We start from the raw sequence: 242,764 nt of genomic DNA, 5'->3' as shown, positions 1-242,764 counted from the left end.
ACTTACGAGTTTAGTATAGAGTCAAGCGTATTTTTTTGTACAAATATATGTCAAATCGAATTTAGCTCAGAGTCTTTTTTAGCATGACATATTACATATTGATACTTATTATCCGATTGATACAACACCATCCCCTATAACAACATCTTTTTAGAATAAAATTTTAATAACATAAAATGTACATTCAATAAGGCTTTGCATTGTTTCAACAGTATGCAACAAAACAACATGTAAAACCAATAATACCAAAATATATTGAAATTTAACCTTAATCCAGCTTTTATAATATTCAGGGTTTTAATTATTATAACATTATATGAATATTAAATAATTAATTAGGGACTAGTTACAAAATTTAAAATCAAATTTACATTTACTTTTTGATTTTTAATGTTAAAGAATATTTATATATGTTCCTAGAGGTCCCTCGTAATAAAAACCAATACAATAAAAATCACTATCTAGGCATAGATATATCTATATAAAAATAAATAGAGCAACGCAATAGCGACGAATAGAAAAAAAGCAATGGCTGAATAAACTTCCGTTGAATGTGGAAACAGTGCCATTCCTTTTATATTGACAATTTTATACAAGTTTTTTTCACCGAAATATTGCAATAAATAATCTTTTATAAATATTATTTTGTTTTTTCATATATAAAAAGCTTAAATAATGTTTTAAACTAAAAACATATTAATTTAATAAGTCCTTCAACTGTACATTTAGTAAACTGTTATGGCGTTTGTGTTCTGATACACAACGCATATAGTGTCTTGTTCGTAAATTTGAAAGAAATATCGGCGTTTATAATTATTACGAGTTCCTGAAAAGTTTTAAAATGGGTATTTATTCATTATAATAATAATTTAATACATCGGGAGTGTTAATATTTAAGGTTATGTTTCTGTATTATATAGATAGCTTAGGTGTGTTTCAGTGAATCGAAAGATCCAGTAGGCGTTTTTCTCCAGGCCAGTACCGATAAAAGTGATGTCTGAATGAATTTCTCACGCTTTTTAGACATTCAGTCATGGTGGGAAGTACCCAGCATTGCATACTTTTGTTCCTTATTCAGGACAGCTTTCAATCTTCTGGATTTTGACATCGAAGTAAGTATATGATTTTTTTTTTATTCAGGTAGCGTTAAGTATAAAATAAAAAGTGTATTATGATGTAATTGTTTATTTAATAGGAATTAGAAGAGGCTCTTCTGACAGATGGCACAGAAGAATCGGGTAATTCTCTTTTGACCGAACTGATAGTGCGCCTCTTGAACGGTTGCTTAGGCAACAATGACATCTCTGCTTTCAATTATCAGGTACAAATTGTTTACTTATAATGAAATCTTACTTCTGCTTTGTCTTATCATCAAACTTAATTTTCAGATGTATTTGAGGCGTTTATTTAGGAGAAAATGTCAAGAGCATGGAAGATACAACCCATTCAATACTGATATTGATTTTCAATTCTTGCCTCTTCGGACAAAAGTTGAGATATTGTATGCATTATGTGATTTTCGGTTAGATGCCGAAGACGTATTTGACCTGTTCAAGAACTTAGAAGCTGAAAGTCTACGTGTGGAGCCACTAGGGTGAGTAATTGCATATACTCATTAATAATATAGAATATTGTGATAGAAATTTTTGTGTTAGGTCCTTTTACCAAACCTAAACCTATTTATAGTACATTGTTGGAAGTATTGATTTTATAGTTGTCATCAATGTTTGCACTAAATAAAGATGAATATTTACATCCTTTGCTGAAAACTTAAAACAATCATGGTTAAGAACAAATACCTGATTTAATTTTCTTTAATATCATTATTTAAATGATTAGGAAAAGATATTTGTTATTATATTATAAATTATTTCTTATTATCCAATCAGCATTGGACAAATAGAAATTTGCAAATTGCAAAATATATTGTTTTGAGTAGACTAAAGATAACTGTGACATTTAAAACAACATGATCTTAATAACATCATACATTTAAAGTATGGTTTTGTTGTATTTTTTTAGATAAATGATTTTTTTTCATGTTTTTGATATGGTATATTTAGATGTATGGGGACAATACGAAACATAGATGTTCTAATGTTATCTAAAATAATTTTATAACTTATTGTTATTCTAATAGAGACTTGACTCTGTGATGAGACTTTCAAATATGAAACTCTGCATTCTACTATTAAATAAAAACAATACTATTAAATAGTGTTGTTGTGTTCTGGCTTGTAGGATGAAAGAGCCAATGTCATAAGAAGCTCATTAGACATAACAACTTAATTTCTCAGATGGTAGTGGATTATCTATGTAAAGCATGCTATGATATAATAATTACAATTTGATATTTACCTAATCTAACAGAAAAATTTCAGCATATGTCAACTGTATTTAGGCATTTGATATATTTCAAGATTAATAATTAATCACTTTCATAATTATAAATTATTTGTTTTTTTATTTGCAGATGGGATGACAATGATTCTGCTTACTGGTACTTTTATGGCACAAGATTATATAGGGAGGATATAATAAAGAAACCGAGGACCAAAAATAGGAGAAGAAAAAGGGAGAGCAGAAAGAGAGGCTGGTTTTATGGAGATGATTGGCTTGACGACGAAGATACTGATCGTGTTTGGCAAGTGGTGTGTTTTACGGAGGAAGATTGGACCCACCTGACAGAGAAGTTCAATGATGCTACCAGCAAAGTTGAAAAAGAACTTCATAGATCTCTCTCACAAAATTTTCTGCCAGAAATACCAAGGCTATTTGAAGAAAAAGAACGTTTACAAAGGAAAAGGTGAGAAATTATTTTAATTTTAAGAGAGCAGACTGACAACAGACTTTCTGTTGGTAATTGGTCACCACCACCGAAAAGGTGTGATACTTTAGAAATTTTAGTTGGATGTTTTGTCATAGTGTAGATGTATCATTCTCAACTTATAATATTGGCACACTGCAATACAAATTGTTGGGAAATAGCACTTCCCAGTGATGGGTAGGTTGTACCAAACTATAAAAAAAATTGTGCAAGGCACCAGAATGTTTAAAATCTAAAAAAACTATCGAATTTGATTATTTAAAATTTGTTATTTGATTACTATGATAATCTTGCCTTGTATTAAATAACAATTAAAATAAATTTGATTTAAATGTTATAATTTGTCAACTACTCTCCATGTTTTTTAAAAATAAGATTCATAAACACATGTATAGAAAAAGTTAAAAAGTCTGAAATCTAGCATCATTTGTCTGATTAAACTAAACAAGTTTTGATTAAATGAATGAATAATTTCATTTTATGAAATTGAAAGTACAGAATTTTTTTTACAATTTTGGTTTGGCTGTGCGTATTTAATTTATTGCAAAGCTATTTCTGTAAATTGATTTGTTTCATTGTAATTGCTTTTATTATTGCAAAAGTTATATTATTTTTTAAAACATCTTCAAAGAGCCAATGCTGTTGATAGAGATTTAATAAAAAGATTTTATTACAACTGAGGAACCGAACTTTTGTATTCATTTGAATTAACTATATTTAAAACTCACAGTGTGTAATGAAGGAAATCATTGCTGTAGAAAAATATGTTGTGTTTTGAATAATACCAGCCACCAGTTAAGTGGTAAAGTTGAATAATCATCTATTTTACAAAATAATTTTGGGGATGTGTGACAGTAGAAGATATGAAAACTCTATGTATTGATCTTACTATTAACAGAAGAAGCTGTTGATTGCCGTTAGTTAATATAATATACAGTAGTATAATATACAATCTATATCTATGAGAATATTATTATGCGAATTTTTGACTTTGCGAAATCAAGTTTGCTGTTCATTTTAATATTGTATTCAAAGTAAAATTATATTAATTGTAAAAAAATCATTCTTGTTGAAGATTAGTGGACATGCATTATTCAATTGTTACAATTTTTACAAGCATTTGCGATTGAATTTTTAAGTTTTATTGTCCTGTCATTCGCGAATATTATCAAAGAAATACAGTATACGTAAAATGAAACTAACTAAATTAAAGAAATATTTGAATAAGCATTGTGAAGAAGCTGCTTTTGCAATTTTTTGATAAATTTAACAATAACATTTTTGTTAAATTTTTACAGCGCCTTTTTTTTTTTACTTCGGTCGTAGCGCTATATTACGCAAAGTTTTAAAGCAAGTTCTAGATGTATTATCATATGTTCACTGTATCTGTATGTTGAAATGGTATTTATTTACATTTTAATGAACTATAGTAATTTTAAAACGTAAATTAAAGGTTACTAGAACTGGCACCGCGTCGTACATCAAGCCGTGTGCTGCAGAAGATCAAACAGAAGGAAGAAGAGATAAAACAGAGTGCTTATGACTCTAAGGACGAAGACAGCAAGGAAACATCAACAGTCGCTCGTGAAAACCGAGCGAAGCGACGCGAACAGCTAAGGTATTTAATGTAATGTAAACTAAATTAAATAATACGATGTAAACTATACTTACAATTATTTCCTAAAAATCATATTTGAGACGTAAATATGTGATCACATAAACTCGTACCTTTATGAAAAACAGGTGAGCTACTTCCACTAATTTACGTTACTACACACTACACAACTTCGACAATTGTACCAAAATAGTCTTCAGCTGAATAGTAACGGACGACAATTCTACTAATTTATATCAGTTACGAATATTTTTCTGATCCTACTTCGATCGAACCGTAACTAGATTGCTATGTTAGTATAAAAATGGCTAAACGGCAATGACACGTCCAGCAATTTAGATTGCGATAAAGTGACAATTTGTAATTAGAATTATAAATGGATAAAAATTGAAATATAATTTTATTAAAATTACTATCAAACATCATACCCTTTGTTATTGGTGTCAAATATTTGTCAGAATGCCAACAATTCTGATATAATAAAAGGCAGTAAAAGGAAAAGGGCTTTATTGGTTAATTGTAATTTATTTTGCTTGAATATGATATAATAACTCAATCCAATGATGTACGTTATTACTTATAGTTATGTATACAAAATTAAATCAAAGAATTATCTTTATTTTAATAGGTTTAGGGCATTTTAGTACTTGTTTTCATGCAATACGCGTAGTTATTTTTTTTACAAAGCGAAACAGTGATAAACTTAAAACGTGCATATTGGTAAGTTTGTTCAGGAGGTTTAGAGAATCTCTTCCCCATTTTTCATGAATGTTGGAAGATAATTGTACAAAATTTTCTACTCAACTTCAACTGTTTATTTAGTCAATTATCAAATCATCTTTTCCTTTAAGGTCAAGAAAATCTTTAAATAGATAACAATAACGATATGCAATCAGACGTTCGCATCGCCTCGAATTGTAGATGCATTGTTAAACTATTAAGTCGTTGGAGTCGTTGGAGTCGCTCGGTCTAAGATTAAAACGTCAATACACTTATTTTTGCTTGAAATTTTAGATATTAGTAAATTTTAACTTTATAAAATGAAATTAAAAAAATGTGCAATTCATAATAGTGTTTTTTCTATTACACTTAAGCTGATATTATGATTGATTGACTTAATTTGGCAGTTATTCAAGCTTTTAAGTTACGTTACAATTTCAAGGGCTGGGTTTGATTAAAAACATAATTATTTTACTATCACGTAATGTAGAGTTTTATTCCGATAAAAAGTTTTAGGCGCTTGCTACATTTTCCATTCACGAAAGACAAGATCTACTATTACGTACATACGTGTTAAGATAGCTCAAACATACTTTTTTCATAAATCAGTTGCTGTCGCTCCGTTGAGACGAGAGGACTACGGAAATAATTGTGACTTGCATTTTTTAATAATCATTTATTTTATTAAAAGTACTATTTTTTCGGAATATTAAAACTATTGAAATACAATATTGCCGGTCGTAGAAACTGCATAGAAATTTGTCCCGTACCGTGTGAGGGTCGCGTGGTTGATGTCTTAAATTTTTCGGGATTTATTGATTCAATTATTTATAATTTTATACGAACAATTATTTATTTAAATTTATATTTAACAATGTTTTTGTATAAATAATCGGTTTTACAATTTTTTGATTCTCATAATGAAAATATCTAGATACATCTATGGCTGCAAATATTAAATGAATCTATTTTTAAAAAAAAATGTCAATGGCCAGAGACTATTCAAATCATGAAGCAAGCAAATTTGTTTATGAATGTAATTTCGTTGCATATCTTTTAAAGATAATCGATTAATTTGACGTTATAAAGTCCTAATTTTGTTTTCTAGTTTTGCATTAAGCTTTAAACATTACAAACACACTAAAAGTAGAGAATAAATAATAAAACTGTTCATTATGATAAATTCAGCGTTATTGCGTACATTGTGTTTTTAATATAATAAGTAACGTCAACATTAAAAAAATCGTTACAGACCGTAAAGAGTTATATTCACTGGTAAGTACAATTATCATTCTTCTGTATATTTATGGTTTGCCTGGTAAATAAATAATATAAAAAAATGTAACGGGATGTGGTAGTCACTCCTTAAAGGAGAAATTTTTTTCAATATAAAGATATTGTTCTCCATGTTTTTATTTTCAGATTCAAATGGGCATACAGAGTTTTCGTTGTGGGAAGGAGAAATATTTATGGCTGACAATATTGACGACAAGAATGTTTTTTGACAAGAATTGATGTGTTGAATAGATTAAACCAATCTTAGTGGCTCTAGAAGCGAATATAATTGAAATATACTAATACCTTACCGATTACTATCCGTTCTTTCAACCGATTTAACTTGTATAATGACGCGAATATGTAGTGCAAGAGAGAAATAGAAAAAATCATGTTGAGAATCACACAAATAACACATTCGCTACATGTAATGATTATTTGTCTTATATTTCAGAGCGTAAATGTTTCGTTGAATACCATGAAATTTAATATTTTGTACTAGATGTATGGGATAAGTCTGAAATTAATATCAACGGTTTACGGTGTACCTCTTAGTTTCGCAAACGATGTGGTCCTAGAAGCTGATTGATCTCTATATGATATCGATTGATGATAAATAATACAAGGCATTGCTGATGGATCTTTTAGGGTATGTAAAACATGACAAGATGAATATGATGAAGACGTGGTCATGTCGAACGTCCCTGGAATCTCGAATTCCCATCACGCTTAGGAACGAGGGATGAATGACGGTTGAAAGTTACGTATATCCTGATCATCAAAAGAAAGAAATTGATACATTCGTATATAACTTGGATTTGTATGGGTCACTTATAAAAAGCAACATGAAGTGCTTAATTCACGTCACATCCTACAATGTATCAAAACTCTCCTCTTTATCCAATGTGTTCTGCCTACCATTACAATTGGTGCAGAGCTATGGACGCTCAACCTGGTTGTGAACAAAATCAGGATTGTAAACAAACATATGCAGAGGTCCATAATGGGTATCAAATTACAAGACCATGTTCACTATACCGAAATCCGGCGAAGAACCTTAGTTCGAGATATCGGATATGCGTTTATGAAAAGTGAAGTTGGCCACTTTTTAGCCGAAAGGACAACTGATAGATAAGGTGTCAAAATGACGGCAAAGACAAGGGAAGCGGATCGTTTGACGTCCAGCAACACGATGAGCTGACATTATGAAAGTTTTGGGTCGAATCCGGACCGGATCAGAATCGAGGCAAACGATCAGATTGAGCTTGCGGGAAGAAAACACATCAATGGGATAAAGAACGCTTTGGATCATGATGATTGTATATAGCAGCGCTGAATATCAAATTTGGATAATAAATTATCAGGCGAGATGTAAACGTCGCGCTGGTCCGTCAGGCACTTGGATTAAGGAGCTCGTTCTGTCAACCTCTCTTAATTATTGTATACCGGATATCACCTGATCTGATCATAATTATTCTTTTTATTATTAATTTAATATAGAATGTTCAAACATTTTAATGGCTGAGTATATATTTCCATAAAAACTGTCCGAAGATCTGTGGATGATCAAATTTGACGTAGTTATAAATAAACAAGATCAGTTTTACTACCTGTAAATTGTTGTAACTTCAGAGAGTTAAAATTAAAATACAAACTTACGTTCCATACAAACGAATAAAATGATTTTAATCAAATATAATAAAATCGCATAAAGCGGCATTCACTCAAAAGATTTTAGACAAACTTATGAATAGGCCATCTGTTAAGAGGATTTGTTCTTTCATAGACGACCATCAGACGATAATATTTCGTTATGTATAATTGAGTGTAATATTTATCATCGATAGAGAGAGTTACTACTATAAATATTAACTGGAGTTCTTTCAGTTATTTTTTGGACTGCAGATTTCTATGTGGCCTATTTAAGAGTTGATTGCTTACTTAATTCTTCGATTTCTCTCTTTTTTTCTCTTATAACAACCTTTATTAATTACCTATGTTATCTTTTCTCTAAGAAACATATGATAGTATTGTTTGTTACTAGATATTTATATATTCTTAGATATTTTAAGTAAAATTACAACAAAAAAATTAAAGTAAACAATAGACGTCTAATAGTAGTCATTGGATTAGTGTTGTTTATTTGTTGTTGAATTTATTGTACCCAATTCATAAATTAAATATTTATATCTCTTCGGCGTATTTAAAAATTGTATTTATTTTATGCAAACCACAATCAAATAATAGCAATTTATCTAGATTGTAATAATAAAAAATGTATATTTTATTATTATGATAAATATAATTTCTACTTTTTCACCCCTACTATAACATTCACTAAGTTTAATATTCACAATAAAAATTGTAATAAAATAAATATTGTAAAATAGGATAAGATTTGAAATTACCTATTTTGAGCGATTTGACACTTAATTGGCGGTGTACCGAGCAATGTCATCATGTCACCCTGTAACTCTCATCATTTTTTCATAACGCGCCAAAAGAAGTATAACTTCAACAATACGAGCAATGGGCAACACCTAACAAAGCAGTATAAGGTCAACATTGATACTATTTGTAATCGAAATGCTAACGACCAAATTTGTTGTTATGATGTTAAGTACTCGCCGCCAACGAAATATATTTTAAGTATTTTTCGCTTATCATCAAAACGCCGCTAAAGTAGATAACTAAGATTCCTACTGTTCGTTTACGTATACTTTTACCGACCCTTGAAACCAAAACCTGTTCATACAAAGGTTGCTCTTCAATTAACTGACTAGTGGTTGTTCTACTTAAGTTCCTAACCCTACCTCTAGTAGATAAAACAGTAAAACCTTAATGACTAATGAGCCGAACTTCTAATTCAGGTAAATTAAAAATACGTTTTTATATTGATATCAGATTCCAAGCAAATTAGTATATTTATAATTGATAACGTAAGTCAAAAGGTATTACAGATTGATTAGCGAAACTCAATAGATGTTTAACGTATATGTCTGATACATCAAAGGTCAGATCTAATGTTTAGAACGAAGATGAAATGTAATTATAATATCCACCACCAAAAGAGGCTTAAATTTTTTGCATCGAATATCTTAATCTATGTAATATATTTGCGTAAAACCTAGTATATATACTACTTAATTCCAATAATTAAATTTACAATACGCGACGTTCTCCTAAGGCCTGGTGTAAATATATATAATATCATTAAAACGTAAACGTCGAATAGTTATTCGACGTTTATTAACTTTATATTTAAGTTTGTTATACGATCAATTATATATATATCTAGTTGATATTACTTACATATGTAAAAATCTACAATTTAAATTATTTTTAACTTATCGGTAATCAGATGAGCATATTATATTATTGAAAATATAGAATATAGATATGTGTTATATTTATCTATAGTATATGTTTGTTTTTTGAGGATGTTTACAACAAAATTGAATAGTTGGTGCGGGTGGTACTTAAAGATTATAGCTATGAATATATAATCATGAGTGAAATATTACTTGTAATATTAAAAACAGTTATACTGTTCATTTTGTTTATTAGAGTTTGAAAATACAATTAAAAAGTTTTTGTTTTTTGTAAAGGATTATTTACTAACATATTCTTTAATCAAAACTTCTAAACACAATAAATATATTAGAACTTGAATCTAAGATGATTTTATACTTTTTAGGTCAAAATCTGAATCGTCAGATTCATCGGACAGTTCATCAAGTGACCAGGAAGAAATGCCCCAAAAGGTTACTCGACCATCCAGGTCAAGAGATAAGAAATCAAAAAACTCACCTGCTACCAACAAAGGAGAGCCACCTCCAGAACCAGTGGTTAAAACCGGAAGGAAAACTAACAATTCGCTAGCAGCTGCTACTGGGCAGATAGTTATACCAGAAAATGACGAGCCGGTCAATAGCACTCGGCGAAAGCTCAAGACGTCACAAATGTAAGTTGCGCCTTGATTATTGAAAACGATATATTTTTTCTCAACATAATGGTTATTTTAGGTGAAAGCTGAGGCTTTCTAAGGATTTTAAGCATTTGTCAAAGATTTTATTTGTTGTATACTGTTTTGAGATGAGACAGTTAGCTTCTTCTTTCTTCAATCCTTAGAATCCAATCCAATCAAATTGCATGTATACATAAACGGTTTTTTAAAACCCTTTTCAGAATATCAACAAATAATATAAAAAATAAATTAGTTACACCAATATAGGCTATTAAACTTATTTAACGAGATCAAGTAGTGTTACATAAATTATTTATAAAAATTATATAAGATTATTAATTGATAGTTCTGAATCTGATCATTAGTTCCGAATATTACGTCCTAGATACAAACAAACAAATTGTACCTCTTTATATTATTAATATAGATGAATAATAATCGTAGTAATTTGTCCTTACTACCCGAAATTACTTTTTTATTGTATACACGTGGTTTAAAAAAATTTTTCTTTTTTGTTACACTCTAAAGAAGTCAATCTGCTCATTTATGCAGTGTTTACAGAAATAACTTATAATTTATTTTTATATCTAAAACAGCGTCCAAATTATACTGAATTGTTAAATTTTTGGGGACATGCATTTTTAACTAACACTTTTTTAAGAATCAGTAATGATTATTCAGGATTTAATTAATAAGAGACTAAACAATATATTCCTATCAATAAGGGTAACTAAACTTTGGTACAGAATTTTTTTTTTAATTAACTGGTATATATTTGGCTCACAATCCCTTTAAAAAATACTTGTAAAAACGGGTAATCGGCATAAATAATCTTAAGTAACAATCAGAGCATTAAATAAACCACTCAAATGTAAATATGGAAATCTATTCAAATCCAATATCCAAATAAATTGTGCCGACTTTTTTTTTAATGAAATTGAGTTTAAGTATGTTCAAATTATATCTTTACATTTGAAATTTACAAAAAAATATATTATTCTAGTTTCAGTCAAACTGAAGAAGATGTGCAAACTGATATGTACAAGGTGCTCGAACAATTATCAGCGCATGAAGATGCCTGGCCTTTCATGGATCCCGTTGAAGAGGAATATGCTCCTAATTATTACGCTGTTATCCGGCGGCCGATGGATCTCCGTAAAATGGAGGAACGTCTAGATAGCGGATATTATTCAGACTTTTCTATGTTTAAGGCAGACTTTAAACTTATAGTTAACAATTGCCGATTATACAATGGGCAAGATAATGGTAAGTGATATTTGACATAAGAAGAATAAAATATTTAATATATACAGATCCTTAAGATGCAATATTATATTTTTCAGAGTATACGACTATGGTAGATAACTTGCAAGCCGCTTTTGATCGACTCACGGAAAAATACATTCATCGGCTCTCTTCTTCTGATGAAGAAATAGCAGTTGAATACCAACTGCCCACTCCATCTAGAAAGCATAAATTAAAAACGAGCGAGACATCACCTATTCGCCAAAAACGAAAGAAACAAAAATCACAATCTGAAGCCGGTAAATCTTTTGGTATTATGTAGATATATATTTCTTTAGCACCAATGTTATCGTTTTAAAAACTATTTACATAAAACGAACTATTACATAAGAATATAAATTTGCTATACAACTAATTATACTCCAACAACTAACCATGAACAAAAAATAACAAATTAATATAATATAATTTTAATTAAACAGTTACAGATGAACCTACATCAAGTACGTCAGAAATCAAACAAGATGAAGAGCAAGTGACACCAAAAGAAGAAGAAGAAGAAGAATGTGAAGAACCTGAAAATAGTGAAAATAGTGTTGAAGTAAACAAGGAATCTCACAAAACCAAACATGACAAAGGGAAGAAAAAACGTAAAGGTCACCGCCATGGGAAACATTCCAAGAATCACAAAAAAAATTCTTCCAAGAGACACAGTAAAAAACAAAAGCATGGAAAAAACAAAGACAAAGAAGGCAAAAAATCAAAGCGGTCAAAAAAGAAAAATAAACATCATGATACTGAACCACCCGAAGAAATAAAAAGAAGTGTGTCCCAAGAATCTTTAGAAAGTTCAAATAGAAGTAGAAGTGCGAGTCCTCTGCCGTCCATACATACTCCATCGCCATCTCCCACGGAACTCGATAAACTAGAGCCGAGCGATCAACTTACCGATCCAGACTTTCTAAAAGATAAATATGATAAAATTAAGGAAAGAAGAAGACATGCAGCAAAAGATGCTTGGGAATCGCTTTTTGATTATAAGCAAAAAGTTGATAAGCAAAAACAAACTTTGAACTTACCAGAGAGAGAAAAAAATCAGAAGTTACGGGAAACAATCGAGAAGTTGAAAGCCAAAAATGAAAAGTATAAAGATTCTTCACTTTTCAATAGTCTTTTTGCTCCGGGAGGATCAAATAGTGCCAAGTACAAGGAGAGTAAAAGTACAAATATAGAAGACGAAGATGGGTTTTCTGATGATTCCATTGACAGTGTCAAAGATAAGCCGAATAGTAAGAAAGTTAAAAAGAGTTCAGCCAAAAACGCTTCTGCCTCTGAGGCTTTAGAGCAAGCTGTAAAAGATATAAGCAAATGGCTTGACGATGCTCCTAAAGGTTCGGCAGTTAGTTCACCTTGTGATAGTCCTGCCCAAACTATTTCTACAGAAGAACAAGATAACAGTCGAATGGACGACGAATCTTCACAGGGAGAAAAGCCAATTCTTTTTCGAAAAGAACTATCTCGAAAACGACCGTCATCACGTGAACCAAAAATTTTAAGGCGAAGAGAAATTCAAAGGACTATTGATAGACTACAACCAGGCAAAAGCAAGGGAAACTTACTTACTAATATGTTGTGTAATAAAAATGGTGATAGATCAGAAGATGCCGTTCCACTTGGTCCTCTTAGTAGAGCTCGTGACGTCACCAAATTAGACGAATGTAGTCCCAAGCTCAGCTTAGGTTCCGTCTTACCTTGCGTTCAATTTTCTCTTGGATATGACAACAACTTTAAAAATGGAGAAATTAAAAGTGACAAGGTAAAAGATATTAAAAAAGTAAAAGATAATACGAAAGACGTTAAAAAAATTGAAACAATTACCCATTACAAAATGGAAGAAAAAATTGTTACTAAAAAAGATGCAGAAGTAGAAACAGATGATTTGCCACTAATGAAACCAAGTCAAGAAAAAGCTACTCCTAATCTAAGTGCTTGGTTTAAAGCTTTTGGAGCTCCAAAAGCTACCACTACTTCTAGTAATACCAAAAAGAAGACGGAAGAAACAGAAACCGAGGAAAAAGCCTCGGAGAATTCCAATAATGATACAAAATCTACGAGTCCAAAGAATACAACGGCTAAATATGACTCTCCTAATGACCTTAATTCTCCTACTCTTGACGGAGGCGATAGCCCGCACCCAAGTGTAACTGCGACACCAAGACAGCGAAGAACCAGCACAGGCAGCTCAATTTCAGAAAGATCATCATTTAGTCAAGATTTGGATTCTCCTAGACATCAAATGTCCCACACTTCACCACTATTACGTTCACCAGCATCGCCGAGAACAGATGATTTTCAAAAAATTACATATCCTATTATAAATGGCACTGTTCGTGCAGGGTTCTACCAAGACACTACATCTGTTAAAAGTAGTCCTGAGAAAAGTTGCAGCCCAAGGGATGCACCTCAATCTCCTTATTCACCATACTCTCAACATGTCTACGCTTCAAACAGTGCCGCAGGCTCTTCTACGCCTAATTACTTTATTGATCACAACAAAAGCCCATTGCCAACATATGGCCAAAATGCTCCACCTTATTATGACACGTCTAAAGCACCTCAAGTCAGCAAACCTGCAAGAATACATGACGATTACACGGCTCTAGGGCCTGATACTTTTCAACCAACTAATTATAGCGGTCCATTTTCACCAACAGCGCCGCCATATCCTCCTACGCAGACTACTTATTCGCAACCTCAAGTATCTCCACAACCTTGTGTTACATCTACACAAACATCAAGCACTGTACAAATATTACCTGATCCGAAGACATCATTATTCCCGGTCAAAAAGCGAACATACAGTGAACCTGAAATTTCATCTTCAAGGAAGCCATCTGAAGAAAAAGAAGTGACAGTATCTGCACCGGCAAAAATAGATTATCCAAAAACTACAACTACATCTACTTTACAATTGATGCAAAGTACTCCACCAACTTCAGTAGATGATATAGCATTAGCTTTAAGTGAAAAATCTGAGGTATTAAAATTGAATACATTACGTGATAAAAATAGTACCCTTGATTACTCGGAGAGACGTACTGCGGAACCGAAAGAAAGCGCATCTTACGAAAGTAATGAATTAGTACGTGACTACAAAAAGGAACCTATTCATATTGATCTTACGAAACCTGATTCGAACAAAAAAGATAATATAGATATGATAAATATGGGTTACATGAATATTGAGGATAGAAAAGCCAACGGAGATTTACATGGTGTTGAATTTGCCGAAAGGAGCCGGGAACCCAAACCAAATGTAATTCCACAGCAAAAGGGATATGAAATTGAAGCTATTGCTATTAACCTTGGTATTAACAATCACCAATTACCGAAACCATTATCTAAGCCAACTGTCACTTGTAATTTAACACCAGCTCACACACATGAAAGACCTCACACTGAGATTAGTTTAAACCAAACCATACCCCTTGCACATCATAACCAATATGATAGCTTGCCTCCTAATCAGCATATAAGTAATTTCTCTTTAAATGACATTGAGTTAGCAAATAAAAAACTTTATTCATGTAATACCGCCACTTCCGCTACTGCAATTGACTATGGAAATTGGAAGGTAAACCAAATGCGAAAACCGGAAATACAACCATCAGATTATTCTGCCAATGGATATACACCTAGCAGTGAAGAAAAGTTAAAAGCAACCGATACATCGAACTCTACTGCTATAAACTATAATAAAAATGTACAACATCAGCAGTTTAATAACTACAATACCATACCTAGAGCGAGTATAAGTCGGAGTCAAGACATTCAACCAAATCACTCAGCTGAATTAAGGATACCTAATCCACGTGGCCTACTTAAGTGTGACCCTGTAAGCGTAAATACTACAATTAGCGAGAGTAATCCACTTCCCAAAAATTTGGAAATGGTTGGTAAACCACAAATAAATAAATCAGAAAAACTTATTCAAAATCATACATTGGTATCATCTTTACCATATAAAACACCGTATAGTACACATTCGGCACTTCCAATTGAAACCTTACGGAATTTACCAAATATTCCTCAAATGCTAGAGCGATATTCAAATGATGAAAGGTATTTGTCTAGCTTTGCAAATAGCACTACATCACTTTATCATGACAAAACTTTCCAAATGGCACAAATGTTTAACAAAAACATGAATCCTGAAGCACACCCAGTCAGTACTTCTACCAGTATATATTCTCAACCATCAATTGCTGCAATGAGTAAAGATAACAATCTTTATAAAAATTCTGTCAGTATTGCAAGCACTCAAATGGATGTAAAAAAGAATAAGCGGAAAAGAACATCGGATGTAAAACAATCTTCGACATCTATTGGACAACCATACCATACATCTACTTGCAGCACTGATGTTTTGTCATCGGTCAAAACAAACATGATACCAGGAAATCCCTTTAACTTCGGAACCACTCCTAACATAGCGCTCGGTGGAATGTACGGCGACAACGGTGGTTTCACAATCGAGGACTTTCGAAATAGTACCAATCAAATAATGGCCGCTAACTACATGGCTGCAGCAGTTGCTCATCAACAAAGAAGCAATGAAGCAAATGCAGAAAAACTAGCAAAACCAGCACATCAGAATTCAAACCACAGCGCAAGCCCATTTCCTTTCATAGGGCACTCACAAGTTCGTGCTGGTTATCCATTTGTTGCAGCAGAGCAGTCTTCACCATTATATCAACAGTACTTACAGCGCTACCAGGAAGAATTACAGCGACAGACAGGAGCTCAAATAATGGGCCTATACCCATCAGCTTATTCAACACCACTTGGTGTTCGACAACCATATGATGCCATAAATCGACCTTCATGGCTTTAATATTATCTACCTCCTCATTATGATGTGAGGAACCAATTTTACAGTCCTTATGGATATGACAATTATTATTAAAATAATTTATGTTGTTTGTAGAATTATAGCATCTTCGTGGAATATTTATCAATTATCATATTAATCAATGTTGTGCAAAATTCATGACAAGTTTAATGTTATTGTATTCCATGAGTAAAGTATTCATCTTGTCAAATCTTCTACGATAATGTTTCATAACATGTCGTGACAAAACACTAATTTGTGTTGACACTAATTATCTTTGTTACTTGTTAGAAAAAGTATCTTTCTTTCAATGTGTCTTTTTAAAAATAAATCGTATAATTGTCATGGCAACTACTTATGTTGCATTTAAATGTTTACAATAAATATAGGACACTTATTTCTCTCTGTATATTTTTAACATAAGATAGTAAAAATATATTTGTATTAATTTTATTTGTTCTTAAATATCAATCAGTAGAGCAGGCCTTGCAATAACATTAATTATTTAATTATTATTTAATTTTGATAAGTACATTTTATGTCACTTCAAAGTTATATAGCTTTATTTTATTGAACATACTGCTTATTATTATTACAAGGTCATAAGAAATTGTATTGTTATTCTATAATTTTAAATTTTATGTTAGAATTTCTTAAATGACATTGTTGTGTAAATAATTTGAGATTTTGTTTTAATTAAGTTTTTATTAGCATTGACTAAGTATTTCTGCTGAATAAAAAAATCTTAGATGTTTAGATGTATGTTTAATGAAATTAGGATTATATGAAATACTATTCTAAGAAATATTGAAAACAATTCTTCATGTGTAAAAATGGAAATAAAAATTTTCAAAATATATCTTAAATTTTATTTACATTTTATATACATTTATGTGAACATTATTTCGTGTTATAGTTTTAACTCAATTCTGTAAAATCTTGTAAAAGCTTTCTTGAATCAAGTATATATAATCAAGCATACAGAAAAGATGGAGGATCAAATCATATTTAAAAATGCCACATTGATTTAATGGAAAGTAACATGATCTAAACTGTCGGACATGATAATATGTTAGTCAAGTAACTAAGGAAGATGGCCCACAAATGGCCTAAGTAATTTTAGTAACATATTTACAAAAACAAACTATCACTGGTGAACTTTGTCGTTTCACGTTTGACTTTGACACTTGCAAGCAACGTTGCTATTTAAATAAATCTTATATGTTTAATAATCAACATCAGAATATTTATTTTATATTTTACACTTTAAAAATTACGCCCAGCTAACAAGATTTATTTTAATTTACCAAAAATTTAAAAAAACCACCGGTTCGAAATGTACAATTTGCTAAAAACACCGGTATAAATCTCCATAGTTATCTATTCTTTTCCGATTATTTTTTATATATCACAGGTACTTCAATACAATTGTGTTATTTTTTGCAACATAATTAAAATAAAACAAGCGATAATTTAATGTAAACGTTAACTATCAATTTAAAAAGAATTATCAACAGGAACACATTTCTATTAAAAGATTTCTTTTCAACTGACGGGCAAATGTTGCTCCTATAAATTTATTCAGATTTATTAAGTAAAAATCCTTTTAAAATCTGTTGATCCTGTTGGATAATAATTTTATTTTTATTCAAGTTAATTAATTGATAATTGTCCTGATTTAATCATTATTGTCCCTTGTGATTTTAACGTTTAGATCTCATAATCATAAAAGCTGGCAGCCCTAAAAGTATTATATTCAAAAAGTCGTATTTAATGTTTTGAAATAAAGATATACTGAATTTGGAAGAAATTATTAAAAAATAATATATGTTTAAACAAATTTTATTGCTCTTAATTTTTTCTGTTGGTAAAATTCTACCATAACATTCATTTTTTGAGATCTGTCTTGAAAATTTATTGATTATTGGTATCTTCCATAAAATTAAATAAACAAATATTTCATCAAGGATAATGCAAGCCTAAGCCGCGAGGAGGCTTATTTTAAGTCTTTATAAGACTTATTTTAAATAAATTTGTAAGTAGTATTTTTCTAGTGTAAGCCCAAACAGTAAAATAAATAATTGTATCAATTAATAAAAAAAAAAAACAAAATATTCAAAATCCTATCCTTTGAAATAAACTGTATTTGGTCAACTTCATGTATCTTCATGATATCAATATTTTTTTACATAAAAATGGTTTTGTAGATATGTACTTTACATGAATATGTTATTTTACATTATACATTAACATCATTAGATTTTTATACTATAATCTTAATTAAATTTAAATAGGACTAAAAGCAATTAATCTTGTATTTATTATTACATAAAAGTTATCTTTCTATTTAGGATTGACCATAACTGGCAGTTATAATTATAAAAATAACGGAATTGGTGGCTTAATGAGTACCCATTCAATACATCATTATGGGTGACAATATTTCTAACACACCATCCATACAATGGCATGCCAAGGTTTTTTGGATAGGGTAAGTATAAGAAACAAATTTCTAATTATCACTATAGGCTTTGGAATAATGACTTTCTATGATAATTGTGTTCGAGATATTTCTGCTCATGTACAGTATTGTACAACTAATATTTATAATAATCAAATATTGCCTGCAGCATATATGATGACACTGCCAGAAATAGGTTTGGCACTTTCATCCACCTGTAAGACACCAATCCTCATTGCGTTGATAATAATTAATGGATTGCTAAGTGTAGGGATATATCATAAAAAGAATTTGGATAGACATTAAAATCATATTTTGCTTGTTTGATCATAGTGCCTATAACTTTTGTATAATAATTAAAAATTTATATATATTTAATTAGATTTAAAATTTTTGTTTTTTGAAGTAACCTTCTAATGAAAGTTATAAAAATAAAAATTGTTAATTGTTTTTAAGCATAAACAAAGGGGTTATTAATTATTTAATTGAAATACCATTACCATAATGCAAAATATTTATTTTGATGTGACATAAGAATTTAACATTACTAATACATATTATTAAAATTACAAATTTGTAAGTTAGTGAGTATATCTAAACATTTATATTTCAAATAATTTAGAGTATAAATAAAGCGAAGATTATTCTATTAATTAATATTGATAACAACTATTACAGTAGCTTAAAAAGGAAAAAAATGTTATATAGCTGAATGTTAAGTGGACTTCATTTCATTTTGTTCCTTTCGTTGTTGTACCATTTCTCTGATGTTGTCTTCGCTTTCTCTGAGATTTTTCTCTAAATACTGTTTATTATTCTCTAAATCGGAAGTACGAGTTGATAAAAGTGATATTCTATTCTTTAGATTACCTTTAATTTCATCTAAATCTGTTAAAAGAAACATTCTTCCCACTGATTCGTAGGTTTTAGTTCCAGGTGGTAAGGTACTTATTTCACGCTGAGTGATATCTGCATGTTGCAAAACTCGCTTCAATACTCCGATTTGACTGTCTATTACTTGTATTTTTTTACTTGTCTCGACCATTTTGACTTGCAACTCCACGAACGCTTTTTTTAATTCCAGATCCACAGGCTTAGACATTATTTAATCTTTCAAGGATTGTAGCAATTCTGAAACTGAGTGTTGGGCGTAAGGTTATGTATAATTTTGTAATTTTTTTTTGACAATTCACAAGTTGAAGTAATATTTCATTTGGTTTATCTGTCCTTACTCACTAGTCACTTTTCCATCTTATAATGTTACCAGTATAATATAAAAAAGCAAGTCAACTTTACACTATGTTTTACGATAAGTGTTTGATTTTTACTATGCTATAAATGATAATATGCAACTGTAATTCATCCTATATTTACAATATATTTTAATTGTAATATTTACATTTTTAAAGGTATTTTTCTTATCTATTTACATTTTTTATTTTAGTGATATATATTATGTTACATATTTTGTTTGCAACTTGCTAATAATTAACACATCACAAAAAAATATCTTAGTTTATCCTGTTATTTTTTTACTAAAAGCACAGTTATATGTTTATTTAAAACTTATAAAATAATTATCAATATCTTATATTGTATAAATATGGTGGGTATATAATTGATTCAGTTTAGAAGTCATAATTTTTTCCGCAAGGATATTTTATTTATTTAATACTTATAACAAAATAATATAATTTTATTTATATATCTACACACATGAAGTTGGTCACTCTAGACTTTACGCATAGACAAAACTAAACAATCGTCGGATATCCTCGTCGTTTCTCTACATTCTACGTTGTCGGTATAGTTTTTATCTCTTTCGCGTCTGTATCGACTCTCTCTTGAGTGTCTCTAATGTGACATGGCGTCCATCAAGATATATCACGGCCTCCTGTAAAACTGTTTTAATGACAGTGGGCTTTTATTGCATTTTATTTCAGAGGCCGTAATAAATAGTACATTTGCATTGATGGTAATGCATGCAAGGAAACCTCAGCGAATAAGCGATGGGTACGATATGTTTTCAGATGCTTCGGCTTTGCAATCTGTAGATGGCGGTCGCCGATTGAGTTTTACTGTAACTCTGAACTGAAGGACTAAACGTTTATGTTTGTTTCAGGTACTTTGAGAAGCACCAGACCCATCCGTATCAGGTAAGCGTACCCGTGATAGTTATAGAATCTATTTATGGGAATTGGATCATGTATACAAATTTTTAAAGAAAATGGTTTTAAGTTGATTTAGGTACTACTCTACGTAATGACACCCTCCAAACATTCTTTTATTACTGGTCTATACATTTTTTTTGGTATGAGACCATTTAATTGAACTTTGAAACTGATAATAACGAAATTTTGCAGATTTACTAATTAAATTATTTGGGCAGGTTTTAGAAGTTTTTAAGTTAAAGTTGATTAGCATTTTGTGTATCTTTACTTAAAACATTAACACATATAAGTTTATCTAATTATTTTGTATAAAAATGTGACACATGTATTGTGTCACAACAAATAAAGATTTGTCCTAAATGTGCATGCAACTAAGTATACCTACGACAATACAATAACAAATTTTAGTCACAGTAATATGCCGTTAATTGCTTAAAAATTTTGTATGCTCTAATTTATTTTTTTCATTTATATCATTTTATTACAATTGTAATGTGTATTTATTATGCAGAAGTACAATTCCAAGAGAACTGTTAATGACTACAGTACTTCTGACAACCGCTACACACCACTTAGATCCCCCAATGGCAATGTCTCGGGACATGGGCATGGTGCCCATGCAGGTCACACAGGCCACTCCGGTCATGGTCACCACCACTACAGTCACATGGCTGAAGAAAGAGAATATATCACACACACATCAAGAAACTCCTATATCCAGAAAGGTTCCGAAAAGGAGAGAGATAGAGACTACAAATCCTCTAGAAATAAGTATACAGGTTAGTTATTTTATTAAAGTTTATACAGTGATTTCTCTTAGCAAGTACTTCCTATTGTTCTTATTTAAAATGTATCTTTATACTAGATAGTACTATTCTGTCCAATGTGTAAGTTGAGTTCAAATGTTCAGCATTTTGCTAATTTAAAATATTGTCTCACTAAAATAATACTAAATCAAGATAAATTTAAAATTTTGTTTAGCTTTAGTTTTCTAATTAAAATACCTGTAGTTGAGTGTATTACATTGTCATTTAAATACAGTAATATGTTAAAAAAATTGTTTTTTTTACAAATACAATTAAGAGGAAGGATGGGCCTTTTAAGATTTATTTTGTTTTTCTGTATGTAAGTAAAATATAATACCTGATATGTTATAATTGAAATGTTATAACATTTCTATATTAATATTAATCTAACCCATGTTCAATGTTTTAAGACTAAAACTAGTAATGTTATGAAATTTTCCCATCATATTGTTTTGGGCTTGCGTTTTGCTAGCGTACAACTATTTGAATAATAAATAATTATATTTAAATCTTGAAGACTTTTATACATATGTTTACTATTACATTAAAATGCAATTTTAAAATATGTTCATGATAGACAAAATTGTTCATATAGAAATGGCAGCAAGCGAATTAATTTTTTGCATTAACTTTAGTTTTACTTAATAAGTAAACCACTTGGTAAGCGAATTACTGATTTACTGAAAATTAATCTGTATTTGGGGCTTATGTAGTAAAATGAGTTTGAAAAAACATTTGCAGATGTCCGATCCCCGAAGGAGAAACGTATCAAAGACAGTGAGAGGGAGAAAAATAACCATGAAAGATGTGAATCGGAGAAAAAAAGTAGGACTAGTGGCTTGAATAGTAGTGTTAATAGAAGTAGTAAATATGACAAGAGAAGTGCACCATGCTCATCAAGCGTGCCTGCAGGAAGTGAATGGTCAGAACATATTAGTTCATCAGGAAAGAAGTATTATTATAATTGTATCAGTGAAGTGTCACAGTGGGAGAAACCTAGGGAATGGGAAACAAGAAGAACATCATCCAAAGAAACATATACAACAAGAAACAGTAAGTCTTAAAATATTGTTATTTTTTTAATACCACAGTAACTTTAACATTTCTGTAATATTTCTCTTACATTATGCATTTCAACAGATTGTTTTGTAAATTTACATGACTGACCCCAATTCTTAGGAGAAACTTATTCATCCACGGTGAAGTATTTAACCTAACTGTATTTCTTTTTTTGTTTATGTCAGTTTTGTTATAAGTTGTCATTCAAAATAAATCACTATAATAAGATCAAATAAAAAAAAAAAAACTATTTGTTGTATTGAACTTATCACAGTCTATGTTTTTTATACTTTGTTGACTGTTTTTCTATAGCTATCATTATGCTATCAAAATTCAGTGGTTCCAAATAAAGTTGTGTAAACACAATATTAATACAATTATGTCTATAGTAATGCACACAATAATTGATTGTCTAACAGATATTTTGTATATAGATGCAGACTTTGGTGCTTTATATGTTTATGTGTAATGGATCACAATCAATTATTATTAGGCAAAATGATCGCTATAACAATTCCAAATTGCATTACATGTGACACATTCATTATTTTATAATCATTTATTCTTATATCCATTTCAATGTGATAGAGAGTGTGATTATTATTTTTGTTTTATTGTCCTGCTTTCATAGTTTTACCCTATGCTGATGTGACATAACACAGATGTGCTTGAGACTTAGTGTCATTTAAAACATTTTTTACACTGATTAATTCAATTTCAAGGAAGACTGCTACCAAGCAGATTAAAATGACTAATAAGATTTTGAATATTAAAGGCGAATTGAACTATTTCTCTTCTATGGTTATCCAAGACGTAGAAAAGTATTCCCTTTCAATAAAAAAAATATATCAATTAACTAGTAAGTCTACTTCTCTAACTCTTCTTTTACCTTTGTTAGATTATTCCTATTCAGTTTGTTTTGATTTGTCTGATGTCTTGTTAAACGGGAGAAAGACGCTTCGTGTTTACGTCAATTTCGTCATTGATTTTAGTATGAAAAATTGTCGGGGTGGTTACTGAGATAGTAACCAACCCTTTTTTTATGAATAAAATATTATAATTATTATTCACGTACACCATTATTCTATACGTTAATCATCATGCAATACTTACATCAAATTATGCTTTGAGTTCTAACATCAACAGGTAGGTATGGTATTTTCTGTTATTCCTTATTTCAATTCTTTATAAAACAGTTTTACTACTGATACTATTTACTATACTTACTACTTACTACAAGGAAAGAAAATGCATTCCATAAGGCTATGGCCATTCTATGGCATTCCGTGAGGGCATTTTGTTTGGCGTTTTTTCCATAATGTACTTCCGATAAGCTGTTTGGACATTCATTACATAACGTTAGTCATTAATTAATGTTATTGGCCTACAAATAGGTTTCATAAACCATAAATAACTTTCTCTATCTATTAAATATATGGTTACATATGTGAAATATTAAAACAAAACATTTGGTACTGGAGAGTTAATTTTCAAGCAATATAGTTTAATAAGTAGTAGTCCAACTTGTATGTCTAAATTTACATTTCTTATCTTTATTTACTCTGTGGAACTACCAGCCCGATACTACACGTTACAAAAAATAGGAGATGTGTATTACCATACACGTACCATAGACGTGATGACAATCTGTAAAAAACCTGCATAAAGCAAATTTATAGCACGTAAAAGTACGAGGTTTATCTAGTAATAGAAATAAGAGAAAGCTTCGCTTTTATTATAAATATTTTCTCGTTTTAAAAATATTTTTGTATACCTCGTGAGTAAAGTTTTGTGATGTATACAGGTTTCGAGTCATAAAGGTTGTTTGTAAATGCAGATATGATTTTACTAATTTACAGGTTAAATATAGTCCATAAAGAAACTTAAAATCGGTACTCCCTACTACATGATTGTAAAAATTACTTCTAAGAACGCATTTCGAGTAATAGAGCTAATGGGGCTTGCATTGTTGAGAACACGAGCACCTTCAGAGTTGTAGAGGTTTTCGACTTATCGAGGTTCTGCTATATAAATATTTAAATATTTTAATCAAAATTTATCATTATTCCATTACAAAACACAATATTATTTAATTATCAATTTCATTTATATCAAGCTTTACCTTTTTTGGTCACAACGTAATGTTAATTACATGAAACAGTCTATCCTAATAGGAAAAAGGCAACTTTTTAATTTTACAAGTATTTAAATAATTTATTCGGTTTACTATCAATCACTTACACCAAAGGTGAGGGAAATCTTAGTGCGTAAAATAACCAAATGTTGTAATTAAGCAATCGTTCATTGGTCGAAATTCGATCATCATAATTAGGTTAGATACATTGATTTGATAGGTAGGAAAAATGTCGCTCAGCTGGAAGATACCTTGTCTTTGCTAAAATAATAAAAAAAAAAAAAATATGAAAAAGTGTGTGCATTTTAACTTTGATATTACGTGTGTTGTCATTGGTGGTAGGAACGTAAATTAATTAAATATTTGAATATTTATATTAAATATGTGCATAATAATTTGTGTCTAACGCATGATTTTTTAATAATTCAATATATATTTAATGCATATACAAAGTATTATCTTTCTGCACTCGTTCTTCAGATAAGCTTCAAATGTGCCAAATTTCATTCTCCTCTGTCCGCGTAATTGGCGTAAAAAGTGTTACAAAGTTTTTGATTATGTTTTAACGCTTGCCCAGTACATTTAGTTATTATTATCGCAATTTTACAATAGTAGTGACGAATTTGATAAAAGGATCTCGCAGTTCCAAAGTTAGGGTAAAACTACTTGTTTTGTATATATGTAAAGCATAAATTTTAGATAGTTGAAATTTTAATAAATATGAAGTATGTATTAAAATAAAAATATATATTTGGATTTTTCTGGCTATTACTTTTGTAAAGACGCACTTGATCTTGCTCAATCTAGCAATACACTGAATTTATACGACGGTTTTAGCTAAGTAGACAGTCTAATGTAAACCGAAAACCATGGCAGTTGCCTACGGTGACGTCTGATCTAGAATTACTTAACGCACGGCATACAAACAAATGCCTCTTTCGATTATGTTGTAAAAATTATCCAGTGTGACAAGCGATGCTGCGTTAATGCCACAAACATTCACGCATGTGCCAAATACAACGGCACCAAATTTAAATTAAAAACAAAGCTTTTATGTAAGACGAAAATATTTATTTAACGTTAAATATTCTATGTGTAATTGTTTTATAAAATGAGTTTGGAAGTATTTTAATTTGTCTGATTTCAGATAATTTTAAGTTTTTCTTAGAATTATCAGAATACGGACAAAAAAAAAACAATAAATATTTACCGATTTAATTATCCAGATTTCGATTTAGTTGATCAAACGTGCGTAAAGTAACGTAAACGTATGATCCGACGTCTAAATGTAAAATGAGTTATTAAGTTTTCGTTTATTCAATCCAGCAGTATATAAAACTGTCAAATGTGTAAACTTAATAATAAATGTTTTTTTTAATCTTTCCGCACTGCATTTTGTTAGATATTGCCCCCTCCCCCTTTTCAAAGGACAATTGAAACAGGTTTAATAAACGACTGTTGGTTGCCCTTTATCAAATAAAACTCACACAAGATGTATATAGCTTAAGAGGTTGCAGATGCCGACTTATTCGATTTGTGTGCACGAACGAGCAGTCAGTCTGTCAGGCTTGGATTGTGTATAATTTTACTGCTATTAATAGTAACGGTGTGACGTATTGATTATTGTAAAGTTATAGTTATAGAAACAGTTTGTGCTATCTATTACATATTACAAGCAAAGTATATATTATGTATGATGTAAAAGCTTGAATTTTATCAGTTTTCTCCTTTAGCTGAAAAAAAAATATACGTAAACACGAAACATCTCGAAGGAAAGGAAAGGTCTCGTAGATATCATTTTTTTCTAAAAAGAGTCTTTAGGTCAATTTTGACCTCACGCGCTACTCTTGTTATAATAGAAATCTAAAAAAAATTACGGGATAGAATATCGGTGTCTAAAAATATAAAAACAGCCTTTGTTTTATTTCCATAGTTGAATGTATAAAATTATGGTTAAATTGTGTTATTATTATACTGTAAAGTTCTTTCCCAAATCACAAGGTTGAAGATCCTTATTTTAAATTCAGTTTTTTATTTTATTTGAACTTCTTTTATACTTCGTATAAAAATATATTATAGATACGCGTTACGGTTAAGTCTTATTAGTCTTTGGAAAATTACTTACTTATTACATTTTTGTTCCTATCTCGTTTAAGTATATAGTATAGTATACTTGCATGCATGCGGTATATTTATTATACTAAACTTCTATATGGGTTATATTTTTTTTTTCAATATGAATATTACTCCTATAGAAGTTCCACTGTTGTCGTACACTCGCTGCTTGATAATTATTTGCAATCGTTTTATTTTTATTATTAGGTATAAAATTTTGCTTGTATGTAAGTGACCTACTCAGTATGTAATTAAATCTAGGATGTTGATTTTAACCTACTCCTAATTGTCGTACTGCTTTAATATTTTGCATGGTATGATATGTAGTTAATAAGGAGTAATTTGCAGTCATCGAACTGAACTGAAAATGGGGCCAGGAATACAACTGTTCTGTACCAATTGGTAGAGAACTTTTCAATGGCTTTGTTTGTAGTTGGACTTTACTACTGTAAAACATTCGAGTTCGGGATCATTAATTTTAAATTGTAATTTACAATATTTATAGAAATGAAAAACAATTGAGAGACACTTTAGTTTTTTACGATAATCTGCTAACTGTACTATTAACGTAATTTTGCTAAAATTTACTTTATCGTATCTATATTGGAGACGCCATACTGAGTGTAGTTATTTAAAAATATTTGTATGTCGTATAAGAGCTTTTATTATTTACCAGTTAAATAAGAGTCGTTTATTTTATAATATATATATATATACTGCTATAATTAGTTTTCTAAACGCGCAAATTTAAAATTAGTTATGCCGTTTACGTGCACCGTTTTAAAACCTGCGAATTTATAGATTGTTTTGTCTTAAAGCAGCCGTATGGCAGCCGAACATACATTTATTTTATTATCAGGGTAACTTAATCCTAAAAATATAATTATTAATTCTGTAATATTGTAGACACTTTCTCCCTTACTTTTTGTTGAAATAATCGGTTAGATTTTTTGTAATACGTTATGTTCTTATTTTCTATCAACACAGTAACAAAAAAGGCTAATTACTTGAGTTAGTATTCGTTGATTTCCATACATGCTGAATTAAATATATAGTATAGTTGCTATGTAATTTAATTTGAGAGAAAGAGTAACGAAATAAATTCTTGTCAGGCCAAAAAATGTAATTGCCATCCTATCAGGTTATGAGATTAAGGGAATGAAAATTGCTCCTTACTAAGCACACACTCTTGTGTAAATCGGTCTGGAAGGCGTTATGATCATTTTGATAATAAGGTAAATTTATAAAAAATACTAGACATTAATCATAATTTAAATCTTAATCAATTTTCAAACTTATATAATTATGAATAAAATATAAAATGAGAAATTTTATACTATTATACATAATTTCATTTTGATACCAGGAATAACATATATTTGCATAAATTTATCACAACTATCAGCTTTGCTATACTTTATTTAAAAGCTTGCCATGTACATCCAATTTAATCTGTACAAGCCATTGATGAAAACATCACATTTAGTTTTTCTATTTGTCATTAATCACCAATTTCAAATTTATGTAGTATTGATCGGCATGAAACGGTAGTCGTCCAATTTAAAGACGAAACCTTTTTGAAGTTGAAATATATCTTATAAGAAGGCTTTTATTGTGGTTGGTACACTCTTTATACTCACTTTAATGAGTTTATTTAATTGCCTGACACAGTTAGGGATGTTTTCAACATAGTTATATAGTTATAAATATCGACTATTTTATCCAGACGAGCTAGGCATACAATAATATCGATATGCGGCGTCGATATTACGATATTTTCGATATATTTTAAACAACCTTAAATAATTTAAAATATACTTAGTTTCATGTTCATCGATAACCTCAGTTAAAATTGAAATAAGTTATGATTTATATAAATTTATTTAGATCAGGCTGAAGTTATATGGTGACCTCAATGGAACTCAAAAATAACTGATGATAATAAAAGGGTTCTTGGCTTAAAAAAGGCGTACCGAATGAAAACTCATTGCGACAACATATAAACGTTTCTATTACGTTGAATCTAAAAACGTCATAATTTTTAAAAGCATTGTATTCCAGGTGCCGTAAATACTTTTTCTATTTTAAACATAACACTTTTAACTTATTCAAACCATCTGCAAAGCTCAAGGTGATTGTCAATTTAGAATAGGTGTTTTTTTCATAGCATAGGTAGGTGGGCGTTTAAAAAGGCCACCTAATACTAAGTGGGCACCATTGCCCAAAGATATTGGCATCGTATGAAATTTTAACAATTCCTTATATCGTCAATGTGCCTTGGGAATTGTGATGAGATGATGTGGGATGTTATGTCCCTTGTGCCTGTATAGTCTATACCAATCGAAGTAGGAATAAAGATAAACAAACAGATTTACGTATGCCACGTGATTTTTTAATAGCTATATTGTGCACTACTAAAAGTTCTTGACTAATATATTTATTTTGTAATACAACACAACTCCACTAAACTACTTATATCTCTTTAATTTTACTTCCAAACTTCCGATAACAGCTTCATAGATCATAGATTTTTCAAGCTCTCGACCAACGATAGCTCGTCAATTCGCAATAAACTATTTGTAATTAGCTTTTGACTTCTGGTTGTTGGAATAGACTATAGTTATACTGGCTCACTTACCCTTCAAATTAAAACGCAACAATAATAAGTATAGCTGATTGGCGGTAGAATATATGATGAGTGGGTGGAGGCACCTAGTAAAGTTGGTCAAGATATTGGTCGCATCACAACTCAACTATAGGAATAATGACAGTGTTCCGAAGTCGGCTCTCTTGACTTAGCTTGGTGTGGTTGCGTAACACGCGTCACATCTTTTAAGGTTTGCTCAACTTCAGTAAGCATGAGACGTGCGTATAATAATATCGCTTATTGTGCTTGTGCTAGTTCAACCACTGCTGCGTGTAGTACAATGATTTTCATCGAGTTCCTACGTCCATTATTATTATCTTGCTATACTTATATTTTACTTTATTAATTCTCTTGTCAGGTCTTGTGATATTCACACGATCAATAATTTTGTTAGAAAACAAGGGATATGTTTTCGAACTAATTCAATATTTAAAGAAATACATTTATTTTGTACCTTTTCTCCTAAATCTTTTCAACATTTCTAAACATTATTATTGAAAACATAATATAGTAGTTTTAGCATATCGAATACATTAAAGCTTTCAGGACTTTTTGTATAAATTGTCGTAACAATAAAACAAAATATAAGGAATAAAAATCCTTTATATTTTTATATCGTTCTAGTACGATAAACTCCGCAGGCAATAACTTATCTTATAAAGACTGACTGTGAAGTTCATACGTATAAGTGCAAAATATTTATAACAATTTTACTTAATGATAATTCATGTATACGATCCGAGATACATTTCTATTTGAGATGAAGTATAAGTAAATTCAGCTTATAAAATAAATTTATACCTGGAATGTAGAATAATAGTCCAACGGGAACAGTTTGCAAATAATAAGTTCTTAGTAACAACTATCGGTCTGCTTAACAAAACATTTCTCTGTCGTGGAACACGCACCCATCATTATCTATAAATATAACGTAGGTACAAATTTAAATACGAATAATTATTTTAATTTATAGACATTTCTGTTGATGTACCTCGCGATTATCTTTTGTATGATATTTCTACCATGATATATTTTTTTCAATCAGGCGTTTGTAAAATAATTGGCGTGTCTCGCTGAATTATTAATAGCGAAAGGACTTCCTTTAAGGAAAACTGAAGTAGAATTAGTGAGTATGTTACGAGTAATTGGTTTTACAAACTGTCGTGGACAATGATGATATGAACAATATTCTTATCGACTTCTGTGTATATAAAGGTTTATATTTAAGAAGGTTTTATATTTAAGTTATTTAGCAAAGGGAATTTGATGTAATTAATTTTATTCTTTAGTTTTACTTATGATTCTGATTGAGTCATCAAAAAAGTTGCTATGAAAAATCTTGATTAGATCTCACACAGAAGAGTAAATATAATAAATAGAGTCATTGCTTTTCTAAAAGTCAATCGTATAAATCCGGAGAGAAAATATCACTAATTAATTAATACATTTTCGCTACGGATATGGTTATTACTATTGTTAATATTTTTATTGTATCCTAGGACATAAATAATCAAGATATCTGTTTATATAAAAAACTTGAAACGCGCAGCATTCGACAACACAATTGCTCTGGAGACATTACAGTACACAAGTGCGTGCTGTAAATACAGTTCAACTTTCCATTTCCCGAGTCTTACAATCCGATGGGAAGGCAACGTTAAACGAACGGATAAGAGAGTTCAGGTGCAGGTCCAACCACGATACGCGGACACCGAGGCATGACAGTGTAAAACAGCCAATAATTTAACTTCAAACTTCTTGTGAATTTATTTTCAGAATAAAATTAATAATAATTGATTGGATTGGAGCCTTAAACCCCGAACGTTGGGTTGAGCGTTATTTCAACTGATTCTTCGGTTTACGCACAGTAAAACACGTATGTTAAGTAATATTAGAAGGTGTTTATTTATTGATTTATAGTTTTCGCAAATTATGTATATTTTGTTAATATTTCTCCATCGGTACATTTTTCGACATCCCAACTATGAATAGCATATTTATATATTAGCATATTACAGTCGTCTGTACATTGTACTCAAAATCATTCAGAGAATTGTTTATATAAATTAGTAACATGTATAGAGCCCGGTTATGATTGAATCTATTTATATATTTTTATAAGTAACTGGAAAATATGCTGACATGACGAAATGATATGTTTGGTTACTTAGATAAATATACCAATATTTATAAGGCCTTAAAAATATTCAAATTGTTTTACGTTTAGCGTCATGTTTCTTACTTTCCAGAAATACATTTTAGGAAACGAAAATATTGATGCCTCTTCACTATATATATTTGATAAATTGTTGTGTTTTTAAAAACATAAAATATTTTTAATATATATTTTGACGTGAACAGGTAAAATTAAAAAATCCATTTTGCCATTTGCATTCCAGATATTGATAAAAAATAATTGAATATTATAAATAACATTTAACATTTTTATTTTTGTTCTAAGATATAGGTACAAGTTTCACTAACAGACCTCCGGCTCGAGGTTCGTCTTAAGGGCTTTCTCCTTTCCTTATTTTGATTTGATAGTAAAGAAGGAACAAAATCTTGGTTAACAGCCACCATCTCTTCTCAATATTGTCGGGTTTTTTAAAGACTGTTAATGGTGATAATTAATTGTTTTTTTTTGGTATTTCTGCCCTCGGGAGTTTCATTAGCTCATAAGATAAGAGGTGCCTTCGTTATATATTAATTACAAATAGTTTGAATTTCATTTAAAGCTCTCGTTTAATATATGAAGCACGGATGTGTAAGCACTGCCATGTTCCAAAACACGAGATGCTACTGGGAATTTATAAACTAAACTAATTTTATCGAACCCCAGAAATAAAACCATTATTCTCGGTTTATAAAAACGTATTTTCATCTTGCTTGAAAATCACGTTTTGCTCCGTTCTCCGATATTAACAGTAGTAGTTTAGAACGACTATGTAAATACAGACAAAAGCTAATCTTCTATTCATACTATTTTGATTTTATAGGACGAGCAATTTTTATTTATATTCGAAAGAATACACTGTAGAGTATCGTTCAAGAGACATAACGTCCAAATATATACAAAGTTTTATATATTTTACGTAATATCCTACTGTAAATCAGATATAACCATAATAGCAGTTGTTACGCTGTTGAACGTCCGAAACGGTGACAAGGTGTCTAAACCAACATTGGTTTAGATACCTTGTCACCGTTTCGTTGCTACATAGCCACGAGCCGTAATTGCTGTCTATTGACTGCACTTGATCAATATTTATTGTTAGATTTTATATGCTGTCATTCAGGGTGATATAATCATATATATCATCTTTACACCAGTACCTAGCGGGTTCTATGGTTTTTGCGAAAATTTGCTTCATTAATTAATGTGTCTTAAAAGTTCTAAAACAATGTCACGATCTCACTCAGTGGATTCATTAACCGAAGAGAATCAGTGGCAACAATTTCATATAAAAATATTTTATTTATTACTTGACCCAAAGAAATTTTGTATTTGAGTCATGCTCAAATTTAAAAACAGAAAACTGTTTTTATATATCTCTAGAATAATAAAAAATAATAATATTCAGCCTTTTGTTCTTCTATCGGTTTTAACTTTATTTAATTTTATGTATTGATATTTTCGTCACGTAATTTTAAAATAGTATTTGCAGAATTTAAAACCGAAAACTCCGTCTTTATGCGAAACAATATCGATGGCCTACATTAGGACGACGGATCTATAAAATTTTTATCCACCTATATAGGTAAATTATGTCTATTGTATGATAAAATTATTAACTTTTATTGCTGATTTACAAGATATTTAATTCCAATATCACGTTTGTAACAACATACACAGTATCATAGAATACAGAAACATACTTTTCGACTAGGATAGACTTGAATTTGCTAATTAATTAATTAATGCATTAAACGTTACTAGTGGCCAAGGACGAACGATTAACGTCATTGTAGGATGACCAAAGGCGTGTGTAATGTATAAAGCCTGGGATCAACAAAATTATGTAATAAATAAATTACAACATTTTGGAGATGCCAGATTAAATTATTGTATTAAATTGTCTTTCGATTGATTTTTGACCGTGTCCACACAAAACACGTACAACTGTTTTCAATTGCACTTTAAACTAAAGCAAAACCCTTCTAAAACGAAGTTACAGCTTAAATTACCAATGAATGACTATTTGACTTGAAGCAATAACAGCGTTACCCGCCTAAATGGTTCATAGAAAATAGAAAATGTAGGCATCCCAAATTCGTAAAAAGTGAAACATACCTTTAACTTGACAGGTTTATTTGAATTAAAAGTATTTAGTGTGTTTGTTTTTCAATTAGTCAACATCGGCAAAAAATAAATAGTATAAAAAAAGCTAAAATCTCCGATTCATTAGCGTTGCTATAATATAGGATTATATTAGCGCGGTGACCGGAAGCAATTGTATTAGTTCAGTGATCAGCGAGTGGGAGCTATAGCGATACACTCTATATAATTTTGTTAATGTTTTCTAGCTCCGTAGCTTTTGAAAGGAGTTATGGCATGTACATAATAAGCTAACTCACACAGAGTTCGGAGAGTAAATACTTAGAATTTCCAAGGAATTACTAATAATTCTGTTTTTCCCTCCAGCTAAGCATAAAGCTTTTGTTAGAGGCACGATAATAGCCCGAAGGGTTAGTATTGAGCCTGCGTCTGTCACATCACTGGGCCGTGACGCTTCCGTCATTGTTATACGTGATTGACTATTTTTGTACCATTATTTTCCAAACAGATCATAATTATTTTTTTAATGTTTTTCTTTTAGTGCACTGGGGTTTTCTGAATCACGTGACTGAAGAGCTATTCTGTAAGAACTAACTGTAAACAAAATACAAGGAAGTGAAGTTCGACATTAACTAAAATAAATGTAATATTTATACATATACGCGATAAAATAGCGTATTACCGTAGGTTGGTCGGCAAAATATTACGAGGGAGATAAGAATATAGTTCTTACAGAATAGCTCTGTTGAGCCTAGTGAAATTAAATCCCTAGGGAAGGTACCATCCAACGTTCTAAGAGTGTACTTTAATGTTTAGTGAACCATTACAACTCATATTCACATAGGGCTTAACATCAAGTTCGCTTGGACGGCGTAAAGGGGTAGTGATAGGACCGGTTAAAATGCTTTCTGGGACAATGTTTTCGGGAAAAAGTGATTATCAGGTGGCTATTGGCACGTAGTCCTTCCAATACTGATTAAAAAAATACTACAAGTAATATAATGGGTGCCCTTCAAATTTATGTATTTTTATTTATTTACTTAAAATAAAATACTTCATTCAAATCTATCTGCAATAACAGATCTCCAAAGTATTCGTTATAAAATGCAGAATTAGGTGCAATCTTTAAGGATTATTTTTGACTATAATTTTGTTTTTTTTTCAATAACCAATTTTTTCCAGGTTAAATAAAAATCTTTATTATTATACCCTGTCCAAGTTAGCTTGACCTTTTTGATAGACGGAATTCAATTTTTTTTAAACTTATTTTTCTAAAAAGAGTTATACCAGCTAAAGAGACCCCAACCACTAGCCAAAGAGACCCCAACCAAAAGGACCCCCGTTCGTAACAATAACTTAACAATGATCTTTGATAAGAATTTTTGTAATCGGTATTTGTAGCAGTTACTGTATGTTATTCGCGTCCCTACCGTCCGAACGATGTAACATTGTACAAACGTCTATTATTTTCAGTTTTTCTATTTAAATTTTACTTTGAAGCAATAATATATAATAGAAAAATCTTAATATTTTCGGATAATGCTTGAATCTTTAGGAACTTTTGTATTATATGTATTTTTTAAATATCTTTGCAATTTTTATAATTATTAAATTAACAAAATTATATGTTCGTCATTGCAAAATTATGTCGAACATAAAAATTTACATCTGTCAAAAAGATCAAGCTATCCTGTACAGGGTATAGCATTTTTATAGCAGTTATAATTTGAAAATTAGAAAATTCTAATGTATAAAAAACTTTACCACATGTCATAAAGGTGACTCTAATGACATAACGATTACTTAGGTTATAATGTACTCAAAAACGTTTAATAAAACGTACCGAAATTGCAACTTTTTTTTGTTTCATGCACCTTGATAGGAACTTACGTATTTGCCGGAAAATACAGAGGTAGGTAAACATTTTGTTGTTTCTACGTTATTAATATCTAATAAGAATATTTATAATTTAGTGAACTGAATGAAATATACTTTTTAAAGAATTTGAAGTATACTGCTTTCCGTATAAAGTAAGAAATTACAAGATTTGAAATGGGAATCAGTTTACTTTACCCGATTATTTTCGCAAAATTGATAATGATATTGTTTAATAGCAGCCTACATAAGCAGTAAGCTTACTAAGACGAATGACTGTGCTAATGTGCAATAATTAAAAATAATTCTCGTTCTATTAAGAAATTAAATTCGGCGTTTTTCTATCCAGAAATCAAAATAAAAATGGTACAAATGTGTTCTTAACAGATCGTGAGCGCGATAAAAGATCGAGTTCTAGATCAGGGCGGAGAGAAACTGAGAAGTCAAATAAGCGGACGAACAGTACGTCGGAAAGATATTGGAGCGGCGGAAGGGAAGAGGACAGTCACGAGAGAACGAGGCAGAAGCATGCGACGTCGCAACACGACGGCAAGGGTATGATATAGGACTGACTACACTGATTGCATTAGATGAGTTGTTCAAAACGATTTGAGGTTAAACTAGATGTAGTATGCACAGTTTATCAATAACATTTGGTATTTATTAAAATAGAAGATAAATTTTATTTGTTTGGTCCTAAGATGGACAAACATTACAAGATATGGACATATCTCCGGATCGGAGTACGCCTCTGTCGGAGAACTCGTACGGCGCAAGGGAGAGCGCGGGCCGCAGCGATGGCAACGCGGTGCCGCCCGTCGTCGTGCTCGATAACTCCAATCAACAGGTAATTGGAATTAGATTTTTATATATTATTTTGCAATTCAAATCAAATGTGGTTATTGGACGCCTATTCATAAATTTTAATAACAAAATTTAAATTCTGGTTTCAATTGCATGAAAATCGAATAAACTACACTAATCAATGATTATAAACAGAGTGGCTCATTATTGGCTGCGGCGTTACCGCGTATCGTGGGCACGGTGCTGCCGAACGTGCCGGTAGCGTCGAGCGCGGTGGTGGTCGCGTCCAACAACGGCGGCTCGCCCGGCAGCGGGGGCGACACGCCGCACCGGGATGCAGGCCCGCCGACACCGACGCACTCGGAGAACATCGACCCGCACGCGCCGCCTATACATCTCGATAACGCGCTGCCTAGGAAAAGTTAGACTTTATATTATTATCCATTTGTTAAATCAAGTAGCTTAATATTATTATAACTTAAGTTTTATGTAAAATATATTACAGGTTCCTCTCTAGAAATAGTACTAATTTGTGGCGTACGTTTTTAATATTTTTCTTATAATTATTGATTGTAATACGTGTGCCCTCTGTGTCACAGTGGAATGCCTCGGCAGCTATTCGTCTGTTGTTGGTGGGTCGTTGCAGCACGGGCCGCCGATGCTGACACCGTCGCTTGTAAACTACGTGCGGTCGGATCTCACCGCTCATGTAACCGGCTGGGCTGCTGACATACTTGAGAAACAGGTCAGGATTATTATTACCTTTATTGTTTATCATATAAATGTATTCCTAAATTAATGAAATAACTTTATTACTTTGTTCCATCCATTGATCTAACATGTATTCCGATTGTATTAATCCTATAATTATATCGCACATTAACCCCGTGAATTCTTTATTTAGAATATGTAGGTAAAGTGATACATGTTCATATGACTGAAGTATTCGCTCATTAAAAAAATGTAAAATAGCAATATATTAGTAACTAAAATCCATTATTTACTATCAATATATTACAGGCCAATAAATTTACCGAAGAAGCATATCAGCTAGGCTGTCTGCAGTGCACGCGGGTGTCGGCCGAGCTAAAGTGCTCGCGGTCCGTCGTGCGCCACACTGAAATACAAGCCACACTGCAAGAACAAAAGTGGGTGATTTTTAGAAAAAAAAAAAACATATTCGCCATTTTGATTGGGTCTTGATTTGCTCTCTTATTGCCTTATCAACCTACAAAGATTTTCTGGAGTTTCGAAAATTGGTAATTTTATTGATTTCCACATATTCTTTTCGAAGTATTACTTTGCTAACTTGTATTATTGCCGTAGTTCGAAAAATGCCAACCAAAAACCAGTTTTTTGACAATATCTAGTCCCTCACTAATTTTAAGAGTGAAAATAGTTATGATAATATAAACAAGAACAAAATTATTGTATTTATTGACCAAACAATTTTATTTGTAATATGAAAAGGTTAAACTACGAGCGCCGTACTACAAAGCTTCAAGCTCTCATTTTTTACCAGCATGAGCTAGGTTTATGTTCCATTTTTATTTTTGGTTGTAAGAGTTATCACAATTTTATGAATACACGGTAACCTCCTTCAATTTTACCTGTAACTATGTCCGAATAAAACTCTCATTCTTTAGAATAATGGTCCAAAATTCAAATACAGGTCTTCAATAAAATCATCAATTTTTAAAACTTTTAATTCCAGGTAACCACTTCGTTTTAAGCATCAAATTACTGTTCAATTGTTACTTACATGTGTAGTGTAATGTGTTAAGTTTATTTTGTTCATTCACTCTGTTCCAGAATAATGTACCTACGTCAACAAATCTCCCGGCTGGAGGAGCTGAAGTCGCAGAATTCTTTCATGTCGGAAGACTAGGGTCCGCGGTGGGGGGCTCCCCCGGCGCCTCCCACCCGCCTCTTCCTTACATCACCACTCTCGCCCCGAGAAGACGACGCATATTATCCATTCCGTTATTTTTCTATGTAATGTAGATCAAATGACTACTAATTGTGTTGTGTGATTCGATGTTAAATAATAAGCAATCGTTCTCGTGATCATACGCCGGGGTTGGTCAATTGAAACAGTGCGATTTCTTCTTAGCTAGGCGATTACCACAGATTCAATTAAATAATTCGCTCCGTAATGAATTTAAGACAATTTTCAAGGAATAATTTAATCAAAAGTGGATATCTTTTAAGTAGGTAGGTTAAGTAGTGCATACGTTATTTGAAAAGTGATCAGTGCACAATATGGGCGTTATAACTTCAATTTAATGAAACAGGATACGCAGTGTTGATATAATTAGTAGAGAAAGGAATGTGTTTAAGCAGAGCGCGAAAATAATTTTATAAGCTTTCTATATGTACTAGACAGTTTCATTGACTTTCATCTTCTGTGAAATGTAAGGGTGCAGTGTTTTGTAACGTGTTTATTGTAAAGGTTTAAATTATTTAAAAGATACAGTCGTAGAAAATTATCGGTTTTTGTAATGAATGTATTAATGATGCGACCGCGCGATTTACACAGCGCGCAACATGCGCCTGCTGTTTGTTTTTGACCAATCAATGTATAAACTTTGTAAAAACAAGTATTTTGTAATAATTATTATTAAGTAACCAGAACTTCTTGTAGCTTATGTTAGTTGATTTTAGTGAAAAAATCATATAAGTCTCATAAGTCACATCACATCTAGCTACCTGCAATCATTATTCTACTTGAACCGGTTCGATTTTCCAATGTCTTATAGAATACTTATAATAGAATATCAATACAATTACATTTCTCATTAACTAGTCGGTTAACTGAAAGTTATTTTCAAAATCATCTTCCATGTCGAGTTTCGTGTAATATTTTGCTTGTGTTACAAAAAAAACTCTTCCAGTAGTAATGCTCGAGCTATAATCATATTTTTAAGTCTGAAAATTATATAAATACTGCTTATACTAGTAATCAGTGTTTGTATGATGCCGTTGAACTATAAAGTATTTATAAAAAATATTGTGAAGCCGTACCTTAATAATATTATTTATATTAAAATGAAAATTGTGTGATTCCAAGTAGAATATAGTGTTATGACGTTAAAAATTTTGTATTAGTTATTTTGTTTTCTGTGAATGTGATGTAAATGTGAATTCAAACAGAAAACTCAGCTTAGATAATAGTAAAGTAGCAATAGTTCACTAAAGGACTATTTGCGTAAAAATACGAGTAAAATGTGTTCATAACGAAACCCTTAGATACTTCAATCATTTGACAAAGTCATTTTGACATTTAATATTGACTGCAGAGCAAAATCCAATTTTGATAATAAACAAAATGATCATTAATGTAATTTGTACCTAAATATTATTAATAAATGTATGGAATTAATTACTGCAAAATAATTGCAATTAACAAACATTTATCACCTTGACAAAAAATACTACCTCGCAGTTTCTTAATTTGTAAACAGTAACAAAGCTAGTGGCTAGATGTGGTATGGCCGTAATTGATACCGATCACAAGATACGCGCCGGCGATCGGAGCGCTAGCTTCGGATAGTAGCCACGGGGCGCCACTAACAATAGCGATAGGTAGGTAAAAGAACTCCGGTCTAGGTCTTTTTATTTTTCTAATATAGGGATATAATAAATCAATTGTACGGCTGAATTGACATCAATCCATGTAATATAATGTCAGATTAACGGAAGTACTGTGATACTCATTCACGTTCACACGTAATGATAGCGAATAATTGTACTATGTAAATATGTCTTTCTGGAGCAGTGCCTGTAGAGTTAGGTGCTCGCTGTGTTTATAGATCTATATTTATATAAGAAGCCGTGCGGGGCCCGGGGGAGTTCGCTCCGGTGAGGGCTTGGGTCGCCCTAGTCCCGCGGCGGCTCCATTCACAGCTCGCCTATCTCAACGTTTCCTTTTCATAACATCGTGACATTTGTTTTCTGATATTGTTCGAAATACAAAGATTTAACCAGTTTAAATAAATCAGTTTCAAATAAACATTACTTGTGTCAATTGCTTTTCCCAATGTCTAATTAGTATTGTATTGTGCGTATTGAGCACCCAGCGCTTCGTTATTTTACAAAAAGTATTCTTTACTTCCTATCATAAATAGTCTGCAAGATTGCAAAATCATATGTAGTACATTTGTCTCACAATGTTTTTAAAAACGACGTCTGTAAAAATATCCTGTTAAGTGTTAAGCAGTATAATCCGCGTGCGAGCAGAATGGGATCTGACATTGATCTGACTGAGATCAACCCAATAGCGCTGTCACGCTTTTACTGCTAAACCCTAAGAAAGCACATTGGCTACACTTTTTGATTAACTCCTGATGGCTTAAAGAGGAGACAAAGATATATGGCAGTTTTTCAATTTTTAAGTTGAAAATGTATAAATATGTATGATGAATTGATGATGCAGGTTTTAGAAAAAATATACTAAATACATATGAATACGGGAGATATTTTCGAACATTTTATTTATAACAGAAGTACGTAGTAACAAAATATGAAAATAAGTAGTGTAGTTTTGATAAAAATAAGCCAAAATTGGGATAAAATAATAAATAATTATTTATACTTAGTGTTGAAGATACAAATGTATATGTATTTATTTAAATACATACTAAGTATAAATAACAACATGAATTGAGTATACTTTGTATAGGTTTCGTCTTCGGTCTTTTAATTTTAAATAACAATTGAATTCCTATTTAACATATAGTTTATTTTTATTTTATTAACATAGTAACATTATTGATTATAGCAAACAGTAATTATATCAAAACAACTCGGTGAAGTATTAGTTTACTTCCATAGTCAGTTTAATAGTAATTCAACCTTTCTTTAAAAACTACCGTAAAATACAGTAAAATCTTATAAAAACATACTAAAATATCGATATTAAAAATCGAAAAGCTTCAATCTGTAATTTGCGTAAGTAGCGCCGTCCCGCGTACGATCCAGAAATCAGAATGCATATTGGAGGGCAGCAGCACGGGCAGCACGAAATTTGTACTGTGCCCTGTGGTGGACAGTGTGCCAGCACGCTCCGACGTCTTGTAGAGCGGTGCCTCGTAACGCGGGTCGGGCTTGGGCAGGCTCAACACTGGCTTGAACCACACCACCGGTAGAGGTGGGTTCATTTGACCTGTACGAAGCATAACATAAGTCAATTATAAAATCAGTTATACGAGAGTTCCAACAGATTGTGACTCATTACATGTAGGCACATCAAAAGGTTGCGTTTTCAAATCATGTCGGGGTCGTGTTCCCCACTTTGTCTCTCGTTAGGCTTGTTCTTCAGGTTGTAAATGAAACGAACATTAACGTGAGGGTTTTATATTTTGAGTTTCACTGATACAGAGGTTGTGCCGCGACTGCCTAAACTTATTTATCACAATTATAAAGAAAAGTATGATCCATTGCTTATGACCTACTTTTGGGAGTGGTGCCGTGTGCAAACGTATGATGCAATTATGTGACTCATTACATGTAGGCACAAGATCAAGGAATCGAGAGAATGGAGTAGGGATAGGAGCATTCGTTTGGTATCGAGTATATGATCGCGAACTCTCACAGAACAAACCAGTCAGATGTCAAAATCAGAAATCGTCGATATGCTAGAAGGACTTAGGGGTGGATGTCTGAAAAATAAAACCCTGCCTGCTTTAGTTGTAGTTTCAGGTGCTTCGTTTTGAGAAATCCACTTGGCATGTCAAAAGGATACCGAGAATGCAAACGCCGCCTCAAATGTCGATCCGTCTAAGCACTATTGGAGGTATGTGACACTACCCAACACGACTACTTCGACGAAGGCGAATCCGAAATAAATTGTGACTGCAGATAAAACATGGGCCTACCTCCGGTCATTCTAAATGTCAGTAAAATATTGGCTGGTACGTTGAATGCTATCAAAAATCGAACAGCGTTTTATTACGTCGATAAAGCGATACCTGGTAATGCATCGATCAGTAGGTTTCTTGCAGGATCCCAGCGGCCGGCGTCAATAAACAGCCCGTGGATGTTTACACCATCCTCGGGCTTTTCTAGGGAACCGAACACACTCTTCCCATCATCCTGAAAACGATGTGTATGTGCTATGAAATTTGGTACTACATCTTATGCATTATATATTTTTATCCAAATTGTTCTTTAATGTTCATTTGAGCTACGGTATTGTTAAGATTTGTTATTGGTAACAAGGTTACAACATTATTATCTATCGATAGCCATTCCATAATTTTTCAGTTTATTGCGTTCTACTATCCTGCTTATAAGTGTTATTGTTTCCAATGACAATAATTGCGACGAACCTTCGTCTTCTTTTTGTTATACCGGTATACGTCCTCCTGAGAAAGGAAAAATCGTTGAGGTTCGAAGTCGAACATCAAAGCATCGATTGGTACGCGATACCGTCTTGCATAGGCTTGCAGCGCGCCCGTCAGCAGTCCCTGCGGGAAGAACAACCCCGAAACCCAACTGCTTTCCTGGGCACCATCTATTAACCATTTCTAAAAAGAAAATATATTTAAAATAACTCTTCTCGCAGTAAATATTAATCTGTAATCAGATATTTTAATTAATATCTAATAAATGTATATTTATTAATTATCTACAATAGATACCTACTATATAAAATGGTATATCGATAAATGTTTATTTATGGTTTATCTTGTTTGAGACAAAACACGGTAAAAAGTAACTTATCGTTGGCAACGTAGACATACAATACACAGTAGTTTTATATAATTGACTCAAAAAAGCTCCTTACAACGCTCGTCAGACAGACGTTCCGTTTCCGTTAGTAATGGTATATTTAAATACTCGATAAGATGTAGATTCAGTATTTTTATTGCCATTATTAGGATCTTGTTTACAATTCATCTTTTTGAAAATAATCTTTATTGATATAAAATTATATGTATATGAATTAACAGCTTGTAAATGTCGCACAGCTCGGCTAAAGTCTCTATTTTAGAAAAGGATTATAGTTTCTTCAACATATCTGCTCTAATACGGTTATGGTGGAATGTGACAGATTTTCATCCAACATATATATGTATGTATATGTAAAAGTTCATTGGTGTTTGCCCGTTAAAAAATATGTATGTTTTAATTCAAGTTTATTATATTTATGTTTTGTAAGCATAATAGAACATATTATGTAACGCCTTCATGCGCATCAAAACCTATAAATCAATACAGCTAACGGCGCATCAGGCTAGCAAATGTATCATAATATACATATATGTATACGTAAATGATATGCGTGATACCTGTATAAAATTGAGATGCAATTATTAAACCCTAAAATTACATTAAATTTAAAATATAGAAAGCAAACCAATGTAAATTTATAAATATACCTCAACAAAGTCGATTCGGAGAGTCAGATCATGTATCCAACTACCGAGCGATTTGAGTGAGTTATAGCCGCGACGGTGCCACATTTCGGGCACCTTGTTGTTGAGGAACGAATTGAACACCTCCTCGTACGCCTCCGACATAACAACGATACCCTGAAAAAATAATTTATTCGCATTTCTTAAAGGTTATTCATACAATCTTAGCGTTATTTGAATGACAAATATTACACAAGGTGTTTTATGACGTTTCCATATTGTTTGAAATGAATCGCAGACCTTAGGACCTAAGTCAACTGTGACTTTGAAATCTGCTAAGATGTACAATTGTTATATTAATTATTGTGTGCAAGATATTCCAAAAAAAACAAAATTTGTAGCGTGGAGACTATCAGACAGAGACTTTCCGCGGCACGGGAGTGTTAAGAATGCCCAAACCCTAGTTGCTACTAAAAATCTTGAAGAACAATTCAATAACTGTTTGATGAAAGGAACAATGAACTAGTAGGTAACAAAAGCACGCGGTATTTGAAATTCTAAAAAGTTTTGTTATTGAATATTATAATTAAAAAAAATGTTCTTGATATGATAAAAATATTAACTTTTAATTTTATACAATTTCACAAATGTTAACATTTTCAAAATCGTATGTATTGTACCAGTAAGATAAAACTTAATGATCGTGTTGATATGACCAGTATAATGTGATCTCCCGGGACCTACGTCTCTGTTATGCAATCATACATAACTACTATTCAAATAAACAGCAGATTTTCAAAATGGCGTATGTACGTTGTACGCAGGCTCAGTGTCCTTTTTTTTAATATCCCCATCGATTAAATTGCAGTTGTTATGTAAGATATCAAATACGTATTGCGTAGTAACTATATTACGTAAACTATTAAACCTACCTATTGTGTTTATACAAACGACACTTTTCATTGCATTATGTATTTTGATATTTGTTCTAGACTTAATATTAAGATATACTTAATATTATTACTGCGTGCATTTTTTTGAGACTTAGTTCTCAGAGAGTTTAAACGGTTGGCATATGGCAATCGTTTAATATTATATAATTAGCACCTCACATACCACATATTGTCTCTCAATTTACACAAAAAGAAAAGTAGTTTTATAGATAAATTTTCTACCGATACAAAAAAGTAAACCAAACAAGTTGATAAAAATTTTTATCCTAGAATTCTATTCCTAGAAAACATCATGAGCCTATTCTTCAATGGTCATAGTCTATTCAAACAGTCATCTGCTCAACAAGTCTTCAAATGCTGAACCAATCTTCACCTGATTGTTAATCAGCAATTTCATAATAATAAGCTGCGTCCTATTAACATCGCTCATTCATAACATGTTTCTTTTGTTTAGATAGTCTTTTCTTTTTTACTTTTTAGTGTACCTAATTACCTCATTTTGAAAGAATAATTGCAACCTTTTCCTTTGCTTCCTGCTAGTTTCTTTTTTTATCTTTCAGCAGACGAACAACGATTCTCCTAAATTAATCTTTCTTTTCGACATAATATATAAATGCAAAAATTGCTGTGAAAGACGGTATCTATAGTAGCATGTTTTTATAAAACAGTTGGTAATGGAGAATTTCAGATGAAATAGAAAAGTGCTATTACAGGATACCTTATAACTATAACAATAACCTTATTGAACTCAACAGATCCTAAAGATCTCGGGAAAGCATATGGAAATATATAAAAGTTATTGTAAATACAATAACTTTGATAATGAACGTTGCTCAGTAACCTAACTATTTATATGCCATACATAAGAAGCTTGAGTAGGATTTTACTAATGTTGAAAAATTATAGATTTTGGAACTAAAGTCAACGTTTAATAAGGCTTTAGTAGGTACTCCTTCAGAATTTAAAAATCCAGGAGTTTTAGAACCATTATTTGTTAAATAAGCTTATTAGCTGTCTTTTGTCGAATAATATATTTTATTTATTACTGAAGAAATCTTATACCATAACAAAATTATTTTAAGTGTCCGATTTTATCTTCTGTTTCGGCAAAAAATAACACATACATATGTTAAATATTAAAATTGTTCAATTTTCCGATATGAAAGTTTCTAGAATATTCGAATGAAAAGGTATGTTTAAATGTTGCATACAACCTATACGTCATAAAATATAATTTTGGCTTTATACCGAAAACAAAAGCTTCTAGGATATTCGAATCTAAGTACGCATGCGTTAGTTGTAAGGGAGAGGAAAAACAGTGATGCACCAGAATCACATCGGCACTGCGCAATTGTTTGTTGTATGTACTTATATTATTTGAAGTAGGACTAGTTGCTTGTTTACGCATGCGTCAGATGCTGTAACCAGATAATATTTCTAGAACATTCGAATTCAAGGACGCATGCGTTGGAAGTAACGAGGGGTAAAAGGCAACTAAAACGCATCGGCATTGCGCAATTGCGTCTTGTATGTACTTATATTACTAGAACTAGGATTCATTGATTGGATTACGCATGCGCCAGATGCTGTAACCAGGGACCGGCAACGCATATCGCAGTTATCTATATAAATGTATGATATATTTGTACTATAGTACTTTATTTATTCGAAGCGAAGTTCCTAGAATTTTCGGATGCAATTACGCATGCTCTGTATTCTGAAGGGGTTCTAGAGTGTATTGACAGATGCGTCCTTTCGCTGTATTGATTTTGGTCAGTTCCCACCTGTAGTTTCTATGCACAGATAGATGTTTACAAAATACAGTTCCTAGACTTTTAAGTCTATAGCACGCATGCGTCGGTAGCTGGAAGTGTGGGCTAGGACGCGGCCAAGGGCGTCCGGGCATTTCTGATTGCATAACTATATGAATGCACTTGTACATATAAATGTCACCCTTAACTTAGCTATTATATATGAGTTGAACATTGCTTGTAAGTACTCAGAGTAGCGATTTTGATAAATCCAATAGATTGTTGCGTTCTTTATATTCATTCGATTGAAATTTTGTACAGCTGACAAAATCGCGTGACAGTTTTTGGCATCTTCAATGTTATGAACATTAACATACAAAAAGCATATGAGTCTACCAGATTTTTTGTTGTTCTATTACAATTGGCGATGACAATCTTATATATAAATATCGTGAGCCGATCTTAGTCCCAGTGATTATGGGACTATAGCTGCACGTGCCATTTTTAAGATCTCCAGCCGTAAATTTGCAAAAAATTTAAGAGGATTTTTGATTGTAACTTACTAAATTGTTACGATTTAACAAATAATTAATTTTAAAGACCGAAAAAAAGTTAGTGGCCCGGTAGAGAGCGGCGCTATAAAAACAAACAAATGTGAAACGCGCGAACAAACGTCAGTTAACAATGAAATTAAATCAAAACAAAACATAGGTTTGAAAATCCTAAAAATCTGTTGAATAAACGCGAAGTTTCACAGGTGACCCTCTAGTTTTCGTTTAATATTTAAAATACAAGATTCATTTGTTGGATAAACAATTTAATCTTTAACAAAAAAAATTGTAGAAAAAAATGTTAAAGGGTTACGAGCGAATATATTACGTGTTTCATCTATACTTAATATTATAAAGAGGTAAAATTTGTTTGTTTGTAACTAGTAATCTCCAGAACTAATATTCCAATTTATCACTGGTAGGTAGCATTGTTTTGAGTGCTAGACTATAAAATAATAATATTGATATAATTATCTTTATTATTGAATTGCACTCGTGTGAAGCAAGGACGGGTCACTAGTCGAGAATATTATATAATCATTAAGAGAAGTTGTAAAATAACAGCCTTTAAATAGCCAACTGCTTTAATATATCCACATAAAGAATGCTGTTTTTATATGTTGAAATCTTTACGTCTAATAAAAGTTTTTACATCCTGCCGCGAGTAAGTCTACTTAGGTTTACTCGCGGGCCAATTGATAAATAATAATTTATAAAATATATATTTTTATAACAACAATATTACGCAAAAAGTTACATATTACAAGAAAAATTTTAAAGCCACTCCATTTCGTCTCGTCGTATAATCATGAGTAATTTAAAATTTTCAATAGTTCAACATAAGATAAAATAAATGTCACTATAAATATGTAAAATAACAAGTTTTACTTCTTACCTTAATAGCCTTCTGAAGTTCGTTGAGAGAGCTGTGGATGAGGGCTAAGAGCACGTTGAATCTATCCGTTTCGTGCAGCAGCACCGTGGTAAGAGAGTGCAGCTGGCCGCAGTCATCAGGCTGCATCAGTGACGGGTTGACCAGATCTTTGTCCACCTTAGTCACGACCACGGCTCGTGTCTGCTCACAGATTCGCCAAACGATTTGGTCGGGTGTATCTCCGCCTCCGCTGCCACCGGCACGAGGTTGAACATCTACTATCGTCTTGATTAATGTACTGGTCTCCTTATGCTGAATGACAAATATATTTTTTTAATTACTCTAAATTTAAGGTAAAACATTAAAACGTATTAGATCAGATTGCTTGTATTGATTAAGTCATGAGTATGATGGAGATAGATTTGGCGTCGTCGCTTGGAAGTTAATAATAAAAATAGTAATTATTTTTTTGTTTTAAATGGCTAAGTCAACATGTGTGTATCAAACCTCATAGGCAATATTAGCATTCTCGTGCATTCCAAATACTTCCGGATCCTCGATGACCGGTAGCGTGTCGATGTAATCACGGACATCATTCAATTTTTCGAGGCGCGGGCAATAGTAGGTGCCAGACGGAGAGTAAGTGTAGCTCTCCTCGAGCGTAGGCGGCGAGAAGAATTGCTTCAGAATTGTGGTCAAGCATCTTTGGTCCCACATATCCGTTACACGACCACCGTATGTTATCTGACCTTAAAAATATTTCGAAACATAAAGGTATGTTTTACTAAGGGGATAGATAGATAGGGATCTGCACGATTGAGACTCACTAGTTATATATTCTAACGCGTCCCATGGAACGTGTCCCGATGCGCAGAACATTTGTAGATTAAGCATAGCGCACTCGCGGTCGCTATTGTTGAACTCATAAGTGATGTTCCAACCAAGCGGACCAAACTTTTTCCGTTCTTGTATAATTGCGTGGAACATACATATCCCGAATAGCATTGTTCGCCAGTCCTGTTCCAGCGCTGAAATAGATGATTATAGAACATTGTATGCTGCCTGAAATATGTTTTCGAATACCATTTTAGTAACCAAAGCGGATTTGTACCGGACGTCGTGGGCGCGTAGGAAAGACGCTGCAGAGCGATCGCGCTTATTCGTGTAAGGAACGACGGAAGAAGAATTACTCAAATCGAATCAAAATAATCTTTATTGTACACCAGTAAACACATACATTAATCACATTCAAGATGTACAAGAGGCATAATTATCGCTAAAATTTAATTACACAGATTTTTGTCAGTTTTCTCAAATACTTTTATATAATGAATAACTATAAATTAAAAATATACAGTGCCGAGTGGCCCATTGGTCAGACCTTAATTTGTGTTTATAATTATTTTCGAGCTGTTTATTTAATTATGTGAAAACGTCGCGAGGAAGCCGGCACGAAATATAAAATGCAATACTGCTACATATGTACCAACCCGCATTGGAGCAGCATGGTGAAATAAGCATGTAACTTTCTCCTCACAAGGGAGAGGAGGCCTCAGCTCAGTAGTGAAACATTTACGTATGTAAAAAAAAGTATATAAATGAACAGTTAAAAATAAATTTATATACAACAAGACAATACCATTATTTTCGAAGAAATCTTCTTCAATCTCTATGAGAGCTCTCTTCACATTTGCTTTGAGACCTTTCGGTGGTTCATTGGTGACTTTAACAGAATTCTGGAGTACAGACACTGGAAACTTTGGTGTTGGCATAGAACTTAAATATAGTCGGAAATCCGTATGCAGATTTGATTGGTCGCTGCTCATGTTAGCCACTATTACTTCAAGGCTGAGCATCCATGACGCCGCTAAGTGACAATTCTAATAAAAATGGTAATTTTGTTAACAAGTCAATCATAATACTTATCTTATTACTAGACACACTCACTCACACAAGTAATTTTATTTATAAACTGTTTGTCACCTGCAAGAAAACCCAGTCTCCTTTAGGTTTAGCGTTATTAATCAATTTTTCAGCAACAGGACCTTGTCCTTGTCCCAGAGATATAGAGTGAACTCGGTCTCTTACGCCCATTTCAGTTGCAAACTTCTGGAAAGCTCCAAACGGATCCGAACCAGTACTCAGCACAAATACTAAAGGTATTGTACAAGATGTGTCAGCGTATCTAAAAATATCAAACAAATTACAGGAAGCAAGAATTCTTTCACTTTTAATTTACTCTTTGTTATTATAACGAGTAGTAATAAGTGGTTAAAAATACAATTTTTAATAGATTGAGGAGCCCGAGCCTAGTGACAGTCGTGAATCCTGACCCTTTTAGATTTGTTCGTTCCTACCCCTGAAATATATAGAAATATTACTAATTTCCTAAAAATAACTTTGTACTGACAAAGATATAGTACAAGCGTCATAATAGCTCTTTTTAAATAATATATTCAGAGTTTTTGAAACTTTTTAGTACTTGTTATTTTTGTGTTTTATAATATTTCAACCATCCGTCCATTCAAGTTATATGTCATGACGAGATGTTTTTTTAACCTTTTACTATTATATTATTACTGAAGTCAGTCTAGAATAGTTTTTTGTACTTTAGTCCGGGTTAAATAAACAATAATGGCCAAAAATTTAAACATAGGACACAATTTTTTTACTTTTTTTTAAGATTTTTATTCTTGTTGTTGTTGACTTGTTTGTAAAAATTTATGTTTAATTTCTTTTTTAACATTATATTATAAGTATTTGGCAACTTGACCATTATTTTCAACCTGTAAATAGGTACAACGACATACATCGCATGACGTAGACGCACGCATTTTATTATATTAGATTTTTAAAATGGTTTTATATATCTCAGGATTTTTTTGATGACACTTTTTCACCATTTATGAGAAAAATGCAAAAAACCGTACTTGTCCTTTGGTCTTGAGTATTTTTTAGCAGACGTGGGTTCAGTAAGTATTTGTAATAATAATAATCGTAAATTATAATTATCGTTAATGCAAATGTATTAACCGGACTTCTAGAAAAAGTATTTCTTAAAAAAAAGTCAAATTTTCTAGATTTATTAATAGTGTATCGTCAGCAAATAATGACAGCATATACAAATTATATTGCATAAATGTGGGCGGAGGGATGTTAGCGGTTGGGGTGCACCTTCCCATCCACGTTGCCATGCATCCTGCACCCTGCACAACCCCAACACCCCCCACCGAAGCAATGTGGTAGACTCGACGAATACAGAACTCAGTTCTCTCGCTGTACCGACCGAAAAGGGTTGGTACGGCAAGAGACTCAATAATACACTTAGCTCAGACAACTGACATCAATGTGTCAGGTGGTATGCTCAATGAGACCGGAATTTATGTAAAGGATATTTAAAATACTAGATTAATTTTTATTTTAAAATAGTTTCAGTAAGATCAATCTTCTTTGTCTTACATTTAAACGAGCTAAATAAGTTTATGAATGTGTGTTCGTGCATTTGTGCGTGATAAATACTTGTAAAAACAAGATTCCTTTATATTTTGTACGATGACACCAACACATCTTAGTCTGTATACTCGTAATGAATATCATAGACAATTCATGATCTCGTCCAAAGATATCGCGTTAATTATATGTAAATTTTATTTATATATAATTAATCTAGACTATTTTTAAAAAGAGAATAAATGAGATTTTTTTTTAGTTAATTTATTTATTGTTCTTGTTCATGCTTTCCATTTCTAGAAAGTTAATTAGTCATTAATAAGACGATTATTTTTATTGTTTATCAAATCCAAATCAAAGTCTGTATCAAGTAGTATTTAATTCATTGTATTTATATGAACCTCGTCGATTCAAAACTAAATAATTGTTTTGTTAACGACTCCTAATTTGGTTATTTCTTGTTTAATAATTAACTAAATCAAACCATTACGAAAAAAAAGTTATAATATACAAAATGTGCCTTAGATACTGACACACTGTGATTCAAATCTCTTCGGTATAATTTAAAGTATGCAACAAAAACAGATTATGATAATAAGTACTGTAATCAAACCGTGAGTTATACATATTGATATAAATTGCATCCCAGGTCCCTGATATTCTATTAATAGTCTAGACCCCTGCGCTGATCGATAAAGCCTTTCTAGCGTTCCTAGGGACGGCTGCTGCATATTGCACTCACTCTTTGTGGGACTCCGAAAGGAACGGACGTCATTGCTTTAAGTGTAATATATAACTCTAAAATTAATTTTATCATTTTTTTTTAATAAAAATTTGTAATATTAACATTTTATATTCATTTTAGATTTTGAATCTGACGGTTTTTTTCGAAAAATGGCGAAAACAGTGAATTATGGTGATATGAATTTCGCTTTAAAGAATGGAATCAACATGCCGGCTGTGGGATGTGAGTATTTAATAAAAATATCTTTTGTTTTTATTATGTCAAAATTGAATATAAATATGTTCATATTATTGCAGTGGGTACATACCGGCTCAACACTCAGGAGCTCATGTTCCAGACAATAGATTACGCTTTGGCGTCAGGCTACCGTCTCTTTGGTAAATTTCCAAACGTGTTTTTCAATAAAATCTGTTTGACTGTTAAAATAATCGTTTCAAATTTTATTTTTTAAAGATACTGCCCCAGATTACGGGAATGAAAAGTTTATGCGAGACGCATTTAAGCAACTGCTTCCAAAGTATGGCTTGACGCGAAAAGAACTATTCATCACTTCAAAGCTGTGTAAGAATACTTCTTTATGTTTATTATGATTAGTTTATTGAACAAATTATTAAAACAATGTATTATTTGCAGCGGTACATTCAAAGGGAGGTAAATTCATATCCAAAGCCTTTGAGAGATCTTTGGAGAATTTAGGGCTCGATTATATCGACATGTACCTCGTCCATTTCCCTGGCCCTCCGAACGCCGATTCGAGGAGCACCAAAAATGAAACGTTACGCGCGGAGTCTTGGATGGCAATCACCAAGCTTTACGATGAGTCTAAGGTGAACGCAATTGGCGTGTCGAACTTTACACTGAGGCATTTAATGCAACTTACAGAGATCATGGCTATTGGCCCGATGGTCAACCAGGTCAGTAGATAATATGATTTTATATTTTTAAAATCATACTTCATAACATAACATTCTAATTTATTTATATATCTTTTTAAGATTGAATGGCATCCATACTACTATCAACTGGAGATGTTGCAATACTGCTGTGACCATAATATCCGCCTGCAGGGATATTGCTCCTTTGGCGGCCTGTCGCATGGCCACAAGGCATTGATGGAAGACCCCGTCGTGAAAAAAATCGCTCACATTTACAATTCTACAACAGCTCAAGTTTTACTCGTATGGGCTCTACAACGCGGAATAGCCGTCATTCCAAAATCTACAAGCCTCTGCCACATGCAGCAAAACAAGAATCTGAATTTTAGACTCTCCGAGGAAGATCTCAATGCCCTCGATGCTCTCAGCATCAAGAATCGTAAATACGGCTGGGACCCGTCTGGGATCGCCTGAATGGCAAAGCTGTATCCTGATATTTTCTTTGAAATATCGGGGATACTGATCTCGATTAAAAGTGTCATTAACTTTCCTCCGTGGTTTATGTTCAGGGTACCACATCGCCCGACAGTGATACCTATGTTTTAATTATAAGTGTTTAATGGATGCTTAATGTTTTTTGTTAATGAAATTTTGTTGCGGATTTGAAAATTTTGAGATTGCTATGTAACTGTCTATTATATCGAAGTAAGTTGAATATCTTATTGTGCTTAATGTGTAGCATCGATGTGTCAATGTATAGGATTTAGTGGTCGATTGGGTTGTCTTACTTCTCGGTTAACTCGTTTCACTGACTGAAACTATTTAAAAGATTATTTACACGAACTCTTGTTTATTTATATCAAAATGTATTTTCTCTATTCCGCCTACTAAAACATTTCTCATGTGATACTATGGATTTTAAAAACTTATTCTTAGATAAACTTAATTTTAAAAATTCGACCAAAACTTGGGAATACCTATTACATTACTGCTATATTTTTTTATAATCTTTACAGCTATTCTATACCGAATAATATTGTAATTTTTTTATAAAGCTTCTTATATTATATTGAATTTGTCGAATTTATTGAAGATAGAAATATTTTTTCTCTATTTGTTTTGATAAGTTACAATATTTTTTTTTAATTCTGTATTTGTAAGACTAAATATAATAAATGTTGTGTGACAACTATTAATGTAATTGTATTTAACCAATATGTGTTAGCTTTAAGAAAATTATAATCAATTTTAGCGTTTTCTCGTTCAGGGTAAAGAGAAACTTCAATTATAGGAATTTAATTCTATTGATGTATACGCTCCTCAAACTTGTTTCAATAAAAATGTATCTACGTGTTGTCATTTGAGAATTATTTAACACCCAAGCCCACATTATTTACATCTTTCAAATATGCAATATGCCGCTAAAAATGCATTGCGAATTGTGTATACGCATTGCCGCTTGTGCGATTTTTGTAAAAAGCATATGATTGTTTAAATATTTAATAAAATATTAACGATATTAAACCAAAATATTGTTGCTTAGAAGATTGCGATTATGAAATTATATTAGTAGCTTGTCGCCAGCGGCTTTGTCTATAATTCGATGAATTCCCAAATCCTAGTAACCCAATATCTAGTTTCTTTGGGTAGAATTTCGCAAAATTATCTTATAGCTGGTCTTGACTGCGTATTCGTATTCCTTGTCAAGTATATATACCTCAATATTTTAGGCTTGTCAAGTCTATACTAGCCAACAATAAAATAATAGATTTGATATACCTACTGCTCCTATTTATATAATATTATTGAGAATTATTACAATTTGTTTGTTTTGTTGTTGTAAATATAACTAAGTAAATGTATCCGAATGCCTTCAATTAAATCAGTTTTGTTTTCTTAATTCAGTCATATAATGTAGAAATAATTAAAATTAAATTGCACGCGTCTGATGCGACAGTGTGTATGATTTCAAGAGGCTTTTAATCTTAAATTGTCATGTATAAATACAGTTTTAATTTTCGCACTCTTTTCAACAACGATTGTTTTTTTTTTCAAAATTTAAAATAATGTTTAATTCACATACTAACTTCTATTCTGCAAGCGGAGTTATGACCAGACTGGAAGTTTCGGTCATTGTAGTAAATACATTAAATAAGCATTAAAAACGAAATAGTTAATGGCAACCCTTAGAAACATTATGTTTATCTGCATATTATATTCCCTCAGATACAGTCAATGATTTTGGTATTTATTTTATTTTTGTCTTGGCCTAATATATCAATCCCTCTTATTTTTTATCAAAAATTTTAATACATTCCTCATTTTTAAATACGAAAACTATACTAATCCAAACCTAATTCTAATTTCTGTTAATATACTGATGCTATGCAAGAAATACTCAATGAATTATTTATGCCTTGGTCATCAAAATTTTCTTTCTTTGATACATACGAATTCACCTGATTCATCTTGCCGTTTCATCTATTTCTATTCTTTGGTTAATACAGCAAGAGTATGAAACTCACTGTCACACTTTTCGTTATACAAGTATTATTTCGTTTATCGGCACTTTCTGTCAATAATCTTTCTGAACATTCAAACATAAGATTTTAAGTGATCATATCTACATATTTGGTTCTGTCTAATTATTTGTTCCGTTTTGTAAATGTCCTTAAGAAAATCTCCTTTAAGGAATAAGCCGGTTGTGGAATAAGCATGTCTTTTAAATGTAGTCATATTTTTTAATTTCTTTTATTTCTGGTACGTTACGTGTTAAATCAAAAGTGTTAAAGGTTATAAACTTAAATTATTCTCTGGTTCAAATTATTGAAAAGATATTTCCTATATCATCGCCAAATTATCCCACGTAGTGGTATGCGTGTAAACTTTTTACATAATATTTATTTTACAAACAATCATAAACAAAATCTGCGATTTCACTAATAATAATTAATACTAATGAGTCACTTTATAGTAAACAGATTTCGATACCGATCGTATTAGTATATATCAAGAGTTGTGGTGGGTAGGCTTTACTAAAACTCAGCAGCAAACGTAATTGTAATTATCTGAATATAATAGCATTTACACATTTGAGACATTGTTGATCTTATCTTGTAAATCTAAGAATGTATTTACATAATAGTTGAGTAACCTCTATAGGTTTTTATGTAGACAACAAATTTAAAATACAATTTCTAAAAAATATATTCACATGACAAAAAATACAATAATTTGTAAAATGATATTGAATTTAATACTAATTAACTACATTACCTTCTAGTGGTGTAAAAATATATAAAAGCATTTTGAGTTGCAAACAAAATGTGAGTAAGGGTAAAAGCTAATTACAATTGAAAATGTGTTAGTTACTAAAATTACAAAAATATACTAATTAAATACCCTTGTGTGATTTATACAATTTTTATATACATTATACTTCGGGGTAAGGATCTGCAGGGTAAGAATTTACTTCTCGAATTACCAACAGGCTCGACCACCTTTTTTGATTATGTTCTCTACGCAATACAAGCTAATAAAACCAAATAAATATAAAAAGTGGTCCAATCGGAAATTCTATCAGTATGTTCTTACTCTATTCCCGATCTTGCCTCAGCGTACCCTAACATAATTACCACTAAATAACAAAAGAACTAATGACTAGAAACGGCAATTCTAACTTACAATGTATTGAGCTGTACAGTAGGACTCTCTATGAACACGGATCCTAAACTCGTGCTCACATACTGGGCGATGGCGAACACGAGCTTTTCTTCTTTCAGAGATTTTATTAACATTAACTTCTGAAATGTATCCAATGTCTCGTCCCATGCTATTTTTGCAGGCGTTTTGTCCGTTCTGTTTATGTGAATTTCCTACGAATTATTTAGTTAACAAAGTTAGTTAAGTTAGGTAATTGTACTGTCTGCAAAAACCGCAATATTTAATTATTTATCATACCAAAGCAAATGTGCCTAGTTTAATGGGAATATTTCGGAGACAGTCCGCAGCGAGCCCTGCGAAGCTAGGGTCGGAGTCTTCTAGAGAGTTGACTGCTAGCCACATCTGTTCTGTCAGCGATTCTATTGGGGGTTTCTTAGGTGGTACCTGTTTGTAAAACATACAATGTCATATTAAAGCTTAATTATAAATATAAAAAGGGATAAAGTTTATTAAATATGCCTTAACACTTTATATTAATTTTTTATATGACAATATATAATTTCATAGCATTTTTAAAAGTATTCTTGCGTGAAACACACCTTTAAATTGTTAATTATCACTTGAAACAAAAAGCGCTATACACTTAGGATTGAATCACGTGTCAGATTCAAGAAAATTAAAAACGTTCTTTCTGAATCAAGAAATTCTCATTCTTCAGCCTTAAGTACACAGTGCTTGCTACCTTTAAATAAACTTAACCCATTGCTCCTGGGCCTAACTTATAACAATAAAGATTAGAGGGTATTGCATAGTGCAGGTGTATATCCGTAACGAAAGGTGTGCAGTTGGCTAGGTTCGGTTAAGAATCGTCACTGTGTTCGAAATCAGAAAAATTGCATGATTTATCAATCATAAATATAAATGTCCGGATCCATACCACTTTAGTTCCAGCCGGTCCTCTCAACACGAAGTTCCACTGTTGCTGCGTGATGCGCCCGTCGTGCAAGTATATCGCCACATTCAGTAGGAAGCTGAACACTAGCTTGTGTCTCTCAAACAGACCCCGCGAAACGTTGCGGTACACGGACAAGGTTATCTCGCGGTACAAGATCTCTAGGCGCTCTTCCAGGATGTCACATTTTTCGCTCTTCTCGATAACTAGGTTGAATACCTGTGTGAATAATAATATGAATCAAATAAAATGATCCTCACAATGGGTAGGACTTTGGTAACCATTATATGGTATATTTCTTCCTTTGCTTATTATTATCAATAAAAAAATTTGCTTTGACCCGTAAGTTTCGTCTTTGGAAAGAATATCTATCAAGACCATACAACAGGTAAGGTAGTATATAGGAGTCTACCAACCCAATGAAACAATTCGTCGACTCCCAAATATACAAGAAAAGGGATAGACGATAATGGTAATACAATAAAATTTTACAAACCTGATTGAAGTATTTCAACGAGAATTGGTACATAGGATCGATGTCTGCGAGCTGAGCCACGGCGAAGTATAGTACGGCGCCTCGAGTTGCCACTGTGCGGTACTTCTCACGAGCAGCCGATATTCTGATCTCCGTTGCTTCAGTTTCTTCAAGTCGTGCATTTATTATTTCCGACGTTTCCTGTTTCAAAAGCGAAGTCATTTTAATACTATATATCTTCATAAATAAGAGACAAATGAGATCTAGCACCTTTATTTTGATTTAAACTGTAAACTGATTATTACGCACTAATTATAATATTCTACTATAGTGTGGTATCGAGTTAAATATAATCATACAGCTGTAGACTAAGTCTACATATAAAAATTATAACGTTTACAGACTTGAACACGGTTCTTGTGTATTTGAAATGCTTTTATTACATTTTAGGAAAATATCCTATGGTATAATAATACTTTGGGATAATGCAGCCGATATCATTATGATCTTTGTCCATTAGTGGTGCTATTACGGTTATAGCATAGCAACTGTTGCTATCAAATATTTATTGCGGATTGATATCAAATCAAATATAATAAATAAATATCAGTATTATGGACCTATGCAGTAGCATAATACTCCATAATACTGATTTATCGACTGGAACATTTATCAATTCGCAATAAATATTTGATATAAACCGTAATAGCACCTTGTTACACATTTGTCAGGAATTAATCGGCTACAATACCTTGCTCTCATTAAGAGTTTCAATCAGCTCTTCATCATCTAGGATATTGCCTGATGACGCGTATAGAAGACGTAGTATTTTATCCTCGATCTCCAATAATGTCGCCTTATCAGTGTTTATACGAACGATCAATTCCGATCTCTGCAGCTCCAGATCTGGTCTTTCCAGACGCACCACATCCCTGATTCAGACAGAAATTCTCGGTTGAGAAGTTTATTACAAAAATGTTTTAGTCGGCATTTCATACCACAAAAAGCTGAGTCTGAGTGAATATTAACGATAGTTATAGGGGGGTTCAGGCTGGAACAAAAGTAACGATCTTTACGGACATTTAATAGCCGTTGCTTTACTGTTACTTTATAAATTAGCTATAACAGCCAATTTATAAAGTAAAAGTAAAGCACGTATAAATAGTTGAATCTACTCTCTCTTATCTCTACCAAAACATTTTTCTCAATCGCTAAACTGCAAGTGCAATGTTATCTGCTAGAGTCATAATCAAATTGCTACGTACATAGTGGCTAAACACGCAAACTAAGTTAAATCACCAATAGAGTCACAGTCAATTGGAAATGTGCTTTGCTACATATCACCAATTTTTAATACTGGGTTCCGGGTGGGTTGATCAAGCTATATTCAACTATTGTTTAAAAATTAAAATAAGAGCCCGTCATTTTTCAGTTCTATATAACAGTTATATTTTACATACGCAAGTAGCTGATCCTCAAGTCCAGAGAGAGTTACGGTGAAGTTGACCAGGGTAACTTGTATGCAGATCTCTGGCAAGTAATGGGGATTTGCCAGCTTAGTCGTTAGATACAAACGGAAGTTCGTGTCGTACTCTATATCGCTGTCACCGAGGTGGATTAAGAGACGACCTGCCTGAGAAAACAAATAGAAAAAAAATAACAAAGCAAAGAATATATTCTTCCAACTACAAATTTACAATTGAGTATATATTATTAATAGAGCAACGAGGCGGTTAATTAATAATCACCTCGTTGGGCTGTTCACTCGTGTAAGAGAGTTCCTATGTTTAATTCTTAGTTCAGACCAATGATATATTGTTTTTCTGAAGATATTCTCAATTTTTGAAGTATTATACTCCCATCACATGCACGTGAGAATATATTTTTCAGTCGTTTGCCATCGGACAATGATGGTGAGGTAAGTGAATGAGTTGGCATACATATATTTACCCTATTATTTTTATATACGTCAGACCTAGTAGCGTCTATACAAGTAAATGCTTTCAAAGGCATGCCAAAATACTGAGTGCAATATTTCATTTATTTTTAGAACTTGATCCATATAAGAAGTACTATCGGCTAGTATTAAATACTGATCATAATGAGCCCGCCTATCAAGAATTGATTCTACTTAAATCTATGTCTGTTAATGACAATTGCTACCAGATATTTATTATTTCGGCACACGACAAACTCACTCAAGTATTTGTACAAAACAATATAATTTTTATCAAAAGCATACATAGACAATTAGACAATCATTATGTATATTAGTATTATAAATGCGAAAGTAACACTGTCTGTCTGTTTGCCTGTTGCTCTTTCACGGCCTAACCACTGAATCGACTTAGATGAAACGGGCTTGGATGAACTCTAAAGAAGGACATAGACTACTTTTATGCCTTAGATCTTACGACCAAATTAAAATGCGGGCGAAGCTGCGGTCAACCACTAGTATTTAATAATTGAATACCTGAAGAAACGTTTGCTTCAATAGTACAGGTGAGAGGGTCGCTTCAAGCGTTTCACCCAGGTCCTCTATGAGCATGGGCCAGCCCAATCTGATACAGTTCTCTAGGATACGCAGATAGGCTGGATCATTTAGTTTTGTTATTTGTATACCGTTATCACGCTCCATATTTTTCACCCACCTGTTAGCCTGTACATAGAAAAATAAAATGTAGCACACAATCACGAGCGAAAGATTTAGTATTTACACGCTTGTACAAACATACTTACAAGCGCTTCTTTAACATCTAGGAAGATTATGAGCACATTTTTCTGCTTTACGAAATTCTTCAAATCTTTTTCTAATTGCTTGTAATTTACTACTAAAAAATAGTTAAATTAATTTACTGCTGGATATATTACAGTACCTGCTCTTGTGGATCAATTGTAAGTGGCCATCTTCCTGCACGAGTTACCAGAATTCCATTTTCAGTGGAAATAGCATCGCGTGGCAAGCCTTGTGCGTTCCATGTACGCACCGTGTACGAGTCCGCCATTACAGTTATCAAACTGAAGTTATAGCGATTTAGTATATCAACAATAAAGAAATAAAAAGAAAAGACTTTAAGCCAACAAAAATGTACAAAAATTACATAATTTAGATTATTTATGTGTAATTAATGACCTTCTAGAAATGTTTATTGGTAATATCTGCTTAAACTAGAAACAAATAAAACATAACATAGACGTGAATTACTCGAAGCTTGACGAGGAAGGTATCTCTAGTTCCTGGCACTGTAGCACCCATTTATTTTCGAGTTCACGGCGGTAATGCGACGGGAAGGCGCCGAAGTAGGCGATACAACCCGAAGCTATTATGATATCACCTGTTGTACATTTCAGTCTGAATGTTGCTGCCTGGAATTTAATGAATCATTAGATTTATAATATGCAATAAATCGATTTCAAGATTTTCAATTTTGCATAGCATTACTAGTCAATAGAAAACTATCTAAGACAGCACCAAACTTATTTTTTTACTGTGGATATCCCAATGCAGCTAATGCGGTCACATAGGGCCCCTTGATCCGTTTTCATATAGGCAAAGGCGAAGAGCTATTCAATTTTTATTGCCTTGGGGCCCGAAATGGAACTAAGGTGTCCACTATTTGCACAGGATAATTCAAGTGAACTAGAACTCAGGAATGCAAAGTACATTTTTGCAGACATGTACAGTTATTGAGTGGATAGTACATAATTATCCGAGCTCGCTGAGTAAAGAACTTCGTGTGGAAACAAATTACCTTGACACCGTCTTCCCAGCGCGTCTTCTCATCGGCGAGGGCCTGTGTGAGTTTGCCAGCGCGTAACAATCGAGCTGCCGCTAAGTCTACGTCCGCTTGAAGTTTCAAACGCTCCTCTTCTACAACCTATTATTAAGATGAAGTAAAGTAGAGTGTAATTCATCATTATTCACTTTTCCTATGACATATATCCCATCAAGTCGATTAGTAGTTAGCGCATTGTGACTGATAACTCTGCAAGGGAAAAGCTTTGGCATACTTTAACGACCTACTGCTTTCCTGCTACGATGAATTGGTTTCATTCCACCACGTGGTGTTTCTAAAGTTCTTTTGGTTATTATGGATAAGCTTCATAAATAATTTTCCCTTACACGGCTCTTATAACATAAACGGGACCATAAGCTTTGTCAAAACGAGTCTATAGACCCTCAGATCTGCGTAGGGACCGGCAAATGCAAGGATTTAATGGGTAAGAATCCCACGTAACCAGAAGTCCCTGGGGAGCCGTTTATCTTTAAAATATAACTTTTGATGTTTGCTTAATAAATAAGACTATCTCTATTCTACTTTGCCGGAGAATGCAAAAGAGAATGTACATGTACACTTGTAGATTTTTATACTAAGTACCTTTAATATTTATAAAGTGCTATTTTCCTCGATTTGTAATAAAAAATACTAAAAATGGATGATATGATTATTTCACCTTCAACTCGTCCATCATTTTCGCTAGCTGCGCTTCGATGGCCTCTACTTCTTTTTGTTTAGCCCGCAGTACGGCCATCACACTTTTCAATATAGCCGCAGCTTCTTTATGCCTGAAAAGAGAATAAAAAAGAAATCGATAATTTAGTTTGAGTATTCAAAATGTACACATAAATATTTTCAACTTACTTCAATATCTTCGGCTCCACAACTCTGAAGACTTTTGCGTACATATCAATTGCTTGCACCCACAAAACCATAGAACGACATACCTGTAATAATAATATAAAAACATTTTAAAATTCCATGTAAGTAAAGCCGAAATGGCCCCGTGGTTTAAATGCGTACATCTAAACTATGATTGCGGTTTCGAATCCAGGCGAGCACCACGAAATTTTAATTTGTGTTTATTATTCATTTCATGAAGGAAAACATCGTGAAACCTGTATGTGTCTAATTTCAACGAAATTCTGAATTCTGCCACCCGCTTTGGGAATAGCGAGGAATAGCTTATCCCACAAACTCCAAACCTTCTTCTCAGGGAGAGGAGGTATTAGCCCAATAATGGGATTAATAGGGTTACTTTACTTTACTTTTATGTGGGTAATATTATAGATCCAGCAGATCTAAAAATAATTCGGTAATGATTTAATGTTATCTTAACGATAACGCGCCACTCACCTGTAATTTAACCCCAAACATCAATACAAAAAATTGCTGTTTCGTTTTTAAGGGTGAACCAAAGCTATCAAAGGTAGAAGGGATAATATCTTAGAAACAAGATTACCAAATGAAATTTGGTAATCTTGGTTAAACGTAGATTAAATTAATTTTTAAAGTGGAAATGAATACATAACAAAATTAATTTCATCAAGAAACAGCAACACCAATAATAGATCACGTAGGTATTGTAGTCGACAGCAAAATGTTTTATCTATTCCTAGTAGGTTTTAGTCAAATTGTTCCACATGTGTAATGTAACCTTACTTTTCGAAATAAGGAAGTAATAATAAAAAATATTACACTAAAAGTAACAAGCATATTCTAAAATAATTAAATATACTTATTTGAAACAACACATCCTTACCTTGGAAACTTTGACTACTGTATCGGGATTAAAGTCCTTGTGTGTCAGATATACTTTTATTTTCTTGAGCATTGTTTCAGGAATGTGATCTTTATCGTATTCTTCTAAGTTTCGTATGAAGTTTACATCAGCTAGTAACTTTTTCGTCGAATCCCAATCTGGTCTAAATTGTTAAAGTTCTAACATATATTATATCTAAGATTTTAGTAAAATTAATATATAGTAATCTTTTAATATAATATTTAACGTTCTCTGAATTTCAACCGAAGATATGGAAATACTTCTCTCTTCTACCACCAAAACCCTTTAAGTATTACTTTATTGACTGAATTCATAATATAAGTCACAAATATTAAAAATTATAACACAGCTAAAATAATAATAAAAATTGTAGTATATTTCTTATGGTTAATGAAAAAATATTTTTTAGTGGTTCTGAAATAATAATGTATCCATATATGAATAAGCGATGAATTTCCACTTACTTGCCCCCAAGAAGTATGCACACAGGTTCCATAACGAAGCGCACTAGGGGCGGTGGTTTCTGGAAAGCCTTTAATTCGTTGATGTCGGCCTTATTAAGGGCTTTGAGTGCGTTTTGTGCGGCCTCCATCGCAGGCATAGCCAAAGCCAAATCAGCTTTCGCTTCATCCGCTATTTGTTTTACTTCCTCCGCTTTAATCTGCATTGACACCGTGATTTTTGTTAAATAATAAGACTCAAAGATGTATAATTTTATGTACGTTTTTTTTTTTATTGAAGTAGTGTATTATTTTATTTATAAGTGACATTTTCACAAGTTATAAATACAAAATAGATTACCGTAACTTGTATTTTTGTTACATAAAGCGTACGTGTGACGGAGCACCGTGTAACACAATTCGCCACTCGAGTAACGAACACTCGTAAACTTTGAACCCGTAAGGACTGCGTGCGGCACGTTATATTTAATTGCCATTTTATTTTATATTGCTAAATAAAAATAACTAGTAGACGATAGAAGGAAACTATAAACAGCAATACTCAGCATTGTTGTGTTCCTGTTATAGGGAGTGTGGGTGTATTATGACATACTATATAATTTTCAAGGTCGGCGGCGCATTAGCGATGTAAAGTATTGTATCAATATTTCTTATAGTACGTATGTCTACGGTAAGTGGCGATACTTACCATAGAATGGCCCGTTTGTACAACCACCTACCTATTTTATAAATAAGAATATGCTTTAATTTAGAGGTGTGAGTCACTAGAAACGTTCGAAGAGATTCAATCGTATGTAAACTATATGATAATCAACAGTAGTAATATATATTATATGTATATGTAAGAATTGCTGGTCAACCTTTGCTTCCGCTTCATCCTTCATGACAGCCTGCTTCACCTCATCAGCTGCTTTCTGTTCGACTTTAAGACGAGCTACAAGCGCCATGCCCTGTAAATATGAGACTAGGGAAAATTTTGCCTCAACGTATTAGGATAAAATGGTTTGTTTTGTTTCATATAGAAACCAGCTATAGTTAACGTATTGTGATAAGTCACGTAGTAACTGCTGGTTGCTGGGTATAATTATAGAAAATGTAATATCGAATATAGAATCTTGTTATAAGCTATGTTCGCGTTTAAGTACATGTATTGTTCCGTCCTACGAGTCCCACCCAGCCCCGTTTAAACAATATCTTATGCTTCATAGTATCGCTACAGTCATACCTCCTCAGCTTTTTTTGCAAGAACAGGTTCCATTTCACGCACTTGCTGTTCCATCACACCGACTACCTCATAAGTTTCGTATAGTTTCTGCAATTCATAAAATGATTCAGGTTATACTTTAAACGTTATGTTATCGTTAAAAAAATATGTTATCAACGTCACCAATATCAACACTAAAAAATAAAAAAATAGGTTTTGCTTCTTTTAAATATTTATATGTACCCATATAGCAAAGTAATATGTATCTTACTATAGTAACATTTATAAGTGTACCTGAAGTCCACAAGAGATACGATCTCTTCCTCTTATAATCTCTTGTTGCTTCTTGTCTAGTAGCGAGAGATAGAGCTTTAACAAGTCGAGGTAGCTGCTCGGTGTAGTGTAAAAGTGCCGTCGCATCTCTTCGTACAGACGCTCCGTCATAACATCCACGTCCTTGAGATCAGTATGCGTGGAATACGTAAAGTATAAAACTGACATAAAATAAATATTAATGGTGTTATCATAGTAGTACTGCTTACTTGGTAATAGGGTTACGTGCAAGCCTGTGGATAGGTTCCATCCACTTCTCAGATATTCTACCGCCAAATAGCAATACTCAGTATTGCTATGTTCCGGTTTGAAGGGTTAGTGAGCCAATGTAACTACAGATACAACGGACGTAACATCTCAGTTCCCAAGGATTTAGCATTGGCGATGTAAGGTATGGTTAATTTTTCTTTTCTTACAGCGCTATTGTCTATGATAGGTGGTTGCCACTTACCATCAGATGGCAGCAGATGGGATACAACATAAAAAAAAATGTTTGAATAATCATGCCCTAATGCTAGGTAATGGCTTCTTCAGTGCTTTTTTCCCCGCATTTTAATTCATCACTCTTATTTAATAACGGTTGTGGATAAGGATTAAATTGACAAAAAGGTGATGAACAATAATCAGCAAACGAGATGATAATATACAGAATACAATAGTAAAGAGCTATGTTGTTTTGTTGTATTAAATATATATTAATTTATATTGAAATATTTTATGTTGGTGTTACTATGATTGAGATGATTGATGAAATAGTTTACAACTTTAGTTCTTGTAGTTATATAAATGATCAATCACTATTTAAAATTGAGAATATAACCTGATGCATTGATACAGCGAGCATCGAAATCTTATCTACAATGTTTTCATCTTCAAGTGGCTGCAAGCACTGTTTGGCGACAGACCGCAGCGCCTCTGGCGGCCATTTCGTGAACCAGTCGATCGTACAGCAATTCACTAAAGACGGAAACATGCGGCAGCGGCGTCTGAAAGATAATGTTCAGTTACATGGGATTATAAAATCACTAGATGATAGATGAAAGTAAGTAACGTAAGCGATATTATTTTTTTACATTAATATTTTAACTGCCTGTAAATTTCCCACTGCTGGGCTAAGGCCTCCTCTCAGCACGCGGCTCCAATGCGGGTTCGTGGAATACACATTTGGCAGAATTTCGTTGAAATTAGACACATGCAAGTTTCCTTGTTGCAGGACACATGATTTTTTCCTTCACCGCCGAGGACGAGATGAATTATAAACACAAATTAAGCACATGAAAATTCAGTGGTGCCTGCCTGGATTTGAACACTGGGCCATCTCGGCTCTAGCGATATTATTTTTTTAACGATCCATAATTGTCTATAGGTCGGTCGATGGGGTCTATCGTAGACCTGCACGAGGTTATTAATATACATATTATCATAACTCCCAATAGCAACGAAAGCAAACATATAAGAAAATAAGTCTTACAATAGACACGTACTAGGAACATCACAGTCTTGAAACTTAGTTAAAAAAGTAAGAAATGTTTATAAGTATTACATCGTTTGGTATTGTATTTCAAATGTTGGAAAAGAATAAATACTGATTTTCGTGCTGGTTCTTTTCGCTAGAATCTACATTCCAAACTTTTAATATAGTTCTGTAAATTGACGATTCAAAAGTGTTTGTAAAAGCCTACTTGAATAAAGTATATTTCCATATTGATACTACATCAATATTAATAAATTTAAATCATTACTTGCATAACGAAACTTCATTACCTGAACGCTTCCCCTACAGGGCTCATGCAAATACAAAGGTGTAGTTTACTGCGAACTTTGTTGATGAAATAGTAGTAGACGGCGTCTCGGTCACCCGGATTAATTCCAGCTTTGGCTGCGTCGTTACGACAACCCGACTGTACCTGCTCGTACGTATCGCCTTCGAAGAGGTTAGGTACCTCACCTAGAATTATATAAATATAAGTATTCAACTAAATAAATAATGTTATAACCATTTAGAATATTTTTTGAGTACTAATTATATCAATCACTTAACTTCACACTCAACATATGTATAAAAGTTAATACTTATTGGTTAGTCCATACAAAACTTTGATATCGTTCCGGTGATATCTATAAATGGGCAAGCGGATATAATTGCAAAATGGCGCCAATCGTCATCAGAAAAGATTAAGTTATTTAAAAGAAAAGCGAATCAAATATGATAAATTGACCTGAGTTTAGCATGTTATTTATATCTTCGAGGAACTCCTCTTTAGTTATCTGCGTGTCAGTGAAGAGGAAGACTGTGTCCTCGCTGTTGACACCTGCGCGCATGTACATGTTGCGAAGGTCATCATGGAACTCCGGTGTGTCGTAGTTTCGTTTCAACTCCATGCCCATGCATCTGTTATTATTCATGAACTTTATGAAAGATTACGTGCACGTTTACAAATATATAAAAGGTAGAACGAAAAATAATCATCAGTCAATTTGACAGAGTAAATTTTCCAAGGACCTCAGACAGAAGACGTGTATACAGAAGTAGATATAGTGAATTCATTTCATAAGACGACTAACTTGCACTCATTGACATGTCCGGCGAGCGTGGCTACGGACCTTCTGCCGGAACCTCCCGGCCCCACCATGAGGCAGTGTCCTCTCTCGGCGCGAAACACGCGAGCCACTCGAACCACGTGCTCGATTGCGTCACGGAACAATACTAAATGCATCTCCGCACGGGCCGTCGAATTGTATTCCTCTAAGTATTCCTAATAAATAACAATATATCCGTATATTGATTGATATTTAATTAAGCGATGTTTTTTAAAAGTAGACCTTGAGCATATATTTATAGACTAGTTGAACCCCGTTATAATTTGATTTATACATGGCTATTACATATAGTTTCCTTTGTTTGTGGAAGCTACCGTTCCGCTTTTTAGGACAATAGTGCGAAGTCATATACCCTATAAGCGATATTAATTTGTATACCGGAATGTCACTATATTTTACTTAAGTGGAAAACCGGCTTAAATGTAGATAAAATATATTTAAAATTCACCTTTAATACAACCGTCAATTTGTCAAGATCAGGTATTTCTTGATAAATCCTATTCTCTTTGGGCGTAGACGAATTCAAAAAATCTCCGAATAGAAGTATAGGCGGCTGTTCGATTATCGGGTCGTCTGGTATCTCGAGTATCGGTTGTTGGAAATTCTTCTGACAGACGGTACTCATGAGACGGTAGAAGTAGCTCTTATCTTCAATATTAATCAATCGGTCGTGGAAGACACGGAGGCATTCGTGATAGAATAATCTGAATTTGAAAATAAGTAAATGTATTGTAATCTCAGTTGTATGCTATATCGTACTAACAAAGGCTGGATAGTAGCTGTATATACTTGATCAGAAGATCAAGTTATTATGAATTATATTTATTATATATTAAATGAAGTAGTTATTATAATTCTTTTGACATACTAAAGAAGAATCTTTAGTATGTCAAATGATTCATAATAGGATATATATAGGTCTGAAATTATTCACTTGTTAAACAACGTTTGTTAGTAAAGCTTAATGACATATTTTTTGTAATGATGTCGGTAGTGTATATATGATAAATGGGGCGGAACTTACCAAGATAGGCCAAAACCTTACCACTTAATAAGTACAAGTACAAGTAGAAACAAAAAGTACAAGTAGTAACAAAACTAATAAATCACTTGGGATTAGTACTAATCTAAGGCTTGTATATGTTTACCTCCTGGAATTTGAATAAATTATCGAATACTTTGACAATTGTTAAGTTAATGTTGTTAGCAAAGAAAAATACAAGTGCGTATTGCATGGCATGTTTTCGGTGCGTTTGTGACGTATTACCGTAGCATCGCTTGGGGCGCTCTCATATACGCGGCATTGGCTTGCAACACTCCCTGCATAGATTTGGACAGATCTCGCAGGTTGAATACGTAATGCGATTTCGCTGGTGTTGGTAACAGTTCTGAACATATCTTAAGGTACACTTCCACCGCTGCGTTTACTATTGAGTCTCCGAGTACGGATACTTCGGTGACGAAGTCTTCCATGTGCCCGGACAGAATGGCCTATGAAATTAAGTTTTAATGAAGTGATATAACATTCAAATAGAAAATACTACATATTCCGTCTGCAAATTTTTAAATATTTGATATAGAAAATAATATTGTTCTATCTATATTATGGGCTATTATAAAGCCTCCATTTTTTTTTAAAGTATCCGTTCCGATTTACCCCGACTGTATATTAATTGTGCTAGACACCATTGTTCAACTGCTAACAATAAGTGTACAAAGTTTCACTTCAATCAGATGAACATTGCGTAAGCGAATATTGATATAGATAACGTATAAAAACAATTACTTTTGCTTAATTTAAATCATTTAGAATTTTGCCGAGACAGGTTAATACATACATATATATACAGGAGGAGACATCTTAATATAAAGATGTTCAGATAGTGAACGAGTAAGTAATGTTTGAATATTATATTTTGTGTACCTTAAATATGGTCTTCATAGCATCGGAATTAGGTGCAGATATATAAAACATAGCGAAATGCCTCACGAAGCGCCCAGTCAGAGGGTTACGGCCACCTCCGGGGGGTGCGCAGGCGCATGACAATACTACATCTAATATCTCCTTCCAATATAGCTTATCGCGATCATACAAACCACCGAAGTCTAAAAACTGCCTACAAAAGACAGAAAGACAATGAGAATATAAATCTGTATCAAGATATCTCTCCAATTCTACATAGTATAAAACAAAGTCGCTTCCCGCCGCCCGCATTATAATGTAGTTTTCATCAAAAATTAGAGAGATTCGAGAGGAAGGTGAAGTCAGTACAGTTAGTTATCTAGTAATATGTTACATATATATTATTTATAGAAATTATCAATTTACTTATATAAGTAATACTAGTTCTCGTCCGTGGGGATGGTGGGAGTCGTCAGGTGTTAGGCAAAAAAGTAGCATATGTATTTTCATGGAGTTCAAGCTTGCTTCGTATAAAATTTTATCAAATTCGGTTCAGTGGTTTGGCCGTGAAAGAGCAACAGACAGACAGACAGAGTTACTTTCGCGTTTATAATTTAAGAATAGATAAGTTTGTTACATAAAATTTCAAGTTGAACAAAACTTACCGCAGCAATTCAATAGTGGGCTGAGCTCCATAAACGTCGAGACGAGGCATATTTACATCGTCAATAAATATGATAACTTTTTTACCCAGTGGTGCTCCAATAGCTTTCCTTGGTCTTTTATCTAAACGCAGCTCTATAACCTCCTGTAAAAAGATATTGTATATGTTATAACACGAAAACTAATTACCGATTGGCCAAAATAATTACGAGTTTTTTTTATGCATAGGGTTGCGGAACATATCTTCCGTTACCGTCTAATGCAAAGTTGTAATAGGCTTGGTACCATAACGCAAAAATGATTCTAGTCGAATAAGAACGTTTATGAACGTCAATATCTCCCTATTTTCTTCATTTAATTCTCCTACTTTGATTCAGAGGCATCGATTTTGTTAATATTTTATATAATTATATCAAAGATAGATGTTATAATGTATTCAATTATAATTCACTGTCGAATATGATTCATATTTTCAGATTTCAATAGTCTTTGTCAATTTTCAGTTAAGTGACTCACTCAAAAGATTTCGTTTTAAAAACAACAACTAACCTGCGTTCTTGGACTGCTGGTTTGTGCAGAAAAATTCAATATCATCGGAATGTATATACCAGTTGTTGCCATCTTTTTAAGAATCTCAGCGGCTATGCATGTTTTCCCTACCCCTGCAACACAAAAATCGCTTAAGAAGACATAAGACTTCTGTCTTGATGATTCACGATATAGCCTACGAGTCAAAGTCAAAGTCAAAGTCAAAAATCTTTATTCAATATAGAAGTGTTTGCACTTGCTTATTGATTGTCAAAAATCTACCACCGGTTCGGAATTTAGCACCTCGGACCTGAGAAGAACCGGCGAAAGAAACTCAGCGGGATATATTTTTTTTTCATTTTTTTAACCATTTTCCATGTAGGTACAATGATAAGTATATATTAGTTGTTTAAAACAGCCTGGAGGCGATCATTTCATTCCCAAGGTGTGCAGTCAACTAAAAAGTCATTAGTGTTGTAATATCCTTTAGCACACAAACGCTCTTTAACGACTCTTTTGAATTTTATAATTGAATAATTTTGAACGTTTTCTGGGATCCTGTTGTAAAAACGTATACATTGCCCCAAAAAAGAGTTACTAACCCTGTGTAATCGGGTACTTGGAGTAACAAGTTTATTCTTGTTCCTAGTGTTAATAGAATGTACGTCACAATTTCTGGGAAAATCATTTATGTTTTTGCGTACATACATAACATTATCAAAAACAAATTGAGAAGCGACAGTCATTATTTTAATTTCTTTAAATTTACCTCTTAACGAATCTTTTGGGACCAGGTTATAAATTGCACGAATAGCCCTCTTCTGCAGTACAAAAATAGTATTAATGTCAGCTGCATTACCCCAGAGTAGGATGCCATACGACATTATACTATGGAAATAACTGAAGTACACAAGGCGTGCCGTATCCACATCAGTCAAAAGTCTAATTTTTTTTACCGCATAGGCTGCAGAGCTAAGTCTATTCGCCAATTTATTTATATGGGGGCCCCATTGGAGCTTAGAGTCTATTGTCATACCAAGGAACTCTGTTGATTCTAAAACATCTAATGCTTCCCCGTTTAAACGTACACTCGTTTTGACACATCTTACATTGGGAGTAGTGAATTTAATACATTTAGTCTTTTTACTATTTAACATTAAATTATTAACACTAAACCAATTTACTATTTCAGAGAGAGTATTGTTCACATCGTCATATATTGAAAGACGTCTTTTTATTTTAAAAATTAAAGAAGTATCATCAGCAAACAATACTATCTCGAGTTTATCACCTAGGAGATGTGGCAGGTCATTTATATAAACAAGGAAGAGAAATGGTCCAAGAATTGATCCTTGAGGGACCCCCACAGTAACTGGAGACCCGGGAGATCTCTTTCCATTTACATCAACCCTCTGAATGCGATTGCTCAGATACGAAATCAGAAGACTGAGTGCAGTGTCCCTAATTCCATAATGACGTAGCTTCCTGACCAAAGTTTCGTGTTGCACACAATCAAAGGCCTTAGATAAATCACAAAATATCCCTAAGGCATCCTGTGACTCCTCCCAGGCCCTGTAAATATTTTTAACGAGCTCAACACCAGCGTCAGTTGTCGAGCGACCCCTTGTAAATCCAAATTGTTTCTTGTGTAGCAACTTGTTATTGTTAAAATGTACTAGCATTTGATTTAGTAACAACTTTTCAAAGATCTTGCTAAGAGTTGGTAGTACAGAGATGGGCCTATAGTTGTTGGGGTCTGATGTACTACCTGATTTAAATATTGGTAATACTCTACTATGTTTCATGAGGTCAGGAAACACGCCACTAAGGACACATTTATTAAATATAGTGACAAGGTAGGGTGCGATTACATCAATTATTGAATTGACCACCTTGACAGAGATCCCCCACAGATCGGCCGTTTTCTTAATATCTAGTGATCTGAAGGAACTTATTACATCACTTACACTTACTGTATTAAATTTAAAGCTAATATTACATTCTTCCACATGGTTTTTTAATAATGATTCAGCAACGGTAGGAGAGGAATTTAATGAGTTAGTTGTCGAAAATGGAATGTCAGCAAAAAAATTTTCAAAAACAGTTGCAACATCCCGATCTGAGGAAAATAAATTGTTGTCAATAGATAAGCTAAAGTCGGAGATGTTATTTTTGACTCTTCCAGTTTCACAATTAATAATTTTCCATGTCATTTTAATTTTATCAGGTGCCTCAATAATTTTTTTTTTTATATGCAATGATTTAGCTGTATGACATACACGTTTGAATAGTTTAGAGTAGGCACTAACATAACTGATAAATGAAAAAGACCGGTTGTATGATCTTTCACTATAAAGTTCATACAACCTCTGCCTACTCTTGTGAATTCCGACAGTCGCCCAATCATTAAATTTAAGAAAATTCCTAGAATAGACTGTCTTGGAAGTAAATATGGCATTAAATTCTGTTTTAATTAATTTAAAAAAATTGTTATAAAGCTCATTAGAATTATCATTTAATTGTAAATATGAGAGCTTTGCCATGATATTACTTCTGAACTTCTCAATTCGATACAAATTGATTGGAACAAATGTCTGTTTTAAATCCTTAGCATTGTTATTTATTTGCGAATTAAATGAAGCCAACTGTCCACAATGATCAGAACTTAACATATTTATAATACATTTATGATTAGGTACACAGTTGGTAAATATGTTGTCAATACATGTTCCAGTGGATTCAGTGATTCTAGTTGGCTCTAAGAATAAGTTAATGAGGTTATATGAATATAATAATGATCTGAATCTAATACTTGTGCTACAGTTTTCTAATAAATTTATGTTGAAGTCACCACAAATAAAAATATATTTACTTGATCCAGATAATTTCAATAATGCACTTTCCAATATTTTCTCAAATGCTTCATATAACCCGCTAGGAGGTCTGTATACGCATACAACAATGACATGCTCAAGCTCTGCACAGGCTATTTCAATAGTCTGCTCAATAGAAAGGCTCACAACATCCTTACGTTCTTTAAATTTTAGATTTTTGTTAATAAGTATTAATGAGCCACCACGTATAGCTTTTTTTCTATTGAACATACTAGCCATCTGGTGACCACTAAAGTTAAACATAAACTGATAATTTACAAGCCAATGTTCTGTTATACATAAAATATCAATGGCATTACTGTTTATGAATAACTCAATTTCTAAATCTTTTCCTGTCATTCCTTGAATGTTTTGGTGCACCAGGTTTACAAGTTTACTATTATTATTGTTTTGATTATTTCTAATTTTAAGATTTAGGAATTTATCCAAGGTTAAATTACTATTAGGTAAATTAATATTAGTATTAATAATACTTGAGCCAGAGACTATCTCTTTTGTCTTAAAATTCAATTTAAATTACTTTTATCAGTTTTAATATAAATTAAATTGTTATTTTTATTATGCATATGATCCTTTTTTTTTTTTTTTTTTTTTTTTTTTTTTTTTTTTTTTTTTTTTTTTTTTTTTTTTTTTTTTTTTTTTTTTTTTTTTTTTTTTCGCTGGAAAAACGCGTTACGCGTTTCCCCCACGTAGAAGTGGGGGGGTATGTGGGACTCGCCGGTGCCCAAGATGTTAGCGGCACACCGGAATACCCACTAAAAAACCAGCGGTACCCTCTCCGTCTCATCGGTAGGCGCCACGGGATCGCTTTCGCATACTACCGTGACGCCCAGACGGTCGGCCCACCTATGCGGGCCTCCAATTCCTAGGGGGGATTCCCGGGGTACTGAGAACCCTCCTAGCTCCTGTGGCGCCTATTGAGGCGGGGGGAGAAGGTGCGCGTAGCGTTGTTTCCTCCTCCCCGGTCTTCTTCGGCGGATCGGGTCTGCAGCAGCGTCCACCTCCCGCTCCCGTTCCGCTGCCTCCTTCTGCGACATAACGTTTTCGCAGAAGGAGCGCATTTCTGACCAGCACGCCTCGCTACCGAGCATTGCGTTGATGACGCTCGGCAGCGAGAGGTCTCCGCCCAAAGACGCCACCAGGGAATGCCTCTGGGGCCCCCACGCAGCACACTCAGTCAGGGTGTGGTACGCCGTGTCCACTGACGCGCCACACTGATGGCAGGAGGGTGACACCTCCCGCCGCGCTATCCCGTGCAGGTACTTACCGAAGCATCCGTGCCCGGAAAGTACCTGCGTCATCCTGAACGTGAGCGTGCCACGCTTTCTCTTGACCCAGCGACTCAAGTGGGGACGAACCGCCTCCACTGTCGCCAGGCCTGCCGTGGGTGACCCCAGATCCTCCTCCCATCGGGCGATCAGGGCTTGCTGGGCTATGGCCCTGATCCGCCCGACCTCCGCCAACCCTGGACGGTCGCCGCCGTTCCTCGCCTCCGCCCGGAACCGGTACACCTCTGCGAGCACCTCTGCTTGGAGTTCCCAAGGTGGATCACCCGCGAGAAGTGTCGCCGCAGTCCATGACACCGTACGGTACCCTCTTATACCTCTCACTGCTATGACCCTCTGCGGTTTCCGCAAGAGGGCCCGATTGCCAGCGGTGAGGGCGTCTATCCAAATCGGGGCACCGTACAGCGCCATTGACCTCACTACACCGGCATATAGTCGCCGACATAGCGATCCCGGCCCTCCCACATTTGGTAGGAGGCGTCCCAGGGCGGCAGCGGCGTTGATGAGCTTCGGCCCGAGTTGAGCGAAATGCTGCCTGAAGCTCCATCGTCCGTCCAGGATCAGGCCCAGGTACTTCATCTGGGCCTGCACCTTGATCACCGTCCCCTGGACGGTGATACTTGCCCCTCGAGGGGGTCCCCTTCGTGGACCGTGGAAAAGGAGAGCCTCCGTTTTCGAAATGGAGACCCTCAGGCCCAGCGCTTCCATCCGGTCCACGGTGAGAGCAGTTCCGACTTCAGCCAAGCGGGCTGCGTCCCCAAAATCTTGCCCTGTCGCCGTGATGAGGGTGTCGTCCGCGTAACAGAGCACCCCCATCCCGGGAAGGACGGGAGCTCTCAAGAGCCAATCGAAACTAACGTTCCACAGGATTGGGCCGAGAACCGACCCCTGTGGAACGCCGCAGCCTACCCGATGCCGGACTAGCTCCCCATTGACCCCCACCCAGAGGACCTCCCGGTCCTGGAGGTACGCTTCCAACAGTCTCCTCAGATAGGTCGGCACCCCGTGGTATAGAAGTGCCTCCCTGATCGTCTCGAATGGAAGACTGTTAAAGGCGTTCGTCACATCGAGTGACACCGCCAGGACGACTTGCCCCCGGGCCACCGCTTCTGTCGTCCGAGTCTTCAGGGCGTCCAGGGCGTCGACTGTTGATCGGCCTGCCCTGAACCCATACTGGGCCTCTGAAAGACCCGGACCGACCTCCTCAAGGTGCTGAACAAGACGGGCTGCGAGGACCTTTTCGAAAAGTTTGGCCGTCTCGTTCAGCAGCACTATTGGCCTGTACGCCGAAGGGGAATTCATCGGCCGACCTTCCTTTGGCAATAGCACCAACTTCCCCTCCTTCCAAGGCTTCGGAAACTGCCCGCTGCAAAGACATTCGTCGAACAACTCCCGAAGCCTTGCACCTAGGTATTCCAGAGCGTCGCACAAAATACGCCCTGGAACCCCATCTGGACCCGGCGCCGTGTTCTTGGTTTTCAAGCGGCCGAGGGCCATCTCCATCTCCCGCTCCGTGATCAGTGGTGGAGCCACTGCGTCTTCTATCACGGAGCGAGGGGCCATCTGCGGAGGGACGTGCTCGCCTGGATGGGGGAAGAGTTCCCCAACTAGGCGCAGAAGAAGATCCGGCGGCAGCGTCTCCGTGACGGGGGCGCTTTGGTTGCGGAACTTTCCACGCACACCACGGTACGGGCGCCCCCACGGGTCTCGGTTGAGGCCCGCCAGAAGCTCCTCCCTGGCCCTCTCCTTGGCCTTACTTATTGCCAACTGCAGATCTTTTTTCAGTTGACGATAAGCGGCCAGCAACTGTCCCTCCAGTTCCGCGTCGAGGCCGTTGTGTCTTTGACAGCGGACGTAGGCCCTCCGCGCCCGGCAACACGTCGCCCGAAGGTTAGCGATTTCGAGCGACCACCAGTAGACATGCCGGCGCGGAACCTTGCGCCGGGTCCGAGGCATGGCCGCATCGCAGACCTCCTTGAGGGAACTGCTCATGCGACCCGCCAGCTCCTCCGCGTTGGCGCCCTCCCTTCTCCCTGCGGAAACCCACCGCTGCACGATGGCAGCCTCCTTGACCAGCTCTCGATCGACCTGGCCGAGAGACCACCTCGGCAGCGTGGTCGGCACCCTCTGGGGTTCCGCCGGCCTGCGAGAGGTGGAGATCTCAAATCGGATGTAGCGGTGATCCGATAGAGTCTCCACCTCCTCCTCTACTCTCCAGTTCTGCACTCTGCGAGCCACTACAGGGGTAGCGAACGATACGTCCACCACAGAACCCCCCTGTTGGCGCACGCAGGTGTGAACCTGCCCCTTGTTGAGGAGGGACAGATTGGAGAGTAGGGCCCACACTTGTACGGCCCTCCCTCGCGGATTCGTGGCAGGGTTGCCCCAGGCACGCGATTTTGCGTTTAGGTCGCCGAGAAGTATTGTCTGTTTCGACGACTGCCTGGCCACCGCAGCTCTGACCGAACCGAGATAGATCTCGAACTCAGCCAAACTTCGGTTCGGGGAGAAGTATGTTCCGATTACCACGTACTCCCCCCACCCCACCACTACGTAGCCTGAGCCCCTCTCAATGAGTGAAAGGGGTGGACCTATTCCGCTTCTCGTGAGGACCGCCACGGTGCCGTCCACGTCCCCTAACCAATGAGTTAAGGGCGGAACGTAATAGGGCTCGCAGGCCACAGCCAGGTTGATCCCCCACTCCACCATGGACTGCAGCAGTAGGTCCTGAGCCCCGGCGCAGTGGTTGAGATTCGTCTGAAGGAAGCTGAAGTCTACGCTCATACTGACATTGCAGCTTCCTCCTCGGCCTGGCGCCGTCCCAAGTTGGCGGTGGTCTGGTTATCTCGGACCACCTTACCTTTCGTGATGGGGGGGTTACACTCCCTCGACCCCATCACGTGCCCGGAGAGCTTGCCGGCGTCTGAGCACACTGCGCACCGCAGCTTCCCGGTACATGCAGCCGATTTGTGGCCATCAACGCCGCACCGGTAGCAAAGGCCTCCTCGTTCCGCACTGAATGGGCAGAGCGCCTTTGTATGACCAAGGCCCATGCACTTATAGCAGCGCAGAGGGCGCTGTTCCAGCACGTACACCCTGGCCGAGCTCCACCCAACCAAGAGACGACCGGCATCAGACAGCTTCTTCGCCACAGCTATCGGACAGGACACAAAGACCATACCCATATAACCGGGCCCGCGTGAAATATCTCCACACCTTAACATTTCAGCGGGGCAACTCCCCTCGCGAGCGACTGCGGCAATAATTTTTTCTTTAGTGACGGAGTCGTCTAACCCCGTCACCTTAATGTCCACCTTTCTTATGGGGCGAACAACGTTGGCCACCCCATCCAACAAAGTGCGGAGCTTGTCGGCTAATTTCTCCGCCTGTTCTGTCTGTGCTCTCGGCAGCTCCAGCACTCTAGCCCCCGTCGCTGCGCGTCGAACTTTGAGCCCGCCATTGATCCCAAGGTCTTCGAGTTTCACGTTCTGCTCAGCGCGCTCCAAGACCTGGGCATACGTGATGCCTTTCTGCTCCGCTTCCGGCTGCAGCGTTAAAACCACTGCAGCTGTACGAGGAGCGGCCAGTTTGGACTTGGCCGCATGACGTGCCTTAGGCATCGTAGGCGCAACCGTGGCGGTTGTAACAGCCGGGGGGGAAACCTGCTTTCCCTTCTTTCCCTTTTTAACCACAGTAGACCAGGAAATCTCCTGGACTACCTGTGGTGGAATCGTCTCCGACGTAGTCTGGTCGCTTGAAGGACCAGCGATAGGTGCTGTCGGAGCAGCACGTGGCGCCCGCTTTGGCACGGGTGTAACTTTCGGCAGTGGAGCCGGGTGGACTGCCTGCGCGTAGGGCGCAGCAATTTGCTGCGCCGACTCCCGCCTCTTATCCGCAGCTAACGGAGGGCGTTGTATCTTTGCGGGTGGCAAGCGTTCCTCTAGTACTGCAAATCGGGCGTTAAACATAACGCCGAGCGAAGAAATTATGGAGGCCTTAAATTTCTCCATCTGAGCATCCTGTGCAGAGCCGGATGCCTCATTTGCCCCTGCCACCTTGGTCCGCATCTCCGCGAACTCGCGGCGGTGAGCTTTCACCTCGGCCTTGAGGCTGTCCACCTCTTTGCGCAGGCGGCCATTATCAACGCGGAGCTTTCGCGTCTCCTCGGCTTCTGTCCGAGATGCTAAGGCGTCTACAATGCCCTGCAGTGCAGCCGCCGACTCCCTCAGCCTCTTTGCAAAGCCTCCTTTTAAGTTAGAGGATTTTTGGGCCACCTCCACAATGAGAGCTGCGCTTCGGCCAGCTTGTGCTCGAAGTTCCTCCGCACCCAACTTCGTGGGATCCTCGGTGTGTACATCTGAGGAAGAGGATTCCTCGGAGTCCAAAACAACCTGAGGAGCGTCCTTTCGAAACGCTCGACTACGCAGCGATCGCTCGAAGGCTTCCTCTCTGGCTTCGTTGGCCTTGGCTTTCAGCTCAGCCTTAGCCCGAGCAAGACCACTACCACGTCCTTTCGCGGTTTTGCCGCGAATGGCAGGCTTGTTCTTCGCAGCTAACCTCGTCTCCGTCTCCGTGTCAGAGTCAGAGTTAAAAATAGCAAGGCCCCCATGAGGGCGTTTTCTGCCAACCAAGGCGTCGGACGACAACTCAGTGTCGACGTCCATCGCCGAAAAATAAAAACATCAAACAAAAAGAAAGAAAGAAAAAAAAAAAAAAAAAATATATATATATATATATATATTTATATATATATTAATTTATAAAAACTGAAACAAAAACAAGATCTAAAAAGATCTATTCCACGACAACAAAAACCAATCCTTAAACAAAACAAGTGTCCATATACAAAGCAAAAAGTCCAGATGTTACGCGTCAGAGATAACGAAAACCAGTTTACAAGCCAGGTGTCGTTTTAATTCATCAAATCGTAAAATCTTATCGCAATATTCAACACAACCTCAGTCGAAGACGTCCGAACGGCGAATCATGCATATGATCCTTGGTAACATTAGGTATAAAATAATTATTGATATTGTAAGCTATTAGGTTACCAATTTGTCTTCTCGATTTTATTGGTAGGTACATAGTACCCTCTGTCAACTTAAATCTATATATGAATTTATTAATGTCAAATAACATAAAATCATTGCTACAATGTCGGGTCAAATTGTATAAAGATACATTTAAGTCATAAATATGTAAATTCTGTGCATCTGTCAAGGTATGTGAATATGGAAATGTACTAATTATAAATTTGCATTTCTTTTGATTTTGAATTTCACATAATAATTTTATATCCTTAATTAGATTATTTTTGTTCAGAGACAAGCTGTCTCCATGCATTAATACAACTATATTATTGGAATCCAGATGCATAGAACTTATCTTATTTATTTGGTACTGATAGGTTGCCCCGGGTGAGCATGTATTGACTACATTTTTTATCTCATTTTTTAGTATTGAGCCAAAGCCCTGACCTAACTTGTCAGATACTACTATAGACCACGCTACGAACCACAAATACGAACTCCACGCTTTTTATGAGCTATATATTCTAATACTATCCCTATATCAATATATATCTTTTTTTAATTTATTAATAGGCAAAGTTCTGGAATCTTGTAGTATCTGATAATGCACGCCGATACTTAAAGGCGGAGAGACGCGCGCCTTCGCAGGTGAACAGATCTAATTAAGTTTTCCTTCACATCTAATGTTTATATCAGGGCTGATAGAAATTTCTTTTTTGCTTGATTATTTTTATCAGATCTTACCAGTATTTCCAGTGAACATAACTGGTTTTCCGGCAGACAGGAGCTTCTCAAAAAGATATCCGTAACGAACTGTATCTATAGTGGGTACTAGGGTCTCGAAGAACGGCTGATTGCTGTCGTACAAGAACTCCGGTATTATCTCCGCCCACACCTTTAGCTTGCGCTGTTTTGTGTCCATAAACATATCGAAGAAATTGAAGCCTTGAGGAAAACTGAAAGAAACGATATTAACAGTTAATTTAAACCGTTTGATGACTGGTTCATGATTAGTTAACTGTAGACAAATTAAATTAACGAAAAAAGATCCAAAACTTACTACTCAGACTCCTCGAATTCCTCGAATTGCCTTTTAATGACCTCTTCGAAACCTTTGCGGTTAGCCTCGAGGATGTTGCTACCGATACACCACACGTAGCAGAAGATGAAGCAATGCGCGATGTAGACTTTAACGGCGGATTTCTCTATAAACCTGTCTCCCGGCTCGGATAACAACGCTCCGAGGAGACAGCACAAAGCCATCACCTTGCTTATATCCACCTTTTAAATATAATTGCGATGTTATATAGAATATATATGTATTTGATGTTATACAGGGTTTTTTTAAATAGATGTTGATTGCCTCTTTAGTCTAGCAGCTAGCTTAAATGGCCGTTGATCCAGAGGTTGGATTGACATCTCATCGGATTATTAGAATGAAGTGACCGATTTCGAACGCCGTGGTCTTTCAACTTCACACTATCCTTCGAAGGTTCTCCATCATCATCAATGGACTACATTTTATTTTTAAATTGGCAAATTTATTTACGGCTTACAATTATTAAAAATTTTAAAAGATAATACTCGAGTTTACTTAATTATAAATGTATTTTTAAAAAACGTGCGAAATACCTGTTTAATTCCAACACTGCACTTCGTATTAACATGTGCAATTCCAACCTCGAGCATTTTAAAGAGTTCGTACAGGAAATCCTGATTTTCTTGACTAAGGAGGTTTTTCTCAATGACTCCTTCGAGCCACATACGCACATATGGCAAGTACCCGAGTTCATTTGGATCGATGTAAACCATACCACACCGCGATACAGTTGCAGGGGAAGCTTGTGCCAAATCTGCAACCTTTAGATGGAAAAATAGATACTACCATATTATCTTCTCGCACAATTTTTTAGATTAACTTTACAGACACAAATTTGAATTTAGAGACCTTGATATATTTTATGGTATAATTTAAGTGAATTTAAATTCTTTAACAACAAAAAAATCATTATACACGTTTATGGTATATTTGTTTGAAATTTATATATTTCAACACCATTTGGTTGATCACTATGAAACTTGGACTATATGGTTATATGATTTTTTTCCAGGAGGTTTTTCCACTTTTTTGTAACTAACCGCTAAGTGACTCTCAAGCACAACAAATTCTATTCCATTCAGCTAACAAGATCGCATCGAATGTTAACAAGTTAACAAGCAAACTTGAAGGCATATTTTGAATGCCGGGCATTAGCTAGTATTCAATAACTCACCTCGAACACCATATGAACGTAAGGCGTCAGCTTGATACGCTCGGAGTTAGAAAGACAGAGCATCTTATTATCGTCTAGGACTGTATTCATGTTTTCAATCCAAACTGCATCGACGGGACCGTCGCATATCAACCATTGATGGTCTGGTTTCTCACACTAAGAAAAAATGAAATATTCATATTATGACACTGTTTTATGTTTTATTGGATTTTTTTTGTAAAGAAAGAGGTTTTATTTTATTCGGCAATTAAATACTAAATTATTTGAAATGTGCGCGCGAGCCTTTCGCAAATCAACTGCCTCGATTTCTCCAAAATAATAAGTCTTAAAATGGAACAACATACCAAAATTATGACTTCAAAATGTCGTACATGATTGGAATTTCAATCAGGTTTGGTAAATTACACAATAACAAATTATGTACATTTGGTTATTTTAAGTACTATATTCGCTATTTTTAAGATTAATTGTAAACATTATGTAATGTAATATCCTTAAAAATAATCATTTAAATTACCTGCACTGCAGTTCTTAAAGATAAGGGAAGGATGCCGTCATGCCACTCTAGAGTCTGCAAATTCACTTCACCATACAATTCTCCAATGCTCAGACTTTTCGGATTCATAATATACTTATGTACTATTTGATACTGCGGACCGACTACGCCATTTTCATACAACCTGCTGTAAGTGTCGGCTAGAACCTAACGAGTAATGATAAATAATTAAACCTGAATCTTTAATCTGTCATTTTTAATGTTTAAGTATTGTGAATCTTAACAATAAATAAAACTCTTTTTCACTATTACAATTTCCCAATAGTTCTCATGTTGATAAATAGCAGCCATACTTAAGACGGTTGCAACTGTACTATTTTGAATTATTACCAAAGCCTTTCCTATAAGTTCGGTTAAATGTAAAGCTGGATGATTGGAAACATGTGTTAGATTGCACTGAGAATACAACACTATTATAACTAACGTGTAAAACGATGGTTTTGCCTCCACCGGTGGGTCCAACAAGCATGACCCCCCAGCGCACTATCATCGTCTCGTGCAGTTGAATCACCTTACGTATTTGACATTCCATTATTTGCAATTTTCTCTCCAACAAAATAGTTTCTGTATAATGAACAAAATATTTCATATAGTTGCCATGACATTATTAATATAATCTTTTGTAGTATCATAAACACCGCTTTCTTCAAAATATGTATTTTATCAAAATTAATAACTTAAACACAGATCTCACTCTCACAAATCAGACCATAATAACACATTAGACACATTGCTTAGCTTAGCTAGACAAGTAGTAGAGTAATCATATGTGATTTTAATGTTAGGCTAGCTAAGGTTAGCTAAAATTATTATAGCCAAAAAATGTGTCATATACGTATATAAAAATTGATTTTGTTATATTATCGAATAATCTATAAATCTGTGAATATTTATCATTTATAGTTTAGGCGAATCTAAGGTCTAATGACCTTAGACTTACTTGAACTTATATTACTTAAATACTCATTCAATGATTATAAATACAATATACCATGATACAATTACTGAATTAACTACATTAATATTTATTTATTTATTTATTTATTTATAGGTTCGCTAGCGATTTTTACACAAATGTATATTTAAATAACGTTACATATAAAATTAAAAACATGCATAAACTGTGTAAAATCAGTTAAAAGCAAACACTGCATGCATACATAATTCTTTCTTTTAAGTATTGTTTGATAAATATAAATCTAAAAATAATGAATAGCAATTTACATTATATATTAAATTATAAATAAAGTTAAAATAAGTTCATAAATATTCTAAAAATGGATACAATCATAATGCGGTTTCTGATGCAAAACAGTTATGATAAAAGTTATATAATATAAGATTAATCAATTGAAAATACAAAGTGACATTAATAAATAATAATTAAAAACATTCAAAACGAGAATACTTAAAATACAGACTAAAACATTGCAAAAAATTAAACGACTAAAATAATTCAATTGACACAACTAAATTCATTGTAATTGGCTGATTAGGTTGTTTATAATTAACTTCCGAAAGGTATTAGGCGAATTTAAGTTAATATCAATTAAATGACTCAAACCATTATAGAGTTTGCATAAACGGGGAAGGCTAGAATTGGCGCCGAAAACTGTTCTGGTGCGTGGAGGCACAAGAGGAGTAATAATGTGTCTCGGATATCTGTTAGGCACTCTGAAATTTATTTTACTGAGTAAACTAGGGCAGTCCAAATGATTTCTTAATAGTTTGTATAAGAACAAAAGATCGAGTAAGTCTCTTCTTTTGTCAAGGCTCATCATTTTAAAATAGTTTAATCTATCCTGATATGAGGTTATCGTTTTATGAATTTTACCGGAATATGATAAATGCCATAAAAAGCGTTTTTGAACGCGCTCCAGTCTTAAGTAATGGGCAGCATAATGTGGACGCCAGACAACGCTGCAATACTCCAGGTGACTACGAACAAGACTATTGTAAAGCGTTATTTTTGTTTTAGCTTCTTTAAAATTTCGACCTTGTCTTATGATAAATCCTAACATTTTTAAAGCTTGTTGTATTACATTATCCAAATGATTAGTAAAAGTTAATTTTTTATCTAATATAACGCCCAAATCTCTTATAAGATCAACCTCTTTAAGTGTAGTACCTTGCATGTTATATTGTGTTGATATGATGTTAGTCTTACGAGTAAACTTGATGTGTACGCATTTCTCATGATTGAGCTGCATGCCATTAGATTCACACCAGTTTATAAGGTTATTCAAATCACTCTGAAGTAAAATCGCATCACTCGGTGAAAATATTGTTCGAGTGATTTTTAAATCATCGGCATATAAGTATGGCGTGGAGTTTTCAAAACAGAATACAATGTCGTTGATAAAAATATTAAACAAAATTGGACCAATATGTGATCCTTGAGGGATACCTGAGGTGATCATATTTGATGAGGAGCAAAAACCATTTACAACAACACAAAAAGATCGGTCGCTCAAGTACGATGAAATCCAGTGCAGCACTGATCCTGCATATCCATATAAAAACAATTTATCAGCTAGAATTCTATGTGGTACCTTGTCAAATGCCTTCTTAAAATCGGTGTAAATAGTGTCTACTTGCCTCTGAGAGTCAATAGTTTCTGATAATGATGAAGTAAAATTCATTAGGTTAGTGGCGGTAGATCTGCCTGGTGAAAAACCGTGTTGGTGTTCGGAGATGAATTGATTGAAATGTGATTGAATTAATGGGCAAACTAAAGATTCAAAGATTTTTGGGAAAATTGAAAGAATAGATATAGGCCTATAGTTACGTATATCTTTTTCATCTCCATTTTTGAATATTGGTACAACTTTTGCTTGTTTCCATATAGTTGGAAAAATCCCAGTACGTAGTGAGGCATTATATATTATGTATAGTGGTAGACTTAAGAAATTTGCACATCTTTTTATAAATATCGATGGTATATTATCCGGTCCCGGTCCTTTTGTGGTATCTAGGTATTTTAATTTTTGTAAAATATTATACTGACTTATTTCTATTGTTGTTAGGCTTTCACTACAACCTAAATTAAGAATGTTACGTAAATAGAAGGTGGAATCTAATTTGCAGCTGTCATCAGTATTATTATATACCGAGGCAAAATAAGATGAGAACATGTTACATATTTCGGCCCCTTTAGTAGATGTTATAAGTCCATTACTCATAGTAGTTGGATATGAATTAGAATTATTACGCTTATTCTTTAGGAATGTCCAAAATGCTTTCGGGTTTTTCTGAATTTGCTTTTCAATGTTAATATTATGTTTATTGTAGGCATCACGTGTAATTTTGTCACAGCGATCACTAAGTAATCTTAACTCTATTTCATCTATTGGATTATTATATTTTTTAAACCGTTTTAGAACCTTACATTTTTCTTTTATTCGTTTTTCTATGTTTTTATTCATCCAAGAAGGGTATCTGGTACTTCTAATTTTGTGTAATGGAACGTAACTTATGATAGCAGTCTGTATTGTCTCGTAAAATTTTTTAACCATTTCATTTATATCAACATCCACATGTAATAATTGGTGCCAGTCAATTCCTTTCAAATAATTTTCAATCGAGTCATAATCAGCCTTATAAAAATTAAATCGCTTCTGAGATGTATTCACACACAGTCTGTCCAGTCTGACGTTTGGTATAATTATTTCAAGGGGGGGATGAAGTTGATCAACTTTACTAATGGTATTATTAGAACAACTAACGGAACAATCTGGCAAATCTACAAGCACAAGATCAAGAATTTTTTGCCTATTATTAAGAATAGCGTTACATTGACGCAGTCCATTTTCAGAGATAAAATCCAGCAAACTTTGTACGATTGGAGGGATTATGCAGTTTAAAGCGTTTAGATCTACATTCCACGAAATACAGCTTAAATTAAAATCGCCTATAATACAGGTTAACATATTATGTTGTTCGGAAACTCTATTACAATTATTTAGAAAGTGATCCAACAAATCCCTACATACAGGTGGTGGAAGATATATTCCACATAAGGCTATATGACATATACTATTCATTTTAGGTACATCCAAAACCACCCACAAATCTTCACAATCGCTTTCCCAGTCACTAACTCTGTACGACAGGATATTTTTTTCACGGCAATTAGTACTCCCCCGCCATCTGTCTTAGAGCTTAACTTTGCAGTTTGTCTGTCTCTTCTGTAAACGTTGTAACGATTATCAAACAATTCACCGTTCGAAATTAAGCTGTTTAACCAAGTTTCAGTTAAAATAATTACATCGTAATCATTGATTACTACGTTACGATAAACATCATGAGTTTTAGTTCTAACTCCACGAACATTCTGATAAAAAATCTTAATAGACATATATTTTAAGTAATATGATACCAATACATGAATTTTACCTTACACACTAACTTAATTTGCTTAAAAATTGCATATTTTTTACCACTTTGTAATCAGAGTTATCGTCCTTGCGAATAAGTATACGACCATTTCGAACCCACGTGTATTTATAACCTAATTCTTTAGCTTTTAGTCTCGTCGCAGCATGCAAAGCCTTATTTTCTGGTGACAGGTGTTCCATGATATAGATTGGTTTTTTCTCTCCCCCAACGCCTATATCCGATGTATTCAGCTTATTTCTCGAATTTGATTTATTGTATTTTATGACTGCCGCCAGAACATTGTCTCTAGTTAAACAAGTATTAAATTGTACTATAATAGATCTCGGTCGAGTACTGTGACGATTAACTTTAGCAACTCTTGTAATGTTCATTATTTTGTCTTCTGTTATGTTAACTCCTATAACGCTACCTAACTGCTGTAAGATTTTGACCAGGTTTTCGCTTTTTGATTCAGGTACACATTGCAATTCTAAGTTGTTAGATCTTGATCGTTGTTCAAGATCATTTATTCGTGCTTTTAGGATATCAATTGTTGATTCTAACTTGTTGTTTTGTTCACTGAGATTCTTTAAAGCCGTTACGTTAGCACGATGCTCCTTCATAAATTCATCATACTGCTTGCTTACAAAAGTCACAGATGTTTTTATATCTGTAATTTCTTCCCTCAACACCTTCAATTCACTATATAATACACTTTTGATGGATGTGGTTATCTCTGATAGCATATCTTTTATTTCCGCTTTAACAATTTTACTGACCATTTCCCGTAAATCATCATGGAGGATGTAGCTCGATTGGTCTGGTGAAGAAACAGCGACCCTTTTATTCGATCTTTTAGTCACATTATGATCGCTGATACGAACTGGTGTGTTCTCGTTATTACCTTTCGGCCTTTTTGGCATACAAGACGGACACTTCCAGTCAATAGCGTGGTCTAAATTAATGTCTATGCCGGACTGCGTGGTCGATTGTAAGCATGCACGATGGTATCTATTCTTGCAATTTACACAACACACATACTCTTCGTCCTCTTTCGCTTCATTGCAACAGTTCCACTGGATCGTTGACATTTTTATATTTTAGAAGAGTTTCAGTACTATGTGGTCTCTTCAAAGCTATTTTATAATCAAAATTTATAATTCTAATATTATTATAAAATTGAAAAAGTCAACTTGTCTTGGGGATTGAACCGTGATCTTCGCCTTCGTAATACCGAGCGGTGCCGGCTGAGCTATGGTATCATTAGACGTTTTGGTTGAAAATGTTGACCGCAAGATGATATTTACTTTTTTTGTAACGGGTAGACACAAAAAATGTTCTTTATACTTAAAAACCGAGCACTACATTAAACTAATATTAGTATCTTTCGATGTGATTTTTTTTGTCTTTAAACACTTAAATCACTGTACATTTCGTAGTATATGTCTGTAGTTGTAGTCTATAGACGTAGAAAAACTGTATATTGACTTTTTTAAATTTTAACTTCACTTTAAGAATAACAATCAAAGAAAGAACACAAAAATACACGTCTTGCTTGCACGGCGCGTAGCGCGATATATAATAAGAATATCATCGATATTATTTTTACATTAAAAGCAAAATAAAGAAAGAAACATTACTTTTGATTTCATTATTAAGATAAAAATTACATTAACTTACTGATAACTTCTATCATGATCCCGTAATCGCGTTCAGGTAAATCAACACCCGGGAAGAGATCTGAGAGAATACCCGCAAAGAGTATCGCATCCGCCGCCAAGAACTTTGGTAAATTACTGTCATTGAGTGCGCAGAGCAACGTCTTCTCTTCGTGTTGCTCTGGACTTGCACGTTTTAGTGCTCCAGCCATCACCTATAAAACGGCACATAATAACAAAGTTAATCTCACTCATATTTATAGTCTTAATTTGTTTTAAATATTCATCACCCCATACTTGAGGTAGTCTGACTCCAAAATGTAAAAAAAATATGTTAAGAAAAGCCGTCGTAGAGGAGGCAGAAGGGCAAAATAGTGACTTCTTTGATTCTCCCTTAATAGTTTCCAGTAAATTAATTTTAAAACTATAAATAGTTTCAAATACGAACACGAAATTCTAAGAAGTAACCTATTGTTGCGCCATAACAAATATAAATGGATTGTTATTTTACTTAAAGCGCTTAGAAATAGAAGTACTTACCAGTACGCTTTTAACAGCTCTCATACCGAAGTCGTAGTGATCCTGTTTAGAGAGTTGTTCACTTGACAACTTGTACATCTGCACCATCTTCTTGGCAAGGCCCTTAGAAGACTCGAAACCCTCAGAGTATAAAATAACTTCAGCGATCAAGGCTAAAAAAAATATTTAATTAAACATTCTAAAGTATACTGATTACAAATTAAATTATCAAAATAATATGTGTGTTGTCACCATAGTCTGGCACCATCATAGATATGGGTCGAAACAATGCCTTCAAGTTATCAGGTAACTCCGTCCGACCCGCGTAGCCGGGATTCATTGTGATGAAGGCGGCGCATGTTCGCACTAACTTGATCTCGCGACCCTCGAACATGAATCTATAAATAAATTTCAAAAATATGTTAATTAGAATTTAGAGTAAACAGTAGTTATTTATTTTTTGGTAAATTAAATTTTCATCAGTTTTAAGTAATTCGAAGTACAAACATTATTATTTTTGTTTATTAATCTCCCATTTTGTTATTTTATTAAAAAAATTGCTATGATACAATTTTACTGAGAAGATAAAAGATTACATTAATAATGACACTTTCCTTTAACAATTATAAGTGTTAATTTCTTAACATAATTGATGAAAATTTGTATTTAAAATGAAGCGTTTGTATGTTTGTATAACCGCTTCATTTTGTGCGTGTTCGTTTTTTGCTTACCGAGTCTGCTTAGCAACTTTTGCATTTCTGATGGTTATGAGTTGCTGAGCTATTACGGACAGCACTTCTATGTCTATACGATTAAACTCATCAAAGCAGCACCAGGCACCAGATGTTGCTAAGCCGGAGAAAAAGCGACCCATCATCTTGTAGTCCAAACCTTGAGGAAATAGTTCATATTCATGAAATAAATACATAGAGCAACAAATACTACAGAAAATGAGAAATACACCAATTTAAGTGATTTCAGTATTATTTTAAATACCTTCGGAACAGTTGAATACCACACATTGAATAGCAAGCGCCTTAGCGAGATCCTTAGTCGTTTCAGTCTTGCCGGTGCCAGCAGGACCAGCGGGAGCCCCTCCAAGATCCAATTGAAGAGCACCCATTAGACACAAGTAACAACGATCAGTAAGTGGCGTTATTACTAGTACACCTAAAATGTTTATATTTGATGTTTGTTAGTTTCGTTCTTTTTAGCAGCATTACTCCATAATATATTTCTATTAAAAAGTCTTGTTTCATAATATAATTCACTGTATCATATTAGATATAATAAAAAAAAAAACAATTGTTATTTAGTTAAAGATTTCCATAAGGATTAGTTATGCAATATATTAAAATAAAAGATTGTTATTAAAACCGAAATTTCGAACCTCCTGCGCCGAGGTATTCGTGTCCATAAATGTACATAGCGATGGACATCCGCGCAACACAGTTGTCAATGTCATCTTCCCAATAATAGCGAATCATTTTCAACCATTCAAAATCGTCTCTGTAATTTTTAAATCAATACTGACCAATGATAAGGGAATAAATTAACTAGAAATGAACTTTAAAACATCATTTAACTCACGCTTTCTGCACATGCTTTTCAACCATATGCGTGATAGTATCTCGAGCATGTACATCGACAGTAATGAGAGCGCACAGAACCTTCCTGAATAAAGAACTCAGGTCTTTTCTCGTTAAGGCGGCGAGATCGTTCAAATCTGAGATACATTTACCCTCGTAATTCAGAAGTCCAGTGTCGATACGTAGAGGTATATCCAGGTCCAATATTTCATGTACCCCCTTTGCCCACATTATTTGTGACACCGTTAGAACCACCTGTAAAAATGACCACCTGTAAAAATATCTAGTGCTTTGAAATTAATTTTATATCTAAAAAAAACGAATGGGTGAGGCGTTGGCTAGGGATTAAATTAAATGTAAAAATAAGATAAGTTAAAAATAAATATAAGAAGCTATCTTTGCGGTAAAATAGCTTTGTAATCAAACTACTCACTTGATTAGGATGGAGGGTAACCCAGTCGACTCGCTCGCGTTGCATGTAATCTCGCAACGCAAATTTCATGCACCGCTTTACCGACGCGAACATTGCTTCTTCTACTTTACCGAGCCAGTCTTCTACATTGCCTCGAGCTTTGAGACCCTGTGCGTCACGATCGAGTGGAAATTAAACTTATGAGGACTATATATTTTTAATGCTAGAAATAAAAATATTAGCGCTTGAAGGGTCAGGCGATTTGTCAATGTAAGGTAAGATAAATTTAACTTACTGCTCCAATGGCTAATGGCGGCGGTGAACACTTGCTAACATTTGCTATCCTACTTACCCGTTACAAAAACCTATTTACCTTTCCCAAATTAACCCTTTCTCCTTCCGGCGATAGCATGGCTATAATATCGGTGGTCAGATCTTCAGGCTTGGCTGTTTTCGCCAACTTAGCTTGTAAAGCATCCCGCGTGTTGAAAGACATTTCCTTCTCAACCAAGTTACCATCTTCTGTAATTTCCATCTCACTTTCAGGTAGACGAACTCCGAATTCGAGTTTAGCGATCGCGTCGAAGCATTTGCGGAGATGAGGTTGAACTGCATGCGGATTGCGCGTCTATTGACAGAGAAATTTACACAATTAGATAAAAGAATGCAAATTTTTCAGTTATAGTTTGACATTATTATAGGAATTCCATAGTAATATTATGAATGTAAAAGTAATCTGTCTGTCGGTTTGCGATAACCAAAACTTTGCGAGTACGTAAGAAGCTAAACTTTTTATATAATAAAATATATAACCTAACCAAACATTTACCTGTGCTAATATCTCGAGCAGCTCATCGTTAGACAAAAAGAAGAACCGCGGAAAGGCAACGCGTTTCGTTTCTAAATATGCTTCTAAACATTTCATTATCTGATCAAGCATCTCGTTGTTGCGAACAAACTCCTCGTAAAGTTTCGGTTGTGTTGCTGCCGGCATCGCTAGTGGTACCTACAAACAGGTAAAAATATTAATGAGCTGTGAAACACTTTACATAATCTTATCCAAATATATAAATAATAATAGAAATATTGATAAGAAAACATCTTAAAAATAATGTAAATAATTATTTAGTAAATACTCACTGTTGCCCATAATAATGTCTCACCCACAGTTATAGGCAACCGCAAGAGTTACCCAGAAAATGCAGTGCATGGCCAAATTCGCGCCTTTTATGTTAATATACAACGCTCTATCACAAATATGGTTAAAAAAACTTAACTTCAAAAATAAAATAATTGGAACACGTATATATATATATATATATACCTTTGCTAGTTTTCGCATTATGTCCTTCCAAGACTTATCGACGATAGTAAAGAGTCTAGTTTCATTAGGAAGCTGTCGCTGAATATCTGGCGCGGAAAAGATAACTTCCAAGTAGATCCAAGTTTGTTGGCACAAGTACCATTCTTCCTGTTGTTGAAAAATTATATGTTAGTTATATAAGTTAAATAAATAAATAACTGAATACTATGTTACATAATGAGACTCTTCAGTTGGTTAAAATTAAAATCTATTTTATTTAAGTTGGTTCTTAGAATCACTCTTAATTGCTTTTTTTGATTTTGTAAGATTAAAGTATATGACTAAAAATATAATTACATCTATATCCGAGAGAGAAGCTCGAAAATAAGTTTATACCAATATGTTTGACTACTTCCAAGAGGTAGCAAAGTCACAAAGAATAAAATTAAAACGTCACTAACTAGTGTTCTAGCGAATAAGTCCAAATTTTTTGCCCACTCCTCGACTCTGCTGCGTATGGGCCCGCAGTTTCTCGAGCTGAGGATTGTGCTCACGTGGATGTTGCTCTCGTCCACGCTAGCCTGTATTTCGTCTAGACCGCCCAAAACGTACACATCTTTGGCGTCTTTATGTAATATAACTGGAAACTCTAACGTCGCCCATATTTCTTCCACCTAAAATATGTATATTTTATATTAATACTATAGCAGTTTATATAAGGCCTTGAAATTGTAATAATCTTTCACTTCCGACACACCTATGACATACCTTTTTCAATAAAGCCTCAAGGCCAGCTTCCGAACTAGCTTGTCCTGCTACCTCCATCAATTCCTCCGCATGCTGGAAAGCTTCTAAGTCCTCCAGCACCTTCAAAGTCACTACCATATCCGGCGTAAAGCGAGTGTGTAATATTTCTTCAATTTTCACCCAGTGACGCGGTTTTAAAGCAGGGTTTCGAAGATACGACATCACTGGCAACTATTAACATAAGATATATATTTTTCTTTCGTATTATTAAAACGACTTTTTTCAAGTTCATTAGATTAAAAGGAAAGGGTAAAAATAATTTATTAAATATACCCTTATACCATACTAATAATTTGGGCGTTCATGGTTCATATTGCAATTAAATTGTGTTATTTACATTTAAAGTACAGGTTTTAGGTTTGACCGACATACCTAAGACTGAAAAAGTTGAAATAGCCAGAGGAAGTTTCTCATAAATTTATTTGAGAAAAGTCGTAGAGTATTTAAGATGTTTCCGATTGGAGATCCCATCAAACACGCCTCCAGTCTTACTATTATTACAAATGATAAAATTTGAAGAAAAAAAAGACAGAATGGCAGATTTAGAAGGATTTTCGTCACAAACTGAATATTACGCGAGCGAAGACGCGTGTTTAGCTGGTTATTTTATATTATTCTTCGAGCATATAATTTTAAATACCTTTTCCTTAATGATATCAATTGTCTCCTTGCACCCAGGCACTATTTTGTTAGGCGGTAGTCCCTTATCGAGCTGATTGATTATTTTACCAAAGTTAGTGGTCGTCGTCTGTATCTCGTCCATATCTAATGTGTTGAAAGGTACTTCATACCTTATTTAAAAATACATTTTGATATAATAGGAAATAACATGTATACATTTTAAATATATAGATATATGTATATTCCTTGGGGAAACATTATTTACCATGTTTTGTATGCCTCATTCCATTCTTTAGCAGTCTTCCAAAGCATTTGGCGCAGTTTAACATCCGTTATTGCTTCATCGAGCTGCTCTAGTCGAGCCGGTGGCATCTACGATTTTATATTAAGAAAAAACATTATCAGACACATTTTTTACTACAAACACCCTTAAATAGGGTTATCAACTTATGAACATTATATTATAAAGCTATCGGAATATTTAAGATAAATGCTTCATGATAATAGTGCTGATAATGTATATTTTACTTACTTTAAATATTTTCTGCCAGTCCCTTATCTGTTTATCCCTCGCAGAATAGCCGACTAATTTTTCCATTAAATCATTCAATACTTCCATAACTTTCTCCATGTCTGATTTCTCATCATAAAGCCACGGTTGCTAAAAGTAACGCGATAAATTATATGGAGAGTTTTATGTTGATTTGTGTTCAGGAAACCGTTAAAGTGCTATTACAATTGTAAAGATAATGGAAACTGGCGTAAGAGCATTATTAGGAATATGTCTAACTTTTTTAATAAAAGTATTAGTAGTCTATGGGATTATCCTTTTGTCTTTGATGAAATCAATATAGGTCCTTACATATGAAATTATCGTTTTGTCGTACTGACGACTTTGATGTGAAATGTCTCTTCTTTGATTAAGAATTCCAAATTCAAATTTATAAATTCATTTGGCTGGTACATTTGAGTTTTGAAAACAGTCATTCATTTGTTTTTTCTTCATTATTTGTTTCTTTGGCGTCGCTTATTACCGCACAATGGAAAACATGAAATATCGGTATATTTCCAAGTACGAGTTCTACCGTGGCACCAGTGCTACAGAAACAGCTCGAAAGATAAATGATGTTTACGGCGCTGATGTCGCAAAAGAAAGTACGGTATGTTGTTACGTTTGGTGGACTAGAGCTGGTGTCGTTCACTACAGCTTTTTAAAATATGCCTATCTATTGTCAGCAACTGCAAACCACGATGGAAGAAGAGATGGCAAAAGTGCATAGATGTTATCTAGGTGCATACTTTGATTAACTAAATATATCCTCCCGTACAAAACCACATTTTCATATGTAAGGACCTAATATTTGACATTACATAAGAAGGCGGTGTGAATAAGATATATACCAGAGACTTGAGATTTTGTGATTGAGAGCAATCACAAAAATGTATATCTCGACCAATTATATCGCGTCAATTCGAATGTTTTTTATTTGGCTTTTTCCTCTTGTGGTTAGAATAGACTAGAAACTTGGTGTAATACATATGTAATACATACAAGCATAATACAACCTCATACCGCTATTTCATCCCTAAGTTTGTTAATATCAAGAATTAGCTCCATTATATCCTTTCCGATTTGGCTTGCGAACAAACCGGCGAGTTTGCTTCTCGTTTCAAGACGCGCGTCTACATTCGTACGTAATGTGCCCAATATCACACTTAAACCTAAAGAACAAAGACAATTATAGAACCTGTGTACTACGTAAGAGTAAATAGTATATGTGTTGTATTCACATGCGGTTTTAATAAAAAAAGTAACAGCCTGTACTTTTGTGTCTATTTAGGAGATCATTTTGACCTACGCTGTTTAAAAATCAAAAAGCAAAATGGTGTCAATGTTTTAGTATCTGTATTTGTAAAACTTATTATTTATTTTTTGCAATAACTAGCGACCAGACTCACACGGGTGCTACTTTGATACTAAATATACTACAGAATGTCTTTATATACAACGTTTTCAGTCAATTAATGGCCCTATAGATTTATATTAAACGCACAATGTATTTAGTGTACTTAATTGAATAAGAATTAATGCTGTATTTCTTAAAATCGCTACGTAAATAAGCCATTATTTCTCATAAATAGTAAAGGATAAAAATGGTCATTGTGGGTTATCCCTAAAAGATAGACTGATATCATCACGGAAACCTTTTTTGTAGACCTTTTTTAAGGTGTACAATAGTAGTACATTATTTTGATCTATCTCATAGGGTTCAGCCAGCGTTTGTAATATAAGTGCAAAAAAAATTGATTACTGACGACATCGCATTAGAAACCTCTAAAATTATCAGTGTTTCTCTAATATATTAAACCTATCTCTTGAATTACTCTATCTATTTAAAAAAAACCGCATCAAAACCCTTTACGTAGTTTTAAAGATCTAAGCAAACACAGGGATAGGCAGACAGCGGGAAGAAAGAAGAAATTGAATACACACCGAGGAATTCATTCATATCATCCGGCGGTATCCCGATATTAAATTCACCCATTAGATCGTACAGCTCTCTTAAATATTCCAGTCTCTCCTCAAGACGCGCCACCCTACTTTCGAGTCCGTCCAACAAGTAATTGAAGGCTACCAGCTCGCCGGCGCTCTCCGGTTCATTAGATATGTCATTGTTGATGGAATCAATACCGGCCAGAATATCTTCGATGCAATCGTGACCAATACTGATAACCATAGTATTTTTTAATATTTTGTACATTGCATAAAAATATATTTATCGTGTTATACACCATCCGCTGCATTTATATTTAATCTAATTTAAAATCTGAGGTTTAGAATGACAATCAATCGACGCACAATAATGTTAATAAAGCGTGTTAAAGTTCCCTAATAATCAATTATAAATATATTATCTAGTTTATCCTACTTGGTTATTTTAATATACTCACTCGGGGGTGACGTTGCTAACGACGTCAAACAATTTCCTCGGCTGAGGTCTGAATATTTCTTGGAAAGGACAAAGGTTAAGGAACAGCAAACCCAACGGTTGGTAGCTTACAACTTCCTCGATTTCCTCCATTTGTCTTACGAGTTCGGTACATAATTTCCGAAATTCATTTACGTCTCTTTCGTTCCTGATCACGTTCAAATCTAATTCGTGGGCTTCTCTAAAATTCACCATGAAAACATTCAGCCTTTGTAAGAAGGTCCAAAGGTTATCAAACGACTGATGTACGGCTTGCGGTATAAACATAATGTCGCTCATCATTTTCTTATCCTGATTCATTAGGAAGTATAGATTTGGCGATTGTCCCGCCGACCATTCCATCTGTTTTCCCATAACCGTCGGCTGCACAAACATCTGCAAGGTCTCTTCGTTCAGGAAATTGTGGAAAGTTCTCACGTATTCGTCCCAGTAGTTCGTTATTTTTCCAAGATACTCAGAAATGACTTTTTCGCTTGGGTTAAGTTCAACTTCACCAGATCGCAGGACATACGCGTCGACTTGGAAAAGAGCCCACTGATTAAGAGAAACGTATATATTTTTAAGTCGATTCGGAGCATTGTTTTGAATATTTATGGTTTAATTTTTTATATAAATAAATAGTTTTTTTTTTTATTATTGACATGACGAGCGTGAATATTATTTTCTTGTATAGATATATAAAGGCAAACGCGTTAGCGTGTTAGATGATAGTTATTCAAAATTTTCACTAACAACTAAGTGTAATTGTGTTCAAGCAATAGCTATATACAAACCTTGCATTTATCCGTCTCTCGAGGCAAAATCTCCAACACTTCGTCGACGGCGCTACCGGCAAGGAGCTCTGGCGAGGGTGTGAACTCCATGTGTTTTCGGAGCATGTCAGCCATTATCATGTTCGACCGCTTCGTTAAGCGGTGAAGCATATAATTTTTCATATAGTCGACCAATTTAATAAAACTGTAAAAACATAAAATATTTTATTACTTAAATATTTTCTAATTTTATATTGGAACTAATATTTTATGCTATACTCGGGTCTTAACTTGTCTCTGTCACTCGCTTAGTATAATTTGATATACTTATTGATATTGCACTCGCACAGGTGCCGGGGTAACGAGACGCTTCTATTTGTAGGTAATTAAGTATACATAAAAAACACTTATTACACACCTACTATTATGGAGAAAAACATCCTTACTTATGAAAAAAGTAGCGAATTGCTTTCATAACTGTTTATTTACATACACGTAATTCAAATTTTAAAATCCATACTCGTTGAGCATATGATTTTAGTCCTGTGCAAAAACTGTGAATGATTCCGTATTTTAAGCCACAAAGTCATGTATAATGAAGTGATACCACAGGGCACATATTATATTATATATAAATAAAGTTATTATCATATTATAAGTGTGATTTCGCCTCAACTTTCAGAGTCGAAAGTGAAGTGTAGAGCACGTGAATCTCAATATGATGACTGGTGGTTCGAGACCTGACAAGCATCACTGATTTTTTTATGTGCTAAAGTTTTAATAGCTTTGACTACAACTACGAATAACAATGAAAACTACAAACATTAAACTAACGACAAAAAAAAATTGATATACATTCCTACAGGGATAATAATAAATGTATCGATACAATTTTATTACTATATGTTAAGGAAATCGGGACGATAAATAGCTCTCTAGAAAGAAGTATATTTTTTAAACTCCTTATTAACAGGAGATAAAAAATACATTTGTCTTAATATTTACTGTTATTATTACATTTTTACAAATCATAGTAGTCACGACTCAACATATATCGATTACATATGAGACTCATTCTGGAGTTGCAAAATGACAAAATGACTTAAGTTCAGCCCGTCTGCATGAAAGATAAGATATGCCGCATACTGAAGGCATGTGGTTTCCACTAACTCGTATTGGAACAGCGATAAGCTCTCAACTTTTTCCTCGTAAGATCATGCCATAGCCAAGCAGTGGGACATTCACAAGCTAGTACTTACCACGCAAGTCTTTCGCAGTATTTTCTCTTATTTGCCTTTTCAGTGTAAGACATACCCCCCGTCGGTTTGCCCCGTATTATTTGAAAGGGCAGTACGTTTCTATCGTCGTGAGTAAAGCCCTGCTGGTAGAGAGCTGCATGACATGCCGCAGTAACTACTTCCAAAACTATTGATCGAAACGCCAGGAGCTTATCACGAACGTATTCGACGCATTTCATCTGTTATATAAAATAATATAAGTATTTAATGTCCATTTCAATTCTGGACCACCTGCTGGTAAGTGGACATTGGCGTTGTAACAAATATATTAAACCTATCCTTACATCGCCAATGCGCCACCAACCCTGGGAGCTGAGATTTTATGTCCTTTGTGGCTATAGTCAACATTAAAATTACGATCTCCGTGGTCGAGTAGTGTGTACACCGTTCTTTCATTCTTCAAGGGTACGCCACTCCGACGTTCCAGGTTCGATTCCCGGCCGAGTCGATGTAGAAAAAGTTCATTAGTTTTCTATGTTGTCTTGGGTCTGAGTTTATGTGGTACCGTCGCTACTTCTGATTTTCCATAACTCAAGTGCTTTAGCTACTTATATTGGAATCGGAGTAATGTATGTGATTTTGCCCAATATTTATTATTTATTTATTTATTATTAAAAGTAAGAAATATTGTTTTGGCGGAAGAATATATGATGAGTAGGTACCACAAAGTAATCAAAATTCAGGTTACATCAGATACTGACCTGAACTTCAATGAAGTAAAAGAAAGCGGTATCCATGTCCCGCGATACATCGGCAAAGCTTTTCATGTACATATCACAGCACATGGCTTGGATGCTCAGCAGGGCTTTGCCCAAAACAGGAGTAAGAGTGAATAATTTATTAGCAATCTTCGTTCGCGTTTTACTAAACTTACGAAACAATATTGACTTTCGCCAAACGTAATAAGCTTTCCAGTATCGATAGACACGAAAAAATTTGATCTGAAATTGGAGAAATTAAGTAGGGTTTACAATTTCAGAATAATTTTTTTGTGCAATATATTAACATGGTTAAAATCAGATGGTCCTAATAATGGATAATGAGAGGACGATCTACAAATGTTTAATAAATTTTATTATTCCAAAAATTTTAAAGACTACATTCCATAATAGCAACTGACTGATAGTTTATTTCTTAAGCTAGTTCTTAATGACGCAAAATTTTTCATTTCTATGTATCCTAAACTGAAAGGAAATCAGAATTAAATTATATTCAAATGATAATATGTTCTTTATAGGAACTTACATCTGTAAGTTGTACAAATATAGTGTACTCCTGTTCCCATTCGGCCAATTTTGTAAAAACCATTTCATTAGTGTAATGTGTAACACCACAAGGACTAATCGTAAGATAATTATTTTTATCTATTTCCTCATAAGGTACAACCCTGTTGAGAATGAATTTAATGATTAAATAAATTTATTTCAATATTCTTTTTTTATATATATTGTCAAGCAATGATTAGGTCACACATCAAAAATATGCGACTTACTTTATATGATAAGACTAGCAAAAAGAAAAACTATTAATTAAATTTAATAAAATCTTACTTGAGATAGTATGGTGTGAAGTAAACATTCTGTGGATGTACAGCATAAATCATGTACAGAAATCCTCCGGAAGGATCAGTACGAACTTGTTTTATTACTTCCTTTTGTGAGGCAACTTCGGGTTTAATCTTTAGAGGGTCACTTGTACCAACAACTCTTCGATTCATATCAGAGCTGCTGCTGGATTCACGGATTTTAAGTGTCTTCTTCTTTTTTTCTTTAAATTAATATATGAATATTATAATTATGTGTAAAATTTTTAAGGATATGGGGATCCAACCACTAAAAACGTTTGCATGTATTTTATTGTTTTAAATGCTGTTAAGACCTTTCGGAGTAGAACATAATATGACGTCAACTGAAGCCTGTAAGCAGGCACGTCTTAATCCAGGGTCTGCAATCAACACGCACATGGTCTCACCAATGATGGTAAGCCTTGGACAATTGGTGAGTTGTCCCACAAGATATCTTAACATTTTTTGTGGAAGAGGTTCCCCAAAAACTGCTTTCAAGTGTGTGCTTGTTATGCTAAAGACAGAATGGCTTGTCTTGTTTTGATTTTGATCAAAATAAGTACTCAAAGATGAGATGTGATCAGAAGGAAATCATTATGAAAATGAACCAGTGTAAGTTCAGGTGATTGTATGAGTAGAGTAGAACAATTAGATTGATTACAACACTGAGTCTTATCCATAGATCATGCAAGCAAGCCTAGGCAAGCTTCACTCAGTTTTATTTTTTTTAAGTTAACATTGATGAAACTAAGTGTTAAATACACTAACCATGGTCAAACTTTATGGGTTCTAAGTGTAGTTTCCCAATTTTCCTCTCATTCTTGAATCGTTCTTCCTGGGCAATAGCAAATCCAGTCTGTAAAATATATGACTTAGTTTAAAAATAATAAGAAATTCTGAAATATATATTTAAACAATGTTAAATTTTTCTGTTATTTTTAAATAACTAATAATTCTTGAGCCATACAAATCATCATAGCTCATTAAATAAAAGCTACTGCTACTATTATTTTTAATCTCATAAAAGACCCTTTTTATATATATCATCATTCTTTCAATTTAGTACAATTACTCAATTTACAAGTACAACAGCTCAATTTAGTAAACAATTCATTTCATTTAAGAATTAAATATTTGCAATTGCCCATTGGTTAGAATGCGTTTACCACGACTGAGTGTAGAAATACTTAGTGTGATTTAGGTGATAAATAAACTGAAATCATACTGGAACTTGCATATCATGAATATAAATTGTGCGACACTCCATACATCATGGCATCTCCTCAAAAAGAAAAGAGGCATCAGAATACTTATTTTTTTAATGTATTCATTGCTATTTAATATGAACAAATTAATGCACTGTCAACATTTTAAATGCTCATAGAATAAATAATATACTATAAAAAAAATATGAAAATGGGTTCACCAAAGGTTCTGGTTCTTTTTCCACAAATTCTATTCTATCCATAAGTTTTTTATGAGGTAGGTGAAAAGGGATATCTCGAGATTTCCTAAAATAAAACACAATGTTATCTCATTATTTCAACGATCAATAAAATCTTATCACAGGCAACTTTTATTCTTAGTAATTAAGTTCTTAAAGTAGTTGATTGGATCGTAACCACGTTACCAGTGGGCATTTTTTGATTAGTACCTATATAAAATATATATGTAATGATTTTTCGATTATATTATATAAATTCAATCTACATCCATTCGCCCATTACAAAATATTATCGTCTTGTAAAAATAGCAATATGAATTTTGAATGGTTTTGCTCGTTTTATATCATTGAGTTAATATTATAGAAATAAGATAAACAATATTTTGATACATATTTAAAAAAATGTTTTAAACAATTTAACCTTTTATAACAAGTAGGAGCTTTTTTAACATTTCTTTGTAGTGTTTCTATTGCAGGTAACGTCGTGAATGTTGATCTACGTCTCTCCATTATTCCAATTATTCCTATTATTATAATTTAACACAGTTCAATAAAACGAATAATTATTAACATAATTATGCTATTATTAAGGCACTTTGAGTTTAATGTTATTTCAAAAATTGGGTTTCCATGGACACACAGTTCATTATACGTTTATAAATGAACTAAATTCAAAATAAATACAAAAACGCGGGTTAAGCTGTCAAAACAAGAATTATAGAAAATTTCAATTTTTATTACCAACATGACAAAAATGGTGTTTCATAGAGTTTCATTAAAAGTCAGTCCATAAACAAAATAATCAATAACATATTAAAACCATTGCGTCTGGTTTAGATGTCTATATGCATTTTATTTGTATCATATAATTATACTATACAAAATATAAATAAAAAAAGCTTTTCACCAATAGAAGAAAAAACTATTTTTTTAAATGTCTGAGAATAAATATTTTGACCAATATAATACTCACAAGTAATTACTGAAAAGAAAAATATTACAAGATTAAGAAAATAAAGACTTATTTTTGATTTTCTATTAATTCTAGAGTGGCTATTTAAAATAATATAGCAATTAACTTAAGTAATGCTGATATTTACACCTGTAATATTTGATATTATAAACTAAATTAGACATTTTGTTTTCTGTGGGAAGTAGACAAAACATAGTTCTATGAAACTATGGATAATAAAAGTAGTGCCAACCAGAGTCAGAACAGAATTGTATTGGCATTGGCGCTAGTTTATTTGATAAAATCTTATTTTAATTTATATTGAATTAAATACGTGTGTGTTTTCTAATGTAAATTTCCATTCATAAAATTTTTGTTACCCGCTTAAATTGTTACAGGTAAGTACAACAACTTAATGCCAAATGTAACTTTCACTGCATCCAGATGTACGACGTACGTTAAACGTTTTATCAATAAAATGAAAAATTCTCGATGTTTTACCTATAATAACTAACAAATATTAAAAAATAATAACAATTTGCAAAATGTTTTGTTTATAGATATCTGCTGTATCTATATACTATAATTTTTTATTGATAAGTCAATATTTAAAACGCGAAAAAGCATAACAATAACTATTGTAGGTATCATGTAAATTATATTAATACACCAATATCATAAATAATATTCAACGTTTTTATTAGCGTTTTTAAAGTTATAAATATTATTAGTTTTATTAGTTGAGTTATATTTGGGATGGTTGCAGTCAAAATTTCACATATATTCACAAAAATCGATGACTAGATCGTGTTTTCTCTATTTTCTAAGGCAGTGATTTATCCTTGCGATCTTTGTCATTGCTCTTGTTTTTATCAGTGCCGTAAACAGTAGGGAGTGAATTTTATAATAGTATTATATTTGGTCTAACCAGATTAAAGAAATAAATCTATGCAACTTCTTGCATTAAATTAAATAACACAGACATAACACGTATAGCCATTGCAATTATTATTGTTAAAATTAGTTACACTTTAATAATTACGGTAATTTATTCGCAGGTATTCAAATGGGATACTTAACTTAAAAGCCATCTGGGCTTCGTAAGAAGCATATATATAATTTGGTTGTTAAGTATTGAATGGCTATGTATTACTACGCAAGTAAATTGAATGAGGCGTCATGTAGTGGATGCAATGTAAAGGTAAGAATGAAAATAATTTATTTATTGTACTGCCTTTTGTACTTATTAATTGTATGTAATTGAATTCTAAATATATGTGGGTGCTGGCGGATTAAAATGAAATATAATGCAAAATATTTGTGGGTGCTAGCGGTGGTTGTGTTGTTCATATTGTGGTGTATATTTACAGTAGGCATTTGATTGTTATATATAATAGTGAGATTGTTAACCAGTGCTTGCTATTATTTTTGAAGTCGTATAATACTTTCAAAAATACATAAAACAAATTTCAATATGAATTCTGATGCTCCCTAGTTGCCACCCCCACCATCTGAGCCTGCTCCACCACCACCTGATCATTCTTCTATGACACCCGATACTACGCTGCTCCACGGGACTGGTCTCTCTTATTATGATGTAAGTTTAATTCCTATTTCTGTTTGATAAAAATATTTCCAATTTATATTGTTGTTCAAGTTAGCTCGAACTTTATGTACAATTTTAGTGATGAGAAACAGAAAATATAACATATATAACAGTTGATGGAATGCGTAATTCAAATTAGAATTCAATTTTTTCTAAAAGGAGTTTTACCAACTAAAGAGACCCCAACCAAAAGTACCCTCATTCATAACAATAACTAAACAATGATCTTTATTAAGGATTTTTGTAATCAATATTTGTAGCAATTACTGCCTGTTATTTGCCTCCCTACCGTCCGATCGATGTAACATTGTACAAGCTTCTATTATTTTCAGTGTTTCTATTTCAGTTTTACTTTGAAGCAATAATATAGTACAATAGAAAAAGTCTTAAAATTTTCAGATAACTCTTGAATCTTTAGGAACTTTTGTATTATATGATTTTATTTAAATATTTTTACAATTTTTAAAATCATTAAATTAAGAAAATAATATGTCCGTCATTGCAAAGTCAAAAAGATCAAGCTTACTTGTACAAGGTATAGTAGTTCTATTTGTATAAAATACAATGTAAACTAGAGAAATAAGCAATATTTCCCAGTAAATTTATGATAGTGCTGTGCTGGCTGTCCATAAAGTCAAATCAAATTCCGTTATTCAATATGGAAGCATTATACTTATTTATTGATTTCCAAATGAGACATAACACTACCACTAGTTCAGAAAAAAAACATGTTGACCTGAAAAGATTTAGCCAAGGAAACTCAGCCGGTTTTAAACAAGATTCAGGATTAAGATTTTGACTTAAAAATAAATCTGAGTTTTTTTTTTGTCAAAATATCTATCACTTGTTCGGAAAGAATACCTCAGACCTGAAAAGAATTGAAAGAAACTCAGCATTTTCAGGGAATGTGGAATTTGTACATTATTAAATTTGTTTAAGTATATGAAATTCTATTAATGGGTACCAATGAGATACTATTTTGTTCAAATTTAAATTTATCTTTTTGTATAATATTTATTTATATAAATCACACATTTATCACATTTAAATTGCATAATTTAATATTTTAACACTTATTTTACTGAGTTATCAATATAATAAGTTATAAGGTACTAATATTTTTTTATGATGCAATCAATCCTTGTGCTATGCTTATTTTATCTATGAAATGAAATAATTGAATGTTGTTATAGCTATGAGGTATCAATAACATAATAATAGAGGTCTGTATCCATATTCGCAGATCTAAACATTATTAGTCTATATCCATAGACATACATCATTTATGAACCGGCACATTACTAATTGCTATATAGGATTTTTGAGAGAATAATTTTACTTATATGTTAATAAACAGTTCATTGCTAAAGATTAATCTTTGTTTTACAGAATGATGATTACTATTCAATGGTAAGAGGAAACAAATTTATGTCTGAAAATAACTGTAAACACACCACAATGAATGGTGGTATAAATTTTTCTAGTGCCCAAACTGCTGAAGCACCCCAGGTATGAATATTCAAGCATATTGTCCAATATATATTTTTATGAGGTTTAATTTTATGTATTAATATACATTATTTTTCAGAGAAATATTGTTATAATCTGTTTTTTTTTTAATATTATCATAGTTCTAATAATTATTTAATAATTTTAGTTGGCAGCAGTTGTGGCTCCTACTGTAAGGTCAGCTATTTCATATCCTGAGAAAACTGAAGTTGAGTATAAAGATGGGCATCTAGCGAGTGCTACATTCGACACTTTAGTGGAAATGCTGCGTCCTGGAGCCAGCAAATCTTTCACCTTTACATTCATACTATGCTCTCGTTTATTTGCTAAACCTCATGAGCTGCTATCTAAAATATCTAAAAGATATTTCAAAAGTTATGACAGTGTGGTAAGTGAAATTTAATACTATTTCATTACTATATAAAATGATTTAGAAGTGAATGTATATTTTTACATTTTATAAATATACCTCTTGTTAAATTCATTGAAATTATTTTCAAAAATATATATCAAATATATTATACTTCCTTATGTAGTAAAATTACAATTTGCACATCATATAAAATGTTTAAATTCAATGCAAATGAAAGAAACTTAAAATATAAGTGCGATTTATATATTATTTTCGCCTATATTCTTTCTTACATCGGGTTATTAGGTCAAAACTTATTGATTTCACTGCTCTTGGAACAAAATTTAATTTGAATTGTGACCTGAAATAGCTCTAACAGACTAATAGTAATTTCAAGACAGATTTTAACATTTCTCGTTTAGAATTCAATTATGATACACTAATGTTGATTGAATAATGTTAATTGTAATTAAGAAACAATGAAAAAAATAATTTGGTGATAAAGTGATAGGTTATGTCTCTTGCTATGAACTAGAAATGCAAATTTTTGAAATTTTTAGGGCAACAGTGAGACAAGGGAGTTGTTGGAAAAAGAGGTAGCTGATATGGCGTCATTAGTGCGGGTTCTAAGTCAGTGGACTGCTATGTTTCCATATGATTTCCGTGACGAGAGGGTTATGGCACTTGTGAGGAGTATTACCCAGAGGTAAGTAATTATTAAATTGGCTTATTTATATAAATTTAAAGTGAAATTACATAAATAAAAGGTGCAACATGATTTTAAAAATGTTTATTGTTCAGTTGCTTGGAATTATTTTTTTTAACACACTTTTCTTTTTATTTTGTTATGTTAATGGAATATTATTAATAGCTCCCTTTTTTTCTGATAAGACTTTATTTTCAAACAAATTTGGTTTATTAGAATGTAATAAAGTCAATGTTAAATGTCAATATTTAAAAACAAAATATTATTTGTACATAGATGTGCAGCAGAACATATGTCATCTATAAGGTCAGAGGTGTCTAGCATGCTGGAGAGGTTGCTTGACAAGTTAACAGCCCTTGAGCAGTATGAAGAGACCCTGGTAGAGATCCCACAGGTCAATAGTGTTGATCAAATTCCACTGGTAAGTATCATTTATAAACATACATATATTATTAAGCTTTTTAATTTAATTACACTGCTGTTAATTATTATCCATACTAATATTATAAATGCGAAAGTAACTCTATCTGTCTGTTGCTCTTTCAATGCCAAACCATTGAACCGAATTTGACAAAATTTGGTATGAACCAAACTCGAACTCCAAGGAAGGACACAGGCTACTTTATTTGCTTAACACATGACAACAAACCCCTAAAACACGATCAAATCCGCGGGCGACATCTAGTATTAAATAAAACACTGCTTTATAAGATGTCAGGCAGGCAAATTTGCCACCTGATCGTCAAGTCACATTTACCTATGGACATCAGTGACCAGTTCATTCGGTTTCAATTATTGCAATACCAGTATGATAATATCTGAAAACCATTCTTAACACGGTCAATATACTATGTATACCATGAAGTAGTTAATTCCCTGGTATGCAATTGATCTCGACTCTCATGCTTGCGTCATTAACTCCTTAATCAAGAACAGAGCAATACAAGGTATTGATTAGATGATTAGGTTCACAGAGACCTTCCAAATTGGTATATATATTATTCTTGGTTTAAAGTAAAGTTATGCTACTATTACACAATAGTAGCATATCTTAACTTTAAACGAAAACTTTGATGTAGTCCTAAACTATTTCGACCACGGCGGCTAAACTTAAGGGAGACCAGCGTAGTTGACACTGGATATTTTATAGTGTATGTGTGTGTGCTCAAACACAGATGCACTCAATTCCCTCACTCTTATAATCGGGACGGTAAATCCGACACGACTGTAAACAGTTCAGGCGCAGGATCAATGGCTTAACGTCTTTTACGAGGCACAGAAGTGTGTGTTAGTGTGTGTCTCTGGGCCGTTACTGAGACTTGATAGAAAAACCCCATAACTTTCTAACGGCCTGACTTGGAGTTTAAACTCTGTGGCTTTAGATCTCGCCACTAGGCAGTCAAAAAAAAAACATAATGTACATATAGAAACTCTAGGACTTGAAATTGGGTGTTTCATTTGACGAAGATGTCAGACTATTATTGTCATATAAGAAAAAACTTAGGATAAGCTTCGGAATAGCGATGTAGAAGGATAGAGTCACATAATACGAGAGAAATAGCCAAGGGATATAATTTAAAATAGTTCACAGTGTTATAATCTCATGTATTAGTATTTATGATTCATTTTTTTATCCAGGGAGATATCCTCACCCTTGGTCTGACACCAGTAGAGCTTGCAAATCAGCTGACAATGGTTGAACTGCACCGGCTTTCATTTGTGGGTCCTGAAGAGTTTGTGCAAACATTTGGTCCTGGTCAACCAGGGCAGTCAACATCCAGACGGAACATCAGCTTACATCACGTCGAATCCAAGAGCACGAAGAACTTAGAGGCCTATGCTGACTGGTTTAATAGGCTCAGCTACCTTGTGGCTACAGATATTTTGAAGGTGAATAATTCAATTATTCTTGATATAATGTATTCTATAATTATTGTGAAGGTGTATGCTTTTATGAGTAGAAAATATTTGATTCGTAGTAGATTTTAATTGATAGTGTCATAAAATAATTTGATAAATATTATATGTATTCATTATAAGTTACAAATATTTAGTGTATGAGTGTATCATTTGTTGTTTTATTTGTCTCAGGCGGTAAAGAGCAAGTACCGCGCTAGGGTAATGGAGCAGTGGGTGATGACTGCTCGCGAGTGTTTCAATTTGGGCAACTTTAACTCGCTCATGGCTATCATAAGCGCGCTTAATATGGCACCAGTTTCGCGTCTTAAGAAAACTGTAAGTAATTAATATTTGAATTCATATAAATAAACTACAAATAATTTTCTCATAATAAATAAATCCTAAAATCGATAAAATTATAATTCTAATGTTAGTATTAAACATTATTTTGTGAATGTAGTGGAGTCGTACGAGCGCTGTCTGCGGGCAACAGCTGAGACAATTGGAGCTTTGTGTCGAGCCCAGCGGTAATCATGCCAGGTGAAAATAATTTAGATGTAAATAATTTAGATTGCTAAGATAAGTAAATAACTTGCAAAAAATACTCTAATTACAATTGTTCGATTGTAATTTGAACTTAGTCACAATCCGATGATTTTTTTAAATAAATACAATAATATTTAAACTAATCCAAGCTTAGTAGTTTAGCGTCGCAGAAGACTCATTATAGCAAAATGTATATGGCAAACTTATGTTAATATATTCAAACAACATGCCGCATACGTCGATGAACATTATATTCATATGCGTGACTATTTTTATATCCTATTGTTTTCTGACCAGGTACCGGGCTGCGCTGGCCGCAGCCCCCACTGAGACTGCCGTGCCCCTCCTGTCTGTCACATGCAGGGATTTGCATTTTGCAAATCAGGTTTCGCCTACAAAGTTAGTATGCTTTCATTAATAATTTCTATTTTTGAAATTGTGTTCAATTATAATACATAAACGCTGTCAAATGAATGTTTGACCAGATTAATATGCCGTTTACCTCCAAGTTTTTCTTAGTGACGAAACTGACGATATTAAAACTTTCAGATTGCCCGGCAACAGAGTCAACTTCGAGAAGATGTCGCTGCTGGCGCGTCACGTGAGCGCACAGCTCGCATCACGGCGTCTGCTCGGAGACGGACCGCCCACCACGCCGCCCACTCCGCCAACGCCACACGTGCACATCCCCGCCTGGCGTTTCCTCAGCGACCGCCCCACACTCGCCGAGTCAGGTCAGTATAGACAATATGCCCAAACATGGTAGCACCAGTTGGAAACGACCGGAAAAAGCTCGGGCACCGAACCAGGATCCGACCCGATTTCAGGATCTACAGTTTTGCAAATCACTACTAAATAATGGACCAGTGTGTTATGGTTCGTTGTGGCACATGCTTTTGCTTGTCACAAGAACCAGGGAACTCATCTGTAAATCATTTTTATGAAAGCATATTATTATGCTATTACTAAATGTTAATAACAGACTGGCAGGCCCTTTTGAAAGTGTCCCTGGTAAGGTATCACTCAATTCAGTTCAGTCAAATCAGTTGTTGAACATGATGAACACCAATACTTTGTACTGTTATATGTTGGCCTGAAGTGGAAAGTAAGTCAGTGTAACGGCGGAAGGGACGAAGCATCTGGATTCCCATGGAGTAGTGTTTTAGTATAGGCTGGCAAACGACCCATTCGTTTCGTCTTTCATAAATAAAATGCAAAAATGAAATAAATAAAATCATGATTAAATCTGACTTAAGTAATATTTAAATAACTTTTATTTGTGGACTAAAACCTCCTTTAATTTTATTACAGCACTAGAACTCGTTTCATTCGATCGGGAACCGCCCGTCGATCATGTCGAGAAGGAGCGACTGAAACGTCTCCGAGGAGCCATGTGAGGGTACCGCCGTTAAATTGTAAAATAAATATATTTTATTTTTTGTCAAATTGTTGAGTATCGAAGTCTACATCCTTCTGAACTAATGATCTATGCAAAACTATACCGTGTTCATTTCCAATATGAAATGTTTGTCGAAAAAGTATTATTTATAGACAGCATACTATAAATTTTATAATAAATTAGTTGCACAATGAAAAATATTAATAGAAATCTCATTATATTCTTAAAATAAGAATCCGTAACTATTACGGACATAGGTCATTTTAGTAGTTTTTAAAATCCAATATTTACTATTGTTCATAAATTCACTCGATTCTCGATGCTGTCTTATAAAATTATTATTAACTTTTTTTAAATTTTTTTATCGTTAGTAATTATTATAATTAAGAGATCGTATTGATAATGAACATAGTGTAGTTGTATCAACTATTCATAGGTTTCTCTTTTAGGATATGAAATGTAGACAAGACTCAGGTCTATAAGGTTTTAAGAATTACAAAAAAAAAATGTTTATGTCTATACATAATATATATAAACTTTGTTGCATATTTAGATAAGAGCGAGATGTGAACATTACATCTGATTGATGACCTGAAATATATTCTTGCTCTGATAATTTGTAATAGATGTCCGATCTCTGTGTTGTTCACTCGAATGTACTTCGTACTTTTACTATTCTATATTACTGATAATATATTGATGTCTCGATAGAATTTAATATTGGTACTGTTAAGTACATATTTATTGAAATATAATCATTAAACTACCAAACTCTGTCCACGTTGCATACGCAATCTCTTTATTTATTAAATCTAAGTTAATGAAAAATAAAATATTAAATAATCACATCAATTCTTGCCCTTCGGTATCTAGGTCTGCTGATTTTGGTTACAGAAGACGTTACTTGAATTAAGTCAAATTAGTTTTTATTCAAACACAGGATAAAATCCTTACATATAATATGAGACGCCATGACAGCTCTTACTTCAAAAAAAAGCATCTAAAAGTACAAAAATCATAGAACAGCCCTCACGTTTTAAGCAAAAATGTCACACACGTTCATAGTAATTTGTTGGTCGAGTACCAATTAAAAGATTCATGAAATATTACTACACGATTATGGTGCGACTTGTCTTCGCTTGAAGCAGTTCGTCTGCGATTCAGTATTAACGTTTATTCTACATTAAAATGTAAGGAAACAACTAATAGTTTTTACTTCATTCAATCGGCTCACTTAATTTACATTAAATTCAATAATAAAAATTTAGGCCTCTCAATGATATGTTAAGATGAGGCTGTAACTACTCGTAGTCTCGCAAAAAGACGGACAAAAAGTGATCTCATATTAGGTATCTATTGCAGTTCGAAGTTAGTTTATTGAAATTATAAAGAGAGTTATTTTATAGAAAATTCCATGAATGATTTGTAAGGAGAAATCTTTAAGCGTTAAATGTATTTGAAAACAATTTTATATTTCAGGGTAACTATTGAATAAAATGTATTTTAAATTGCTTTTCAAAAAAAAAAAAAACATCTATTTATAAAGATTTCATTAGATATTTCCCATATTCGTCTATGTCAATATTATATTATTTGCAATGTTTAAAAAGTATAGAACATTATTTTTAGTCGTCTTACATTATCAGAATATTCGACTATTTAAAAGTTTTTCATATTTATTGGTACTTATAAATTATTTAGTACTGATGTTAGTGTAGTCCTACTCATTTATATGTTGATGAAATGTTCTTTAAAATATTTAATGTATCGACAGTTCAGTAGCCATTTTGATAATCCAAGTTCCTCCATGCATCAGTATTTATTAAGCGTGTCATTTTAAGAATCTCAATATGTATTCGTACGGTTTGTACTTAATGTTGATCTCAATAAGGAATATTTAATCATGAAGTGTGCTCCAGGTCGCTCAAGTGACCGTGTGTTGTGGTTGATTTATATTTTTCGGGAATAAATATTGTATGAAAAAAGAGTGCATGAATTTCTCAGTGAATTTTATTTTTAAGTTGCACGATAAGCTTACGGAGTAACTACGGTAACAATAAACTTAATTAATAGATGTAAGAAGTTAAAAAAAATATCTGTATACATTAAAATATCATTGTATTCTACATTAAACCCCTAAGGTCTTTTAAACTGCATGTTGAAATAGTTTCACATGTATATAGTGATTGACAATAGAGCATCTGCACTTTGAACAATTGCAAATTTATCAATCGAAATAATAATTCTAGAGTAACTAAGTATTTAGGGTAAGATTCAATTTTTATGACGATTGTATTTTTTATTATTATTTTCCACTATTTAATGCCCGGCATGCGTTGCATTAGCTTTTAATTATTTTGTAAACCCAATACAACCCGCGCCACCTACTGTACGTTGATGGTACTATGCGAGATATCTTTACGCAATAAGGCTAAGTTGCAACTCAACCGAACCAATGGAATCATAGGAACGCATAAGGGACAAAAAAAGCATTTACTCACGTTTTGATTAAATATAATGAATGCAGCGTTTATTATGTAATTTAAATGATGAATCTATTTCAGACTGAAAATCAATTATTCCTTTTTTATGATTTTATTTCAAAAACGAGAAATTTGAACGATTGGTCGCTCTAAACACTAAATATTTTTAGTGTTTTAATTTATGAGATATGAATGTTTAGAGTTATTTGCTCAATGATTAAATAATGGTTGTATTTGTGTTGATAGATGTGTTTCGATAAATTTGTTTATATTGTGATAACAAGTCACTTTGGATCTGATAAATGTCTGGTATATTTTTACTATAATATTTTTCTGCCGCTATATACTACCTCTCGAAACATACGCTTAATAATATTTTTTTTTATAAACATTAAATACATACATCTAAATGGCTTAAAAAGGTAAATAGTATTTCTCATCCAAAATTAATTTATATTTACATTCTTCTGCACATAAACAACATAAATGTTGTTTTCAAAGCTTTTTTATTAATTTATGAACATTATGGCACAACTATGATAAATATTTGCTTAAGTAAAGTGTAATTTCGTTGTATTTATTAAAAATAATGATGATGCTATAATTTCTTAACTTTCGTCTAATTTTGATGCCATTTTAGAAGTGTATTAATGAAACATAAATTGATTAAAAGAATTATATTTAGTAGTTATAATTATTATGTAACTTAGGTTATAGTATTGATTATATTTTGTGCGCTTTAAGTTTTTTTTACTAGATAATTAGTATCTAGTTTTATATTTCAATTTAAATTGATCCCGGATGCCCACCAACTCGTATAGTGCTTGATATTTAGTCAAATTAGGTTTTATTTCGAATGCTCTCGGTTAGCTTAGTCAGTAGTATTTATTGTTGTTTTATTAATAATTTAAATAATATTTTTATATGTTGCAAGCTTTCGCAAGAAAACGGATCGCTATTTTGTACTTCAGGAATATTGAAATAAAATATTCATTATAAAACTAACACTTTAAATGTAAAGATATTTTAAGTAGATTTTATCTTCTACCATCAAGATATGGATTAAATAGGTTATATCTTTACCCAAAACGAAACATTCCGTAATTAGACTGATTTTTATTGTTTTGTGTAACCAGGATTTTATGTTATACAATAATACAATAATATTATATAAAGATTTTCTCATCCTATTGTTATTTTAATAGTTAGGAGACTTTTTTCTACTGATATGTACCTTATAGGTGGCAGGTCGATAGGAAATCTTGTGCAGTGTTCATTAGCCTAGGTTTATTTCACAGTATTACTAGATACATTTTATGTAATAAATCTTTCTGGTTTCATACATAATTGGCATCCTTTAATTTCTACTGTAATTAATCATGAATTCAATAATATTTTGAAATCATGAAATATATTTGCATAGTTTTAGTTGGCTATTAAATGAAACAACCATTTTGAAATTCTATGTGAAAATGGATGACACGAAAAAATTAAAATGTCGATTATATATATATATTTACTGACCTTCAGCACCTTCGTTTGATTGATACTGTATTCGGAATTTTCAAACTGTGTACACTTCATACAATTTTTTAATATATTTAAATTTTATAGAAAAGCGTCTGTATTTTAAAGTATCAAAGTTACTTTTTTGATACAATAATGTCAAAAACAAAATTTAAATGTAATGTTTATAAATATTTTAAGCTCTTGTAAATAGAGGATTGAAAAACTGATAGAGACGGCATATGCATATATATATATTATATCACTGTGTTAGGCTATCGTAAGATATAATGTTTCATTTCACTATCTTGTAATTCTTTCGGATAATGTAAATGTGTCTTTTTGAAATCTGTTCGTGTTCATAGTGGATAATAAAATTCATTAATTTACATTCCTGTGACTTGATTATGTATTTAGTAATAGATAGATATATTTAAAAGATTACCTATTTTACGCAAATAATTATCACTTGTATAATTATTTGAAATCTGTTTTTAATTTAATCTTGTAGATTGTACTCGTTGGCCCGAATTTATTGGCACTCGTAATAAATACTTCTAACACAAACGTTTGTCCGTGCAGATTCTATCTAAAAATAAAATAAAATTATTTGTATGATATTCCCAGTGTTCTTGTATATTTATTGTACTTTATTTAGAAATTTATATCACAACAAAGACTCATTTTACGCGTTCCTTAAATGTATTATTACATAAATGAAATGTTAATTAGAGATCTACTATTTAATTAGATACTTAAGTGATTTGTCAAAGGGTGTTTTTTCCAACTAAATGTAATCGACAAGTGTCGTTAATTGTAAAATCATGATAACTTTTGTGTCACTATTCTCATGTCGACGTGATGATTACATATTTGAAACAATATATGAATGTACTTAAAATATATCAATAAATTGTATTCATTCGAAACGTTCTTTTTATGCAAAGATTTCCCCTAAAGTAAATTCTACATCAAGTCCCTGGGATAAATTTGACTGTTCTAAGGAGCAGATATTTTTGTGGTGAAAATATGTTTAGATCAAAAAGCAACGATGATTACGTTATGATTTGATTATAGTAATCTAATTGATTTATAATTTAAATACAGAATTATAATACAAAATATTTTATTTGTACCTAGATTATTTACAGCTTACATTAAAATACATAATATTTCCTGCTGCTTAAGAAATATTCATTAAAGTTTATAAATGTTTAGCTCATTACAACTTATTAAATCAATACTAAGATTTTTACGTAATTATTTTATAGTTAGTAGCTAGAGTAAATACTAAATCATTCTTATGATCAAAAGGCTACATTATTACCTAAATAAAATATATTAGCATCTTATTGGAGTTCCGTCGGGGTTAGTAGGCATCTTGGGCTTGCATACCTTTTTTCTTCCTTCTGCACTGCTCACCATGGTACACGTAAATGTAAAGTATCCGCACGAGGATGACTTTGTATAATAGGTGTGTGAATATTGTTTACGTATATTATTATCGCTGTCAAGCGCTCGAGTAACAGACTTCGAAACTGATACATATCTATTATTATCATTTTCCTTTGAACTCTGCAGCGACCTTAAGTTTTTGGGTTTTACATACTTTCCATAAGTCGAAGGATGCGTATATTTTATTTTACCCTTCCCTGGAGTTAAGGTAACGGTTTGTGCTTGAGATGGAAAATCTTTTGATCCTACCACGTAAGTCTTGTCTTTCGATGCAACTGATTTAACACTACCAGTAAATCCAACGGGTATTGTATATCCACCAGTACCTGGAACGCGTTCACCTGGTTGATAAACTCTATTTTCGTCGGGACGTTCTGTATCTCTTTGTATTATTTCTGCATTTTGGTCCTTTAAAGCTCCTAGTATTATGTGTTGAGTGTTGCCCCCAGTTGTTTGTTGTACTTCAAGTCCTTTTCTATTTGTGTTTTGAAGATATTGATGCGTCGGTGAATCTCTTGAATATTCATCATAGTTAGAATACTCATTTTGTTCTACATCACTAGCTTCATTGCCGTCTCCTTCATAACCTACATCAGTATCATATTCAGGCTGAGTTTCGTCTTTATCAGTGGTAAATTCGTAGTCAGGCATCGATCCGTAATTTGTTTTAAAAGATCTCCTACTACCTAACAATGTAGGTCCATTTGAATACGTGGTGTTGTCTGAGTCCGGTGTATGATGATCTGTGTGAGGATGGCTGGCATACCTGCTTTCAGAATTTTTCATCGATTCATCAATAACATTTTCTGTCGTTGGCATTTCAACGTTTTCTTTAATGGAAGACGATTCAGATAAAGTTGAAGATCCTAATATTGGCGGTTCATAATCCAAAGATTGCGGTGTTTCTGTGATATCCATGTTTATTTTGTCGACATTTATATTTTTCTCTTTTTCATCAAAAACATCGATCTTTTCAAAAGAAAGTCTGTTAGGAAATACTGCATCTTTATCTAAACTTGCTCCTGATTGAGCTGCCCCATTATACGTTATTCCATATTTAAATGTACCGTGTAGCTGTGATTGTGATTGACCAGTTCGACCACTTGATTGTGCTGATGCCATACCCCCACCCGTAAATGGAATACGTTGAAGATCATGTCTAGATTTATCTTCGTCTTTGTAAGGTGTAAAGCCTATTTGAGCTTGAGACGATGTACTTCCTGGTCCACGTGCTTGTGCATCTGCCATGCCGCCTTTTACACTACCCTGTACTTGTGAGTTTGATGAATGCATTACGCCATTGCTTTGTGACTGTGTTTGTACGGAGCCAGTTTCTGAACCCAACTGAACGTTCGCTTGGGATTTATTATTTTTGCCGCTGCCGGACGCTGAACTCGAAGCTCCTTTTTTACCGCCACTTACTTCACTCTGAGCTTCCTTATTTTCACCAGTAATTTGTGCTTGTGCTTGAAAAGATCCACTTCCTGTGTATGTCCCTTGCACGCTTGTTTGCGCTCGACCCTTGTCATTACCACCTTTCGAAGATGCGCTTGCCGTAGTTCCATTTATATTTTGAGCAACATTAGCTTCAGCTTCTGAGTCATCCCCATCAGCGGCGACTGTGTTAGGATCCAAATAATTCTGTGGAACTCCTATTATAAGAAATAAAAATATAAATAAGTATAATTCTTAGAAAAATCTTAAAAGTTATGATTATGTTACTATTATACAAAGTAGTTTTCAATTTTCATCTTTTGAATACTAATTGTCTTTGCCCAGAGGTATTATTGAATATTTGAGGAAACCACATAATTTGCACGCATAGAAATTTTTTTTAAACTTTTGTTTCTATTTTGAAGCTGTGAGCCAAATGGTCTGAACTATTTTGTTTTTATTTATTTCTAAACGGCAATATACATATATTTGAATTTTGCTTACCATTATAATCGGTATTTTGGCCCGTTGGTACCTAAAAAAATATGTTGATTATTATTTAATATTATCAAAATGAGTCTTGAACTGATTTTTCATGGAATATACTTACACCCTGGTTATAAAATCCTTGAGGAGTCTTGCTTTGGTTCATTCCCGATCCAGGGTATGCGTTGCCTGAACCATATTGTCCTCCAGGAGAGACAGTACCACCTGTTGCGTAGTGACCTCCGGGTATAAGAGTATTTCCAGCATTACCCGTTGCGCCCGGAGCATGCTGATTGCCTGGTATATACTGTCCTGTACCTCTTGTATCAGTAGGTATATATTGTCCTCCAGGTACAGATGAGCCACGAGAACCAGAAGGCCCATATTGCCCTCCCGGCATAGTGTTGCCGCTTTCTCCAATTGGTCCATATTGCCCTCCCGGTACTGTAGAACCACTGCCTCCACCTGGACCATATTGTCCTCCCGGCACCGTAGAACCGCTGCTTCCACCTGGTCCATATTGTCCTCCCGGCACTGTAGTCCCGCTGCCTCCACCTGGTCTATATTGTCCTCCCGGCACTGTAGAACCGCCACTTCCACCTGGTCCATATGAGCTTCCCGGCATCGTAGAACCTGGACCATATTGTCCTCCCAGCACCGTAGAACCACTGTTTCCACCTGGACCATACTGTCCTCCCGGAACTGAAGTTCCTTGGCCTCCACCTGGACCATATTGTCCTCCCGGCACCGTAGAACCACCACTTCCACCTGGTCCATATGAGCTTCCCGGCATCGTAACACCACTGCCACCACCTGGACCAAATTGTCCTCCCGGCACCGTAGAACCACTGCTTCCACCTGGTCCATATTGTCCTCCTGGAACCGAAGGACCACTGCTTCCACCTTGACCATATTGTCCTCCCGGAACTGAGGGTCCGCTGCTTCCACCCTGACCATATTGTCCTCCCGGCACCGTAGAACCGCTGTTTCCACCTGGACCATATTGTCTTCCCGGGATCGTAGAACCACCACTTCCACCTGGCCCATATGAGCTTCCCGGCATCGTAGAACCACTGCCTCCATCTGGACCATATTGTCCTCCCGGCATCGTAGAACCACTGCCTCCACCTGGACCATATTGTCCTCCCGGCACCGTAGAACCGCTGATTCCACTTGGTCCATATTGTCCTCCCGGCACCATAGAACCACTGCTTCCACCTGGTCCATATTGTCCTCCCGGAGACGAAGAACCGCTGCTTCCACCTGGTCCATATTGACCTCCTGGCACCGTAGAACCGCTGCCTCCACCTGGTCCATACTGTCCTCCCGGAATCGACGGGCCACTGCTTCCACCTGGACCATATTGTCCTCCCGGAACCGAAGGACCACTGCTTCCACCTTGACCATATTGTCCTCCCGGTACCGAAGAACCACTGCTTCCACCTGGACCATATTGTCCTCTCGGCACCGTAGAACCGCTGCTTCCACCTGGTCCATATTGTCCTGCCGGCACCGTAGAACCGCTGCTTCCACCTGGTCCATATTGTCCTCCCGGAACCGAAGGGCCACTGCTTCCACCTGAACCATATTGTCCTCCCGGAACCGAAAGACCACTGCTTCCATCTGGCCCATATTGTCCTCCCGGAACCGAAGGACCACTGCTTCCACCTGGACCATATCGTCCTCCCGGCATCGTAGAACCGCTGCTTCCACCTGGTCCATATTGTCCTCCCGGAACCGAAGGACCACTGCTTCCACTTGGACCATATCGTCCTCCCGGCATCGTAGAACCGCTGCTTCCACCTGGTCCATATTGTCCTCCCGGCAACGTAGAACCGCTGCTTCCACCTGGTCCATATTGTCCTCCCGGAACGGAAGGACTACTGTTTCCACCTGGGCCATATTGACCTCCTGGCACTGTTGAACCTATGTTTCCACCTGGTCCATATTGTCCTCCTGGGACCGAAGGACCACTGCTTCCACCTGGACCATACTGTCCTCCTGGCACAGAAGTGCCACCTGGCCCGTATTGATTTCTAGGCACAGAGGCATCCCCTGTACTACCGGGTACATATTGTCCTCCTGGCATACCAATATTGTTTCCAGTATTAGTAGGTATATACTGTCCACTTGGATAAGTATTCACGCCATATTGACTCCCTGGTGCTAAGGGGCCCCCGGTATTGCCAGGTAGAAATTGGCCTGCCACAGTTGTACTACCAGTTGTTCCTGGCATGTAATGACCACCAGGTTTGTATTGTCCACTAGGTACTTTGGAACCGCCACTTACTTCAGGCATATTAGTTCCATATGGAATGGTTGGCGTTCCTTTCACAGCTTCAAAATTATTTGGATACATATTTCCAGTTATTCCGTTATTTGGAATGACACAACAGTACACATTTCCTCCGGGTACTTGATAAGGTCCTGATGCTATAGGCCAGTTTATGTTTGGTGTACCGGATTGCCCTGTTCCGAATCCAACTGGATTTCCAGTTGTCCTAACTTCAGGATAAGTACCACCCGATACTCCGTTACCTACACTGGGAGTAAAATTTGAATCTACTTGTCTAGGATTATTTGATACGCCTTGTGTGATTTGATTAGGTGTCTGTCCTGGCCTATAAGTACCAACTTGAGGTACTGAATTGCCTGGACTCGTTTGAATGTCTCCTTGCCGGTGACCTTGATTTGGATTAAAATGATCTACACCTGGACCTCTATTCGTTCCTGCGTTGATATTTGGGACATACCCACCTGCATGGGATCCACTGGGTCTAAAACCATTGCTATCTATGCTAGGAGCGTTGCTCTTTTCGTTTGCTCCATTAGGTCCTAACCCACGTGAATCATGCGGATTTCCCCCTATATAATCTGGGTTCCTACCAGGCCCAAAGCCTCCAGAGCCATCATTAGGCCTATATCTATTATCAATACCATTAATATTGGGATCATACCTATTTGGTAGCCTACTATCTATGCTTCCATTAGGTAAATACGCATTATTTCCAGGAACGGGTCTAAAGTTTGCACCTTCATTACTATATGGATAATATCCATTACCTGTTGCACCATTTGGTCTATAATTATTACTTCCTAATGTACCTGGGCCATTTGGCTCTGTTCCGCTTGATTGCACATTTATATTACCCGGTTTTGCATTTGACCCATGTAATCCTGGCTCTTGTACTAATCCAATCTCATCTGGAATATTTTGTCCTGGCACGTACCGTTGTCCATCAGTTGGATTGTAACCACCATTTTGAGCAAGAGTTGGCCATGAAGATCCCGAATTTGGGGCGTTTCCAGTCTCTCCAGGCTTATATCCAATAGGACGTTTTAAATTCTCTACTTCATGATTGGACTTGCCATAACAATCGTCACAATTAGGATCGTATAATGATTGACTTTGTGCTTGACCCATGCCGCTATTACCACCTTCAAGAGGAAAAAATCAGTGAAAATTATAAAAGACATCTTATAGTTTTGTTTAATATTACCTAAACATCCATGCTGACTTGGTTTTTTTTATTTTGTTTATATTTATATATAAATGAAATGGTCTGATAAAATCGGCATCACTACGAACGATCTCGTTGTGAGGTAATTTATACTGTGGTTAATTTTGTGATAATTATGTTTTTTTAATTACATCTCTTTATATTAGAAATATAATGCACTCAAACTACTGCTATTTGCTTGACTTTTTGTTTTTTAATTTGTTCAGGATTGTTTGTAGTTGCATAAAAACTAATTGAAACACTTTTATAGATAATTGCTTGACGTTGAACCTACTAAAAAATTGGTTCACACTTACCGTTCAGCTTTTATGTGCTCGAGTCATCGATCGAAGTCTAGCGGTATGATTAGATTTATTGTAAATAGTCAAAGCCGGACGGTAAGGGATAAACTTTTATATGGTGTTTATTTAGAGTATCACAGAAAAATTAAAAGTAGTAATTAATATGTATGTATTGCTGTTAACTTACTGACGCTAGCTCTCGAAGAATCTGCTGCTGACAGAGCTTCAGCTCGGCCTTCATCTTTGCCATTGCCTCTGTCTATTGCCAAATACTGCGATTGAGTTTGTCCTCGATATCTTCCTCTGGGAGTAAAACTTTGACGACGTACTCTGGTTGAAATATCTAATGCGTTTTCGACCTCCTTCCAATCAAAGAAACGGCCAACTAAGATCACTTTGTTGCAAAATATTTTTTTCAATTGCGATTGTTTTTCTATTTGTCTGACCTGTGTTAAAAAAATTAAACAAAATATCTTTAATACTCAGTGAGTAATTTATTTTTATTGAACGTGCTCGCTAGCACTCGTTAGTAACGCAGATTTTTTCGAGAAGAAATGGAAAAAAACGAAGTAGGTAATTAATAATAATTTAAATTAAATAGGTATATATATTTTAAGGTTACATTTTTTATTCACTTTGCATAAAAGAAACGAAAACTTTCCACAGTTTTCAGTTTATGTTAATGGTAATAAATGTTCTTATGTTAACATATCCGTCACTATTTCTATCAGAATAATATATATTATACTTGAATATACGTATGTACTTAATATCATTGTAAACGTTAATACTAGCATTTTTACATTGTTTTTGTTATAGCAACCCGAAAGTATATTAGGGTTTTAAAATTAGAAAGAGCCCAAAAAGCTAATTAAAGAACGAATACATCAATTAATGTTTATGATATACTATGGTAATAACCAAACAATATTAATCGAACAAAACCTGCGATTGTTCTGGTACTAAGTTTACGTGTAAGATCGATACGCGCATATTTAGCATCTTTATTGTCTATTATATGCTGAACATTACTTTTGTCTTAAATGTGTGATGTTGGGTAGATTCAAACTTATGTATTTTAATATCACTTTAAACTGAATATTTTGATGTAAATAATTTCCTAACGGTGATATCATCTTCATAGATATTATTTTTTCTACTTTACAAAATAATGATTTTTCTCCTAATCAAATTTCACGTACGGCTGCTAGTATTAAGGCATGTCCATCTGTACGGGAGATAATTTATGAATGAATAAATATATTCATACATTTTATTTTATTTCTCCATAGAGTACAAAAGTAAGTATCAGCTAAGTACCTACATATATCTGCAGAGCTTAGTGCCTAAAAAATGTAGATCCTGTACATTGTACATATTATAACTGGTATAGTGGTAACTTTACTTTAAATAGTTTGTTAAATGACGATGAAAAATGAAAAGTGCTTGTAAAAGCCTACTTGAATAAAGTATATTTTGATTTTGATGATTTTATAACTTTATAAATCACTAGTGAATGCGGAAGCACGGGTGCACTCTAATCCCTTTTTCCCAAAATCCGATGACAGTGCAATCGTGCGATCAACGCGGAACCAACACTTTACATTAATTTTGATTGTTTTGACTTTAATCTAGGCCATAATATAGTCACGAGATCATCGATTTATTTGGTCAAGATCACGGTGAACATTATCGTAAACAGTTGATTCTATCAAATATTGAAAAAAGCCCTAAAATTATTCCTAGTTTTACACCTATTATAACCCATTACATACATATATGTATTTATAAAGTATTGTTATGACTTTATAAGAGTAGTATATGAAGTACTGAGATTGTCAGTAAAATAATTTTCATCACTAAAACAGGGAAATTATTTTAATTTCGTTTTATCACTTCTTTCGCCTTGACACAATTATATATAAGAGTTGCTCTAATAATTTACCAAAGTTCATTTAGTAACGTTACAGGTCAAGGAAACAAAAGATAGGCCTTGGTTCTTAACATAATTTTCTTATCGTATTATTTTTATAAGAATATAGAAAGAAATAATTAGGCAACTGTAATGACGACATTATTATAGTTTTAGTACTATTATACGATATCTCTAAGCTTAAAATTTACTCATATAATTATAAATTTATTATAACAAATTTAAATATATATATATAAATATATAAATGTATACATATATAAATTTGTATTAAAGAACACAACTCAAACTATCGCATCCATTATAATTATAAAGTTGAAGTTCGCTATCGGGCGATGACAATGACGAAATCAACTACTTTAACTTGTAAGCTTAAGTAACACTACAAGTAACTTTATTGTAAAAAATTGATATACTTTCAGTTATTTTTCATTCATCGTTTTATCTTTGCATTCTGTATAAAATAAAAACTAAAAAGTCTTCTATCGACAAATTAACAACAATAAAATCGCGCTCAAACGACTGGATTTTAATTGATTAATGGTTAAATCGGCAGCGTTTTGAGCCGCTTGAACATTGAATTAAATTAATACAAAAACCAATTCAATTAAAGTTGGCATTCTTTTAAGTTTGCAAACATTTTCAAGTGTCATTAGTTTTTTTAATGAGTACTTTTTCATATATTTGATGCCTATTAAAACCTAATATTATATTGATGCTATGTTAATCAGTAGAACTTATATAATACGTCCAAACGTTTTAGGTCAACGAGCCTAACAGATGATTGAGAGCTCAATCATATAGACATACGTATTAGTAATTTATTATACGAGATAACCTTAAAGGGATGTATGTCTTCACTCCGAAATTATTATCTTTAAGTAGGTCATATTAAATTGTGTCTATTTTTAAAATATATGTAACGCATGTTTAATGTATGTTTTTTATAATATTAACACGAGAAAAATATTTTAAAAGTAATGTATTTACTAATTTTACGATAATCCTTTAATTTTTTTTTTATAATTGTGGACATCCTCATTTTTTTAGAATCTTTACTCTATACACTATTGGTATTCAATGACGCTGACGCTACGCTTATTTACTTAGCTTTACGCTTTACTTGATTCAAAATGTACTGTTTTAGTTATATAATAATAATAATAATAGTGAATTAGGTATTCAGCTAATTAATATTTATTTTATGTTAATTTAACTTGTACCTACTTAACCCTTAATAAAAGGTAAATTAAAGCAACTATTTTATTTATAAATATGTTTGAAGTAAAAGATATTTATTATTACATATACATATATAATGGTATTGAGTATAGATCTATTAAGTAAGTATATAAAAAACTGTTCTACGGTATTATGATATGGGAATAGTTTAGACATAATTGGTTTAACATAACGAAAAAAGGACGAAAAAGCATTAAAGCATTAATACATTCAAATTAAACACTTAAGATTTCAATAAAAAGTTAATAAGCATATAACTTAGTATTTCTGTAACAAAACATTTTAACTTAAGACTTATTACTTATGTTGAAAATTGTATTAAAAATGTACAAATACAATATACGCGATATTGTATTGTAAAATATATTTTTTAAGATATGACTGAATATAGAAAATTGTCTCAATTGATGGGATGCTTTGATATCGCTTTGCAATTATAAGTGAAATTTTAATATTCGCCAATGCAATAAATACACAAATATGTACAAAAAAAATATTAAAGACAAAAAAATATTAATTATATTACCTTAAAGAATTTTCCATGAGAAGAAATAAATCGTTTCTCGGTTAAGCCACAGTTATAAGGAATATTTGTTGTAATATGGCCATTTGTACTAATTCGATCACCTTCCAAATTAAATAGCCACAAAAAGCAGTTTTGTGTGCCTGGCTGCTTGCACAGCAAACGCTCCTGAAAGATTTAATTTGTTGTATATTATTATAATTTCGGATTAAAGAGCCGAAAATTATTTTAGAAATTGTTTTTTAAGTTTAGGTGATAGAATTGCTTTTAGCATAATTGCTTTAAATATCAGTTTGATTTTGTTTACCTGAGTTTGCGAGTTCGCGTATGATATGAGAGTTAGTACGAGTATCGACAGCCGGGTCGGGCCGAGCACGCGCGGTGGTCGCATGGCGGCGGACGACGAACAAATTCTGCGGACACTCTGGCGCACCGCCCGCCACCTGACCCTCGAACTGAGATGAACTCAAACAAGATACACAGTTCAGCCACCCAATTTCGGAGATAGTACCCGATCGCTATACTTGCGCATAAGGAAGTAAGATCCAGATAAGACAGTGGTCTAGATTTGCGAAATTAGGCTTCCAAAATCCAAATGTGATAATTCCTTTATATATCTGCTATTGCATCATAATTTCAACTTTAACGAAAAAAAAGATTTCACGAGGAAAACGGAAAAAATTAAATATTTCAAGGATCATTGAAATTTATAGAGCGCTTATTGATGTATATTCTTAATAACTTGCTATGCTCTCCAACATATCAATAGTTATGAAGTATTAAATGTGGTTTACATACACCTACATATAGCATTATTTTATTTTTCAAATAGAAAACTTCTCGAAATTTTTTGCATCGATTCAGCTTCCTTTGACAGAAAATAAATAAACAAAAAAAATGGCTCTCGAAGCTCGATTTGAATTTTCATCAAAACTGTTTATTTAATACTGTTTAATTTATTTCTACATACTATTATTATTATTTTTAATTTTTTATTTTACTCGTGAGTCTTTAGACACTGAATTGGTCTATATATATATTCTACTCGGTGTTTGGTAGGTATGATAAATTAATTTAGATTGAACACTTTTATCTTTAAAAGTAGTTATTGATGTAGACAAATCGAAACTACATTATACATTTGTTTCCAATCGTCCTTCTTATTCTCTACTTTAGTCTTGATTTATTACTTTACCATAAATTTTGATGCGATAGAATTATAACAAGACAGTAATAAGGAAGTTCTGTGGTTTAAATAAATAAAAGTCATTTATATATATTTTTTATTAAAAACTATATCAACGAGTATAAAGCTGATAAAATGGTGTCAAAAGGGTCTACGATCGTTGAATCTGCCGTTTAACACAGCGATATAAATCACAAAATATGAGAAAAATTTCATGACATAAATACCTATGTATAAATTTTCGCTGTAAAGTTTTATTTTGAGAAAAAATATTGCATTTTTTTGTGCTCGTTACATTAATATCACCAAAACTATGACGCATTATTATTCCTTTAAACTACTTTTATTACTATTAGTACAAATTGTGAACCTTATTGGAGTAAAGTTGACTAAAGCTTACAAATTACTCAAGAAAATTTATTTCATATTGCAGAATAAGCTGTAGGTTTTTACTTGAGCAAATGTCCAGTGAATGAACCTCTTACAATCTAGTTATTTCTGAACTAACGTTTGGATCTTTTTTTTTGTAAGAATGAGCGGGGTAAATGAAACGCTGTGAGTAATAGTTTGTGTGAGATTCGACAGGGCTTTTTGTAGGTCCCATACGACGATAATATTCTACCGAGTCACCACAGTCGCAAGCTAATCTACTTTCAGATCCACTGCTTTCTAATTGGTATTTAGGTACCACAATCAAACTTTCCGTAGACTTAGTTGGAGGGCAATGACTTTGGCTTCTTCCATAAACGTAATGATGGGGCGTTCCGTTTTGCCTGTGTGTGTGTTTCTCTTGATTGTGGTGCTGGTACTCATGATGAGTTTGCCCACTGCGACCGCTGTGGCTGCGACCATGACTTTTAGATCTATTCGTATGTTTGACTGTTGTGTCTAAATAACCATAACCAAAGCCATATCCGCCTATAGCTTTTGTTGCTAAATTATCCCACGACTTTGGTTTAACATGTTGGTGAGAGCTCTGGTACTGAATTTTCGGCGAGGATTTTGCTTCAGAACGGTCGTTGTCCCAGAAGAGAGTATCACTGCTGAGTGAAGTGCTATAACTTGAGGCTGAATTATCACATGGTACGGTGTTATTGCTCGTCGCGTATGACTGTAAGCTGCACTGACTGGTTTGTGTTGATTCCGTAGTAAGGTAACGATACCTATTGGAACATTGACCTGAGCTACAAACTTTCTTAGAGTGAGTGTGAGGGCAAGCATCGGGTTTCTGTGTAGATTTATCGACTTGATGATATTTTTCTTTTCTTTTATGCTCTTTAGAAGATTCCTTCTTACGGCGCACTTTCTTTCTAGAATTAGGTACGCAGTGAGGATCACAACAAGGGCTAGCAAGGTCGTAGGCTTCAAGACTATTTGCATCCTGATTATTGTATGCGGGCATGCAAGGTGCACAGCCGTGACTGTGACTATTTCTGTGTGTCTTCGTATGTTTTCCATTCGCTGGTTTGTAAGCTTCAGAAACACGATGACATTCACTTGATGTCTTAACTACGTAATGGTGGCAATCACGCCTATTTCTTGGCGAACCTACGGTTATGACGAAACCACCTGTATGTAAATTTGGTTGTATAATACACGCACCATATCGTGGGTCCAAATATTGGTACATGAACACGTTTGGTTGAGGAGGCTTAGCAATAGTTACGTTCTCACTAGATAGAGTAGGCCGGCAATAAGCACTATTAATATTGTCATTGACATTATTTTCTTCGGAATCTGAGATGATGTCCGACGGAGAAGACTTTTTCTTCTGAGAAGGCAAGCTGTGCGTTTTCCAATTAGAGTCAAAAACATGTCTCTCACGGACGCTGAGTTGCTCAAGTTCTCTCATTTTTGATTGTAAAGTACGCTGAATGTTAATATATTTCAGATGAAGTTCCACTTTGCGTACACAATCTTCAAAAATAACAACGATTCGCATGCGAGAGTCACAACCATTGATGGCAGTGACTATGGTTGTATGATCTGCGCGTTCTACGTCTGTGCCGTTAATAGAAAGAATGACATCACCCTCGCGCATTCCTGCTGCAGCCGCCGGTCCATCTAGCTCTACATGGTCCACGTAAGTTATAACTTCTATCTCCTGTTCCTGAAGAAAGAAGATTATTTAATAAACATGTTTTCCATATTATTATTTAGTGTAAAGTATATTACGGCGTATTCGGTGTATCGGTTATGTTTAGCTTTATCATGATAATTGCCACGCACAGCAATATTTTGAATATAACCAACATAATATAAAAATAGTGTCGCATTGCTTGCTTTAAAATTCAACTGTTAAGCTCGCAGCGGAAAAATATTGAAGTGTATTTCAGTCACAAACCTTTTTGTAATGAATGCCGTAACTCTGCAACGTAAAGCCGTAGCTTCCATTTTTCTTTTCGACAATGATAGTACGACGCCTACAATCTTCCTCTGATTTTGTTCCAGCTCTTTCCGATTTAATCGATTCTCGAATCTAAAATATCACAATTGATCTAAAAACCTTACAAGCAATGACACGTTATCTTATTATTACTGGATCCATTTTCGTATTCTAGAGAAATCTTTACTTAAGACTAGCTTTGGCGCGCAACTATAAGCACGCATGTCAACAGCCTTGGAAAGGTCATCGACATATGATATTTTTTTTTAAAAATCAGCAAATTCACGTTTTACTTATTGCCTTTATTTGTATTGACTTGTTGGGATTTAATGACAACATTTTTTATTATTCTATAACTAATGTTCATTAATAATAAAAAAATATGATAATAATGTTTTAATAAATACCTACTTATCAATTCTCATGTAGTATTTGATATACGAACTTACAGAGTTGTCGAGCGAGTCTTCCTTAGATTCGGTGCTAAGATGTTTCTTGCCATTGCTCAAACTGCTCGGGCATCGCTCATTAAGCTTAGGCGAGCTCATCGTCGGGTTAATGCAGGCCCAGGAGACACTTTCAACACCATTTCACTCAAATATTAGAGTTTGGTACCAAGCATGTCCCAACGTGTAGTTTAAGCAAGCGCAATACGGTTATTTTGCATCAAGTCTACGTGAGTTTTTGGTTGGAAGCGACAAATCATTAACGCGGCCACGCATGCGTTGGTTTTGTACATGCGGTTTGAGGCTCTCTTTTAAAAGCCTTTGTTCTCGTCGATTTTATATGTAATTCTTTTATAATATGTTTTCGATATTTATTCAAGCTCTGATTTACTTGATAAATATTAGTATGAATATTTAATTTTCCTACACACTAAAATATTGTCAGACTGATTCGATGATAACATATTACGTTGTTTTATTAAAAGAAACAACATCAAATGTTTAAATATTTTTATATGTGTAATAAGCATCTATCTACCATCATGTGCCATACATACATATATTATTATATTTTGCTTACGTTTTGGTACTTCACAATCAATATTCCTATCGGATTAGGTAGAATGAAATACGGTGTTCACTTTAGCATAACTTACAACTGACATATTCGGAATTGGAACTGGTATTTTAGATAGGTTTTTATTGAGGGTTACAAGGGGAGGCAATGCGATAGATTGCACGCCCGCCTCGGAGGGGATGACAGCTGCGCCCTTTATAATTTCAACTGGCCTTTCCGAAACGTCCCTTTTCATTTTTTCAACATTTGTATGTTCATTAATAGGAGGGTTAGATTTTCCTTAAAAGAATATCATAAGAAAGTTAAAGTTTATTAATTACTGAACTTTTAAAAATATATATTTATTACAACTACAGGTGTATTTAACTAATAACGTTTCGATGATAAATTATAATTAATTAATTATTGTAGTTTTTTACCTGAAACCAATTGTCTGAGTGCTGCCCACGGTACAGTATTATTGATAATAGGTGCAACACCAACCATTTTCTCTGCCGTTACATTTGTTAGTAAAGGGTCGTGAATCGCATTCAAATCTATATTAGATCCATTTTTATGATAAAACGTGATCGCCTCCTGATGACCACTAAAATATTACAACACTTGTTCATTCAAATATTATAATAACATAAGATGTCACAGTTTCCATAATTTTATTTTGTAGCTGCTTGTAAATTTTTCAATACTGGGCTAACGCCTACGCTCCCTTTGAGGCAAATGTTTGAAGCGTATTGTACCTCGTAGCTTGAATGTGGATACACATGTAGCAGTTTGTCATGAGATGTCTGCAGCTTTCTCTCCGATGTTTTCCATTACCACCAAATACTATTATTATATTTATAAACACAAACTAAACACATGATATATCTGTGATGCTTGCTGGGTTTGAATCCGCAATATTCAGTTAAGATTCATGCGCTCTAACTGCTTTGTCATCTTGGCCCTGACAGATTTAAACTTACGTATTTGAATCAGAAGTTTCATTAGTCTGGTTCGTAAGTATTCCAACTTGGTACACTGTTGCACGCACGACGTACCTGCATAATTATTATTAATAAAGTATGTTGCTTAACTATTTGATAATATTTAAAGAAGAATATACGTAAAATACTTACATATCTTTAGGTGATGTTATATTCGTTTGAAAATCCTTGTGTTCAGTACAAAGAACAACAGTCAAACACGACAATACAATCAAATACACCTAAAAAAATAATGATGTAGTTTTATCAACACATAAATTTTATATAAGTTTTACTCGTTGGAATAGATTTTATTGTTGCAAAATTAAATTAGTTAATATTTACATTATTTAGTATATTCAAAAATTTAAAAGTTTTTTATATAACTTACACGAAGAACCATCATGATCGCTTTATGTACAAAGTATGAGTTACCAATGTACATATGAAGATGTACTACAGAAATCTGTTATACGAGAAATATATTTTTGCTTTATATACGTTCAGAGGTTTCTTAGCGTCTGTGTAGGATTATGTTAATTAAAAATAATTAGACATCTCATGTACATACAAAGTGAACGTTTCAAGTTTTAATTAAATAAACAAAATGATATTTTTTATTACTGAAGAATTTATTCAAGCATTCAAAATTTAAAAAAAAATCACAGTACAACAATTATATGAATTTCTATTTGTTTTTTCTGAATGTAAACTATCGAAATCAAACTCCATGTTCTTGGTTAATCTTCGTTTTTGGTGCAATACTTATTTAACATTTTACCTCTCGGCGCATAAAGAAGGATGTTACAAATTTAACCTATGTACGTAACTGTGCCATCATAGTTCCTAAATGGATGGACTTAATCTGATTTCATTTGTTTGAGAGATGGGATGACTCTGAGTGTTCTTACCTATCATAAAAGAAAACCTGTTCAACTGTTTGAAGATAATCAGTTCTTTTCTAGTCATTGAAAGGATATGAGCAAGTTCTACTTGTCTGAAACAGTGACTTCAGTGTATTTACAATAGCAAGGTAAACCTAGACTGTTATGCTGCATTATCTGGAATTAGTAGAATAACCAATTTCTCACCATTTTACACCTAAATTATTTTACCAAAAATAATCATAATAATCACGTATTACTAATACACAATTTAGTAATTCGTATAAAATAGTAACTATTTCGTAAGTGTAGAGAAACTTGTACTAACTTTACAAATACTACTTATTTAATTGATATAAAATAAATTGAAATAAAACAATAGTAACAGGTGCATATTATTTCAGAAATATCAAGCACGAACTCACAGGATTACTTAGCTATAAACGCTGTTTAGCGGATTTTTATGATTTAAAATCGTGTATAGGTATACGTGTGTGTGTATTTAAACTAAAATAAGAAGCATTATTATTTACATTATTGTGTAGACTATTAATCAACCTCTTCTGAAGATGACAACTCCCGTATAATGTAACACACACAGTCATTCAAAAAATATTTTTTTATTATTACTATTTAGGTATATCTGATCTAGTTGCGATTGTAAGTCTTATCGCCTGAGAAATGAAAGATTGTGTCCGCGCCGTGCGATGCTGGCCGTAGCTCTGAAGATCCCGGATCGAACCGTTGTTATATCTGTGTCAATATATATTTGTTTAAAAATCATATATTTTATGAACAACTTTAAAGCTTGATTGTTGTGATCCTTCACTCTGAAATCTAAAAAAAAAACAGTATGGGAATGAAAGTAATGATTTTTGCTGGTGTCACAACCCTGGTAAGCTAAATTACTTTTTATATTAATATAATTTGGTAGTTTGATTGAGATAACATAACTTTTTTGTACAAATAATATTAAATTAAGAAGTATTAAGCTAATCAAATATACACGGATTATTCTTAGTGATATATACTGTTTGTTGTCTTGATATGGGTTTCTTTTTTCATTAGTAGATTAGAACTAATTCGCACAGCGGTTGTTGTTAATGAATAAGATTTAGATGTAGCATGCTATTTTATTCTTAGTTGGTTGCTAAATATATTTTGATACTGGAAATACATATGCCTTGTATTTTTCTCAAGTATGTGACGTATAGTTTCGGAAGGATAAATGTGTATTGATTGTGTTCTTAAAAAATAAGCTTTTTATTATGTATGTATACATAGACATATTGACCCTTTTAGCAAATTTGGTATGATGGTGTGTAATGAACAATATAAATTAATTAGAATATTTGTTTTCAAAATATACCTTGTAACATACATAATACATACATGTACTTACACCTTTTAAATAAAAAATCGAAGCATCTTATTTATTACATACCTTTGTTGTGTATTTATTGATTTAAAAGGTATTCACGTAAACGCCTAAACGAAGTAAAATTTGTATCTCAAAATAAATTGTTTGCTTTCTATAAGGTGTAAAATATAAATGGGTTTTGAGTATTAATATTGAGAATACTTACATATTTTATATCTCAATATCGCGATATCGTTTGACAGACAACGGCATCACATAATCGTCATTGACTAAAATACCTAAAGTTAAGTTATGAAAATTATTTTAAGTGATTGGCGATTGTATTTATTTGTGTACTTACTCATTACGTGTGCGATCTGCAATGTATTGCTTTGCGAATTCTTGTCGTATGCGTAATCTTGATTTAAAAATAAAGATAATAAAATTAAAAAAAAGACCTTTGTGATATGATTTGTGAAATCTGTATTTATTAACATAAAATAGTAATATTTAATAGTACTTAATATATTTTGTACGTTTATTAACATAAACATTATTAACATTAAGTCTTTAAATATATACAAATATGAATTAAATATAGTTACTGTACAAATCCTGACCGCGTGGAATGGTGGCAAGAATGAACTTAAATAGGAACTTGATATTTGGACATGGCCACATCAATAGTCTAAATTAAAAATTTAAATAAGTATTTTAAAGCAGGTCAGAATCTGCAAAGCGTAGCTTTTTATATTATTATGTAGATTCGTTTATTAGTCAATTAGTCTATATTTATTGTGAGTGAAAATATATATTTGTGTGTAGGCTTATAACATGTACACCTACCCAGATACTTAGTTAACAATTGAAATGTTCCTTTAATGCGCTTGTCAAAAATATATTATTATATGAATAACATTAATTGTTAAAATATTTTATATTTTAGTCAGTCGTCACCCTATGAATAATTGCCGTGTAGATAATTAATTATTTAAATGATATAAGGAATAACAGCAGAAATAGTGTATATCAGTTCGTATCGTTTTCGTATTAACGTATAATGCTAGTCATAATAGGTAATATTTTGGAATTATAAAACTAAAAAAGTATTTTATCAACTAAAACCTTTGTTGTAATAAGTGATAACCGTGACGTAAATCGTGCATCGACATGAACGTTAGATAAAAGCGTATTATGTACGAGTACCAGAAAACTGGAACACAAGACGTAAGACGGACGCGGCGAGAGTGTGCGTTATCAGTTCTGATGTTGATAACGGGTTGTTGCGGCCGCGTTTAGATAGTCGTCTTATCCCGAACAGGGTGTTAATAAATGTAATATCGACTCCCGATTATTGTTTTGTATAAATATAATATCATATGAAGAATATTTGACTTTAAAAATGAATAGGTTCTAATAGAAATCAAAGTTCTATTGTAAACACAGTACAATATTTCATAAATGATAACAAGATAACGCATAATTCAACTAATAACTATTACTAATATAAAGCTGAAACCTTTTTAAAGAATTAATTACAAAATCTTACTTAGAGTTTAATATTTAAGTCATCTAGCAATCTCCTTATTTAAATTAAGTATTTTTCATGTACGGACAGACACCGATGTTTCAGTTGTAGTGTATATGTGTGTAGATAAGCAAAAAGAGGTAAAAGGGAAAAGGGGTTTGTTATAGGTATCTTTAAAAAATATATGTTTATTTTAATTTAGTATAATATAAACAAGTCAGCTACTAAATGATTTTTAAAATAACATATCAATCGCGTTGATCGCCGATGTCAGTGGGTCAGGCTCGGCTCAACAGTCACATTCGTAACGCCTGAATCATCTTAGCGCCCAAATAAACAAAGTTCGTATTTATATTTAGCTAAATACAAGACTAAATTTTATTTTTTAATTTTACATATACAGTCATAATAATATACCACTAGCGGAGAAATGCCCCTGTGGAGCTCATTCTGCCGGTTGGTTACCGGATATACTCGTATAATGAATACATAATTGATATATTTTTTATCTGGCAAAATTACAACGTTTTACTTCACGGCCGAGATTAAAAGCCGATGCACGTGGAACTCAACTAGGTGTTCTATATATTAAGCCACGTTTGCTATTCATACACGAAATGGTCTCGTGCATTATTTTCTAATAACCCAAAAATATATACAAAGAACTTACATTATATACCCTACTCATTACATAATTTTCTTATTCGCAATATTATTTTTTAATTCGTTATAGATAATATATACCTTATATATATATATTTACATAAAATATTTATATTCATCTAAATAGATCATTTAAGTACTTATCTTACGTACATTAGTTCATAATACTTAATATAATAAATTACCTCCCATTACAGAAAGTAAAAGCGGCCAAATGTATTTAAACCTATACCATTTAGCTTGAAATCTATACATATAATAAAAATGGAGTGTCTGCTTGTAATATTAAAATAACCCATTTTTCTAAATGCATATGTATACACGGTATATATACCAAAATATCATTTTTTTACAATTTTTGTCTGTCTGTCTGTCTGTTTGTTCCGGCTAATCTCTGGAACGGCTGAACCGATTTCGACGGGACTTTCACTGGCAGATAGCGGATGTAGTAACTTAGGCTACTTTTATTTTAGAATTATATATAGAATAAAAATAAAATCACGCTACAATATCCAAATAACTTAAATTCAAACAACGCGCATGAAGTCGCGGGCACAGCTAGTAATATAATAAAAATAAAATAATTGAATTGACCCAAAACATGATATAATATACATATTTATTTCTAAATAACCAGACGTAGTAGTTACTGACCTATTTTTAAACTTATAATAAAGAATATATTTGAATATTGTGCCTTTTTGCCGTCGGAAGTCGAACGCAAAAACTTCTACCTATTTCTGTGGAGCTTCATTTATTTTATTTTTTATGAGATGTTTAACAATGTCAAGAAATACAAATAAATATATTTATAATACAAACAGTCTCCTCACTTCTCAAACATTCTTCTATACTTGTTAAATGATGTTTTCTTTTATCTAATCTTTCGGCCACTGCGAAGTCACATTTTCGAGCTATGAGTGAGCGATATGCAAGTAATCATTGATTAAATGTTTTCCATTTAATTTAATAGATATATGTATTTATATTAATTGTACAACTATTATTCTTCGCAGACGATAACAATATTGAAATTATTAAAAGTATTAATGGCATCGATTCAGAGTAGCATATTTTAAAATTGATATTAGTATTTTTTTGACACAATTACTTTCAGATCTAAATTTTATTATTTTCATTTGCATTTCAGATTCAAGCGGTGGTTCAAGTGATCTTCAGTTCCGTGTCGGTCGCGCAGTATTACTGCTTGGTAGATTTTCTACGAGAGCTACCGATCTTAATTTACATTAGAATATTGTATTACCATAGTAAGTGAAATACAAAATAAAAGTAACGATTAATTCGAAAAACTAACAAATTCATTAGTCCCTAAAAGCCTTGACATTTTTGGTCAAGGTATAAAATGTAACGCATTTTTTCAATGTAGATCCAGGGACATATAAATAATACAATACATAATTCTTTTGCAGATCCGAGTCAATGTGGCATTCGCATCAACATAGGAAATGCTATAGACGGCATAGCTGACCAAGCATTTATATTAATGACTAGAGAGCCACTAACTGTAACTCGAACATTTATTATAAATTGTGTTAGTTTGGGCTTAGGCGTTCTTTGGCTTCTTACCAGTGCGATCATTATGAGTAAGTTTGTTGTCTGTGAATGCACAATAAATAAAATTACTCAAACTTATTAAATCTTTTGATGCTATACGAATCAAAACTCTAACAACATACCTAGTTTTGTTAAATTTAATTGTGATGGTATGCTTTGTTATAAATACTGTTGTATTATATTTGATTGGCGCCATTGAGTAATTCATTACAAAAGATAGAGCCAGATACAAATGAGCGCAGCTTTATTCTGTTTTTAGCTGGTGGATTAAAGAATGATTACTCGAAGCCAATACGATGGCCTTGGATCATGGTGTCAGTTTGTATATGCGCTCTAGATGTCGTCGCAACTGTTATATTTGCCAATGACTCGTTTTATACAAAGGTAAGTGTCACATTTTCATGGTATCTTTTTGCTGGGAAATAAGGGTCACCTGGTGGTAACTGGTCGCCGCCATCCATAGACATTAGTGCTGTAATAAATTTAAGCCATTCCTTACATCGCCAATTATGCCACTAACCTTGGAAGCTAAGACTATAGTTACACTAGCTCACTCAGCCATTAAAATAATGCGTATTTCTTTTTGGCTGTAGAATATCTGATGAGTGGGTAATACCTACCCAAAAGGGCTTGCACAAAACTCGACCATGAAGTAAAGTAAGGTGTCAATTTGATTATGGTAATATTTTTAGGTGCTTTTTTAATATAAAAGGAAAGGTAAAATATTACCAATCTTACAGACACTCGCAGATATTATGGACTACGTGGATGGGAGCGCCAACGGCACAGGCAATGTTCAGCTGGATACATCCCTCACGGCATGGATCATGGTCTTACTCTACTCGCGCTTCGGTGTCTTTTTTTTCATCAATCTTCTCCTTATTATTTTAGTGGCAGTAAATAAATCCCAAGCCGTCAAAACAGATATCGCTGCTGTGAGTTATTTTTATTTATTTTTCCACCAAGAAATAATTTGACGTTAACAAGAATTTTGTTTTATATAATTAAGATTGAGTACATAAATTTTACAGTAAATTTTAAATACTGTGAATATTCTGAAAATTATTTGGTATTGAAAATCTAATACAACTTCACAATCATATTCACATAATAGGTTGAAGCACCAACTTCTATGCTTCCTGTGGTACCAGAACCTACAATACCCGTTGCTACTCAAGATGCAGAAGTACAAAGCTCTCCTGTGGCTTCAGTAAATGTACCAGTTCAAGATACGGTAGAAATAAGTTCTTTATCTGAACCGATTGTAACAGAAACGATGCAACGAGAACCAAGACACGCACTCTCAGATATAACTGAAGTTTCAACAGATTTGAGTAGTACGAAGGAACACGTAGGGTCCAATATCCGTAACGACTACGCAAAAATACCACGTGCTGACTTCAGTCAGGCATTTCGAAAAATGAAAAAATTGCTCTTCTATAAAAGTTCTCCTCCTCCGAGACGAGTTTCCTTAACTAATTCTTTGGATATTTCTCCAGATAAGTAAGTATACAGTAATTATGTACAACGTATGATATAAGATAGAGGTACATATAAGTGAAAGGTATTATATCGTTTGAAGTAAGTCGTAGCTACTTTACTACGTAACTTTAGGAGAGGCTTAATGTCAATCAATATTATATCATAAAATAAGGATCATTCTTTGTAGCACATACATTTTTTATGCATTCTTCCTATTATCAGCTGGGGCTATATTGAGCCCCGGTTCGAGTGTCCACTGACGTTACCAGCGGAATCCTTTTCATTTTTGTAAGATTATGATTTGCTTGCGCATATTGCCGTCCCGTCTCGGCAGCCGGTTGATTTCTGCAAGTCTTATTCTTCTGCATGGCATCTCAGCCCTCATGGTACTAAAAATATGCGATGACTGCCTTATGGAAGGATCCTGCCGTCAGTCAACCCCTACGTTTTATTTTGCGTGCTACAACAGTGGTAGTGAACCTTGAGTTCACCATGGAACCGTGGAGCGATAAACTGGAGAAAACTAAAGATGTCAAATAGCAACATTAATCTCATTTCATTTCAATTTATAAATAATCTTTTACTTATAAACCGACATGCACAATTTAGTATGAAATCTTACCTAAAAAAATAACGATAACACTCGTAGCGGTAGCGTAGCGTAGTAGTAAATGTTTTTTTTTTAATTATATAAAATATATCTTTGCTTTCGGCTTGGTTGACTACTTTTGGGATAAAATGTATACTAATGACTACATTTTCCTTAACAACAGATCGCCGCGAATACACCACGAGGAAGATGATAAAAAACGTACTGTGAATTTTCCCGATAATCTACTATCATTGCCACAGCGTTTAGAAAATATGATAGCCGAGCAGCAAATGCGCCTGGACTGTGCAGTAATAAATATGATTGGCCAAAACTCGCCTCCTCGAACTACACAATCTTTGCCTCAATTGAATGTAACCAACCAGCCCGCTACGCCTGTTTTCAATCGCGAGTGAGATTTGTATTGATGATTTAAATGTGTCTTGCTGATTTTATACATTTATTTTTTCAAAAAAAACTGCACGTGTGTAAAAAATCTAATTATCTGTTAAAATTAAACAAATCACGTTTTATATTATTTTTTACAGATAATTGGATTTTTTAATGATAAGTGGACTTTAGGACCCAAAGATTACATATAAGGTCTTTATACAATAGTGCTTATATATACTTTCGGACTATATTAATTTGTATGAAAAAAAATTGTCATTGGATTAAACAGAAGACGCGGCACTGCTGCCGAGCTTCAGGGACAACTGCCTTGGGCTTACATCCCAGCTTCCGCACATCGCATGCGAGACCAGCTACCCCCAGATGAGGATTTACCACCAGTTCCACTTCCCGACTATACTGCGATATCTTCTTTCAGAAAAGCTTGTAATTGCAATTTCTGTTATGATCAGTCTCACAAGTAAAATTTTATCAAATCCAACCTCAACAATTAAAAAGAAAATATTTATGTTTTCTAATTATATTGATAAAATTTTGGTTTGATTTGATATTGATATTAATTCTTTGATTGTCTCCTAATTTATTATTTTACTGGTTTCCAGCGGTCCATCGCGCAGCATCTAGTTTGAGCTCTTTGACGCAGAAGAGGAATTATTTTATGTCACAAAACAAAAAGAGTTAGTCCGTTTTCTTTATTTAGATCGTAAGTGTAATTATGATTTTTCTGTTAGCAATTGTTCTGGTTTATCGATCTAAAGATATACATTCATACATACATCTGAAATAAATTTTAATTTCAAGATAACGTTATTATTATGTGAGATAATGTTAATTAAATTACTTAGTATATAGCATTAGGTTTATATTATATATTTTCACTCTAAATACAATGCGCTTTATGTTAGTACTAATGCCGACATTCTATTCGTTATCAGTATATGTCGATTTTGCTAAACAAATCCAAACTGGCTTTGTTGTAATGTTTTGCGTATCCGACTTCGTTACATCTTGGCACTAATTTAATTAGATGCTTTGCACTTCATTGTCATTTATTTATGAATTCTATGAAACTTGTCAACCTAGTTACATGTACATCCATTTAAACTGACAAGTGTCTGTAGAGACCTATGGCTTGGGCTACTGATTATCGGGACGGGATGGTATCTTGCAAAACCTATCTCGTGCTGTCCGGCAATTAAGAAGAGGGTACTATTGATTTTTAAAACTTAGGCACTCGGTCGAATCCCATTTCCCATGTAGCAACAATTCTGCAAGTACTTTGAGCGAAAAAAATATAAAGCTGTGCTTAGGTGCTATAATGAACGACATCATCACAGTTCAAGTAGCTTGTTTGTCAGTGCCTTTGGTGTATCTTATTTTCCATTTGTATAACTTTTTTAGTGCCTGTGTGTTTTGATTACTTGGCATGATCACAATTTAAGTTTCAAGGCAACTTTTTTTATGATATGATTTTACGCAATATTACATGCATATGCAATCAGAAGGCGTAGATTCCAGAGGACTTTCTTTGATTGGGGATGTGTCCATGCTATTTGTCTTCGTATGATCTAGACACGCGGTAGCATGTCAGCCAAGTACAAGTAACAGTTCTGAATTTCTTAGACGGTTCAATTGCATTTGGGTAGCAAATGTTTGAAACATGTGACAAAGCGATTTAGTCTTCTTTAATTTGAAAAAAAAACGCTACGTTTAGCGTAGCAGCTTTTTCAAATTTTGAAATCAAAACTATCTCTAATTTAAACATTCCTCATTCCAATTTTACTTTTTAATTTGGCATTAATTAGCGGCTTATTATATAAATGTTAAGACTCTTATAGTACTCTAGAAGCTCGTTGATCATAATTCTCAAAACGGACGCGATTTCAATTGAATGCGGTATTACACAAAATTATACTATTGTAAATAACAAGAATTATCATTTATTCAGACAAATTAAAAATAGCTGCTGTAAAATAGAATAATGTGCTAATCATTTAATTATATTATTTTATAACTAACGACTAATTATAATAAATTATTACAGGTTCACTGACGGAGACGGATGTTTTATACTGAAAAAAGGAAAAGTGGAACGTTTTAATAGACCAAAGGCTTTAGACGTATTTAAATAATTTATAATATTTTTTATGAGTTCCGTAATGTTTGCTCTTTCATATATGTGTATTTTAATTATTGGTTTTTCAATGTACTTGAAAGTTTTGGCTGAATACTATAGATCAAATTTCCTATTAAACGCTAAAACTAAAGTAAAAGTTAAAATTTAATTGGTTCTCAATTACTTTATATCTTGATACTATGTTCTTGATGAACTTAAGTATTGTACAGATCATGCGAATTACGACTATAATCTATAATACTAAGTCATCGCGGAAATTACACTATCTGGTGTAATTTTAATGACAATTTAAAATAAAATCTTAAAATAGTAAGATAATTTAGTTCAAAAATATTGTCATATGTAAGAATTAAATTATTACTTTTGCAGTAGGATATAATGCATGCTATTTATAATTTAGGCAGGATATTAGCCAATCTATTCAAGAGTTAGAAAAGGTATTACAAAATTTTGATTTGATTAAAAAAATATATATCTAATAATCGTTAACTAATTCCCAACGAGAAACGTGGTTCTCTACAAATTTTCTGATAAGGGAAATTCGATTAGAGTACGATAACCTAATTTTAGAAATAATTAATTGCATTTTATTACTTTTATAAAATTGTTTTTGATTATTATTGATATAAAAAATAGACATCCAATGTTTTAGTTAATTCATTGATTGTTGTGGAAAGAGATCAAGATGCTTTGTAATAATAATGCTTTTTTTGTAAAAATTATTCATATAGTAGCTATGTTATGTAATAAAATATAAATTCTACGTTGCTCCACGTTGTTCGACATTAGGGCGTATTATTTTTATTTTTAATTAAGATTTAGAACGTGCATGTGCAATGTTTAATCTTCTATTAAGTAAAAAAGAGTGTATGAGAACAATAGTCTTGAATTTATTACTTTGTATATTGTTTTGTAACTCTTTAATTTATAATTAAAATATTGGTATGATAAATTGTCACAAGTAAATTTATAAGATTAATATTCATTAATTTTGTAATAAAATTTAATAACCGGCTATTTTTGTTTGAACATTCCTATAATTTATAAATAAAAAAACATTGTAAATCTCACATTTTATTCGATTCTATTCCAATCGATGTTTAATTTGTACACAGTTTCTATGAAGCACAATAGCGATATTAAGTAAACGAAGATAGTTACCCTTCGACTATCCAGCGTCGGTCCGATGTACTTATTAGCAAAATAAAGTGTATATGCTTGAGAAGGTATACTTATAATCGTGTGGACTAGACTAATTCGTGGAAATTCAGACAAAGGCATTAAATCCAAAACAATTTCTGTGATTATCTGCAAGGCAGCAATAAAAGTTTTTACGCCAGTTCCAAAACATGATGGAGTTATAGCTTCAGATATTGAGTAGCTGGAGTATAAAGTACTGCCGATACGCCACAGCCATGCAAGGGCAAGGAGGCCAGATAATAATACTTCTGGCTTTGTCATAACATTTTGCAGAAATTACTATTATTTAGAATATTATTTTGTCATCTCTAAATTAATAACCATTTTAGTAAGATAACGAAAATTTAGATGTCTTTATGTAGTTTTATACATGTGTTTATATAATTTTTACTTCACTCTGACATTAATATGTAATGTCAAATTATAAAATTAGAAAAAGGTTCTATATTATATATACTGAACTACAGCTTTTAAGTCTAGTTTGAGTAGCATATAACATTTGTTGTAATATGCTTACTAAGCGAGAATGAAAAACAGTATTCCTCTTTACTCGCAATTTTTCAAAGCCTTTTGACCTTTTGAGCCTTTCGTACATGTGGTCTTATTATAGCTGAAATATTAGTTTACGTTTTAGCTGTTGCTCTGAGACTGTGCACTATTTTGTTATTTGAAAAAATATTAAATCGGAATGTGGAATAAGGAAGGAGTGTAACGTGTAGAAAACCATCAAGCCAACCTCATTTGCGTTTACCAGTGGTGGGCAACGGCAATGTTGTTCGCAGCGCGATTTTGGTGCCCGCGTGAAGAAAGAACGGGAATATATAGAGCACAGTGTGTGCGCAAATCCAAATTTGCGCACACACTGTTGAACTGGAACAGTTGGATAGGGTGCCATGAGATGGAGAACGTCACCATCTAATATATTAGAATGATGTCACAGTAAAGTCAGTATTAATACGATGCCTATCACTTAAGTTGATAATGTATATCGTTCATTAAATGCTCTTATCTGTGAAACATTTTTTAGCCATAGTATATAGTATAAATTGCATTGTTAAATTTTGGAACTATTTTTCTTGTGCGTATATATATTTATTTTTCTAAAGCTAATTATTTGAGATGGAAGAACATGCGTTACTTTGTATATGTCATCATAATGATACATACAAAACCTCGTTTAATTAAACTTTAACGTTTAAAAGTTACCAACATTATCTCAAAGATTTATGTTTATGTTGTATTGTTATATCTTATGAAACCACAAAATTCTAAGGCTACAACAAACTAACTAAAAAATAAAAAATATTGAGTTGGAAACTGATCTTCTCAACTAAACTAAAGTTTATTTCCCATTTAAATAACTTCGAGTCATTAAATCTCACCCATCGGATATTATATTGGTTTATCGCTCGATTCCTAATCATACTATTAAAGTGAAACTGTTTTTGTTATTTTGTCTTCTTTCATTGAGCAAAGGGTCAAGCTTTTTTTTACATAGATAGTCATGAGGCTCTCAGTCTAGAATAAAAGCTACAGGTGTTACAGCAATCGTACATGGAAAAGCATCTTATACTTAATATTTTTCTTAACCATTATACGAACGAGTAGGTTGGATTTAAAATTGTGTAAATTTAAAAATCGTAACAACTGGCTTATGGATACATATCAGAGTTCATCAGTTTCAAGGGTTTCCTAATTTATGTAAAACTATTCTAAGTAATCGATACGCTTGTAAAGATAATATTGTTTATTAATACCGATAATAATTATCGTTTTGCGATTAAAAGTGATATAGTCCCTTCATGATCGACCAGTAGACCGGTATGACGTGTTGTTTAATACGTGTAGCTACTAAAAGTGAACATGAATAAAAATAAGTTAAACACTCCACCGGAAATAATTGTAACAGCTTGCGTTTCAGCGGGACTTTCTACTGTAAGTATTTTTCTCAATACGTAACCAGTTTTAATTTTTATATGAATAATTGTATAAATGATGCAGCGTAAATATTTTTATAGAGCTAAGAGCAAGTACCTTGTTTCTCTTCCTACCTAAAATATTTGAATAAAACGATTTTCTTAATATAATGCATTGCGAACTTTATTAGTTTTTCCAGTTGTATTCATACAATAACTTGTTTGCGAAAGTAATATTTTCCAATAAGATTTAGCAAGCTGTCTAAATTATGTACCTATATTTTTTTTATTACAAAGGTTTGGTTATTGTAACAATAATGCATTACTTAAATCATATTAATATTAAAAGTTATTAAATGTTTTGTACTATTTATGCGTAACGACTAGTAATAATGTTGAATGTTAAATAAATTAATTTCGTTTTTATTAGTACGCCAAAAAAAGATACGTCACCTTTTTTACTTCCGCTAATTATTATCATTTTAAGGAATTTGTGATTAGTATTTTACTTGCGACCATAGATTATAATTTTATTTAAAATGTGATTGTTTGAATTATAATATAACTTTTCTCAATTGATAGCAACGTTTTAGTCAAACTCATTGTTAATAAAATCTTCCTCGAGCCTTATTCGTTATTTTAGTCAAACATTCAACATTTAACAAATTCCCACTTTTGTTTTGTTTTAAAGTACTTCACACTTAGAGCAATAGCGTCATCCACTTTGTCAGCTTATCGCCTCTAATCGATTTATTATCTTCTATGAATTGATATGCATACTTCGTCACATTTTAGCGATGTTATTGGTCCTATTTAAAACTACGCTACATTTGTTATGCTATTGTCATATTTATAAAATCTTTATAGGGTATGATTAGTCATAATTTATGTTACTTAGTTATCTTTAAAGTTTATTTCAAAATAATATTACATTATATATAATATATTATTACAATATTGAATATTTCATAAAAACATACAAAATATATTTTATTTATTATATACGATTGATATTAGGATTTTTTATTGATATTGTTTGTGTTTCGTGATTCTAAGAATAAAATAAAATGCAGCGCAAAAGCTACATTTTAATTAATAGAGTAATTAATTAACAATTAATAAATTATTACATAGTACAGGTATAAAACAAACAAACTCTTATACATATAAAAAGACAAGATCTTTAAAATTACACAACGGATTTTGATGTGGTTTTTTTAATAGCTAAAGTGAATCAAGAGGATGGTTTATATGTATAATACATGCACAATATAGTAGAGAAACACTGATAATTTTAGAAGTTTCTAATGTGATGTCGTCAATAAACACATTTTGGCGCTTACATTGCAAACTTTGGCTGAAGTCTACAAGATAGATCAAAATAATGTACTACACTATTGTACACCTTAAAAAAGTCTACAAAAAAGTGCTCGATGGTATAAGTCTATCTCTAAGAGTTAACCCACAATAACCGTTTTGTCCTTTACTTTTTACGAGAAATAATGGCTTATTTTCGAAGCAACTTTAAGCAATACAGCATTAATCTTTATCCAATAAGTACCTTAAATACATCGTGCATTTAATATATGTAGATTAATATGGCCCTTTACAGCATGTAATTTAAATTAATATTTTCGATGATATTACAGATTTAAAACGCAGAGACGTAGCGGTTTGTATTGTCTAATGACAAAAAGCTATGAACTTTGTATATAAAGACATTCTGTTGTATATTTATTATCAGTATTGCATTATTCGCGCGAAGCCGGAGCCGGTCGCTAGTATAGAAATATACCTTTCCTCGCGGCCAACGTGGCTAGAGCCTTCCAGTGTTCCTATCGCTTCAACGTCTTGAGGCGAAACACGCGGGTCTGCTGATAGACTCTTGCGTTCATATCTGCTTAGGAGATTGTATAATCTATCACAAATCACTTGTCCTGAAAACTTGAATTTCTTGAAAACTTTGTTTTTGATATTGACTTAAAAACAATTTTATGCGATGCGAAATTTAGTGAGCTAAGCGAGTTTATTTAATTCGATTAAAATCCGATTGAAATGTTATGATATATTGTATGATATAGGGGGAATTGTGCATTGGTTTTACAATATTATATGTATTTTTTTTTTATTTAAATAATAACTGTCTGAATTACATTGTTTTGCAGATTCTATCATTAACGAATATAGTGCTATGTGTACTAGCTCTGATATTCCGTTACGATTGCGATGTTGGTGACTTGGCAAATTCTACTGGCGCTGATTTTTTCTTGGTAACAATTGCCAAACTTTATGTTCAAGGTGAGTATTTTAATTACAGACAAATTCCCTAATAATGCAATGGACCACGTCTCGATCATAGGAATTGTCATTGTTTACGTTTTTGATTACCAATCAAGCAAATATTGATCGTTTACTTTGACTTAGCACCTGTTGTGCTTTAACTCATACTTTTCATACTTTTATTACATATATAGTCTAATTTACTATTTTTATTACATTTGTAAAAGACGACGTACACAAAAATTAACAAAAATTTGAAAAAATTGACGAAACCAAAACTCAAACACAAAGAGAAATTCTAATACAATTCGAGGATATTATTCTTGAGCAAACGGATACCACGGTTTAAACCGAGTGTAAATAATTTATAAGTAAAATTAGCTGTTTTAGCTGGTTTTAATTAAACAGCTAGATTTTTTGCAGGATTATATCTGCGTTGCACTGTTATATGTCGGCGTTTGAAATAATGTTATACCTATAATATCAATCAAGGCTTTATTTGCCCATTAATTGAAACCTTAATTCAACAAGGAAAATTACATATCCTATCCTGATCGTCTCAGGAACTTGCTATTTTTTTTGCTGCTAACAATCTCGTCCCCATTTCATGCATTCGCAATTAAAAATTTCCCCAGTATAAATAAACTTATGTAAATAAATATATCACTTCGGGAATTAAAATATATATTATATACAATTGAATTGCAATGGATCATCTCGGGGCCCCTAATAGTTGGTACCTTAAAAAGGCGTGGAAATAATTAAGAATTTACAATAGGTTTGTACCTAATCAAGTTGCCTTACATCAGTTTTCCTACGCGTATCTTATATATAATATACGTATGTGTTTACACTTAACGTTAAGCGTATCCAGTAATAATTTATTAGTTATAAATATACATTTACATTTTCAGATGAAACCTGTGCTCCTTTACATTTAGAGGACCTTACAAAGGTTCACTCAGTCTTCATACTAACAGTTCTAATCTTAGTGTTCGCCGTCATTAATCTTGTCGCATCCATTGCACTAATATCAGGTACTTTTTTATTTTTATTATTAATTAGCATTAGCAGCCCGTAAATGTCCCACTGCTGGGATAAAGGTCTCCTCTCCCTATGAGGAGAAGGTTTGGAGCATTTTCCACCACGCTGCTCCAATGCGGGTCGGTGGAATACACATGTGGCAGAATTTCGTTGAAATTAGACACATGCAGGTTTCCTCACGATGTTTTCCTTCACCGCCGAGCACGAGATGAATTATAAACACAAATTAAGCACATGAAATTTCAGTGGTGCCTGCCTGGGTTTGAACCCGAAATCATCGGTTATGATGCACGCGTTCTAACCACTGGGCCATCTCGGCTCTATTATTAATTATTTAGTCACATCCCGTTTTTGATGAGCAGCTATTTCTGAAAAATATTAAGTTTAAAGTAATATTTAATTCTTATTTAGTTGTAATTAAGGAAGATGGTCCCGCTCCGAATTTGGATATCATAACCTATGTTTACGTCGGTGCCTGCTTAGCATCTTTAGTGGTTGATCTAACCCTAGGCGTGCATTTTGGAATGGACTACCAAACTGTAACAGATCTCTTGGTATGTTTAATATATTTTAATCACATACAGATATATTATAAAGTTCAATCCCATTTACATATCGACGAGGAAATATTTCGATTCGTTTTTTCTTACAGAGCAAAAATTCGCCCGGCTTGTTGATGAACTATCAATTAGACATGATTCGGCTAGGAGCTTTTCTATTGATGACCATAGCGCTCAAGGGATTCGTTGGTTATGCAATGAGCATCGTTCTTCTCATTCTACTGGTATCTTACATAGTCGACTTTCAACAAAAAATACAAGAAAATGAGGTATTCAATTGAATTACTTATACACACTAAGGAGTTTAAAATAATCACAATTTAAATTTTATCAAAATAATTTATCTAACTTTGTTTTAGCATCCAATCCACAAATTGGGAGTGTTGAACGCATTTGAGTGAGTACATAGTGAACTCTAATATTTCATATTACTAAAATTTTATTTTTTTTTGTGAAATGATGAACTTTGTACGTTTTGATTGTTACAGCTCAGACAAAAGATATGAAGATCCTTGGAATGCTCGACGCCATGACGTATTTATGAGGGGGTATGTACCTTATTTCTTAAAGAAATAGCTGACCCGCGTGAACTTATGTTATAATGTCCGTAACGTTATAAAATAAAGAATTGCCAAAATGGTCCAGCTTTTCTCAAGTGTTGCGCTTAGCAATGAATTTGGTTCAGCATTTGGTAATAAAAATAATAATATTCTTATTATATGGTTTAACTGATATAATTCTTTAAAATATATATATATATATATATACCTAATATTTGAACTTGCGCCTTGATCCGCGCGAAATTTATAAAACTTTACTATAGGTAAAGTTTTATAAATACAAACCGCACACAAACCGTCACCACGATTTTACCTTCTTTACGGGTTGAACTTAAAAAAGTAGCGATAAGTACCTAAGGACATCTTATCTGAAAATCAAACTACCTTTACACCAAATTTAAATTAAATCGATGAAGAGAAGAAGTGTAAAAAACAATTACTATGAGAAATGAAGGTAAATAACAATATTCCTAACTAAATGAATATTTAAGTTTTATTTTTTTTTAAGTTTCAATACCCACTGAATAGTGGGTATTGAAACTTAAAAAAAAATATACAGGTTTTGGTGATCTATTAATGTTACTAATACTAATTACGTAAAGCACTTTGTATTAAGATTAATTATTTTTTTAATCTGTAGTTCTTCGTTGAACCAACCCCTTGAGGAAGAACCCCATCATGTTCCAATGAGAGCGAATCCTTTAAACCAAGAGAATACAAAGTAAGTCACGACAAAAATTAGTAGAAATAAATTTTCATTATAATTGTTAGGAATATAATTTTAGATCTTCTCTTTTATTAAATTATTTTTGGTTTTTTAGTAATCCGAAAAGAGTAGAAGATCCATGGAATTTGCATCGCAACGATATGTTCATGGGTTATCCAAGAGGGTGAGCGTTTTTTTCATTATTACAATAAAAATCCAAAAGAGTATCATTGACTTTTAACTTTGATTAGTAGTAACAACGTAAACTAAGAATATTTCATATTAAATGTCTATATGTGTGTGTTCGTCTCATATGTACAATAGTATGCGTTATATTTAATGTATTTCTAATGCAGTTAAAGCCTTTGGTCATGTGCATATTGCCTTTTGATCGTCATGCCAGTCTTGATGCATTGCTGCCTTGTCTTGGACTGTGAGAATTTATAAATAACGGCAAAAAGAGATGTGCTCTAAAATATTTCCTATATCCTAGATACTATGAGATACGCTAATGTAGGCGTTATTTGGTGTCAAATGTATACACTTGAAGACATTATTTATTACGTGTTATATGGTAATTAAAAAATAACAATAATATATTGCACGTAAGTATAAGCAATTAATGTAAATTTCTGCGTTTTACTAGGCCTCAAGTAAATCCAGCCTTCAATGACGACGAACCTCCTAGAGCTCCTATAAAAGAAAACCCCTTGTCTGATTACAGGTAAATAGTGTCTATTTTTTATTTGTTTCGCTTTGTCATAAATTATATAATTACTTATTAATCAGTAATATGCAAAAAAAAATACCAATTATTATTAACATATAAAATTTATTTGTTACCTAAATTCTGTATATTTCAATTTAATTTCATAAACAAAGCATTATCAAAGTAAGTTTATTATTATGTGGTATCGCCAAAATTTTATCCTTTTATCTAACAAAGATTTTACTCTATTTAATTATTATTTAACATCACATGTCATTTCATAGAAGTACTTAATTAAAAACACAAAAAAAATATGAATGTTTATTTAAAATTTCATCTCTTTATTATTTTCTAGTATTTGACTCAATAAGATAAGTATAAATACTGATTTCCATATTTCTAACATTTACTTCGTTAATTTTAGAATTTCCAGGCAAACTCTGATCCCCCATTTAACCCGCTTAGGAGATGAATTTTGAAAAATCCTTTCTTAGTACACACAAGGCTCTATATGGCATTTTTGTTTTCTGGCGAAATTAGACTGTTAGACCCACTTTTTACCCACCCACCGTTAGGTAGTGGTTTATTATTCAATCACGTCAACATTTTATTTAATTACATGTGTTCAGATATTTACATTAGTACAAATTGATGTGGCACTAAATATATTTTTTCTACTCAGGAACAATAAACGGCCCGACACATGGCTGCACGGTCAAAATAGTCCAGGGCCAGGTCTAGGATCACGTCCGTTTTCATACCTTGAGGAACCGAAACGACCTATACCTGTGAAGCCACCTACAACACCTACAAATGAACCACAATGGCGACGTGACGCTTGGCCTCCAGCGCCTCCTGTACCTGACCCAGACTACAGTCCACCACCTCGAAGACTAAAGTCGGCCCTCAAGTCAAATTATCCATAGAATCCGAAAAATCCGAATAATAATTTCTTAAAAGTTGAGACCTGTATTACCTTAGAAAAATTTAATATGCAAATACATAGTACTTATTTACTAAAGCCACATTTAAATTTAAACATTCAGGAAATATAAAAAGTGATAAGATTTTAGTAGTAATATAATGTTCCTTATTATTTTTTGTCTAAAGTATATTTGATTCGAAATTTGTTTAGATGGCTCTTTGAAAACCATAAACAAATGATAAACACAAAACTGGATGAAAATATATTTCTGCATGATTCTACTATGCATGAATCTGTCTTAGATGGTACATTTACATTTTATAACCTTTTATATATAAAAAAAAAACTTTGACATTTGGTAATCTCTTCATCCACATTTTATGTACACCAAATATTAAGACAAATAATTGCGTCCAGACATTTTTCTTCGAGACGTATGATTTTTAATAAAATTAACAGGATACATGAAAAATTAATTGGTGAACTGGTTATTGGAAACTATAGCAAACTTGCAAACCTGTTTCTTCGCTGGACTTAAAATAAAACTTAATGTATCTATATTACGAAGTCTGTTCTAAAAAAAATATCATGGTAATGAACTTCTAGGGTGGACAAAAGAGAAAATGGCCCTTCAAAGGCTTGTCTTCTATATATATTCTATATGAATTATATTTAGTAGATATCTAAGAGAAAGGTGAGTAAACAAATATTTGTCAATATAATATTATGTGGGTAACAAAAGTGTTAATTACTGTAGCCTATTTCAATCGAAGGAAGAACAAAGATAAACAAACTTTAGATTTAAGCCATTAGATCAAATATATTGTACAAAACTAACAATTCTTGATTAACATATATTTAATTATATAACTTATTATATAAAACACAATTCAACTTAACTATTTATACGAACTCTACTTCCAAAGTTCTGATAAAAGTTTCGTCGTCGTTCAAAACCATTTTTTCGCATTATCATAATGAATATCATAGATTATTCAAGGTCTCGATTGTTGTTTATTTAGCTTTTGTCTTCTTTCTTCTTTGTCTTTTTTTTAACGATAATTAAAATATTTGAGATTAACCTCACAGGAACTTTGTTTAAGTTTTCGAGATAAAATATCGCGTTCTTATCAATAATATATATTTTGTAAGTAATAATTAATTAATTGACTGAATGGCCCCAAAAACTCTGTAATATTGAAGTCTATTTGAAAAATATAACGTCTTCATATAAACTGTTTATCTGGGTCAATTTTATGTAAAAGTGTTCTTTATTAGAACGATAGAACGTATAATTTTTATGAATTTAGAAAAATACTGAAGTCAGGTACTGGAAAAGTAATACGATACATAATTATTCTTGTATATATGACCTGATCTTTCTATCCTACCAAATTAATCGGTCCAATGCAAGTTCCTAAAATATTACGCATGCGCAAAAACGTTAAATTAAATATCGAGCTGCTCCAATACGACACTGCACAGATTAACTTGATTGACGTACACAATCAAAATAAGTAGGCTCTTACAAACTCTTTCAAAATGTCATTGTACAAGATTATATTAAACTACGCCTCGCATGTATTAGGCTTTGCACAAGGTACAATTTTTTTTAATAAAGAAAGAGAGAATTGTGTTAGCATGAAAATATTAAGTAGTTATATTTATTTTATAAAGTTTACTTATTTATTTGTTTATAAAAATACATATAATATATAATGAGAAATATAAATAATAAAAAACTGGTTTGAGTAGATTTTTTTTGTGAAATATGGTTCATAATTTGTCTATGGCTTATAGATTCAAATTTGGTTTATTTTACTGCACGGTTCAAAATTTTATTGATAAAACCAGGCAGGTATATTAGGCACGCGATGTTGTAGAAGACCAACACAATAATTCCCCCCCCCCCCCCGTCTATTAATTCCCCTGGGCAACGTATAGAATGCTTTGACGATATCGGCTAAACCTATTCCAATTTAACCATAAATACATACAGGTTTAACAAAAAATACACGCATTATCCGCTAGAAGTCACCATTTGCCGTATCTCCGCGATTTGAAAACATTATATTTTCACTTATATATTTATTTTTGTAATTCCAAAATTAATCTATAAGAACACCAGTCCTTTTAAAAAAAAACTTATATTAGTATGGGTTGCTAGAAATAAAAACAGGTTTAAGCACTGAATTTATCACAATAGTCTCCTCACTTAATTAGGAAAGGCTTTCCTCAGGCCACAATACAATTTTAATCTTTAATCTACCAAAGAACATTTTACTTTTCATTAAAAAAGAGTAGTGATAAAGCCAGTTTTCCACTGCGACGTACAATATTATTCCCGAGATTTCAATATATCCTATGGTTAGCATTCGTACTAATAATTCAATTTAAAATTACAAAATATGACGCGAATGCCTAGGCGAGTACCTAGGTGAACTGTGACGTGATGTACATATGTATATATTATGAGCACTCGCTCGTGTTATTCGCTTCGCAATGGGAGGAATAGAAAGGTGAGTTTTGTTGGAGTTCTGCAGGTATTCTGAGAATTTGTGAAAAATGGAATAGAAAAATTATTTTGACTTTACTTAGATGAGACTTTGGAGTTTTTACATGAGACTGAATTATTTTTTTTTTAAATCAAAATAATTGTATTCAGAAATATAAAACAATCTACAAGAACATTTTAATTTATTGTTACAATACGGCGTTATTATATGCAGGGAAATTTCGCAAAACACCGGCAACACTGCACCTGACACCACTCAGTTCTCGTTCTCTCACCCACTTTACAGTTTTGTGGATCAATACTGTCTATAAAATTTAAAGATTATATTCGTCTTCCTTTTTTATAAATTCTACTGTGATTATTTCGCGACATTTATTATACTACTTTTTTTCAAATCACAATGGTGCAATATTTGATGTTTAGTTTTTATATTCTTACGTCTTTTAAACTCCAACATTTTTCTACTTATTTATTTTAATCAATACAAAATGGGTGCTGACAATTGCATTATTTTAGACGCAATTGGCGTAGTTTTAAAAATGACTGAGCAAGTGTTTAAAATACGCAAATATGTTGTTATAATAAGTATTCATGTGTAGAAAGAATTATATATGGAAATAAAATGCGGTTTCATAGACGATGTGGTGATAGAGTGACTCTTTTACATGACAATACGACGGCTGTTAGAAATTTTGTAGAATTCAATCATGGCTTGATATTAAGTGCGGAACCGATCTTAGATGATGTTATATTTGAAGTGTGCATCGACAGAAAGGTAAGTTAAATTTTATAGTTAAGCATATACTTACATTAATCCCAAATATGTCGTATTGTTTTATTTTTAAGAAAATATTAGATATTGTTTATGATAACATAGGACTACATTTCAAGAATTGTTAAACATTGTATATACATATTACATATTTTTAGTTTCATCAATCGTCATCAATCATACACATAATACATTACATTTCATATCATTACTTGTTAACATTGAGTGATCTTGGTTATTATACCCTGTACAAGTTAGCTTGATCTTTTTGACAGACGGGCTAGTGAGGGGAAACAGAAAATATCTAGTAGCTCAAAAAATAATGTTTTACAGTACTTGTAACTGTGACGAGATGGTGTGGGTGTATTATGTGTGAAATTATTCATTGCATTAGACATAAATTATTGCATAATTCAAATTAGAATTTAATTATTTTGTTTTACCTTATTTTTCTAAAAAGAGTTATACCAGCTAAAGAGACCCCAACCACTAGCCAAAGAGACCCGAACCAAAAGGACTGTTCGTAACAATAACTTGACAATGATTTTTCATAGTCAATATTTGTAACAGTTACTGCCTATTATTCGAGTCCCTACCGCTTGACCATTGTAACATTGTACAAGTGTCTATTATTTTTAGTGTTCCTATTTAAATATTATTTTGAAGCAATGAAAAGTCTTAAAATTTTCAGATAACGCTTGAGTCTTTAGGGAATCTTGTGTGATATGTATTTTTTACAATTTTTGAATTCATTGAATTAAGAAAATAATATGTTGTCATTACAAAGCTATGTAGATCAGAAAAATTTACATCTGCCACAAAGATCAAGCTAACTTGTACAGGGTTTAAAATAATGCTAAAGTATAAAAATGTTAGTGTTTTCTAATGATGTATGTATGAATGTATTATGTCATTATATTTTGTAACTGTAGGGAACCCCATATTTTGTGTTATATTTAAAAAGAATTAATATTAAAAGTACTAATTATTTGTATATCATATGTTTGAAGGTGAATGTGTGGAACGGTAGCCTAGAAATTGGTGTAACAACTCTAGATCCTGAGTATATGGAACTACCTGCAACAGCTACCAAATTGCGGAATACAGCATGGGTAATAATAAATTTTGCGTATGTTTCTGTTGCTTAATTAATGTTAATAACTAAAGGTGACTATGGAGTGAAGATGTGAGAAAGTGACAAAAAAAGTAAAACAAGTAATCAGAACAAATTCATTTCTAACAACCTCTAACATAAGTAACCATGTTTCTTTGAAAGCAATGGCTTATTCATTGATGACATCCTCCTGACTGATTTAGGCCACGGTGGCCTTTCTCAAGGGTGATAAGGCAACTGTTATAGTAGATATTAAAATGTACAAGTATGTGTATATGTATGTGTACATGCATGTGCACTCAATTGTTTTAGTCTCGTAATCTAATAGGCTGGGAAATCCAGATAAAACTGCAAAGAGTTCAGGTTCAATACTTTTACTTGCTTTCTAAGCTATGGGAATGTAAACATTAACAATAACTAGACTCTGAGCTACTGAGAATTCAATATTAAAAACAAATCAATGATTTAACTACAACTCTGCCGGTAATAATGGTCTATGTTTCCATCATCTTATGGAACTCAAATTATAAAGTGAATACATTATTCAATCCAATACAATATGCTAAGTCATGTCTTTTAAAAGCCCATAACCTCAATCAATTCAGTAGCCTGTTATTTCAATTAAAATTTTAAGTGAGCAAAATAAACATTGTTTAATAATAATGTTTATGTGTTACACAACCATGTTATTGGATAATTATCTTAGTTTACTTGGTAATTTTAAATTAGCACAATCATTCATTCAAAAGTTTTAAACAAATAGATCCAAGATGGTTAGGACAGGTGAATCTGAAGATTATGGGTGTAAACCTGGGCAAGCACCACTGAATTTACATGTACTTAATATGTGTTCATAATTGATCCTCATCCCCGCTTATTTGTAAAGAAAAACATCATGAGTAAATTATTTGTCGGATCAAAAACTTCCCTATGTGTATCCCTGACCAACCTTAATAGAAGCATAGTTGTGGAATAAGTTAGATAGCTTTTCAAAAATCGGAAAGATGTTTGCCTAGCGGTAGGACATTGGCAAACTGTTACTATCCTTTTTTTTAAGAATATTAACTTAATAGCAAAGAATAATTACAAATAACTTGTTATTTTTTTAGGTTATGTAGCATTTATTTGGTTTATGAGTAGTATTTCTACAACAAATTATTTATCAGACACGATTATATAACAAGAAACATTTGTTTTTTGTTACTTGTTTCTTAATCACTTGGTAGTAAGTGAAATCTTTCAAAGCTTGCTTTCAATGCAGACCTATTATCAGTATAACAAATATATACTGATAATAGGTCTGCATACTGACAAATCGGCCACCTGGTGTTTAGTAGTAGTCTAGTAAATATATACATACTGCTTCTACTTGGTGGTAGGGCTTTGTGCAAGCCCGTCTGGGTAGGTACCACCCACTCATCAGATATTCTACCGCCAAATAACAGTACACTGTATTGTTGTGTTCCGGTTAGAAGGGTGAGTGAGCCAGTGTAATCACAGGCACAAGGGACAACATCTTAGTTCCCAAGGTTGGTGGCGCATAGGTGATGTAAGGAATGGTTAATATTTCTTACAGCGCCTTAGTCTATGGGCGGTAGTGACCACTTACCATCAGGTGACCCATATGCTCGTCCACCAACCAATGCCATAAAAAAAATATATATATTGTGTTAAACAAAGACACCTTGAGTTCATCGTTAATTTATAAAATAAATGTTAATATTGTGATACATATGCCACTAAGTGTAAGGCACTTTCAAACCGGCATGGAAGTAATTATTGAAGGAATAAGGTGATCTACTTTTGGGAACTGACAAACAGTTGAAGTCCTAATAAATATAACCTATTTTTGGAAAACAGTTACGCCAGATTATAATAAAACAAGGCAGATGGAGCGCGCGGAACATATACTGTGATTCTAGAAATAACAATGTGTGTGTGCGTGACAGTGCTGTAGAAATACGTCCGCCGTTGCTACAAGATCTGGGCTGCCTGAGTAATGAAAAATCCTCACTTTTTTATTTTAATGGAAAGATAATACGATTTATATTATTCTTTACATTAAAATAAGGCATTCTGTGAAATTGACTAATCTTATATTAAACTTATTTTAATTTAAGCAAATAGCACAAATACATTAATATAAAATAATATTATATCAAATTCCCATTGCATAATCGAGATTCAATATATCAGACATATTTTTTTAGAAATAACAAATTATAATAATATTATTATAACAATATTACATTGTATTAAATAAAATAAAAAAAATCAAGGCCTATGCTGACTATTTTTTCATTTTGGAAATGCACCAGTTTGCTAATGCCTGTGAAAAAGTGCATGGCCTGGGAGCCTCGCCCACGCCTTGGCGCTAGTATCCAAATTCCGCTCAATAACAAACAGCCCACGTGCGCGCTAGTATCCAAATTCCGCTCTATAACAAACAGCCCACGTGCGCGCTAGTATCGATTATAACAGTACAAAGATTCAACTGTTATTAGACTAACGATTCTAATGCCTAGCATATAATACGAATAAAGATTGTAATCATAATTGTGTCCGTAGGCGGTTTGTCGAAGCAAAGTTGAGGGATGCTTGTTAGAAAAGTGTCACTTCTCATCACTCTAAAAACGAACGTTTAGCTTTTGTTACAATGTATTGTTACTACCCAAAGGAAACTGGAAAAATATTAAAGTATTTATTGAAAGTTAGATAAGAGTTAATGGATATTAAAATCACTTTGTAGATTAAAATCATATAATATAACGAGTTTATATTCTGACTACAATTTAGTAGTTACATAAATATGATATACTTTAAAAAACTTTAAAGTATTTCTAAGAACATATGGCGATGTTCGATTACGAGAGTTTCACCCGAATCAGTTGTATTTTATTTTCGTGCCTTCTTATTTTCTTTAACCGAGAGGGGGGGGGGGGGGCGATCTCGGTGCGGAAAAAAATATGTTTTTTAAACTTGGAGGGTTTTGGCCGTATTTGTTTTATATCTAGTTACTTCAACTACAGTCGGAATAATTAATGTTCAATAAAAACTAATAATAAAATGGAGATATCAGTATTCCATACATATGGAAGTATGTCACTGTAAGTGATTTATAACAATAATGTGAAATTATAATTAAGGATGCAATTCCTGAATAATTGTAATTTTACATTTCCGTCTCGATGACGTCAATCTCCGTTAATTGATCATATCGAGGAATCTTCTATGCCAGCAAATCTTTATGTATCGTTTGTGTGGACTCTGGAACTATCTCAATCGTTAAATAAATTTAGTGCAACACAATAACTACGATGTTAATATTGCCTCTGTTTGTTTTTAGTTTATATTTGCTAGTGTGCAAGATTGTCGTGTGTGTGTTTTATGAAGTATATCACTTATTATCTAATATCAAGAAAAAATATCCGTTTATATTTTTCAAAAGTTAAAGTTAGTTAGTTTAATGCAAAAACATCGCTATTAATTTTACACCGGGTGTTTCCAATTATATGTCGCCATTATATATTATATATAACTTATAATTCGTTTTGTCTTTTTAGATTATGTCAGGAAGCTCAATAGTGAAAGATGGTGTGACCTTAATAAATTCGTATGGGCCGGAGTTGGATAGTCTCCACGAAGGAGATACTCTCGGTGTTATGAGATCTTGTAAGGCAAGTTACATTATTGAAATATTTATATATATATAAATGATTTAAATCGTATATGCATTTTATAATTTTAATTTGTATTAAAATAATAAATATTTATATATATTTTTTTTATTAATAGGGAGAATTGACATTCTACATTAATGGTAGATGTTTAGGCATAGCTGCGAGAGATCTACCATCCAGGCTGTTTGCTGTAATTGATTTATATGGACAATGCGTACAGGTGTCCATAATTCATACAAATGGCATGCGTACTATCATGGAGAGCAGTTTGGATCAAGTAAGTGTTGTATATATTGTTTTCATTACATTGTATGTTAGCTCGCCGCCCCGATTTCCAGTAAAACTTATAAGCTTAGGTAATTGATCTTTTCCTTCGCACTGTTCTAATATATTATACGACTCTTACCTTTCTTATGCGTTTTATAGATAGAAGATATATGTGAAGATATCTATACGGATATTTATTGTATTTTCGATATGTATTTACAATTATATTATAGTACAAATTTCATATAAGGTTTCTAGTGTTTTTGCAAGAATTTGTTTGATGAGCTCCCTTACTGACAATTGTCTCTCTGATTTCCGTCAATAATATACGCATATAAACACAATAAATATATGTCTACTTTATCTGTAACCTATCTATAGAAGAAAAATCGAAAGCACCGTCTTTTAAAAAAACATTTCCGCAGTTTATAATCGCAATTTTTTTTTTTAATTAATGGTATATACAATAATTTTAAATAATTGTTATTTATAATTAGGACTGTCGTGTTAATGCCGATTTTTTGACAGTCTCATAATTGTATTCATTTCATGATTTCGACTCTATTTGGCAGATCGCAATGTAAAATAATTATTGGTTTTTATTTCTATTGCATCAACGATGTTTGCATTTTCTATTTAATTGAATTAGATTAATCTTTACATAAAAACAGACGTATCAGTGTCTCATTGTAACAACGTACAGCTTAAATCATTGTTACTTTTATAATGTAGTCATTCTCTCAACGTTCATAAATATAAACTCAAATGTTGAGTTTTGTAATCTTATTAAATATATATTATATACATATATAATATTTTACTTTATTTGCTCTTCAATTACGCGAAAACTACTAAACGTAGATGGGTATAAGCTATTTTTTTTTAAAATCAGTCGATACTCCGCCATTTTTTATGTTATGTCCAGAGACACAGTCTGGAAACAGTTAGTGTTAGAATAGATACAGATAAGGCGGACTTAACGCTTGTATGCATTACCTACTAACCTTTAGGCTAATCATAGATACATGAAAACAGGCAAGTTAAGATAATATGTATGTTTGTAATGCAATAGATAGAAGAGGATCCTAACAATGACGACACTTTAACATCGAGCGAAGATGCAGTTGTACCGGAGTCGTCATATCCCAAAGACCATAACGATGTTTACGTCTCGATGCCGACAGATGTGTCATGTGCTATGGGTAAGTTCTTGTGACAGCGGAGTTTTTAATGCTTAGTATAAATATATTAAAATTGTTCGTTTGTTTTACAGTTGCTCATGATCGCTTGCGATTCCATCCGAGATGTGGGATATTAGTGAAGCTTTCGGCAAACAACAAGTAAAAATAAAATCTTATATTTTTTAAAGTTTAAATTGAATACAGTAGTATTTTTGATTATGATGTTATGATGACGGTTAATTAAGTTTAAAATTAGAACGTTCAAATAATTATTGATATTATTAGGTCTGCGGAAAGGGCTCGACCCCTAGACGACTACAATAATGGGGTAGTGATGACACACCGGCCGCTTTATGACAACGAGCTCTTTGAAATACGTATAGACAGACTCGTGGACAAATGGAGTGGAAGCATAGAGGTAGTGTATATACAATTATACATATATATTAATTGAACCGACGACGACTTTTTTAGCCCTCATAGGACGTTAAATGTTTCAATAAATCATTGTTTAATTTATCGATTTCCAATAAAATTGAATGTAAACAAAAAGTAATGAATAAAACAAAAAATGGTTTTTAACTTTTTTATAAACTTGGCACCAGGTTGGTGTAACGACCCACAACCCGGCAACAATAAGATTTCCATCAACGATGACAAACATGGACTCTGGAACAATCATGATGTCCGGTTGTAAAGTGCTGCTCAATGGACATGGAACTTGTATGGAGTATGGCAACTTCAATCTCGACGAATTAAGGGTAAGTTTACTTTCTATAACAAAACATTAAGTTACGAATATTCCCGCCATATTATACTATATAAGGAATACTCTAGCACACTCATCATTCATATGAGCATGAGATTGGTGGTAATTTTAGTCAAGAGAGCAAGCCGATTCCGGTCATATAGCTTCGTGGACCATATCCATACTCCTTCACCCATCAGCCGATTTGCAATCAACCATTGTGTGTGACTACGAGACACACTTGATAGCCTTTGACTATCGAAACCAGCTATTGCTCGACTTACTGCAGATATGTGCTAATGCTTTTAAACGATATTGAGGTGCTGACTGTAATGATAAGGTTATATATAAGGTTATATAATTTGTTCGAAACTAGGCACAAGTATAATGAATATTTCTTCGAGACGCTTTAGATTGATACCAAGCCAATGTTTACAGAAACTTCATCACACATTGATTTAACAATATTATCTTGGTTCACTCACCCTTCAAACCAGAACATAATACTAAATATTGCTGTTTCGCGGTGCAATTTTTCCATATGGTTTGTAGACACAACTGCAAAAATAGTTAACAAATAGGAGATCGCTTAGCGTACAATCGAGCGAGCTTTGCTCGGAGTATTTTTGGAGGATAGAACAGAACTAAGATTATCTGGATTTAGTAATTCCGGATTACCGATTTATTTGTATCTCGCAGATTGCTTAATTAGCAGTTAGCTGATTTGTAGACAGAAGTAGTTATTGAGATAAACTGATAGATAGCCTTTGGAGCAGTCAATTCTTAGTATGGTGACCGCGAAACTGCAAATGTACTGTAAGCTTTCTAACCTTGTGAAGACCTTGTGAGATGTCTTTCTGCGGCAGTAGATTGCCAATGTCTGAATGTTGATGATTATATGAATTATTTTAAAAAATAACACAATAGGCGTTAGCTTTGGTTGGTAACATTTTAACGTATATATATCATACATTTATTGTAATTTATGTATTTTTGTTATTATAGGAAGGCGATAGAGTTGGTATGATGAGGAAATCCAACGGCAAGCTGCATTATTTCATAAATGGTATAGATCAAGGTGTAGCAACTGATAAAGTTGAGCAGCAAGTGTGGGGTGTCATCGATCTTTATGGAATGACTGTCAAGGTACGATGTAGTCCAGTATAGTCTGATGCATTACACTATATTTTTAATTATACAAAAAATATACGAATAATTTGATGAAAACTTAAATGTAATCGGCTTGTAAGTGCATATTTTGAAATCGAATATAAAGTTACTTAATGTTAATTTTAATGACCTATGTAAATTTTGTGTTGGGAAATAATAACTACTGAGTTTCTTATCGATTCTTCTCGGTTGTGAATAGTTCTCACAAAAGCCTCGAATACAAGTATTTTAATTAAGAATAAAGTTGAATGATGAATGAATTGAATTAAAATAGTATATGTATTTAGTTAACCTAACTTACTTTTTGTTTTGTATTTAAAGGTTTCGATCGTGGATCCATGCGAAGATATGGATAGCAATATCAACAACATTCCAACTGTATCAAATCTTCCGGATCTGCCTGCGCCTAGTAAGTACTGATTATGTTTTTGTTAAAAAGTAGCTACATATATTATATACCAAATAACTTAAAAAATGTGATACGGTTTGCTATCATATTCAATAATTCATTTATTTTAGAATCAAGAACTTATTGTTATAAAACACATATAAATATATGTCTATATATAAAGGTTGTAATATTTTGTTTTAAAGGTAGGTTCAGACCGATGATAGATGAAGATAGCCTTTTATTTCATACGCTGCGTGATTCGTATGTTATTATTATTAACGATGGTAAGACTGCTCATAGGCCTAAGTGAGTATAACTTTTTAATAATTACTTCATGCTTTGCTTTGCTTCTTAGAATGTATATAATAAAAGCTATGACTACTAAACATATAAAAATTACTAATTTTGATTAGAATAACAAAAACATGTATATGCTTAGGTATAAATAAATGAACATATACATATATAAATGTGTATTACATGTATACAAAAATTTCAGTGCTTTCGAATTCTTCAACAATGGCGTAGTGATGACTAACAGAACGCTGCGTACAAATGAGCTGTTCCAAGTGCGGCTCGACCTCGTGATCCCCAAGTGGGCCGGAAGCATTGAGATAGGAGTCACGCAGCACACTTCAAATGATATACAATTTCCATTCAAAATGAGCAACGCCAAGTAAGAGAAAATTACCGATATATAATTTACTCGCTTTTTATTTCACTCGTTTATCTAGTACTTAATTTATAATGCAAGGAGATGCAGTCTTTTAGTATTAGCCTTAAGTTGGCAGTTTAACACTCGTGCTTGTAAAGCCGACAGTAACGTGAGACCATAGACATGCCTGCTCTATATTATCTACTGCGTCTATAACTATATAATATATATACATTATACATAAATAAATATATGTATAAATAATATGAACATATGTGTATATATTGTACTAACTCTACAATTAATAACATAGCATGATAGCAACACCCTGATTCAAATTTTAATTTCATTAATTTGATATAATTACTAATTAATTGATATATTTCTACATTTATTTTTAATGTCGAGCTGGTAACATATATTAAAATTCAAATATAAACTAAGTCCATAACATTCTAACGTTATGCATTACTTTTCGTAATATAAAATACTGACTAGCATTAGCATTTTTTTAGCATTAGCAGCCCGTAAATGTCCCACTGCTGGGATAAAGGCCTCCTCTCCCTTTGAGGAGAAGGTTTGGAGCATATTCCACCACGCTGCTCCAATGCGGGTTGGCGAAATACACATGTGGCAGAATTTCGTTGAAATTAGACACATGCAGGTTTCCTCACGATGTTTTCCTTCACCGCCGAGCACGAGATGAATTATAAACACAAATTAAGCACATGCAATTTCAGTGGTGCCTGCCTGGGTTTGAACCCGAAATCATCGGTTAAGATGCACGCGTTCTAGCCACTGGGCCATCTCGGCTCTAAATACTGACTAAGTAATCTTATATTATAGATCAGGCACTTGGGTAATGACTGGGGAAGATGTTATAAGAGATGCAACAATAATCATACCTCAGTATGTTCGAAATCTCAACCGACTAGTGGTAAGTAATAATTAAACAATATATGCAAATTTAGTAGAGAATTTAGTTAAATTAAGGCCTAGTAATCCTTAAATGCAGAACAAAGTAGACTGATGTCTGCGAAAAACTCACGAAAAATAATTTCTTTCATTGAAGTAGACTATTAATCATGCTATTTAATTTGTCAGGAAGGTGACACGGTGGGTGTTATGAGAAAAGATATGGGTATTCTACATTTCTTTGTGAACGGAGTCGATCAGGGACCAGCCGCTTTTAATATACCGGAGCACGTTTTTGGAATCGTGGGTAAGTTTTAAATATCTATGATCCGGCTTATGATTGACCTAAAATTACAGAAAATCACGCCTCACTAGGTGCAAATGCTATTACTAATGAGTTGTTTAATGGAAATTTTTTATAATTTATAATTTTTATATGCTGGTCACCACTGCACATAGACCTTGGCGCTATTAGCAATGTTAACCACTACTTACATTATATCAATGTGGCACCAGCATTGGGAGCTAAGATTTTATGTCTTTTGTGCCTGCAGTTACTCTAGTTTGCTCACCCTTCAAACCGGAAACTAAGTCTAAGTATTGCATTTTGGCAATAGTATATCTGATGAGTGGGTGACACCTACCCAGACGGGTTTGTACCAAAACCTACCACCAAGTTGAATTTTGTTGTTGTGTACTTTAGAAAGGCACTGCTTTCGACAGATGAATGTTCTTCACAAAAAGTAAAAAGAATAAATTAGTTAATACCAAACGATTCCATTTATGTAATATTTTAAGATATATAGTAAATAAGATAAAGTAAATAAAACTGTTTGTAGATTTATACGGTCGAGTTGCGCAGGCGACTATAGTTGACTCGTACTCTCCACCTCCGGCTTATTCTCCTGAGTCACCGCTCTCGACTGAATCCAATGCAACTATCTATCCGTAAGCTTGCTTTCGAATTGTTTAAATAAATTATGTATATATTGTTGATTCTTTAAAATCATTAGAATTGTTAATACAAAAGTCTCAAAATCTATATATGTAATTTGAAAAAAGTGTGGTAATTTTGATTTTTGATTTTAAGTTTTGAATTTATACAGGGAGATGTGTTTCCATCGCGTTCACGGTCGCAACGCGAGACTTAGCCGCACTCGTTTGATCGCGTCGAGAGCGGCAGTCTATTCTGAGTTCAACGACGCAGTACTCTTTAGTTCAAGGCCTTTACGAGAGTGTGATATGTTCGAGCTGAGAATAGACTCCATGGTTGACTGTTGGATCGGTAGCTTAGAGATAGGTAAAAAGTTTTTTTAATTTTTGTTAAGTCATTTAAAATACCTGTCTTTTAAATAATCTGTTAAATACACTTTCTTGTGAACTGTTGATAAAATATAAAGTAAATTCTAGGTGTAACAGCTATTCGTCCAGAAGATCTTGAAGCGAACGGATTAGCCGGTACAGCGACAGACCTCAACTGGGACACTTACATTTTGAGTGGCGCGGCGATGATGAAGGATGGCGAGTGTGTGAGGAGTGGATATCCGTTAGATCTTGACACGCTTACTGTTGGTAGTCGAGTGGGTAAGTTAAATTATGAATCATAATATATCATTGTATTAGATTCATTATCATTATTATTATTGAGTATTATAACGAGAGCTGGAGTTCAGTGTTATAACAAATCGTTATGAAATAAATATATGTATATATTATTTATTGAAGTGACTTAAATTGTTGATATATTACAACGAGAATCGTCGTGAGTACACGCGTCGCATGATTTTGTTGCTGTTCGTATCCACCAACCTGCATAGGAATAGTTTGGAAGCAAGATCCAAAACCTTTTCCTGCCTGTACTTAGTGATAGGGCTTTGTTCAAGCTCGTCTGGGTAGATACCACCCACGAGCGAGTCAGTGAGCCAGTGTAACTACAGGTACAGGGGACATAACGTCTTAGTTTTCAAGGTTGGTGGCGCAAAGGCGATGTAAGGAATGGTTAATAATTCTTACAGCGCCATTGCCTATGGGCGTTGGTGGCCACTTACCATCAGGTGGCTCATATGCTCATCCGTCAACATATACCATAAAAAATTTTAACTGTTTTCATTTCTATGTACAAAAAATATATTTTATTCCAAAAAAATTTTACAGGGATGATGTGGCATGCAGATCGAAGTCTTCACTATTATTTAGACGGTATGGACATGGGCAAGGCTTGGTACGTCCCACATCTTAATATTTACGCCGTCGTCGATCTCTACGGGCAGTGTACACAGGTATATATTGAATTTATTTCGAGATTAGTATTATGCGTTTTTTTATTACATAGACATCATTTTACCGCTTAGGAAATTAACCCGTGTATGTGAATATTATATTAAAATATAAAGTTAATATTTATTAAATATAATTTCTAATTTTAGGTGACAATCCTTCAAAATGAGGAAAGAGCGTTCAATTATAATGGTTGTACAAACTCGGATAATTCATTACTCAGTCACTCGAGAGCGCTGGCAACACCACCTCCGCCTTACTGGTACGTGAAGAAGTTTAATAATTTCTGACAAATATGTTAACGAAAACATTACTAACATTTAAATTACATTAATTAAACAATATTTTTTTTATATGGCAGGAGTTTTTCGGAATATTGCGGGGATAATATATGCCTAACACACGATTGTTCCTTGGCAAGAAGACTCACATCAGATCCCATGACTGCTTTAGTATTTAGTTCTGCTCATCTCGCCATTGGAGAGATATTTGAGGTAAGAATTACTCAATATATAGTTCATCGACTTTGTCATTACTCGCCGCTAGATGGCACTGCAGCACCAATATCTAGGAATACGACCACTTGCTTTCGCTAATCCTATACACAACATTATTTAATATTATATAGTACGAGCAAACCTTAGTTTTTATTTAGATTTTATTATAAAATTCTCTAATATTGTTTCAGATAAAAATAGTAGAATGTAAGTTCGGATTTGCGGGTAGTTTCCGCATGGGTGTGACAGATATAAACATCTTGAATGCGCACGTTAACCGCAGTTTGCCTCCCTCCGTTGGTTGCCTGCCACACTTTACTGCATATATAGACGGTTAGTGTATTTCACGTTTCGCATATGATAGGTATGATATAGGTCATAATATATTTAGTCATTCCGGGATGTTGATAGTGACTAGATGTGCCACTTCTAGGTATTGACTCATTACACATCATATACATACATTCTACTGCCAAAGAACAATATTTAGTATTGTTGCGTTCCGGTTTGAAGGCTAATCGAGCTATTGTAACTCCGCAAGGGATTTAACGCCTTAGTACACTAGGTTGGTGGCACATTGTAGATATTAGGAGTGGGTAAAATTTCTTGCAGCGCCAATGTCTATAAGAGGTGGTGACCACTTACCATCAAGTGGTTCATTTGCCAGTTCGCCTACCTATTTCAGATAATAAAGCATTGAACGTTTGGTTTTTAACTTAAGAAATCGTTAAGCGAAATTCAACAACGCAGTGCGTTTAATATTTTTGTTTTTTTTAAATATCTATGTTTTGGTCATAATAGGTAAATATATGCGTTATTCGAAGCCGAGTTCTCGCCAGCAAGATCTAAAAGTTGTGGTACCATCGTTCGAATGGCTTCGAGCGGGCGACCGAGTTGGTTTGAAGAAAACTGTGGATAATCGAGTACTCGTTTACTATAACTGCGAGTTACTCGATACTGCTTTCGAACGCGTACCTGATGTAAGTTTGCACCATTTTTTCACTACTATATTTTTGTTCATATTAATAGATAATTTGTTCTTTTTTTCTATACGCAGAAAGTTTACGTGGTTATGGAGATTTATGGATCAGTTAACAAGATTCAAGCGGTTACGAGAAACCCAGTCACTGTATTACCACAGACGAGTAAGTATTAATAATTTTTCAAAAATAATTGTTAACACGTCGATGAAGTTGATACTTTTACGAGCTTAATTAATTTCAGTTCCTAATGATTCGGGACAGTCGAAAGATTCAGAGGAGATATGTGAGACTCAAGTAAGCGAAACTGTGGAAATGAGTTCATCTACGGCCACGCTAGTCTCTGTGGAGCCCCGGCGCAGACGAGCAGCTTTGCCCTACACTTTCCACTACGTACACGGCAAAAACATCAAGCTTTGCAGCTCAGGTACAATTAAATAACATATTTAAGTGAGATTAAAACATATCTTTTTATTTCAATACACGCATTCAATAACTAAATTTTTAATCGGTTTTATTTATATTTCATAGCTTTTTATTGGTTGGATAACGCAATATTTTTACGTTTTAAAACAAAAGAAAAACTTGTTTCCTCTAGAACCCGACTAACAGAATTAGTAATTCTTCCGAAATACGTTCAAACATTACTATTAGTTGTAAATGTCTTCATTCCAATACCACGCCATTATTTACATGTGTCAAATATAAACTTAATTTTTGTTATTTTCTGTGTTGTATTTATCTATATATATTTTTCCTAGACACCGTGGCAATGCGTACGTCTGGTTATCAAGACGCGGTCGCCATAGTCAGTCAACCTTTAAGAAGAGGACACAGGTTTCGGGTTCGTAACGTTGATATTACAATTTAGATTTACGTTTACCTTGTATATAGTGCGTTGCCTTATCTGAACATATTATAATATGCAAGCGTATGTAACTACATGGTTTTACTAGTAAAAAAAGTAATAGCGATTTGTATATAAACATATAGCAACGTGTTGTTCGATGCCTGTATTTAGCGAATTTATGTTTCACTTTTGCTTAGCATATAATAATAATAGTCAGATAATTCTAAGATTATTAATTGTATGCTAATTTGTAAAAGTATATTATCGTATTAGACAATAATGTTGTTTCGTAATCGATTATTATGCCTTGCGACTATTGTTTATCATATATTTTTCGTTTTTTGCCTTTATTTAAATATGTCGTGTATGTTATTTTGTCTTGCCTATTTCTGTGCGTTTTTAAGTCATCTCTGCAACATGAGATACTCATAATGTAAGTGCAATGCGAGTTACGTTCTGGACTACTATTGTTTAGTTTTATAATTAGTTTTGTTGAATTTTGAATGACTATGATATTGACTTAATTAAAACATAACTTGTGTATATTAACACAAAAAAAAAATATCAGAAAAACATTTTTATACGTTTTTTTACAAGTTAGCATATTACAAAAAAGGCAACGCTTGAGCTGGCGAATATTTGATATAGTAGAATATTGTCTTATATGACTTTTAATTAAGTTCCGTGCTATTCACTAACGTGTGCTGAATTCTTGATTAATCGTCTTGCTTTGCGATATACAAATTTAGACTTGCAATGCGAATGTTTTAATTTTGCTTTCTCGACTGTAACTTTATTTCACATCAAAAAATGCTTGCGATTTTTTGTCTTAAAAATAAGGTTTTATTTCACACACTAAACACGTGAACTTAAATAAAAGTATAGAATATTTTAAAGAAAATTATATTTTACTAATTAACATAAATTTTTTGACGTGCTGCGCTAATTTTCATGCTAATTAGTGAAAGTATTCTGATTAAAAATAGCTATTGGTCCTGTTATTGGCAAAATAATATTTCCATTTGTATTGTTATTTTCATATCTTGTTAATTAAACTTGGGACGTTTGTCGTCTTCGATCTCCGAGTGTCTTTGAATCTCAAATGATTGGTCTTGAAAAATATTATTTCATTCATTATTTTATTAAAACTAAAAAAGGATAATAATCAAACAGCAAGGAAGCAAGATCGTTTGTAATCATCTTATATTTCACTAATCAGCATGAATTGTTAATCGATTATGTTAAACAGAATCACATCCAAGTTCTATTCGTTAAATAATATTTTAATTATATTTCAAGTTACATATCATACAAAACATATATTTTCACAAACAATTTTTACTCAAAAACTTTAGTTTTAAAATACAAATGAATTAAATAAATATATGAGTTTATATATGTCAAGAAAGTCATATCTCGCGTTCACATATTCGTTTTCGTTATTTAATTGAAGAAAGTTTAAGGTTGTATTCGATCTCCTTTGAAAGAGAAATGCCCACTCTAGTATATTCTTATTAAGGGCAAGAATAGATTGTTATTTTATTCTATAAATACTTAAAAAGTATTGAAGCTGTTATTTTCGAGGTGTGAAAAAAGTGTATAATTTTGTAGGTTATGTTCGACAATAGTTTTAATAAATAGCCTATAAACAGCTTAGGGAGAGATATTGACAAGAACTAAACCCTCTTAAGAAAAATCTTGATGTTACTGGAACTTTTTCAATTCCACTTTATTGATTTGATTTAAAGGTTACACTCGATTAGTCTCAACAGGTATTATTGATTGAAGTGTAGTTCGTATCTTTCAACTTTTTTAATTAAATTAAAAAGTGAAAATAAATTATCAGTTAATATAATCTATCGAGTGTTATTGAAACAAAATAGCAGTCATGTAATTTGCTATTACAACATTGATGTTGCCTAAAAATTTTAAGGTCAGAAGACTCGACTAAAGACTAAGGTCAGAATAACAAATGTACCCAATTCAGGGTGTTTACTGTATAAGTAATTTACGAATATATTGTCTAATCGCGACCCGCTCCGGCTTCGCACAGGTTAAATCTATTAATAAAGAAAATTATATGATGTAAATATCTATAGCTTACAGCACTCAGGAATTATTTGGTGGTCTGTCAGTGATTTTTTTAAGAATTGGATCATTAGTTGAGGAGATTGCCCCTACATACAAACAAACAAATTTTACCCCTTTATAATATTAGTATTGATTACAGATTAGTGAAAAGTGCAAAGTGATTGCGAAGTGCCTTTTTCTAATTCAATGTTAATTCTTATTCGAATAAATTTGATAGAGCTGGAAGCTGGAACTATACTGCTGTATATAAAAAGATTGTAGATATGGCGTGTAAATATACGCGTGACGTGTTGTACGCTGCGTTGGCACTGTTAGGGGAAAGAGATCTGTTGGCAAATGTTTTATTACTCATAATTTAAAAAAATAGCGTAAGCCGAAATGCTTCTTGTATTATCACATTGTTTTCATCAAGACTTTTGTTTGTGATGATTGTATGGCACGGTAAAAATGTTTGTTTTGCGTCTGTCTGTTAATTTATTTTCGGAGTAAAGTAAAGGGTTATAAAAATAATGAATATTTTTATAATTCTTTGCTTTGTTGACTGTTTTCTTGTTATTGCGTCTGAATTCGTTTTTCATGATTGTTAGTTGGGGTAGGGGAAAATTAATAGAGAAATGTTAAGTACATTTCGCTATTACTTTTCCCAAAGCGAACATTGTGTTCGCAAGAAAAATAAATCATGCTCTCGGCGCGTGATTTATTTTTCATAGATTTAGTTATGAAAGTTGTAACTTCACCTAACCGACCGGTTAGGTTAGGTTACACTTTCTTCGAAAAAAGTCCATTGACGTTCGTTTGATGGCAACCATTCTCGCAGTGAGTAATCAATTTAAATGTTATAGACAATGCCTATGTTGTAAGAGTGAAAAGCCGTACTTGGTGATTGAAAAAAAAGTCTTTCGTCGAATCAATAAAAGAGAGATTTGGTGAACTGAATTTGGGAAGATGGCGGTGTTACAGTTCTGATCTGTCCGGTCGTGTAGAATTTCTGACTATATGACTGATATTCAGTTAGTCAGTTTTGAAGAATTCTTCGCTTAAAATATCTTAATCAAATGTCGAATTCAAAATATTTTAAATCGTTCTTATGTAACGTTATATTCTCATTATATTATGTGGGTTAATTAATTAATTATAAATGAATAAATCTGGATCTGAATTTGAATAGGTGAAACGGAAAATTAAAATGTTAAAGAATTTGTTTATCAATAAGATTCGTCTGCGAGTGATGTCATTTCTGTTTGAATTATTTTTATATGGCGTTTACATATAACAGAAACGAATATAAAGACAATTTTTTGATTAGGATTACGATTATAAAAATTGTTTGTGAAGTAAAACAATATGTGATTTACAATTTAACATAATCTTATTTATATTTAATGTGGAACCGCCCTAAAAATCTATGTTTTTTTATCTTTTATATAAAAGATAAAATTGACTCACTTGGTTGTAGGGCTTTGTGCAAGCCTGTCTTAGCGTAGGTACCACCAATCATCAGATATTCTAACGTCAAACAGCAAGTCGTAGTATTGTAGTGTTCCGGTTTGAAGGTTGAGTGAGTTAGTGTAACTACAGGCACAAGGGACACAACATTTTAGCTTCTAAGGTCAACTTTTATTACTGCGATCTGTGTGATTTTTAAGTCTCATAAATATGTTATGCAGTCTTGAATCTATAATGGATTGGGATAATTTCATTAAAGGAAGAAATTAATGATGACTCTCTAAAGAAATGCATACAGTTGCAAACACAGATTATTTTATATTACTTATTAGCATTACATTGCAACGCGAATGTAATATATTGTGTATTGCATTGCGAATGTAATATGTTGTGTAATGTAATGCGAATGTAATTTATTGTGAATTGCATTGCGAATATAATATATTGTGTATTGCATTGCGAATGTAATATATTGTGTAATGCAATGCGAATGACATATATTGTGTATTGCATTGCGAATGTAATATATTGTGTATTGCATTGCGAATGTAATATATTGTGTATTGCATTGCGAATGACATATATTGTGTATTGCATTGCGATTGTAATATATTGTGGAATGCAATGCGAATGTTATAATGAGTGTATTGCAAAAGTAATTTTTAAACAAAGTTTTATATTAATATTGAGGATTGATGCTCATATTTTTGGCAAGATAAATACAGTTTGCGTTGCTTAATTGTCATAAGTATGTTAATTATTAGTATATTGTAAGATACTAGAGCCTTTGTGTCTACATTTTCACTATTTATTACATTTTCATATTCTGTAATTCCCTAGCTCAGCGAACTATTTTATATTGTTTGTATATTTAAATGGGTGGTTGAGCTTTTCAGTTACATTGGACCATTATGCTCGCGTTGAATCTGTGCGGGCGACGTATGTTTCATTTTATTTTATAAATTATAAATTTGATAATTGTATTATAACTTTTTTGTTGTCTTATACATTAGCAATAAGTATTATCGTGCCACACGAACTACGCTCTACTTTTTATAAAAAACATTTTTTATAAAGTGGGGCGCTATTAATAAAAATAAGCTTTCATAGTATAAGCGAGTGTTGAAGGAACAGAAATAAGTACATTCCCGTTATGGAGTAGAACGGCTCTTAAACTGGTTTTGAAAGAGTCGATAAACGGTCATTGAGAGGAAATGTATTATATTATCATTTATGTTTGTACTTGAAATGCTCATTAAATCACCCTCACCATGCTCTTGAAAGAAGTTCCTATCAAACGAGATTAGCAGATCTGCCTTTGAAGGTCACCTAAATAATGTTTTATCAAATGTAGCAAAACTAAAAGTTGATCACACTGAAAATTATCATCATCATTAGCACTAAATTACCTGCGGGTTTGTAAACTGTTGAATGATGTAGATCTAACTGGTATATGACAATTGTCACTATGAAAGAATATTTTTGTTAAAGTAAAATGGAGATATTTAACTAATGTGCTTCTTCTTCTGATTTACAATTACTAAAGTAAGACGAAAAGGTTAGTTTAAACTATGGTCTGTAGATTCCAAGTCATTGGAATAGCAAAAAGGATATTACGTAATCCTATTTTTTCAATCGGCTAAAGCCTTCACATATTTTATATATATAATATACGGAGGCCAAGTTGAGTGAACCCACCGGCTCACTGTAACAACAGGCCCAAAGACATAACATCTTAGGCCCCAAGGTTGTTGGCGCATACGCGACGTAAATAATGGTTAATATTTCTTACAGCGCCAATGTCTGGGCGCTGACCAATTACCACCAGGCTATAATATAAATATAATATTTTACTCAATAATAAAAATGAATGTGATTTGATTAAAGAAAACAGACTGTTTAAGTAAGAATTGTCTTCGTATCTCACTCGTGAAATGCTACTAAATAACGATACGATATTTGGATAAGTGTTTAGATTTTATAATTATTACAGTCAGTATCACATTCCGACATTTTGCGTTCGTGACGAGTTTCTTCTTACTGAATACCTAAACTCAAAACACATTCACCTCAGACTTCGTGTGGCATGAGCACTGTTTCCCAGTTATAATTGATAATTAGTAGTGAAATTAACTTGCTTTTGAATGATTTTTACGATTGCGAATTAATTGTCTTCTGGCCATAGCGATTTTGAATAATACAATTATACAAACTAGTTTTAGGCGCAATTGAAGGAACAAAGGCATATGTAGTAAATACATCATTATTCTTAACAGTTTCGAGTGGATAAAATAGACGACAGCTGGGATGGGAGTCTTTCTATCGGCGGGGTCCCGTGTTTGCCCATCGAAGGCGTACCGGAGTGTGCCATGCGGCTCGACCCACCGGCCTGGATAATATCGAGTGATTTGCAATTCAATGGCACTAATGTAAGACAATATACTAGAATATAAATAAACTTTGTTGAATCATTTCTAATTTAATTTGTTTTATTATAGTTATAATTATTTCGATGTTCTACCGACAATAGTTTTCTTTTAACTGACCATGTACAAAAGAAACATTTCAGAAGTCATAATACATTTTACAGTTAATCACACACGCCGCGGCCGAATTGGAAGAAGTGGCGGAGCAATCGGTGCTGACTTTACATTTTAGATTCAATAGTGAACTGGTCGTTGACATCGATGGCAATGTTGTAGGCATCATTGGTGCGGTTCCCCGAAGTTACAGCCACGTTTATCCCCTAGTCGACCTATATGGAAGAGTTTCCCAAGTAAGTCCTTATTTATAACTAAACAGAAAGTAGACAATTTTTTTATATGCATTTTATATTTAGCTTAACTGTTTTATCCCATATAAACGAGATATAAATATATAATTACGTTCCTTTTTAGTTTATAAATCTAAACAGCTATTTAAATTTAATAATAATGTAGGTTTCAGTACTGCTTCATCCGTACACGGTGGTGACTGGAACGTCCCTCGACCTGCCGGTAATAGCTGAAAACCGTCGAGAAGAAGAATCGTCGATTGAACTTAACGTGGACGACATGCAAGATGAAGACCAACCAGTTACGGAACGTGTCGAAGTACGTAAGCGACGAAAAGCAAATAAGGCTTACAGCCACGACAACCTTATGGAAAATTACGATACGATGATTACTCAACCGGGACCTAGTTCACAGTCTAAAGCACATGTTCCTGATAATGAAGTAAGAAATAAAGAAATAAAAAATCAAACGCCTTGCCGGACGATGCATCATAGCCTTATTCTGACACAACCTGTTGGTAACAAGGACAATTCGTTTCGAAGTGTCCAGAGAAGTCACTCAACACATGATTTCTGTCGCATGTCAGATTCATCGATGGTCCGAGACTCGCTACGGCTTACATTTAGCTCTGGACATCAAGCGGACGACAACGAAATACATGACCAGTTCTGCGACACGAATATCAGGCATAACGATCGCTATCCCGAGGCAAACGACGTCGACAATTTAGACAATGAAATAATGGATGCTCTGACTCTAGAAACAGGAAATTTGCCTGATTTGACTGAGGAACAGTCGTCTTCTATAGACGAGTCGACGCGTCGCGACGATTTGTGCTCGGAACCTTTGACGGTTGAAAATTTGAACTATCTTAACAGGATTCTGTGCTTAGACCAAGAAGGCATAGAAGGCCAGAGCTTAGAGGCCGAATGGGAAGCGTTCGGAGAAGGCTGTGAACATCTTCATCTTGTTTTGAAGTATTGGAATTTTTTAGTGCTGCCTTACCCGGAGTTGAGGCAAGCGGTATCTTGGGGTCAGGTTAGGTGCTATTGTAGTAATTGTCAACCTGAAGCGCAACCTCCTTTGGCTGGTAATTATGATTAATTTATATTATTGCCTTTATAATAATCATATATTTAAAATTCACAGAATTAATTAAATGATTGGAGTAAATCATTATGAGTACATTGTAGTATAATAATAATTACGCTACATTGTTTTCCTTAAACTCCAGTATTCGCTAAATGAAATTTGCTAACTTTTATTTATGAATCATTCCATCTCATTATTTAGGTTGGGTACGTATAGAAAGAATCGATGGCGTTGGAGCTGCATCTCGAGGCTTCTGGCATATCACGAGGTCTACACTTGGTGCGGCGCAGGCTGCCAGCTCCGAGTCAGGAATCGCTAAGCGTCCCCGCTCCTTAGCATCGTCGCCTACTAACCTTATCACATTGGGTGACATGTAAGTGATATTAAAGATTATCTTAGAATTAATGTAAAGTTCAAATCTTAAGATTGCCTGGAAGAAATCGCTGTTAAGCGATTTTGTTGTTTCTTATGATAAGTACTTCGGTATTTCTTTATGTGTGTACAATAGAAGAGTATATTTCTATCCGATACGACTTATGCTAAAATATTATCCCTGCTTGAATGTAAAACAACTGTCATGGCGATCACGCCATCGACGTCTAAGTTGACGTGCTGCAGCGTATTTACGAGTTACAACAAGGGGATAAAAAATATGGGTTTCGGTCCAACGGCCTCAGTCTTATTACATCAAACGGATATTCCGAAATCAATGTACATTCAAAATTTATATATCTAATAAATAATTTTTAATTAAATAGTATGTTCTTTGTTAAAAGATAGTTAAGTTAAGCCTGTATACAAAAATAGAGTTTTTTTCTGACGCTATATTCTTTTATATTTCTTATATGTTTTTCGTACTATCTGTGCAGATAAATATTGGAAATGAAAAACGTCGCTTCTCTTCATCTGTCGCTAGCGCACTGTAGCTCTTTACTCGCAGTTGTGAGTAGAGATAGCAACAGTGTGCGAGCGGGACGTGATAAAAGTGACGTATTTTCCTATATACTTCTTTATCTCCACGGGTAGTATAGACGATTACTTTATTTAACATCGCGTTTCATGCTTTATTTTATTTTTATTTTAGTTGGCTAGATGAAGAAGGCAAGCCTCACCACACCATCTTGGCGATTGAAATAGACATCGAGTAAGTTTATTGTATTGCTTTATGTAAACGTTTAATTATACAGTTTCACAATTTATAGATTGTTGATGTTTAGTTAATTATTAAAATCGAAAAGATCGTGCGCCTGATCTCCGTCTAGTCGTATCGGATTGCCTTCGTATCGGGTTTTGAAAGTGCTCCTGTACATATGGTGCACTAAAACATATCCCAACCAGATATTTAGTCTCCGATGAGAAAGCCGTGGCCGAAATCGGTCAGGAGGAAATTATCGTCATTCGTAAGGATAAGCTTTTATTTATTTTATTTCAGAGGCAACGAAGCAGAGAAAGATCGCCTATTAGCATTTCTTATTCACATGAAGTCTCACGCCGTGTTCGTCGACGAACCACTCAGCTTAGATGAATAGGATTAGTAATAATTTCTGGAAATAAGAAACCGCGTTCTGATATTCGCTTTCATGAAATTGTTATATTATATTTTAGAATTGCTATACCAAACATCAGGACGTGTTCGTTAAACGACTGTCGAGTTTATTTAATCGCTTTAAGATTCAAATAAACAATCGAAAACAAAGATAATTACAGTTTGACCGATATGTTTATATTAGTGTTTTATAATAAAATATAAAAAAAGATAAAAATAAAATTATGTGATGTATTTCAAAAGCCAATGTAAGCCTTGATAAGGCCTGCTCTTGATAGATATATTCCATGGTAATTAGTTTTTATGTATTACATATTATTTGGATGAAAATCTGTATATATTTCGCAATGATCATTACGAACAGGCTTCTCACTATAGCTTATAAATACCTTTTACAGTTATGGTATAATATACATTATGATAGTAAAATTATATTCTATTTCAAAATACGTCGAGCTAAATTACTATAACTATAAATAGTGTTGGTCTATGTGTATGAATATAGGTTTGTTTCGGTATATCCTTTTTGTTTTTGGTCGTCCCAACGTTACGGAGATATGTTGGCTATATTTGACAAAGGCTCTTTTATAAAACGTTAATCAGATTAAATTTTAGATAATATACTAAAAGTAAATCGGGCGTCCGCTTATATGTAATAGGAAAGTAATTTGAATGCTTTCAGTGAGCTTATAAACAGTTCTCATTGAGAGATTTGATTAGATTTTTTTAAAACAGCTTCTATTTAGTAATAGACGTTTTTAATATAGTCTAAACTTTTTTATCGTAAGATTTTTTTCTTTGCGTATAATTCGCATAATTTATTTACTAAATAATTTCTGAAAAAAGTAAAGCTCAAAAGTAACGTACGATATATATATTTTAAATATATTTCCATATTATTAAATCTACTTGGAACTTAAGCTATACGAGCTTTAAAAAATAAATAAATAAAATTTATTTATTTCAACAAAATAAGGATGATAGGTTTTTGTAAATACACAATGTAACGTTGCTTTATAAAATTAAATCATTATTAAAATTTACCACTTGCCTCTCTTGCAAGCCTAATTTTTCAGTACACCAGGGATGGGCACCGCTTACGTATGGTTGTGTATCAACACTATGCGAATCGGTGAACATACCCGACTGACTAAAAAAACGATGCTGCAACGAGCAAATCGTGCGCGCGATCATGTTTTGCGTTGTTGTACTGCAATGAGCAAACGTGCGCGCGATCATGTTTTGCGTTGTTGTACTGCAATGAGCAAACGTGCGCGTGTTTATGTTTTGCGTTGTTGTACTGCAATGAGCAAACGTGCGCGCGATCATGTTTGCCATTGTTGTATGGGACTTGTAGGGCACTTTTTCCGTTTCTGCATATAATCTATCATTAGACCAATCGTGTAGAAATATGTACAGTATGCTCTAAAAAGGAGAGGAGTGAGGCTTCAACCAGTACGCTGCAACGAGCAAACTTGGGCGCGATCATGTTTGGCATTGTTGTACTGGACTTGCAGGGCACTGTACCTTTTCTGCATAGAATCAATCAACAGACAACTCGCGTAAAAAGATAGGTAATATATCATAAAAAAAAGAAAATAAATGTAGCTTTAACCAGTACTCTGCAATGAGCAAACGTTCGCGCGTTCATTTTTTGCATTGTTGTACTGCAATGAGCAAACGTGCGCGCGATCATGTTTGCCATTGTTGTATGGAACATGTAGAGCACTCTACCGTTTCTGCATATAATCTAACAACAGACAACTTGCGTAAAAGATAGGTAATATGTCATAAACAAGAAAATAAATGTAGCTTTAACCAGTACGCTGCAACGAGCAAACGTTCGCGCGATCATTTTTTGCATGGGATTTGTAGTGCACTTTACCGTTTCTGCATATAATCTAACATTAGACCAATCGTGTAGAAATATGTACAGTATGCTCTAAAAAGGAGAGGAGTGTGGCTTCAACCAGTACGCTGCAACGAGCAAACTTGTGTGCGATCATGTTTGGCTTTGTTGTACTGGACTTGCAGGGCACTGTACCGTTTCTGCATAGAATCAATCAACAGACAACTCGCGTAAAAAGATAGGTAATATGTCATAAAAAAGAAAATAAATGTAGATGTGACCAGTACTCTGCAATGAGCAAACGTTCGCGCGTTCATGTTTTGCATTGTTGTACTGCAATGAGCAAACGTGCGCGCGATCTAGTTTGCCATTGTTGTATGGGACATGTAGAGCACCGTTTACTACTACCTACCGTTTACTCTACCGTTTTTGCATATAATCGATCATTAGACCAAAGAGTGTGTTATACAAATTTTATAGAGCATGGCAAGCAGCCTAGGCAGATAAAGTCCAGCATACCTCACATACTAGTATTGACCCCCTTAATGGCCAGGACACTTACCCCGCGATATAGAACTTATGATTTGGTTTTCGTCTTTTGCTGTTAATCGGATACTAACTACTTGAACAAATCCTCCATCTAACCCGGAGCGTGATGGTCACAACGGTGACGTTAGTGTGAAGTGGTGTTTAAACATGTCAGCGATGATACTGATCGTTAATACCCTTTACACTGACAGTTAGACCAGTTCCACGGTTTATTTAGTAGATTTACAAAAAATAACATTTCTATTTGACTATTATGGTTTTTACATTTTAGGCGTGAGCTAAAAATATTCCGACTTTGTTGCATTTGTTACGATTTTTGACAAATAATTATTTCTTATATCTTGATATAATCTAATAATAGACCAACTAAAATTTGCTAAATAGTTATTGGTATTAGAGAGTTTGTTAGTGACTACCGTTTATTAATTTATAACTTTACCCAAGCTTGAATAAAAGACAAGATGAGAGCGTTTTTAATATTTTTACTCTGTGGTTTAGTATGATTAAAAACTAAATGTTATGGAATACTTATTTAATTAATTAAACACATTAATTAATAGTTTCGTTTTATAGAATTTGTGCAATTTTATATTAATTAAATATTGCGTTACTCAAATATAGGATTATAACAAAAAATATCATACTTTTTAGCGTAATTCTTAACTTAAAATCAAGAATAGTATTTAAGTATGTATAATATGGAATAATTCATGATACACAAACCCTTCTCAATTGCAGTAAATGAATTGTAAAATATTACTCAAATATTGAGTATTTTGGATTATTGTAAGTTATTGTAGTCGCGATCGCGAATTAGATAGTATTTGTCATTTTATGTAAAAAAAAAAACAGTATACATATAAATCTGTAAGTCGAGTTTGAGTTAGAGTTTTTGACTTAGATGGAATTTCAACTTGATGGATGGCTTGTAGGGAGTAACTGAATATTTCGAAGTAAAGAGGGCTAAGATTTCGATTTACAGAGATTCTACTATGTATATATATACCTACATATACTATAAAATACAAAGTAAAAGTAGAATTGAATATATTCATACTTTATTAGGCATTTAATAAATCATAATTTGTGTATACCAAATGATGGTATTAGTTGTTTTACCACCGAAAATGTAATTTTATCAGATAAATAATATTAGGCTGTATAATAAATAATAAGACATAGCAATCATCATCGTATCTTCTTCTTGTTAAATGTAATTAGTATTATGTAGTGCTGCATTTGTAATCAATCTCAGATCAAAATATATTACGAAGTATTTGTATTTCAAATTTAGAAGTAGATAATATATTATGCACTCTATTTATTTTCACGATCTCATCAGTCGAAGAGAGATTCCAAAAATGAAATAAACCTTTCGATTCGTATATTTAAATGTAATGTATATTATGTGATAAGCTGCGTTTCTACTAAAGTTGAATTGATAACTCGTGTTGTCGATACGCGTCTTAGAGTACGTAAATGCAAATGTATCAATTCTTTGTTATTATTGGCAATTTTCTTTGAAATTAGATAACTATTTTGGTGGAAACGCAACGTTAAACATTAAAGGGACAAAGGACGACTTATCAGTGTAGTGTGAACACGTCACGTATATATATAAATTAATATGTATATTTTTTTATTTTTTTTAGAATAAATTCTAAGCTGTTAATCTTTCCAATAATCTTAAATTCGATTGTAATCGTGACGTCGACGAGTCCTATGTCCCGTCCCTTCTACCATGTTGTAATGTTTCTTTAATATAAGACGTATTTTATTAGTCACTCTGTGATCGGTCGGTGTTTTCATCGAATTTTTTTAAAAAATTTAGTGCCTCACTTTTGTTAGGTCGTAGGTAATATATAAATAGTTTTCATCTTCCAAACTATATAACTGGATACTGAAATATTACTTTAGTGTATGTTTCGATAGTTGTTGAAATGCTAACTCGTAAAATTTAATCAGTCTCTGAAACTTAATTTGTTTATAACAGTCAAATTTTAAATTTCCAAATTCATCTATATAATGTTCTTAGAGTAATATTCTGCACGCAATTCGCTTATCAAACAATACCTGTGATTAAATAATGAATCGTGAAGAAAAATATTACCAGACTGTTTAAATTATTATATAAAACGTAAGGAAAAGTTTGTATAATGTGACATAATGTTCTGTAAGCTATCCTTAGACGGACAACGAATTATTTGCATATTTCTCTTATCCTCGCATATTCTGATTAGATATAGTTAAGTGAGCAAACAGGTGAGCTTGTTCGCTTTTACAGTATTATCATATTTAGTTCAGCTATCTTAGCGTAGTTTGTAGGTAAGTCGAATCAGGTGAGGTGTAGCTAAACTATATGCTACGAAAGACACTATTACTAGTGCTGATTATATTATCTTGTAATTCTATTTAGATATAGTATTTTATATAATATTGCAGCTATTTCAAAATTGTTATTTTGAAGCTAATGTTTGTATAACGTGATTCTTACCATATTTGCAAAACTATATAAACTGAAACATAAAATAACTAGTTTTGACTAAAATATTCGATAGCTTTCCTTAATATTAATAAATAATAATAGATATTTGTAAATGGAATAATAGCGACTGTTATTATATTAGTTGTCTCGAATACGTAGTCGTTAAGAATGATGACTACAACTTCATCGTAAAATAATATTTATGTTTCTGAAATGTCTTCTCTTAATATATATATATATGTTGCCACTATTCAGAAATGGGCTGTTAAATAGCCTTTTAAAAATCTTTATAGTTTTAAATTTAAAAAACAAACAAAAGGTAATATTCTTATCAAATTTTCAACTTATCTTTGTAAATTATTAATCTCTATAATTGTAGGCTATTTATTATTATTGTAATTCCGTTGTCACATTAAATTTAGAAAATTAAAAGTTCTTTTTTTATTTTAAAAAATGTTTCTTTACTCTTTCTTATATCAATAAAATCTTTTTAAAACGTGAATGTATTTTTTATGTATAATTCTTAAACGTATCAAATAAACGACATTTAATAATATTCCTCAAATATGTACCGCTTCAAATTATTGAACAATACTTCAAATGTATGTATGACCAGTTTGAAACTATGTGGAAATTAGTTTACAGAGTAAAATTATTATGATTATATTTTGACAACAATATAAAAAGTATAATATTACTGAATTGTTTCATTTCTTATGCCTTAAAAATGTTTTGGGGGAAGAAAAAAAAACAGGAGTTCGATAAAAATCGCCTTATAATTGGTGTTCCAATGTTTACAACAATAAGATTGTATCCAAAAGTGTTACTTAAGTAAGTACTTATACTAAGATTAAATTATCCCTATTTCTTATAAGACAGCATGAGGCTTATTGTGCGCGGTCTGCATGCTGTGTATGCTGTGACTGAATTCGAAAAGACATTGATATTACAAGGGAACAATGTCTCGGAGATCACTTGTTTAAATCTTTACTAGGCCTATTTGTATATTATGCCGTATTACATTTTCTAAATATTTCGAGAGTGACTTCACAGACACCTAATAGCGTGTGACAGGGAAGCTCACGGGAGAAAATACTGATTCATATAATTTATTGTAATTACAAAATTTAATCTTAATCTGACTTTCTAACAAAGTTAATTTGCTATATTAATACTTATCAAAAAATCAGTATTAAAGATCGTAAAATATATTTATGTAATAAATAAAAGTACAATATAAACTTTTACAAATGAAACCTTCGCATACAGATGTGTGAGATCATTTCTCAAAGAAAATTGAACTCATGTAAATATCTGTGTCCAAATACAATAAATCTGTACACAAAGACTCCAGATATATAAGACTTAGAACTTACTTAAGATAGAAATTAAAGAGTACCTAATGTATCTCGGGCGGTGAGAGTAATATATCAGGCTGATCGGCGTTTGTACTTCTGATGTACAAAGTCTATAATCTATTAATATAACTATCCCTCGATCAACAATCTTAGTGGTCAGTCTAAAATCTCACCGATGCGGAAGTTGGACAATGTTGAACAATATATGAAATGCATTTAAAACAGTGTGTTCGAATGCGTTCAAACACACCGTCGTTACCAATAACATGTAGACCAGAAGTAGCCGCACTGACATCCTGATGCTCTGATTAAGTAAATACTAAACATTTACTTGCAATGTCAAAACTTTATTGATTCTTGTATCAGAATGTTACAATTTGACATTTCACACTGCAAGTGCAAAAAGTGTCGGAACCCTTCAAGTTTCTTCGGTTGACTTTAAAGTGAATAACAACTGCGTAATGTATATAAGTTCCGTGGGAGGTCATAAATAAGTTCTGTTATCGATAGGGTCCGTATTCCTTGTCCGTATGCGCCGAGAGAGCATTTTCTAAGACCGTAAAATTGATTTACCACACTTTGCATTTTTTAATTGGATTCATAGGGGAACCTAGTGGGCATTTAAAGTCCGAAGCGAATTCTTCCATGTTAGACATAGGGCCGATGACACGGAAGCGGCCAGGCGCGTGGAATCCTGTTGTTATGCGAAGTTTGATCGCTTCGTTACGGTACACGGAACACCATGTATTGGCAGCACTCATCCAGAATAACTAAAAAAGAAATATGGATCAACATCGACAAAAAATGTATAAATGATTCGTCGAATAGTAAATAATAATACTAGTAAGCTGTTATTATTTTACCTGTCTGGGGCTATAATTTTCAAGTCCAGGAAGGCGAGCCTCTTCACCATGACGCTGAATCCACGCTTGATAGGCATAATACGCTTCCTTAATACCGCCATTGTCTGCTATATTTTCACCTTGAGTATTCACTCCATTCAGCTAAAACAATAAATAAAAAAATAAGTACTTACCATTTATTTAATCGTTAAAGACATACATATGACATAGATGATAATGACTATCTATCTTTACCTTCATTCCGACTTCTTTGACAGTATAGTTTGAATACTGATCTATGATGCATTTAGCCTTCTCTAAGTACTTTTGTTTAGTCATCTCTTGCCACCAATCTACTAAATTACCGTTCTTGTCAAATTGCCGACCCTGTAGAGATTATTTTTTTTAGTAAAATAAAGAATTTCAAATACATAGTTTTAACAGACTTCAAAAATGGTTCTTAATTTTATAAGTAACTACAAATTATTAAAAAAATATAATGAAATTAAATTAGTAAATATAAAAATATAAATTGTGTTTAATTAACCTGATCGTCGAATCCGTGGGTAATCTCGTGACCAATAACAAAGCCAATAGCTCCGTAATTCATGTAGGCCGGACGCTTGGCGGAGAAAAATGCACCTTGGAGGATACCAGCGGGGAATTCTGCATAAACACGAGAATACTATTAATATATCTTTTATTACTAGTTAAACTAAACCAAGCAATCGTTTTATTCGTTAAGGTTAAGTAAGACTATCCTTTTAAGGGATTACTCCAACATGCTATTCACCGGTGGCTTGGCGGATACATGTGATATAATATACACAGGTTTCCTATCGCCGTTTTCTTTATAGCAAGAGAAGAATTATAAACATAAAGTTAAATAAAATATGCTTGCTTAAATCCTCGATCTTCAGTAGGTAAAGATCTACTGGACCATTTATATCTATGAAACAAAGCGGCTAATTAACGGATGGTTACCTCAATAAAATAACAACGTCAATTTGAAATTACTTTTTTGTCTTGATAGCTTTACTGATTATAATATGCATTTTTCACTTACGTATACTATTTTCTATGGAGGAGTAGAAGGCATTGACGATGGCGGGACGGCCGTGGGTCACCCAGTCGGTCTTATTGACGGGTTCCCTCAGCTTGCTGAATAGATACTCAGTACCGAAAAGCGTCAGGTTCAGAACGGATTCCATCAATTTGTCAGACGACATTTCCAGCTAAGAGAAAACAAGAAGTTGAAACAATAAAATATAAATATCGGCTGAGTCGGCAATCGAAGTCTGGTGGAGAGAATTTCGAGTTCTATTTCTCTTGGACTTGATATTCTTTTCGGTATACCCGTAATCAATCGAGGCACTACATATAGGGTTTACTCTTTAAGTGAATACTGGATTGTAAATTTTCATTATTTAATGTCTTTTAAAATATTTAAAATCATAAATTATGTTTTTCATATTTCAACTCGTTTGATACGTCAACTACTTTTCTTTGCTTTTACCTTTTACTTAACTAGAGAGCAAAACTGCCAAATATTAATTTTCTATTATTATGCTATTAAAAATAGTAAATTTCGCAGAAAATAGACCATGTAACATAGTAAGAAACAGGCATGGGAGGATTTCGTTTTATTATATCCGGAACCCTCAGATAAATAGCATAAATATTTACCGAAAGTAATTCTTTTTCCGAGCTCCGGGAAGAATATAAGTTCATTTTTCATTTTACAAATCTTACCCCAGAGTAGAATTCAGTCAATTTATCGTTATCCAGCATTTCGTGGGGGTAGGCGATGTGAGATGCCATTGCGTCGGCTTTTTCTAAAGCTTCTTGACGAGTCTGTTCATCCATCCACTCAACTTCCGTTAGCGTCTTGCGGAATTGTTGCCTGGTTGACAACAAATATTCGATAAAGTAAACTGTAGACATTTTGATACCGACGTAGATATAAGTATACACGAAGTAGAACTCCTCACCTGATATCATTAACCATTTCCAAGGCATTAGCTTTCGAATTTTCGTTAAAATATTTTCGGATGTACAAAGCTCCTACCGCGATGGACATACTATAAACAATAGAAAATTATTAAAAATGAAACAAAATAAAATATTTTTAAATTCGTTAGTTTTTTAAGTTACAAGACTACCTGACGCTGGTGGTATCCGCGCACTCCTTCCAGCGACTCTCGCGTTCTGTTTTTCCCGAAAGTGCTGTGACATAAGCCAATTGTCGTTTGCGCAAGTCATCAGTCAAGTAGGAAACCGACGCGCCCGCCACGCGCCACATCACATAGTTAGCTTGCACTCGCTTAGGGGTATTTTCGAGTAGATCCTATAAGACAACGTTTTCAATTTAAGCCTTTATCAAATTATGAATGCGTCCTGTACGTCTCCAATCTATCAATTAGGGTTCGTATTCGTCTTTTACTTTATTAATGGAGAAAGTTGGGTATAACTATAATGTAACATATAATTTCGAGATATTTACCTCAAGATCGGATATATATTTTGGTACGTTAACAATGGCTACTTCGTCGAGTCCGACTTGCATGTGTGGGGCCAGGAGACGGTTGATGTACGAGAGCCAGGGGATCCTAAAATATAATGTAAATAAAGATTTTTTTCCATACAGAGGTTGACTTTCTATTGGGTAAAAAAATACTTTACCCGCAGAAATAGATAAATTAATCAACTTCGGTCGTCATCCAAAAATGATAATATAAATAGATAGTCATTGAAAATTAATAATAATAAGTACCTCGGGAACTTCTGCTGCAATTCAGCAATCGTCATCGGGTTATATAAACTAGTCGCGTTACGACGTTTCTCGAGTGGCAAGGATATCTGGAAAAAACAAGTAGATATGAAACGAAACAGTTCATCATATTCTTATAATTCATTTAAAAAAAATAAGGCGTGTAACACCGTTTTTTTATTATTTCAACGATATTATTAAATATCAGTAATATAACATTATAATATTTATTAAAATAAAATTCAAATTAACTTTTTTTATAATTTATCCCTTACGATTTATTTTGATTTTAAATCTTAATAATTAAATAGTTATAACGGCGCTCACATCGAGTGTCATAATTATATTTCGGTAAGTTGGATACAATGTTGAATACATTGATCAAATTACCCGAAAATTGAGTGAAAAGTAATGAATTAAGTATGATTATGTTTTTGTTAAAATTGAATTTATAGACGGAGTCCATTGACTTGATATGTATACTATATGACCATTAGCGAATTAAATAATTTCACTATAATACTCTCAGAGACCGTCAGAAAATGATAAAATCTATTTTGATACATCTGCGAGATCGTCTCGGTTTAATCACTGAACGCCTTCTTCCCTTTTTCGTTACTGTGACACAATTTATTTAATTTTGAACAGCTTGTCTTGTAGGATACATGTACGTCAATGATGAGTCCTATATTTTTTTAGATATACAATATATATAACTGGTTTTATTGGTCGTATAATTTATTATATGAAATTGGTAGTGTACATAATTATCCTTCGTTATTGAAACATTAGACAAGACTATGTGAGCTAGATTCGGGTAGGTGGTGGTGACCAGTAACCGTATTTAATGCGATTAGCTAACCTGTCTTTGCTTAACATACTGAATGGAACCGATTTGCTTACTTTGACTTTAAGCATTTATTACCTAATTATAATCTGTCAACGCGTTTACTACCATATGAATTCTCAATTTCAGATGCCGAAGGTGTGTATTTCATTTTTTACCAGGATAATTTAAATTCAAAGTCAATATATGTTGTTAATTAATTTCCACAGTGTACCGACGACATACAAAAACTTAACCGTCGTGTAATAAAAGCAAGAATTTGAACAATATATTAGCTGAAAGTAAAACTTGTAAACAAGAACAAATTGGTCGTAAGACAGTCGCGGCGAACGTTTATTGCACGCTACATTAATCGACTACTGTCACCCAGTAATTAAGCGAATCTGCCAAAACCTTGGCTCGGCCCAGAACTTTAACCTGACGACATATTCACGAATTTTACGGTGACTCATGATGATTGTTCTTATTAGCATTGCTGTAGTTCTTTGAATTTTGTTGTTCTTTGAAATATTGATAATTGTAGGTACTTTTGAAATGTAGATAGAAAGAGTAAAAGACATATCTGAGCATTTGATTTGAGTTCGATTTGGCAGACAGCATTGTAAAAGTAGCACGTGTGTTTATCATATCATATATCTAGACATATTGTGTTATACAATGAGGGAAAATCACTTCTATTCTTCATATGACAATGTTATATGATCATAAAATGTTGAATGTAAATGTGAATTGGTCCATAAATTGAATTGCAATAACTTGAGAACTTAACTGAGATAATAAAACTCACAATCAAGGTTTTCATACTAAAATTATTATGAATTGCACAATAGCATAAATTAATGATCAATAGTAATATTATAATTTACTTACGTTGGCAAGTTTCATTTCAAATTGCAGCGAATCTTTGAGCTCCACTTCGGCTCGGGAGCGGTCGGCTCCAAGAAGAGTAGCTATATCAACCATGTAATCGTAATAAGCCAGTACGAGCTTGTCGCTGAATCCACGGTTCAAGTACTCCCTGCTCAATCCTAGAGACGCCTGGTCGAGCTGAAATTAATATAGAACGTCGTATGGAAAGACAAAACAAACTACTATAATTCATATTTCGCATCGCTCGCACTAACACTTCGCCTTTGCATAATAATATTAAATTTTTAGCATTCCAATGTATAATTAAAGCACATTTGATAATTTGTTTATTTGAAATGATAACTTCTTATTGGAGGGTAAACCGCATCGTGACGTAACGCGTTACGGCGCCAGTAAAATTATCATTATTAAATGGTACAAATTTATATTATAAGCAAGTCGGCCGACTTAAGTAAGATAACTAAAACTCAATCATAATAAAGGATATTCAAATTAGCTACGGTGATGGGATTCTTACATCGATGATTCGTTTTGTGGAGTTCTTTACGTCAACGCTGATGGAGAAATCGAGGAAATAGTCCACGGAATAACCGGCTGAGCGGAACCGGTAAACAGATTCATCCCAGGAGAAAGACCGCTCGTCCCACGCATTGCCTTGCAGCACCGGCCATCCACCGAGTTTTTGAAGCATTTTGAGTAGAGGTTGTAAGCCACGAGACTCGATAGCAGCTAAAGAAAATATTTCATTAATCAAGTACATAATATAATTGTAAAAATAATGACAATTAGTACCATTTTTCTCACGCAAATAATGAGGACTGTGAAGGAAGATAAGTAAGAAGTGTTTGTCTCTCTAATCTTTCATTTTAAACATTGTACATTTATAAGATCAAAGGGGGTTTTTGTTAATATATTTGTCGAACATTTTACAATGCAAATGTTTTATGAGATAAATGAATTATACCACTTAAGTATCTACAAAATAATAAATATCTACATATTATTAATATATATTATAATTATTTGCACTATGAAAGTACGAATTAGTGTTTAAAGAGGAAATTTGTTCAAGCATTAAAACTTTAATTTTGCAGATCGCTTTACTCGTTACAGTTCTTACGCCACGCGTTATGAAAACAACGGAAATGACGTCATCGGGCTACTTTCACCCGTGTCTGCGACTTAGTAATGTGAAATAGTTCACTAAGTAAATGTATGCCAATGAGTGTCTTCGTACAGACTTAAATCAACTGTTAGCTTATAAAAAGCTAATTGGACCTACCTGTTCATGTAGTTACTCAACAATTCGTATACTCTGTGTATACGAATTGTTATTTAGTCTAGTTATCATAGTTCATCGTCATACATATTCGAGAAGATGTACAATGCCGTCAAATAAGTTGATTTCGCAACTCAACTATAACATCTCGAGCACATAACACGATTAAACACTCCGTACGAACCAGGGAGAACTCAATCTAACTTTATATGAGCTCTGTCTCTCCTGTTATGATATCACACGCGATACTTGCGTGTGTCAAACGAGTTTGCCACAATAGCATCGTCTGATTATTAGTTTTCTCCATTATTATTGTACGAAGTAGTTTGCTCTGTATTGTGAAATTTGAAAATGTCACGTGACACATAATATAATATTTAGATTCGTAAAAAAATAGTTTCAATTATAGTTTTTGCTTACTTCTATTCATACAAGCTTGATAGAGTGTCTTGGCTAAAGCGAAGGGACGAGGTTCGTTCTCGGTTATTGGTTCGTCAAGTAAGGCACGAATTTGTTCCTGCAGCTGGTCAGTGATTATGGAGAACGTGTTCACGGATGTCTTGTCGTCGGGTATTCTTGTATTCTTGACGAAAGAGCCGCAAGCGAAGTCATAGAAGTCATCGCAGGGGTCGACCTTGTCATCCATGTTGATGAGCAGTTTCGAAGCTAAGGATATATAAACATACATATAAACATGTTGGTCAATACATAATAGACGGTAAATATAGCTCCTTTTTTTTTCTTAAAATTACAACAAAACTTATGTTCCACGTAGACAGTTTAATTTGTATTAACGAATTAAAAAACAATTAAAAAATAAATGTTGTTTACAAAGTAGAGAAAAATTAAAGAAACCTTAGGTAATATTTAATCGCTTCTCGTTTTATAATAATTTCGATAACTAAGTAAGTAGTAACAAATAAAGTAATATTATTAAGTTTTATAGATTTAATTAATATATTTTTTCTAATTATTTAACTTAGCTTAAAGTTAGGAGTTTTCACTATATGCTAGATCTATGTACATAAGTAAGTGCGCACTAAGCCTGATGAGGGCATGAGATAAATTCTAGTTAAATTGCAATTCTCAATGAATGGTTCTTTGTTTCCCTGGGAATCGAATCTTGGCCTTTACTTACTGAATACAACGGAACGCTATTACAATGCCATTTTCATTGTAATAATAATTATTCGTACTATTAAACACACTTATACCTTACTTATTACAACTTTTAACATAGTTAATAGATTTGATTAAACTTTATGATTTGGGAAACGGTATTTTCGGGTGTCGAACAAGAAAGGTAACAAGAATAAATATGATTGATATCAAGTTTCAATAACCTTAACGCGTTAAATTTTGAGAATGAGCCTGAGCCTGGTTTGATAAAGGAATCATGCATAGCATACATGCTCATGGAAACGAATGAATCTACACATAAAAGTATGTTCATATAACATTTTTCTTACGCATGTACTGAGGCAGTATGTCTTTCAACCTTACATCGAAACACCAAGACGCAAAGCATATTATTCAGCGAAAGAATATGGTTGGTGGAAGGTACCCACGCGACAGCTTACAGGCTACCACCTACCACCAACCATTAAAGGATTAATTTAAATATTTACCTGTATGGACACATCCAGGGAGGTTGCAAGTTTTTGCTTCGGGGCTCTTTGCGACGACAGCTGGCGGCATTGACGGGGAAAGTCTTAGTTCGCTAGTCTGTGGCATGTCTAGAAGGCGGATAAGCTTGAGGATGAGAGACGATCACAGGACGACACAGTGGTTATGATAACACAGAATATTTAAAGCACAGTTAATATTTTTTTCAATAGCTCGACAAATCAGATGGTTGCATGCATTTAGTTGTATAGAGTGACGGGTGTTTATTTTATACTAAAAATATTTATTAATTATTGACATTTGATTCTTGAACGATGATTGCAGTCATTGAACTTTGTAATTCATTTTTAATTATGTTATATTTCTAGTGTTCGTCAATAGTTGTAACAAAATATAAACTATGAGGATTTGGACATATTGCTCAACAATTATAGATAAACACAACTAGCAGTATCCTAATGCCACAAAAAAATCCTTATGGGAAAAAGTTAAAATTGCATATGCTGCTAATTAAAAAAAAAAAATGTTTAAGAACGCTTGTGTGCGAAAGGTTTTTATACAATTTGTGAGTTCATGGTTGGTAGCACACCTTGAGAATGAAGCGATCGCCTCCTGGCTATTTCTTTTTTGATAGTAAATATTTGTAAATAATCACAAATTGCCAAAAAAGAAACCGCTTTTCTCAGGTCAGGGAATTTTCTATTCTGAACCGGTGATAGTGTTTAATTTGACAATCAATAACTAAGTGTAATGCTTCTATAATGAATAAAGAAATTTGATTTAATTTAAAAAAATAATGAAAAAGATGGTTATCAACAAGTAAGTCAAATTATTCTAATTTTAAATTATAGTTTTAAGGTTGATAATTGTGTTATTAAATTTACATATTACAAAATATGTATAGTTTTGTGCAAAACACAAAAATATTTAAATAAGACATCACCGATTTTATTGTTCGTGTTACAGGTAACACTGACATGAATCAGGGAACAGTTACCTAGCGTCCTACGTGACTGATAATGACATAATATATTTTGATTTTTTTCGCAACGGTAATGCATCTAGTGAATGTGTAGTGTCTTAAGTTTAAATAAGCGTATTAATTGTGAACTTCATTAATAATGATTTTATGCAACATTAATATTAAGATGATGATACATGATGTTTTTCAATGATTAAGCGTTAATAGTTACGAAAGGTGGTGTGATTTTATATGCGTACACATAAAAGCAACATTGTACATTAAAAAAGGACAAAGCGTGATAATATCGATTATTGTTGTATTGTATTGCAATTTGAACCTTAAATGCTTTATTAAAAAAAAAAAACAATATTAATATTCGTTTTATCAAATACGTATAGCTAATTTTATTTATACTTATAATTTTGAGACATGTATAGGTGCAATTATTCTCATTAATTAAGAATTTACTTGATATACATATAAATAAATTTAATTATAATTTTTATTCGTTATGTTAAACATAAAAATACTATAATTATAAGTATGTTCGTTAAACGATGTAAACTGTTATCGTACAGTTACTTATAGTGTGTTAACGTCTCTACATTAACTAATTTCCAAGCTTGACAGACCATGAAGATCATTCGATCTACGCAAAATGCATTCATCATTACGTACATATGTTAATTGGATATTTTGGTATAATTGACCTTTTATGTTTAATTTACAGAGCTACTCAAGAAAATTATTTTTTATATAATTTTTGAAATGTTATTTTTTTTATATTAAAAATTGAATAGTCCGTTTCTGAGGAAATTACTAACTAGTAAATGAAGAGAGGGATTATTTTTACAGACCTAACTGAAAGACTATTAAAGCAAAATAAACTTATACCGGAAGATGCAGCGCGTTTCGGAGAAGGTTTTAGTTTATAATACCATTACATAAGTAGCAGCGCTACGCAATTTCACCCGCCATAAATTTAGACTATTGACGTGACAGGCGTGAATTTTATGTTCTTGTAGAATATATTATGTAATATCGTGTACATAGATAATTAATATTTATTATGACTGTACTAATGTGTAAGTAGTTACACCTGGTGTTATAAAATTAAATTAAATACGTATTATGCAGTATTTAATTAATATAAATCATTAAATAATTCGTAGTTCCCGTAGATAAAAAAAATTGAAATCGAAAAACCTGAAAGTTGATATTCATTTGCAACGAAAATATAATTAAAATATTTAAAGTTCGTACTGCAGATAATTTGAGTAGCAACGGTCCTGAGAATTATATTATAAAATGACCGCTTTCGTGGTTCAATGATCTGCTAACAGTGCCCTAATTATGTTAACTCCGATCGAGCTAGGAAAGTCGAGAAAGGAAATGTTTTAAAAAAGGATAAGGAATTATTTATTTTACTACTTTTAATAAAAATAGGTATTGTAAAATTAACAAACGTATAAATTACTATGTCAACTACTAACTATATTTTATATATTTACATTGATTTATGTTTATTCAAATAAACACAATCATATAATATTATTTTTCTAATAAAAATGCGTGCCAAGAGCCATCAAAGGTTTTGCGAATGACAGGCCAAAATCAGTGAATAAAGTATAAATGCTTCGATTGATAAGTTGCTCCGGTATCGAAATTTAATTATTGTATATATTTTTTTTAAATCGAATCGATCGGGAACCATTCTGCTGAATGTCACTATTTTAACACGTTTATTTTTATTGTAAATAAATTATTTTTATGATTAACATTGGTAACAGTCCCATTTAAAATTGTTAATGGTTTGAGTGTAGTTACAATTTAAACATGTAATGTGATTCTAAAAATTAATTTAAAGTTAATAATTAAGTATTAAGCTTAAGTTGTTATGCCGACGAGTATTGTCGTCAGCCGAGGAACATTCGTTTTGATAACAACAATCTGTCAGCGATAATCGAGGTAATTAGGTAAAAGTTTAAATTCAATTATTAACATATGCGAAATGTAAATTAAGATACATTTCGCATTTGTCACTCAAAGAACAGGTTTGTTATTGACCTTAATTCACGTTTCGAACTTGGCTTTAATGTATCCATCCTTTTCCTGTTAAAAAAGTCAATAACTACGCACTCGATTACTTTTGAAATGTAATACACGCATATTTATATTTTTTTTATACAAATGTTTTGCCAAATTGATATCTGTTTCATATCTGAATTCTTTTAAGTTTTGATATCTGAATTAAAATACCAAACGTTGTTTTCTTTTATTACAATAAATGAACAATATAAGTTTGAGTTTGTTAGCTTGTGTTATTTCTTTAATATTGTAACAACCGTTGTTTAAATTTAAAAGTATAAAACAACTTCTTCTTCTATCTTGAATTCTTTGAAATTTCAAGTTAAAAGCTCTTAAAACGTTAAGGAACTACGACTCATACATCTAAAGCTTCGCTCTACTAATGATTTTTCAGAACTGAAGAAAGACAATAAGTGTATTAAGTACATTTCAAAACTATCGTGAATTTCAACTCGTGTCAAACTTATTCTGACCCTATTTTAAAATAAAGAATATATTTTTTAAATTAGTGAATAGTTACCAATGTACAATCATTATGTATACTGTTAGTGTATTGGTCAACTCTTTTATTGCTGGTGAAATTAAAAATAGGCTGCTTTATATTTGTAAGTATAATTTATTTGTGTCACTATGAATCGTGCTGACGTTACAAAATTGTACGTGAGCTAATATTAAACGTTATTGATTTAAATCAGAGCAGATAGTTACCAAAATATTTGCGTCATGCATCAACCGTGGCTCATTGCCGTGACGGTGGCGTAAGAATAAGTTTTCACTCTTGATGCAAAGGCTATAGAGATGTTTTTTACAAGAAAACGGCATCTTGGTTTTTTTTTACAATTGTTACATCTCAAATGAATAAAGGTTACAGTGACAATTTATCGTGATCACGCGTATACATAGCAAAATGTTACCGTTTAGCAAAGTCGACGTAGGTACCGTTTCGCAATTTTTGTGATCACGCACAGACAATATAATAAATTAAAAACCGTTTTAAATTTCGATGTAATTATTTTTATTGCAACCAAAGATTTTAATTTACTCTATATGAAGTAGTTTACTAAAAAGTCCATTTTAAACTTTGATATTCAGTTACGTTTAAAAATGTTATCAAGTTTTGTTTGTTCAAGCAATTATTATGCAAATCATTTAAATCAATCAAAAAAATATCTCTGATAACATTCGAATGATCGTGGTTTCACGAATTATGAATAATTATATATTTTAAATAACTAAAGGAAAATATTAATATTTTTTTTTTGCTTTTGTTTATTATTCTGGAACCATCATTGTTGTATGTTACACCTGTAATTTTATTTACGATTTAAATATAAAAAAATTAAAAATAATTTCTGTAAAACGGTCAAGAGTGAAATCAAGTTAATAGGAATAAGGGCAATTATGCAAATATTTATTACGACCAAATCCTGTCGTGACGGCGAACGGCATGATGCTTTACTTTGCCGACATGCCCAATTTCCGCCGTTACTCTTGTGTATGGCGCGATTTATTTGATTATTATAGCTATGTTGATTTTCATAACAAAAGTCTATATTTTTATTTATTTAGGTTTCATTACTTAGTAGATTTGAAAAATAAGTTGTTATCAACTTTAAATGATCGATAAACGGTAACACGACCAATACAATTATAATAATTCGATTTGAGATTACTCGATAAATTAATTTTCTTTATTAAAAGTCCTGCAGCTTACTGAACATTTATTTTATTCATTGAGAAACGGCTAATATTTGGAATTAATTTCACACTTAATATATCCAACATTTTTTGTACGCGATTAACGTTTAAAAATACTTAAACAATCGAAACTTACGTAACGGAAATACGTCAGTGTTTACTAGAGAGCTGTGTAATCACGCTAACAAGGTAATGAACAATACTAAATTATCATTATAATACTATTGTTCCTTATTAAAGTCCGTGTAAGTTGTTCTGTTTTGAATATCTGCCCTTTAGGTTATCGGCACAGATACATATGAAATGTTTGAACGTGATTCACAAAAACTGTTTTCTCTCTCTTTGTATGCCTTCGATGACACGGAAATTTAAATATACTATGTATGCTTTGCCTGACTAAGTTAGCCCCGTGAGGCAATTTGAACTATATTAAGTAAGTAATAAGTTCTAAAATAAATAAATTTATTTCTTTAAATAATGTCAATGCGGATAATTGCTGAAAGAAAGAGTCAATTTTTACCAAACCTTGAATAAACTATTGTATTCGCAATTAGATGTGGAACAATCTTGTAGGTGCGTAATTTTAACGCTTGAATTTAACTTGAATCTAACTTGAATTTAAGTACAGTTTACTTTATAATATTATATTTAAAGTTTATTAGTAGTATACTGTTATTAACAATAAGTAATTGGTTAAATTTGTATAAATTTGATAAATACTTACTAACTAGTTTGATTACTTAAAGTGTATCCAATAATTTATATTATTAACATATTTTGTTTAATTAAAACGACGTCTTTAATCAATTGTGATAAACAAATGAAAACTAATCGTTTCTTTAATGATAGTAATTTAATTAGTGTGTATTACCGGTGACATCAGCCGTGGACCGCACTAGCATCGTGGCAAGGAAGGCGGCGAGAAATGCTATCGCAATTAACGACACCACACCCGCCACTAGCAACAGCCGCTTCTCCATATTCGTCCTTTGCGCCCAGAAGGACGGCCTGTCGACAAAGAAACATTTTATTATTTATAGTTATTTATTAATATTCGTATATCAAATTCTTTTTTTTATACATAACTTAAGACTTTTTAGTGTCGTATAAATACATACACATATATAATATGTGTATAGTATAGAATATACGTTTATCTTATTTATAATTTGAAATTATTATCGGTGATTATTTCAGAAATACCTAGTATCATTAATGTACAAGATTCCTCACATTATTTATTTTATTTAGAACGATTAGCATAAAACCAATGGCAATAGTATTCAAGTGACAAAAAATACTTTTGAAGAAATAGGAAATCTTCTAAGTGGTTATTCTTTGAAGGAGAAAATTGCTACGAAATTTTCAATTTGTTTTGTTAACCCAATTTACTTGGCCGCAATTTTCATTGGTGTTAAACGAAGGGAACCCGGGGATACCAGATCCCTTCTTATGGCTTCCTAAAGAAAACTTATTTCGGTGTCTCGTGGAAAGCGGCTTAAAAATTATAAATAATTTAAAATAGCACTCGGCTGTCGTCGCTGATACGCCGACCGACTGAAATATTTAAATACGCCTTCTGTATTTTTTGTCGTAGATTGAAATGAAAAGGCTCGCAACAGACGGTTGGACCGCCTGCATAAATAGATATGTAAATAACTTGTGCTAAATTATTATAATATAATATTTAAACTTTTGTTTAGATGCAAATAATATTTAAACATAACAAAAGTATTTAAAATGTTTCATGAAACATTCAGTTTATATATATTTTCAAAACGTTAAAATGGCAAACTCAATGGTTAAGCTATTTTCTACTTCATAGATTGTCGATGAATCGTTTCTATCCAGCTCGGAATTACTCAATCTTTATAGATTCAATGAGTCAATCAGAAAATAAAGAGATTTCAAATTGCAAACACAACTCGAGTTAGATGTGCAATTGAGTCGAAGGAGGCTGAAGTAGAACTACAATCAACATCGTTGGGTCTTTTGTTAAATTTATTAAGCTTCATATTTACAATTATTTTCAATAATGTTAAAAATGATTTTTATGTACGTAGCTGTTATTTATCGTTAAAAAAAGTCCATGGTAAGTTTGCTTCGCTCATAGATACTAGCACTGAAAGAAGTAGGTACAATTTCTTTTTTAATCTGTTATAAGTATGTTTCTCTGAGTACACATTTCCAGGTGTACTCAGAGATGTCAATTAGATTTAATGCCAATTGACTATTTTTACAAAATGATTTTTCAAACAATAACAACTTCATAACCTCATTAAGGCTCTTAAGCTCCAGTCAGATCTTGAGACGCTAGAGACTTGGAGCGTCGTTAATGATAAGAGTGTAAATAAAGTTTTTTATTTTAAAAACAACTTTGTTTAAATAATTAATTAGCACTAGAGTAAAATTAACGTTTTTGAATTCTTTGTCAGTAAAATTATTATTATTCCTTATTCATAGAGAAAGAAACACATTTAAATAAATTGTGTTTTAGAATCATAATAAGTCAATGATGTAAATAATCAAATCAAATGAAATCAAAACTAATACTTATTACTTCACTTAAAATCTTTAATGAGCATAATAATAAGAGGGAAAATTCTTAATTGCTGTTTGTAAAGAAGTCTAGAATGTTTGTGTTATATTACAGATACTTGTAATGAAATCAATTTGGATATAACGATCATTTCAAATTCTTGAGACAGAAGAAACGAGCTGTCCAGTCCAGGTCCGCTTCTATGCTTGATTACCAGCTCGGATCAGTGCCATGTATCTTTCGTAGTTCCGTTACTTGTTTTTAACCGTTAAAATGACATATTCATATTACTAATTAAGTCAGTAAAATTAACTATATTTCCATGCCATTATCCCATTTATTTACACTAGTGGGTCTCCCGCATGTGTAAATAAACTTTTATTCGAAAGCGTTTATTCAAAATATTTTTTTAGGAAGTTTGTCACCAAAATGATGACACCTCATTTAGATTAAATTTTTAATAAGAAATAGTACATTAGTTCAGTTAGAATGTTAACGTTTTTCTTATATAGCCGTAGTACCGCTCTCTAACCGGCCAGTAACATTTTTCCGCTCTCCAAAATTATTTGTTAAATCGTAACAATGTAGAAAATTGCATTCAAGAATCCTCTTTAATTTTATATACGGTTAGAACTCTTCAAAATGAGACTATAAAATGATATATATAAGATTGTGTAACCCAGAAGTTTTCCTGACGCCAACCCACCTTGTGTTTTGCTTAAGGAGTTGATTCCGTAAGGGTGCATAAGGCGTCACTCGTTTAATTGATGGATGCATAATGTATATATGAGGTTGTTACAATTTACCACCCACGCGGCACGGGTTGTGTAGGGTGGCTCTATCCTCGGTTGTAGTGGAAGAAAACTAGGTAAAAATCACACATCATTCGGTTACCTGTTCCGTTCTTAGAGATTGGTATCTACCGGGTTTCTCTATTCTGCTCTGCCGGCACAACATACTCATAAACGTATTTGTTACTAGTATATATTAGTCCATAATTTCGATTTTTAATTTAAGCATTTTATCGTATTATTTGTTTTTTTTTTTTATATAATAACCATAACGGAAATTCTATACAATAGTACGAATTACCTGGAACTAGATAATTTACCATTTTGATTTCACAAATTGACACAATATGGAAAATGTTTGAATTGTTTGCCTAGTGTATTTATGTTGTGTGGTTGAACGGTGTATCTACGGATCAAAATCGTGTAAAATCTTGTATGTGAACATCTATTATCTGTAATCACTTATTGTTTAGTGCAAGTCGCCGCGCCCGAGCTCTTTATGCGATTTTTATTGTCTTCCCGCATATTGAAGCTTTTTATGGACACTTTTATCTCAGATATCGTTTTTTAACGATAATAGAAATCTTTTCTTTTCGTGACACATATTATTTTTACGTTCACGTGCAAAATGCATTTTAAACTTACGTTGATATATATGTTGTTAGTTTTTTTATGTCTATACATGTATGTTTTATTACAATTCATGTCCAAATCAAATGTGGACTATATTTCATACTTAATATAAAACATTTATATTTTAATGTTTTCTTGATATGAATACTCGGTTGAGTCTTGGTTGACAACAATTAGTGAGTAAATTGACTGAATGTAAATGTCTCACCGCTTGGCAAGGGTCTCCTAAACATTTAAAACCAACCATTTGCACTGAGGTTTAGGTGAAAGGAGCGACCAAATAGCATCCCCGCGAAACAAGATTCTTTAACATTGACAGTGTTCCAGGAAACAGGTCTCTATAATAGATACACGCATAAATTATTTGTGCTTTATTTTTTATTTCCGTCGCTTTTAAATGTACTTAAGTTGAAAAAAACTATAGCGTAGATATTTTCTATATATAAGTATATAGGTATTGCTTTTACGCCAATGAAAAAACCTTGTAACATATTTTGCCAATGGCAAATAATATTATAATTTCGAACTTTGAACTTTTCTTCTATTTATCCCTTTAGTATATTCAGCAGCACGTGTAATGTCATCGATGTATTAATTTCCATAACAAATGCGTTTCTGTCGTATGTCTTACCGATATAATGGTCTAGCACTAGCGCATCACTAGCAGCGGTTGTGCAACGATGCATCGTCACTGGACAGCATTTTTTTATCCAGACCGGTCTGACCTAAGTTCATCGTCTTCAAGGTTAATGAACTTTTTTGACCAACTAAAGTATATTTCCGTGACCACGAGGTCTCAAAATATTTTTACTATTTATCTAATATTAAAATCTCATTTTTAACCTAAAACATCGGTTGCAAAAAAAGAATAAATAAATAAATTACAATATTTATTAGATTAATGTGAAAAAAAATAATTCAGTTAATTCAGATTATCATTCAAAAAAATTTTGATTGTAATTTATTTGATTTATTTTTAAAGTAGTTCGGGAATGACTAATGAAAAAGGATATCAAGCCTTCTCAGTCCTCACTCATTCATTCGACACAAGTTGCACAGCAATGTCTTGGTACAAAACGTTCAACTACGACAATTCTTATATTCGATATTATATTCTACTTTCCCATTCACGCGATACTTGCATAACACAGTCAAACGGGCGATCAATCTGTGACCTCCATCATAACATAATATTCTTATTTCGCTTAGCGGTCAATGTCAAATTCACATAAAATATACATAAGACTGATAATGAATAAATCTTTAATGTAATTTCCATTATACGGAACATTGACTTCATATGGTTTGTACGAGTTAAATATAAGTCATGAATATTTTCTTTAATATTTGTGGATGACGTACCTATATATTTTTTTAATAATTTTTCGTCTTGTAAATAGTTTTCATTTTTTATTGAAATTGTCTAAAAATATTTTCTGTTTTTATTTTGTTTAAAATATTGAAGTAGTCTGGTAAATTGGGAAATAGATAAGTGGTCACCGCCGCGCCGCCTATACTGCACTACATTAGCACTGTATGAAATATTAATTAAGATGTTATGTCCCTTGTGCCTGTAGTTACACTGGCTGATTCGCCCTGTTCCTAGTACCTACCCAGAGAGGATTTCAGACAGATCTACCACGATTATTATTTAGTATATTTAAATATATTAATATTTAAAGCAATTTATTTTTGGTATGGTTTTTTGATAACGCGTGACATCAATCATGTAAAAAACAGTTTCTGTTTTATCGTACCTAATATGATTTATGGGCAATACTTTTTATTTATGAAGGAGCAATAATAATGTGTTAAATCGAATGAAATGCAATAAAAGATAGAAACAATATTTTTGTTTTGTCAACTAAGTTTCATTTAGAAACGATTTGTCGTTCTTATATTTGGAAGATTGTGATAAATACTATGTTATACGCTTTTAAAATTTTAATTTTGTAATCTATCAATTTATTTAAACGTTCTACTTGTAGAGCTCATCTGGACGAAGTTATTAGATTTTCTTTCCAAAAACAATATCAACGTAATATTGATCTGTTTTTGAAAAGTTAACTTAGTGAGTCTTTGCCTTTGTGAGTCCTAGACGATAGTGTCTTTACCACCAGGTGGCCCACTTTTTTTGTTTCTTTTATAAGATAAACAATATTGGCATTAAAATTACTCTTGATTATTCAATTAAACTGTTAAACGGAGCGCAATTTTATGTATTATATCTTAGAGAATTAGAGGAAAGGTCAGTACATTATGTTAACTTTAAAGAACAGATTAACGTTTTTAAGTTTCGAATAATGATGAGAAAATATCGAATTACTTACACCACACACGGAACTACATATAAATATACATTTACTTGTTATGCATTTACATAACTGCCGGAAACACATTGTTTAAATTGAAAATAATAATATAAATATGTGTATGTCCATTACATAACGTTATATTCTTAAATACGACTTCGCCTTTTAACATTAGTTATGAAATGATTTTAAGAAAGTAAATATATAGTTAGTCATATTTTTTTAATCTGTTGTATAATAAAAATATTTATTATTTTCGGAAGACTAATTGCTTTGATATTTTTTATCAAACTATATGAGAAAGTTTTATAAAAGCGAAATAAGAACATATGTAAATAATTTTCTTTAGTAATTTTTTATTTATTTTAAAAAGTAAAGTTTTTTTCTTGCTTAAAGTTTTAAATGGGTATAGTATTTATCTGCCGTCTCACACTCAAACTATTGGTTGGCGGACTGGCAAATCGCCCACCTAAATGTAAGTGTTCACCTCTGCTAAAAGAATTTGTAGTTTAAGAAACATTAATCAGTCCGCAGATCACCAATGCATCACCAACCTTGGGAGTTACTATATTATTGGCCTCTGGGCCTGCGCTTACTTGCAGACCACCAAGTTAAAGTAAAGTAAGTTAGTTAATTAAACATTAAACAAATTTTTATTTTATTTATTATAAGTATTCATTTGTCGTTGCTTTACGCGGTATATTTAATTATTCAACTAACTAACCTATATAACTCTATTAAAAAAAACATATTACAATAAAAAAAAATCGCTTTTAAATTTCAAGTTACATAGATTAATATTAAAATACAGGTAATATAATTATGACCCTTAGGATATACAGTGTAATATGTAAAAATAATAACAACGCTGGCGAAGGATTCGCAGGCATTATCCGGTACTACCGTTACTAACGCAGTTATATAAGAGTTGATTGACCCCATAGTAAACAATACTGGATCTACTACTATGCAAATGTATTCTAACCTGTTTTATGAATATATGATGGTTAGAAAAAATAACGTGCTATATGCAGAGAATTTATAATAATCACAAAATTCTATATTTAATCTTCCGTAGTTTTAAATTCAGAAGTCTTAAAACTCAGTTAATCAATTTTTGTTATACGTATCATACACATTACTATTTAGTAGCTAAAATTTAAAATTGGAAAGTGAAACATAAGACGTTGTTCAATTCTATTCGATATAATGTTGTATAATAATAATAAAATACATCGTTATATGAACCTTCATGTAACTAATATTTTAATATGAAAGTACTTTAATATCGATGTCCTTTAAAAGCGTTCGAACATAATGTCATGTACATAGGATACTATTTTGTTTATATTCATTTCTTTAAAAAATACTGAGTTCTCTTTAATTCACGCCTATCGATATGTAACAGCTAGTATGTTGATAATAATCGTACGCGGTTTAAAATGACGCAATTATTGTTTGATCTTCTCATTAGATTTATTATCATCCCGCGAAGTTATAGAAACCTGATACTTCTTGATTATTAATTTGCCCGCAATCATTTATATCACAGTGCAGGTTGGAAATTAATTCGGTACAGTATATTATAAATATATAATAAATATATTTTTAAAACGCTTGAGTGTTTAATATTGCACATTAGCGTATTTTTGGGGCATTCTGCGGCAGTCCAAAGTTATAGACTGTCAATAATACATAAAATGTCGTTTAACGACAGATCTTTGGAAGTCATAACGTGTATTATTTATTATTTGCATTTTTTATGATGTGGGTACGACGGGCGAATGACCCACCTGATGTGAAGTGGTCATCACCTTCCATATTTATTAGTAAGAAATATTAATCATTGCTTATAAGGCCAATGCGTCACTAACCATAGGAGCTAAAATGTTATGTTCCTTGCTGACGTTACTGCTCTCATTCGCCCTTTAAACCAGAACACATACATACACACAAAAATACTAAATATGTATGCTAATTATGGTACTTACACAATAGATTTTAGATATACATAATACAATTGTAAACATGAATGAAGTCTCAGTTTTAAAACAAAGGTTTCTCGGTCATATCAACACGATTCGCTTGCCTTCAATGCATTTGCATCGGGAACAGAAACATTATGCTAACTTGCGTTGCGTTGCGTTTGGGCAGTTGCGGTAAATAATATTAGGTGTATATAGCATACGTCATTAACAAAGCTTATACCGATATCGAATAGAGTTTTAGACCTATTAAATCTCTAACTAATATAGCATGAGCGCACTAAGAATTTTTTTGGTAATTTTTAAAATTACACAGCGCGCTCCAATTCCTCTATCTTAAACTTCCAATTCAATCTAATTTTTATCGACCCGTTTAAAGTGTGATTCTGTTTAGCATATTAAGACATAACAATAAAAATGATCTTTTACATGTTTAATGATCTAAATCCGATACGACTCGCTCGTCACGCCTACTGATTGCACTTAGATGAATACAATGATACAATGACAGAAACCATCAGATTCGTTTTAACTGAATCGAACTTGTTTAATGGTTAAGTGGAAAATATATTTCCTAAACAGTCCTTATGAAAATCTATGTATAACAAGTAATTGACCCGTCCAGACTACGTCCGGCTAAAATAAAATTATTATGTAGCTCCCGATCCCAATTTAAACGTTTAATAATGTATTAAAATTAAAAAAAAAAAACAAATCATATCACATACGCCAGTATAACTTTTCAAATGTTATGTCTCCTATCGTGGTTTTGCTTTTGTTTAGCTTTAGATCACGTACGTCAAGGCCGTGATGGCACAGCGGCTAGGCCACTCACCGGGCAAATATTTAAATCAAGTACTACAAAACATATGACGTCGATAACAAAGGAGTTTATATTTTAATTTCTCATGCATTATTTGTTGAATACTTTTGTTTTAATTTTTTATCTTCAAACAAAAAAGTGTTATTACCATAAATATTTTCGTTTCATTAGAGTTGTGTAGTATTCATTTTGAAGGTCCTATTTGCGCCAAAAGAGTAGAATTTTAAGTTCGGCTTCGTGAGCAACGTTTATGTTATGTAACGTTTAATTGCAATATTTCAGAGAACTTCAAAAGCAAAAAGTTTAACTTCTGACACGTGTATTGATTTGCACGAACTTATTTTTTATATACGACTACGTACTTCAAGAAGTTTTTTTTATAAAATACCAATTTTAAATAAATAGTTTTTGTTGAACTAATAGGCAGATTTATGATTTTATAACCTTCAAATGTTATGGTATTTGTAAATAATTTGAATCGTTTATAAATATCGATTTTATTAAGTGCTGTCAACAATCGTGCGAACGTTTAATGGAAAATTGCGTAAAAGACGAAAAACACTTTAGAAGGCAATGTTTACGGTTTGCAAGTGATCTAAATGCAAATTATATTACTTTAGACGATACTTATTGAGTTAATAAAGATTGGCTGCGGATCGTGGCTCAAATACGTGCCAGAAGACTTCGCCACAACAATTCGTTTCTGTACTACAAACGTACTTCAAACGAGATAGCTTTGTTTGCTACCTTTTGAAAACGAGATTAGGATAGCATTAGGATCGCGTAAACCTTTAATTGAATCTTACACTTTTTGAAGATTTCCAAGAATTTCTATTATTTACGGCTACAGAGAAATACTGTTTCATTGAAAATATTTTGCCGCGTATACGAATATCAATACTTATTTTACTCTTAATGCATGTAATTATATAAAGTTTACGCAACGTGAGAAATATAAAATGATATACAAATAATATGCATCAGTGTACAGACATAAAAAGGGTTTCAAAATATAGTTTGACGGTGCGTGATAATATGAAAAATATTTAGAAAAACGTTTATTAGTTAAACTAAACTGTCTTATTCGAAATGTCAAATCTATGCTGACAGGAATAGAGAAATCAATGTTTAAATAAACGCTTACTAAACATTGTTAATAACTAAAGTCGTATAAACATAGATAACGCTAATACGTATAAAACACGTACTTATACAACAAAACTTATATAACAGATAGTAAACTATGTAACAACAACATTTTGAACTAATTTGTAGGCTATATGAATTTTAAATCAATCTACTACAGTCTCGAAAGCAATTTGAAGTTTTACTAATGTATAAACAATTAAAAACTTACTTGACGTTGTTACGCATGTTGTAATTATTGGTGATGTATTCTGCGTCCCCACTGTAAACAAAAACATAATTAGTTTATTAAACATGTTCATACATTTAAATTGAAAGAAAATATATTTATACATATATGTATTTTTTGATGAATTAATTTTTCTGATATTTCCATAATTAAGTTCTAGGCATCAGATCTTATTCAAATAATTTATTATTGTTAACTATTGCTGTCAATGTTTTGACCCTCACTGACTTCCGCTCAGCTTCTATACGTCGTTCAGGCACATACGTGTTCGATTGACAGATTTGATTTACATAAAATCACTTAAATTAAATGATCTAGAGCTTGAGATGCACCAACCGTGTCAGTATTGAAATCAACCGAGCGAAAAATAACTACAAAAAATGTTTTAAGACAAAAATACAAATTCTTTAATTCTTAAAATGTCGTTGTTATGACGCAATTGGTCTGAAGCTGATAATAATTATAATTGCAAATTCGTTCCATTTGTTCCATTTTTAAATACAAATAATAAAATGAAGTAACACAAAAAACTACAATAGTATTTTGAAAAGAAAATACACCCGGGATTCTTGACGACTTTTTTATTAGCAATCAAAGCGAGTTCCGACAGCAGTCGGCTAAGAGTAAAGTCAAACGCTTTTCTAATATTTAACTAGAACTTAAAGTTTCTTCCACTAGAAATTAAGTTAATTCATCCGGTTTATTTAGATCCTACTTCTTTATTTATTTTCATATTACATATCAACCCTACAATTATACCTACATGTTTTCAGGAATGTTAGAATATGTTATTGTATTTTCAGCCTTTTCAGCTCAAATATTTGAAATAGAACATTTATTTATAAGCTATTTAACATAATATTTTTACTTACATTAATTCTTTTTAGTTGGGTCTTCGACCCATTTTTAGTGGTTCTGTCTTTTGCTAGAGTTTTCCGTTTTAAAATCCTAGTATGTTAAAATGTTATAACTTACTTTGAACGTAAAGTATAATTTGTAACGCAAACTATTTCATTAATTTGTATTATTTATTAAAATATTTTATTGTAACTATATTCTCAATAAATCGATACAATTCACAAATGTTTCACTTGTAGTTCGCTATTAAGCAAGAATGTTCCGAAGTGCAGTTCTTAGACGGACTGAGATCTCAGCGCATTTCTTATAAAATTAAAGGACAGGTCATGATTGGCCTGGTGACACAGATGTTTAATCTGATCATATTCCGTGTAACGAGCAGTTTCCTACTTTGAAACGTTTGCGCTTTCCGCGGAAATCTGATTAAATGCAACCAACAGGTTTATGTCAGAGGATTTTAGTAGAGACAGTGCTAAAATTCCAAAGTAGATGTTAAATTCGAGGGCAGCTACAAGTACCGAGTCATGATATGTAAGGCCAAAATATACATGTACACAGACACTAAATTGAGTAAAATAAATCCTGGAATTATAGTATTTTCTCGGACAGACGTTGCCGTAAGATTAATAAGTGTATTTTTATTTTTAGCTATGTTCTTGTCAGATATCAGAACCGGTCACTGATCAGCAGTAACCGTTACGCCAAGCTGATCTTCTCGGACTCGGCTAACTTTCTATTAGTAATTGTAGTGCATTATAGGCCATTATGGGTCCGGAGAATCACACGCGTTTAACGCGAATAATGTAAAATCGTTGGCTCTGGTACAACCGTGCGACTGAGTGCAAAGGTCTAACGACTGAGTCGTAATGTTTTACACATACATATTTGCAAACTAATCTAGATTGAATTGTAATATATTTTGTATACATGTGTAAAAATTATAATTCCATTATTTTTTTATGCTATTTAAAATTATAAACACGTGTTCAATTTGTTATGGACAATTTTTTAAAGGTAAACAGAAAAAAAATAATACAAGATCTTTTGTAGAACATTACTTAGGGCTAAATTGCAAAGTCCCGACTTCGTACAAAATAAATTCGTAAAAAATTACCATAATATAAGGTTAGTTGTATATATTTTAAATTGACCCATTTTGAGAGAAAAGAAAAAAAATCCTTATTTTTATTATATTATGTGTGAAGATTATCAAAAAGTAGATTTATATTAGATATAAATTGACAACTTAAAATTTGACTCTAAATTTGACAACGTAATAAAATATCTTGATTTTATTTCATATAATTTAATAATATATACAGGGGACGCATTCCATTTTAATCTTCTAATAGAAATACAGTTTAACAGAGTGCATACTAACTAGTTCGCATGTAAACATATAATTGCTATGCTTTCGCATGCTACCGGTAAAGATATTGTGAGGAGCGGTCATCACGTTCCGACGATGTGTGTTTTAAATTCCATAGATCGCGTGATTTATATGTAGGAATTAATTTAAATATAACCATACATTCGTCCTTGACTTATGTAGCTTAGCCAGCATTGTTTTATGTCATAACTAACCGTATAAAACTGCCGCGTGTTTGTTTGTACATTTATTGCGGCGAAAATTCCGATGAAATGTAATTATTAAATTAAATATCAACTGCCACGTGGAAAAGCGTTCGTGTACTTCGTTAATTATAATGCATAATTCTATTACATTTAATGTATTTTTTTATTTCATAAAAAATATATCTAAGATTATTATTTAATATTTAGTCAACGTAAGGAATTATGTATTAATTTCAGATTTAAGTAGAAATAGAGTTCTGGAATTATATCGGTTGAATAAAAAGGTATATATAATTATTATAAGGTACCTTTTTATTTTTTACTCAACAGAGTTGCGACTGTACCTATACGTACAGTCGCAACTCTGTTGAGTTGCGTATTTCGATTAATATAACACGTTTATAATAAGTTGCGAGAACTGGAGAGATAGCTCGCACTATCCCACTATTTAATGTTTATTTATTATACCTTTTTTAGCCACATATTCGCGAATTTGTGAATTTTTAATAAACATTCACTATCCTTGTTGGCGCCTGATTTAAATTGAATCTTTAGGTACTTAAGTGAGAAGATCCTTTTAATTGTAATAACTAACTGAAAAAACTACTTCAACAACGTTAATAAAACTATACGAGGAGAAGCAGGGCGTTTTGTCGAATGTTTTAGTATAATAACATTAATACTTGTCGGAGAAGCAGGATGCCGAACAGTTGGGTTCGGGGATTGATCCGACATTTGTAAGACTATGTGGGCGTGCAATGAAGATATTCACAAAATAAAACGTATTTAATATCGTCTTATCACTGTATTCATTGATTCAATAATCGTACACCACAATAATATCAAAGGATTACAATAATTCATCTCGATTAAGAGGAAATGGGTTTGCAAGCAACCATCGCATTCGAGAAGCTTGTCAAAACATAACGACTCGCGTTGCCATGACACTTACAACTCCATTCGGGGTGACCCGCTCTTATAAGTAAATCAGCCATCACACATTATTGCCAACTACTCGATTCATTAATTATCCAAATCAACAACCAAAGTAACCACGCTCCGATATACTATTATTTAAGATTAGAAGTTCCACCAGCTTTGGATTCAGACTATGAACGTGACAAGCGTATATTGTGTAATTTGAGTATTAACAAAGAATATTTTTACCATGAAAAGAAAATGCAAATACATTACTGATTTTTAATTTTTATAAGTGCTTATGGTATTCCATGGGACGCATGCCACTACTTGATTAATACATCCACGTGTTACCGGTTCGCCTTGACTTGTTACTGAGGTCAATCAAAAAACCTGTTAGTGTTGGCTAGTTAAGTGCCAGAATATATTTTTAAAGGAATTAAATTCTTTTCTGAACACAGACAAACGAGAAATGAAGCGGACTGCGTTTTATAAGACTTTATTGCATTTAAAGTGAAGAGCTTAGAAACTTCTAAAATTACTTCCATGAAAGAGAGCATAAATTAAATTCCACCACCTAGATGTTTTTTAAATATGCTTTAAGTGGGTATTTATTTACAGTTGATACCCTTGGCACATTTTATTTTATGTTTTTTTTAGAAATAATAGTTAAACAAGTAATTCCACTTAATCATAAGTAAATTTGACTTCTAAAGAGACCAAATTTTATTTAATCATCAATAATAGATGACCATTGAATCAATATTAAGATTGTGTGGATTATATCATTTTTTTATTATTAATATCAGAAAAAAATGAGTAATTTATTATATATGTATCATATATGCAAACATACAAACTGTGAAAAAATAACAATTGCATCTTGCAATTACTACATTGTCTTAGATATTACAACTCATAATATCGGCCTAATAATAATGATTATAATACGTGATTTTCGTTTATTAATTACATAAGCTATTTAAATAAATAAAATTTAAAAAAAAACGCTAAAAATATTTACATTAAACATCATATACCGGCGCAACCCTATGTTTTCATCGATTTTGCCGAAAAATGTAATTATAAAAGTAAAAAAATCAATTATCAAACGACCACATAATAATCTATACTGCAAGTCGAATTACAAAATAATAATATTAGAAGTACAAATTTTAAAAATACATGTGACTTTTAACTGAGACATAAAACAGAACTATCGAAATCATATGTACCTTCGAGTACCTTCGAGTTCTTTGTAAACGAGCAAGAAAATGTAAACTTTCCCTTGATGATTATAACTATACGAATTTTCTCATCTACAATTTGCCTCTATTGACTTACTCGAAGTTAAAGTTCGTGCCTATGGAGTGATGTTGTCCCGGGACGAACCTTAGGTTCTAATTATAAATAAAATTGTGATAATCATACATTATTTTTTTATTCAACCAAAACCTAAACCTAAAGTGATTAAGATCACATCAATGTTTTCATATTTTTCCGTGTGTTATTTTGCCCGTAGTTTCCTCAGAAAAATTGTAAAGTACACTCACATCCATACCATCAGGGTTATCAATTGTAGCTTCGGATTTTTTTCGGCCATATATAATAAAATTATTATGCCGCAGTTAGATCATACATAAAACAGGAAAACAATAATGCGGGCATCACTTTGAGTAAAAGGTAAGTGGTCACCGGGCTGTGGTGACCACTTACCGATATATAGACATTGCCAACGTATGAAATTTTTATAATTTCTTACATAACTACCTCGACAACAACCTTGGGAAGTCAGATGATATGTCCCTTGTGCCTGTAGTTACACTGGGTCACCCTTCAAACCAAAACAAAACACTGCCTGGTAGAATATATTGTGAGAGATATGAGAGACTGGTTTGCCCTACCACCAAGTGAAGATTCATTCGTAGTGAATAAAATTAATAAAGAAAACCACTTCAAGCAATTATTCTCGGCTTTAAGGGTTTTTTAAGACGAACTAATCATTAATAATAAAAATATATATATATATTTTGACTTTATATAGATTAAGAATTTCTCATCATGAAATATATAATACAACATTAAACTACGTACCAAACTACCCGCTCGACCTAACGCGAATACAATGTAGTCTTAAATTTATCAAAATATCTCGTATTATAAGTGTCCAGACGGAATAGGATATTTTTTTATTCAATTGTAACTTATTCTGAAACAGATATTTTATTATGTATTTCCTTTACGCTTACAGCAGGGTAAACAGACAGAAATCGTCACATAAGGAAAAAGCGTCTTGGAGGGCCCCAGGCTACCTTTTCCTCATTTTGTTTTTTTTTTTTTCGTTGTCTACACGCGATTTTTAATAATAATAATTTTGTCATTGTCAATTAATTATTCTCAAAAAAGAAAAAAAAAACTTTATTGTACTTTAAACAATAAACACATACGTAAATCACATTCAAGAAAGATGCACAACTCTTCCAGGCAAACTTATAGTAGAGGAAAAAGGTCATTCTCGAACGTTGTTGATTTTATTGTGTCTGATATAATTTAATACTTTATATACAGCGAGATTATATAGTTTTCTTTTGAGTTATAGGTAATAGAAAATTATTTTGAAGTCCTACATTGACACGAGAACAACTAAAACCTAAACAACTATTTTCATATAGCCATGACCTTAGAATAATTTAGTTACTTGGAAGAGGTAAATGCTCCACATTGAACTTTTTTCCTGTTAAGAACGATGCTTAGATTACTACACCACGCTGGCAAACATGATAGTCATAAAAAATATTTCTTATCTATATACATTATATACATATAGATAACACATCATTTATATAAATTTATTACTAATTAAAATAAAAGCTTCGTAATTTTTGAATAAAAATATAAAGCGTAAGTTATTAAAAAAATAAGCTATTTACATATAATATAGTATACATTTATTTTCTTTTTCATGAAAGAAAGAAGTTCATGCACCTATTGATAAGTTAAAATTTTATCAATTTTCCAAATTTTTAAAAACATGTATTTAACATAAGCCACAATTCAATGGCGAGTTCTTTTACAGGTTTTATGAGGTATTGACATTAAATGCTATAAATAGTACCCATATTCAAATGACATTTTGTAACTATATCAGACAACGTCTAGTTATGATTCCTTTAATCTGGGAATTTTAAATCTAGCACCAGTCTGATTAAAATATTTAGTTCTTATACGGGATACTTTAAATCAATAAACTGATATGTACGATGGTAGTCGGGTGCATCCACTAACGCACCTCTTATTAAGCTCACAAGCCACTGATTTACACCATTTGATCTACACTTCCGCAAAACCTTAATTAATTACTAATACGTCAAGATTAAAACATGAAAATACAAGTACAATATAAAATGCTTAATTAATCGGGCGTAGCATCCTTGTGTATTTACGTCACGGTATATATTCCAAAATTGGTTTTGGCGCATTCGTATGTGAATCGTAATAATCATGATTTAAGCGGAATATTGGTTTTTATTTATATTTGAAACGTAGAAAAAATATCGAAAGGGGATTACCAAACGCAATTTGAGATAGGTTGATCGGTAGATCCGGTCATAATTTAAATGCTTCCAAATAAATTCGACTTTCGGTTGTAACCTGTAACCATTTTATATCTGAAGCTTGCAACGTATTTTGTGATGTCGTCTGAGTATTTATATACAAATCCCCAAGCTATAGTCAGTTCAATCCACGAAGAGGAGCCCAACAATTTTCCGCGAGAGGAAAGTGTTGCCGTGGATATTAAGTCTTGAGATATTTAATATATAGTACCGTTATTTGAAAACGGGAATATCTAGTAGAGCATATTTCCAGTTTCCTATATTTTTTCACCTTTCATTTAACTTAGTGTTCGTGTACACACACACTAGCAGATTACATTACACACTCTGTTCAACTCTGTAGCGATCAGGAAAAAGAGTGGGGCGCGTCATCGTGGATTGAGCTTTATATAAACAATAAAATTGGATTACGGCTCCCATCTGTAGCCAGCAAAAGAACATTAAGATTGAGCTAAAGGTTTCAATTTAATTTAAAATAAACTTCATCGAGTTAAAGCATGTTTATTTTCGTTAGTACTCTTTTTTTGAAATTATTGAATTCCACTTCTGAATGTTGATGATGAAAATGCTTAACCGACAGAATATATTTTTTGTTATGTCTTGGGATTTCACATAAAAAATACATACCTATTGAAAACGTTCGTACCGATAACTATAATGAAACATCACCGACCGTTAATTTACATTTGTTTTTAATAAAAATTTGCAATTCATTTAATGATAAAGATTTTGATAACACATATTCATTCTTTATATCAAAAATGAATTATTAATCTTACGGTCAAGATTATAATAAGGTGTAAGTATAATTCTGCGTGTTTCTTAGCTGTGAACACCGATATGCAGGAGGCAATTAATTAATATTTGATGAAATCAGCCCCTTTTCAGCTTTAGCTACAAAGGAAATAACTCATTACTACGGATGAGTTTATCACACTGTATTCACATTTAATAAACACATACAATAGGTAACAAATTAACGTATATTTTCTACGAGTTTATTTTATATGAAAATTAAATCGTAAAACAAGTATAGCTTCATCTTTCGTTTAACGAGCAATGAGGATTATATTTTTGCATGATTCTTACTGTGATTTTGTTTATTTGAAAGAAATGTAAACACGGAAGTATAACAGTAACAATGCCCCAAAGCCCGCGGCCCGATAAACATTCCAGTTTGGAAAAAATCCTCTCCTCTCCTATTAGGGTTTCTATGTAACACAACTAAAAAACTCATTAGAACCTCGTGTATTTGCAAACTTCCGGGTGCGTTGCCGAAGTTGACTCGCATAGAGTACATAAGGAGACGGTTTTAATGTAAATATTAGAGACTTGTCTAAGTAGATATAAAAAAATGTATATAATAATATTTTTTCTATATATAGGTATTAAAAACCTACATATCTATCTTACCTACGTACCGACTATTATCATGTAAATAGAAAACTTCTAATAGAATAGTAGATACGCAATAAGCCAGTACAATATCAACATTTATATCAAATCAAATCAAAAACAATTTATTTAAGTAAACTTCACAATGAAGCGTTTTTGAATCTGATGAATATGTATTTAGTATTTCGCATTTAATAGTTCCATTAGCGCTTAATATAGTTTTTGAGATATACAGATTCATAAATCTACCTTCAAACGACAACTCTTTTGTTATAATAATATTGTAATTATTTTTCCACAGATAATTAATATATTTGCACTATAATTTTGTCGTATCCAATTGCTATTTTTCACGAAAACAGTTACACAGTTATTAATGTTTCTTTTTAAAGTAATTGGTCTAATTGTAATATGGGTAAGCGAAAAATGCTAAACGTTTGTTGGACTATGAGACTATTATTATTAATTAAATTGTTTTCAAACCATATATTTATAATTAAATTGTAAATCATATTAGTTTAATCGTAAACTGATAAATAAATAAATCGATATTCGTCTATGAATTTAAGAAGCTTTTTGGCATACGTCTATCAAACGAATTTATAGTGTAAGGCTGGGATCCCGGACCAATAAATCAATAACAAATTGAAAGCGATCATTATTGTGCGATTGTAGATGGGCGCTGTAAATGAATGACGCATTTTGTTTTCGACCATTGAAGTCACTTGGGTGGCCGCGTTACAGCAGTCTTCGTACGATTTCAAATAAAATCATATATCGACATCAATCCTATGGACCTTACACACTTTGACTTGTTTTATATTTATGTTGATCGCAGGTCAATAAATAATAAATAAAAGTTCTGAAATATTATATGTATATATAATTTTAGGGAAGGTCGTTGAACGAACAGGAACTGATGCTCTGCCGGAAAGACATAGAGGCACCGAACATTTTTTGAACCAGACTAAAATTATTCATATATTTTTATTTATTGTATTGGATTGAACGGATGGTAGTTATTTTTCATATGTAATTCGCATTAAAACAAGTATTCGCTTGTTGCTTTCTCTTAAATCCGAACGGGATTTCCAACTTTATTATTTAATGTTCCCTAATTTGTATATAAGGATTCAGTATCTAATGTTAATCGTTCATTTGGTTCATTCGTCTATTATTGCTTACTATAAGAAAATTAAGCATCACATTAATTTAAACAAAATCATAATCATACTAAAAAAAATTACATACTTGACACGTCTAAAACGACTACCATCTCTATCTTATGCGCGTCCTAAAAAAGGATAGCATATTGTATAGTTCTGTGCAAACGCTAGTTTAGAGATGGTTGAAAACAAAAAACACCGGTATATGAAAACTAGTTCTAACAAACCGTTATTTTATTAAGATAACATCAAAATAGCAAATAAACTTTAAAGATTAGTTGTAGTTTTATTGGATGAATACCAGTCGAATGGCTTGCAAGACATCTTTCTAATTGGTTTTATAAAATAAACAGTTAATAGTTAGGTAGGAACTTTTATGATCTTACACGCTTTGAAACGTGTACTGCATTAAATTTCATATGGATACGTCCGATTTTAATACGCAGTATTTAAAACTCGTTTACACATTTACTGCGACACTAAAATTCTTTTACTATGACAAGTCGATCTTCTCGTGGCTTTAATAAGCAACTATTAATGAAATTACCCATGCGCGATTCCAATTAAAGTAAATGCTTTAATGTCATATGTATAAATAGGTTTACATGCAATATATTCGATTTCAGGTCCCAGAATGGCAATTCAAAAGTAGAACGTGTAAAAGTAGACACCGATATTAATGCAATTGAGATATAGCCCAGTCAGGTTAGCATATAACCTTGCTAAAATTCCCGTTAACAATTTTATCGCTAATATTGAGGGGGGAGTGTGGCTCTGGTAGTCTGAATTCAAAATGGCGACCAAATTCCGCCAATGCGTTGGCCGGTTGTTTAAATTTAGGGGAGGTGTTTTGGTTCAATATATGGCCCATTTTCAAATAAAAAATAAGTATCATTTACCTACTTAATTTTTCAATATTGAATTTGTGACATGTAGTAAAAGTGATTATTAACTTTAATTACAAAATTGGAAATTTATGTATGTTTTTACAAGCACGTGTTTGTTTTACATCGTTTTAATTTGTATTTTTTATTGTGAGTAAATGAAAACCTCATATAACCTTATCATGAGTCGGAAATGTGATTGCTTTAACTTCATTCGATATCAAGATATTGCACGATAGAAGAGCTTAGCTCTAAAATTGTCTTAAAATTAACATTAATTTTTGGGCACTAATAATTTTCCAACAGATTTAATTTTTTAAATGTTTTGAAATTAAGTTAGTTTAACGTTTCTACTATGAAGCACAAATAATATATGTATCAATGATCTTAATATTTACAGAACATAATGAACACTAATGAAAGGAAAACATTAGAATCGAATAATAATATAAACGATACCGTAAATGTCTTTGATTATGAAAGGAGAGCAAATCGTTTGAGATTCATAAGTCGGCACCGTAACGATAATTATTTATGTCATCACAATGTCAAATTGATAAAAATGAACGTAATGCATTGATGGTGTAGCGTAGAATATTTACTACCGCTTCAGTTTTGCAATGATGGGGCGAATCGATATTATAAAGTATCGACATTTTTATGGTCGACTAGTGTTGTTCAGAGAGAAATTCGTGACGCACCAAACGTAAAGCTTGGGCACTTGAAATCTGGAGGAAATAAATAGACCTTCAGAAACATATTCGCTTGTTTATGGTGTAGAAGTCGTAATGCGTCGGCAATATATACTGTGCTCGTCATACATAATTTTCGATTTGAATACAATAGTAAAAGCGATCATGATTGAGTAAAGCAATGAATTAATGCGTGTGAAACAACCTATTTACTTCTCAGCTACTTTCTTCACAATTGTCATTAGACTTTTAAATGCTTCATACTATTTATAAAACAAACAGTCTATACGGTAACATTTCCCATGTTATCTAAATAACAAAATCAAATAACGTCGGCGACGTCTTCTCAAATAGGTAACTCGAGAAAAATCTATGGAATAAAGCAATTTCATTCGTGACAAAATCGTATGGTATGGTATATCTGTCAACTTTATAGGTCAATTTCAATTTCATATTCAATGTATAGTTAAATATTATTTATTCACTGATTTGCGAGTGTTTTTTTACGAGTCGATTCTGTGCGTGGGTAGCATATAAAGAGTTATTTATGTAGGTTTTATTTTATGATATATTATTTTCACTATCAAATATCAGTTTTACGACTGGTAGCGTCAAGGCTGTAAGTTATTTGCAACCACAGTTACATTCCGATTAAAATTCTACTAATACATTTCAGATAGGCTTAAAAATAGATTCGTCATACAATTGTCAGCACTCGTCGTGATTTTTAAAGTTTCACGATGGTCGGCCGAGCTGTCTAGTTAGGAAAAAACAAGGATTTTGATTCCTCGAAACTATAATTTTATTCTATTACGTACAGTAAATTTCTTGATAAACATTGAATTGAACAAAAGTCAAAATTTTAATTTCAAATATACATATATATATATATATATATATCCTCGAAAATAATATGTCATTCATTCCTTATCCTATCAAATGTATTAGAATAATTCTAATGATAACATTATATTGATCTATGCATAATACAAAAACGTGTATCGTATGACATTACTTTGATCATAACATGTTTTTTTATAACAAACCATTTGTGATATTTTTCAATATATTAGAATTAATTGCATATTACCTATAATATATATAATTTTTTTTTTAATATTTACGAATCTGTTTCTTGTAGTCAACGGTGAACTATCACAAAATTATTTGTTTATGTTCGAGTAACAACTATGTATGTATGTAAATTATATGTAATCCACTGTCTTAGTAGGGTCACCCACATCGAAGAAGTTTTTGTTATAGTTTATTATAAATTATTACCAATTAAAATTTATTTTACCAAGTTAATACTAATTTTAATATATTATAGAGCACAATTAAATTGTTATTTAGTAAATTTTCACGTCGGAAATATAATAAAATTATGACGACGCTACTTTGATTTCATTTAGTGTAAAAGTTTTTTTTTAATAAATATCATGTTGCGAATGCAATTTAATAGATTTAAATGGAACTTTAAGAACAAACAAACTACTCTTCTCGGGATATAAAAGGGTAGCAGTGTATTCTTTATACAAATGTTTAAACGTCAAGGGTGAATTATTGCAACTGCGCAAGGCACTGACGACATACGTACATCTTAAATAATTAAAACGAAAAGAGTTGTTCCCTCGCAATTATAATACTTTATTTGTAAATGTTGTAATGTAATATTTTTTTACAAACATTGCATATGTCTTTTTTCGGGTTTGATACCATATATCATGCAATAATATATTTAACCTTATTATTATTATCACGACGTAAATTACATTAAGCGTGTTGATATATTGATCGAAAGGACAGACAGACAAACATACAAACATACTTTCGTAACATATTACATTTTAATAGCAACTAACTATGATTTATCTATTTCGACCATGGCTTAAAATTTTCTCTTCGTAAAAAAATATTTTCGTATAAAGAATAACGATTTTATGTTAATAATAAGTTTTTTTTTTTAATATTCTAAGCCTAATACCACAAATTTGATTATTAAGTAAGTAGGTAACCTTCCACACGAATGAAATGTAAGCAGGCAAAAAGTTAACGCAATGTAAGTGAACATTTGTTTTCCTTGTGTTTTCTCAAGTTCTTAGCCTCGGCTACAATTCCTCGCGAGGATCGATTCAAGTCAAGATCGCGGTGAATTTCAATCAGTGATATCCTACTTCTAATTTATATTCATTGTTATTAAATTAAGATTCTAAACGTCAATACATTATATTAAAATCGTCGTAACAGTCACTTAAGTTATTAGATAATGAAATTAGTTGATTAAATTACTAAATAATAACCTTGTCCATTATGATAAAAGCATGTCCAAAGTATAGGCGTAAAAAGTGGGACTGTCGGATTGCAAGGGCATTCTTAAAATATCATTAAATCCTTATTTGCACTAATCTTAAAAATATTTCTACTAAGCACTTGGGTATCTCTTCCTGGCGTTGATAGGACTCGTTTTTTGTTTAATTACGAATTATATCGAAGCCTACTAAAAACAATGGCAACCTCATTAGCAATCGCGGTAACCGCTAACGGATACTAGCTCTCTGTGTTAGATATATCATAGCACATTAATGTTTTCGTAAGCATATGGGATACCTCTATTCCTTCACTCGCATAATCCGACCAAGGCTGCACTCCAAAACAACTAGGGAGAGAAAAAACGGACAAAATCTCATGTAGACATGCACTGTTATGATACAAACATAATAGTTATTTTTTTTAAAACAGCCCTCGTATTTTTTGCCTTTTTAAGCACGTCTGAGCCAATAATAAAAATGCCATAACTAATCAACCACGAATAACTCTTTAGTAGCAAGAATTTACTTCTGTGACTTCGGGACCCACAGTCTTATCAGCCAGCCACGACACCAAAATGGCTGCTTAAAGAAAAAATATGGCGTATGTTTTTAAGCTAATTTCAATTAAAACTTTTTAATATTACAAGATTATCGTGTCAGTTGGAGGAAGAACCGACAGGAAGTTAAGTAATTACTTTTTTAATACTCTTAGCCCATTCATTTGGGATAATTGCATAAGTATTTTCTCTTCCAAAATTGCAAAATATCATCATCTCGTATGTTCATACCAAGATTTTCTATTGTCATACAATCAAACTTTCTCTTGCAAACCCATGTTGTATTCTATCCAATAGCGTCACTCCTCTAATTAATCTCGGTAGAATACATAAAGCCCAACACTCCAATCCCATATATGATAGAAATGGGTGAAAGGAGCTCAGGAGATGCTAGTCATCCCTGTGACCATTTGCCATTTTATACACTCTCAGTATAGCTGAGATGGATTAACAGAAGATTGCGGGTCGAAATCAAGGCAAACACTGCTGTATGTGCATTTACTTAATTCTGTATTTATAATAAAACAAGCTGAATTTGCTGCTTTACCCGCTCTAAATTTATAACACTTTCCTTATAGTAAACCAGCCATAACCCCCATTTGAGCCCCTCGATGGGTAAATTAAAAGAGTCTATGTCTTTCCCCGAGAGTCATACTATATCCAAAAGTCTTTTAAATTGGTTAAGCGGTAAAGGCGTGAAGAGGTAACAGGCAGAGCTACTTTCGCATTTACAATGTTAGTATAGATATTATATACAAAACTCGTACTCGGCGGTGGAGGAAAACATCTTGAGGAAGCCTGAATGTGTAGAATGCTAATATGCTACATGTGTATTCTCTCGACGCGCGTTGGAGTAGCGCGGGCATAAGCTCCTTAGCTTCTCTTCAAAAAGGAGAGGAAGCCTCAACCAGTGGGACATCTACAGGCTGTTACTTCTAATAATAATACTTCTAAGCGTCTGGGAGTTAAATAAATCATAATTTTTTCCATACATTTTCATTCCAATAAATGTGAAACAAAGAATTCCTTTTTATTTATGATTTGTATCTTTTGGTATTTCATTTTAATATTTCATAAATTGGAGCTATAAAAAATTATTAGCGGTAGCGAGTAGAAAATATTACAAATTGTATTAACCGAACGTCAACCTAATAGTTTATCGTAACTCATTTTTTTCGTAACGAAATGTAATAAAACATAATAAAAATATAAAATACCAGTTGCGTATTGTACAGTGATTTTGATATAATAATATCAGTGATGTGAATTTAACATTATGTATTTTATCTGAACATAATTAATAAAATAAACTTATTATTAATTATTTTTAGAGCGATCTAATTACTCGGTATGCAATGCAAATTATACGTTTTGAATAAATTATTTCAGTGTCGATGACTCCTCTAGAAGGACAAACATTAACGATACATTCAAACATATAGTTACATATAGTTTTATATAAAATAAAATACATCAAATGATAAATGTAAACAATACGTATTAAATTGCGTCGACGGCAAAATTTTAGTAACATTTAGTTCGTCGCGCAGAATCGTGACCGGCATTTTAGGGACATACATATGAGCTCTTTAAATTTACCGGCTGAGGTGCTGAATAATGATTCGAAGCGAGATGATCAATATAAATACGCCTTAGCTATTATATGTTCAGTTGCAAATAACACAATACGGCACATCTCCGCACGCCAGTCGTTTACTTCTGATGTTTGTTTTTGTGTGAACACAAAGCCTTCGGTCGCCGATTGAAACATGCATATATATAACAGACAAGATAAAAACTTATAGTCGCATTGTAACATGAAGTAAGAATGTTATATAACAACAGTTAATCTGTTTTAGCTATTTACTAAGAATTAAAGTTATATAATTTAATATATTTTGTTGAATAATAAAGAAGAAATTGTTTTATAAAAAAAACAAAAAGACTTACGGTCCTAAAATCAGCTTTCGTGTTTTTGAATAAAATACGAATAATTATTTATTGTTTCGGTTAAAAATCCTTAATTAAAAAATATTTAGTTATAAAAACAAGTTTTAATAATTCTATGAACTGCTAGGAATTTGTATTTACTTTTGATTATTATTAATTCGCCTTTATTGATTCCTTGTAATGTTTTACACGCTTCATCTGTGTTTTGTTTAATAAATCTTTATTTTTTACAAACAGAACATGTCAATCTTAAAAAAAGATCGCGGGAAATACCAAATACAACTAAATATTACTTAAGATGGTACGACAACCTGTATAAATCGGATGATATTCTCCCTTATGAAATTAAAATCAGTCATTTAAAACAAGAATTTAAAGAGTGAGACTGTTTCGAAATCTACCGAAAAAAACCGGCAACTAAGTGGTTATTTTTCTATCGATTATAAGTTAATTATCATAATATATGTATTCACTAGCCCTGTGCTAGTCGTCTCCTTATACTCGTAACACGACTTAACTAGCAATGACCTTTCAAAATAAGTTTTTATCTATCTTCATAATATCAATATAGATGTTCCGTATCGCTAAATCGTTGTGGTTTCGTAACAAAAACCTAACACAAGTAAATAACGTGTTAAAATTGTTACAAGTACTTAGCACAATTTACAGAAATATAAGACAGGAAAAAGCCCTTCTAAAATATACTGTATTGCTTCTCATTAAAGATTGAATATTCAATGAATTAGATCAATCTATAAGATCGCTTAATAAAACGTAAAAACCGAAGGTAAAAATACATATTTTTTTTGTTGTTTGACGTCAGAAGCCGTATTCAATCAAATCTTTCTAATTTGCAACTCTGGCTTAGTTAAGTTATTCCTAGGAAAAAATGATTATGAAATGAGGTGCTATTAAGGTTTTGATTGACAAACGCAGTTGACACATGTACAACGACAGTGTAAGATATTAACCTATACACTATAAATCGTCCACTATCATGAACTAAGATGTTATATCACTTGTGAATGTAATTACACTGGCTCACTCTGCCTTCAAACCGGAACACAGCTATTTATATCATGTATTACTATTAAGCGTTGGAATCACAGATAAGTATTATTCAAATTCATATTTATATGTACTTCTACCTTCTATTTTAGTAACCTCACACTTACTTATTGATAGTCATAAAAACTCCTAACGGTTCGGAAAGGAAAATACCCAGGAAGAACTGACAAACGAACTGAGTTTTTTTTCTCATTTTTTTATCAATACTCGTTAAATCGATTCTCCTAACTGACTATCAACAATAATAATAAAATCAATGTTCAGCCAAAACTCCTCAGTAAAGCAAGTTGAAATTTGGAACATCGTTTATTTTATAACGTAAGCATCCGCTTAGATAGGATTTTTGGAGATTTCCACTTTAAAGGAGGAAATGGAAACGGTAACTTTGTATTAATTTAAACCTTACGGAATGAGGGCGGGTTGTTTTCAATGTAAGAAAAAAATACCTACTCCGAATGAATGGAAAGTCACAAAACTGTACCAAGAGTACATTCTCTGACTTTTTTTAATGAACACTGCTAATATGTTTTAAACCCGAGCAAGAAATTAATGTGTGTAAAGTGACATTGCATGGTTGTGAGGTTTCTGTTCTTATCGACACTTTAAAACATTTGTCATACTAATCAAAACCTAATTTTCATAGTCAGAGTAATCAATATATATACGTTATAGCTAGAGTAAGTTCATCTTACTTTACATTAGTTAAGTTATAAAGGAAATGTTTTATTTGTATTCAATTATGCAGTATGTAATTAAGAAATATGTTAAAAAGTATGCAAGGTCACTATTGTCACGAGAACGAATTAACATTTTCCGAAATACTTAACGTATAAATGTGAAAGTATTTTCTTACATACACGGCTTAATGGCTGAACTGAAATAAACAAAAACTGAACCAAAAATTCGTGAAATCTGTCGTTAGACCTTGCGTCTTCGTCGTTTTAGTTTTATCTCTAACAAATATATTAGTAAGACTTCAAGACTATCGACGTAACTACACAATCCGATTATTATCAGAGTAGTGATATCTACGTACCTCGTATTTAGAGAGAATATTGTCGGCTTTAGTGAGATTTGGTCTCTAAAATGTTCACCTCACCATTTTGACCACCACCGTAACCATTTTGATGTTTAAATGGAATTAATTATAAGTAGTTAAACATAATTGTCATAAAGTATTGGTCTCTATCAAAATAAACATGTTATCTGTAAACGTTTTATGTTGATGAATATATTAACTTTTACACTTAGCAATTCGAAACGGTAGCTTTTTAGAATCATTACGAGATAATTCAAATAAACGCATGGAAAACATACATGGGCGTGTTGTATGGCGCATTAGCATCGTACAGGCGTATCTAGATCGTTTATTGAATATTTCTGATAAAAAAATTGCACGGGATTAAATAGTTATTTTAACTTTATGAAGTCGAGATGGTTAGCTGGTAACATATTTGGCTATACATAGTAATTATTAATTTTAGTTTTGATTGTTTAGTCATCATCATTCGCTTCCTCTTATGCCATTTATTTTGTTTTCCTATCCTTATTCTCCTCATCCCCCTCCCTCACACAGGCCATTCGCGGTCTTTTTAGATGTTTTATACAAGCTTCCCCACGGTTCACTCGTGTTCAAATTTTCAACTGCAATCCCAAAAATATTCCTAATATAGTATGTAAATCTTGCCATCTATAATGCACGTTCACCTAACACCCTTCTTTTATCTGACACTGATCCCTAAGCTTATATTTCTTTACTAGGATTATCGGTTTCCTCTTAGATATTCTGTTACGGGAGCTACTAAGAACTTTATTTTAATTATTAAGTATTGATTAGTTTTAGATGTTTAGATGATATTGGTCAATACGTTATCTATTAATATCGAAATATATATTTTAGGATTTATGCAAGTACAAATGTTAGAATGCGTGAATTTTAATTGATTACGGAATACGATCCGGGTAAAGGCATTGCAGCTTACACGGAAATTCTCCTGCATGTACATGAATACCTATATTTGTCCAGCCGTGATCCGTTTAAGAGATGTTAATCATATAATTTGTTACTTTTATATAATTTCTTTACCAATATATTATTAGTTATTATGTATTTCATCTGATAATGTAATATCGTTTCGTTCATATTTGTTATATATTAAATATCGTATTCATGTAATAAGATATCAACGAGGTACTCGAAGAATTATTGGCCAAAATTCAACGTAAAACAAAGAAATTCGCAATTTATTGTATTATAAGTTATATCTTTCAAAATGGGATATACTTATTGGACAAACTATAATAATTTCAATAAAACAAATATATATTAACAAAATATACAGCACAAATTATGAAATATGGAACATAGTGCAATATTTCTGAAATTATGGGAAAAATCAGATTTATATATAATTATCTTATATAATTAAACAGTGTAACCTTATTGGTGGCCACAATCAAATCACCTGTTACCAACACCTATGTATCATTCTAGTTAAAATCAATTAAACGAATCTAAAATCAGCGTTTCGAAAAAGGCTAGATGCAACGAAACTCGTTTATGTAATTCGATTATTATCTACAATTTTATTTATTGAAAATGACCTAGCAGCCATCTCTGAACATTAATAAGGTTAACAGTAATGTGACTGAATAACTTCGTTAAAATGTATTACGAATACACAAATATTATAAATACTCATAGCAAATATTTTCTTTGCTACCTCAATCACGCGGCGCTCTATTGTCATTCCTGACTCTGCTTTAATTTTCACGTAATATTAAAAAACATATTAAATTTTTATATAAAATGATTTTACAACTTTATTAAGATAAAAATGGCAACATAATTATTTTTAAAATAATCTATATATAAATATGTAAATATATACTAGACTGTGTCAACTGAGCAGGCTTCTCTTTATTGGATGGATTCGCGATGAATTTTGGCATACTTTTTTTCGAAATCCGAAAGTGTATTGTACTCTTTGATTCCGACGTTTTCATAGGCTTCGGATTGTTTAATTTTCCTCATTCAAGATCAATATTTAGTCCATAGTTAACGGAAGTCATAAGTACAGACAATATTTATAATAATATATAATACTTAGACTTATACTTGAAATTATAATAATCAATATTATTAAAATATTATTATTATTAATATTTACACGGGATTCAAGTTATTACAATTTTATGGTACAAAATACACAAAATAAAGCATCGTAAGTATTCCGTCAGTTTCCTTAATGATTTAATTAATAATGCTTAATTATTTTGCGAAATTTTCAGCACTCTTATAAAAACATATTAACTAGTACACGAATGGTTATCCGATCAATTCGCTTTGAAGATTGTGAATCATTTATAACAATTTTAATCATAGTTGATTTTAAGTTTCATTTGTATTGCCATTCAATTTTAGTGTAGTGTAGTTTAGATTCAGAGATATACTATTATTTTAATACAAAATCTAATATTTATATCATATTCCAAAGAGTAAATTTTCCAGTGACAGTTTCGACGAGAGAAGGTACTTGTTGCATTACGAAATATAGCGAGTTCGCTTTCACATCCTCGTATTACATTTATTAAGTATAGTTACGTGATTTAAAGATATATTATTAATGGCAACGATTCGATTAGATATATAAAACGGGATAAATAAAACATAAGCTATGTTAATAAAACGTTTGTCGAAATTTTTAGTAATAGATAGAATTTAGTGGATTAATAATTAAAATTGTTATTCGCGTCGCAGAGCAATTATAAAAATAACATAGCTCACCTCATAGAGACGGAAGAGTAACGAGATGGCTGAAAGAGCGCGGATGTCGCGCGGGCTACGGGCAAGTCGCGGATCGCGAACTGAGTGACCGCGTCTTCGCTCTGGTCGGCTCACCTGTCGTGGCCGCTGCTTCTCTCGATCGCGGTGCGACTGAGTCGCGCGCCCGCTCGGCATTCACTTTTATACATTTCCCCTTCTCGGCTGTTTTTCTTGTCCCTGGCAACCCTGTATTACCAACTAAAAACTACGACTCCTATAAATCCTTGGTCTACGATGTTAACCGATAGAATATTTAAAGAAGGTCGAACTAAGTGGTATTAAACAGGGTACCCGAAATTACTAAAATGAAATAGTTCACTGGAATTTAATCGAAGTGCGGGCCGGTACCTACGGCGTATTCGGAGCTGGATAGTAAGGCGAAACAAATTAAATTCATAGTCAATATAGGTACATTGTATTGTAAATAATAAATACCTATTGTATTTTAATTTCCAATAATATTCTAATGGGGAATAATTTAGTTATGATAATTTTAAATTGAACACAATTTATAACATTTACTTTATTAATATTTTACTAAATAATTAGTTATTGAATCACTTTGATTTGTTTCAATATAATAAAACTTTACTTAGACCTTATCAGTTACACATAAGAAAATGTATACGTAGGAACGTTTATTTACCATTGTATTTCAAACAAAAAAGTATTTTTTCCTTAAGAATCGGTAGTTGATATCTGAACAGACACGTTTTGTATATAATAAGATAATCCAACATCGTTGTTTTAGATGTTTATTTAGAGTGAATAAAAAGATTTTAAACAAATAGTCCTTACGATTTTACGATTCAATTTACAATAAAACGCATAGATTTCGTCAGTTTATAATCTGACTAAATTTATTATAAACTAACGGCCCTTATATATAATATAATGTATTTATTTTATTCTTTATTTATTCATACATAAAACAGTAGTTTTTGTAATAAATATTAATTTCTCAATTATCTTCTGACTGCGGATTCGAGTTATCTTATATAAATATTATTTATAAAGAATAATGTTTGATTCGTAATTAAAATAATCATTTGTCTTAACAATAAATGTGAGTAAGCTACAAGAGACGACTCGCTAGCAAATAAATTTGGTGTGCTTTGAATAGTATTTTATACAAAATTATACACTTAGTTTTTAAAAGTCAGATGAATTTTGCCACATCCAACAACCGGAACTGGAAAAGTCCCTATTCTCCTTAAAAGCTGAGGTGTCCTTTATAAGGAAATCAAGAATTTATGTCCCTATTGATTGATCACTGATCACTGTTCCTTCACTTAATTAAAACTTTGTATTAAATTAATAACGCTGACAAATAGGTATCTTAAAATAACATTTTCTTATAATTCTGTAATCATAATTTAAGGTAACGGTACATGAAACATAGATTTATAGTTAGATATTATATAGTTGACAACCAAATCACTTGTAAAACGACACAAACAAATGAATTACTGAAAAAAAACATTCAATTTAATAATACTATCTATCTAATATTTTCACAACATAAAATGAAATCAAAATCAGAAAAATACTCTTTAATATTATATTGCTGTAATCTATAAACGACCTGTTTAAAATTTTAATCAAATCAAACATTAAATCATAAGCAGAATTTTAAATTATTAAATATGATACAAATAGACAAACATAATTAAATAAATAAATACGATAATAAAAAAGGAACGGACGTTCCTTTAGGTACAACTTATAAAATGATTTCATTAGACGTAGATCCTCGTGTGGGTAGTAAAATAAAATTATAGTTGCTCTTTTATATAAGAAATTAGATTGAAATAGAATGAAAGAAACAGTATGCAAGCAAGCAATCACTTTTAAATCGTCATTTTAAAAGTTCAAATTAAATGTAAATTTAGCTCGGTCGGTTTGTATATACTAATGAAAAGAACCATCCGAGGAACTCAGTCGATAATCTTTTCGTATTCATAAATTCCATTTAGATTTATATTAGATATATTATAAATATCTCCAAAATAAATAGGTAATATCGAGTAGAAGCTCTGCTTGTAGATAACTGTGCTGCGACCTAGTCGTACAAGTGTTCAAATATTTGTCGATTTATAAAATTGTAACAAAGCAATGAGTCATTAATATATACATAAAACGTTATATGAACCTAACACTGTCATACATTAATCATTGTAAACATTTTAATTACCAATATTACTTAATTCAACGAAATGTATTCTTTTTAGGAATAGTAATTTAAGAGATCTCATTGAATCAACCACCTTGAGGCACAACGAGAAGATTATAGCTTTCCGTCTCCTGATAGTTTTTATGGGAAAAAAATTGACAGTTCCGCAGTTTTTAGTATTACATATTTAAAATATACTTAAATTTGTAAATAATTTGGACTTACTTTTACTAATTATTTTCTATGCTACTGTTATAACTGACATATTTATTCATAAATGGGTATGACCCGCGCGTGACTCGTGTCGTCAGAATTGTATTTGTTTTTAAAATTAAATTACGAATTTAATTTTGTAAAATTTTTTCATTCGATGACTGTAGCGGAAAAGCCAAATCTTTTTTTATAATTTACAGTATTTATTAGACTTTTGTCACTTTTGTCATTTTATTTAGAGAATTTTAAAAATATTTTACAGTATATTTAATAACAATCAATTGTAAAACAGACGAAGTTTATGCGTAATAAGTCAGAATTTATTACATATTCAATAATATTCTAAATATAGAAGTTGGTTAAGAAAAATAGTGTAGTAACACAAACTGTAATTCCCACGTCTTGTTTATTAATATTTTTATTGTATACAAATTATCTAGCTTATTTTTATTTGAGATAATAAAATTAGTTCTTCCACCCAACTGTTGAGCTAATAATAATAAGGATTAAATAATATTCCACCAACCCGCATTGGAGAAGCGTGGTGGAATATGCTCCAAACCTTCTCCTTAAAGGGAGAGGAGGCCTTAGCCCAGCAGAGGGAAATTTACCGACTGCTAATGTAAAAAAAATAAAAAATATTCTTTTTTAAGTGTAGATAAATAATAATCAACGAGAATTATTAGTAGAATTTTAGATAACACATCACAGCAAGTCTTGTTTACTTGTCATTAGTAATTGTTATTTCTCAGTAAAATCGTTGATTTTTAATCGTGTATTTTTCCGATGCAATTAAAAATGTAAGTCCCATAAACAATGAAAGGAGATATGATGCCATAAGAAGCGAATTATCGATTAGTTTTAATGATGATGATGATGAATGTCCTATGTCCCCTAGATGGGGCAGAGGGCGTCCACAGATGTCCTCCATCGCGATCGGTCTTGGGCTTCAGCCTTCACCTCGCTCCACGTCATTCCGATGCTCGCCGCCTCTGCCAAAACGGAGCGTCGCCAGGTTTGACGGGGACGGCCACGCTTTCTTTTCCCTTGGGGATTCCAGTCCAAAGCTTGTTTGGGAATATGGTCGGGGTCCCTTCGGAGCGTGTGTCCAATCCATTTCCACTTACGACGCTTGATCTGACTGTCGATCGGGCTCTCATGGCATTTCTCCAACAGCTCTAAGTTTGAGATGGTCTCGGGCCAGTAAATACCGAGAATGCGACGAAGACAGCGGTTGACGAAAACTTGGATTTGGCGTGAGATGTTCTTTGTAACCTTCCACGTTTCGCACCCGTAAAGCAACACGGATTTCACGTTGGACCCGAATATCTTAAGTTTAATCCTTCGGGTCAGTTTCCGTGATTGCCAAACAGGTCTCAGCTGCGCGAAGGTAGTTCGGGCTTTGGCTATCCGTGAAGCGATGTCCTCTTCACTTCCACCAGTCTCTGACACGACGCTCCCGAGGTATGTAAATTTGTGGACGCATTCCACTGCCTCTGTGCCAATCAGCAACGGTGAGCGATTCTTCAGACCAGTTCTCATCTCCTTGGTCTTCCGGATGTTGATTTTAAGCCCTGCTTTTGCCGCTTCCTGACTTAGATCGTTTAGCTTAGCTTACATATCGGCGTGGGTATGACTCAGCAGGCATATGTCATCAGCGTAATCCAAGTCTTCCAAGACGTTGGATAATCCCCACTCTATGCCGCGGCGCCTGTGTTCTAAGATGCGAAGCAAAATTCCGTCTAGAACGACTAAGAAGAGTAGCGGCGATAGGACGCAGCCTTGGCGAACACCCGCGTGCACTGCAACGTCATCCGATATGAGGCCGTCGTGAGTTACTTTGCAAGAATACTTGTTGTAGATGCTTTGTAGCAAACGGACTATTTTCGGCGGCACTCCAATTTCCAAGAGGCGGGACCAGATGCTAGACCACTTCAACGTATCAAAGGCTTTTTCGAAGTCGACAAAGGTTAGATAAACCTCCCTCTGCCATTCTGATGCCTGCTCCAGTAGATTCGTAGAGTGTTGATCTGGTCCGTACATGAGCGGTTCCTCCGGAAACCAGCCTGCTCCTTGCGTAGAAAAGGCTCCACGGCCTTCGACAGTCTATCCAGGATGATCTTGCAGAAAACCTTAGAGGGAATCGATAGCAGAGTGATACCTCTCCAGTTATCGCATAGGCTTAGGTCCCCTTTCTTAGGAACAGTTATAAGGAGACCTTTGTTCCAATCATCAGGGAGCTCTTCAGCGGTCCAAATCCTTTCCATAAGAGGCGTCAGAACGTCGACGGCGGAGGATAAGTCAGCTTGTAGCATTTCCGCAGTTATCAGGTCGAGTCCTGGTGCTTTGCCTGTTTTCAAAGAGCGGACTGCCTCCGCAACTTCAGAGGCTGTCGGTGGTTTCGTGTTGATGTCGAGAAGTCGGGATGGTGGGGAACTTACTTGCGGTGCGTCAGGTGTCGAAGTCGAAGCAGCTGACAAACGGAAGACCTCTTCAAAGTGTTGACGCCAGCGTAGTAGCTGCCCTTCTGACGTTACAACGAACTGACCATCTTTATCCTTCAGTGGCTTCTTCTTTGACTTGCCGTTGCCTGCCAAGATTTTAGTGGCTTTGTACAAGTCCTTCAAGTTACCGGTGTTTGCAGCTTGTTGAGCACGATCAGCAATACCGTCAGCCCACTGCCTCCTATCTTTGCGGGTACTTCGATAAATTTCCTTGCGTTTCCGGCGGTATTGAGTGTTAAGGTCGGCTCGCATGGCGTCTTCATGGGTTTCAAGTAGTCTCAGATGTAGATTCCTGCGATCTACGATTAGGTTCCACGTGCGTTGTGACATCCAGTCCTCCCGAGAATGAGTTGATTTGTGCCCTAAGACGGGCATTTTTGTTAGTATTAGTTTTAATACTAACAAAAAAATTAATTCAACAGTTAATTTAACGGGTTCTTCTGTTCAGGGAATATAAATCGAAATTTTGGAGCTACAACAATGATATTCAGAAATTAAGAAACAAGCATGAAAAGCAGGAGTTGAATCACTAAGGACATGAGAACTTAGTTTTGATTGCTCGTACTATTACTGAGTTCTATGACCTTAATTACGTGTTTTATCCTAATTTTACGCATATTTAGCGGATATAGAGTAAATAATCAAAAGGAGAGACGAACTTTAAAATATAATAGCACTGGTTTGGATAGATTAGCACAGATTATATTATTTCAAGCTGCCAGAATCACGAAACACACTACAGCCTAAGACTGTCTTGCTCTATTAATACTAATTACTAAATGATGCAAATTTCGGAGACATTGGATCTTTCCAAACGTAATATCGGACAGTAAAATTGTATAGTGCATCACACCTATATATACATGTATATGTATAAAAGCGTATTAACTTTAATTGTATCCGTGAGCAGTTATATTATTATAAGTACAATATATACTATAATTATTTGTGTAATCGAAATTACGACAAATAGCTTGGATATGTTTGCAGAGACTCTAACAGGTTTTTGTTGAATACAAATAAAGTGGAATAACATTATCCAGATACAAATCCAAAAAATATTTCTTAATATGTTTTCATGAGAATTTACAATAAAGTTTACATTTTTACTAAATCAAACCATACCTGACCTACAATCGTAAAAAAAGAAAACAAGAAATTAACTCTCGTAAGGCTCAGAAACAAGTAGACGAACTGTACATAAATCAGTATTTTTATCCGACTCAATGAATAAATACAAAAGAGGTCAAAAAACTTCTTGTAGCTGTCATTCGAGTTCGTATCAAAGCTTCGAATTGTATGGGACACCGTTATTAATGCTAATCTGACCCCATCGTAAACATGTGAATAACTGTACGCATCCCATTGTCATAGCGTCTACGACAAATTTAAGAACATATGATGCGGCGTTTTTATCCGTACAAATATACAGTCTTGTACAATGGATTATACAGTTTGACAATTAATTGGTATTTATAAACGTTAAATTTATAAATGGATACGTCATACTTCCGTAACAATAATGACTTTGACGTATGGATTGTTTCCTTATGTCCGATGGACGCGTGAGACTTCGCATGCATATGAGATACTGGATAACATTATCCTCCTTGCAAAGCATATAATACCATTTTGAACTTCTTAACGAAACATCATTTTTTTTAGAGTTTGCCTTCTTAGGCATCTGTTTGATTGGCCACCTGTTGGTAATTGGTTACCACCTTTTTATAAATTGGCGCTGTAAGACCACTTTGGGAACTAAGATGTTATATAGCTCCTGTACCTGCAACATTCAAACCGGAATACAACCATACTAAAAATACTATAAATTGTATATATACATCACATAGTCTAAATACAACAATTCTAAAAATTGTTATTTAATAATTTTTAATATTGTTGTTGTACAGAAAATGTACTGTCAATTATTCCTTAATTTTAAGTATATAATGTTCCCAATTCAATATCCCTCAATAACGTATGGTTGTTCTTCGAAACATATTGTGAAAAAGACAAATGAAGTAAATTTTCAATACTATCTCGTAAATATTTATACTATCGTATACATTTTTAATGTGTATAGGAAACAAAAGGAAAAAGTAATGTTACAGAGATAAGAGTTACAAAGAACATTAGAAGAAATAGAACAATGTATACGTTTCTGAGTCAAGTCTTTGTCTTATCGTTTCTGTGTTACAATAATCTTCATTGAAAAGTGTTTATTTATTTATAAACAGTATAAAAAACGAATAAATCCCTCTGCATAAATACTAAATATAATTTCCTATCACTCAAAGATATTACGGTATGTAACTCAAGACTTCTAGTATAAAAAACTTTGTCTTTTATTTCTAAATTCCTCCTTAGCGGTGGTTTTAATTTATAGTGTATAATCAATTCCTAATAATTTAAATACATGGCTACCCAATTTCGTAAGTAAGTGTTGGACATCGTTGTCACGAATTGCGAGTTTACACGGTTTTTTCTACAAGTTCGATCTGATTTGTTCTGATTTTTATATTGAAATAGATGACGGCACTACGGCTACTAAGTGCGGTGGCGACGCGGCTGGTGGAATATGTTTTTGTTACATATACTCGCCGCACGATGCAACTATAAACACAAAACATAGTCGCCTCATAGAACCTAGAACATAATAGATGTTAGATAGGCAGACGAGTTTGTATAACGGCCCAACACAAAATAGACGAATAATTAATTGGTCTCGTCCGAAACTGGAAATGAAATAAAATTCAAATATATTATATTTCTTGAACTAAAAAAAAAAACAAGAAGTCTCAATATTATTTAAAATAAATTTTAGACAAATTTATTTTAAAGGAATTCTTTTAACAAACATAATAAATAATATCGATATATGTATAATATTTTGTAGAAATTAATTTTATCAATAATGTATCTATATGCATTAACAAGACGTATTTAGAATCTCATACGACATAACAATCGAACTCCGATGTTGGTACCCCATAAATAAGTATGACCAACAAGATTGTAGTTTGGATCTCGACTTTTGGTATTAAGTAATATGGGTTATTGGAATTGTTCTCTATATGAAGTTGGTTTTGCTCTTAAAAAGTTCTGCATATGGAGCGATACGCTATTCGCAATAAACAACGAATTTTATTTTCATAAAATACATAAATTATAAATAAATTATTATTGAGTAATATTTGAGTTAAATATTTAACTTTTAATTTTACGGAACACTATTTTCTTGACGTAAATAAACAAATTTACTACTATCGTCAACTTTATATGAGCTATCAAAATGCTTATAATTTGATGAACAATGTGTGATAAATTCTGCCTGTACTGAGTTTTACGAGTGAAGCCAAAAAAGGAAATATGCAACGGTCCCAGGCTGTGATTAGCCACGTTTCATAATTATATAATAGAAGCTAAAATAATTTCAGTGTCTGCTATGCATATCAGTCAAATGAGAGATACTCGAATAAATTGTACATTATCGGAAGAGCAAATTCTGGCACGACTAAATATGTGGTCTCAGTGGTGAAGGTAAACAGCGGTTAAAGGTTTCCTTACATACAGTAACAGGTATATCACGGATAATATTCCGTAACGTGTGCAACCGAGCGATTTTATCGCGAGGACAGCTTAGAAAAACTGGGATTATTTTTATATCAAACAGGAACGTTTCTAGAAAGGATATTTTTATCTTCCTTCAGAGTGAATTGTTCGAAAAACTACTCGACTGTTATGGTTAATGCTACTTAAATTGTTGTTCGTATCAAATTTGAATTGCGTTTAATGAGAATACTTGCCGGCATTTCACTCTAGTAGAATATAAAGAGGACTTATTTTGTTAAGAAATTTACATAAGTAGTAACTTCATGAAAGATGCACCATTAATGCTTATCGCAAATGTATAATAACCTTGAACAAAAACACATTTAATTCTAACCTCTATTGTTATTAATAATTGTGTTTTTTTTCTTTTCAATTTACTTTTCTCCGCTATCAACATAACAGGTTACGTGCTTAAAGACTTAATAATACCATTATTATTACATCTGATTTAATTTGAATAAACACTATTTTACAAATTAACAAGTTTTCGCCCGTTATTTCGCCCACGCGTGAGGATGGGTTGCAGGTGTTAGATTTTCTTCACTGTACCCCTTGCAAATGTGAATGCAATTTCAAGGTACTACTTGAATATTTAAAACGTCAACGATAAAAAGGTGCTAAAAAGAATAAAAAAAAACAAACTCACTTTTCTAATAATAATATTAGTTAGAATAACGATATTGAGCACCAAAGGAAATTGTCTGAGGAAATAATAATTATTAGTTCGCATATACAAGACAAAACGCATATTATTGAATACATGAATACAAATACATCCATCTACACATCACGCGACACTAAAAATGCCTCATTGAGGGCTTCACGAGATACCTAGATATTATAAATATATTTTGTGTCCCTGGTGGTTTTGTAGTATTTTTATACTGTAAGCATTTCAACAATCAAGGAGTTAATATAATGGAATTAATAACCTTTAACGATAGATACCCTAACATTGAGTCGGAGGCCTCCTGAGCCACCGTAGCATTATAATGAACCCGCACTTCCGTAAACTTCTTCCAACAAAATCTAATCATGCAGAATAGATTACAAAACTTGTTGTTATTTTTATAAGCAATTTACATTCAATCGTGTTAGGATCCGCTAATTATATAAACCGAATTAGTTGTGTAGTACCTAGTTACTTATCGTTCCGTCGAAATTAAAGCATAATCATTAAAAATTTAATCATAGGAATAATTATAAGAATTAAAATGTTTCGAACATTTTTTTATTTATAACACTGCTAAATTTTATCTTTTTCTTTTTTTAAAATAAGTGGTCGCTTATTCATCGATATTAATTGCTAACCAAAATATAAAACATTGATTCGAAAGATAGGACAAGTGAGGATCAGTTGAATGCTTACTATAAAAAACCCAAATGCCAAAACGAGCGTCATTGGTTTTTAACTTTGACATGACGTGTTTTGTCATGGGCCTTTATTGGCGTAAACTATAAATATTTTATACTAAATGTGTATATTATGTGTGTATTTTAAACACATGATGTGTGCAATGTTTTTTTTATATTAATTTTACATATTTCTATTGTTTCTTATATAAGAATATCGGCTTTCTGCACTGTTTTTCCATTTATAGACTAATTAGGTAATTTTCGTAAAAAGGATTACTAAGTTCTTATTGCTCTTATGTAGATATATTTTATATATTCCGGTTATTATTAATCTAAATTCTGTGTTAAATGTAAATTCGCATAGAATTGAAAATTGGTACAGAATTTTGGTATAATAGTTACAAATTAATTATCAAGAATATTTACAGAACACCGACGTAATCAGCCGTGCGGCCTAAAGTATCGTCTTTTTTTGCACATTTAACGTAAAGGTTACACACCTAGTGTGATCTCATTATAGGTAAGAAAAAATGTAGATCATTTTCCTAAGATTTGCCATTACTGAGATATCAATATTTGAAACAACTAAAATGAAATAAGACACTCCTGAAGATCCGATACCTAATCCTTGCGCAAAGACTGAGCCTAGCAGTTCGGAGAGGTAATAGTGCCAGTTTATTGGGTACAATGCTGGACAACCTTTTGGTCGGCGTGTTTTTATTAACTTTTACATCATATCTAGTAACACATTGGATTTAGGTGGACACATATGTAACAGAATGATATCTAACATATGCAAGACACCTCACAATGCTTTCTTTCATCATCAAAAAGACATGAATTAAAAATTCTAATAGAGCATAAGGATTCGGTTGTCCTGTTTTGAATCCGCAATATTAGATCGAAGTGTCACGTGGTCTTACCTGCAAACCACTTGTTCTAGCCTTGGTTCCATCTCGGCACAAATCACCTTATTAAAAAAAAGAACGAATTAATTAATTAATTTTAATTTTTACGAATGAAAGAAAATAATGAACAATTTTTCAGTTGTTTGAAAGAAAAATACCGTTTACCGGCTCTCTCTCGTTTATATTTTTTCATCTTTTATCCTAAATACTTATTGCATTATTATCACTATAAGGTAATAAGTGTTGCTTGACTATATTATTTATTGTATCTATTCGTAAGAAATGTTAACATTAAGTCTTTAAATATATACAAATACGAATTAAAAAATAGTTATTGTATAAATATTGACCGCGTGTAATGGTGGCAAAAATGCTAGCAGCAATTTTATCTTTCTCATATTTGTATATATATAAGGACTTAATGTTAATAATACTTTTGTGGGGCACATTGTCCATAGTTTAAAAGAGGATCCTAGAAAGCGTTGAAAATGCCTCTGTTGTCAAATTTCAATTTTTTTTTTTAAAAACATTTGTGTCGAACGGTTATTGTATAATTAGTGAGTTTATGATTGATAGCACACCTTGGGAATGAAACGATCGCCTTCTCCCTCTTTTTTCATATTGAATAAAATTGACAAAAAAGACCCGCTGAATTTTTTTGCCGGTTCTTCTCAGGTTAGGATATTTTCTTTGTCGAGCCGGTGGTAGTGCTTAACTTGACAATCAATAAGTAAGTTTAATGCTTCTATATTGAATAGAGGAATTTAAGTTTGAGTTTTATATATACAGGGTTATTGGTAATTCGACGTATTCCTGTTAGGAGGTGATAGAGGTGACTATTTGCGATAATTTTAACCCCCATATGCATGATGCAAAAGTTAACCATTTTTGAGTTATCACGTGTTTTAGTTTTTTTCAAAAAATAATACAACTTCAAAAATTTATTTAAAAAAAGTATCAATTAAAAACTATTTTTTTCTTCTGATTTATAAAAACAATTGAAAGAAGCGACTGGAGTGCCTGATCAAGATGGTGCTACCTGCATATCCATCACTTCTGTCATCCCTCAAACAGGAGAAGCCCGGAATCCGAAATCAAGAACCGGGAATTATAACATGTTTATATATCTGTTTATAACTTGCAGCAGGATCAGCTACTTCCTGAGAGACGTGGACAATGAAGGGACCTCTATCGTCATCCATATAAATTTTAGTGCTATCGATACAAGAAGGATTTACATAAACTGTGTGAATAGAAGGACTTGCGGTAGTAGGGTGAAGTACTGTTTTCTTTGAAGACGAATCAGGAGATCATGAAAAATTATCCCAGAACATTTGCGAGATGTTGAGGGATCAATTTGTAATTCTGAAGCCCCGGGATCAGGTGGTTCAAGAAAAGGATGAACGTCCATTATAAACTAACGACTGTAACTTAACTAATACATTATATCTATAATAAAA

The 242,764-nt window shown here is 32.8% G+C and overlaps 13 protein-coding genes across 15 annotated transcripts; 7 read left to right on the top strand and 6 right to left on the bottom strand.

Moving 5' to 3' along the window:
- Positions 1-740: 740 nt before the first annotated feature.
- On the top strand, positions 741-17,112 carry LOC125075777. Of its 2 annotated transcripts, none has more exons than XM_047687520.1 (10): positions 741-845; positions 925-1,112; positions 1,196-1,321; positions 1,389-1,594; positions 2,474-2,806; positions 4,281-4,445; positions 10,135-10,401; positions 11,408-11,670; positions 11,748-11,948; positions 12,132-17,112. In XM_047687520.1, exons 2-10 carry the CDS (start codon positions 1,002-1,004, stop codon positions 16,541-16,543), a joined length of 6,084 nt encoding a protein of 2,027 aa, XP_047543476.1. In that variant the 5' UTR covers positions 741-845; positions 925-1,001; the 3' UTR covers positions 16,544-17,112. The 2 variants fall into 2 exon arrangements, with proteins under 2 accessions (XP_047543476.1, XP_047543475.1); XM_047687519.1 differs by having other exon boundaries at positions 745-845; positions 930-1,112.
- A 2,389-nt stretch (positions 17,113-19,501) lies between these two features.
- Positions 19,502-20,238, bottom strand: LOC125075951 (prefoldin subunit 1). The gene has a single exon (XM_047687835.1). The coding sequence runs from the start codon at positions 20,101-20,103 to the stop codon at positions 19,717-19,719; it is 387 nt and encodes a 128-aa protein (XP_047543791.1). The 5' UTR covers positions 20,104-20,238; the 3' UTR covers positions 19,502-19,716.
- A 566-nt stretch (positions 20,239-20,804) lies between these two features.
- Positions 20,805-40,894, top strand: LOC125075968 (WW domain-containing adapter protein with coiled-coil homolog). The gene is made up of 10 exons (XM_047687857.1): positions 20,805-21,014; positions 21,124-21,157; positions 21,684-21,951; positions 22,720-23,031; positions 36,472-36,639; positions 36,786-36,931; positions 37,084-37,309; positions 37,488-37,633; positions 37,909-38,036; positions 38,701-40,894. Exons 1-10 carry the CDS (start codon positions 20,974-20,976, stop codon positions 38,774-38,776), a joined length of 1,545 nt encoding a protein of 514 aa, XP_047543813.1. The 5' UTR covers positions 20,805-20,973; the 3' UTR covers positions 38,777-40,894.
- Positions 40,895-41,761: 867 nt separating this feature from the next.
- Positions 41,762-103,673, bottom strand: LOC125076309 (dynein axonemal heavy chain 6). The gene is given in 68 exon segments (XM_047688406.1): positions 41,762-42,052; positions 42,858-42,981; positions 43,218-43,415; positions 44,271-44,423; positions 48,397-48,687; positions 48,883-49,124; positions 49,203-49,403; positions 50,015-50,255; positions 50,359-50,560; positions 57,130-57,320; positions 57,406-57,552; positions 58,046-58,279; positions 58,557-58,736; positions 59,287-59,467; positions 59,996-60,168; positions 61,009-61,194; positions 61,412-61,553; positions 61,741-61,901; positions 62,288-62,413; positions 62,991-63,102; positions 63,179-63,261; positions 64,077-64,239; positions 64,562-64,758; positions 65,419-65,508; positions 65,784-65,870; positions 66,057-66,218; positions 66,916-67,081; positions 67,860-68,043; positions 68,315-68,487; positions 68,661-68,851; positions 69,145-69,400; positions 69,964-70,187; positions 70,621-70,813; positions 71,265-71,407; positions 71,812-71,924; positions 81,745-81,956; positions 82,061-82,281; positions 82,633-82,860; positions 83,274-83,429; positions 83,791-83,976; positions 84,254-84,393; positions 89,887-90,079; positions 90,405-90,556; positions 90,636-90,781; positions 91,115-91,274; positions 91,380-91,553; positions 91,774-91,892; positions 91,974-92,227; positions 92,406-92,552; positions 92,758-93,012; positions 93,214-93,390; positions 93,709-93,855; positions 94,149-94,361; positions 94,456-94,665; positions 95,135-95,285; positions 95,381-95,487; positions 95,648-95,776; positions 96,689-96,837; positions 97,610-97,842; positions 98,068-98,639; positions 98,879-99,062; positions 100,117-100,334; positions 100,857-101,096; positions 101,401-101,542; positions 101,706-101,931; positions 102,479-102,575; positions 103,146-103,230; positions 103,585-103,673. Coding segments are annotated over 68 exon segments (12,252 nt in total). The 3' UTR covers positions 41,762-41,822.
- On the top strand, positions 52,587-54,451 carry LOC125076023 (uncharacterized oxidoreductase YtbE-like). Its single transcript, XM_047687950.1, has 6 exons — positions 52,587-52,610; positions 52,691-52,792; positions 52,867-52,947; positions 53,024-53,131; positions 53,204-53,484; positions 53,566-54,451. Exons 2-6 carry the CDS (start codon positions 52,720-52,722, stop codon positions 53,917-53,919), a joined length of 897 nt encoding a protein of 298 aa, XP_047543906.1. The 5' UTR covers positions 52,587-52,610; positions 52,691-52,719; the 3' UTR covers positions 53,920-54,451.
- A 731-nt stretch (positions 103,674-104,404) lies between the features above and the next one.
- Positions 104,405-112,384, top strand: LOC125076004 (ras-GEF domain-containing family member 1B-like). Its single transcript, XM_047687924.1, has 13 exons — positions 104,405-104,513; positions 105,174-105,316; positions 105,611-105,712; positions 107,111-107,230; positions 107,379-107,618; positions 108,143-108,288; positions 108,565-108,709; positions 109,927-110,178; positions 110,380-110,523; positions 110,648-110,727; positions 111,031-111,132; positions 111,283-111,467; positions 112,045-112,384. The coding sequence occupies exons 2-13, from the start codon at positions 105,254-105,256 to the stop codon at positions 112,128-112,130; spliced, it is 1,665 nt and encodes a 554-aa protein (XP_047543880.1). The 5' UTR covers positions 104,405-104,513; positions 105,174-105,253; the 3' UTR covers positions 112,131-112,384.
- A 4,953-nt stretch (positions 112,385-117,337) lies between these two features.
- Positions 117,338-123,612, bottom strand: LOC125076308 (collagen alpha-2(I) chain-like; the record flags this gene model as incomplete). Its single annotated transcript, XM_047688405.1, has 6 exons — positions 117,338-119,228; positions 119,515-119,545; positions 119,621-120,399; positions 120,490-120,776; positions 120,960-122,934; positions 123,486-123,612. Coding segments are annotated over 6 exons (4,965 nt in total), but the record flags the coding sequence as incomplete, so codon positions are not given.
- Positions 123,613-128,297: 4,685 nt separating this feature from the next.
- LOC125076174 lies at positions 128,298-131,383 on the bottom strand. The gene is made up of 3 exons (XM_047688176.1): positions 131,018-131,383; positions 130,527-130,661; positions 128,298-130,292 (listed from the first exon to the last, which is right to left on the bottom strand). Exons 1-3 carry the CDS (start codon positions 131,114-131,116, stop codon positions 128,664-128,666), a joined length of 1,863 nt encoding a protein of 620 aa, XP_047544132.1. The 5' UTR covers positions 131,117-131,383; the 3' UTR covers positions 128,298-128,663.
- Positions 131,384-131,510: 127 nt separating this feature from the next.
- On the bottom strand, positions 131,511-133,014 carry LOC125076175. The gene is made up of 5 exons (XM_047688177.1): positions 132,945-133,014; positions 132,707-132,795; positions 132,554-132,628; positions 132,011-132,177; positions 131,511-131,870 (listed from the first exon to the last, which is right to left on the bottom strand). Exons 1-5 carry the CDS (start codon positions 132,996-132,998, stop codon positions 131,629-131,631), a joined length of 627 nt encoding a protein of 208 aa, XP_047544133.1. The 5' UTR covers positions 132,999-133,014; the 3' UTR covers positions 131,511-131,628.
- A 1,276-nt stretch (positions 133,015-134,290) lies between these two features.
- Positions 134,291-143,214, top strand: LOC125076307. The gene is made up of 10 exons (XM_047688404.1): positions 134,291-134,332; positions 138,139-138,256; positions 138,419-138,592; positions 138,823-138,947; positions 139,304-139,498; positions 139,678-140,066; positions 140,819-141,046; positions 141,320-141,471; positions 141,648-141,748; positions 143,090-143,214. The coding sequence occupies exons 1-9, from the start codon at positions 134,291-134,293 to the stop codon at positions 141,725-141,727; spliced, it is 1,503 nt and encodes a 500-aa protein (XP_047544360.1). The 3' UTR covers positions 141,728-141,748; positions 143,090-143,214.
- Positions 143,215-146,186: 2,972 nt separating this feature from the next.
- Positions 146,187-153,178, top strand: LOC125075811. Its single transcript, XM_047687582.1, has 11 exons — positions 146,187-146,317; positions 148,464-148,596; positions 149,493-149,615; positions 150,034-150,176; positions 150,275-150,451; positions 150,542-150,579; positions 150,671-150,730; positions 151,383-151,463; positions 151,564-151,632; positions 152,095-152,172; positions 152,840-153,178. The coding sequence occupies exons 1-11, from the start codon at positions 146,246-146,248 to the stop codon at positions 153,081-153,083; spliced, it is 1,218 nt and encodes a 405-aa protein (XP_047543538.1). The 5' UTR covers positions 146,187-146,245; the 3' UTR covers positions 153,084-153,178.
- Positions 153,179-155,867: 2,689 nt separating this feature from the next.
- On the top strand, positions 155,868-180,131 carry LOC125075995 (neuralized-like protein 4). Of its 2 annotated transcripts, XM_047687911.1 has the most exons (31): positions 155,868-156,372; positions 157,380-157,481; positions 161,047-161,160; positions 161,279-161,440; positions 162,503-162,632; positions 162,704-162,770; positions 162,897-163,029; positions 163,217-163,372; positions 164,365-164,505; positions 164,851-164,938; positions 165,124-165,226; positions 165,420-165,596; positions 166,422-166,512; positions 166,680-166,797; positions 167,330-167,438; positions 167,597-167,790; positions 167,901-168,074; positions 168,645-168,769; positions 168,917-169,029; positions 169,129-169,261; positions 169,456-169,597; positions 170,066-170,244; positions 170,322-170,409; positions 170,489-170,671; positions 171,006-171,088; positions 176,908-177,060; positions 177,222-177,407; positions 177,571-178,495; positions 178,699-178,870; positions 179,582-179,641; positions 179,930-180,131. In XM_047687911.1, exons 1-31 carry the CDS (start codon positions 156,220-156,222, stop codon positions 180,024-180,026), a joined length of 4,851 nt encoding a protein of 1,616 aa, XP_047543867.1. In that variant the 5' UTR covers positions 155,868-156,219; the 3' UTR covers positions 180,027-180,131. The 2 variants fall into 2 exon arrangements, with proteins under 2 accessions (XP_047543867.1, XP_047543868.1); XM_047687912.1 differs by lacking the exon at positions 157,380-157,481.
- A 5,552-nt stretch (positions 180,132-185,683) lies between these two features.
- LOC125075996 (neprilysin-2) lies at positions 185,684-230,643 on the bottom strand. The gene is made up of 17 exons (XM_047687913.1): positions 230,500-230,643; positions 209,709-209,759; positions 200,140-200,276; positions 194,521-194,628; positions 193,313-193,558; positions 192,131-192,342; positions 191,614-191,790; positions 189,900-189,985; positions 189,630-189,735; positions 189,289-189,473; positions 189,118-189,207; positions 188,879-189,029; positions 188,193-188,361; positions 187,674-187,792; positions 187,382-187,513; positions 187,148-187,288; positions 185,684-187,054 (listed from the first exon to the last, which is right to left on the bottom strand). Exons 1-17 carry the CDS (start codon positions 230,502-230,504, stop codon positions 186,854-186,856), a joined length of 2,316 nt encoding a protein of 771 aa, XP_047543869.1. The 5' UTR covers positions 230,505-230,643; the 3' UTR covers positions 185,684-186,853.
- Positions 230,644-242,764: the final 12,121 nt, after the last annotated feature.

This window comes from Vanessa atalanta, chromosome Z, assembly GCF_905147765.1.
Source record: "Vanessa atalanta chromosome Z, ilVanAtal1.2, whole genome shotgun sequence".
NCBI lineage: Eukaryota > Metazoa > Arthropoda > Insecta > Lepidoptera > Nymphalidae > Vanessa > Vanessa atalanta.
This window is presented reverse-complemented; position numbering and strand designations above follow the sequence as displayed.

Coding starts and splice junctions, on each gene's coding strand:
- LOC125076004 (XM_047687924.1), top strand. CDS start 105,254: ATGGCTATGTATTACTACGCAAGTAAATTGAATGAGGCGTCATGTAGT. Junction 105,317..105,610: donor GTAGTGGATGCAATGTAAAG/GTAAGAATGAAA, acceptor GATGCTCCCTAG/TTGCCACCCCCACCATCTGA. Junction 107,619..108,142: donor TCAAAAGTTATGACAGTGTG/GTAAGTGAAATT, acceptor TGAAATTTTTAG/GGCAACAGTGAGACAAGGGA.
- LOC125075951 (XM_047687835.1), bottom strand. CDS start 20,103: ATGTCTAAGCCTGTGGATCTGGAATTAAAAAAAGCGTTCGTGGAGTTG.
- LOC125076307 (XM_047688404.1), top strand. CDS start 134,291: ATGGGAATGAAAGTAATGATTTTTGCTGGTGTCACAACCCTG. Junction 138,593..138,822: donor TACCAGTGCGATCATTATGA/GTAAGTTTGTTG, acceptor TTCTGTTTTTAG/CTGGTGGATTAAAGAATGAT. Junction 138,948..139,303: donor ATGACTCGTTTTATACAAAG/GTAAGTGTCACA, acceptor CCAATCTTACAG/ACACTCGCAGATATTATGGA.
- LOC125076023 (XM_047687950.1), top strand. CDS start 52,720: ATGGCGAAAACAGTGAATTATGGTGATATGAATTTCGCTTTAAAGAAT. Junction 52,793..52,866: donor CAACATGCCGGCTGTGGGAT/GTGAGTATTTAA, acceptor ATATTATTGCAG/TGGGTACATACCGGCTCAAC. Junction 53,485..53,565: donor TTGGCCCGATGGTCAACCAG/GTCAGTAGATAA, acceptor TATCTTTTTAAG/ATTGAATGGCATCCATACTA.
- LOC125076175 (XM_047688177.1), bottom strand. CDS start 132,998: ATGTACATTGGTAACTCATACTTTGTACATAAAGCGATCATGATGGTT. Junction 132,178..132,553: donor GAAACTTCTGATTCAAATAC/GTAAGTTTAAAT, acceptor GTAATATTTTAG/TGGTCATCAGGAGGCGATCA. Junction 131,871..132,010: donor ACTCAGACAATTGGTTTCAG/GTAAAAAACTAC, acceptor TATTCTTTTAAG/GAAAATCTAACCCTCCTATT.
- LOC125075777 (XM_047687520.1), top strand. CDS start 1,002: ATGAATTTCTCACGCTTTTTAGACATTCAGTCATGGTGGGAAGTACCC. Junction 1,113..1,195: donor TTCTGGATTTTGACATCGAA/GTAAGTATATGA, acceptor TTTATTTAATAG/GAATTAGAAGAGGCTCTTCT. Junction 2,807..4,280: donor GAACGTTTACAAAGGAAAAG/GTGAGAAATTAT, acceptor CGTAAATTAAAG/GTTACTAGAACTGGCACCGC.
- LOC125076174 (XM_047688176.1), bottom strand. CDS start 131,116: ATGAGCTCGCCTAAGCTTAATGAGCGATGCCCGAGCAGTTTGAGCAAT. Junction 130,662..131,017: donor AAGACTCGCTCGACAACTCT/GTAAGTTCGTAT, acceptor GTGATATTTTAG/ATTCGAGAATCGATTAAATC. Junction 130,293..130,526: donor ACGGCATTCATTACAAAAAG/GTTTGTGACTGA, acceptor TTCTTTCTTCAG/GAACAGGAGATAGAAGTTAT.
- LOC125075996 (XM_047687913.1), bottom strand. Junction 200,277..209,708: donor AACATGCGTAACAACGTCAA/GTAAGTTTTTAA, acceptor CTTTGTCGACAG/GCCGTCCTTCTGGGCGCAAA. Junction 187,514..187,673: donor CCCACGGATTCGACGATCAG/GTTAATTAAACA, acceptor TAATCTCTACAG/GGTCGGCAATTTGACAAGAA.
- LOC125075968 (XM_047687857.1), top strand. CDS start 20,974: ATGGTAATGCATGCAAGGAAACCTCAGCGAATAAGCGATGG. Junction 37,310..37,487: donor TAACGCGCTGCCTAGGAAAA/GTTAGACTTTAT, acceptor TCTGTGTCACAG/TGGAATGCCTCGGCAGCTAT. Junction 37,634..37,908: donor CTGACATACTTGAGAAACAG/GTCAGGATTATT, acceptor AATATATTACAG/GCCAATAAATTTACCGAAGA.
- LOC125075995 (XM_047687911.1), top strand. CDS start 156,220: ATGCGGTTTCATAGACGATGTGGTGATAGAGTGACTCTTTTACATGAC. Junction 168,075..168,644: donor TACTGTTGGTAGTCGAGTGG/GTAAGTTAAATT, acceptor AAAATTTTACAG/GGATGATGTGGCATGCAGAT. Junction 178,871..179,581: donor CTTATCACATTGGGTGACAT/GTAAGTGATATT, acceptor TTTTTATTTTAG/TTGGCTAGATGAAGAAGGCA.
- LOC125075811 (XM_047687582.1), top strand. CDS start 146,246: ATGAATAAAAATAAGTTAAACACTCCACCGGAAATAATTGTAACAGCT. Junction 148,597..149,492: donor TGCCAAACTTTATGTTCAAG/GTGAGTATTTTA, acceptor TTACATTTTCAG/ATGAAACCTGTGCTCCTTTA. Junction 150,452..150,541: donor AAAAAATACAAGAAAATGAG/GTATTCAATTGA, acceptor ACTTTGTTTTAG/CATCCAATCCACAAATTGGG.